Source organism: Martes martes (genome assembly GCF_963455335.1).
Source record: "Martes martes genome assembly, chromosome: 6".
Classification (NCBI taxonomy): Eukaryota; Metazoa; Chordata; class Mammalia; order Carnivora; family Mustelidae; genus Martes; species Martes martes.
Window position 1 is genome coordinate 70745724 of NC_137893.1, and position 288358 is coordinate 71034081.

Genomic DNA, 288358 nt, shown 5'->3' on the forward strand with positions numbered 1-288358 from the left:
CGTTTACCAGCTAGGATTCTGAAGGAGAGTAGCATGTCCCTACTCTGGAAATGGCGTGTTCCAAGGTGTGGCTTTTGTGGGACACCAAGGTGTCTACAGGGAGTGACAGTGGCCTCACTGTGGTGGAAGGCTGGCGTACCTAGGAGAATGTAGAGGTGGGGGTGGAAAGCTAATGGGGATCATCATGATGAACAGATAATGCTAGTGTTTCCAAGGTGTGGCCTTACTCTGACATTCTTAGTTGTTGAGAGTGGGGAAGAGTGGCTTAGGTAGGCAAATAAGTTTGGGAAATGTTTAACAAAAAGAAGGTTTTCGTTTCCCGTGGCAGGACTTCTGAGAGTGTCACTCTACTGTATAAATTTTCCTAGGGTAAGAAGTGACATAGCCTGTTTCCTATTTTTTATTTATTTTTTAAAAATTAATTTTGGGGAGGGGAAGGGAGAGAGAGAATCTTAAGCAGGCTCCACAACCAGCATGGATTCCAAAGCATGGTTTGATCTCAACCCCGAGATCATGACCTGAGCCAAAATCAAGGGTTGGATCCTTAACTGATTGAGCCACCCAGGTGACTCTAGGTTGTTTTCTAAATACACTGACCAGAGAATGCCTAACCTCTTTCCCACTCCTGACTGGGAAATGCTGCTGCCGCAGGCCATGGGGACCTGTGGAAACACTTTATTCTTAAGATTGACTCTGTTTTTGCCCCATTGTCTCTATAAGGTTGGGCATGAGCCCTTTACGTACTGAAAATTTCCAAAACCAGTGACTAAAATCAAGGATCCTCAAAGCCAAAAATGTTTCATTCAACTTAGTGTATTTTTTAATGTGATTGAAATTTATTTTGTAAATGTGCATAGATCCTTATTTCCTTTATTTATTGTGAAAAGCTATACATAATAATCTGTCCCAGTTGAGTTTCTTGTTTTGTTGTTTGTTTCTTTAATGAAAGATGAATTGATCAGAATGGAAAATTTCAGTGTTAAAGGGATTCTGGAATTTATGGTTAGAAACTCCTTGTTAACTTGCACGTAGTCCACCATAGAATAAATAATTTATTTAGCCATTATAGAAAGAGAATAATCTCTGTGGTGGGATTATGGGTAATTAATATTCTTTATGTTTATTTGGAATTTCTGTATTTCCTGAAATGAGCATTTACCACTTGCATATTAAGAAAATGTACTAATAAAGACATTAAGCTGTAATAAAAATAGGAAATCAATGAGGACTCCTTTCAAAAGGTTGTCATTCAAGTTACATTAGCTGTGTATTTTACTCTGGTCAAAGAAGTTTAAAATCACAATGTATTATTCATTTTTTCTCTTCTTTATCACACAGTTTTGTTTATTGCTCTATTCTCAGTGCATGAACTAGTGCCCAGTACATTTTCTTACAAATACTGTAGATAGTTTTTCCTTTAACTTTTGAGGTATAATTTACCAATGGCAAATGGAAGCATATTAAGTATGCAGCCTGATGAATGAGTACAGATGTATGCACCTGTGTAACCATCAGCCCAGATTAAGATAAAGTCAAACCCATCATCCCAAAGGTGCCCTATGCTCTTTTCAGTCAGATCCTGCCACTACACTCCCACTATTCTGATTTCGATCACCATGGATTATTTTGTCTATTAATGAACTTGATTTAAAATGAAATACATACATGCCTTTGTGTCTGGCTATCTTTTTGGGTATCTGGTTTTTTTCTTAATATGATGCCTTTGAAAGTCACTTGTGTTGTTTCATATATCAAAAACTAATTTTAAAAATGTTGATTGTATGAAAATACCATAGTTTGTCCATTTTCTATAAATGGGCATTTAGGTGGTTTCCATTTAAAATTTAGATATCCATCTAAATTGGATAATATGAATAAAATCAGGATCTCATCTAGATTTAGGTAATTCAAGAAAGAAATAGGAAAATAAAAAGGAAATGTCAGAGGCAGTTTTTTTTCCCCATTTACTCAATTAGTGTCTAAAGATAAAAAATTTTAGAAGGTAAGGCTCTTTGGCTACAAAGTATACAAACATTTATTGAACACATATTCATACTGCATTAAATACAAAGCTGAGTAAAGCTTTATATTAACTTATCATTTAATAATGTAGGGAAGACTAGTACACCAATATCCATAAGGCCAAACATAATATGATAAATGCGGTAATAGAAATACATTGCTATATGGATTGAGGAAGGAAAACAGTCGTATTTCTTTAAAAAAAATTACATAATTTACTAAAATAGTGAAGTTGGGGAAAAAGATGCTTGAGGGATGGGGAAGATTATGCATTTGTTTTTATTACAAACTGAAGAATGAGAACTAGCAAGAATGAGGAAAGGGGGGAGAAAATACAAGAATGAAAATTGCCTAAGCAGGAATTAGTGACCTAGAAGTGAGAACACCATTAAAGCACCTTCTGAAAGGTCCACCTTTGATGTGACAATCTGAAGCAGAGGTTCTAATCTTATGGTCCAGAAACATGAACCTCTTAAGAGAATTCAGTGTGCCTGTGAATTGGGGCAGAAAAAAAAATGGCAAATTCGTTTTCACTACTGTCTCATTGATCTTGAACATTTCCTTTTGGTAAGAGTATAGGCAGTAAACCACTATAGCATTAACAGAACCTTACTTTTTCACTAATATCACAGATATTTCATATCACATAACAGTTGCAGAGATCTTGAAGAACTGCTTGTGCTTGTCATTAGCCTGAGATTTTGGAAGTGATAAAAACCACCATTAGGTCTTAATTATTGAAAGCATCAGTAAAGAAACAATTGTGTTACAGTATCACAACTCTTTTAACATTTAAAATTATTGTTGGAGTGTAGTGGGCATACAGTGTATTAGTTTCAGTTGTACAATGTAGTAATTGGACAATTCCATACATTACTTGATGTTCAACACCATAAGCTTTGTTACCATAACACATTATTACAATAGTATTAACTTTTCCCCCACACTGTATTTTCATCCCTGTGACTTACTTTTTAACTGAAAGTTTGTACAGATTAATCTCTTTTGCTTATTTTGTCAATTCCAACCCCACTCGCTGCAGCCACCTGCTTGTTCTCTGTATTTATGAATCCATTTCTGTTTTTTTAGATTTCACATGTAAGTGAAATCATATGGTATTTGTCTTTGTCTTGTTTCACTTAGCACAACACCTTCTAGTTCCATCCATGTTGTTGCAAGGGGCAAGAGCTCTTTCTTTCTTTATGGCTGAATAATATTCGTGTGTGTGTGTGTGTGTGTGTGTGTGTGTGTGTGTGTACACACCATTTATCTCTCAAGGGACACTTAGGTTGCTTCTATAGTGTGGTTATTTTATTTTATTTTTAAGATTTTATTTATTTATTTGACAGAGATCACAAGTAGGCAGAGAGGCAGGCAGAGAGAGAGGAGGAAGCAGGCTCCCTGCCGAGCAGAGAGCCCGATGTGGGACTCGATCCCAGGACCCTGAGATCATGACCTGAGCTGAAGGCAGAGGCTTTAACCCACTGAGCCACCCAGGCGCCCCAAGTCTGGTTATTTTAAATATGCTGCAATAAACATAGGGATGCAAATGTCTTTTTGAATTAGTGTTTTTGCTTTCTTTGGGTAAATATCCAGTAGTGGAATTGCTGGTTGGTAGATACTTCTATTTTCAGGTTTTTGAGGAGGACTCTCCAGACTATTTCCCCAGTGGTTGCACCAGTTTACATTCCCACCAATAGTGCACACGGCTTCCCTTTTCTCTGCATTCTCACCAACACTTGTTATTTCCTGTCTTTTTGACACAGCCATTCTGACCAGTATGAGGTAATATTGTGGTTTTGATTTGCATTCTCTGATGATGAGTGACATTGAGCATCTTTTCATGTGTCTGTTTGCCATCTGTACATCCTCTTTGGAAAAATATTAGAGTCCTCTGCTCATTCTTCAATTAGAGTGTTTGTTTTGGTTTTGCTTTTTTATGTTGAGTTGTATAAGTTCTTTGTATTAAGACCAGATTGGATAGGCCATTTACAAATATCTATTTGCAAATACCTATTTGCCAATATATAACCTCCTATTCGGTAGGTTGTCTTTTCATTTTGTTGACTGTTTCCTTTGCTGTGCAAAAGTCTTTTATTTTGGTAGAGTCCCCATAGTTTATTTTTGCTTTTGTTTCCTTTTTCTGAGGAGACCTATCCATAAAAATTTTGCCAAGACCAGTGTCTAAGAGATTACTGCCTATGTTTTCTTCTTGGCATTTTATGGTTTCAGGTGTCATATTTTTTTTTTAAGATTTTTATTTATTTATTTGACAGACAGAGATCACAAGTAGGCAGAGAGGCAGGCAGAGAGCCCAGGACCCTGAGATCATGAGCTGAGCCGAAGGCAGAGGCTTTAACCCACTGAGCCACCCAGGCGCCCCTCAGGTGTCATATTTAGATCTTTAATCCATTTTGAGGTAATTTTTGAGTATGATATAAGAAAGTGGTTTGGCTTCATTTTTTGGCATGTAGGTGTCCAGGTTTCCCAACACCATTTGTAAAGGAAACCGTCTTTTCCCCATAATATATTCTGCCCCCTTTGTCAGAGATTAATTGTCTGTATAAGCATGGGTTTATTTCTGGGCTATCTACCCTGTTTCATTGATCAGTCTATTTTTTGTACTGGTTATACAGTATTTTGGTTGCTATAGCTTTGTAGGATATCTTAAAAGCTGAGATTGTGGGGTGCATGGGTGGCTCAGTGGGTTAAAGCCTCTGCCTTCCGCTCAGGTCATGATCCCAGGGTCCTGGGATCGAGCCCCGTGTTGGGCTCTCTGCTTAGTGGGGAGCCTGCTTCCTCCTCTCTCTCTCTGCCTACCTGTGATCTCTGTCTGTCAAATGAATAAATAAAATCTTTAAAAAAAAAAAAAAAGCTGAGATTGTGATACCTCCAGCTTTGTTCTTCTTTCTCAAGATTGCTGTGGGTGTTCGGAGTCTTTTGAGGTTCTACCCAAATTCTAGGATTATTTCTTCTAGTTCTGTGAATACTACTATTGGTATTATAGGAATTGTGTTGAATCTCTTGATTGTTTTAGATATTTTAGATATTTGTTTCGGATATTTCCACAATGTTAATTTTTCCAGTTCACGAGCATGGCATGTCTTTCCATTTGTGTTGTCTTCGATTTATTTCATCAGTGTCTTATAGTTTTCAGAGTAGTTTTCAGTATAGTTTTCAGTATAGTTTTCAGAGTAGTTTTCAGTATAGTTTTCAGTATAGTTTTCAGATCTTTCACCTCCTTGGTTAAATTTATTTCTAGGTATTTTATTCTTTTGGGTGTAATTGTAAATGGGATTGTTTCTTAATTCTCTTTCTGGCAGTTCACTATCTGTGTATAGAAATACAACAGATTTCTTTTTAATTTTTTTTTGCTATGCATTCATTTGTTTTTAAATTTCCAGTATCATTAGCATACAGAGTTACATTAGTTTCCGGTGTACGATACAGTGATTCTGCAATTCTATACAATACTCTGTGCTCATCACAATAAATGTACTCTTAATCCCCTTTCCCTATCGCACTCCTTCTCCCATTCACCTACCCTCTGGTCATCACCTGTTTCTTTTCTATATTTATAAGTCTAGGGGGTTTTGGACTTTTTTTTCTTTGTTTTGTTTCTTAAATTCCAAATATGAGTGAAATCATGGTATTTGTCTTTCTCTGACTTATTTCACTTAACATTATACTGTCTAGATCCATCCATGATGTTGCAAATGACAAGGTTTCATTCTTTTTTGTGTGTGGCTGAATAATATTCCATTGTGCACATACCACATCTTCTTTATCCAGTCATCTATCAAAAGGCACTTGGGTTATTTCCATACTTTGGCTATTATAAATAGGGCTGCAATAAACTTAGGGGTACATAGATCTTTTTGAATTAGTGCTTTCATGTTCTTTAGGCAAATGCCCATTAGTAGAATTACTGGGTCATATGATAACTCTATTTTTAATTTACTGAGGTGCCTCCATGCTGTTTTCCACAGTGGTTATACCAATAGCACATGAATGTTCCTTTCTCTCCACATCCTTGCTGACACTGGCTGTTTCTTTTGTTTTTGGTTTTAACCATTCTGACAAGATGTGAGGTGATATCTCACTGTGGTTTTGATTTGCATTTCCCTGATGATTATTGATACTGAGCATATTTTCATGTGTCTGCTGGCCATCTATATATCTTTAGAGAAATGTCTGCTCGTGTCTTCTCATTTTTACTTGGGTTATTTGTTTTGTTTGGCATTGAGTTGTAGAAGTTCTTTATATATCTTGTTGGACATTAACCCTTTATCAAATATATCATTTAAATATGTTCTCCCATTCAGTAGATTATCTTTTTAAAAATTGTCTCCTTTGCTGTTCAGAAGTTTTTTGCATTGTATTTCTATTTATATAAATTTTAATTTTGTATTTGTATAAATTTTTATGTAGTTTCAACAGTTTATTTTTGCTTTGTTTCCCTTGCCTCGGGAGAGCTATAGCTAATGTCAGAGAAATGACTTCCTATGCTCTTTTCTAGGATTCTTATGGCTTCAGATCTCACAGGTTCTTAATCCACTTTGTGCTTATTTTTTTGTATGGTGTAAGAAAGTGGTCCAATTTCATTCTTTTGCTGTAGCTATCTCCTTTCCCCACAGCACTTGTTGAAGAGACTTTTTCCCATTGCACATCTTGTCTCCTTTGTTGAAGATTAATTGATCATATTAGCATGGGTTTATTTCTGGACTTTCTGTTCTGTTCCATTGATCAATGTGTGTGTGTGTGTGTGTGTGTGTGTGTGTATATACGTATATACGTATATACATATATATATACGTATATATGTATATATATATGTTTGCCAGTTCCATACTGTTTTGATTACTACAGCTTTGTAATATATCTTGAAGTCCAGAATTGTGATACCTCCAGTTTTGTGGTTTGCTTTTTTTTTTTTTTTCAAGATTGTTTTGGCTATTTGGAGTCTTCTGGTTTCATACAAATTTTGGGATAATATATTCCAGTTCTGTGAAAAATGCAGTTGACCTTTTGATAGGGATTGCTTTAATCTATAGATTGCTTTGGGTAGTATGGAAATTTTAGCAATATTTGTTCTCCCAGTCTGAGCATGGATTATCTTTCCATTAGTTTGTATCATCATCAGTTTCTTTCTTCAGTGTTTTATGACTTTCAGAGTACAGGTCATTCACTACCTTGGTTAAGTTTATTCCTAGGTATTTACTATTTTTGGTGCATTTGTAGATGAATTTTTTTTTTAATTTCTCTGTTACTTCATTTTTAGTATATAGGAATGCAACTGATTTCTGTATATTCATGTTGGATCCTGGACCTTACTAAATTCCTTTATCAGTTGTAGCAGTTTTTTGGCAGAGTCTTTAGTTTTTCCTATATGTGGTACCATGTCATCTATAAATGGTGAAAGTTTAATTTCTTCCTTACCAATTTGTATGCCTTTTATTTCTTTTTCTTGTCTGATTGCTGTGGCTAGGATGTCTAGTACTGTGTTAAATGAAGGTGAGAGTAGACATCCTCATCTTGTTTCTTGTCTTAGTGGAAAAGCTCTCACTTTTTCACCATTGGGGATGATGTAAGTTGTGGATTTTTCATATACAGCCTTTATTATGTTGAGGTATGTTCCCTCTAAGCAATTTGGTTGAGGGTTATTATTATGAATGGATGTTGTACTTTGTCAAATGCTATTTTTTGCATCTATTGAAATGATCATATGATGTTTATCTTTTCCCTTATTGATGTGATATATCACACTGATTGATTGGCAAATATTGAACCAAACTTGCATCCCAAGAATAAATTCCACTTGATTGTGGTCAACATTTTTTTAAATGTATCATTGGATTTGGTTTGCTAATATTTTGTTGAGGATTTTTTTAAATCTATGTTCATCAGAGATATAGTTTTCTTTTTAGTGGTATCTTTATCTGGTTTTGGTATCCAGGTAATGCTGGCCTCATAGAATGAATTTGGAAGCTCTCCTTCTGTTTTTTGGAATAGTTTGAGAATAATAAGTATTAACCCTTTAAATACTTGGCAGATCGCCTGTGGAGCCATTTGGTCTTGGACTTTAGTTTGTTGGAAGTTTTTTGTTTACTAATTCAATTTCATTGCTGGTAATTGGTCTGTACAAATTTTATTCCTGTTTCAGTTTTGGGAGGTTATATGTTTGTGGGGATTTAACCATTTTGGGGGGGTTGTCCAAGTTTTTGCTGTATAACTTTTCACAATATTCTCTTTCAATTCTTTGTATTTCTGTAGTGAGAGTTATTTTTCCTCTTTCACTTCTGATATTTGAATTTCTCTCTCTTTTTTTTTTCTTTTTGATGAGCCTGGATAAAGGATTATCAATTTTATTAATCTTTTCAAATAACCAGCTCCCGGTTTCACTGATCTGTTTTACTGTTGGTGGTTTTTGTTGTTGTTGTTGTTGTTGTTTTAAGTTTCTATTTCCAGTACTTCTGCTCTAATCTTTATTATTTCCTTCTGTCTACTGGCATTAGGTTTTGCTTATTCTTCTTTTTTAGCCTCCTTTAGGTATAAAGTTAGGGTTTTTATTTGAGATTTTTTTCTGCTTCTTGAGGTAGACTTATACTGCTATAAGCTTCCCTCTTAGTACTGCTTTTGCTGCTTCTCCAGGATTGTGGACCATTGGGTTTTTATTTTCGTCTATTTCCATGTATTTTTTTATTTCCTATCTGATTTCCTAATTAATCCATTCACTGTTTAGTAACATGTTAATTAACCTTTATGTATTTGTGGTCTTTTTATGTTTCTACTTATTGATTTCTAAGTTCATGGTATTGTGGCTGGAAAGATTCATGAAATTATTTCAATCTTGAATTTATTGAGGCCTGTTTTGTGGCCTAACATAATGTATTCTGGACAAAGTTCCATGTGTTCTTGAAAAGAATATATAGTCCATGCATACTTGAAAAAAGAAGGGATGTTTGGAATACATGTGTTAGATCCATCTGGTCCAGTGTTATTCAAAGCTACCGTTTCCTTGTTGATTTTCTGTGTGTATGATCTATCCATTGATATAACTGGGGTGTTAAAGTTCCCTACTATCATCGTATTACTACTGAATACTTCTTTTACGTTTATTATTAACCACTTTATGTATTTGGGTGCTCCCATGTTGGGTGCATAAATATTTATAGTTATATCTTCTTTATATTTTCTTTATGAATATGTGTGTTCTACCTTGTCCCTTGTTACAGTCTTTATTTTAAAGTCTTTTTTTTAGCTGATACAGGTATTGCTACCCAAGCTTTCTTTTCACTGTCATTTGTATGATAAATGCTTTCCCATGTCTTTACTTTTAATCAAAGAAAGCTTGCTACCCAAGCTTTCTTTTCACTGTCATTTGTATGATAAATGCTTTCCCATGTCTTTACTTTTAATCATCTGCATGTGTTACAAGCAAGTCCCTTGTAGGCAGCATATAGGTAGGTCTTGCTTTTTTTAAAAAAAATTTAAGTAATATCTACACCCAGCCTGGGCCTCCAACTCATGACTGTGAGATGAAGAGTCACATGCTCTACCAACTGAGCCAGCTAGGCGCCCTAGTTATCCATTTCATCACTTTATGTTTTTTGATTAGAGTGTTTAGTCCATTTACATTAAAAGTGATTATTGATAGGTATGTACTTACTGCCATTTTGTTGTATGGTTGTTTATGTTGTTTGCTGTTCTTTTCTTGCTCTCTTCTCTCACAGTTTGGTGGTCTTCTTGAGTAACACATGTGGATTCTTTTCTCCTTATTTTTTGCGTATCTATTACTGGCTTTTAAATTGTGGTTACTATTAGGTTTATATGTAACATCTTATGCATATAGCAGTCTATATTAAGTTGATGGTCACCTAAGTTTGAGCCCATTCTAAAAGAATTAAATTTTTACTCCTCTCCCTCTCCCCCACATCTTCAGTAGATAGTGTTAAACTTTACATGTGTGTGTGTGTGTGTGTGTGTGTGTGTGTGTGTGTGTATCCTTTGATTTTTATAGAAAATTTTACTGCTTTTGTGCTTCTTACTTTTCTGCTGCTTTTGGTCTTTCCTTTCCACTCAGAGCCCCTTTAACATTTCCTGTAAGATTCATTTAGTGGTGATGAATTCCTTTAAGTTTTGTTTGTCTGGGAAACACTATCTCTCCTATTCTGAATGATAGCCTTGCTCTATAGAGTATTCGTGGTTGCAGGCTTTTTCTTTCAGCACTTGGGATATATTCTGCCACTTTCCCCGGGCCTGCAAAGTTTCTGGTGAAAAATCTGCTGATAACCTTATGGGATTTCTCTTGTATATAACTGTTTTCTTTACTCATTCTGCTTTTAAAATTCTTTATCAGTACTTTTTGTCATTTTAATTGTTATGTATCTTTTTCTTTTAACTTTTTTTTTTTTTTTAAAGATTTTACTTATTTATTTGATAGAGATCACAAGTAGGCAGAGAGGCAGGTGGGGTTGGGGAAAGCAGGCTCCCCACTGAGCAGAGAGCCTGATGCAGGGCTCCATCCCAGGATCCTGGGATCATGACCTGAGCCGAAGGCAGAGGCTTTAACACACTGAGCCACCCAGGCACCCCGCTATTTGTCTTTTTTTTTTTTTTTTAACATTTCTTTTAATTTAATTTAATTTTTTCAGTGTTCCAAGATTCATTGTTTATGCACCACACCCAGTGCTCTATGCAATACATGCCCTCCTTAATACCCACCACCTATCTTGGTGTGGACCTCTTTGTGTTGTTTGTGTTGGGGGTTCTCTGTGCCTCCTATATCTGGCTTTCTGTTTCCTTCCCCAAATTTGGGATGTTTTCAGCTATTATTTCTTCAAATATATTTTGTGCCCCCTTTTCTCTCTCTTCTCGTGAGATCTCTATAATGTGACTGTTATTACACTTGATGTTGTTTCTGAGTTCTGTTAATCTATTCTCATTTGTATTTTTTTTTCTTTCTCCTGTTTGATTGCTTTTCCTCACTCTGTATTCCAGGTCTTGTCTCCATTCTTCTGCTTCCTCTAGTCTGCGATTTATTCTATCTTGTGTATTTTTCATTTCAGTGATTGAGTTCTTCATCTCTGATTGGTTGTTTTTTGTTTTCTATCTCTTTGTTGAAGATCTCACTGAAGTCCTCCACTCTTTTCTCAACTCAATTGAGTATCTTTATGACCATTACTTCAAATTTTCTATCAGGCATATTACTTATCTTCATTTCATTTAGCTCTCCTGCTGTGATTTTGTTTTATTCCTTCATTTGAGACATACTCCTCTGTCTCCTCATTTTTTCTCTCTGTGTCTCTTTCTATATGTCAGAAAAGTCAGCTACATCACCTACTCTTAAAAGTAATGGCCTTATGAAGAAGAGGTCCTGTAGTGCCTGTGGTGCAATATCCCCTGTTCATCAGAACCTGGAATTTCACAGGTATCTCCTGTGTATGTGTGTGTTGTGTGCCCTACTGTTGCGGTGCTCCCACATGTGCCTTCAATCTACTTGTCTGCGATGGCTCTCATTACCTGTTGTGGGCAGCATTTTGTCCCTGTGTTGTAAGAGGGCCAGTCTGGGACACCTTGGGCTGGAGTTGGGTCAGCCCAGCTGTTTGCCAGAGATGTAGCAGTACTGAACTGCAGGGCACTCTCCCTGTGTTGTTGCCTGAGAAGCTTTTATTGGCGGGCAAGCCCGATAGTCAGAGCAGATATCTGCTCCAGCCCACTTCTGGGACTGTAGTCTAACTGGTGTATGTGGTCATCTTTCTTTGTTCCTGAGGCAGGAGTTATTTTGGGGTGGTGCTGACACCAGTCAGGGCTGCTTGCACCCTGCCACACTTGTGGCACTGCTTCAGATGGACTCTTGCCAATTCCACAGGAGAATGTGGGTGTGCACAGTGTTAGCAAGTTTTGTGCCAGTCTGCTGTGGGAGGAGGCCGATTGGGAGGAAATGGTTCATAGGAGAGCATGGGATGGGGCACATGGCATTAGCAAGTTTTGCACAGGTCTGCTGTCAGAGGGGACTTGGAGCTGATACTGGTTCGGAGGGGACAGATCTGCTGAATTGTGTGGGGATTAGCAAGAGTTAGCATGCTGTTAGCAAGATATATGGGAGTGTTCACACTGTGCTGCTTTCCTCAGGTGTCTGTGTATCTATGCTGGGACACAGGGGAGGGAAATGGTACCCACCAGCTCATTTGCTCTTGAAGGCTTCTGAAGATCCCCATCCCTCCAGCACAGGCACTGAGATTAGCAGACAAATCTCCCTCCTGTACACATCAGGCATCTTTCAAACTGTTGCTTCTGTACTATATCTCAGTGGTGGTGTTTGTTGTGCCATCTCTTCAAGGGTAGGGACTCAGTTTCCCATTTCCCTCTGGGTCTCCCATAGCCAAGCTCAATGATTTTTAAAATTCCAGGTGTTGGGGCACCTGGGTGGTTCAATCAGTTAAGCATCTTTCTTCGGCTCAGGTCATGATCTCTCTGTCCTGGGATCAAGCCCCATGTTGGGCTTCTTGCTCAGTGGGGAGTCTGCTTCATTCTCTCTCCCTCTGTCCCTCCCCACCACTTGTTTGTTCTGCCAGTCTTTGGGTCATTTTCTGGGTTATTTACACTGATGTGGGCATCATCTAGGTGTATCTGTGGTATGACTCTAAGCCAGGATCCTCCTCTTCCACCATCTTCCCTTGAAGTCCAGATTTCTGTATACTAATTGTGTATCCTGCAAATTTATTGAATTTATTTATTCAAAATTTTTTCATGGAGTCTTTAGGGTTTTCCATATATATTCAGTATATCATCTGAAAGCAGTGACAATTTTACTTCTTCCTTAAAAAAATTTTTTTAAAGATTTTACTTAGAGTGTGAGTGGAGGGAGGAACAGAGCAAGCAGGCTCTGCATTGAGCGTGATCCTGATGTGGGACTTGCTCCCACAACCCTGAGATCATGACCTGAGCTGAAATCAAGAGTTGGATGCTTAACCAACTGAGGCACCCAGGCATTCTTCCTCCTTATCATTTTGAATGCCTCTCATGTCTTGTTTGATTGCTATGGGTGGGAAGTCCAGTACTTTGTCGAATAAAAGTGGTGAGAGTGTATATCCTGTCTTGTTCTTAGAGGAAAAGTTCTCAGTTTTTCACCATTGAGTATGATGTTTGATTTGGGTTTTTCATATATGATCTTTTATTATGTTGAAGTGTATTCCCTCTAAACCTACTTTGTTGAGAGTCTTTTTTTTTTATCGCAAATGGATGTAGAATGTTGTCATGTGTTTTCTGTATCTATTGAGATGATCATATGGTTCTTATAATTTATTTTGTTAATGTGATGTATCACGTTGATTGATTTGTGTATATTGGCTTGATGATCCTTGCATCCCTGGAATAAATTCCGCTTGATCATAGTGAGTCATCCTTTTAATATATTTTTGAATTCCATTTGCTAATTTTTTGTTGAGAATTCTCACTTCCTTTTCATCAGGGATATTGGCCTGTAGTTTTTTTTTTATTTTGATTTTTTGTTTTTGTTTGTTTTTTGAAGTGTCTTTATCTGATTTTGGTATCATGGTAATGCTGGCCTTGTAGAATGGATTTAGAAGTTTTCCTCTCTTTTCTATGTTTTGGAGTGATTTGAGAAGAGTTGGTACTACTTCTTCTTTAAAGAAGAATGGTAGAATTTACCCGTGAAGCTACTTGGTCCTGTACTTCTGTTTGTTGGTAATTTTTTGATTACTGATTCAATTTTATTGCTACTTATCAGTCTGTTTAAATTTTCTATCTCTTCCTGCTTTAGTTTTGGTAGGTTATATGTTTCTAAAAACTTATCCATGTCCTCTAGTTTGTCCATTTTGTTGACATATAATTTTTGTTGGCATATAATTTTCTGTGGTGTTGGTTATTCTTCTCTTTTCTGGTTTTATTTATTTGAGTGTTCTTTTTTGTTGATGAGCCTGGCTAAATGTTTATGAATTTTGTCTTCATAGAACCAGTTCTTAGTCTCATTGGTCTTTTTTTATTGTTTTTATTTTCGTTTTTGGTTTTTGTTTTGTTTTGTTTTAGTCTGTTTCTTCTCTGATCTTTATTATTTCCTACCTCTACTAACTTTGGGTTTTGTTCCCTTTTTTTTCCCTAGTTCCTTTAGTTGTAAGGTTATATTTTTGGTGACTTCTTGCTTCTTAAGATAGAGCTATACTGCTGTAAACTTTCCTCTTAGAACTGGTTTTGATATGTCCTCCAAATTTATTTTTTTAACAGTCAACTACATTTTAAAGTAATTTCACTTGTTTTTGTATTTATTTAATGCATTTAAAAACATTGTCCTGAAAAAATGCTCACAGATTTCACTAGAGTCACAATGGGACCCACGGCACAATGTTTGAGAACCTCTGACTCTTGTGGATACTTGGGCCATTTAGGAGCCTGATTCACTCCAAATAACACTCACAGAAGGCTGAAGTAAAGATCAAAATGCCAGTTCATTAATTTGCAATAAGAAGTAACTGCCACATAAAATTTATAGAACTGCAATGAGAAATGCACAAATCCAGAACCATAGGGGGGATTTTAACATATCTTTCTGAATAACTACTAGAATAAGCAGGGAGATTAAAATACACACACACACCATAAATGTGTAGAAAATGTGAACAATATGATCATCAAAACTGATTTAATAAGAATATATGGATCCCAACAAATGCAGCATAGACCTTCTTTTCAGTATATGCAAAACATTAAAATTGACTCTATGCTGAATCAAGGACTGTTCCCTAAAATTTCAGAGGATTCAAATCCTACTCAGTATGTTCTCTGATCACAATATAAAGAAGCTGGAAATGAACAGCAACAACAACAAATACTAGAAAAATCTCTTATGTTTGGAAATAAATATACTAAGTAATATTTGGACCTAATCTAAAATTAGATAATATTTTACAATGATAATAAAAATATAATACTATATATTGTTTATTTGTGAGATACAGGTGAACTTAAGTCCTATTTAGAAGGAAATGGATAGCTTGATATGTATATGCTAGAATAGAAGAAATGCTGAAAATCAGTGAGCCAGGCATCTAAGGTGAGAAACTAGAAAAAGACTAGAAAATTTAGCCAAAACATAGAAGAAAAAATAAAGCTAATAATATAAATTTAATGACACAAAAAATAACATACAGTAAAGAACAATTACATATCCTAAAGTAGATCCTTTGAAGGGACAAATGAGATGTAGTAACTTCTTTGCAATACTAAGATTAAGAAAAGAGCACAAAAAACAGTATCAAGAAAAAAAATGACATAACCATAAATTGTAAGGACATTAGATAAAGGGATATCATGAACAACTTAATATAAATGTATTTGAAAATTATTTAAAATAAATTTCTAAAAATATAACCCAAGAATTTTTTAAGCCAATTCTTAGGTTGAGAGTTCGAACCCTTTGTTAGGTGTATAGGTTACCTAAAAAAACCAAAACAAACAAAACCTTCACACAAAGAACACCCTTGGCCCAGATAGTTTCAGTGATGTGTTTTACAAAACACTTAAGAAAAAATGAGTATTTTTCAAATTCTTTGAGATAGGAGAAAAAGAGGAAATGTTCAATATTTTGTTTGAGATCACAAGAACCTTGATATCAAACACTGAGAAGGTTATTATAAGAAACTAATACAAAAATATGATTATTTGCTTTTCTTTGTGGAATTCCACCTAAGATCATGTAATAGTTTTTTATTGCAGCTGTAACAGATTACAATAAAGTTAGTGGCTTAAAACAAATGAACTTACAGTCTTTAGATTAGAAATCCAATTCTGTTCTCACTGGTCTAAAATTGTGTTAGTAAGGTTGCATTTCTTTTTAGAAGTTCTGGGGAGAATCTTTGCATTTACTAGCTTCTAGAGGTCTGCCAGCATGCCTTGTCTCTTGGTCCCCTCTCCCATCTTTAGAGTCAACAATAACAGTTGAATTCGTATCATATTGCCTCATTCTGACCTCCTATTATGTCTTCTTCTTTCACTTTTAAGGACCTTTATGATTCCAGTGGGCCCACCTAGAATTGAGGATATACTCCCTATTTTAAGGTCAGCTGATTAGCAACCTTAATTCTACCCATAACTTTAATATCCCTTTCCTGTGTAATGTAACATATTCATAGATTCCAAGGACTAGACTTTGGACATCTTTGGGAGGAGGGTATTATTCTGTCTACTACAGCATATATTCCTATTTTACTTGTGAAACTAGATGCAAAAGTCTTTAACGAAGTGCTAGCACACCAAATTTGGTAATATATGAAAAGGATGATACGTAAAAACAAAGGTGGGCCTAAGAAAAGAAAAGAAAGACACTGCCTTGGTACTCCTGGCTGACTCGGTCTGTGGAGTATGAACTATTGATGTTGGGTTGTGAATTCAAGCCCCATGTTGGGTGTAAAGATTACTGAAAAATAAAATCTTAAAAAGAAAAGATACTACCTTGAATAGAGTAAAAATGTAGAATAATAGAAATATACATAGAAATACAGAATAAATAAATAGAATAGTAAATTCTATTTAAATAGATAATAAATTATAAATAAGTAAATAAACAGAAAATACAAAATATAATTTTAGAATTTTATAATAGTTGAATTCCAGGTCTACTTGTGGTCCTACCATTGTTAGGAAAGAAAATACTGTACTGCTATAGTGTGGGTGTATTCAACACTGAATAAGTTTGAGATTTGTATTTTCATTTACATATTCTCTAATGCTGAGATTCTCCATTTTATTCTTGAGGTGTACCAGAAACACCCATATATTCTAGACAGTCACTGAGTCATCCCATTCATTCTAGTTCTGCCATTTAGACCAATACAAAATGCATTCTCTGTTCAATATATTTTCCAATATTTCAGGTTACAGAATTTGAGCTATAGGAGATTTTAGCAAATCACCCAAACTCCCGTAGATGACAACAGTCATGTATTGAGGTGATAATTTACCTAAAGTCGTATTTCCCAGGTGATGGGCACAGTGGTACAAGAACAACATCCTCTAAAAGAGAGCCTGGGACATTATCCGTAAATTGTAGTCACTATAGCAGATTGAACTAGATGCTAGGTTTTAATGTAAGGCAGACCTACAGAGAGATTTTACCTTCTCCATTTGTCAGCTTGTGATCTTGGGTGAATGTTTCTAATTCTCAGTTTCCTTGTAAAATAATATCTAGTAGGGTAGCCGTAGGAAATAAATGAGATAATGCATGTAAACTCTTTAGCACAATGCCTGGTCTATAATACACATTCAGTAAAAAAAAAAAAAAAAAATGTTTGCTATTATTGTTTCTGAATATTTTTTTCCTTTTGAGGACTAGCATCCCTACTTCCTTTTTCTCATACATTTGGGATTTTTATACCATCCCAATCGTCATCTCTAGGTACACATTTTTCTTGAAATGTGGCATTAGTGCTTAAAACAAATACAGTTTATTTAGCTCAGGGACAGAGCATGATATATCTACCTTCAAACTATTGGCAATGATTATAAAGATTTTTAGAACAATGAAAATGATAACTCACTTGTAAAATCTCTATGGAATCACCTACATTTACGAGAGTATATTGTTCTTTTTTCCACTTGCATTTTTCTTCCCCCACCCCCCCATAGCCTTCATAAAGGCAGGGAGTGGAAGAAAACATGGAGCTGTATAAATATTAATTCCTTGAGAAATTGAATAAAATGAATCAAAGAAGAGGGGTGCCTGGCTGACTTAGTAGAGCATGTGACTCTTGATCTCGGGGTCATGGGTTCAAGCCCCATGTTGAGCGTGGAGCCTACTTAAAAAGGAAAAAAAAAAAAGAAACAAATACCTTTAGGTCTACTTGTCAGTGACCATCAGCCATGGCTTTGCCTTTCTAATTCTGTACAGATTATTTTCCGAATTTGTCTGTGTATCTCGTTATACACATACTGCTTTCAGTGTCAGTATTTTGGTTGGTGGTAAATGCTAGTTAGAACTGTATTTTCTAATTATAGCAGTATTAGATGAATGTGAGAAATGGTTATTAAATAATGTTATTCCTTCCAAAACTTGTAAGTAATGTTTCATCCGAGAATAATGATTTTGTGTAGGTGTTACTTCTGGAGTGATGTTTGGAGTAGATTGTAATTCTCGTTTTTTCCCAATTGATTCCAGAATGTAAAGCTGCCTTTTAAATTTGCCCCCAAAGTTGGTGATCAGTTGGTGATCATTCTGTTTGATACACCATGTAAATGGGAATTCATGTGCTTCCTCAAAGCACAGGGTCTATCTGAGATGTCTGGTTAATCATTTCTCCCCACAGAATGTTACTTTGGGTCAGAACCTTTAGAGCTACCAAGATAGAGGAGGAGTTCACAGCCTAGTGGGAAATCACTCATGGCCTCCAAGCAGCCTCACTTGGAATAGGCTCACTCCATAGTCATCACCGTTACCAATTCTGTTCCCAAAACCTGACCTTGAACTACCCTAGTTGATGTGGATGAATCTTCTCCATGCTTGTGGTATCCTTATTCCTGTTTTCAGGAGAACAGGATGGTAGTAGTTGAGAACTAGACCAATGGTTGGAGAGCAAGTTCCATTTCTGACTGCTTACCTGTATGACATCTGATAAGTTGCCTGAATTTTATGTTCCTATTCTTGAAACCAGGACAATCCTACATCTCTTAGAGGCTGTATAGCCTTGTCTTTATAAACTAGGGAGCAAAGTGCCTGGGTTTGAACACTGTTGTGTTACTTAAGAGATCTCTGTGATTTTAGGCCAGTTGTCCCCTTGCATCAGTAAAAGAGAGGTCAAAGATAGCAGTTATCACATGCCATTATATGAAGATTAAGTTGGCTAACATATGTGAAGTTAGAGCACTGCCTAGAACCAGCACTCAAAACACTAGCTATTGTTGTTTTCAAAGATAGTGCCTAGTGCTTCTCAGAGAGGAATGAGATGGTAGATGAAAAAGGGGCTCGAGAAAGCAGCTCAGAGTACAGAAGTTCTCTTTATATTGGTGTTCGGCCAACTGGATCGTGAGTTCCTTGAGGCTGGGAGGTAGGCTGTATGTGTGTCCCACTGGCACCCAGCACAGGTGGTACCAAGGAGATGGATGTGTTGATGAGTGTTTCCTAAATGGATGAATGAAAAATACCCAACCGTCCTTTTTTCAAAAAAATTTTTTTGGCTGAAGAATGGAATATTTGAAATTATAATTTCCAATTCATTATTTTTGGGGGCACCCAGCTGGCTCAGTTGGTAGAGTATGTGACTCTTGATCTCTGGATTATGAGTTCAAGCTCTACACTGGGGATAGAGATTACTTAAAAATAAAATCTTTTTTAAAAAAGTAAAAATAGAAACCACTATTTTTTCTGATCCCCTGAAGTTACTTTTATTGATGGTTCTCACAGTATAGTCATTCTCCCTTACTTGGACTAATCATTGTTGGGTCTCCCTGCCAAGTTTACAAAATGTTTATCTGGGTTGTCTCTTCTCAAACTGTGAAACAGCACAAAGGCTTTGTGACTCTAGGCAGTGAGTTATAGCTCTTTTTCTAAGCATCAACTCATCAGAATTTTCTTTGTATATAGTATAGGATTCCTTGGAGGTAGCCCTGTAGAGGAGAATCACAGCATAATGGAAAGATCGTGGGTTGATGAAGAAAAGCTGATGTCTGAGCGAGACCTGGCTTTGAATTCATTACCACTCTTCAGTCGTGCAGTCCAGAGTCTGCTGTTTTCTCCAAAAGAGTGGCATTGATACTTAGATCAGCCACATGGTTGGGGGCTGATTAAATGTAATAATATATCTCTAGCACCTCATGCACCGTGAACACTAAATATTAGTTTCCCTTTAGAAAACAACCTGATGTCACCCAGACTTGCTTGGCAGTTGATAGAGTTCATTTGTTTATACTTGTCCTCAGTTACCAAGCTGGTTTTGTTGTAGAGGGAGGATTTTTGTCTTTTAGCCAGCAGGTGGCAACCAAATTAAAGCTAAAAGTTCACCTCATTATGATAACTGGTAAAAATATTGCCTTTTCATATTAATGCATGATGGAAATGACAGGTAGATGAGAAACGTTTCTCTCTGAAGCGGAGTCACCCCTGGCTAAGGCATTTTTAACACGGAGCCCCAGATACAGATTAGTTTCCTTAAGGCTGCTTCTGATTCCAATACCAATGCATCCCAGCCGTACATCTTTTTAGAAGTTTGTCAGGGGAATCATCGAGATTTATGCAACATTGTGTTTAAAATAATGAATCCATTTACTTGCTTTGGCAGTTTAAAAGGCAGAGTAAAAAGTGAAGCTATCAGTTGATAAAATAGAGCGTTTATAAAAATACTATTTCATTTTCTTTTCAGTCTGGTTGTATAGGATTTTGTTTGGTTCGCCTTCTATGAATCCGTGTAAAATTTTTAAACAGGTACACGTTTTATCTAAAAAGACTTTCAAAGGCATAAGCAAGACAGAACCCTTTGTAAACTCTGCCTTCGAGTCTTAGTTTTTTTGTTTTGTTTTGTTTTGTTTTTTAATCCATAAAGTAGAGACGATATCATGCACTGTTATAAAAAATAAAGTAGGTGAGGGGCGCCTGGGTGGCTCAGTGGGTTAAAGCCTCTGCCTTCATCTCGGGTCCTGATCTCAGGGTCCTGGGATCGAGCCCTGTGTCGGACTCTCTGCTCGGCGGGGAGCCTGCTTCCCCCTCTCTCTCTCTGCCTGCCTCTCTGCCTACTTGTGATAGCTCTGTCTGTCAAATAAATAAATAAAATCTTTAAAAAAAAATAAAGTAGGTGAGCTTTGAAGAGCACTTAGTGTGGTGCCTAGCACACAGTAAGCAGACATAATAAATGGTGCTATATAGAGGATTTATATTATCACAGAATCACTAGATGTGGGAGGGTTCTGGGGGCCTATGTTCTCTAACCCCTTCATCATACCAGATCCCCTGAAGCCACTGTTCTTTTTAACACGGATACCCCCAGATTAATCCTTCACTCTGGCTGGAGGTGGACGGTAGAGAGCAGGGCTGCTGAGAATTGGCTACCCCTTTTCTAGGAGCTGGGGAATGGCAGGTGCTGTGATAGCTGCATTTATAAGAGACGTCAGGATCAAGTCACAGTCACACGATACATGCTGCTGCTATGTTTTGAGAAAAGTTAACTTTAAATAGTAAGATGAACCCCTGTTACTAGTGTTTGTTTTTTTTTTTTTTTTCCCCAAAGCAAGTCCCCGCTGTGCCACCTTTCTCTCAACAGCAAGGCCATCTAGCCATTGTACTTGATATATGCTTCCTGTTCAGCATCCTGGGATTGTCAGGAATGGCTAATAGCACCATCACCACCGAACCGACGTTCTAGAAAAAAGAGTTAGCAGCACTTGCTCTGCTAAAGCTGCTACCTTGCAGCTCCCTTTAATGATCCGCATTTTCCTCCAAAGGCCTTTGGAGGAGTAGGAAGCCACAGGAGCAGACCTTCCCGGCTGCTTGTCACTCTCGCCATCTAGTAGCTCTAGAGGTCAGGGATTTGGGGGACACCACCTTGAATCAGTTGATAAGGCACCATCGTTTCTGCGTAACCTGCCAGTGTGGGAGTGTGGTCCATCACACAGTCAGGGGAAGTCCTGCACTGACAAACCACAGACCTGAGAGGTTGGGGCTGGAAGGAGAACAGAGGTCCCCGTGTGCCATGTAACCCTTCATTTTCCAAGTCCAAAAACTCAGCAGGACATCACTGGGCTGTCCTATCCTGAATACCTGCCATGATTTCTCCTTCCTCTATTACCCCAGTACTTTTACCTGGCAAAGATACAATTTTAGTTGTCTCAATTCTAACTAGAAGTGTTCAAACGCAGCCAAAATACAAGTGGTAGTGGTTCAAAGCTAGGAACAAGGGGCTTACATGTATGCGGGACTCTGCCATGCACTTAGGTATGGTCTGCAACAGGCTTGTCTCCTCTTTTTCTGACACTTTTCTCATGTCAGAGTCCTCCCTTTGTCAGGACTTTGTTAAATGGATAGGGCTTGGATTTACCACATTTCCTGGGGACTATTCGCCCCAAAATCAGGAGCTCCAGATTATTAAAAGGTAATCCAAAATGGGATGCCTGGGTGGCTCATCCGGTTAAGCATCTGCCTTCGGCTCAGGTCATGATCCTGGGGTCCTAGAATCAAATCTCGTGTAAGGCTCCCTGCTCAGCAAGGAGCCTGCTTCTCCCTCTGTCTGCTATTCTCCCTGCTTGTGAGGTCACGCGCTCTCTCTCTCTCTCTCTGACAAATAAATAAATAAAATCTTAAAAAAAAAAAAAATCTAAAACCCAAAGGGATGTTTCAGGTATAAGAGGAAGAGAGATCTGGGTAGTAGCATACAGTTAGCTTCTCAGAGATCCTCCACTCTTACCAAATGGTCACTGCTGCGGACCCCTGGAAGCCCGAGGTAAAGGATGCCAATTACAGGACTGGTTCTAGACCAGATACGTGAGGCAAGAATGCACGAAATGTTTCTGGCCCTGGAATCGTTTCAAGTAGCTAAGTGAATAACGTCTCTAATGTCTAAGATTTATAAAGCAAAGGTCTTCTAAAATTAGATACTTGTAATTTATAATTAGGCTTAATTATGGTTGTTGATTAGTGACGCTGGTGGTGGTTTAATGCTGTGATGTGGGGAATTAGGGACTTTGTTCTCTCCCTGCGTTTTATCACACATCCCAAAGCTCAGTAAGATAAAGACTGGTTGAGACTATTGACAAATTAGTCAATTCTGGTGTGATAGTGATTCTGCTTTCTTTGGGAAAAGGAAGGTAAAAGGATACAGCCGAATGATGATTTTTTTTTCCCTTCCCATTTCACAATGCATAGTTGGCATGGCTTCATAGGTGATATAGGGTTGTATTAACAATGACTGATTCAATACAAGAGCTTATTTTTACTATAGACTTCCAGCATTTATTTTATCAGCCAAGCAACTGTTGTAGCAGGGATCAAAATCTATAGCATGTGGTTAGAATGCCATTCTCAGCCTTCACACTGATGCCTTCAGCCTGTCTGTGGGGAAGCCGGACTGCTGAAGCTTTAACTTGTGTCCTTCGCCAGGTCAGTGGCTTTAACTGGGGTACTTCAGATCCAGTCAGTAAATACTAATGAGTGTCTCTGTCCAAATTTTGAGAGTGTCATATATATATTTTTTAAGATTTTATTTATTTATTTGACAGAGATCACAAGTAAGCAGAGAGGGAGGCAGAGAGAGAGGAGGAAGCAGGCTCCCTGCTGAGCAGAGTCCGATGTGGGGCTCCATCCCAGGATCCTGGGATCATGACCTGAGCCGAAGGCAGAGGCTTAACCCACTGAGCCACCCAGGCGCCCTGAGAGTATCATATATTGAGAGTACCTCAAGAACCTATAACTGCGTGTGTGTGTGTGTGTATGTGTGTGTGTGTGTGTGTATGTGTGTGTAGGGGAGGGAGTTGTCATGAAAATAAATAACTTCAGTGTTAAGAGGATGAGTGGCAGACTTGAGGGCCAGACATCCTTTTTGGGAGCATGTTCTAGGTGAAATTACCATATACCGCTGTGCTAGTCCTATTTCAGTAATTCAGCCTCTCTACTGACTGTCCAAAGGATATCTACATTAATACCTCCTAGTTCTTCCCTGTGAGAAATGAAGGCTTTTACTTTTTAATATGCTAGGCTATGTATATGTCTCACAGTACACATTTAACTAAAATGTCTGGAAGAACAGCCTCCACTCCGTCTTAGAGTAGGACAGGGGACAGAGAGGAAAGGAAAGTAAGTAAGTAACTAGGGTTTTGCTACAGAGCTGACTCTAATCCAAGGGGGTTTAGTGATTGGAACTATTATCTGTGTCAGCGTAAGTCACCTTTGGAGCAATCCTTTGTTATGAACCAGGATTCATTGTTACGAGGTTCCAAGGACTATAGTATAACTTTACATATAGACAAAGTCTGAGAAATATTAATAAATTCACTTTCCCTGGAAAGGATAAGATTAGCTCACACTTGTGTGATTAAAATATGGATCCGTGGTATTTCTTTTGTCAAATGAAAATAAATATGAGAGCTGAATGACATCATAGTCTTCCGAGTATTATAGCTCTAGTACTGTGCTCAGCTGCTGGTAATTTGTGCTCTCAGTTTCCACTAATGATGCAGCAATGCTCAAACCAACAAAATGCAAATCTGCTTGAGATGAGAACTTCCAACAGCACCCAAATATCCCTTTCGCCAGATGCGGTGAGCAACATGCCTTAGTAAAAAGACTGTATGATTGATTTGAAGTCAGGAGACCTGGGTTCAGATGTGAACCCCACTAGTTCTCTCTCTCATAAACTACTTAATCTTTCTGACTCATCTTTCTGTTTTCTCATTTGTCAAGGAGAAGCAAAGAAGTGAGGCTATCTGAGATCATACAAATGAAATAGCACAGAGTAGCATATAATTGGCATTTAATAATTTTTTTTTTTCCAATCGGTGGATCTAAGAATTGGGGCCCATTAGCTTTTCACAAGTTCATTATCTCATTCTTCAGTTTATTACCATCTACAGTTACGGTAGCTGGCCCTAGTAGGTGCGGTCCATAGTATTTGTTGAATGAATAAACTGATGAGTAGCCAAGGAACACATCCTCATAGAACAATAAACAAATGAACTGACAGTATTTATGTCATGAGTGATATTCTGGGGCCAATCTAGTGACCCTCACATGAATCCAGGAAGTGGAGAATTAAGAGGGAATTTCACAACTCTACTCAACAGGTATTTAGGAAATTTCCTCTTTTACTAATGAATGTAAAGTTTACGGTACCAATCAATGGGACAGGTTAAGTGGCTTTGCTGTTGAAAAATGAATGTTTATTTCTGAAATCTTTCAGGCTACAGTAAGTTCAGTCTTTGGCATAAACCAGAAATCTAAAAGGAAGTGAGCCATGTCCTTGCCAAGTGATCCCAGGGCACATAAGACAGTTTCTAGGACTTCCCTGGGAGGCTCATGTGCACTCCTAGAGAACCCAGAAGCTCTTCCAGTAGGACTGGCTTGCAAAAATGCTGAAGTAGAAGTCAGCCAAAGGACAGTCCCAGAGTCTTTCCAGGAGCCCATCAAACAAGCCAGGGAATATAATAGGTACAGGTGGGGACATGTGAAGTCTGAAAGAATCCAGGCCTGGGCAGGTTCCAATGAAACCTTGCCCCACTGCAGGGACTTCTGTGTCACTCTGGAAGGCCATGAGCCTTTTTAAAGATGAAGAAAGATAAACAGATGACCACATACATCCAGAGAGGGGTTTTCATACTAAAGATGAGAACTTTGCCTCTGAAGCCAGCTATTTCCAGAGAGATGAGAAGGTAACTGCTTGCGAGTAACTTAGCCTTCGTGCTCCCCATGAAGAGACTGAGGACTTGTTTCGTCCCTGAAAGAGCTGGCGACTCTCGTGCTTTGTGTTCCTGCCCACCTTTGCAATCTTCTACTCCCATACCCTGAGCACTTTCTCGATTGCTATTTTAGGTAACATTGCTATTTTCGGATAACATGTTTAGCAACCTGATTGTTATTTTTTGGTAATGTGTCTTTGAGGGTTGAGGCAGTGCTAAGCACATAGTAGCTAAATAAATATATAAATTCGTGACTAAATGACTGTATCAGAATCATTTATTAAAAATTTGAAATACCTGATCGATCTTTAAAGAACTGAATTTGTGAACTTTTGGTGAAATTTAAAAAAAATGGTTCTACTTGATTATTCTATTTCTGTATTTTATTAATTCTAAAATGTGTATTTCATGAACATTTAAACATCTCTGAAATTCGGATGCAACTTAGAGTTAGTGGTGTTTATAATATTTTTAGTAGTATTTGTTTAAGCCAGTGCTTTGCAAACTAATGAATGGTGAGTCAAAAATGGATAGATTTCTTAGATATGATAAACTATAATATATATGTATGTATCTCACCTTCATAATGCATATGTTGCTTTATACGAGGATAGGATAATGGGGAAAGCATGGCTTTTATATCAGAGGAATTGTATTGTGAATCCTGGTTCTGCCTTTTTTTTTTTCTTTTATTTATTTATTTTTAAACCCGAGCAAAGAGTTTGGCCTGACATTAATCTTTAGGTTGCAGTGTTCTCATTTGTATGATGGGAATAAAGTATTCATATTAAGGTTTTGCACTAAAGGCATTCAATGAAGAAATTTAGTTGAATGCCTTTCCTTTTTTCTCTCTACCTTTTCCATCAGCCTATTTGTACCTCGGGACAGCTCTGTCAGGTAAGAATGTGTAATTTCCATTTTACAGGTTTAGAAACAGAGGTTTAGCAGCATGAGTGAGTTAAGAGAAAGACCTCCCTGGAGCCTTTGATTTTCCATTATTCCCCTAGCTCTATTAGGCTTCTCACAGGTAACTATTGACGTAGGCGAGAGCTTAGCTACTTTTTTTGTTAATAAATTTCTGGAGGCAGCACGTGTAACAATTTTACACAATACCTTAATAACAATGTCGCACAACTACGTCCTTTTTGGAAAGGAATTTACCTCTTGCCCTCATCCTGTAAACAAGGATGGGCTTCTATTTAAAGAAGAGGAAAAGGAAGAGGGAAAAGGATATGATATCACCTGGCCCAACACTTTTGGGAGCAGATGTTTTCCTTGTCTCATTGTTCACGGAAAATCGGTTCAAGATGGTATAAACCAAATGTTGAAAAATACTGTGATCCGCAAATCAATTCATATTTTTCTTTTGTTTGGCTAGAATGAAATGATGCATTGAAATTAAAGATCAATCCTAAAACCTCAGGGCTTGGTACAAAACCAAAAGCAAGTTATCATTTCTGTCTTGTGATAGACCAACCAGACAGTGGATATTAGACCTCCAGGCCTAATCCAGGCTGGAATCACAGAGGAGCTGTGGAAATTGCTTTTATGCTTTCTCAGTTTTGCCTGAGAATTTTCAATTACAGGGTTTTCTTTTCTTCGCCTCAGCATTTCTCTTTCCTATTTGGCAATCACATTTTTAATTAGGTTGCAAATGGATCAAATAACGAGGAAATAGTCTTATTTCAGAAATAAAATATCAAACTTAAATGAAGAGGAGATGAGTGGGTGCCTGTTGTTTGAAATTGCAGTTGGGTTTCTGAAGGAGCCTGGTCTGCTTCCAGACTGTTGCAGGGCTGGCTGGCTGGCTGGCCGGTGTGGGCATTGCACTGATGGATCTTAAAAGTTTGGAGTCCCTGTCTGGAAAATGCGGGACTGAGAGAGAGAAGCAAATTTAAAGAGTTGAGCCAGTAGAGTCTGGAACTTGACATGTGCTCAATAAATTCACCTTTCTCAACTTTCTTCTTCCTTTCCTTTTCAGTCCTTTATCCTGATTAAAAATATTTATTGTCTGAAACAGTTCTCAAGCTTAAGTATTCTAAGTGGACGCCCAGGGCCACTGTGAGATGAGTAAAGGCTACACTCCATAAGAAGGCAGACACAGAAAGAAACTCTGGGGGCTACTAGTTCTCTTGGGGAGGGCTGGCTAGGGATCCCAAACTTTAAGTATGGAAACAAAGTTTCCATCATTTTTTTCTTGACCTACCTGCTATCTCCAGGTGCTTCATGGCCAAATGTTGCTTTTGGCTTTCCTATTGTGGGAACACATGAGAGCCTGTCTTTGAGTTTTGTTTTGTTTTGTATTTGTTTTAGGTTCCTTCCTTCCTTCCTTCCTTCCTTCCTTCCTTCCTTCCTTCCTTCCTTCCTTTCTCTCTCTCTCTCTCTTTTTTTCTTTTTTTTTTAAGAGAAAGCAGGCACTCATGAGCACAAGTGTGGGGAGGGAGAGGAACAAGCCAATTCCAGGCTGAGTAGAGACACTTGCGCTGGGCTATCCCATGACCCTGAGATCATGACCTGTGCCAATCAAGAGCCAGAGGCTCAATCCCCAAGCCACCCAGGTGCTCCTAGTTATTTTTAACCATTTGTTAGATCTCTTGATTCACCAGGGTTAGCGATGGCGGGTAACTTTGGACTCCTCCCTTCTCTGCTCCTGCCTCCACACATCTACCAGGTTCTTGAAGATTCTATTGTCCCGTCTGTGTGCATTGCCACTGCTGCGTTCCAGTATGGGCTGCGAGTGTAGATGAAGAACACACAGGGCTGCCGCCACTGTAATTCTATAGGAATATTACAGCACCTCCTCACTGACAGGGTCTGAGCACAGATCTCTGTTCATCTTTTTCCTGCCTTCCATGCTATTTACAGCCACTGGAGTGTTCTTTCTCCTGCTAGAGCTGATTATGTTACCATCTTGCTCAGTAGTCTGATTATCCCTTGCTGTGTGTGGACTAGAGACTACATACTTGCCAGGCGCTAGAAGTCCTTAAACATCTGGCACGGATTTATATTTTTGTAGGTTCCTTCCCCCTCTCCTGTCTCCCCTTCCCTGATTTGCATTCCTCCTAGCGTGGGGGCTGTGAGCACGCCTTGACTTGGGGAAGCAGTCAGCTGGGTTCTGAGCCTTCGCTGCTTTTGTTCTCCCTTCCCTGTGGGAAGTCCTGCTCCACCCTGCCGGATTCCAGACCTAACGGGTGGTTATGACTCAATGGCTACTTACTAGCAAGTTCTCTAGTTGTAAAATAATAAGTGTTTAATAGTGAAAGCTTGGGGGGAAAAATCACACATACATATTGCTTGGGTCGCGCCCTCTTCCTTGAAATCTTCATAGATCTTGGAATTGTATACCTCCTTTTAGTTGTTCTAGCCATTCCCTTGGCATTCGTGTGTGTGTGGTGTGTCTGTGTGTGTATTTACTTTTGCAGTTATTATGTATGCTTTCTATTATGAATACATACGTATTTATCCATCCTAACTAAAAATACCCTCCTGGGGCTGGGTTGTATCTGACTCACCTGAACCTCCCTCAGGTTATCTGTTTGAAGTGAGCCAGGGGCCATGCAGTATGACCCCACATGGGACTTCAGTGGCGAAACCACAGGCTTTTGGAAAATTTTGCTCTTTGAGAGGCAACCTACTAGTGTCTTTCAAAGGGCCCAGCAGGCTGTATATGTGCTCTTGGGACATTTAAGGAATCTCCAGAGGGCTCCTTTTGTGCCTGCAGATCACATCAAGGTGCTAGAATGTTTGCTCTGGACTGAAAATCTTTGCAAGTATTTTTGTTATGTTTGATGGCAACTCTATCAAGCTTCTCTCTATATCCCTCCAATATAGGAGTGCTCAGAGTGCTGGCGATACTGTGAACATAGTCTCTCTTGAAAGAAATCAATTCCTAGAGGGCTCTGCCCTTGTCCCTTTGTTTTCTCTAAGTGACTTAGTCATTGGTTCACCATAGTTTTATTTTGATGATCTTTGCAGGAAAGACAAGCATTTGTTTTCGTAGGGGTAGACACGCAGTAAGGGATATGCTGATATAGGTCTCATTTTCATGACCAAAAATGGGGATCTACTGCTTTGATTCGAATCCTTGATCATTTATAGTGGTATAAATTTCCAGAACATCAGAGTGGGATTTAAACTAAAAAATTCAGCAAGTTATATTCACCGTCGGAAACATTTTTAAGAACTAATTTCGTTTAAGAGGAAGAGGCAATGTGATAGACCGTGTGTGTGCGGAAACGCTGAAAAAATAATCTAACATTGTCACACTGAGGCACTTCTCTTCCTGCTTTTCTTCTGTCTCATGCCAATTTGTGATAAAAGCTGTTCCTTGCAAATATTTCTAGTCTACACTGTTTGTGGTTATTTTGATGTGGAAGAACGATGACTGAAAGAACTTTTATGGTGTTTGTTGTTACTTAACCTTACCTGTAGGAATTTGACATCAGATATTAAACATATAATTTTATTATCGGGAACAGAAAATAGGTATTTTACTTATTTTTAAAGAAATGTTAAAAAATGAAACATAGTGGGAAGATGGGTTGATGGAAAAGAATATATTTTCTACCCTAAGTAGTGAAATTCAAATTTTTTCACTAAAATCGAATGGTAGAGAACATTATGGGGGTTTTGAGGAGGGGGATGGGTAAGGTAGGCATTTTGGAGACATTATTTAGAAGCGATTCAAAAGAGCTAGACATCAGTTCTTACAATAGACACTTTGAGCCAGGGACTGTGTGTTGAGGCAGTCTCTGAACTTGAGCCATTTGGACTGCAAGGAAGTATCCTGGTGCCAGGATTTGTTGTCTTCCTCAAATCTTTGAGTCCTGGCTCTGTTACCATCTGCCTGACCAGCTTTTGTGTAACCTTCCTTTCCTTAGAGCAGCTGCTTCTACAAAAGAAGTCATTTGGATGAGATATAGATAACCTCTAGACAACATCAACCCTATAATTTTAGGTTTTAAAATTTCAGGAGACCACAGTTCTTGTGAGTATAGCTATGTTCTTTGAGGTTTTGTAACAAACTAGCTAGCCAAATTATTAAATAAAATGAAGACAAACAAACTCCAGGAAAACTCTCAGAAAATATTTCAGGAACACAAACAGTTTGGAGCCAGGATCTAATGTAAGGAGAACTTTCTCAGTTAGAATGAGGAATGGGGCATTGGGGTGAAAATGGTTCTCCATTTTTTGCAGAGGCATATTGAGAATGTGTTGAAATTTATGGACTCTAACTCAAAAAAAATCAGTACAAACAATTATACTCAAAAATTTGCATATAATTTATTTCTTTCACTAGAAATTTATTCTTTCACAGAGAAATTTCCAATGAAATAATTGTAACCAATGAAGCACATATATTATACCCAATGAAGTAAGTATATTATACAAAAATTTGCAGAGACTGAATATTTTCATGATATTAGATTGCAATTTATTGTAAAACAAGTCAAGTTAGTAGAGCTTTGGGAAATAAAAGTGTTGCCACCATATGAAATAGCCCGGTTGGTATCAAAACTGTTAAAGTCCATGTCTTAGAATTGAGGGAATATGGCATAATTTTTTTTAAAACCAGGAACCATGACTCACTTATTTGAAAAAAAAAATTAATGATTATTTCCAAGGAATAAAATGGTCAAATGGAAAACAAAGTAAGTTCTTCCCAACATAATTTTAATGAAAGGCTGTTTTTCCACAAAGTAATATGTGCATTTTCTTTTATAATTTATTTATATATATAATTAATATATATTTGTATATTTTATAAATATATATCTATAAATTTATATAAAATTTATTTTATGTAATTTATTTTTATTTCATTTGGAAATTCCTGAAAACGCTGATTCCCAGAGGTACGTAGATATAGTAGTAGCAGAGAAAGTTAGAATTCATATAACTTGCTAGACACCAGCCTATGTTAAGGCAAGCCTATCTAGAATCTTTTAAGGCCCTGAGTTGAAGTCATGTGAGGAAGTCAAAGACTGTTTGTTACTGTCCCATTCATCCAAGTAGAGGCAAACTTGAAAAAGGGTTCTCCTGAGATTTTTGCATGTGGCAAAATTGAGAAGTAGTAGATCCTCTCTACACCAGCATTCATTTATGGCATTCAAAAATCTGTCTAGTATTTCAATTTCTGATCTCTGCTAGCATGATAGCTGTTTGTCTAAAACAACTCTGCTTATCTACATCTTTAAAAATGAAAAGATTTACTCATTGGGGCGCCTGGGTGGCTCAGTGGGTTAAGCCTCTGCCTTCGGCTCAGGTCATGATCCCAGGGTCCTGGGATCGAGCCCCACATCGGGCTCTCTGCTCAGCAGGGAGCCTGCTTCCTCCTCTCTCTGCCTGCCTCTCTGCCTACTTGTAATCTCTGCCTGTCAAATAAATAAATAAATCTTTAAAAAAAAAAAAAAGAAAGAAAAAAAAAAAAAGAAAAGATTTACTCATTCAACTGGCCAGCTATAATTATCGTTAAATGAGCCTAACTCCCTGATTAAATACCTCTTTAAAATTATTTTGAGGGTTATTCTTTTCTCTTAAAAACTAAAACTTCCCTGGGAAAGAGAATTAGACATATGTCAACATCCTCTGGAAAACTAGGGAAGCTCTGTGTAATCAAAAGCATACTGATGTTTTTCTATTGTTTCTTCACACCCCTTTCTGAAAAGACAGTGCTTAAGGTCCAAACTCTTATCACTCTGAGAACCTGCCTGTTTCTAGAGGCCTTGCTTTTGCCTTCAGGGGCTCACTTGCAGACAACATGTAAATCTAATTTCTATCTTGACATTTGAATCCAATTTCTTCACAAGAGAAGCAAAACCCAGGGGTGTTGCTGAACATTTTAGGTGCTCCATCTGTAAGTAAGGTACCAGGGTTTTGGGTTTTTTCCCCCACCCAGGTAAATTATGCTTCATCATTCTTGAAGTCCTTTCTAGCCTTAGCAATTTCCCCAGGGGCTCACAAAATAGAAATTCTTCTTTGATGACATATCTCTGTGCAGTTTTATCAAGTATTTTGGTCAAGAAAAATAGAGTAGTTTCTGGAGTAGTTATACTAACATATTAGAAGATCCGCTTTCGTTATGGAGTGGATAACCGCCATTTCTTTTTCCCAGTAGAACTACAGCTTCTACTTCCTCATTTTTCTCCAAGCCACAAATCACCTGAGTTCCTCAGATATTCCGCTTCATCAGGTCTTCCCCAGTCACACTGGCTTCTTTTACTTCATGAGAAAAATAAGTGTTCTTCATAATCTACTTTAGCAAGGCTTTTGTGTTAAGGCAAGCCTGGGTATTGATACCATTCCAGATGTTTCAAATTGATCCTTTATTCACAATCAAAATACTACCTTTCCAGAACATACCTCTCTCCAGAGAATACACTCCAGTCTTCCTGACTTCTTACTTCCTGTTGGAAGTATATGCAGTGTGGGTCTTTACTGTATTCAGCAACAAAGAGAAAAACCAAAGGAAAAGTTAGGTTCATTACATCTTTTCTTGGCTAATTTCCAGATTAGGCAAGTTTTGATAATAGGTGGATTTATTTATTTTTTATTATTTTTAAAAGATTTTATTTATTTGACAGATGGAGATCACAAGTAGGCAGAGAAGCAGGCAGAGAGAGAGGAGGAAGCAGGCTCCCCACTGAGTAGAGAGCCCCATGTGGGGCTTGATGCTGGACTCCATCCCAGGACTCTGAGATCATGACCTGAGCCGAAGACAGAGGCTTTAATCCACTGAGCCATCCAGGCGCCCCAATAGGTGGATTTATTATGAAGCTAAATGAAGTTAAATTCTTATTGTTTTGTTCTTGCGGGTCCCCTTCCTACAACCTGTTAGATACAACCTTGTATCTAACAAATTCTGTAAGTTTTAGGTCTATAAACCCAAGTCTTTTCCTAATATAACTATAGATATATAGATATATTACAAAAAGACATATATATCTATATATATATGATGTTTATAATCATAAAGTCCAGAGTACTTTTCTTTAATTTCTATCAGTAAGAAATAATTTTAGGTAAGATGGTATAATAATGATGTTGTCCTCCAGTAGTATGTGTGCTAAGCGGTGCTCCCCCAGTAATTTGACATAAAAAAGAAGCTTCAGAATGCCAGAAAGGAAACTATTGTTTGTGCCTATCTGAATGTAAATTTCCGTAGCATTGCTATTCTATTACATATACTATTCTATTTGGTTAAACAGTTTAGATATACTGTAGCTTATTTTACCTCATTAATTATTCATGTGTTTTTTTTCATAAGCCAAAGACAGTCAGTTTCAGGACGGCTGTAACCTTTACAGTGTTTAAGAGTTCAGGCTCGATGATTATGTACACCCTGGTTTACCTGCTGATTGGCTAGGTGACCTCACATTCCTTATCTCTAAAGTGGGCATAATTATAATCCATCTTTGTTTTTTGATACAATTGAATGAGACTATGTATGGCCTGTCTAGTAAAGAATAGGCACTCAAACATTAGCTCTTATTATTTGTTGGTCATAAACTCTTTAACTGTGAGAGTGATCTTCTCTAGATGTTCACCAAGAGGCCTAAATTAGCCTCTGGCAATAGCAGTTACAAATTATCCCAGGCATGGCTAGTATTTTCTCCCAGGAGGAGCAGTTATGAAAATAACTTTGAGAGTAGAGAAAGTTTTAGAGCTGTCCGGAGAGAAGCATAAGGATTTTTTTTACCCCTTATTGTTCCAGAGGCAGAATTAGTAAAAATGAATGCAATTTCCAAGGAGTAGGTTTAGATTCTGTATATGCAATGATTTTCAGTAACAGTTCCCCATTACAGAATTGGCTTTCTTGTAAGCTCACAAGAACTGTTCATACAAAGGCTTAATAAAACATCAGGCAGGGGAGATTGGAACACTCTCTTAATTAGTCTGTGCTAGCATGTAAATCTGATTTTTATCACTTACATAAAACTTTAACTTCACAGTTGATTAATTTATCCAAGTTCTTATTATATTATTGTAAATTGAGTTTTACTTGGCCAATTGAAAGGTCAGTTTTTACATGGCCTTGTGTCTGTTTATAGGCTTTCAATAACATGACAGTGTTTGAGGGTACACATTCTCCGTAGTTAATTCCATTTAAAGCAATAGAAATGACTGAGAAAATTTTGATAAATATGTTGATTCTTTTTTAAAATCTTTAAAAAAAATTAATTATTTTTTTGACAGACAGAGAGAGCACAAGCAGGCAGAGTGGCAGGCAGAGAGAGAGAAAGTAAACTCCCCGCCAAGAAGGGAGACAGATGCAGGACTCGATTCCAGGACTCTGGGATCATGATCCGAGCTGAAGGCAGCCGATTAGCTGACTGAGCCACCCAGGTGTCCCAAATATGTTGATTCTATTTCAGTTTTAATTCCATACTACTAAAAAGGCCCCTAAATCAAAATATGAAAACCAGTTAGTAAATCTTTCATATTATAAGCACTGAATATAATAACTTTTCTTTCCATTATTTCTTAACATAACTGTCAAATTGTCAGAGGCTACGGTACTATCTTCACCCTATTTTTAACAACCTATTTGGTTTGAAAAGTCACAACTTCCTTCTTCCTCCTTATGCCATCTAGTATGTCCCATTTAAAGAGAATGAATGAAATGAATGTTTAAGCTGTCTTGATGTTATTAATTACTTGGTAAGATGTTTCATAACAGGAAAGTGTTTGGCATGCAATCAATAGCCTGGAATATTTACATCTTCAAGGACATTAGGTTCTTGGTGTTTGTTTAAAGTGATTGCAGAAGGGAGGAAAATAGTATATATATATATTTTTTCCATAAAATCTGCTTCTAGCAGGAAGGGTGATGGGGTATACGGGAGGACTCTGGTTAAAACTTGGAAGGGCTTAAGGTATGAAATAAGAAAAGCATTTTCAAGGGGACATATTGGTAGTGAGTTTTGCTTCTGTGACAGTCATAAGAAAATCTGAAAATCATTTTTTATCTACTTGAGCCTGTATTTGAGGCCATGTGCACTAGGGCATGGTGTTTGTGTGTGTGTGTTTGTGTGTGCGCACGTGCGTACAACCCTACCACTGTCTGCCTGTGACGAGCAATATCTTTAGACCAGTAACGACAGGGCTTAGTGGGATGAAAAAAAGAGCCAAGAGGATTTATATGTACCTAGCAGTTAAATTAATAGGATTCAATCATATGCACAAAACTATGTAAATCAACTTGTGCCGCGTTTTTTTCCTCACAAAAATTTAAAAAGCCATGGTTATTTACTAATAAATTATTATTTATAACATTATTCTGAACTTATGAAATAGTTTTATGTTAATGTGCATATTGTGATTTATTTGTAATTAAACCAGTGAAGAGAATGTTATTAGACAAAGACACACCTTAATCATCATTTTGGTTAAAACTGGGCAAAGATTCTGTCATGAATTGTTTTTTGAGAAATGGCAGTGCTCATGGCTATCAGTGGGTATGTGTGACTGACAGCTTGATGATATAGCAAAGGAAGAAAGAAAGATAGAAAAAAAAAAGGAAGAAGATAAAAAGGAGGTCTGGGGAATTAAGGGCAAGGAGTGGGGTGGCAAGAAAAACAGACAAGAAAAGTATTTCCAAAGATAGAATGTACGGCCTAGTACCATTAATTGTAGAAGGTGATGATTTGTCCATTTTGTATTTGAGGGAAGATTAAAAAAAGAAGGGTGACTGTGGGGGTATTAATCATTATTATATGTTATATTTCATGTTATATTTTACATACATAAGGACATTAAAAAAACAAAACTCGTATGTTCTAATTGATTTACCTTTCACCTCTCTTCCTGCAGTTTTCTTTTTGCCTTAACTCTTCAATATTTCATCATAGGTTCACTCTGTTTAGTATTCCCAATCAACTGTTTAATATTACCATTTTTTCAACTAGGTGCCACACTCAGTGTAAAGACCAACATAGGGCTTGAACTCATGACCTGGAGATCAAGACCTGAGCTGAGATCAAGGGTTGGATGCTTAACTGACTGAGGCACCCAGGTGCCTCAATATTACCAATTTTGACTAAAATGTTTAATAATCTTTCTTTTTAAAACAAATTTTGAGAAAGCAAGAGCAAGTGAGCATCGGGGGAAGGGCAGAGGAAGAGGGTGAGAGAGAGAGAGAGAATTCAAAGCAGACTTCCCACTAAGTCGGAGCCCTGTGTGTGGTTCAGTCCCACAACCCTGAGACCATGATCTGAGCTTAAACGAAGAGTCAGATGCTCAACCAACTAGGCCACCAAGGAGTCCCAGTAATCTTCTTAAGGACACAAGAAATTCAGTTTTTTATTCAGTCAACATTCATTAAAGACCTACTATGGGGCACCTGGGTGGCCCAGTGGGTTAAGCCTCTGTCTTCAGCTCAGGTCATGGTCTCAGGGTCCTGGTATTGAGCCCCGCATCGGGCTATCTGCCTAGCAGGGAGTCTGTTTCCCCTTCTCTTTCTAGGCAGAAAGAGAATAAATGTCAAATAAATGAATAAAATCTTAAAAGGCCTACTATGTGGAAGGATTCAGTTAGGTGTGGAAGGAAGAGAAAAAAATGACAGTGGGAACAGAGGGAATGGTGTCAGACAGATGAGATGGGAAGGTGTGTATGTGGGTAAGGTAGCAAGAATGTTCAGTTGTCTGCTCAAAAAGTTTGGAACTGGTTCTGTTAGCCATGGGGAGCCAGTGAAAGCTCTTAAGCAAGGAGAGACACCATCAGAGCTGTGCTTGGATGTGATAATACAGTTGAGCCTTGAACAACTGGGGGTGGGTGGCCGTTAGGGGCACTGATCCCACACCCTCATCCTTGCAATCAGAGACTCCCATATAACTTTGACTCCTCTAAAACGTAACTACTACCAGCTTACTGTTGACTTGAATCCTTACCAATAACATAGTTGATTAACACATACTTTATGTTCTATGCATTATATACTATATTCTTACAATAAAGTAAGCCAGGGAAAATAAGAGAATTATGAGGAAAGGGCACCTGCAGGGGTCAGTCAGTTAAGCATCCAACTCTTGGTTTCAGCTCAGGTTATGATCTCACGGTCATGAAATCAAGCCCCATGCTGGGCTCTGCTCTGAGTGTGGTGCCTGCTCAAGAGTGTTCATTTCCTTCTCCTTCCGCCCCCACCCACACTCTTGCTCACTCTCACTCACTTGCTCTCTCTCTAAAAGAAAAAAAAAATTCATAGGGAAGAGCCAACTCTATTTGAATAAAAAAGACTAAAAAAATCGTAAGAGAAAATACATTTACTATATTTATTGAAAAGATTTCACTTATAGGTAGACCTTTGCAGTTCAAATCCATATCGTTCAAGGGTCAACTGTAATGTGCAAAATAATTTAGAAGAGAAGGCAAAGAAGTTGCTAAAAGGGTTGTTGTAATATTAGAACTAAGACCTAACTATAAGGGCCCAGAAGGGACTCAGGCAATGAAGACAGAAAGAAGACCGCAGGTAGAGCCTTTGTAGGTGGAAATGCAAAGGTTGTGGAGGCGGAGGGATGCAGAAATACTTTGTCTCTCCCCTCCCCCTTCCCCTTTTTAAGGAAGACTTCTGTAAGTAAGAGTTCACTGTAGACAGGGAAGTAAGGATTTAAAATTTTTTAAAAATACTTTAAGACTGTATAAGTACGAATAAAGTACTTATTTCTCACGATGATTTTAAATAATGAAAAAAGTGTAAACAGAACATTTATAGAATGGTGATGTTGAGAACTTGCTTATGAGGAAATCTTAGATACACTGACTAATAGATCATCAAGATCAACAACAATCCAGTTCAGGCTCCTGGGTATAGAGAAGAGAGTAGCCATATTTTTGAGGGGGGAGAAAGAACAGGAACATCCCTTGTATGTTTCATAACTTTTGAGCTTGTTTCCTAATCTACAAGATAAAGAACAGCATGCTGGTTAAAAAGAAGGGAGTTTAGACTAGAGTTCTGTTCAAAGACAGCCTGTGGCACAGAACAAACGTGTTCTCTTAGCCAAGAGAACTTACTTAACCTGACCCCTCAGCTTTACTTTTCTTAGGTGATAGGGTGTGTAGGGTGTGTGTGTGTGTGTGTGTGTGTGAGAGAGAGAGAGAGAGAGAGAGAGAGAAATAATTGAAATGAATTGAAGGGATAGGACTCGTGAATCACATGTCACAGAGGGCCTGGCATATGGTAGGTGCTCAACAAATGGTAAGAACGGCTGCTATTCTCAGCCGAAACATTTAACAGAGTATTGGTAGATGTTTCTTTCTAGCCTTGAAGGGTCTGTTGACAAGAGCAAGAGGTAACTTTGGCATTGGCTTTTTATGTGAAAGAAGATGACATTCCAGGATACACAATCATTCCACGTGGACATTTTAAACCAGACGCAGAGGTAAAGCTTTGCTTGTTACCTGTATTGCACACTTCTGCTCCGGGCTCATTGGTTTTTGCTTTGGTTCATTTTGACACTGAACGTGAAGGGGTTAAGAAATGCCCTTACTCATGTTACATGAAGTGGCAGAAATTATCAGATGGAAACAGAAATTGGGAAGAGGGGGCTGAAGTCTCTGTAGTAACTCATTGTTGTCTGACCAAGACGGCTTGCACTTGCATCGATGAGCGGAGTCCACAACCCGGCAGTTTCATCGGAATGATTCAGGGCTGGGGGCGAATTCAATACCCTCCCCCCGCACCCCCACCCTTCCTCAACTAAAGCCGCCGGGACTGGAATTGCCCCGGGTTGAAACAATACTCTGCGTCACAGCTCCTCTCATTGGAGAGCCAGCCAGCCCGCCCTTCGCCGGCGAGGCCCCGCCCCCCTGCCAGTCACCGGCCTCGGGAGGCGGAGCCGGCCAATGCTAATGAGCGGAGCAGCCCCGAGGAACTTCATTCCCCGTCCCCGTGTCAGGATCGCAGAAATTATGCCCCTTCTGTCACCATGAACTGGCTCTCCAGTTCCCAGGGAGTTGTCCTCACTGCCTACCACCCCAGCGGCAAGGACCAGGCCGTGGGGGGGGACCATGGCAAGGGAGGAGAGGAAGCCACCGCAAGGTAAGCCCTGGCGTTGGAAAGCTCCGGTGCAAAACAAAACCTCCTACCTGCTCCAGGAAAAAAGTGACGGGGAAGTTGGTGCCGGGAGAACGGAAAGGCTTCGCACGTCGAGCCTAACGTCCTGCTGCGGAAGAAGTGTTTGGCCTGGGGGGGTGTTGTGTACTTTGCGTCTCCTCTAGTCCACGCCTCCAGTAGCCCCTATGACTCCTGGTGAAGATGGATGGGAAGGAACTGGGGCTATGGCTATCAGGCTTGCTGCTTAGCAGGTGCATTTGCAAATGTTGAAAGATCAAATGACTGTTTGAAACACTTCTATGACATGGAATTCTTGAATGGGCTCAAGGCACAGCCGTTGGAACTGCTAGTTGGGGAAGTGTGCCAACAAGTAACGAGGCTGTTCATTGTAGAGTCTGTTGTTAGAGTGCGGGTCCCCCCCCCGCCCGCTGAAAGCAAACTTCTTAGGCAAAAAGCCCAAGACACTGGCCTGTGGCAGTGTGTTTCACATTCTTTTGTGTATGTGTGAGCATGGGGCAGAGCTTTCAAAAAGGAGGGGTATTTTTTGTTGTTGTTTGTTTGTTTGTTTTAATCAGGAGGTAGTTCGCTGGGGCCAGAGTGAAATGTGGTTAATGTTGACTCACTTTAGACGCAGAAGGGCAAATGTTCTATAGACCACTGAGGCAAAAAGAGTACCTTTCTCTCTGTGTACTTTGTTCTGATTTTTCAAGGGCTTTTTTTTTTCTTCTTTCCCTTAGTGACCTTCTTCCTAGCTGAACATTTTTACCTCCAGACTTAGATATAAATAGTAAATATTGGCTTAGAAGCTTGCAAAAAGTGAATGCTTAACCTAGTAATGTAGCATAACCTCAATTAGTTGTCGGTAAGCATATTTCCTCCTTGATGTTCAGTGTGATAATAAAACCTTCTTTGTTCTTATATGACTTATGCTTATGCCTACAGCTGAAATAATGCCTTCTTTCATTTGTTTAAAAACCCTCAGATGTGGGGGAGGGGAATAAAAATCAAAGGAATGGCTGTAGTACTCTATTAGATTCTCAGGCTGACCAGAACTTTTCCTCACATAGCTGCCACAGTATGTATTCCATTGACTGAATTCATTTTTGGAGATAAAAGGGAATTGCTCCTTGTGCTTTAGATGTGTTCCCATTTTATTTTCTGTCACTTTTAGTGTTTTGTGTGAGATCATTGAGCACTTTCATTTTTTTCTGTGGTTCACCAGGGTATTAGTGATCTTTTAGCAGTAAGCAGCCTGTAACACCAGCCTTGTGTCTTCTCTAACTGGGAGTCCACATCAGAGTCATAATTGCTGGAATAGTACAAACCTAGTTCATTCTGCATTGACTTTACTCTGGAGTGGTCTGGGTATTTGAGCCAAATTTTGGATCTTGGTTTTGAGAGTAGGAAGAAACTTTGGGACATAGAGTCCAAACCTCTCATTTTCCCCTTGAGTCCTCAAGCCCCAGGAATTATTAGGGTGTTGCAAGGCCCATGGTTCTAGGCCTTTGCCAGGGGACTGCATATTCAGTTCTGGAGGCTTTATTCTATATTTGCAGTTTTACAGTCTGTTGTTGTGGCCTGTAGTTGAGTGGGTTGAGAGGACAAAAACAGGACAGAGTACTCTCAGACTATGCTGAAGCAGAATCTGGAGGTGCTAAGGCAGCGGGGTAGCAGCTGAAGGTGCTGTGAGTGCTCCCCCTGGGGCCGTAGCACCAGGTCCATTCCCACCTGCTTCCCCTGTGGGCTGCCGTATTGCTTGTCCATACTGACCCCAGACCTTCACCACTGAATTAAGAGTTGTGGGAACTTTTTTTTCTTTTTCTTCTTCTTTTTCTTTTTTAGTAGTCTCCATGCCCAGTGTGGAGCTTGAATTCACAACCCCGAAATCAAGAGTCACAAACACTACTGAGCCAGCCAGCCAGCCAGCCAGTTCTTTATATTGGCTGAAGAAGATGGGAGGCCTGGTTTGAGGGCTGGGAGGAAAGGCAGGAAGGAGGGGGAAGGGACAGTCTTTAATGGAATTTATCATTAAGTGTGGAATAATTTAGCTCAGTGTTATTTTGGGCCTGGAAGGGTTGAGATACTACTAGTGGAGGAGGAGGGGGTTGGATGGAGGCAGGGAGCGATTCAAGGATAGGATGGGGTTAGGAGTGACCCCTGAAAGAGGGGAGCCAGGCGCACAGGGGTTTCACTCTGATTAGATTGGTCACCTGGTGCCTTAAGCACTGGGAAGCTGCTCTGAGGGGCAGGGTGGATGGTTGATGCCTATTTTAAAAAGCTCTTCAAATGCAAACCAAACCAAAACAAACAAAACTCAAAAAGAGGCCAAGTTAGACTCTGTTCTCTCCCACCCATTCAACAGTTGGTGAAGGGAGCTTGGGAGTCTAGATTATGTCTTTTCCAAATAATGGGCACTTTGAACTATTTGATCGAATGTTTAGTTCAATAAGATGAACTCATACATGTCACTTGAAAAGTATAAAGGGCTATGTATATGATGTAAGATATTTATAGAATGTGTTTGATTTTTAGCTTTGCCTAACCAAGTCTTTTTTTTACTTTTATTTTGGTCTTTGGAGAAGCTGGGGTAGTAGGGAATTAATATTTTTGTAAGTAATCTCTTAGTGTAAAATTCCTTCCATGCCATTCCGTTCCATTATCCCTCTTTATCAGGATACATTCACTGGATGACTGATTAAGGAATTCCTCCTCCTCCTGGTTAGAGTCTCTCAAATATTTACAGAATCCTGTTTTCAGTTTTTTGTTCTATTTCTTCCTTAAAACATTAGGATTTGAAGAAATATGCTAACATTAGTTGTTCCGACTGACTTATACACAGATATTTCCAAAGGAAGCCACTTTTTATGACTAGCTGTATTTATGAGTATTTACTTTTTAATTTTCAATCAGGTTTCTTACTGTTTGCTTTAGCAAAGCATTTTTAAAACTGCATTTTGTCTACTTTTATTATTCTCCTTTGACTTTTTTTTTTAAAAGATTTTATTTATTTATTTATTTGACAGAGTGAGAGCACAAGCCGGGAGAGAGAAGGAGAGGGAGAAGCAGGCTCCCCACCCAGCAGGGAGCCTGACTTGGGGCTGGATCCCAGGATCATGGGATCATGACCTGAGCTGAAAACAGCTGCTTAACCAACTGAACCACCCAGGCACACCCTCTTTTGACCTTTTTTTTTTTTTTTTTTTTAAGATTTTATTTATTTATTTGACAGAGATCACAAGTAGGTGGGGGGGGGGCGGGGAGAAAGCAGGCTCCCTGCTGAGCAGAGAGCCCGATGTGGGACATATTCCAGGACCCTGAGATCATGACCTGAGCTGAAGGCAGAGGCTTAACCCACTGAGCCACCCAGGCAGCCCTGCCCTGACTTTTTGAGAAAAACTTACTTGCTTTATCTCAGGTTTTCATCAATATTTGATAAATATTAATGTCAAATGATATTTTTTAATTGAAACTCTTAACTCCAGTTGACATTCGAGGTATTTTATGTCTTCTGTGAACAAAGGTATGGCGTTCATCATGTAAGGTCTTGTTTTGTTGACCCCATTTGCAGACCATTGGAATTGGGCTGAACCAAGGGGCAGTGTGTCATGGCGACATAGGCTCTGAAACCCCGGGCTCAGGGGCCAACCTGCCTGGGTTCAATCCCAGCTTTCTAGCTCATTAGCAGTATGGCCCTGGAGGCGTTCTTGAACTCTCTACCTATAAACTGAAATTAATAGTACTCGCCTCATTGGAGGACCAAGTGGGCCGTTCCCTGTAAAGCCCACAGAACAGCGTCTGCTTTATAGCCAGCTGCTACTCTCTTTAACATTAGGTAAAGTAACGTTGGAGCTTTGCGGCGTATGAAAGCATTCTTCCTCATTTCAGGAGCATTTTCATGAGTATCGTTTTGACATGGGTTCTGAAACATGGGCATGATTTATGTGCTTAACTGAAATTGGCATAACTGAAAATTAACCATAGTGTAAAAGTTCAGGCCTCTGATGTTTGAAAAGACCTTGGAAATGTCCTTTTGATCTGTAGCAATATTGAGAATTGGATCTAGTGACAGCGGCTTTGCGTGAACCCGCCTTGGGGCATTGATGGGCCCCACACAGGTCTGTAAACACTGACTTTTATGGCAACATGGAATGTGGGTGGGTCTTCTTTGGGCACCTGGACTCCTTGTTGTCCCAAACTTCCTTCCTCCTCCTCTAAGAACTACTGCCCAGTGTGCCCAGTGGAAGAGGGTGGCCATCTTCACATGCTTTGTTTAATTCTAGACTTTTTCAAATCCTACCCATTTCTTGGTTCTATAAAATTATGTCATAACGTAAGCATTTGGTCACTCAGTCATTCCACATATAATTACTAAGCTCTTACTCTGTGTCAGACAGTTGTCCAGGAGCTGGGGCTGTAATGGGGGAAAAAACCGGACAGACATCTGTTTGTGGTGGTGGAGTGGGGCACAGAGTAGAAAGTGAAGGCCTTAGCAGGTGAGCCTTGCCAGATATCTGGGGACAAGAGTTGGGGGAAGAGCTTTTAAGGTAGAGCCATGGAGGAGGTATAGAAGCGATGAGCCTGGAGTAAGCCCTGGAGCAAGCCCCCAGAGGAGCAAAGAGCTTTGCTTAGCTGGAATGGTTGGGAGTCAGTGGCTCTGAGTAGGAGAAAACTTGGTGGGGCAGGTAGATCTATCTGATGGTTTTGTAGACCACTGGCGGAATTTAATTTTTGCAAAAAGTGAGATGGGAAGCCAGCGATTGGGGAGGATAGTGAACACGGGAGGGAGAGAGCATGTTTTGGTTTTGAAGAGTGTCTCTGGCTGTTGTGTAGATTGTAGACTAGAGAAGTAGGCACATGACTCAGGAGGGTAAGGTGATGGTAGCCTTGGCCAAGGTTTCAGTTTGGGTAGTAAGTCTGGTGGGTGGTGAAATATTCTGAAGGTAGAGCTTTTGGGATTTCCTGATGGTTTTGGTACATGAGCCAAAGGGAATAAATTGTAGCAAGGTTTGGGCTGTGCAACTCCATTTTATTTAGATGGGGAAGGCTTCTATAGTGGAAAGAGGATGGGCTGGGTAAGATATGAAGCTCAGTTTTGGACTTACAACTTGGAAATTTCTTTTTTTTTTTTCCCCAAAGAAATGTTAAGGGAAGAACATGGTTGTCTTTCTTGATGCATTCCGAGTTTTTATGGGAGTACATGGCATTCAAAAAAATTATGTACTGTATCATAAATAAAGTTTTTCTCCTCTATATTTGTGAACTATCTGAAATTATGTGTATTTTTTGGTGAAGAAAAGGATGGTCAAGAATTTTGATAATGCAGTTATGTAGTAAGTGAAATAACATTTCTTGTATTTTTCCCACTTTAGCTTTTAGGGCATTCCAATTGCATTTTTAAAAAATTATTTGACTGAGAGAGAGTGAGAGAGCACAAGTAGGGGGAGCCGCAGAGGCAGAGGGAGAAGGGGGCTCCCTGCTGAGCGGGGAGCCTGATGGGGGACTCAATCCCAGGACCCTAGGACCATGACCTCAGCCAAAGGCTTAACTGACTGAGCCACCTAGGTGTCCCCAAATGCATTTTTTACCTGACCATATGGATAACTGCTTCTAGATCAATCTAGTCTTCCATTTCATGACATTAGAGTACTTTCTGAAAATTTCTTTACTGTGTAGTTTAGAAGCCTTATCTATAATTTTCTCTTGAATTGTTAGAAGACACGCCTCATACTCCAAAGGGCTGGTCTCACCTTTATTTAAAGTTATGTGATAGTTGCCTTTTAAAGTTTTTTTTTTTTTAAGATTTTATTTATTTATTTGACGGGCAGAGATCACAAGTAGGCAGAGTGGCAGGCAGAGAGAGAGAGAGAGAGAGAGAGACAGAGAGAGAGGAGGAAGCAGGCTCCCTGCTAAGCAGAGAGCCGGACTTGGGGCTTGATCCAGGACCCTGTGATCACGACCTGAGCAGAAGGCAGAGGCTTTAACCCACTGAACCACCCAGGTGCCCCTGATAGTTGCCTTTTAATTGCCCTCATTTGTGAAGTTTGTGATTTCTGTGGGCCTGTCCAAAGTGATCTTCGTGGGACTTATATTAGGTTTATGTCTTTCAAATATGAGAATTTATAAATCTCAAGAACCTCTCCCCTGACCACTTGTAAAACAAAAACCAAGACAGACAAAAACAAACAAAAAACCCAAGCCCTGCCAAAAACCTTTTGTTTTCCATGATACACTTATTTCACTGTCCACCTGTACCATCTACTCTTGTCTCTCTTTTCTGAGTAGGACTTGTGCTTATTGAAAGGTTTATGTTCTTGGGGCCCCTGGGTGGCTCAGTTGGTTAAGTGACTAACTCTTGATTTCAGCTCAGGTCATGATATCAGAGGGTCCTGGCATCCAGCCCCTATGTTGCGTCAGGCTCTGCTCTCAGCAAGGAGTCTGCTTGTCCCTCTCCTGCTCCTCCCTTACTCTCTCTTTCTCAAATAAAATACATAAAATCTTTTAAAAAATAAAGACTTATGTTCTTTCTGTGTTTTAAGTTCTTGGTATTTGTCTTGCTTTCAGGAGTATTGCCCCAAAACGACCTCACAAAAATTGATGTGATTAATGATGGACTTAATCGCTACCAGACTGCGAGCCCGTTAGGCTTTAGTTGTTTTAGCAATTGGACCTCCAAAATGAATTATTTTTTTTTTCTTTTTAAATTCCTTGTCATCTGCACACGTGAGTAGCATTCACACATGAGAAAAAAGACCCGCATCTTAGAGGCTGAGCCCGCATTGTCGAAAGTGGGGGGCTCTCTGTGCTCCATGGTCATGATTCGTGATGTCTTACTTGCTTTTGCTGCCTTCTCTCATGTTTCTCTCCTGCCTTTTTTTCATCCAGCTCTGCCCAGGCGTCCTGAGAAGACTTTCTGCTTGTCACCCTAGTGGTGTCCCTGGGAGAGAGCTTGGAACAGCAGAAACTAGAGGCCTCCAGGCTGTGAGGGTGGTGGGGCAGGGGTGGGATGAGGGGAGGTCAACAGCACCTTCTCCATGCTTGATTTGGGGACATGGGGGACTAGATTAGGTGTGATGCAATTCTCTCCTGAACTCTCTCCTCTAGGTGACTTCTGATCTAAATGCTTCCTTTCAAACAAATACTCTGAGAAGAGTTGCTGTAAGGTTTGAGTGGGTATTGGTATTTCTTGATTTCTTTGCTCTTTCGATAAGAGATAAAGCATGAATCTCCTTACTTGCGGAGAGTGGGGACGGATAAAGGTGTTGGGAGTGAATTAGGGTAGACGGAGCAGAAGCGATGATGTCTGGATAATCTGGAAGACACATTCTTTTGACTGCTATGTTTGTTGCTGTGAGCCAGCCAAGTTTGTCCCGCTTTTTGCAAGAAGTAAACAGAAACCATGGAGACCGGTGTGGCCAGTTACTACATCTGGAGTCTCTTCCAAACTCAAGTGTACTAAGTATCTGAATTTCTGTGCTGAGAGAGAATGCGAGACGTCATCTCCTTTGCTCATGCTTTTTGGTGGTTGGCAGAGAACCCTTCAGTGTCTTTAGGGAAATGAGGTTTATTACAGGCAGCTGGGTCCTGGGGAGAGGAGGCTTTGCCTGTCTTTTTCTCTCACTGAGGGGTCATGTGGTATGTCTGCTCTCTCTCTCTCTGGACACTCTCTTGTTCTTTTCTGTCTGCTGGCTTTATAATCTCATCATTTTAAGCTCGAGCTTGGATCTTAATGGATGCCCCAGCCTTGCCCTCTATCAACTTGTATCTCATAGCAAACTGACCATCTCTCTATTTCCTGGTTTCAAAGTTTTGAAAGGGGTCTCGAATTGCGGGGTTAATTTTCTTGAGCTGCCTCAGGAAGCTTATGATTCTTATGGTTTGACCCCTCAGGGTGTTTTTAGTGAAGCAGGTTCAGTGGGGAGGGCAGATCCTCAGAAGGGATGCGGCATCTTTGCTAGGCTGTTGAGGGCATCCTACCTTTCACTGTCTCCTCCTCTGTGAAATGGGTGTAATAATGTTCTGTCTTCTTCACAGGGTTAATTATAAAGATCAACTATGAGGCTTTTGAGAGTTTAAAAAAAATAGATGAGGAATATTATTTTAATCCTTCTTAAAACAATATCTTAGAATTTCCCTAGACATTTCACTTAATTAGAATTGTCATACTGAACTTTTTGGCTTAATTTGCTTTTTACTTCTGCTGTGTACTAAAATGTAAGTTCTTTGAAGTTGGAGACCTTGCCTTTTTTTTTTTTCTTTCTTTCTTTCTTTTTTGGTCTCTTTATGCCTAGGCCTTAGCAAAGTACCTCAGGCAGGTAATAAAAGTTTTAATGAATGAATGAGTGTGAGAGCAAATAAGGTGTATACACACAGACTTTGGAGCTTCATGGTCTGGCTTGAAATCCTGGCTCTGTTATTTAAAAGCTGGGAGACCTTGGACAAGTTGTTAAATGTCACAGGGCCTCAGTTTTTTCTTTCCCTTTGGCAAACAGGAGGAAAAAAAATACCTAACTCAAGAGTTAGGAGGTTTGGATGAGTTAATATATGTAATGTACTTAGAAGAGTGCTTGACTAAATGCACAACAATTTTTCCGTGATGATGTAGGACAGTCAAATTATCTGTTGATGATTTAATTTGGAAATGCTCTTAGAAAGCATTTTTGAGATTGATTTGTAAATGACTTGGGGACAAGTATGTTTGTTTTGGTAGACAGTGTAACTTCTTGATTTTAAAAATAATTACAGAAAAAATTAAGAATAATGGTGGAGTAAGTTATGAAAATATCTCAGATTATAATTATTTTAATGATTACTAAGAATACAAAAAAATATCTTAAGGGTTTAAAGGTATTGAGCCCTTGTTGGGCTCAGGTGACTGTTTTCAGTAGTTTTTTATAGTTTGGGCAGATGTACATTTCTAAAACATTTATTACTCTTAATATGTGAAATCATCTCATATAGAGGAAAGAAGACTTATTTGCTTGTGTTCCTCAAAGAGCAAATTGACTTCACATTATTTGAATACTTACAGGTAAACATATTGATATGTTATTATTAACTAAAGCAAAGTATTTGAGGAAAGAATACTTCTTAATTTTTTTCCCCTTAATGTTATATGTATGTGCTTTATGAACAACTGATGATTTCATAACAGATGGGGGCACCTGGGTGGCACAGTCGGTTAAGCCTCTGACTCTTGGTGTCCGCTCCAGTCATGATCTCAGAGTCATGAGATCCAGCCCCACATTGGCCTCCACGCTCAGCACGGAGTCTGAGTTCCTCTCTCCATCTCCTTCTGTCCCTCTCCACCATGTGCTTGCTCTCTCTCTCTTTCTCAAACAAATACCTATATATTTTTTAAGATTTTACTTATTTATTTGACAGAGAGAGACACAGTGAGCGAGAGAGAGAACACAAGCAGGGGGAGTGGGAGAAGTAGAAACAGGCTTCCCACGGAGCAGGGATCTTGACATGGGGCTTGATCCCAGGATCCTGGGATCATATCTGAGCTGAAGGCAGACACTTAATGACTGAGCCACTAGGCACCAATAAATAAATAAATAAATCTTTAAAAAAAAAAAAAAAAGTGATGTTTCATGGAGCAGGTCTCCTGAGGGTATGATATCCATGTGTTCCCCCCGACTCAGTTCCCCCTGAGTCCGGAGCCCCATCCCCTTTCCCATTTAGCACACAAATTTGAAAACTGTTCTGCTGGTTGTTCTCTTCATCTGTGTCATACATAATAAATTTACTGTAAATGCCTACTGGGCCTTGGGCCCTAGGCCAGAAACTGTCTTCTTCAGCAGTTCTCCAGTCCCTCCCTGCACCTGCATTTCAAATTACTAAAAACTCCACAGCTCCTGCTTACACAAGGCTCACAAGAGCGGATGGTTTTGGTTCTACCTCTAAGAGACTGGGGACTTTTTGGTGGAAGCAGAGATATTAAAGGAAGAAATGGGACGGTGAACTGGTGGGAGGGGAGAGACGGATACCCGTTAGAAAGGCAGAAGCTGGGGCGCCTGGGTGGCTCGGTGGGTTAAAGCTTCTGCCTTCGGCTCAGGTCATGGTCCCAGGGTCCTGGGATCGAGCCCCACATCAGGCTCTCTGCTCAGCGGGGAGACTGCTTCCCCCTCTCTCTCTGCCTCTCTGCCTACTTGTGGTCTCTGTCAAATAAGTAAATGAGAAAAAAAAGAAAGAAAGAAAGAAAGAAAGAAAGGCAGAAGCTGTTTTCCATGGGAAAACGATAGCATAAAGGATGTTTAAATTCCACAGGCTGCAAATTCTCCAATTGTGGCATTTCATAGTCTAGTAGATTTCTTTTCACTAGCCACACAACTCAACGCACTATTTATTTGTAGCATTGTTGCCATGGGGAAAATGTGTTCTGAGCTTCCAACAACAGGTTCCCAAATACATTTTTCAAACTCAAATAAAATCTTCAACTAAGTTGGTGGTTATTGCTCAATATTTTCTTTGGTGCCTCTCAGGACCTTTATGAATTGAGAAGTGAGACTTGCATTTTAAAAATTTATTTATTTATTTATTTTCTGCCTGTAGGTTTGTCTTAGTCCACTACAGTGTGCCTTGCAAGGCCCACAGGAGCTTCACACATCCCTGCAAAAAAAACTTTCCATATCTCCTATGCATGTGCCTGTCTTCCGTTAGGGATTATGCTCTTGTTTCCATTTGTCATTTATTTTGGAAGAGTTAGGAATGTGGAAATTGATATATGTTCTTGTGATCCTAGTTGAATCAGGTGAGAAGAAAATATGATTAAGTGGGAAATGGTTTAATGTCGTGCTGCTACAAAACTGGAATTACGTGGGAGGATATTGGATTCTTATTAACATGTATGTTTTGGTTTGGGTGGTTGGGCTGTAGAGATCTGGTTTATCTCTGCATGCTACTATCTATCAGATATCATCTGAGGAAAGTCATAGGAATGATACTGATAAGCATAAAATTGAAATCTTACCTAGAAAGATTCAGATAACTTAGAAAGGTATTAGGATATGTTAATATGCTATATGTTAGTATGTTAATATGTTAAATTTTGAATTATTTTAAACATATTAATAGATATTTTAGCTAAGCTGTGAAGGTCTTTTTTGGGGTATAAATGATAAGCCTAGAATAAAATAAATGTAAGAATTCCCACTCTGGGGGCACCTGGGGGGCTCAGTGGGTTGGGCCTCTGCCTTCGGCTCAGGTCATGATCTCAGGGTCCTGGGATCGAGTCCCGCATCAGGCTCTCTGCTTGGCAGGGAGCCTGCTTCCCCCTCTCTCTGCCTACTTGTGATCTCTCTCTGTCAAATAAATAAAATCTTAAAAAAAAAAAAAAAAAGAATTCCTGCTCTAAGGGAACTTCTGATATAATTCAAATGGATTCTAAAATAATTTTTTTCAGTATCCTATTTAGGAAGTTCTGGCATGAAGTATAAAACTTTAAAATAATTTGTTGAATAATTGAGATTTGGTTTGAGTAAGAAAAGGTAAATTGGCAACTGAAAGTTGAAAGGAACTTGGGCTATTTATAGGTGGTTTAGAAACATGTAACTCGATCAGCTTAGTCTATAATTAATGTTTCTACTAGAGTTACTAAGTGTGTGTCTGTTATTTCTCTCTGATCCGAATAATATGGTCAAGGATGCAACCCACCATCTGATAGAAGTTATTTGGGTCAAGGTAGAAGTAAATTTATATAGTGTTCTATTTTTTGAAAACAACCACTGTTAACTGTTAAAATTTATTGAAAATGAGTATATATGTATATTTTAATATTTGCAGACTAAAATTCTTTTGAGTTAAAACAGTTTGAGTCATTCTATGTTATAGTTTAATCGCACAGTGTTACCACCGTGGACGTGTTTAGGTGATTATATAGATGTGTTAATGCTTTGCTCTGGATTTTTAAGATGAGATTTATATATTTAAGAATTAATGGGGGGGGCCCTGGGTGATACAGTTGATTAAGCATCTGACTCTTGATTTTGGCTCAGGTCATGATCTCAGGGTTGTAGGATCGAGCCCCCCACATCGGGAAATGCCTTCAGCTCAGAGTCTACTTGCCCCCCCCCCCGCTCTCTCTGCTCTCCCCTGCCCAATAAATAAATACATAAATAAAATCTTAAAAAAAGAAAAAAAAAGAATAGAGGGTTGGCAGGTTATATAATAATCAAATGAAGAGGATGACTAGAAAGTGCAGGCCTCAGAAAAATGTGGATTTGGGTAGAAAATTTAACTAGAAATAAAAAAAAAATACTGAGCCCCCCCAAAATCCTGCCGGTAGGTTGGATCTGACTCCGGTACTGCTGGTTTGTGACCTCTCTCCTAAAAATCAAGGTGGTGGTTTCAGTTGTCTGTTGCTCTATAATATACCACCCTAAAATTTAGTGGCTTAAAATAAATTTAATAGGCATTTGAAGTTTACTAAGCAGGGTGGGCTGAGGGTGGACGTCACCAGAGGTTTCTTCACATACAGGTTTGGTACCTGGTCTAGTGGGTCATTTCTTTGTGAGCCTCTCCTCTGCATGACTAGCGTGGGTTTCCTCTCCTGGCAGGAGTAGTAGGCGAATCTGACTTCCTACACACTCTTGCTGGCTTACCCAGAGTGAGCCTTCCAAGACATGAAGGGGGAACCTGCCGGGCTTCTTAGAGCCTAGTCTTGGAAATACTCAGTGCCACATGGCCATATGCTATTGGCCGGTTAATCCAAGGCCAGCTGTGGTCCAAGAGCATAGAGGAGTAAGCATTACCTCTTAGTGGGGGAATGGCTTGCATGCAGGGAGGCCATTTTTGAGAGTAAACCACTCCGATAACATCCCAGTCTGTGTCTGGCCCTCCCTGCCTTTTGGTCTTATTGCCTACTACTCTTACACAGAAATCTCTGTCCCCTGGAGCTTGACTTTTTATAATTCTTCACTAGTATATACACATTCTTTGTGTATTTATCCTTCTGCCTTGCCTTGTTAGGTAAGTTTATTTTAGAGAATCTTTTTATATGCATAGACTGTGAATGCCTTAAGGGGGAACTTAATTTTTCTTATAGTAAGCACTAGATGGATCCAGTGGTCTGTATATGATAGGCATTCAACTATATTTGTGAATTGACTGATATTTGATATTTTGGGAGGGTTAGATTTTATTGTGTGGGGGGCAATTTATTATATAGGGTTTTCTTCTTTACCCAGAACAAAAACAAAACAAAACTCGATTCTCAAAAACTGATTTTCAAAATAGGATCTAAATTTGAATTTGATTTTAGACACAAGTGAATTTGAATTTGAGAGGAATATAGTGCTGAGAAATGAGCTACTCCTTTTAAAGAATGTGTTCTCTCTCTTCAATATCACCAGAGTTGCCAAAGGCCCTTGTTTGTTTACATCCAATGGTATTTTCTCCAAAGGGCTGTTGGGCTCAGATGTAGTGTTTTGGAGTACATAATATTTTTGAGATCACATCGTACATACGGAAAACCTCCCAGAGGCGCTATTGAAATTAATTGCTAGTGTTGGAGCCACTTGTTTCTTCTAGTCCCAGTATGTTAGTTACATTTGGCTGTCCAATAACTCCGAACATCGAGACTTAACATAACCAAACAGCATCGCGGTAGGATTTCTTTTCCTGTTTAGAGACTTTTGCTTTACTAATGTATTACTAAACTCTCTTGGCCTCTGGCCACACTTTCTTCAAAGCAAGGAGGAAGATAAGTGGCCAGGACACCTTATGAACTCAGGGTGTGGAGTGTGTTTCTCTTAAGGAAAAAGATTTTTTAAACAGTACTTTAAGAGTAGACAGTGCTTCTCTTTCTTTGAAAATACTTCATATCTTCCACTTAGGCCTGCTCCTGTTTTTGTGAGAACCTACTGCATACATTCAAATTACTTGTCTATACAACTGATGGTAATGCTTTATTTGTCAGGTCACTGAATTCCTAAGATTTTAGGATCGTTTTGGAGAAATACATTTTCACCCACTTTCCCATCCCTAGATGATGGATTGAAATTGTATCATTTCCATTTTTTCAGGCGAAAGAAAGAGACTAATCCCTTTTCAGCTTACTTTGCAGCCTGAAACTTGAAAGCAGAGTCCGCGTTAGGTGTCCTTAAAATGAAAAGCCTGTTCTAATAGCTTTTTACACATTTCAGTAGAGACTAATACTTTGTTAATCTGTGTAAAGCAGATTTCTTCAATAAATAAGCCAAAGTGTTAGCTCTCTGTTTCTGAAATTGTGTACGGAATCTAGACACTAGGTGTTCCGTTTAGAAAAGGTTTACGGGCACCTGCATGGCTGAGTCGGTTGGGTATCTGGCTCTTGATTTCAGCTCAGGTCCTGGTCTCAGGGTTGTGGGATTGAGCCCTGAGTTAGGCTCCATGCTCAGTGGGGAGTAAATTTGGAATTCTCTTCCCCGCCCCCCCAACTCATGCATGTGCTCTCCTCTCTAAATAAATGAATAAATAAATAAAAACTTAGAAAAAATAAGCGTTTGTGGTGGTAATATTTTGATGTAAGCCATGTTTGCTATGGGATGTCTTATAGCATATAATATCTTAGCATGCATTACGAATTCCTAAAACATTTGTAGCAAGAAGCATAGTCCAAATTTATTTGACCTAGAAGTTGTTTCTCTTTTGGACAACACTTATTACCAATGTTCTAGAGAACACAATTTGTGAAATTTCAAAATATTGCTATCTCTTTATATGTAGAAAAATGTTAAAAATTGTATATTTTGGAATTAGTAATATGGAGACAATTTGTTTTTTTTTTAATAGGCTCCACACCCAGCAAGGAGCCTAGTGCAGGGCTTGAACTCATGGCCCTTGAGATCAAGAATCTGATTCTTAACCTACTGGGCCACCCAGGCACCCCTGGAACTAGTCATACATTTTGGGCTTTTTTGTAGGAGGGGGAGGAGGGGGAAAAAGGAGGGAGAGGAGGAGGAGAAGGAGACTTCTTTAAATCACGCTTCTGCTGGGCACAATTTATTTTACCAACACAGTCATACCCTGTAGAATCTCTCCTTGGTGAACATGTTTCCATAGTAAGAAGGTTTCTTGTTTCTTTTCTTTTCTTTTTTAAAATTTATTTATTTGACGGAGAGAGAGAGATCACAAGTAGGCAGAGAAGCAGGCTCCCTGCTGAGCAGAGAGCCCGATGTAGGGCTCGATCCCAGGACCCTGGGATCATGACCTAAGCCAAAGGCAGAGGCTTTAACCCACTGAGCCACCCAGGCACCCTGGTTTCTTGTTTCTTAATATACAAGCTTTACGGAGTGCAAGTTTTTTAATACAACATTTTTAGTTTATGTGTTGATGGGGAAAATGTGTATGTATGCCTCCAAACCCAATATGTCATTTTAAACACATATGTTGGGGAAATATCTTGAGTTACATTTGTAGTATGATGTGGCCATCTTGGAAAACATACCCAGTGTCATCGCAGGGGGTATGTGCTATGTCACTGCCTAGAAACAGCACTTAACCCTACTAATCATTTGATTTTCGTTGAACAGCATTTTAAGCATTTTCCATGTAACATGGTTTGTTAATTATGTATTGGAGGTTTACTGCGTGTTACATTTTAGAAAACCAGTTGAGGGTCTTGGATAGACCTTCATATGTTGCTTTTTCCATTCCAAGTAATAGGACCATCTCCGTGTTTTCTTGCAGAACATTGGTTTTCTTCATGTCAGGATAACTACCGGTAAGTTAGCTTAATTCATTGACTCCTCATAACAACCCAAGCAGTAGGCGGGATTAGCCCCAGTTTACAAGTGATAAGGTAACTTACTTCGGGTCCTGTAGCTGGTAAGCGGCAGAGCTGGGATTTGGGTGTAGGCAGGCTGGCGCCGGCGTCTTCACCACTCGTCCATTCGGAGAGATGACTTGTCTCCAACTTTTGTACACGGAATGTGGTTTCTAGAAGCATAGACAGGGGAAGTTAAATTCTAGTAGAACACTTGATTAGTAGTTTGTGTGCATGTTTATAGCAGAAACTCTTTCCTTTTTGGTATTGAGATAAGGTTATGCCAATCTGGAGTCAAAGCAATTCACTGACAATAAAATAGGTACTTCGGGAGATCATTGAAACTACTTTCAGGCCCTCAGATACCCTCTGCTGCAATGAAGGAGTAAATAAATAGTTTTACTAAATTCTTCCATTTAGTAAATAATTTTGTGTGGCCTTGAGGTGTCTCTTGGCATTTTGTGGTCAGCTATTCATGTAACTGGGGCAAATTAAATCACAGAGGAAAAGAAAAGCAAATATTTATTGAGTACTCTATGTGCAGAGCCCTTTAAAACGGAATTTGTTTAATCCTCATAAGGTGAGAATTATTATCCTTTTCTTACAAAAGGCAGCTCATGTATGTAGAATAACTAGTCTCAGATCACACAGTTGGTACGCAGACCAGTTCCGAGGTGAAGCCTGGTCATTGTCTTTCTACTGAGAGGTGTAGAGTAAGTGCAGTTCTCATTTTTCTCTCTTAAGGCGTGTGTGTCTGAATGACTGTGAGGCCTTCATTCTTGGGAAGGATTTCTTCCGTGGCAGACTTGATCGGGGTCTTTTAAAGCAGCAGCCTGGGCATGCCAGGGATGTAGTAGGAGCCACAGGGGCTCGTAGGGAAAGGAGTTTTCCTGTAGATAGAGTGGAGGAGAAAGCCCTGGGTGGGGAAGCCAGAGGGGAGGGGAAAAGGGGGGGGGCTCTTTTTCTCTCTCTCAGCGGGTGTTTTTAAACCTGAAACCGTCTTCAGGTGCTCTGAGAATCTCCCAGAGGCAGGATGATACAGTAACAAGACATGCCTCTAAAACACCACTACCACCACCACCATGGTCTTTGCCATTAGGTGGTTGTACTTTCTTTCTTTTTTTTTTTTTTTTTTAAGATTATTTGTTTGTTTATTTATTTGAGAGAGAGCGAGAGAACATGCACGGAGCTCAAGGGAGATGCAGGCTCAACAAGGAACCAGACGTGGGGCTCGATCCCAGGACCCTGAGATCATGACCCGAGTCAAAGGCTGATGCTTAACTGACTGAGCCTCCGAAGCGCTCCTTGGTGGCTGTAGTTTTCTAGAAAAGCAGAATAATCAGTTTTTCCTTTGCCTCAGAAATAGGACAGTGAGACAGCTGGGAGTCCGTGTTGTCTGTCGGTCTCCCCAGCCATCTAAATGGTCTTAGGATCCTTTCTATTGCATGAGAAATTTCCTCTGAAATCCGAATGAGCATTCTCTCTAGCTGTGAAAGTGTGGAATTTCTCACGGTTGCTAAGAAGTAGTTCAAGGCATTCAAATACTTCAAGGGGCTGCAAGGACATTAAAGCCTTGGCCTACCATAGACTCAAAAGTCTCCAAATAAAATGTCCAATTTGGTGTTTCAAAAGCACTTTTGATTCAATTACTGACGATATTTAAGACGGTGGTGAGTGAGGGTTGGCTGGCTGGGGAACATATCCTTGTAACCATCTCTTAGCCATGGGTATTTTTCATAGCAAACAGGTTTTCTCAGCTTATAACTATTAACCAAATGATCACCTCCCCACAGCCCTCTCTGGAGCTTCTCCTTTGTAGGCAAAGTAATTTGAAACTTGCCAGAAAGCTGCAGGTTTGGGACTGCCTAATCCTTGGTACTAAACCTAGACCTGTTTTATAAATAGCTGATTTCCAGGCCAAGGTGTCCCTGCATGACATGTTCCTGTAAATGTCCCTCTGCCACAAATCACTAATCTTAGCAAAAACAGAATTCTGTGTCCTCGCAAAGTGCTCGCACTTTCCTAGGATGCCATCCTCAGGTCGCTTGACCAGAGAGAGTTCTTTGGGGGATGTCTGCCTGCTTTCCTATTTGTCTATGAACGGTCTGTGCCTTTTTGAGCAACTTGACATTACATTCTCTCTCTGCACTCGGGCAAATGGTTTGCACAGAATGGTCTTACCTAAGCACCCAGTGTGCAGATTGAGTGTGGGAGGGACAGAGAGGGAAAGGAAGATGGGAATTGTGTGCCGCTGAGGAGCCCAAGCATGATGGAGTGCTTTTAGAGAAGGGGGCCTAATGAGGCCGGCTTCACCCCCTCCTAACCTGCCGCCCTGGGGAGAAGGAGGGAAGGAAGCCTGCATTTTGTAAAGAGTAAACCTTTCACAATATACAAACAAAATTGACAAAAAAGCCCGGCGGCCCAGCCCTCCTGTGAGGCTGGTGGGCCTAGTGGTCTCAGTCTAGGAAAGAGAGGTAGGTCTTCAGGGTCAAGAACAAGAAAGTAGGCCTAGAGCCTGGAAGAGGAGAGCAGTTGTGGAAGTGAAGGACAGTGGCTCTTGTCACCTTACAGGGTGTCAGGTAGTGTCAGACCCGAGGCTGTGCCTGGGGCCCCCGAGGCACTGGAAGTGGACTGCAGGACTGGCCAAGGACCCAGGAAGGCGGCTGTAGGCTGACCAGCTGTAGGAGCATCATGCTGGTGCTCATAGAAGTTACTAGATCTCTTGGCTACAGGGAGGCATGTGTGTGGCCACTTGGCAGCCTTCTGGGCCTGAAAGCAGACTATGGCGGGGCGGGGGGGAGATTACATGGATGAGCTGTTTGGCAGAGACCATTTGTTTGCTGCTGTTGTGTGTGGCGGGTAGTTGACACCCCCTCCATTTTTTATGTGGCCAGGGAAGCACCCGCTCTGATGTACCTTCTTTTGTTTTTTAATTGATAGCACTGAGATGAAAAATGTCTCTTACTAGATTTTGTCCTGGGAACCCTTGGCCAGTGAGTTTGAAAGGCTGGAGAAAGCCAGTCTTCCAGTTTCCACCGGATAGCCCAATAATCCAGGCATCTTGAAGGAATTACTGAAAGGGTGAATTTCATAGGAAAAGCCAGCTTACTGAGCAAAATGGAAGTTCACAGAACTCATTGTAGGGTGGAGAGAGATCATCTCAAAGTGATGGCTAAAGCAAAGGGTCTGCTTTGTTCAAGGTCTCCCTGCCCCCACCCCCATCGGCTGGCTCTTTGAGTGGAGTTGCCAGGGTTCCTAGGGCCTCAGCTGATAAGGGCTGGGGCCAAAGTCTGGGCAATCCTTTATCAACCGGCATAGGGAAAGTGTTGGTATCTTTGTGCTGTAGGTGACCATTTCTGGGTCATTCACTGTCTTGCCTCTGCCTCACGTTCTCCCTACTTCTTCCCCCACCTCATTTTTTCTTAGTGAACTAAAGTCATGATTGAACAGCCTGTTAAATTGTGAGGGTTTTGTGTAGTAATAGAACATGTCTTACATAACTCATCAAAGAACAGCTTACATGGCGTCCAATACACAGATGTTGAAAGTGCGAAGTGATTTTTCCACTGTGTTTTTGTGTATCACTGGCATCTTTTTTTTTCAGTAACTCAAAAGTTTATAAATGATAAGTGAATTTACAGTTTTGGAGATTTTAAGAAAACTTCCAAATGTTGTGAAAGCATATAAGATTGATTTGATCCCTAATTAATCTTCTAAATTGTGACATGTATGAAATCATAGGAGGAAATGTTTTCCTTCTTTTGGAGAGGAATAGTAAATGCTACAAATCTACCTAGTGCTTTACTGTAGATATGTTTCCTCTTTCCCATGCATCAGTATTTTCAAGGTGAATTTATGCTTTTTAATATTTTATTTGCGTTACATCTCTGATAAAAAGTGAACAAGGATAGTATTAACTTGTTTGAAAATGAGCCTTATCTACAGATTCTAAACTTGTCCTTGAGAGCAATGTAAACAATCAACTGTTTCTTTACTGTCTGATTTGTCGTCCTGTTTTATTGTATTTGAAACATGAATCATTTTCTATTTGGGGAATTTACATATTGTATGTAGGGATAGATTACTTGACGCTAGGGTAAAAATATCCCATTTTGGCATCAGCCAGGTCAGATATTTAAGACTTTTTTATTTTAAGTATGTATCACCTTTATAGGACTATATCTGGTAAGCATGTATTTAGTTCAGCAGTGGTTTTATTCGTTTTAACAGCATGTGCCACTTTAGAAACTGCATATATGTGAGGATGATATTTGTACTTTATGAATAAGTCATTTGGCTTATTTTCATTTATAATTTCCATGCAAATTATTTTGTATACACATGTACATGTGGATTTACATGCGTAGGAAATTTGTATTGATTTCATGATGAATAAAATGTTACAAATGGACTGTTTGGGTAAAGCAATCATGTTTTCTGGTTACTAGCATTAGATTCATAATTTAAATTTCTGTTGGTTGGTTGGTTTGTTTATAGTAAACTCTAGGCCCAATGTGGGGCTTGAACTCAGGACCCTGAGATCAAGAGTCCCACGCTCTACCAACTGAGCCAGACAGGTGCCCCAATTTATGTAATCATTTTAAAAACAGACATAAACTAGTCCCCTTTTAAACTTAAATGACAAGTTGACTTAAATAGTCAAACCTCTGCTAGTTCCAGAATTCAGAATGGAAATTTGAACGCTGGGACACTGGGAATGAGGGAGGTCTGGCAAGAATTGTTTTTCCAGGGATTCTGTTTTCTGAAGTCTCCGTGAGAAGCAAATGGAAATGTGTGATTTTTCTGAGGAATGACACAGAGGACCAGAAAGATGTCTCTATGTATGTGCTTTGTTTGCCTTCACACTTGCAGTGATTTCTGAAACTGTGCCAAAAGAGGGCATCTCTGGCAAAATAACGTGCACCATCCTGCGGCTTTCCTCCAAGTCTTATGGTGATGTTTTTCAAATGCAAAAACGTGATCTCCCCATTTCTGCTTCCTGGGGGCCACTCTCCTCTTCATCAGAGAGGAGAATCCTTGAGTTTCAGCTGTCAGATTTCTCGTCTTTCGTTCATCCCCGAGCTGCTGAAGAGGCCTCGGAGGCCCGGCTGGGACGTGGGCAGCAGTGGGAAACGTAGCATCAGCCGCGCTGGTTCTGCTTGCTCTTCCGGACATGGGAGAACAGCACATATGTTTTTGGATGTTAAGGAAGTACTGAGAATCTACCTCTTTTTGGTCTTGTGACACTGAGATCCTCAAAGAGGTAGAAAGAAAAAAAGATTGTTATGTTGGACAGTATTTTTTTTTTTAAAGATTTTATTTATTTATTTGACAGACAGATCACAAGTAGGCAGAGAGGCAGGAAGGGAAGCAGGCTCCCTGCTGAGCAGAGAGCCCGATGCGGGGCTCCATCCCAGGACCTTGAGATCATGACCTGAGCTGAAGGCAGAGGTTTTAACCCACTGAGCCACCCAGGCACCCCTATAACGGACAGTATCGAGATGCTGTGCACTTCACCTTAGTCTCCCGAATCTCCGCAAGATGGGATCCTCATCAACGGTAGTGACTGTGTTTTCATTACCTAGTGCAGTGGTTGTTAACGAGGGGACATCTTTAAAATACAAGCAAACAAGCAAGCAAACGGTGCTGTCCTAACTCCTTGAAGTTGATCAAACAGGTGCTTTGTGTTCTGTCTTACGCTACATGCACACCGTGCTATCCAGAGCTAACCTTCTGCAGGGAGTTTGAAAATCTCTACTAAGGATGACATTCCCTATCACATATCTGTGCTACAGGGCAGGAAGTCCGGATCACTGTAGTAGAGGTTACAAAAACCCAGCCTTGTTATGGGTACTTTCAGAAGAAGGACATCTTACATTCAACTAAGAGGATCAGAGCAAGTTTCAAGTTTCACCTTGTTAGAGTGGTTTAGGTAGGATTTGGTTTTGGGGAAAGAGCATTCTGAGGCAAAGGAGGTTCCTGTAGGGATCGAGGGCAGCTAGACTTAAGATAGGACACTTTGGCATAGATTATTTTGAATTAAAAGTAACCCAAACCCTGTAGATGCAGGAAAAGCTTTCTACCTCCCCTTCGGCTGCCTAAATTTACTTTGGAAAGAAGAGACTGTACCAGGAAGAGAGCTATGAACAGACTCCCCTTTACCTAAGGAACTCATCTGCATATTAGGGGAACCTTGTTTTTCCAAACATCTCCTTTCACCTTCTTGCTAATGAGCTTTCTCCCTTTGCATCCTCAGGTCCCCACTCCTCTCCTTAGCTCCTATACACTTCCTGTTGCCTCATTGTCTTCAGACTTTCAGGCCTGTATGGATTCCCTGTATATACACCTATTAAACTTGCTTTTCTCCTGTTAATCTGTCTCCTGTCAATTTGATTCTAAGTCCTGCTAAAAGGACTGTAGGTTAGAGGAAAGTTTCCGCTTTGGTACTCAGATGGGGGTTGATTGTATGAGGCTTGTAATTTGGCTAGAGAACAGGATGCTGGAGAGAGGTGGAAGGGACAGCTGGAAGGGGAGATTGAGGCCAATTTGTGGCAAGCCTTAAGGCTCAGTCTTGACCGAAGAACTGGGATTTCTTTTGACCGGTGTTAGCTTGTCACCTTCCCACTTTTCAGAATACCCAACTGGCCATGGATCTTTGGATCTGCTGAGCTGAGACAGGTATAATGTAATGGCACTGTGGTGAAATGAGGGAGCTCTGGATTGTGTGACAGCATGGTTTCATGTCTTGAATCCATCACTTCCTACGTAGATGACCTTGGGCAAGTTGTGACCTCTGTGCCTCAGTGGTGGTATGAAGAGTAAATTAGGTAAAACACATAAATTCACTGCAACGAAAGAAACACGTTTGGTCCCTGCGGAACTTCTTCGGCTATCTGAGAGAGCCCTCTCCATCTGTCCTAGTGTGAATGTAGCACCGTGAGCTATGTGACCACACATGAGATGGTCAGCACAGGTAAAGATGGAGGTTAGAAGGAAGGGTGGCTTTTCCTATGAATGTCAGTACCTACCTACAAGTTCATTTCCTGTAGTGAAGTCTGCCTTCCCAGCACAAAATGCTTGTCTACCTCCTTCCCGAGCTCAGAAAAGAGAAGGAAAGAAACATCCTTAGGCCTGGCCTACTCTGGTGGGCTTTGAGCCTGTGCCTGGGGTGTCCTGAGGAACACTGCCCCATATTCCAGGAAATAGAGTAGGGCTTGTCAGTGCCAGACAGGCAGGAAGCGCTTTCTTAACTCCCTGGGAGTGAGGTTTCAGCCGCAAACTCTGTCAGTAGACACTCAGACCTTTGCATATCCAGAGTTGGCATTTGGAGTTTCTACCATTCCCAGTAATAGGGAAGGTGGGGAACTGTGGTAGTTTACAGTTTCTCCAAGACCTGTGAACTAGAGTTGCAAGTCCTGAGGGTGTGATATAGAGAAGCCGATGCCAAACAATTGAGCATAATATGCCCTTAGCACTTGCATCTTGAAGTGATGAAACCATGTGCTTAGAAAGAATGTTTTTTGGGGGCACCTGGGTGGCTTGGTCAGTTAAGCACCTGCCTTCAGCTCAGGTCATGATCCCAGGGTTCTGGGATCGAGCCCTGCGTTGGGGAGTCTGTTTCTCCTGCTTCCTCAGCCTCTTCCATGCCCCCCATTCATGCTTCTCTTTCTCAAGTAAATAAATATAATCTTAAAAAAAAATTTTTTTTTAAAGGGAGATAATTCAGTGAAAGTTGACAAGACAACTTCCCTGATTCTGAAAGAAATGGGAATCTGGAGAAAACCAGAAGTTTGTTACAAATACTTCAGGGTTTTTGAAAATCTGAGAATTTGGGAAGTTCTCAGACCATATTTTGCTGGAATATCCAGGTGGTTGGCTTTCTTGGTATCCCAGAGAAAAGGCTGAGCTTGAAAGAAGTTAGTTTTGTATGAAGAGCCAAGAGAATTCTGGATACGCCTCTGGCATGTGCCAGCTTACCCAATGGGGGAAACTTTGGCCTGGCATCTTACTGGTAGTGTGCTAGGGTAGAAGCTAAAGTCATTGCCCAGACTGGGGGTGGGCTTTCTAGGGCTCCCTAATAATAGAAAGGAGAATTCTCAGAGAGCTTGTGTGAATGACTGGGAAAAGACAAGCTCCCTAGGAGATGAGCAGCCCAGTCTGCAGAGGGCAAATATAGGTGACACCATGGTCCAGAGAGACAGCAGTTACCACTGTGTGTGTGTGTGTGTGTGTGTGTGTGTGTGTGTGTGTGTGTGCGCGCGCGTGTGCGTGTGCGTGCACACACGGCTGGGGCTTGTGGGGAGTTGGCTCTCATGGAAGTATGTATTTCAGTTTGTGCTGACACTTTGTCCTTAAGTGGATGGCCCTGCTGAGAAAAGATTTTTTATCCCAAGAGGTGACTTGAGGAAATAATCAGAGTGTGGGCTCCTAGAGACTGGGTTGCACGATGGGAGATCTAGTTATTAGAGCCTTTTGTGAAATATACATTATTTAATTTTCCTTTACTATAGACTTTTTTCTTTTACAGTGAGTCAGCTTGCTTTTGATTTTAAAAGTCGTTGTCAACACATTGGGTTTTTGAGTAAAGAATTTTCCTTGGTGTCCTAGGGGAGGACTTGAGCAGGGAGGAGCATGATATAGCTGGAGGTAAAAAAAAAAAACAAAACCCATCCAGGCCTCTTACTCTTGGAATGCTGTTAATTTTGCGGAACTCCAGTATCAGATGTGTTCATCTCTGTATGTAGGTCGGGAGGGAAAATAAGAGGAAGTGGGAAGGAAAAAAGTAACTTTGTGTTTTTGAATATAGCAAAACTGTCCAGTGATTTCCAACATCATTTGCACGGTCTTTGGTTGCATCTAAATATAAGTTTTGAGAAAGTTGAGGCTTTTTCAGCACCTCACTCTAGGGTGAAAAGATACTGGTTAACTTCTGTACAGTGTCCTGTCATTGCCTAGTACTGTAGTGTGTGCTTCACAATGTCCTGTATATGAATTTTGACTCCTGTATATTTCACAATATAATGAAGGTGGGTATCATCATGGTCTCTGTTTACAGTTGAGGATACTGAGGCATGGAGGTTAAGAGATTTGCTCAAGGCAACACACTAGGAAAGTCATAGAGTTAGACTTAGAATGCTGGCAGTCTGGTTTCCAGAGCCTGTTGTCTTAATCACTGTTGCATGGCCATAGTCCATGGGCGGGGTTTGGGGGAGGAATAAGGACCGTTGCCTGTTTCAGTGACCCTGCATATTGGATTTGCCCAATTTTCTTTGGAAATATCCATTCCACTTCTTTATCACCATGGGGTGCCTTATTTAATACTAGAAAATCTTAAGGGCTGAGATCTTATGTAATTCTAGAAGGATTTTTTTTTTTTAGGATTTTTTTTTTTACAGATCTCAGTGAAAAATTCTTTGTGAGATTGGTCCTTGGGAGTGTCAGGCTTTAGGTTAAATAACTCACATAGTGGGCAGAAATTTCTTGGCTTTAGTGATTCGCGTGGCTGAAGTATGGTGAATCGGCATACTTCTGATACCTGTGGCGTATGTGAGAGTCACCAGATGGCAGACCATTAATGTCTGTGGGTGTATTCGTGCTGTTTTGAAATGCTCCCAGTGTGCTAAAAGCTCTATGATACCTAAAGTAGGTGGACACGTCGTGTGTGTGTGTGTGTGTGTGTGTGTGTCCAAGAAACTTACAAATGACCACACAGCATTCTAACCTATTTAGTTATGAAGTTCCAAAAATTCTACCAGCAAAATAGCGTTCCCATTAGAGCAAATTTGAAGAAATAAAAGCACAAAGAAGAAAATGAAAGGTCCTTTATACCACTGCTCCACGGCTAGGCACTACTGAGCTTAACTTTCCCTTGGTATTTTTTTTCCCCTTATAGGCACATTCCTAGACATCCATGCTAAAGCAACAGTTTGTGGAAAGCAACAGTTTGTGTCATTAATAGGTTGTTATTTTCCTAGTTAAATTTTAACCAAGGTGTAGAATGCAGACTGTTTCACACATGCCTTCTTGCTGGAGAGACCACAGACATGGAGCTATTTATAGTGGTTCTTAGCTATCTTATGCATCATTTCCTCCTCTCTTACTTCCTCTGTGCTACTGGCAGTCCTGTTGCTGGCCTGCCTTTTCTCCACTTGTGACATCTGAGTCATCACTGACATCTCCCTCCTCAAGCCTGCTCAAGGAGCCCCTTACTGAGCTTTGTTATGCCCCCCCCCCAAAATTTCTCAGATCGGCACTTTATTTATTAGCTGCTCCAGCCCTAATCTGTACTTCAACCATCTCACGCTGTCAATGCCTGTTTCTTGGCCTCTAGCTCCTGCACTTTCCAATCCACACTTTAAAAAGTCATTTTCTCACCGGTGTTTTCTCAGCATCGCATTCTGAGCAAAACCCCTCCCATGGTAACACCTCTGTATTACTTCCCAGTTCTCCCAGCATCGTTTTTAAGATTCTTGGTGCTGTCCTCCTTCCCCTCATCCACTCCCGGCTTCCCCTTCGCAGACAGAGATACGCCTTGCTTCTTTGTATCGCGTTGTAAAAGGCTGGCCCTGGTGAGAACCTGAAGCAGGGAGCGTCTTTGTCATCCCCAGCCTGTTCTTCGTTACTTTTTTGATCCCTTAGAGTCTCTCTCTCCAGTTTGTTATGTGATGTCTTCCTTGCTCTGTAATGTACACTTTTTAAAATTTATTTCTTTTAAAGATTGATTTATTTATTTGAGGGGGGAGGGGTTGCGGGGGAAGGGTGAGAGTCTTAAGCAGACTCTGTGCTGAGTGCAGAACCCCGTGCGGGCTCAATCCCATGTCCCTGAGATAACGACCTGAGCTGAAACCAAGAGTTGGACGCTTAACCAGCTGCACCACCCAGATGCCCCATGAGTCACACTTCTTACCAAATATGAAAGGCTCTGATACTGGTGGCTTATACGGAAATGAATGCGATCACCTTCTTTTATGTGATCAAGTGTCTGCTGGCATGCAGCTAGTGAAAGCATTTCTGAAAATGCTGTTCTTTGGCAAATAAAAAGTTTGCAACTCTTGTGTTGGTTCCCTTCACCCCAAAGTGATTTTTTTCTTTTTCCTGGAGTATGCAAGACTGGGAATAACTACTTTAAACCATAGGAAGAAGGAAAAAAAAGGAAAGGAGATGCAGAGGCAGGAGAGAGAGAAATAGAACAGCCAATAGGAGATAGTAATATTATCAAGCTATGTCCTTTGATAAAAATGTGTTATTATGAGTATGTTTTTCTTTGATAAAATGCTTTATGTGAGCGAGGTCTTCAAGAACACCACATTCTCTTTTGTGTTTTATTGTGTAGTCCCTTGTGTTTCTTCTCAGCTACAGGTGTACATTTCTTGTATGTGTCTAGAATGTTAACCATAAAAACATTGGACGTGATGTTTTCTCTATCCCCACATCTCCACATCTCGCTAATGTGAGACATGCCCTGTACACACTGTACAATCAGTCCACGATTGCTGGTTATGTGACAGTGTTTGCGGGCACAATCATCTTTCTTTGTGTCCCTAAGGTGTCAGCTTAATGTGTTACCCAAATATGAAAGAATCTGACTCTCAAACACCGGCGTCAGCGATCCGTATTTTCACTGCTGTCCACACATGATGACATGAAGTTGTCCAGGAGATTTCATTTGCACCCTGTGTTGGTGGCAGATCTAGTCTGACTCCTCTTTTGTGCTGCTCTTTGGTTCCTAGACCTCCTCTGTTGCTTTGGGGACTGGGCCAGAAAGGGAAGTAGCCCAAGGCCAAAGGGAAGTAGCCCAAGGCCACATGGAAATGAGACAAGTGTGCATCACTAGTCCTGTTACCGTATTCTGGCTCAGCAAAGAGAAATTGGACAGGTTGTTTTATATTCCAAAGCTCGGGTTCTCTTGTTGGTGATCTGACATGCCTTCATACTTACACCAACATTGTCCTTGCCTTGCTTCAACCAAAAGTGGGGAGGGGAGAGGAGGGACAGAAGGACTTTAGTCCAGAAAGTATGATAGGGATTGATGCAGTGTCTGCTTTCATATGATCTCCAGGGGCCCTGCCTTTTAAAAATTCTGTGATTCTATAATGTCAGTGTGTTCTACAGGCACAGTTGTTGCATTTTAAATTTAGTAAGCTACGACGAGTTCTGTAAGAGAATGCAGGTTTTTCGCTGCAGTGAAAGATACCGCATGATGAGATAGTGGAGGAGACACAGTACCCAGTAGGTAGCTAGCTGCCTGTCACATCGGCTATCTGAGGCAAGCCGATAAATGATAATCTATTATCATATATAGATTATGTAACCCATGAGATTGCTCACAATACTCTTAGAGCACAAGAGGGTGAAATTTAATTTTTTTTTAATGTCTTTAGACTGTCCCATGGTGTTTGCCCTACCCTACATGAGGTAACCCTTGAGTAAACTGTGGGTTTTAGTTTATTATTCATTTTGCGTTTGCTTTCTTGTGGCTGTATTTTAAGCCAATCCAACAGCGAAATGTTTTGTTTATTCTTTTTATGAAAGCAAAAAATGTTATTAGTTTAAATAAAGTGGAAATACATTTGTAATGGTGTCCTAGGATATGAGGTGTGTCTTTATTCCTGCTTGAGAGGCTACGCATTTATGTATGGGTGCAGGTCTGGAGTGGGAAGAAAGGAGATGGGGCTTGCATACACGCTATTATTGATTCATGTTAAATATTTTACATCAAAATGTTTTCATTTTTTGGTTTCGACCGTATGTATTAACAATCTTAAATACTTCTGTATGAGAATTTTAGCTAAGGATCACTGGCTTAGTGGATTCTAGAATCACAATTTTTCCGTATGTGGGTGACCAGATAACAAGGCAGGGCAGGATTAAATTGGTCTGTGCTATTGTTCTAGTCAAATGTCTTGGTCAGGAAAGCAAAGATTTGGCTAGCCTCCAGAAGTGGAATTGCTAAAGTACAAAAGGCATAATACCTTCTCGGTGATTTGACTGAAATCTTTTTTTTTTTTTTTCCTGGAAATCTGGAGGTTTCTCTCTACCACTCTTCTTGTCCATATGATTTTGGCCTTAGACTTTTTTTTTTTCCTTTTTAAAGTAATCTCTACCCCCCAGCATGGGGCTCAAACTCACAATCCCGAGATCAAGAGTCCTGTGCTCTACCGACTGAGCCAGCCGGGCACCCCTGACCTTAGACTTAAGTATCTGCAGTCAAGACTTCTGTAGTTATAGAAGAGTGGCTATAACTAGAATGTCCCCAGCATGAATGCCCATGTCACTTTTCTTATTGTAGAGACCAGGTAAGTTCTGGCTGCAGAGTTCCACCAGGACTATGGTTCTAAAGATTCCAAAGAACCAGCTCTGTGATGGGCTGCCTTGCTGAACATTTTTGGGCTCTTTCTCCCCATACTGAATATAGTAAAGAAACAAGCCAGAGTCCTGAAATGGATAAGTGAAACTTAAAGGAACTGTTTTGCCAAGGTATTTGAGGTTATGACGAAGGAGGCAGAAGAGAGAAAAATGGTAAATATTACTTTTAGTGTGTATGGTCCTTTTCCATCTCATTTAACTAAGTTATCCCTATAAATACATGGATGTAGCAGAGGAGCAAACAGCCTTGCATTCCGGGGCCTGTATAGAAGCCCGAGAACTCTTTAGATGTGTTTGGAGCAGAGCAACACTGTAAATGCTGTTTTAGTCAAGCTGGCTTTTCTCCCCTTGTCCTTTTTCTCTCTTTGTCTTTCTGTGTGGGTTGTGGCCCTTTGATAAAGACTCCTAAAGATTTAAGGCCCTAATTCTCAGAATCTGTGAATGTTACCTCATTTGGAAAAAGGGTCTTTGGAGATGCAATTCATTTAAGGATTTTGAGATGGAAGGATACTCTGGGTTATCCATATGGGCCCCAAATGCATTCACCATCATCTTTAGAAAAGACAGAAGAGGGCAACTTCACAGACACGCCCAGAAGGCATGTGAAAATGCAGGTCCCAACTGAAGTCATGCATCCTGAACCAAGAGCCAGGGAATGCTGCTACCAGCAGATGCTGGGAGAAGGCAAGGAACGGTTCTGGAGGGAGGACAGCTTCATTGTCGCCTTGGTGCCAGTGATCCCGAGTTTGAATGCCTCGCTTCCAGAATTATGAAAGAATAGATCTAAAGCCACTAGGTTGTAGTCATTTACGGCCCCATGGAACTAGGACAGTAGGGAGAAGAAAAGTGAAATGGAAAGCAGCTGGGCCAGGAGGACTATACCATTAAATTTAGTTTCCAGAAAGAATCTCCTTTTATTGTGTACATTCAACACTTTTGATGCAAGCCTAGTCTAGTTTATTTTAATTCTGATCATCCTATTAACTTTTCAGAAGCAACATTCTTTTTTTTTTTTTTTAAGATTTTATTTATTCATTTGACAGAAATCACAAGTAGGCAGAGAGGCAGGCAGAGAGAGGAAGGGAAGCAGGCTCCCTGCTGAGCAGACAGCCCGATTTGGGGCTCAATCCCAGGACCCTGAGATCATGACCTGAGCTGAAGGCAGAGGCTTTAACACACTGAGCCACCCAGGCGCCCCGAAGCAACATTCTTAACTGTGTCATGCATGCTTGTCTGTATTCCCAGCATGACCACATTGGGGATCCTGTTTGACTTGTTCCTGATGCTCTACATGGCTGGGTGCATAGTAGGTTCTTAGTAAGCACTTTACAGATGAGCACATGCTTAAGTGTGGCTGTCTCTCTAATCAGGGCTCCAGTCTGCTTTTCCAGCTATATTTCTCACTATTCCTTTTTATGTTCTTGCCAGAAAAAAAAATCAAGTTGGTAAGATATAAATAATGAATTATAACTACAGCTTCCCTTATGAATAATAGCTGTCCAGATGACAGATGGCACGAGAATGGACTGATTCTATAATATTAATTGGAACATTTTATTACATCTTTAGGAGAAAGAGGCAAATTAGGGCAGATTAAATGTAAAGATTTGTTTAAAAATGTACTTTGAAGTGTGTTTTTTGGATCAGTATAGATAAAATCCAAATGTATTCTCTGCCTCCAGCCTTCTACAGAAGCAGTTGATACTCAGAATAACATCAGTGAGGTACTGTTCCTTCGAAGATGGGATGGTTTTGAACTAAGACTTTTAAAAACATTATAAAACAAGTGCTGAAACAAAAGGAGTTTATAGTAAAATGATTGTAGGAAGCTCAAATGAACAATTCACTTGGTGAATTCTGAACAGTTCCTGGCCTCTGGAAGTAGTTTTCTGCTTGGGAACTGCCGAATTTTGTACTCAGGAACAATAGCTTCTCTAAGACAATCTAGTGAACACGATGACTGATTCCGTTTCCCCCACTTTTCTGGTGAAATATGTCAGCACTTAGAAATGTTTTAAAGTGGTAAATGAATACACATAAATCCGACATCTGGATTCAGAGGTTTAATTTAAAGAAGTTTAAAATTCTAAAACCCAAGCCATACTCCAGACTAATTAAATTGCAATTCTCGGATAGGTCAGTGGCATCAGGATTGACTGATTGATTAACTGGTTGAATCTCCCAGCACATTTCAATGTGCAGACAAGTTTGGAAACCATTATACTATACTATGGTCACACCAGTGATAATTATGGTCTACTACGCAATCCATATTAAAGTTTCCACCGTGTTTCCCCAGGTTCCTTTTTATAGGTGTTTCGTTTCCTAAACTGCAGTGTATTTGCTACACAAGGATAGGGATTTTTGTCTGTTGTGTTCACTGCTGTATCCCCAGTGCCTAGAAAAGAGACTAAGTGCAGAACAGGTGATCAGAAGACATGTGTGGGTTGCAGGAGTTCCATCAGTGACTCCTGCCTCTTGCTGGGCATCTGTTGAGTGTGTTGGATGTGTGTGAGCAACATCATTACCTGTGCAGTTTCTATTCAGCACACATGTGTCACCCTGGGTTTAAAAGAAAGACTGATGATGAACTGCACCTATTCAGCCAGTGATACATTTAGGTTCAAATACATGCCCAGAGAAGTAAGGTGGGATTTGATTTCATGCTTTGTGTAACCATTGCTGGAGAGATGGGAAAGGGCCCACCGGTATGGATCCCTGGGGTTCAGTGGGGCATAGTTCGATTCTGCCTTCTCCCACCCTTGGGAATGCCTTCCCTCCCCCATGGGGAGCCTAGTGTTCTTGTATACACAGATGACCTTTTCATTGCTTAATTCTACTTTGTGGAAATGTGAAGCACAATTGGCAAACAAAATATGGATAGTACTCCTACACGAGTTTTTGTTTTGTTTTTATTTCAGAGAGAGTGAGAGAGTGCCTATACAAGCGTGAGTGGGTGGGGGAAGGGCAGAGTCCCTACTGAGCAGAGAGCCCCATGGAGGGCTCAATCCCAGGGACCTGGGATCCTGATCTGAGCCAAAGGCAGCCTGATTGAGCCACTCAGGCGTCCCACATACAGAAGTTTTATATTTTATCCTTAAGTTACTGCTCTCTTGTATTCCCTTTTCCCTTCTCACAGTAAAATTACTCCTAGCTTTGATGGAGTTTTGGAGTTTGGGAGCAAAGGTTTTTGGAGGGACAAGGAAAACATGGTCCTAGGAAGAAGTAAATCCTGAATGGCACTGGAAAGAGACAAGAAGATGAGGACTGTGTGTCCAGGGAAAGAACCAGAGAGCCTCTCTCTCTTAGATTCTGAACAGTGTTTTCACCATTGCTGTTTTTTGTCTGTCAATGAATATTCCCCAAGCGTTCAACATTCGATTTCAGGCTGGCTCTAGGAGTTTGAAGAATAGCCACGTACGTCTAAATCTAACGAAGAGGAAGGCTCTAAGTGCGCTAAAACAGTGCCTTATTTCTCTTAGAGCCAGAATTTTTAAGTTGTTATGTTTAGTGAAAGTAAGAGTTCACCAGAATAGCTAAAACTAGCTACTCATAATTAAAAGTGAGTGTGACTTTTATGAATAAAAAAAGGTGATGAATATTTTGGCTAATGAAAGTAACTATTTAAATTCGACCTTTGGCACTAGGACCTTGACAGTCTCTTAATAGAGTTTCAGATCTGGCCTTGTGATTTACTTATTTGGTTCAGAGATATAAAAATTCAATGGTATTATTGCCTCTGAATATTCTATTTTCCTTTTTTAAAAAAATTTTTAAGTAGGCTCCATGCCCAGTGTGGAGCCCAACACAGGGCCCAAACTCATGACCCTGAGTTCAACATTTGAGCTGAGCTCAAGAGTTGGATGCCCAACTGACTGAGCCACAAGGTACTCCCCCCAACCCCCACCACTTTTGAATTTAAAAAATGCACAAGCAGTTCTTCATCTGTTTTCAGATAAATCACTGTTTCTTAAATGATTTTCAAGGATGATACTTTTATGTTTTAATCCTGGGGACTTTACATGTCATTTGTCTTAACTCTTTTCCACATGAGCAGACAGAGGTTGGGAGAGCTAAAATGGTGGTCGGAGGGAACCCACAGCCAGCTGGTAATGGAACCAAGAACAGAACCTACAGTCACTGTTGAATGTTTATTTTATTTTTTAAAGATTTTATTTATTTATTTGACAGAGAGGAAGAGACAGCAAGAGAAGGAACATAAACAGGGGGAGTGGGAGAGGGAGAAGCAGGCCTTCCGCTGAGCAGGGAGCCCGATTTGGGGCTCGATCTCAGGACCCTGGGATCATGACCGGAGCCAAAGGCAGATGCTTAATGACTGAGCCACCCAGGCACCCCAAGTGATGAATGTTTAATGGCGGTCAAGGTTACTCACACACAGCTAGCTGGTGATGGAAGAAACAGAACCTGGAATCTCTGATGAGTGTTTTTAAGTAAAGTGCCTGCTGCATGCCTTTTATTTTTCAGGCATTCTGAAAAGTATTACTGCAACAGGGGCACCTGGGTGGTTCAGTTAAATGTCTGACTTCAACTCAGGTCATGATCTCAGGGTCCTGGTATTGAGTCCCATGTCAGGCTCCCTGCTCTGCAGGGAGTCTGCTTGTCCCTCTGCCCCTGCTCCTGCTCATTCTCTCTTTCTCTGTCTCAAATAAGTAAATAAAATCTTAAAAAAAAATATTACTGCAACAGTCTAATATTGAAATTCTACAAAGTATAGTACTTATTTGGAACCCCACAGATGAGTCCATCTTCATAAAAGATCGTAAAGAACTGTTTTTTTTTTTTTTTAATTTATTTATTTGAGAAAGAGAAAGTGAGAGAGAGCATGAAAAGAGAGAAGGTCAGAGGGAGAGGCAGACTCCCCATGGAGCTGGGAGCCCAATGCGGGACTCGATCCCAGGACTCTGGGATCATGACCCGAGCCAAAGGCAGTTGCTTAACCGACTGAGCCACCCAGGTGCCCCATAAAGGACTGTTTTTAACATGAGCTCTGACTTGGGAGATGGCAAGGGCATGATAAGCAAGTTCATGGCATGCACACAATTTTTTTTTTTTTTTTTGAGTCGCTGGTTGATTTGGGATATTTTGGTGGTTTCACACACTTGTGAAGATTCAAGGAGTACCTTAAGCTGTATTTAATGGATGAATCCGTGCTGTAGTTTCTAGAGGTAGTATTTGACCTGTTGGTCCCTCTGCAGCTCATGGTGCGGGGGTGTGTGTGTGTGTGTGTGTGTGTGTGTGTGTGTGTATGTGATTGAACACTTATAGGTGGTCAGAAAGCAGAACGAACAGTACTTACCACTTTCATGTGTAAGCAGACATTGACTACAATTGCCATAGCTGTATTTCCCGTCTGCCACAGAAACACTGACCGACCGTGTCAGGTGTGAGGAAGCTTGGCCTCATCTGCTCTCTCCATTCTCTCCCATGTTTCTCACCATTCAACAACACCCTCTGGAGTGTAGCCAGGAGAGAATCAGAGCCTCACGCTTGATATACCACGTCAAGTGCCCGACTTCAATGGTACCAAACAGGGTTTTTTGGGTTGATCTGTTTTATACTTGTACCAGAAATGAGAGCTGTCATTAAAAATGGTCTCTGGCAGGACACTGGGGTGGCTCAGTTGGTTAAACATCTATTACTCTTGATTTTGGCTCAGGTCATGATCTCAGGGTTATGAGATTGATTCCCATGTTGGGCTCCATGCTGGGTGTGTAGTCTCTCTCCTTCCTCCCACCCCTTTCCTCCCCCACTTGCTTGTGCATGTGTGCAAGTGTGTTCTCTCTCTCTCTCTCAAAAAAATAAAAATAAAAATAAAAAAGATTTCTGGCCCCTTATTGGTCAGTCCTTAGATGGGATCTGATTGCTCCTTCAGTGGTGGGGCAAGCACAAGCAGAGTGGAGTGGCATAGGGTGGTGTGGGTAGCTGTTGGTTGAACTTGGAGTGGGAGTTGGTCTGGCATTGAGAGCAATTGATTGGCAGTACAGGTAGTCCTCAGGACATAGGGAAGGGAATTGATGACCATATCATAAAAGGAACAAGAGGTATGGAAAAAACAAGTCTCTGTTTCTCATTCCTTCTGAAATACTTTCTCATATCTCTTAGGTCTGGGAATGAAGGCTGCTTCCTTGGTTATAGATCCATTTGTATAAATTAAGGAAAAGAGCAGCAGGTGGCTGTGCTGGGAGAGAAGCTCCTGAGAGAAATGCCAGTCTTTTTGGATGTCCGTGGTAAATACTTACATGGAGTTGTCCTGATTACAATACCAGGTAGTGGAGTGCTAAAGCTGTTCCAACATCCATTCTCATTGTAGATGTGGACGTTGAGTTCCAGGGACCCGTAGCCCGTGTCAGACTGAACTAACCTTCATATTGTCACTCAGCCTCTTTAATTCGAGGCTGGAAGGTGAAGGGGTTCACCGCCTGCGTGAGTGGAAGATGCATGGCCAGATCCAGGTCTTCTGCATAGGGTATAACCTTGTCCAGTTCCTTAACCACTTTGTCCCTTTGTTCCTCAACTGGCAAATCAGAAGAGTAAGGTCCTTGTGGAAGGAAATGCAAAAACACCATGCAAATGCTGAACCGAGTTCAGCTGACAGTGAGAGCTCAGTAAGGGCAAACTACTGGCGTCATTGTGATTGTTATTCCCTCTTGGCTATTTTGCTCTTTTACTAGCAATTTTGTCAACATTTAAAAAATGAAAAGTAGAAGTGACACCTTATGAAAATGAAAGGGATTATTTATAGATTCAATTGACCACATTTAATATGCGATGATGTGCTGATGTTATACATAAAAGAGAGTTACAGTTTAGCTCTCATGAGAGGCCAACTGTGTGTTTATGTATTTAAGAAAAATACATTTTCTTCATTTAGGTATGTAACAGAAAAATACCGATTTGTTTGGTAATTTCCTAGCACCGTAGGGTTTGGAAACTTAAATAAATATGATGTTCACATTCGCTACTCCCTTGACTTATAAGGAAAGAAGTAGGTCAGAGAGGTAAGTGACATATTCAAGATTACACTTAATAGAGCTAGGCAGGCAGCTTGTGGCCTCACTGCTTTGTTTCAGAGACATGTTTTATAGATTTTCATGAGTATCACCTGCTTAGTTAGCATCTGACACTAGTTTGCTTCCATATCAGATGGTTGTAATGAGAATTTCACTGAACACTTCTCATGCAGATAAAAATAGGTAATTGAAAATTTTTAGACAGTTTATAAAATACTTCAATAAGGTGCATTTCCTTAATGATGGAGAGATGAAAAGCTTGAAGCAGGGTTGAGAAGAAGCTAAAAACAGATCAGTGACTAAAAACCTCTTTCAAAGAGAGGAGTGAATGTGAATTACTCTGTGGGTCTGGAGATTAAGAAAATGAAATTTGAGCCAGTATCTTTGAAACCTTTTCCTATTTTGTCATTCAGTTGAGTGGCTTCGGGAGACTATCACTTTCTCTTTCCACATTTTGATTGTGTTTAAAATAGAGCATAAAATAACTTCGAAGGATAGTTCTTCAAAGGATCGAAACATCAGATTTTTAAGGCTGACGAGTGCACTCAGGAGAGTAATATTTACTGGCACGTCTGAAATGGGTTGCTCTTCTGGGTTTTGGCTGTGGTTGTCTTCACATACCATTAAAACGAATCAACGGATGGCATATTAATTTTAAAAAAGCAAATAGTGGAAAGAAGTTTTTGGAAAGAATGGAAATAATCCAGTCATTTAAGGCATTTATCACCCAAATGACTGAGGGCTGAGAAATTGCAAGGAGACAGCTATCCTGAGCTGTGTGAATCACTGCTGACTAATTAATAGCGGTTAAGGCAAGCAAGCCACACCGCGGAACTTTAAGAAGTGATTTCAGATTAAATATTGTGATTTTCTGTACTTCATCCTTCCTATATAGTTATAAAATAGAGGAAAAACAAATGTAAAATAAACCTGGTTGGAAACCAGAATGTTATAAAACTTTAAAAAAAAAAGCTTTATTTGAGATACTCATTTGGTTGTTCCATTTAAGATCACTTGGCATGGGTATATTATCCTTGAAAGCAAACTGGAGGTGGTTTTGACTTAAAAAAAAAAAAACAACAACAAAAAAACAAAATGAAATGAACAAGGAAAAATAGGAACTGGATATTTGCATGCATTTTCCATGTAGTATAAAGTATGTAACAAATAAAAACATTTCCATTTTAAGTACTGAATGAATGACAGTATGAAGCAAAGTAAAATACATCTTAAATTTATCCAAAAGCATGTTTTTAAACAAAAAAAGTTTTTTATTTTTTTGGGGGGAAGTGGAGGGAAGATGAGGAAAGTTGTGTAAATGTTACTCATAGGTGTATGTGAAAGAAAGTAGGCAGGAAGGGACAGAACGGAGCTGCAGCCTGTCTGAAAACCACCAGCGCTAGGACAGGAGACTGTTACCTCCATGGATCCCAGTTCCTTCATCTGAACAATACAATGATTTGACTAGCTCATCTAAAGATGGCGTTCATCTCTGCAAATAATCTGTCATTATCAGTAATTGGAGAATTCCAAGATCAATATGGGCCAGAGCTTGAAGGCTTCCTTGAGGATATTAACAGGAACCAGATTCTGAAGGAAATCTAAAACTCCTTTTTCCTCAAGAGGGCATTTCTCTTGGACATAGAGCATGAACAGAGACATCGGCAGGGGGCATCTTCGTAACTGACTGCCTGATTATTGGACAAGCAGTAGGCATTGACTCTGTAGGGGGATTAGATCAGGGATTACAGCAGATTTGGAGCAGCCATTGAAAGAAATTTCCAAGCCATCAGTAAGAAAACACTGCTTTGGATAGAGGTATATTGAAGTTGATGAATATGAAGGATCACAGATCTGCTTAGGTGTGGACTTTAACATATTTCCCATTTTTATGAAGTAAGGACTAAGGAAAAAGCCCACGGGGTGGGTGGGGCATTAAAATAAGACAGAAGGTACATCTGCCCGGCTGGGCAGAGGGAGCCCCATGGAATGGGTTCTCCGGGGCGCTGAGAGGGAGGTGGGGGAGGAGAGGAGCTGACATAATGAGCTGGCCGGGAGCTGTAAGGTCCCAGAGACTGTCTGAAGGTTGGCTCTGCTTCAAGATGGGGAACGCTGAATTAGAAATCTTTGTGATCTGAGTTAGTAAAGCTTAGGCTGTGACCACGTGAACGAGACGTGATGTGCAATGGGGACAAGTCAGCATACAGAACTCGGGGGGGGGGGCAGAGAATGTGTGAGGTGTGGGGGCAGAGTGACACAGTTGTTTAAATGCTAAGGCTGATCACTGCAGAGTGCAGGGGTGAAAAATCTGAGCCAGCAGCAGGAGAAAGAGGGGGAGGGGAACAAGTGCGGATGCCTTGATTGTGAGACTAGTTTCTGAAACCGGCTGTGTCATTGTGAGTAACCTGCTGTGAGTGTAATCACTTAGCTTCACAGGGCCTCTGTGTTCTCCAGACGAAATGAGGGTGAAGAGAGCTGAACTGTGTCTGTGCTTCTCAGTGGGGGCAGTATTGCCCTCTAAAGGGCATTTGGGAAATTGGTGGGGCTGTTTATACCATCTCATTGTTTGTAGGGCAGGCTGCCCTTGTGGCAGATATCCTGCGGTTTCAGGACAGTCGTGCCAAACACAGAATTGTCTGGTGGCCTTCATGCCTTTAGAATGACCCAGTTGGCATTCCTGAAGAATGTCCTGTAAAAATGTTTCATTTCTGCATATCTTTTTTTTTTTTTTAAGATTTTATTTATCCATTTGAGAGAGAGAGAGGGGAGGAGCAGGGGGAGAGGGTCAAGAAGGCTCTGCACTGAGTGCGGATGCCCACATGGGGCTCAGTCTCACAACCCTGAGATCATGACCTGAGTCAGAATCAAGATTCAGATGCTTAACTGACTGAGCCACCCGGGCCCCCCTTATTTATGCTTATCTTAAGTGTTTAATTCCATGTGCCACTGATCCTTTTGAACTCTTATTTTCTGTTTTGTTTTTTTTTTTAAAGGGAAGTTTTTTCTGATCTTGTTTTTTTCCCCCCCAATCTAAACTCACTCATTATAAGTAGATCTAAGCAGTTGACTAGTTCCTTATGTCTTTTAATATCTGGACATCCACTTACTGAAATACATCATGTTTTAAAAATTTATTTTTCCCTAATATTATGATAAAAGGGCATATGCACATACACAGATATCTTATTAATTTTATGATCAAAATTTCACTCTAGTACGGTAAAAGCAGAGATGATAAAATATGTATACTCTTAAGAGCAAGTCTGTTAAGTTTGAGAACCACTTAACTGGAGAGATTTCAAGGTTTCTAACTTCTGACATCTCTGAAATACTGTGGCTCTGTGAATGTTATGATTTGAAGAGGTAGGTTTTCTGTACTGGGAAATGTTGAAAACTGACAGCATCAGGATTGGAATTGAGTGGAAAGCAGCCACTCCATATGAATCCAGGAAGTCCTGAAGAGGTTGAGATCTCTCTGGAGGGGAAGCACATGATGGGTCCTTGGGGAGAGAGTGTTTCCTGCTGCTGTAGGCAGATGGGGTGAGGAGGGAGGAGTGTGTGTTGGTTTGGCAGCCTACGGCAGAGGAGGGGGGGAGGGGAGGGCATTAAAAAATAGGAGTTACGACTTCACACTCATTTTTTTAGCTTCATCTGGATGATTCTCCTTTTGATATGAAGTACATGGTGTAAGAAGTTTTTCAAATAATTTAGCTACCCTCCAGTGTGTATCCCTTTCTTCTGGAAGTTTACTTTTTTACATTATGACATGGTACCATCACTCATTATCGTGAAGGTCCTCTACTGGAAGGCAGGAAGAAAGTTACCCATGATATGCAATCTTCCTTTCTATTTCAATAGGCCCACTATTGCCACTTCAGTTTGAAAAGGAGAATTTCTCTGTCTTCCACTTGTAAGCTTGAATAATGTATAAAAGAATACATAAAATAGTAAAACTACAAGTGACTATAGATACCTGCCATAAGAAAAAATATGAATGTCAAAATAATGAGACCTCCTTTAAAATACAGTGTGGGATTTCTTGGGTTTATTTCCTTTTCTTTAAAATTTATTTCTTTTTTAAGGATTTTATTTAAGAGAGAGAGAAAGTGAACAGGGGGAGGGGCAGAAGGAGAGGAGGAAAGAAAACCTCAAGCAGACGGCTCTGAGCGTAGAGCCCGATGGTGCGGCTTGATCCCATGACCCCGAGATCATGACCTGAGCCGAAATCAACAGTTGGACACTTAACTGACTGAGCCCCTCAGGCGGCCCTTTAATTTATATTTTTAATTTTAATTCCAGTATTGGTAACATACGTTATATTATTTTCAAGTATACAATATGGTGATTCAGGAATTCCATGTATTACTCAGTGCTTATCAAGATAAGTGTACTCTCCATCCCTGTCACGTCGTTTACCCATCCCCCAACCCACCTCCTCTGTTCTGTGTAGTTCAGAGTCTGGGTTTTTGTTTTTGTTTCTTGGTATGTCCCCCCCGCCCCTTGTTCACTTGTTTTTTAAATTCCACATATGAATGACATCATATGGTATTTGTCTTTCTCCGACTGACGTATTTTGCTTAGCGTTTATCCATGTTGTTGAAATGGCAGGATTTTATTTTTTATGGCTGAATAATACTCCCTTGTATATGTAGACCACAGCTTCTTTATTCATCCGTCTCTCACTGGATGCTTGGACTGCTTCCACAGTTTGGCTACTGTAGATAACACTGCTATAAACATAACAATGCACATATCCTTTGAGATTACTGTTTTCTTATTCTTTGGGAAGATAACCAATAGTGAGATTACTAGATTATAGGGTAGTTCCATTTGTAAATTTTTATTTATTTATTTATTTATTTAAAGATTTTATTTATTTATTTGACAGAGATCACAGGGAGGCAGAGAGGCAGGCAGAGAGAGAGAAAGGAGGAAGCAGGCTCCCCGCTGAGCAGACAGCCTGATGTGGGACTCGATCCCAGGACCCTGAGATCACGGCCTGTGCTGAAGGCAGAGGCTTTAACCCACTGAGCCACCCAGATGCCCCTCCATTTGTAAATTTTTGAGGAACCTCCGTATAGTGTTTCACAGTGGCTGCACCAATTTGCATTCCCACCAACAATGCACAAGCGTTCAGGTTTATAACATAGTGATTCAGCACTTCCCTAGACACCCAGTGCTTATCACAGCAAGTGCCCTTCTTCATCTCCAACATCCATTTCTCCCAGCCTCCCCCTGTCCCTCACCCTCCTCCTCTCTGGTAAAAACCATCCATTTGTTCTCTGTAGTTAGGAGTCTGTTTTTTGGGTTGTCTCTTTTTTCTGTTTTGTTTCTTTAATCTCACATATGAGTGAAATCATGGCATTTGTCTTTCTCTGGCTTATTTCATTTAGCATTATACTCTCTAGATCTATCCATGTTGTGGCAAATGGCAAGATTTCATTATTTTTTTGGCTAAGTAGTATTCTATTCTGTTGCTTATATATAAACCACATCTTTTTTACCCATTCATCTATTGAGGGACCATGGGCTTTTTTTTTTTTTTAAACTTGGTTTTAAACTAGACAAAGTTTAAACTTGATACCCGATGCTCACTGTGATCACAAGTGAAATTCTGAGGAGATATTTTGGAGTCAAAAATTTTTAAAGATTTTATTTATTTGAGAGAGAAAAAGAGCATGAGCAGGGAAGGGGCAGAGGGAGAGGAGGAAGCAGGCTCCCCACTGAGCAGGTAGCCCCATGAGGGGCTGGATGCCAGGACCCCGAGATCATGACCTGAGCTGAAGGCAGACGCTTAACTGACTGAGCCACCCAGGCACTCCTGGAGTCAAATTTAAGGAGATTTTAATAACAACTATTTGAGTCCAGTTGTTTAATGTAGGTGCTTGAGGAGAAAAATTAGACGAAGTTTGAAAGGATAGATAGATTTAAAATCAAGTGAAAATGCAAACAATTGATACAACTTCTGTTTGCGATGTGTGATGGGATTGGGGCTCCAAATTTATGGTGAGATACTGAATACACTGAGCATGGCTTTTGTAATACTGCTCACTCTAGAAAATTGAGTTAATAGGGGAAAGCACAAATTAAAAAAAAATGAATAAATAAATTGCCTCTAACGCCAGTGCCTGAGGATAGTTATGTTAACGTTTTGGTGCATATTATTTTAGTCATATTTTTCTGTTGCTTTTTTAAAAAGATGCCATTAAATGTGAAGTACAGTGGGGGCACCTGGATGGCTCAGGCAGTTAAGCATCTGCCTCCTGGTTTAGGCTCAGGTCATGATCCAAGGTCCTGGGATGGAGCCCTGCATCCAGCTCCCTGCTCAGCGGGGAACCTGCTTCTCCCTCTCCTGCTCCCTCTGCTTATGCTCTCTCTCTCCCTGTCAAATGAATAAATTAAAAAAAATGTGAAGCACAGTGGATGGTACCCTAAGTTCATGGAGGGAGAGAAGGGCACTGGCCCTGCTCCCTAAGGACTGAGAGCTGGTATCACCACCCCTCTTGTGATGGCTGTATTTCTGTGCACTTAAGTCACTCAATGTTGTTTCCTTTTTGAATCATGATCTTGGTTGAATGAGTATCTTTTTTTTCCCCCAAAGATTGATTGATTGATTGATTTTATTTATTTAATAAAGAGAGCAAGCACAACTGAGAGGGGCTGAAGGAGAGAGAGACAGAATCTCAAGCACAGAGCCCAGTGTGGGCTTCATCTCATGACCATGAGATCATGACCTGAGCCAAAACCTAGAGTCGGATGCTTAACTGACGGCACCACCCAGGCGCCCCTTGGGTCTCTATTATGTAATATTTGGCCCTTCGCATATATTTTTTCCAGTCTTCATAAGCCATGCAAGGTAGATATTTGTGTTTAATTTTATAGATAAGGGAAGGGATGCTCCAAGAGGTTAGACAGTTTGCCCAAGCCTCTCTATGCAGCAAGTGATAGGGTTGTCAGATTCAAGGCTGTGCTTGTCCCCATACCGCTGGACTATCTCAGGACAGGACTCCTATCAGGATCTGGGATTGTATCATGTATTCATGGTGGATGTCAGGGAATGTAGGAGTGTGAGATAGGATGGGGTGTGTGCAGACAAGGCACTTGGGAAATGAAAGGTGCCTGAGTCAGATGGGCTTGGCAAGTGCTGTTGAACAGAGTAAGGTCTTTGAAGGAATATGTAGGTTGAGTCCAGAGTGGGGAGAGAAGCTGGGGCAGAGCTCCCAGGGTCTCAGCTCCCAACTCCTGAATGGCAGACCAAAGGGTCTGGAGACTAGGGTCTGGAGACCGAATGAGCCAGATTGCTCCTGTACTGGCTGTTCTCAGGGTTTCCAAAGAGCATTAGAAGAGAATTTGGAGATGATAAAACCTGTTGAAGGTTTTTCTGTAGTTTGGGGTGAATATTTGGATAAACTGACGGTTTGAGGTTGAATGGTTGAGGCTGCTACATTGATAGTGCCCACCTGCTCTATCCTGCAGTGATGACTTTGTTCAATAACAAAAAAGTTGTTCTCAAATAGATGATGGTGAAAAGCAGTGTGTTGCAATCGTGTCTTGGTCTGAAAAGCACAATTCCCTCTACCTCTAGAAAAGGACTACTTGAATGAGGAAAAATGAATATAACAACACCAAATAAACTTGTTGTATGATAATTCCAAAAGGATGGTAGGTAGTGACTAGGGGACTTCAAATGTCTGTGGTGTCTGCATGTTGCATCCGTGCTCGACTTCCCAGGGGTGGATTTGAAAGCCAGCAAGAGAAGAGAGATGGGAACTGCTCTTCACCTCTTTTCTCATTCTCTGTTTGTACTTCTTTTTTGACAGATGTGCATGTCCTTTTTTCCCCTGGAAGAATGGATACCAATGATACTTCCTCCTCTTGCTTTTCCGGTGTTCCATTGTCTCTCCACCCACCCCTCCCTTCTTGTTTTTTGCCTCTTTTGCACACACATATTTCAGGATGCCTGGTGACCTTCTTCCTCTTGGCTAGGAGCCTCGGCAGACATGATCAGTCTCCAGTCCTTGGCCAGCAGCCTGCTGGGAACCACTGGGTTCTTGTCAGTTTCTCTTTGCCCTTCACATATATATGTATTGCCTTCTGCTTGGCAGACCCTGGCCTGACGATAGTAGCCAATACTGTGCAAACCACTCTGGATCTCAAGAGAGGTTTCCTGAATGTGTTTGTGACTCACTGGAAGAAGAGAACCCTTTCACGGGAAGACTTCCTCCTTAGGTGTCTGTGGATCTAAATATGTATTTCTTTTTCTGTAGACCTGGTTGATGCCTGACTCGGTATTGCAGGTTTTTAGTTATTTTAAATTTATAAGTGTTCTGTACAGAAAGCATTTATTAAAGTCTTAGGGAACATCTGGTTTATGGACCAAATAGGGGTTGTAGTTTAATTTTATTTACCCCTGAAAACTATAGGGACGTCACAGCTCTGAAGATGTCACCATGATTTTTGAAAACATTAAACAATAGTGCCCACAAGATGGGGATGTTATTCTGAGGGGGGAAAAACTGCCTTTTTTTTTCCTTGGTAAAATTGGGGCAGTGTGGGATTCCCCACTTTTCAGAGTGGGAGATAGTGTTTTTTTAAAATCTGAAACTAAGGAGTAAAAATGATTTTTTAAAGTGATTATTATAATTTTTGAGTGTTTCATTATTTTCTGAAGTTTATTGACACTGATTAATTTCTCCATTCTGTGTGGGAGTTTGAATCTATTTCTCTTTTTTTTCTTTTTAAAGATTTTATTTATTTGTTGGGGGGCAGGGAGCTCACAAGCACAAGGAAGAAGAGTGGGAGGGAGAGGGAGAAGCAGGCTCCCTGATGAGCAGGGAGCCTTTTGCAGGGCTGGATCCCAGGACCCAGGATCATGACCTGAACTGAAGGCAGAGGCTTAACCCACTGAGCCACCCACGAGTCCCTTGAATCTATGTTTCTTAACAAAAGAATATTTGTGTGTAAATTAGGTTTTTGACCCTCAGAATAAAAACTGCGCTTCCTGGGGCGCCTGGGTGGCTCAGTGGGTTAAGCCGCTGCCTTCGGCTCAGGTCATGATCTCAGGGTCCTGGGATCGAGCCCCGCATCGGGCTCCCTGCTCAGTGGGGAGCCTGCTTCCTCCTCTCTCTCTGCCTGCCTCTCTGCCTGCTTGTGTTTTCTGTCTCTCTCTCTCTCTGTCAAATAAATAAATAAAATCTTTAAAAAAAACAAAACAAAACAAAAAACTGTGCTTCCTCTCAGAGTTAATGGAGGAAATATTCAGCATGGCAAAGAACAGGAAATAAGACTTCCAACAGGTACAAGAGGAAAGGATGGTGTTTCCTGTCAACAAGGAGTTATAACCTCTTTTGTGCATGGAGATACACACACACAAAATGACTAGTGCACCAGCTAGTGTTATTTATAACTGCATATGCATTTGTTTTTGATCTCTACCCTGTGTGCTCCCAAGAGGATTTGTGCCTGTTTGTATATGAGTATTTATAGTCCAGGTGTAAATCAGTTTATAATGAGGTACCTTGCAAGAGAATTAGCTGGGGAAGAGAGGAAGCAGGTACCGAAGTTGGGTTGGAAGGCTTCCCAGAGCAGCGAGCCTCCAGGATGGGGATGTCTGAGGGGTGCTGGGGGCTTTCTTGGTGAGGGAAGCCATGTGAACAGACTAGTGGGTGCTCCAAAGGGGTTCAGTGAGAATGTAATAGTGGTGTACTTGAACACCTGCCATTCTTTTGGCTGCTCAACGTGGGAGCATCCATTCTGATTTAGGGAACTCCTTTCTGAGCTCTGCCAGGTGGGATGCAGGGCTCTCCTTTCACTGAAATGTGGGACAGGGTCTAGTGGGTATTGGCAGTGTGAGCTGCGTCACCTACTCCTCCACAGTGTCCTTGGACCAATCCATGGCCTGATTTGGGGGCATGATTCTTGGCTGCAGAATGTCCTGGGGGCCTCCCAGTAGGTTTTTCATAAAATTGTCTTGGACTTAATCAGAGCTGACGTCGGTAGCTTATAATAAAAAACTCTGTTAGAAATAGATACACATTATTGAGCCCTGATCTTTAAGCCAAGAAAGTTTCATGTGTTTTGTGGACATAAGCTCATTCAAGTCTCACTCTGACTTTGAAAGGAGGTAGTGATGTGTGGCCCCAATTTACAGTGAAAAAATTGAGATTTAGGGAGGCTAAGTAACTTGAACAAGGTCATACAGGTAGCAAACAGGGAGCTGGGATGTGATCCAGACTTTTCTGACAAGGAGACTGTGCACTTAACCTCTGCACTCTGCCACCCGCCCTTTAAGGAGAGCAGATCTTAAATATTTACTACCTGTATATATTTGGGAATATACTTTATTATGAAAGGATTTTCCACAAAACGCAGTTGAATGATTTGGCTCTCTGACTTGGCTGTCAAAAAACGGGTTTCAACAGGCATGGGTTGTCAGTGGTTAAACATGGAATTAGAGGGGAGGCTTTCTCGTCCTTGACCTGCTTTGCTTTCATGTTTGGTGCTGATACAAAGGACGGCAGCAGGTCCTGAAGACTATGCCCCTTTAGAAGGGGAAGAGATGGAGAAGAAAGGAGCTTATCACTGCTCTGTTAAGAGTTCTGCTTGTCACATCATTAAATTTTAGTAACCTCTGTGTGTTTTATCTGGAACAATCTATCCCCGAATATCTGTATGGCTAATCATCCCCTACCCCAACTCCATTCAAGTCTCTGGTCATGTGTCCCATCAGAGAAGTCTTCTCTTCTCATCTCTAACATGCAACCTCCCCTCCCCCACCCTCTTAACCCACTTAATTTATTTGCATAGCATTCCCTCCACCCCCCACCCCTCGCTGATAGGTTATAAATATTTTTGTTTCTTTTCTGTCTCCTTAACACAAGAATGTAAGCTTTGTGAGAGTGGAGACTTGATTTTGTTCACCATGGAATTCCCAGCATTTAGAAGGTACCTAATATGTAGTTGATGCTCAATAAATCACTTTGAGTAGATGAATGAAGGGGAGGAAACTGAGGCTCTCAGAGTTTTAGATAATTTGCCTAAGATCGCACGGAAAATGATGTAACATATCAAACTCTAGTTTATGTGGCTCCTAAAATCTTTCATGGTGCCCCTTTTATTAATATCCCTCCTGGGAAAATTTCATTTTTTTGTACACGATCAGAGTCAGAGACCTCTCACAGGATTTTTTTAGAGGGGTGTGGAAATCTTAACTAGCCATTCCAACTTTCCGATTTTACAAATGAGGAAATAACCATGATCCATCGAGGTTAGGTGCATTGATCAAAGTGATACTGTACTGTACTGATGGAGGAAGGACCAGAATCACGATACCCAATCTCCAGTTCATCCCCCCCTCACCCTGCTGCGGTCCCTTTCTTCTTGATAGAATGAGCCCCATTTTGATACAGAATTTGTATATCCGTCAACCGTGATGGCTTTAAAATAATGGGGTCCCGTTATTTCAGTGCCTTAATATTAATGCAGTAAAATGGAGACCTCGAACCAGATAACCACAGGGACCAGCAGGTAGCATAACATCCTGGTAGCACTAGTGGGAACTCCGTCAAGCTGTAAGCATATCCCTTGATCAAAGGGGCCAGCCTCATAGCACCTTCTGCCTACCCAGAGAAACATGCTGCAAGAGAAAGATGTGGTAAATGAATCTAACAACATTGGAAACACCTTGCTGACCAAACAAAATACCTCTACCAGCCAGGTCTAGCCTGCAGGCTCCCAGTGTGGGACTGCTGAAGTTTTAGTGTGAACAGCTTTTTTTTCCTTTTCAGACGAGTATGTTTCAGTAAGTGGGAAGATGTTGGAGATTATATGTGAAGTACTATCACTGTAGTTAGTTGGTCTTTAGACCAGCCAAAGGATCAGTGGGTTGGGCTCTCAAAGTTCACAGAGGGAAAATAAGTATCAATAAAAGAGTATTTATTGCCCGTCTTTATTGCCCTGGTGATAAAGTTGAAGAGTAATGTGTTTTCTCTGTCATAATACCATCTGTCCTAATGGAAGGTACTTGGTTATGCTATTTACTGACTGAGAATCAAGAAACCTTCTTAGAGATTTGGCACGGCTATTAACCACCTGTATGCCACTGGACACATCACCCAGTTTTTCTGCTCTGCCATATTCATGTTTGAATCCTTAAGGGCTGGACCTACGAGGCCTAGGAAGCAAAGGATGTGAACTCAATTCTTTGTCTTTTATCTCTTAACAGAGCCTGTGTTGGGGCAGTTGGGTGGCTAAGTCAGTTAAGCATCTGCCTTCCGCTCAGGTCAGGATCCCGGGATCCTGGGATGGAGTCCCGCAGCAGGCTCCCTGCTGAGCAAGGAGCCTGCTTTTCCCTCTCCCCTCTGCTTATTCTCTCTCTCAAATAAATAAATAAAATGTTTAAAAATATTAAAAAAAAAACACAAAGAAATCCCATGTTAGGGAATGGATCATTTCTATATTGTATAGGTCTGTAAGGACATTGATAATTACAGGGAATGTGTGCTGTTCCTCTCCTGTGCTGACCCCGAGGCTTGACAGGTTTGAGAATGATTTGACCTAGTGATTGCTAGGGTCATTCCTGCTCCAAATTCCACTACAATTTGAATTGCCCTTTTTGAGGACAGGTTTGAGAGGCTTTTATCATGTAGAGACTTAGAGCCTAAGAGCATGGGTGGGTCCTGGGGCCCCAAGTGGGGTTGTAGCCTGGCTTTCTTGGTCAAGTTGACTGATTTCACTAAGCTCCAGTTTCCCCAACCCTGAGATGGGGATGATAATAATAGTGACCACCTCATAGTCGTACTGTTGAGATCATTTGTTCCTGGCAAATTATCAAACCCTCCTTTTTTATTCTTCTCATGGAGCGACTGTGCAGGGTGGATAGAGAATGTTTAATATTACATTTGAAATACAGCATGAGAATTATCCCCCCTTTCCCGGCAGATTTGGACCCTTTAAGTGTCTCTGTAGGAGCCGAGATGTGTTGGAATTAAAAGTCAGCAGTTAAAAGTGCTTAGTGTGCCCCTTGGGATTGGAAGAACGCGGATGGATGAAGTCTGGAGGTAGAGACACATGAGTCTTTTATCGGCGTGGGTGTCAGGTGTGGGTGTCCTGACATTAACCAAACAGCTGCATTTGGGACCTGTGGCTGGGCGGGTGTGCCCGTGAACCCCAAGGCTTTCCGTGTGGATTTGCTGTTAGCCGAAGGAGACCCGCCGAGGCTACCAGGCTGCGGGGAGAAGAGCTTCCTACAGGATGAGATGCTACGGTGGCTTTTCTGGTTCTAGTGGGAAGGGTATTTGCACTGGAGTAACAAAACACGTCTACAGATCCATACTGGGGCCTAATCGAAGGCAAGAGGATGACAGAAGTCAAATTGCGCCCACTCCAAAAGGAGAGGTCGGGTTTACATTGAGTGAGTGTTCCGAGTTGCCCAGGAGAAGGCGTCATGCCCTCTTGGGCCCTTCAGACGGGGGCTGCTGTTACTACTTGGAAGAGCAGCCTGTCTGCGTCTGCTGCACTTTCATCTTCTGCCGTATTTGTATTCATGGGCACTGGCTCCCACATAAAAGCACAGCTTGCTGTTCTGGCTTTGCTTCTGTGACCTGCAGGAAAACCAAATTAAAAAATATATATATTTCTATATATAATATAGAAATATATAATTATTATATATTATATAATAAAATATAATAAATTATAAATATATAAAATATATTATATATAATAATTATATATGTGTGTACATATATATATATATATAAAAGTTAAGGCTTTATATACATGGGATGGTAATTACACACAGTGGTTTTTAATCATTTGGCCATAGCGAGGCATTGAGGGGAGCAGTGGCTGGCACGGGTCTTGGAGGGGCTCTTGGTTGCAAGGCCTTAGCATTCTGGGTGTGTGTCTGTGGCAACACCGGGCAGCGACGTCAGTGTCACCTGGGAAACAAGACACAGAAGAGCACTGGGTGGACTTGAAGTCAGCTCTGCACAGCTGTTGGAGTCTGGACAAAATTTCAGGAAAGTTGTTCGCTGGGTGAGATGGTGGGATGAGGTAGTTGGGACGGGCTGAGGGTGGGGAATGGAACATTCTTCATGCTCTTGTTAGGGAGTGTTTGGGGACATAAACAAGTCTCACCTTCCTACCAGTTTAAGTAATAGGCAGTCGCAGCCGGAAATCTCTTTAGAGGAGGAGGTCTTGTTCTCAGTCCCCCTCATTATCAGGCTGAGGAGACAGGCATGTTGGGGGTGGGGTGGGGAGGGGGGGCGGGGCAGGGCAGGTGTTTGGGGGTGAGATGTTTGCCTGGTATGGTGCGATCAAGTGAAGCCTGCCCGGAATGCTGGCCTTCTGATTCTGTCACTCTCTCCGGTCACCTCTATCCCAGCAAAAGGTGACCCCAAAGTTTCCGTTGAATTCTGCCTCCACTTACATCAGATTTATTTTTCAACAAATTTGCTCAGTATTTTTGAATATTAAGGAACATTAATATGATTTCTTCGTAATCATAAATAGAAGTTCTTCATAGCTTTAATGGGGATTCACCATTGTGGTTCTTTCATTATTTTTAAAGGTTTTGTTTCCTTTTTCTCTTCTTCCTCTTCCTCGTGAAGGTTCAGTTTTTATGAAATGGACTGAAGAAGAGAGCACCATTGTTTTCCTTTATGTTGATTGTTTTCATTCCAAACATGTGGCCTCCTCCTCAGCACACAGCTTCTGTCCTATTTAAAGTTCTCTGTTTTCTGTACGCTCCCTTCCACCCCCGTGGTTCAACTCAGGTATGTGCTGCTGACTTCTAAAATGATCCTCCCTTCGGTCCGTGGTCAGTCCTCTTTCATGAGCTCCTGATCTCAATTTTTCAGATATTCCAGCAGTTTTTCCTCTAACTTGATATGCATGGAAATCACCTGGGAATTTTGGTAAAATGCAGATTGGGATTCAGCAGGTCTGGAGTGGGGTCTGAGATTCTGCCTTCCTGACAAGCTTGCTGCCAAAGCTGCTGGTTCTGGGAACGTGCTTTGTACCAAAGGACCAGCGAGTAAGGTACAGAGGTGAAGGCAAGTGAAACTCCCAGAACATGGGTGTGTGAGCCATAGGTATCCTGAGGTCGCCGAAGCATCTCTTAACATTTCAAATCTAGCACATCCAAACTGAACACATGTTCTGCCAAGCCTGCCCTTTGCTCTGTCATCCCTCTCCCAGTGAGTGACAGCTGTCTACTGCATGTCAGAGAACAGACTATATGATCGTCTTGATGTCTTCTGTTTCCTTCATCCGCTTTATGTTAACTTTGAGTCTCCTTGGAAGAAACTTCTCAACTTTGTCTTTTCACTTCTCTTTCTACCTGTACCGCTAGAATCAAATCCTTACCATCTCCCAGGGATCCCCGACTCCAGAGCATGGTAACATCAGGCTGTCTCTGTGTATTTTACTTCTTAAACTTTGTTTTCTAAGCATTAATTCGGTAGGGACATTTGCTTATTTAAAAACCTTCTACCATTGCATTCCACGTGTCTCTAGAGGACAAGCAATGTCCAGCACAATTTGGCCGTAGCCTCTTTGCCCCCCCCAGTGCCTAACACACATCCCCAACCCTTCCAACGAGTTGCAACTCCCTGCATGTCAGTGTGTCTGTCCGCATGGGTCTATTCAGTTTCCCAGCCTCACTGGATAGTCTTCTCTTGCTTTGTTGGTGTGGTTACCACTGCCTTGAATGCCTTTCTTGTTGTGCTCTACCTAGCAAAGTCCCATTTAGTATTCAAGATCCAGCTCCTATCACTCTGGCATAGCACTTACCAAGTCACTAACTTAGTGCTTAAGACTTTGGCAATCTGTGTTTCTGTAGCAGTCATCACTTGCAGTTGTTTTTGGAGATCCCATTGCTCAGGTCTTTGTTGCCTACTAAATTCTAGATCTACTGTGTCGAGATACTGTGTCTGAACTCTAATATCTTAGCATAGTGTGGAGTAAAGTAGTTTTTCACTAAATATTCTGAGTCCATGAAAAAATGAATATTCTATAGACAAACAGGCATTGACTTTTGCATGTGGGAAAGGGGGAATTACATCATTTGTATATATTGGGCTATACAAAGAGAACCTGCCTGCTGTCTCATTCGTTCTGCAGCTGCGATGTCAAGAAGCTCGTCACCAGGGGCGCCTGGGTGGCTCAGTGGTTAAAGCCTCTGCCTTTGGCTTGGGTCATGATCCCAGGGTCCTGGGATTGGGCCCCACATCGGGCTCTCTGCTCAGCGGGGAGCCTGCTTCCTCCTCTCTCTCTGCCTGCTTCTCTGCTTACTTGTGATCTCTGTCAAATAAATAAATAAAATCTTTAAAAAAAAAAAAAAAGAAGCTCATCACCAGCCACCTGTTACTGTTGAGCTCTTGAAATATGGCTAGTTCAAATTGAATGCAAATGGAAGTTACAGGATTTTGAAGACTTGGAATGAAAAAAGAATAAAAGACTTCATTAATAATTTTAATATTGATTACATGTTGTAGTGATAATATTTAGGTTATATTTGGTTAAATCAAGTATACTGTTACACTTGCCTGATTCTTTTTACTTTTTGTTTTTAAAAATTTTGTTTATTTTAAGGGAGTGAGGGAGAGAGTGAGTAGGCAGAGGGAGGGGCAGAGGGAGAGGGACAAGCAGAATCCTCTCTGAGCACAGAGCCTGTTGTGGGGCTCTATCCCATGACCCTGATATCATGACCTGAGCTGAAATTGAGTCAGATGCCTAACCAACTGAGCCACCCAGGTGCCCCTCTCTTTTCCTTTTTTAATGTGGCCACTAGAAAATTTTAAAATTAATTTTGTGGCTTGCCTTTATTTTAGCTGGGTAGCAATGCTTATACAAGAATTTGTGACATTTAAAATAATACAAGAAGGTTTCCTACCACCCTCCAACTGTGCTTTCTAAGAATCAGTCAGGTATTTAATGTTTAGGATCAAAATTTCAATCATCATGAGTTATTTAGTTAAAAATAAAATCATGGTTACCTTGCTGGCTCAGCTGGTAGGATATGTGACGCTTGATCTCAGGGGTTGTGAGTTCAAGCCCCATGTTGGGCATAGAACTTACGTTAAAAAAAAAATCATTCACTTAAATATACTACTACTGAATTCAGTTTTTAAGTTGTAATGTCTTTTGAGAGTGTTCTCTTGATTCTTTACTGAACTGCCCAACTAAATCTCAGGGACTTTACCATATTTCATCTGTATATTAGTGTCACCTATCCATGAAAACTCAAATGTTTATTTTTTTACTATTGTGGAGTAATAAATGGAGAGTGATAAATTTTATTATAAAACTTGCAATGCATGTCCTCACCTCTACTGCCTACATAGTTTCTCACTACTTGTGCTGGATCAAAATCACATATGTTGCATACCATCATTAAAAACTTCTGCCTAATTAATTTTTCAGTGTTTAAAGCTTAAGGATTCTATAAAAGTTTTTTTAAGACTTGAGATGCCCAAGGCAGTTGTTTTTCTAATTTTCTGTAGTCATAAAATACTTTTTCTAGTGCATTCTTAAGTGGATCTCAAAGAGACGCCTCTGTGGCTGAGGGGTAATTGGGGGACCCAGAGGGGCCCCTCCGCACTACCTCATTTTGCCCTGGTTTGGAAAATGAAACACTAAGGCAAAGTGGCAGGTTCAAATAAGGCTTTAAATGTGGAAAATCAGTGTGAACAGGTTAGAGTTATCTAATTTTTAAAATTGGAAGAGATGTGAGGTATTATTCTTCACGTTGTAGAGTGAGTTATCTGTCATGCTCACACAAAGAACAGCCGAGCTGGAGATAGGCCAACTTCTGTCTGCTGGTAGAATCTTCTTTCCTAAACTGTCCTGTGATAATAACCTAAGGAATATTCTTTCTTGGGACATTAATATGGCCTAGGAGTGATGACAGCTCTTCAGGAGGGAGTGAGAACCTACTGGGCGTAAGGTGAAGTACACACACACACACACACACACACACACACACACACCCGAATCACAGAGCAGTATCCCGAAGTGAGGACTGGGCAAATGCTTAGGAAGTAGCCAGTGAATGTGTTTGTCTTCTCTCCTCTCTCCATAGCTTATTGCAAGTCCCTGATTAGGGTTTAAAATGGCACAATGAATTATGCAAAAGCTGTTTCTGCCATAGGGGCTGTCTTGCAGCCTAATGCAGTGCAGATGGAAAGATCTTCTTTGAATCATTGTTCTCACGATACTTGGGAGCTTTTTGAGGAATAAGCAGTCAGAAGTGGAAGTGAATGGCCTTCAACAGTAAATGAATTCCTTCTGCAGAGAGGAACTGAAATGTTTTTATGATGCAGATGGTTGCCCTGTGTTTGAAGGCTCATCCTTGTCATCTGATAGTCATGCTTAGAAGCAGAATGTATCCTGAAATACTTGGGTTTTCGATGGTTCCACTGGAGAAATTACTCCTGCTCAGGCTGGCCCTACGTGTATTATTATTTCTCTTCAAAAATGGTTATGAGTATTTAAATGCCAATTCGCTCCAATCATGAAAATATGCAAATTACCTTTCTCTCTCTCTGATCTTTAGTTATTACTAAAGAGACTGAATTAGTTAGCATTCCCTTACTTTTATTAGCATAATATTAATGCAAATGATCAGCAAAGGCTTTTTTAAAAAAAAGCAGAACCATGGAAAGCAATTAATAACAGTGCTCACTTGCCTCGGTGAGGAGAAAACATTTATGATTAGATTTTTAACTTTGGTATCTGTGCCAAGGACCACCCACATGGGCCTAAAAAGGTTCGTGTTCCTAAAATCAACATCAGTTTGGAGGTTTCAGTTGCAGGGTAAAAGCCAAATCTGAAAAAGGCCCAGCGGGAAATTTTTAGGATGATACCGAGTTATCTGTGGGTAGTTCTTCACTGTTCAGATGCTCTCAGATATGCGTGCGATAGGGTATATTTCTAAGACATGGATGTTTAAACTGTAGGCAGAGAAAGTAAAGGAATGCTGTTCGGTGGTCTCATCAATGTATATAGTAAGGACTGAAAACTATTCCCAGCAAAGGGGTTAATACAGAGAGGACACTGATTAATCCTTTATTTGCTCAGAGGAAATGGGCTTAAATTAGAGGGAAGTAAATTCGAATCAAATAACAGGAAGACAGGGTTGGCTCTGGGGAGAGCTTTATAAAATTAGAATGAGGTATAGCAAGAGATTGCAGTCTTCCTGCTTACTTACGCTCACTGTGCTGCAAAGATTTCTTACACTTTCTGGCATCTGGGTCTTTGTTTCACTGGAAGTGAGCACCACAACGCAACCTACTAGCAACACCACTCATAGCACGAGGCCATTGCTGCCTTGTCTTATTTGGCTATGCGATTTATGTCCACTGTCAGAATGCGTGTCTCTCGAGGATCAGAGGGGAAGTCCTGTGTTTCTTTGGACACCCACATGAATAGTGCCTTGCAGTCAATGGGCAGTTGGTATCTGCTGAGCGAATGTGTGGACCACAATGTTGCAATCGGTTTATTATTAATAAGCAGGAACCCAAGCTCTGGAGCATCATTCCACCAAAACACTGAAGTACGGACTTCATTCCTGTTGCACTGTTCTTCTTAGTATCTACTTTACTACTTGAAATGGAAAATACACTTCATCATGTGGATTAATATCATTATTAAGTTATAGTCACAGTGATTTTTTTTAAAAGACTTTATTTATTTATTTGACGGAGAGAGAGATCACAGTAGGCAGAGAGGCAGACAGAGGGAGAGGGGGAAGCAGGCTTCCCACTGAGCAGGGAGTCCGATGCGGGGCTCCATCCCAGGACCCTGGGATCATGACCTGAGCCGAAGGCAGAGGCTTAACCCACTGAGTCACCCAGGCGCCCAGTCACAGGGATTTTTAAAAATAAAACTTAAGTGCAGAATTCTGATATCCGTAATGAAGGAAGATCAATTAATAAATGTAAGCATTGTTGTTCAGGGAAACTTTTTATTCATAAAGCTATTGGATTAAGAAATTAGCATTCTTTTTTTTTTTTTTAAGATTTTATTTATTTCAGAGAGAGAACATGAGCAGTAGGGGAGGGGAGAGCAGCAGAGGGAAAGAGAGAAACAGACTCCCCGCTGAGTAGAAAGTTCAATATGGATCTCCATCCCAGGACCCCAGGATCATGACCTGAACCAAAGACAGATGCTTAACTGACTGAACCACCCAGGCGCTCCTGAAATTAACGTTCTTATATTAGGATGGTTGGCATATGCATAGTGCTTCCCAAGTATTTCTTATAAAAACCTATGCATTTTACTTTATAGAACTTGCTTCAGCAAATAACTGAAGTCGTTTATGAAGTGGGAACCTGTTTTTTTGTTTTTTGTTTAATAAAATTTATTTACTTTAAGAGAGAGCGAGAGCGTGTGTAGGAGTGGAAGGGGGAGAGGAAGAGAGAATCTCGAGCAGACTCCACGCTGAGTGCAGAGCTCAACGTGGGGCCTAGTCTCACAACCCTGAGATCATGACCTGAGCCGAAACCAAGAGTCCGGCGGCTTAACTGACTGTGCTGCCAAAGCACTGGAGGTGGGAACCTTTAATAGTTGTCCCTCAAACACCTGGCTGGGAAAAAAAAGGTAAGAGAAACAACAGAAAACAGTTCTTAGTCTTGGTTCTTTAATATAAATTATCTGACAACTTAAGTCTTTCGGGAGGCTTAACCTGGCCGATACTAAAGGAAGTTCACCTTTGATGCCATCATTCATCCTGAGGTTTTGATGTTCACTGCACAAATACTGCCTTCTGCTCCGGTGGGAACAACACCCTCTTAATCCTTTCATATTCTCCTTCTAGAACTTACTCAGATTCTGTTCTGGTGTCTAGAAGCTCTGTTCTTTGTTCAGTAGCTCATTGGCTAATCTCTTCTACAGTGTTATTTTCCTGAGACAAGAGTTCTATCATCCACCACTCTTTTCTGGCAACGGGCATCCTTGGTACAAGACCGGCTGGGATGGGAGGTCCTGGAAGCCTTGGGTAGTGCAGAATGCAGGGTTCACAGAGGTGATCCAGCAGGTGGCCTTTTGGGAAAAAAAAATAGAAATCAGTCAACCTGGATTGTTTCTTTGTAGGGAATATGCAGAAAGGATAACCCAGGACTAGAGCAATGGGGAAGGTAGAGGAGAGCAAGAGGGATGGCAGTAGAAGACTAGAGGTGGGAATCCTCAAGCTGAACATTGATTTAGTATCAGTTTCTACAGAGTGCCAATAGCCTTGGTTGTGTCCAGGGAGGGAACTCTCAAGGGCATTAACTTCTTGTGGACTTCTTGGCCTGTTTCAAATTCTTGCATGAAACGGCATTTTGGAACCAGATGCCATTTTGCTTTTGGTTAAGTGGGAATTTTGCTGCCCCACATAAGCAATAAGTAAAAAGTAGGCTAGCCTAAGCCTGGTGATGAGCAGGAGACTCAGATTCCTTTCAAGACAGCAATTAAATTAGGCCAGGTTCATATATTTGCAGTTTGGAGGATTTAACCCTCTGAGAATTTGTTGTGCCTCTGGGTGGCATTTACCGGAGCTCAGTGGGCCCATAGCTCTGCTGGATGATGAGGTAATGTTAAGGAATAGCTTTCGTAATGTTTTCATATTAAATTATTTTTTTTCTTTACCTTCTGCACTTCCTCTGCTCACCCCCTGAAGGTTCCCTTAATTTCTTCTCGTAAAACCCTTACCCATCCCTCATGGTCACATTAGGACTCACTGCCCCCTGAGCTCTGTTCCTGACCTGCAAACAGAGCTCAGTTGCTTTTACTGAAAATACTTAATGTTTGTTAGTGGGATTTTTATTTTGTTTTGTTTTTCTTCAAATGTTAGGCTGAAAGTGCCCCTCTGCAAGCAGTATTTTACAATTCGAATTGCCCTTTAGTTCCCTATGTTTTTATTTCTCATGTATCTTTCAGGTTCCCTGCACTCACATGTCTTGGGTTGGGTCAGCGGAGATTCTAAAACCTACTAGGAAAAAAGGGGTCTTAGATAATCTCATTTAAAGAGGAAAAAACTGCCCCTTCATATTCACAGACTCTACTTTGTAACTGATTGCAGAAGACCTGTAGTGAAAACAGTATAGATGGATTGTTTCTAAGCTTGGCTAAATTATTTGATTAGCTGGAAATTATTTCTCCACCCCCTCCATCTCCTCAGCAGAGCTGACTTTCAGCACCTGGTTTGTGAAAATACTTCCTGGCCTTCAGTACTTATCTGCAGAACATTATGGCATTTGAAGGTCATTCGGAACTCTCCATAAAATTACACGTGGTAGCCTACGTGAAGCCGATTTCTTTTCTCGGACCCAAGTATTTGCCATACTCTTGCTGCTGTTTTCAGTTGTTTCATTACTACTCATTCATGTTCTTTTGGAATAATGTATAAATATCCTCTTCCTGTTTATCGTATGGAGCATAAACACAAAGAGATCCTTTCACTTTTAACATTTTCTTCCAGTGTCTGTGGCCTTTCTTCTGCCGGCTGGGGAGGGTTGGTTTTATATTTTTATAGCCTCACTGAAATATGAGATGATTTCTCTATCTTATTTCAGTAAATGATCACAAAGAGGGGAGCCTGGTGGCTCAGTTGATGAAGCGTCCAACTCTTGATTTCTGCTCAGGTCATAATCTCAGGGTCATGAGATTGAGTCCTGTGTAGGGCTGTGTACAGGGTGTGGAGTCTGCTTAAGATTCTCTCCCCCCCCTCACCCCCCATACGCCACCCCGCCACCCCAGCTCATGTGACCTTGTGTTTTTTTTCTCTCTCTCTCCCTCAAAAATAAATAAAATCAGAAAGAAGCAAGATGAGTTTAATAATAATGCCCACATTTCTTCCAGAATATGCCCCTGTATTTGTCTTTAGTTATTATCAAAAAGGTTTTTTTTTTTTTAAACTCCAGCTATGCCTTGTCCAACAGGTTTTTTTCTTTTTCTAAATCCTACTATGCCTTGTGCCCATGTTTTTATTAGCATAGGAAGTTGATGTTAATATGTATATAAAAGTCTTATGAAAGGCAAGAGGTTTGCCCTTAGGCAGTAAGTAAAACCAATATTATATTCCCTCCTATTCCAACATTAAATTAAAACTATTAAAGTTCATAGTTCTGCGTTATAGCAACAAATACTTTGTTAGTACCTGTGTGATGATACGCACTGTATATCAAGAGCAGCCTACTCTATGAAGTGGAGGGAGATATTGGGAAATTGTAGTCTGTCAACTGGCCAACAGTTGAACATCTCTCCCGGATCCCAGATTCCAAAGTACATTGTTAAGTTTCATATATGACCGTTGCGCATTGGTGTAAGTTTTTTCTTTTTTGTTTTTTAAAGATTATTTATTTATTTATTTGACACAGAGAGAGAGAGAGATCACAAGTAGATAGAGGCAGGCGGGGGGGGGGGGCGGGAAGCAGACTCCCCGCTGAGCAGAGAGCCCGATGCGGGGCTCGATCCCAGGACCCTGAGATCATGACCTGAGCCGAAGGCAGAGGCTTAACCCACTGAGCCACCCAGGCGCCCCTCATTGGTGTGAGTTTATCTGCTTGTGTTAATGTATGTTTAAGGCACATTGGTACAGCGTAGTGATGAGATTCTAGTCCAATACAAGGCTTGCTAGGGAGCTTTTGAATGACAAGTTCAAGAGTATCGGGGAGGATGAGAGGACTTTTGACCTTCGTCAGTGACTCCTCTTCTTCATTTCACCTCTGGAAATGTGTTGAAGGATTCTTTAGAAAGAGAAGAGGAGCACAACTTTGAGGCAGAAAAGGCAAAAACTTTGATTTGTTAAGAGCCATAAAAATAAATGGATAAAAGTTTGACAAAAACTTGGGGATGCTGATAACTACCATTGAAATCAATGACTGTTGTATGGTAAGAACCAGGTATTAGACAGTAGCAAGGAGGAAGCTGGGCTCCATCTCAGGAACAGACAGCCTTACAGACAGGCTGTTGAGTGGGTTTCTGGCAAACCCACGAGGTCTGTGAGGGACAGAGCAGGAGAGAGAGGGTGGGATACCCAGGATGGGCTATGGAGGTGATGCAAATTATTGGTTTCTACAGAAATGTTTGTTTGGGGAGTGGTGGGGGACATGAGATGGAGGTGAGCTGATAGCAGTGACAGAGAGGAAGTGAGTTTCTATCTGAGGAAGGAATGGTGAACCACATGACCTGAGGCACGTTAGGTACTGGGCTAAAGCAGAGGTCATGACCCAGAAGCTCATGCTGGAGAGTTGTCTGGGCCACAAGCTTAGTGAGGAACTGGAAAATTCCACCCTTACTTGGTGTTGGTGTCATTTATAATCTATCTCATGACAAATGTTTGAGTAGCTTGCTTGAACAGACATCTCTGATAAAGTACCTGACATATACTAGGCATTCAACAAATATTTTAAAACTTGTTTGAGAGATCAAGTTGACAGGATAGAAGTAGGGGATGCGAGCTTAATAAAATGTAAACCAGTGCTTATTTATGATTTAATATCAGGTACAGTTTAATATAAATCAGCTCCTAGAAGAGAAGCCTCCCTTCTAACAAAACACTCAAGAACTACAGAAGCATAGAATAATTACTTATTAATTGCCTTTTAGGGTTTCCTGATGACTAATTTCTTCACCATCTACCTTTCATGTTCCTGTCTTGCTCCTTTGTAGTTTTGTGCAATTAAATAAAAACCACCTTAGAAATTAAAAGGAGCTGGTGGTTTTAGAGACAGCAGTAACTGAACAATTAATTAATAATTAAACAATTTATAAGCCTCTACTAGGGCAAGCAGTTTGCAGAATTTAGGGAGACTCAGGTGAACAAAACAAAACGAAACACAGATTATCGCCCTAAGGAACCCACAGTGTAATGGTAGACATGCAAGGAATGAGCATCACAGTGCAGGATGTGGTAAGGGCTGTGGGGAGACTGAACAAGCAGGGAAATGCTTTCATTCCAACCCCCAGGGAGAAAGGTACCAAGATAGGACATTGAGGAACAACAAGTGGAAAACACACCAGAGTGAGAGTAGTTTCTGGGGACGAATCTCCAGGTGGCTCTACCGCTAACTAGAACAGGGAAAGGAAAGCGTCCTGGAGTAGAAATGTTGTGGGTAGATGGAAGCCATGCGGGTAGATAACTGAATGAAGTGTAGACATGAAACTCAGTTTGCTGTGCTGTGCGCCATTGTTCCAAGATCTTGACGTTTTATGTCCAAGCCCCACAGCAAATCTCTCTACCCTTGTCTGGGAAAATGATTTTGGCATTGAGATTCTGCGCCTCCCATTTGGTTACTTGTTGAGTTGTCCCTCTGAGTGAGGAAGAAGACGTGCCTCCTGAAAGACACTTGGGGAACTCAGGAACCCAGGGGATCTCACTTCCACACAGAACCAGATCTGAAAGAGGAAAGGCCTGTGTCTGTAACCACGGCCTGTGAGTTCCCCTTTGTGTACCCTGCCTGTGTCTGTACGGAGAAACCAAAGGGGTTTTTCCTACATGCCTTGGCTGACCCCTGACCTTCCCACAAGCCTTTCACTCCTGTGTCTTCACTCCTTTCCACCAGACGGGCTGGTGGCAGCCACCTGTATCCCTGTTCCTTTAGCATGGTTCGCACATGAGTTGGTTTTGCCGTAGTTTTCTGTAAGAGTGATAAAGCCAAGTTCTGAAAACTAGCTCTTCACAGGGTGCCTGAGGGGTTTTCTCTCCTCAGCTCTGCTTAGGCAACGTTGTGTCAATAGAGGGTAATCCGTGCCTTTCACTCCTTGTTTTGCTGTGTGTCGGAATGTGGAGGACGTGGAGGACCCTCTGTGGAGACTGAAATGTGCTGTACAGATACTGACTCCTATGTTTAAAGAAAAAGAATGCTGAAAGAAATAATGATGAATTTTAACTCCCCCCCCTCCAAAGGAAAGGGGTAATATATACAAAGGGGAAAAGTAAATTTACTTGAAATCTGAAATTTGACTTCAATAGATTATTAAAACTATAGCAATTGGGATGGGTAGAAGAGATGTGAGATCCCTTGGGTTCTGAAGGCTGCCTGGGTGTGGGGAGAGGCCATGGGGTAGTGCTTTCTAATCAACTTCTTTTTTTTTTTTTTTAAAGATTTTATTTATTTATTTGACAGAGAGAGAGAGAGAGATCACAAGTAGGCAGGGAGGCAGGCAGAGAGAGGAGGAAGCAGGCTCTCCGAGGAGCAGAGAGCCCGATGTGGGGCTCGATCCCAGGACCCTGGGATCATGACCTGAGCCGAAGGCAGAGGCTTTAACCCACTGAGCCACCCAGGCACCCCTCTAATCAACTTCTTACTGCCTTCGGGCATCCTCAGTGTTCTTTCTCCCTGGATGTCAGCACCACTTCTAATAATTAACTGCTTCAGCTAAACAATAGTAGGCATTCACTTCCTTGGGTAAAAAATGACTTGGGTCATTCATAGGCTGCAGCTCTTCATAGTCATTCAAATTCAGTGTATTCTGATGGACACGGCCATTACAGAGTATTAATAGCTTCACCATCTCCTGATGGCAGTGATTACTTCTTTAATGCCACTGGCCCCTTGAAAGAAAAATCCACACAGTAGAAACAGGGTTTTCGTTTTCTTTTTCTTTTTTTTTTTTTTTTAACCCAGAGGTAATGTAAATGGAGAAGCACAGTGAGTTAAACATTTTTGAAAAATTTCCAACTTCTTCAAAACAAAGTGTTTTAAAAACAGGTGTACTTGAAGTCACATCCCAGAGTGACACAAAGCATATTCTAGCAAGTGTCTCTTGGTTTTAAAGAGAGGTGGTTTGATTGTTAAATGCTTTTTTCTCTAGATAAGTACACTGGTCGTTTAAAAATGTTTATTATAGACTGTGGCAACATGATCACTTTTGGGTTTTGCTGTGTGCTGTACAAAGAGAAAGATTGGCATGTCTGATGCAAAAAAAAAAAAAAAGTAAATTCTCTATTCTATTTGGCTATAATAAAATGACTACCGAAGTAAGGACACTAATCTTGGTTCTACTGTCACTTTACTGGGTGACTTTGGGGAAAATTTAACCCTGGGTCTTCATTACCTCATCTAGAAAATGATGGGATAGGTTTAAATCCCTAGGGTCCATTATCATTCTAAAGTTTATGGTTCAATAAATATGGCTTTATCTAAAATATCCTGGTCATTATGGTTAATGGTAAGTTATGGCATAAGAACTTTCATTGTTGTTTTTGGTGCATTCAAAATAGAACAAGAAATGGAACAAAAATAAACCTTACTCTTCTGTTTTGTGTCTCCCAATGCAGTCACGTCTTTCTGTGCATTGGAAATGAATGTTGGGATAAGGAACATGAAAGAAAGTGTAGTTCTTTTAGAGAGGATCTTGTAAGAAAGTAAAACAAACACAACTGAATCCTAGCATCAAAGGACTTGAAGAAAGCAGACTTTGGGCCATAAAAATGTCTCTAGAAGGGTCAGAACAGGACACAGACGGATGAGTGTAGCAACAGGACTCTTGATGGGGTGGGGGGGTACGGAAGGTAGAGATTGGATCACATAGTTAAATATGAGTTCAAAGAAACATCCTAGTTTCAAATAAATTTGCATTGAGATGGTTGAGGAAGAGGTATGGAAGACAAAGGAGTATTAAGGTAAATGCACATTTTCAAATGCACTGGCACAGAGGGAAGCTTAGAGAGAATTTCTGCCCCTTATACATGATAAATAAAAGCAAATGATGAAAGACTTTGGCAAGGCAGGGGTTTTTAAATGATGTTCTATTTTTTGTCATTGAAATATAAAATTAAATATGGTTATATCATTGGACTAAGTCCCAGTTTTGATGAAAGGCTGTAAAACTAAACTAAAATAAACAAAGAGGTAGGTCAAGAGTCACCAGGAAAGCATGGCTCTTTCTTTCAGTAAGGCTTTCTGGAGCATTGCCCATAGAATTGAAAAGTGCTTTTTGAGATCCATTAGGTGGTGGTTTTGAGAAATCCTAGAACGGTGGTTTTCAAAGTGTGGTCCTGGAACACCTGGGGGTTTCAAGACCCTTTTAGGGGTCTAGGAGATCAGAACTGCTTTCATAATAGCACAAAGACTTTATTGGCCTTTTTCAATCTCATTCTCTCGTGAGAACACAGTGGAGTTTCCCAGAGACTACGTGATGCGCAGTATCACAAAAGATTGAATGCAGGAGCAGATATGAGAATCCAGATGTCTTCTATTAAGCCTGACATTAAAGACAGTTTCAAAAAATATAAAACAATGTCACTCATCTCACTACATTTTTTTTTTTTTTGGTATGGAAAATAGGTTTCTCCCCCCACCTCCCAAAAGTTATTTATGTTAAGATGTTGATTATTCTCATTAAACGAATTAGTATTTTACTTATTCTTTCCAACTTTAATAGCTAATAGTGTACACCTCATTAGACATAACCTATAAAAACAAAAGCTCCTCGGAGGTCCTTGAAAATTTTTAAGTGTATAAAAGAGTCCTGAGACCAGAACTGTTCAAGAATGTCTGTTCTAAAGGTTAAGTAGTTTTTCTGAACCTCAGAAGAGGGCAAAGGTGACCTTACTAAATTATGGGAGGGGTGGTTATTTATAGTTAGCGGTTTTACATGTTAACAGTGGTACTAGGTTGCAAGCCTTCTTCATGGTTACCCAGGAGGCGTTTCGCGGGGGGGGGATTCTCACTCGGTAACTTACGACACACACAGCGGTCAAGGCTATTGGTGTTCTTCCCATTCTATGGGTAGGAAAAGTCTGGGTTAGAGAAGTCACATGATTTTCCAAAATCACAGAGATAGTTAAGTAGAACCTGAGTCATTGGTACTTAAGACTCCCAGCCCCATAGTACTGCATATCATTTCTCTGCATTGGTCCTGGGGTGAATCATCAATTAGCTTGTTTTTTTTCCAGCAGACCACAGTCTAATGGATGGCACTGTCCACCTCCCCGAAAAGAACAAACTGCGTCAGACCAATTTAACATTCTCTATGACAGAATAAAAAAGAGGCAGGAATGGTAGCGCTATGTTTGAAATTCACTGACCGGGGGAAAAAATATCACAGAAAAATATACCTCGGGAAAATAGAACAAAACCCCACTTCTTATAAACCCAGTGTAAGAACATGCGAGCAAGAGGAAAAAGAAGGGACATTCGTTCTGCACAGGCCCATGGGTGTCAGTTAGCTATTAATGTCGGTACCCAGGAAAAAAAGGCATGGAGAAAATACTGTGGCATGTGGGAATGCTCTCAGCACGGGGCATGAGTCTGCAGCCTGCTGGGAAGCCACTTCTTTCGGATGACGGTGTCTAGTTCTGTGGTTAGAGCTGTCAAAGGTGAGAAATGTGAGAGTCTCTGAAGAGTGGCCCTAGGATGATTGGCACGTGGGATTCTGGGGGGCAAGTAAGGAAGACTAACATAGGACAATTGTTTGCCAGTAAATTAGGAGAGGGTAATTGGTAGGTGCCTGTGGTACAAACTGCATGTTTCTTTGATTTCAGCACCACACGTTGGCTTGGGTCTTTTGGAGTGTAAAAATATTTCTGCTCTGCACTTCATTATGTCTAGCAGATGTTACTTTATGATCTTGAATCCAGTTTGGAGAATGAATGTGGTATTAGATAACGTAGTCCTAGAAACAGAAGAAAGGAACAAGTTAACGGGCTTCGAACCAGGACAGTTTTAAGAAGGGCCACACTTTTAGCCATTGCCTGTCTGGAGTTCAAAAGTAGAGTACATTCTAAGAAAAGAAGTGACACAACTGGTTTATTGATGTAAACTGTAATTTTAAAACGTTCAGCTACATTTTTAGAGAAAATGTAACATCTATGGCATGCTAAGGAGGGCAGTCTACCACTGAATGCTTGCCTCCTCTCTCCTCCCCATACTCCAATGTTTAAAAAAGAAAACATTTTCTTCCAACATTTACCAATGATCCAGAAAAGAAAAAAAAATCCTCCATTCCATGACTCTGTATCATCAGGTTATTATAAAAAACTTATTCAGCTTTGAATCTTATTAAAGTAAAAATATTGAGTCTATTCATTAGCACTAGGCAATTAGGTTTTTGCTTTCTGCCTGTTTTGAAAGCAGGGCTTGATATAGAAGGTATATTTACGTAACAATGCTGTTGCTCAATGCCCTTGCGTTTTTCTGCACATGCTATCTTAATGGAAATTTACTGGAAAATTCTTGCCAGAATAAACACATTCCTTCAGAAGTGAGAAGCTTAATGTACTTTTAGTTCAACTGCACCTCTTTTCTGTGAGCAGATAAACCAAATTATTTGGCATTGGTCATTACACTTCACACATTCCACAGTATTTATTGTGGTCTCCCACAGAATTAAGGGTTACAGGAGATGGGAATTAGGTCAACCACAGTCTTATAATGGGAGAGAAGAGAAAAACAAGGAGGGGAGATCTATGTACTTGACACGAAATAAACCAAAAATGAATCTGGTAGACATTTTGTCAATTAGTTTAATGATCCTGGTAAAGCAGGATTAAGGAATAGAATGTGTGGATAGGTTGAGCTGCTGATCACAGGAATAAAAATAAAATTTCTGTTCTTTTTTTTAAAGTTTTCTTTCTTAAAGATTTTATTTATTTATTTGACAGACAGAGATCACAAGTAGGCAGAGAGGCAGCCAGAGAGAGAGAGGAGGAAGCAAGGTCCCCGCTGAGCAGAGAGCGCAATGCGGGGCTCAATCCCAGGACCCTGAGATCATGACCTAAGCTGAAGGCAGAGGCTTTAACCACTGAGCCACCCAGGCACCCCTGAAGTTTCTGTTTTTAAGAGAGAGATAGCTTTCCCGTTCACATTTTAATTTAAGAGTCTAAGTTTAAGAGTCTAATTTATTAAGTCTGATAAATTAAGAGTCTAATTTAAGAGTCACTGAAATGACAACACTAAAGGGGTGGCCAGTGGGGCAAGACCAAGGGACCAGGATGGGATACAGGGATGTCAACAGGACGGTTGGGGTAGGGAGGGAGGAAGTGTCCCTTGAATTAAGGGATGGGGGAGGCAAACAATGGACAATGGAGACTGAAGGAAAGAGAAACACCCTAATGTGTTTAGACTTCCTCCTGCTGGTCCTACTCCTAACGCCAGCCCATCACCACCCAGACTTGCTACTGGGGAGATAGAGTGATTGTTCACTCATGCAACCTGCATTATTAAAGTTCATAAGCAGGGCAGAGAGAACCATCTTCAAAGGAACAAAACTGGCCTGTTAGCATATTACAGTTCAGTAGTCATATTGTATTTATTTGTAGCAACAAGCAAGTAAGTGTTTTGACTTTTTCTAAGAAACCAGTTGGAATTAAACAGGTAGAAATGACCAAAGTTTAGTGACCCTCTCCGTTATGTAGTATTAAATCCTTCTGTTTTAAATAATTATGGGAAAGGTCAGTTTAAATGTGGAAAATGTTCACATAGTATTAAAGAATATGTTTTATGGTATTTTTTATTTTCATATGTGTAGTAAGAAAACCAGTGTAGCAAAGTATTTTTTCCTAACATCCTTCTGGGAGATAAAAGAGCAATTTGAAATTAGAATAACAAAACTCTAGTTCCCTGATTATTGTCCCCACTTAAATTACATTTTCTTTAAAAAAAAAAATTTATATATTTGAGAGAGAGAGAACATGAGCAGGGAGGGCAGAGAGAGAGGGAGGAGACTTCCCTGGTGAGCAGGGAACCCAATATGGGCCTTAGTCTCAGGACCCTGGGATCATGACCTGAGCTGAAGGCAGATGCTTAACCAACTGAACCACCTAGATGCCTTTCAAATTATATTTAAAAAAAGGGGGGGGGGCGCCTGTTCGGCTCAGGATATGACCCCAGGGTCCTGGGATCGAGCCCCACATCAGGCTCTCTGCTCATCAGGGAGCCCTCTTCCTCCTCTCTCTCTGCCTGCTTCTCTGCCTGCTTGTGTTCTCCGTCTCTCAAATAAATAAATAAAATCTTAAAAAAAAAAATTGAATACAAAGAGGAAGTGCCATATTCAAAATTTTCTTTTTTAAAATAGGCTCCCCATCTCAATATAAAAAAAAATTAGAACAAAAATTTAGTATTTCTGTTGTATATGGGATTTTATATATATTTATATATACACATATATATATGTGTATATATATATAAACTTATTTATTATAGCATCTTTCAGTTCACTTTAGTAGTTGGAAGGTGACTTATAAAAAATATAGTTAACTTCAAGTCATAAAAATACTTTCACTTATTCAATTTATCCTTTTCTTCACAGATAGCATTTGAGATCAGTGTTTAACAGGTAATTCCTAGCTATTTATTCAGAATTGCCATAAATGTTTTCTCCCGATAATGTTTTGCCATATTTTAAAATACATATCAGCAATGGGCACATTTTTAAATAAAGGTGAAGAGTTGCTTTCTATAGTAGGATATAACAGCAAATGTAATAGGATATTCTCCTATTTATGTTTTGGTTCCAAAAATAGAAATTCAAATAGTATTTCATTTATTGATTGCAGATATTTGTTATATAAGGGCTCACTGAGTTTTGTTTGTAGGTATAAATGACAAATATGAAATGCTGTATTAAAAAAATCTCAATTAACTAATGGCCTCTAATCAAGATTTAACCTGTTGCTTTCTAAGAACAGTTATAGGTTTAAAGAAATCTTAAAATAATTTACATGAAATGGAAAGGAAAAATGGTTTAGCACACTGCTTTTTTTTTTTTTTTTTTTGGCCAGTGAAAATTTTTGTTCATTCTGCAGGCATATTATAATTACTGGTATCTCTAGGTAAATAGCTTCAAAATACATATCTCTTTGATTTTATTAAGGGGAACTTATGGAGTTTCCAAACTGTTCAGTCAGTACCCTGATGTCTTAGAATTTGTACTACTTCCTCATATATTAAAATGAACCATGTCTCCTTTTGAATTTATAGCCGCAAATATGGTCAGTACATCATGAACCAGGAAATCACCAAAGTTCCCGAAAAACCGCCATTTGACCGATCAAGCTCTCAGGATTCTTTGGATGAACTATCTATGGAGCCCTATTGGATGGAAATAGAAAATATCGAGAAATCAAGTGAGAACAGACAAGATCAAGAAGTGGTCGTTGTCAAAGAACCTGATGGTAATAACTAAATAAAACTTTTGTTTGTGTGCATGTTTCTGGGAGATGATACATGGGGATAAAGAGGACGGCAGCCTCAACAAAAATTAAAGATAGGACAACCAAAATGAGATAATGCTAGTTGTTTCAGCTTGAAAATTACTTGTTTGCAACGGATCTATGGATGCAGCGGCCACGTTTATGTAGCGTGAGTAAATAAATTCACTTGGTCTGAGAGATGGCTAGAATCTTGTTGGCTAGACTTACCGTTTCATAGACCCCCTAGGATTCGACTTGGTCTTTGAAGTGATCTCACCTTCATTCTGTGGTATTCTAGCCGCAAGATCTATTGTTCTCTAGTGAGTATAAATGTGACTGGAAAGCTCACTACTTTGCAGTGATGCTGTTTTTCTGTTGGTCAGTCAGCTTGAGTTGTTTTGATGTACTTTATCTCATTGATTCACAATCTGTCATCCGCTACCTTAGACATTTTGGCTTTTGGAAGATCAAAACAAGCCTGTTCTGTTTTTATGGGATAACCTTCCAAATGTTTGAAGATGCTTATCTTGTTCCTCACCATGTCCTTCCAAAAGGAAAAGAAGATTTGCCTACCAGTCCCTCTGGTGGTTTTTGGACCTTTCTCAGCTCTGGTCATTTTGTACCCCTGACTGGATATAATATAATATAATATAATGCTGCAGGTTTAGCCAACTAGCCTATGGGTATAGATTTGGACAGTGTATGCCATTAGCAGTTTCAGCCTCCATATTTGCTTTTTTCTTCGGTTTGATCCATAATTTGTCTCCAGTTTCTTTCTAGCTATATTTCCCACAATCTCTATTACTATATTTGGTATTATAGAAGAAACATATAAAACATTTTTTCCCCTTAAAATGTATACTTTTTTTCAATCTCGTAAATTCAAGCAGTCACTAAATTTTTGATGACCAATTCTGGCATCTATTATATTAGCTTTCTTTTAAAAAAAAATTTTTTTTTTAAATTTTTATTTTAAGTAGGCTCCATGCTTGGCATGGGGCTTGAACTCACAACCCTGAGATCAAGGGTTGCCTGCTCTACTGACCGAGCCAGCTAGGCATCCCATTTTATCTTTCTTTCTCTGCCTTATGCCACCCATATGTTTGTAAGTATGTTTTTGGGGTGTCAGTTGATCAGCATGTCAAAAAAAAAGAGTCAGTGCCTATTAACCCACTAATAGTGATCTCCTTTTCAGCAGAGGACTTCTTTTTTTTTTTTTTTAAAGATTTATTTATTTATTTATTTGTCAGAGAGAGAGAGAGGAGCAAGAGTGAGCACAAGCAGACAGAGTGGCAGGCAGAGGGAGAAGCAGGCTCCCTGCCGAGCAAGGAGCCCGATGTGGGACTCGATCCCAGGACGCTGGGATCATGACCTGAGCCGAAGGCAGCTGCTTAACCAACTGAGCCACCCAGGCGTCCCAGCAGAGGACTTCTTATGTAAATGACCTAGCACTGAGCTCTTAAAGAGAATCTACATACATAGATTTTTTTCCCTTTGCTGTGACATTTCTTTGAAAAAAATACCAATAATACTTTAAAAAGAAAAATTGGAGATGTTTCTTAATTTAATGTTTCTTTTTTTTCCTCAGTTTTATTTCATTTTTTCAGTATTCCAAGATTTATTGTTTATGCAGCACACCCAGTGCTCTGTGCAATCCGTGCCCTCCTTAATACCCACCACCATGGTCACCCATCTCCCCACCCCCCTCCCTTCCAAAACCCTCAGTTTGTTTCTCAGAGATCACGGTCTCTCATGGTTCATCTCCCCCTCTGATTTCCCCCAATTCACTTTTCCTTTCTTTCTCCTAATGTCCTCCATGTTATTCCTTATGTTCCACAAATAAGTGAAACCTTATGATAATTGACTTTCTCTGCTTGATTTATTTCACTCAGCATAATCTCCTCCAGACCTGTCCATGTTGATACAAAAGTTGGGTATTCAGGGGCGCCTGGGTGGCTCAGTGGGTTAAATCCTCTGCCTTCAGCTCAGGTCATGATCCCAGGGTCCTGGGATCGAGCCCCACATCGGGCTCTCTGCTCAGCAGGGAGCCTGCTTCCTCCTCTCTCTCTCTGCCTGCCTCTCTGCCTACTTGTAATCTCTGTCTGTCAAATAAATAAATAAATAAATCTTTAAAAAAAAAAAGTTGGGTATTCATCTTTTCTGATGGAGGTGTAATATTCCCTTGTATATATGAACCATATCTTCTCTATCCATTGTCTGTTCAAGGGCATCTTGGCTCTTTCCACAGTTTAGCGATTGTGGCCATTGCTGCTATGAACATTGGGGTACATATGGCCTTTCTTTTCACTGCATCTGTATGTTTGAGGTTATTACCCAGTAGTACAATAGCTGGGTCATAGGGTAGCTCTATTTTTAATTTCTTAAGGAATCTCCACACTGTTTTCCAAAGTGGCTGCACCAGCTTGCTTTCCCACCAACAGTGTAAGAGGGTTCCCCTTCTCCACATCCTCTCCAACACTTGTTGTTTCTTGTCTTATTAATTTTGGCCATTCTAACTGGCGTAAGGTGGTATCTCAATGTGGTTTTGATTTGAATCTCCCTGATAGCTAGTGATGATGAACATTTTTTCATGTGTCTGTTAGCCATTTGCATGTCTTCTTTGGAGAAGTGTCTACTCATGTCTTCTGCCCATTTTGTGATGTGATTATCTGGTTTTTGGGTGTGAGTTTGAGGAGTTCTGTATAGATCTTGGATATCAGCCCTTTGTCTGTAGCGTCATTTGCAACTATCTTCTCCCATTCCATGGGTTGTCTCTGACACAAAAGCGAAAATGAACTTTTGGTACTTTATCAGGATAATTTAATGTTTCTTAGATTTGTAAAATTATAGTCCAATCATTCTTTTGTTTGGGTTCTTCTTTATTTTACTCTCAGTCTTTCTAATTTTCCAGTAAAGTTGAGCTGACTTGTGGTAATCAGTGCATGGCCCAAATGCTCTGTCTCAGTGTTTCAGGATGAAAGCAGCAGAGCTGTGGTCTGCTGAATAAGGGGAAAATAGTCCCCAGAAAATAGCATTCAGGTCTGATACATAGCCGTGTGTCATTATCTGTTTCATCATTTTCCAAGAATAAAATGAATTTATAGATTGTTGTTCATAATCTGATTATAAAGAAGTCCCATGCCTTTTGTTTGACTTTAAATGGTTTGAGTCTTACCTCTACTTTTTAATGGGTCAAGTGACTCTGTATTTAGATCTTGTTTTCTTTAGCTAGCATGTGAATATCTGCTTTTTTTCTCCCCCCGCCCCGGCAGATTGTTTGCATACATGTATACGGCATTCTACCTTAATCGTATTCATAATAATGGCTGGCTTTTTATTGTCCGTAAACAGTTTTTATTACCCAGCGTGCAGAATGCCTGGCACTACCTTATGTTTCTTAAAACTGAGGATATACTAGACTTCTGCCCTCAAGGAGTTTATACAATGTGGAAGGATACACAGGCTGTAATAGAGCTCCGCAAAGCTCTTCCCATGGAACCTTCTCTCGTTCAAGGCAGCCAGGAAAGTTTTTCTTTATGTTGCAGATGGGAGAACAGAGTAGGCTTGAGGCTGAGTGACTTGTCCAAAGTCACGTGGCTATCAATGTGGAGAAGTGGTGTGTAGATGAAGGTCTTTGAGGTCTCAGGTCATCGGTGTTTCACTTTCCTCTATAAACTTAGTGCTTGGAGGGAATCTATTCTTGTTATCTTTCTGTTTTTCTGTAATTTTCATAGATCTTATACAGTATTTGCTTTACTGTTTACTTTCTGCTTTCAGTGTTTTGAATTATTATGTAATTAGTTTCCTATAATAAGCTTTACTTTTTTGTTAAAATAGTGTGCTTTTCTTTTTAATTTGTAAAAAATGTGAATCTGATGTGCTTACTATGGGCATTAAAAACTTAATTTGAAATTGATTAGTTCCTCATGTCTAGATGCTCTTTACTTCTTTGCAATAGTCCATGTCAGCTACAGTGAACAGAGAAAACAGGCCTTTCCATCAATTACTGTTGGACTCTAGGGCAGTGCTGAATTTAAGCCAAGAAACAGGGCTTTAATGGATATCTCCAGCATTGACTTCCTTCTGTAACTTGATGGAAGTAAGTTATCTTTTCATTGCTTGCTCATCTCTAGAAATGGAGCAGTACTATCTTGCCCTAGTTAATCTGCAGGGATGTTATAGAGGTTAATCACATGTGAAGTCATTTAGAACTTATTAATTGAGTATACACGAAACGGATCTAAAATTTGATATCTTCGTGGCTGGAGTTGATGGCTGTTGTCCAAGTTTCAGATAATGATTCTTAGCACTGCATTTTGATTTCAGTAGAAGAATGTCAGCAAGCATGTTCGGAAAGCTTAAAAAATGGGAAAGTTTTCGTATCTTGTGATTTTTAAACCCCATTTTTCTCTACTGCCTTTAGAGGGAGAACTGGAAGAAGAGTGGCTTAAGGAGGCTGGTTTGTCCAATCTCTTCGGAGAGTCTGCTGGAGATTCCCAAGAAAGCATGGTGTTTTTGTCAACACTGACCCGGACCCAGGCAGCTGCTGTTCAGAAACGAGTAGAGACAGTCTCCCAGACCTTGAGGAAAAAAAACAAACAGTACCAGATTCCTGACGTCAGAGACATATTTGCTCAACAGAGAGAGTCAAAAGAAAAAGTAGGTTTTTTTTTTTTTTTTTTTTTTTTTGATGTTAAAGCAAAGGAGTAATTGCTTTGAACCGGTTGGACCAATCCAGTTTAATTCAGATAATTAAAAACTTAATGAGCACTCGTATACCAGGCACTAAAGCTCCGTGCTGGCAGGGATCGGGAGAGACCTAGTCCCTGTCTTCTAGAATTTACACTGTTGGGGCAGAAAATTAAACAAGTTAAAATTCAGTGTGATAATCCTTGTGTTAGTTGTCCTGACTACTAATTGTTACTTATAGAAAAGTAGGAGGTAAGGGATTCTTTCTTAGTTATTAACTCCTGTTTGAATATTTGCCTTTCCTGAGTCTCATTTGGGGATGAACTGAAGTATGTGTGCATGTGTACGTGTGTGTGTGGGGGGGAGGGTTGGTGAGGGAGCTAACTGCAGTATAATTAGAAAGCAGGAACCCTGAAATATGAAATAACTTCCCCTTTGTGTCGAGTCCTTAACACAGTGCCTAGCATGTAGGAGATTCGAGTAAATATTTGTCAAGGTGATTAATTTATAATGGAATCTGTTGGAATCGGTGGGGAGACTGTGGGGCTGATGGATGAAGAGGTAACAGGGCAGGCATGGTGAAAGTGAGAGACCTCGGTTGCTTAGAACAACCCCTTGGTGGGCTGTTTTATACTCGTCTATGAGGACACAAGGAGCTTACACAAAATGTAAATTAGTATCATCTCTTCCTTTATCAGGAAAATCTTGCTTCTAAAAAAAGAAAGTTAGCTGAATTAAATGGTATTCTTAGGGTTAAATTGGATTTACATTCTGGATTATTCTCAGGTGTCCTGAATATTCCTGTCCTAGAAGACCCAGGAGGGTTTTGGAATGAGAACAAACAAAAGGAATCTCGAACGGTGACGATAGTAGTACTAATTCCTGCCATCACAACTGAACACTTACTGTGCTAACTACTTTGCTTGCTTATTTCATTTAATCCTTACAGCTGTCCTGCGAGTGAGGTATTACCATTTCCAGTCTATGGCTGAGGCTCATAGACTTTAAGTAACTTGCTCAATGTCCCGTAGATAGTAAACCCAAATCTGTGTGACTTCGAAGTAGGCACCTTTAACCACTGCGTATCCTGTTGTATTTGGGTTTCCCTATATGATTCTGATATTAAGTTATCTGAACAGGAGGTCCTATTTATACTACAAATGAAGGGTACCAAAAATCATATGATTCTTAAAAAAGAAGAATACCTTGTATTCTTTCTGCCACGTAGAGGTTTTCTTTCTGTAGACATTTTATTCTTCCGAGAAATCCTTAATGACTTCAGATTGCTACTCTGTTTGCGTGGGCAATTTTGGATCAACTCCAGTCTATTTGATAGGAGTTTTGGGGTCACTGGATTGCTCGAGGCATGTCTCTTGCTGCTGTGAGGCAGTTAAACACTTGCATACCACCCAGTGGTTATTTGGAACAGCCACTGGGGTTGAAGGACTGGACTAGGTTTCCAGATGTAGGAAAATGAATGGTAAGGAAATACAGTATTATGACATTTCCTTCCCAATTAAAGCACCCTCCCTAAGGGAGTTAAGAGGAAGTAAAAAGGGGGGGGGTGCGGAGAACTGAGTCTAAGTAAAATGTCTGCTGTGGGATTCCTGCCAGTCTCCAAGAGGATGTTGCTACTCACCGCTAGAAGCAGCAGTTTTCAGCAAATTCTCGGTAATAACTAAGCCACATGGTTTGATTCCTAGGTAATGGGCGGATTGTATCATCTGATGGCACCATTAAGAGAGAAACAGCACAAGTAAATTAAAATCACGTTAACTTGCGTACACTGCATGCCTTTAATCGAAACACTGCCACCCATTAGAAATATGGCTCCCGTTCCTCAAGGAAACAGGAACCAAACATCTTCACTTGCGGTTCTTCTGTTCTCAAAGAAGTACAAATTTGCCTCTTCCATTTTAAAATGCTTCCTCACGAAGCCCTTGCTGACATGAGGAAATATTATACAGAAATGAATACCATCGGCACTGATATCTTCACTTGCTAAGGAAAACAGTTCTGACCACATGCTCCAAAATATGTGTTCGTATGGAAGATTAGCTCTGCTCACTGTGTTCGTTGTGCTGTGGAGGGCTGGCCTTCCGCAGGCTTGTGGGGAGAGAATGGAGGACGGTATTTGCTCTGTCTTGAGGGGAGCTGAAGTAGCATCACGATCCTCATGCCACTTTTGTGATTGAGTAGTCACTATACACTGTCCTCTAAGAGCTGCACCAGTGGGCTCATGCTTTTCTAGACTCTTCGTAGGCTGCCGGTGAAGGGGAGAGTCCTTCCTGGTCAACGGCATGAGGTGAAATGAAGGCTTTTGTCATCCTTTCAAACACTTCATTTGACTGCAGATGAAAATCCAATAGAGTGATTATTTAAAAAATAATTCTTTCAAACACACCTCTGTGTCTGATTGAACTAGACTGCCCTTCCTGATTCCTGAATTCCTTCTGAAGACTTACTTGAAAGGAGGGAGTATTGCCTGGCCACACTTCCTGGCGAGGGGAGCCAGCCATGTTCTCCTGTGTCTATAAACCCTTGGAGGTCTACAATTTTATTTTCAGGTGTCACTGCCCCAACCTCTTCAAAAAAGAGTTTCTTTGACTATGTGAGCTCATCTTACCTGCTTGGTAATTTAGTTTTAATTTAGCTCACATTTATTACTGGCTTTTTTTTTTAATTTGAAGAATTTTGGTTTTATTTCCTACATGTCAACTTGTAATTTTGTTTTATAACAGCATTATCAAAATATAATCCACATGCCATCTAATTCACCCATTTAAAATCTACAGTTCAGTGATTTTTGGTATATTCACAGATTTATAACCACCACCTCAGTCAGTTTTAGCACTTTTTCATTATTCCCCAAAGAAACCCATTAGCAGTCATCCCTGTATTCCCCTCCTCACCCCTAAGCAACCACTAGGATACTTTGTATCTCTTTCTCAGTTGCTTATCCTGGACATTCTGTAGATAAGGAATCCTGTCTTGTGATTGGTTCCTTTTACTTAGTCTAGTGTTTTCAAGGTTCATCCACATTACAGTTTGTATCAGTACTTCAGTTCTTTTTATTGCTGAATAATATTTCATTGTATGGATAGACCACAGTTTCTTTATCTACTCTGTTACTGGATATTACCAGTTTTTTTAAGTTTGTCGTTACCCCTCAACTAAATGGTGGTGTGCTTGATGGCAAGGATACTTTTTTTTTTTTTAAAGACTTATTTATTAGAGTGTGGGGAGAGGGGCAGAGGAAGAGTGAGAATCCCCACGCAGACTCCCCGCTGAGGACAGAGCCTGACAGCTTGAGGTTGGGCTCGACCCCAGGACCCTGAGATATGACGTGAGCTGAAATCAAGAGTCAGCCAGTTAACCCACTGAGCCACCCAGACACACCCATGGCAAAGAATCTTAGTGTTTTTCATGTTCCCTACAGGGATTAGTATTGTGTCTTTACAAATTGGGGGCAACCTAATATTTGTTGGATGATTGCTTGTTGATTATAAATACAGTACTTTTTTTTTTTCCTTTGGTGGTTACAATTCTGAGTGTGTTTCTTGTACTCTGAAGGTTGGTAATGGAATTTTGTACAATACCATTTCTCTGGTTGTGAGTTGGAGATGGCTCATTGGCCCACTTTCTATCTTTAGGTTCCAGATGGCATGGACTCACAGTCAGTCAGAGCAAATGAAAATAAATATCAAGGAAAAGATGGTATGTTGGACCTGTTCTTTTGTATTTTCCTGTTTATTAGCATAACAAACAGATACAACCTTTTAAAACATTCACCTTCAGTTCTAGGAAGCAAATTTTATTAAAATGCTAATACAGAGTTCCCAAGTAGATAATTACATAAGGCTGGAAATATAGTGGGCCTTTGATTTTTTTTTTAATGTTTGTGTATCTCTGTATAAACATCTCTATGCATAATCAATTTTCCCAACTGTTTACCATGTACCAGGTACTTTGTGAAGATGTTTATTTTACCTAATTTAATTTACTCAAGGACTCCACATAGTAGATACTGTTCTGAACCCATTTTACAGATGAGAATATGGAGGTTTAGAGATATTAAGTGCCCTTCCCAAGGCCATACAGCTACTGAGTGGAGCCAAAGAATTTGGAGTTTCATTCTGAAATCAATAAGTTATTAATTCATAAGTGGATTCTTTTTTAAAAAGTTTATAAAAACTTAAAAAATAATTTTGGGAGCAATTCCTTATCGTTCTGATCATACTTTTTCTCTTCTATACCGTTATTTCTGAAACGAATTAGAAATTCATGGCATGGGTGAAAACAAGTATTAAGACTTCATTAGCACTTAATCAAGAAAGAGTTTGTAGCTTTCTCCCTTATTTGCAAATGAAAAAAATATTCCAAATGAAGCTTAAAAATTTAATCTGTACTGTGTTATTTAAAAACTGTTAACAGAGGTCATCTGTGATTGCCAGATGCTGGCTCGGGGACTTGTCCTTTTGTTTTGTTTATGATCTTCAGACCTGGCACCTGGGGTGCCCACGCCATTCATAGTGTTGTATTGGGATTAGAGGTAGTAGGGGAGGAGTGTCAGGCAGACTGGGGAGGACTGGGAACTGTTTCCTGCCTTCTCCTCACAATCGGGTTAGTCCAAAATTACATGGGATGTCTTGGAGTCTTGGAACATCAGTATCTCTATTTTTTCTACCATGCTTTTCTAAGAACTTCTCTCCTGTACCCTTGCCTTTAGAAATAAATAAATAAATGTGTGCGTGTATGTGTATGGACACAAACATGGCTATGTGTTTCTGTCTTTAAAAGCTCTTGCTATTATGTGGAGGTTTCTTTAGTTGTATGTATTATATATATACACATACAAATATATATATATAATACATATTATAGATATAATATTATATATACGTATATATTACATTTCTATCAGAATGAAATTGCTGGGTGTTTCCCCAAGTCTGTGAACCAGCAAACACTGAAGTGGCAAGCCAGCTAGAAGGGTCAGTGCTGGCCTGCTGGAAGCTAGGTAATCGAGAGAGACGGACGACCCTTGTGTGCCCACGGCAGTATGCTTTGGGGAAGGGTGCCTGGCAATTGGTAAATGAATACTGGGGAAAGCGTTGTCCTTTCTTGATGCTTGATGTTTCCTTCTTTTGGGCAAGGTGGGGATGTAGGTTCTATGCCCCAAAATTCTGGAAGACAAGTTCATTATAGGAGTACTTTGAAGTGTCACTTGCAGCCACTGAGGAGAACATGATAAACTTGCCTGGTTTACATCTGCTTTAGCCAGACTGCTATGAGGCAGGCATAGAGCCTCCGATCAGAATCATAAGAGATCTGAGTCACTGAGGTTTTACCACTTCACCTGTTATAGGCCATAGTCTTTCTGTGGTCAGCAAAATAGCCAGTGCCATGTACACACTAAAAGGTTCAGAACGAAGGGCATGGAAACACATTGGAGTTCAAAAGTGGAGATCTTTGTGTTTGAAATCGGAAGGTGTGGGTGACCTTGTCCATTTTAAATGTTTTCCTACACTTGGGTTTTTATATATGTTCAATGAAAGAGATTTATTCTAAATGAAAAAGTCACAGAAGTCTTAATGTTGTAAGGGTTGTCCCATTTCAGATTAATTAATTGGCTAAGTACTATTCCTTTCATTAAATTATAAAACTCTATGCAAATGGCCCACCGTTTTTATACGTACACTTAGAAACATTAATAATGCCCAAATAATTTTTCAAATTTTCATCTTAGTATATATATTTACTTATTTTCTCTTGATTTTAGTGGAAGAGGGATAATTCTTTTTAAAAATAAAGACACTAAAATAAATAAAATAAAAATAAAGGCACTTTGGAATATTTTGAACAGTTGAAAAACTCTAAGAGTTTACTCTAAGGAGTAAAATATTTATAACCCAGGGCTATTGTTCACTTCAAAACCAAAGGAGAATAAAGAAGTTATACTATTTACACTTTAGGACTCGAAGAGTCGAAAGGTTTATGTCAGAATTCTCTGTTAACTTTTCTCTATGAGAGTAGATCATTGATTCATAGATATTTTTATTAGTCAATTCACCATCTGTTTCTTGTAGCAGTGCCTACAAACGAAACTGTTTTTCCTGCTGTCTACCTTTACTTGATCTACCATTTGAACTCAGGCTTTTATACTCTAGGCTTTTTGATTTTTGTTTTTAATTTTTGCCACAGTTGGGAGGAAATTCATACATTGTAAATATATTTTACCTTAATTATAATTTCTCTACTCAGCTTTGAAATTAGCACAGGGCTTTTTTTTTTTTTTTTTTTTTTTAACAGGGTTACAGGTCTGTGATTCATCAGTCTTCTGTGATATCCAGTCCTCATTACAGCACATACCCTCCCCAGTGTCCACCACCCAGTGACCCACCCCTCCACCCCTCCCCTCCAGCAACCAACACAGGATATTTTCTATGGAGCAGTGGTGATATGGCAGTATTGAGGGAGAAAAAAGAGTAGTTTTAAAATTCTTGTCCATAAACACACTACTTCTGGAAAGGTAGCTTCTAATTTAAGAAAATGGCTAATCATTTTTTCCCCCCCTCAGACTGGTTTCCTAGGAAACCAACATACATATTCACAGTAAAACATACAGCAGTGGAAGCCGGTGGAGAAGGAAAACTAAAATTGTGCTTTGACATTTAAGTTAATACTTTAAAAATTAATTGTAAAACGGTTTAGTTATTCTAATTAAAAGAAATGTCACAGGCTATTGGAATAGCAACATAAATAATATACAAATGTGCCAAAGATGGCAGCAGTAGGTAATTACCATCAAGGAGCATCACATTTATTCTTATTTTTGGAATTGGCATTGGTTTGTGTTTACTTACTCTTAACTGGGAGATGCTACCGGGCCACTGAGGTAGTCTGCAGGGCCCAGTGTAAACTGAAAATGTGGGACTTCTTGCTCAGATTCCAAGGTGGCCACAGCAGAGTGTTAAACCCAGAGGCTGGAGACTGCACAAGTCACATGCCCAGAAGCCTGCCCTGCTTACCAAACAGAATTAATGAGGCTAGAGTTATGTTTATTCCTAATTTTCTATTGGGTGAAACAGAAACATATTTTTAAAATTTAAATGACTATGAACAGATTTTTCTGAAGGAAGCAGTGTTAATAACACACACACACACACACACACATATGGCATGCCTTTATTGAATTTTTAAATTAACTTTACCTTCTAGCACCTTGCTGTGTTAGTGTAGGAGCGTGTAAATGCGCTATGTAAGTTTATTTTGTAATTCAGAGCTGCTCACCATGAATTAAAAGTCTGCAATGAGAAAAAAAAAAAAAAACAGCAATCCTGTCATTGGTTCCAAGGTTTTTCTAATGTGAGTTATGTTTAAACCAAAAACTTATTAACAAACTGTGTCAATTAGAACTATTTTCTCCAAAGCTCTGAAGCTAGTGTTTTGGGCAACAAGGATTTCCAGTGTTAATTCTTTCCTAGAAGATTAACAACAGACAAAAAAATGTTGAACTTATTATATACCCTTGAATGTTGATGTAAATATCCAGAATTTATTTGACTAGGTTTATAGTTGTGAGAACCTTAATAGTCTTTGATATAATTGGGTACAAAACCTATTGGCTCCTGTACCAGGTACTTCCAGACCCGACTCCCTCTGTGACAAGTGTTTGGCACTAACTCTTATTTTAGAATTCTTCTTCTGATAGGTAAATAACATTCCAGAAAAGAAACACGGGGTGTGGAAGAAGTCTATTCCAGTAATGTATTTCCCTGTGAGAAAATGAAATGGTGTATCACTAGTTCTAAGAGAGAGTAAAACTAACTTCTTTGAACTCCCCTCCCCCCACTTTTTTTTTTTTTTTTTTGCTTTTGCTTTTAATCTCCCGTTGTAAAATAAAACAACAATTAAGTGTACTAAATTTTTGTGAGGCTTCTCATTCAGAGTTGAGATCATCTATCCATGTTGGACTTTGACCCAGTCTAAGCACTGTGACCTCACAGACAGATTCCACAATTGAGCTATGACTTCTAGTCTCCACCTTCCCTCCTATACCCTCCATCCACCATTGGTAGGATTCTTGGAGTAAATGTTTGCCTTGAAAATAACCATTAATTATTGACCATAGTAAGTAATATTTTCCCCAAAGGTTTTTATGTAGTTGATTTAAAGAAGTAAAGAAGTAAAAAAAGAAATAAAATATATTAATTGGACCTTTTTGTTTTTGTTTTTTGTTTTTTGTTTTCCCAGACCAGGCATCTAGCCTAGTTGTGGGTGAAAAAGAGCTGATTCCCCTGGTTCGTGAGGAGGCATCTGCCTCTGAAACCGATATCAACCTGGAGGTATCATTTGCAGAGCAAGCCGTCAATCAGAAAGAGAGCTCCAAGGAGAAGGCCCAGAAGAGCAAAGACCGTGATGCTCCGTTATCTGTACGTAGTACACTATTCATATTTCACTCATCAGCTTTTTATTTTAGAAATTTGAGATCCACAGAGAAGCTGAAAGAAGAGTACAGCAAACACCCCTGCAGGGGTCACGTAGACCCATTTAACAATGAACATTCTACAACCTTTGCTTTTCTCCTTCTGCATCTGTCTGTTTATATGTTGTGTTGTCAGCTACGTACTCACTTTTTTTTTAAAAGACCGATTGATTTATTAGAGTGTGGGAAGGAAGGCAGAGGGAGAGGGAGGAGAGAGAAACTTAAGCAGATTCCCTGCTGAGCTCAGAGCCGAGGGTGGGGCTCCATCTCCCAGTCCTGAAATCGTGACCTGAGCTGAAACCAAAAGGTAGATGCTCAACCAACTGAGTCACCCAGGCACCGCTCACATTTTTTTTTTTTTTTTTTAAAGTAAGCCTTATGCCCAATGTGGGGTTTGAACTCATGACCTGCTAGAGTCCCATGGTCTACCCACTGAGCCAGCCAGGTACCCCCTCCCAACTTTTTCCTTCTATTTTGAGTGGTTGGCAATCTTCTTTCTGTAATCGTTGATTGCCCTTCCTTTTCTCTTTTTGTTTTTGAATATCACTGTGGACGGAGAGCTGCCTTTTTTCAGTGTTTTATAAATCATTATTGTTTTTCTTTAAAACTTGTCTAAATTTAACCCGTGGGAGCCCTTCAGGCTGGTTCCCGTATCTTTTTAACATGCCTTTGTTCTTTTACTTCTTTGCTTTCTTGTATAAGATGTTCCCAGGCTTGCTTTGTACTTTTCTTCTCTCCGACTTGAGGGAATCCATTTCTTCAAGGAGCCTGGTTTCTTTTAGTAGCAGATACTATTTAGAAACAAGCTTCATGTACTGAGTGTTCTTGTTACTACAAAACATGTCTTACATTTTTAAAAAATACATGTATTTAGGGGCGCCTAGGTGGCTCAGTCTTTGGTCTTCTGCCTTCGGCACAGGTCATGATCCAGGGTTCTGGGATGGAGCCCCGCATCGGGCTCCCTGCTCAGCGGGAGTCTACTCTCCCTGCTTGTATTTCTTCTCTTTTTGTATCTCTATCAAATAAATAAATAAAGTCTTCTAAAAAATTCCATGTATTTATTTATTTTGTAGAAATTCACACCCTGCAAAAACAAAACAAAACAAAAAATTGTGTAATGAACTTTCCAGTACTTTCCCACTTGCCCCAACATTCATTAATCCATGGCTAGTCCTCACCTCTCTGAACCCCCAAACAGTGCTCCATTCTGTGTTATTTTGAAACACATCTCTGAATTATATATTGTCATCTATAAATGTTTCAGTATGTAGTTCTGAAAGAGGGGTTTTTAAAAATGTGCCCAGATTCCTCTTACTGTACCTAAAAAATGCTAACAATTTTTTTTAAAGATTTTATTTATTTATTTGACACAGAGAGAGATCACAAGTAGGCAGAGAGGCAGGCAGAGAGAGAGGGGGAAGCAGGCTCCCTGCTGAGCAGAGAGCCCAATGCGGGACTCGATCCCAGGACCCTGAGATCATGACCTGAGCCGAAGGCAGAGGCTTAACCCACTGAGCCACCCAGGCACCCCTGCTAACAATTCTTAACTTTCAGTATCCAGCCAGTGTGTGAATTTCAAATTGTATCAAAAATTTCATTATTTTTTTTTCAGATTTGTTTGAATCCGGATCCAAATAAGGCTTATGCATTGCAGTTGGTCAATATGTCTTTCGAGACTTTCAATCTCTCCCTCCTTTCCTCTCTCTCTCCATCTGTTATTCTCCCTCTTTGTCCCTCAAAATTTATTTGTTGAAGAAACCTGATAATTAAGTTGTAGAGAATCTTCCCCTCTAATTCCTCATGTTCTTCTGTTTCTTTTACATTGTTTGACTATAGATTTATCAGGTTCAGTGTGTTTTCTTTCTTTCTTTTTAATCAGGATTACTTCATATGTGATCATGTATCAAGAGACACAAAATATCTGATCATCTTTCTCTTTTTGTGAAATTAACAGCCGCTGCTAATTAATGCTTGATCCATTCATTTATTAATGTTGACAAAATGATGTTTTCATTTCTTCTTTTATTCATTTATTAACTTGAATACTTGTTTTAAGAAAAAGTTTCTCAAAACTGTGTTTATTTTTCAGTGTTCATTGGTTTGGTTCCTTAGCATCTTTCACTAGTGAACAGTTAGTGTTTTTGTATTGTAATTTTCTTGCAAAAATAGAATTTAGCTCATAGATGTAGTTCTATTTGATGTGACCCTAGAGACAATTTCCCACGTGTATCTGCTACAATTTCTGCTCTAGATCTAGAATCATCTGTCTCTCCAAGAGATCGTGGTTCCATTTAGTAAAAGCATACTTTTGTAACTCTGATCGGGAATCTGGGACTGTTCCTTTTCCATGGGTTGGTCATTGCTGAAAGCCTTTCCCGAGGCCAGAAGTACCTCTGTATATTCTTTCTTCCATGCTGAGAATAGTCATTCTCTGGATACTCCAGGTGATATAATTAGAACATATATAATTACTTGTGTGTTATATCCTCAGTTAATGCCCAGTATTCTCAGAATAACAATACTACCCCTGCTATCAACAGTATCCTTAATAGAAAAACAGCTTAAACTTGTTTTTCTTTTCGTCAGTTGTTTGTGTCCTTGAGATATATCCCAAAAGGACTGTAAGAATAAAATTACTATGCTTGAGCTTGCATAGGATAGTTCTTCTCCATAGGGTTAAGCTACCAACTGAATACTGGGTTGGCTTAATGGTTTCATTTTATTTTCAATTTTTAGGCATTGCTTTTTTGAAATTCAATTTTGTTTGTAAACATGTAAAATATTTATGTGGTTCAGAAGTCAGATTTAAAACCAAGATGTATTAAAAGTCTGGCTTCTGTCTTTGAGCCCTCGCTCTCTGTTCTCTCCCTCCCCTCACAGGTAAATTTACCTTCTAGGTAAACTCCTTTTCATTTGAACCTTATGGTTTATCCTTCCATTCTTAGATAAATGTAGCCCACTATACACACTTTTCTCAACCTGGGATTTTTTTTTTTTTTTTACTTAGTATATTCTGGAGATCGCTCCATAGTAATATATAGAAATATTTCTCATTCTTTTTTATAGATACGTCATACTCCATTGTTAAGATGAATCATAATTTATTAAACCATTTCCCTAATGGTAGACATCTAGGTTGTTTCCAAGTTTTACCATATATTATTAGGAATCTATTTATATACCTAATGGGAAAAGTAAAGGAATACACACATTTGACTTGAAGCGATAACCTACACTCCCAGACTCTCAGAATAATGACAGTCTGTATCTCAACAGATGGAAGGGGGGTTGTTAAGGGAAGGACAGGAGAGTCTAATTTAAAAAAAAAAAAAAAAAGAAGACATTGTTGACTTTTAAGTTGTTAATTCAAAAGTGGAATGAAGTATAAGTTCATATCTATTTCAGAGACTTAAGACTTACTCTCTTATTTCATTCTCTGCTTAACGTTTGTGCTGACCTCCCTTCTAGACTTTATTCATGTTATGCCCCAAGCTTGAAATGACCTTCCCATTTTCACCTCTCTGTTGTTCCCTGTTTACCAAGGAATCTTACCCCATCCTTTGGGTTCTAGTTCAGTATCTGTTTATTATTAGGTTTTCCCTGGCTGTGAATTTACATCAGAGACAATATATAAAATAATACTTTAAGCTGTTAAGATGCCATGCTTTCAATAATTATTGTCAATGTATTCTTGTATTTATTTATGCATATATGCATCTGTTCATCTATACAACCATTTATCCATATGTCTTCTGGAAGGCATGGGCGTGTAAGCTTTTCACAAGTCCTCAGCATGGTTGATGGAATGAATATTTATATTCATCACTCTGAAGCAGGTGTCTAAGCAGATAAACCTTAAATTCCATTTCTACTCTATGCTCCCCTGCTTCTGTAAATAAGCAATAAGCTTTATGAAATACATTGTTCTCTGTTGACTTCATTCTTTAATTCATTTCCCTTTTTCTTACAGCATCGGGTAGTCTTTGTTAATTCTTTACGATCTCTCACAGCAGATTCAAATTTCTCTTAAATGTGGAGCTCGGGTTTCATAACCTTTAATGGGCTTCAGTTTGAAAATGTAGCCACTACTTACTGTGTTTTATGTACCCACTGTATCTCAGAAAATATGCTCTGTATTTATTTATCAAATGATCTCTATGAGGTAGATATTTCAATTCCTATTTCTCATACAGGGAAACAGGTTAGACTCTATATGGGATGCTCAGGCTTGGCTTAGATGACTCAGGTGACTCAGCTTTTGGATCTGGAGTTTTTTTCTGGAAGACCATGTTGACTCCACTTAATGTGCCCTGAAGGTATAAATGCATTTAATTTAGGTGTGAGTTTAGTGACTCTGTATTGGTGCTGCTGACAACTTGCTCAGGATAGCTTGAGATATGATATAAATAAGATTCTGAATTGTTGGGTCCATCATATACAAGAGAAATTTAATAATACTCTTTCATCCTGCTTTGGAGACTGAACATTAAGGGTTTAATGCAGAAATTTTTAAGACCATAGTTTTAAAATTATAACTGGTTAAGTCTATATCCTAGATGCACACCTATATTTAACTCTTAAGTCTTTATTTAGTGTCTTTTGGATTCTTACTGAATTATGTTTAATTCAAGTAAATTCTTGTTCTATAATGACTTTGGTTTTCTGGTAACACCGTTTCATGGATACTAAAGGCCAAAAACTAGGCATGCGGACCCATGTTTGCTAGAGAACAGAACACCTCTGGAGGAAGCTGAAGGACAGTGGAAGAGGTGTTGTGTCAGGATTGAATGAAGACACTGAAAATCGATAGCAAATACACACTTGTACACAATACCAAAATAGATGTTTAGGTTATGGTCCTGAACTGTCAAGAAAAGATTAAACTATGGCTCTTTGCTCTCCATTAAAAAAAAAAAAGTAAGAAATATAAAAAGGCAAATTCAAAAGTTCATTTGTCTAGAAAAGTATTCATCCTCTGGAAATAACAATGAATGAAATACTGTCAAAAAAATCACGTTTTACACCTAGAAAAATCTTAGGTAAGAAATGCATTTTCTAGCAGATCAGGAAAAAAAAAGTCATCTGTGGAAATTGACCAGGTGAGAATAAATTCTCTTGCTTTCCAAGTTGAGGCTAGAAGTGACTTAACATATTAAAGTCAAGTCCATCAGGGTCCATCATGACTGATGAAGTGCCTAAGGGGCCCTTTGTATTGTGAGATCCTCAAAAGAGGGGTGCGGTCTGAGAGAGCTACTGATTAATTTATGGTAACACATGGGAACTGATGACCTTATAATTTCTGAAAAATTTTATTTCACTTCGTTCTTGAAGCACATTTTTCAAAAGGCAAAGAGCCTTTCTTTTGCTGAAATTGCATTGCCTTCTCTTAGCCAATGAACTGAACCATCCAGTCTATTAACTAAACAAAAATGACAGGAAACTTCATAAATATTTAAAGCTGCTGCTATGAATTAAACATTGGGATAAAGAACTAACTCCTTTCATTAAAGCACAATGTTAAATAAATAAATAAATAAAGCTCATGACATAGATTGTGAGGGAAATCAAATGTTTGAACTAATAATATTTCAGGTTTCTCTAAACATTTACCTTAGCTAATGCTTTAAAGAATTACATATGTTTGGCTTATGAGATCAATAGCAACTGATTTTTATGAAACATTTAGAACTTAAAAAAAAAAAAGGTTGGTAAATAAGATTGGTTCAGCCATTTAGAAAACAATGCAACGGGCAGAACTCGGGGGCCAGACCTGAAGAAAACGTGAAAAGTCTTGTGTGATTTTGAACGCGAGGCTCAGTGGGGAACCATCCAGCCAGTGGCTCCATACCTCACTGAGCTTGATTCTGTGCTTTCCTCCCTGTAGGGTGTGTGTCTTCACTCACTGAGTAGCCTGGGACAGAACACCTGCAGTGCGCCAGGCCTGTGGTCCAGTAGGGCTATGGAAATGCTTAAGACATGGCTCTTCTCTCTGGGGGCTCCTGTTCCTCTATCCCTACTGACCAATCCAGATTCCTCCCTGCGTGCTGTGGTGGATAGAGAAAATGGAGCAGAGCTGAATGGTTATTGCTGAATTTAGCATCTAGAATATCTGAATTTGCATCCTTATTTTGTCACTGGCTGTGTAGCCATATTTAGTCTATTAGTAAGTCTCAATTCCCCACTGAGAATGTGCTATAATAATTCTCATCTGTGGGGACTTTTGCAGGATACGACAAAAGACCATTTATCAAATGAGAGTATTACTAGCCTTGCTGTTTTTTTCCTTACCTTACAGTAGTATTCAGGAGAAGAGGAAAGGCATGAGGTCTTGAAATTATTTGAAAAGCTCTGTGAAAGAAAGGTAGTAGTAACACTTAACCCTTTCTGAATGGGTTCTGTTGTTATTCCCATTTTAAAGGTGAAGTGGCTGAGGCGGCACAGAGGTGATGTAATTTGCCAAAGGCCACATAGCTCATAAGTGATGGAGACAGAATGGGCCACCTGCGCTCTGGCTCCATGTTCTCAACCCCATGCGCTGCCCCATTAACACTTACACTGGAAATTCAGTTAGACGGCATGTTTAATGATGTTTATCGCTGTTTTATTTCATGTCCTCATCGGGAAAAAACGTATTGCAAAAAGTTAAGAAAGACCTATATTCTCCTATAGTGAACTCTTTTTGAAGCTATAGCAGATTCTATAGAAGAAGTTTCTGTAAAGAACTATGTAAAGAGGTTCTCTCTTTGAGTGGGGTTTGCTGGAAAGGATTTAGCTGCTCATTTACCAAAAGTTGTAGGCTTTAGGAAATGCTCCAAAACAATGATACTTAAACAATTTGGTCTCAAAACCCTGTTAGGTTCTTAAAAAGCATGGAGGACTTCACAGAGCTTTTGTTTCACCAGTCAGGAAGGATGTTGGTATTGAGGGCAGTAACTACCACGGCTTCCAGCACTTTGACAAAACCGTGGATACGTAGCGTTCCGGCCAAGAATCTGATTTCCTGCTGTTAGGGCCTCTGTTGTCTCCCTGGTCTTCCAGCTCTGTGGAAGTGTTTTGTAGCTGAACCAAGAAAGAAAGCATACTCATAGTTCTATAGAAATTAGGATTTCATGAACGATTTTGAGGAGATGAAGAAGACTGCTTTCTGTGATTTTGGAATGTGAAGAATTTCTTTGGATTAAATTCCATGGAAGTTTGTCACTGGCCTGTGTTCTTGAACTATGGAACATGAATATGTAGACTAAGGAATTATTTCTCGTGGTAAGTTAACAAGAGAGATAGTGGGAATAGAGATTTTGTTTACGTCAGTTGTACCTATGGGTAATTACCATATTGGAAATCAAAATTGAGAAATTAAAAAAATTATTAATCCACTTTAAGTACAGTATTACAGTTAGCATAAATAACATTTTTTAATGAAAAATAGCCCTATTTTCTAAAACAAATTATTAATGTGCCATGGTGTTACATTTCAACATTCCTAGCATCTCACTTTAGTAGAAGTCAGTTGGATTCTCACATCTACGTCTGTATTCAGTCTGTTGGAAAAGCACCTATCTTAAACCTTTGGAAAACTCCAGTGTGCAATCATGAGAGAATGGGAGTGAAAAAGGCAAATAATGTCTTAGGATTAATTATTAATAGTTTTGACCTCATAGGCTCCTTGAAAGGGTATTATGTAACTTCTTGGTTCCCTGGACCTGACTTTGAGAAGGGCTGCTTGAAAACATGTCTTTTGTACTAGATTTTAGACCATATGGTGAAAAAATGAGCAAAGTAAAGGGAGTAAAAGGGAACCAGTTAAACATCCTTGACCATTAAATGAGGAAGTCAAGGGTAAACCCAAAAGATACAGCTTTTATAACCCTTTTTTAATCAAACCATTAGAGAATGATCACAGTTTTAGTAACCAGTAAATACAGTGGGACTATAATTTGTATTTAGTGTATTAGAGAAATTCATGTTTTTACTTTATGGTTTGTTTCTTTATATTTAATGTGTTTAATATTAAAAGTGGCTGAATAGGTAGTAGATAATATTGGCGAAAACAATACATTGGCGCAAATATTGGCAGAAAACAACAAAATACCACTTTACTTGCCTGTGGTAGTAGTATCTCTAAGTCTCTTTATTTAGCGGTGAAAGTAATAATAATAGCAACCGTATAAAGGTACTGGGGAAGCTCCAGGCATTAAACCCCACAACAGCCCTCTGAATTAGGTGGCCTACTTCCCCACCTTCTCCCTGCTCCCCCCAATCTGTTCTCCCCTCATTCTTCTCCCCTCTGCTTATACCCAGCTCCTTCTTCCTCACTCCTCCCCTTCTGCCATTCTGTAGAAAGAGTAGTTAATCAATTATCAGATTGTTAGTAGCTGGTTGGTAGCGAGATGACTGGTACGCATTCTGGCTTTAAAGTCCATGCTGTTACTATTCCTTCCATTCTCCCTGCCACCCTAATGCTATACAGACCTTCTGGGGTTTTATGATAACGTTATAATATATGCTATGTTATAAATATTCAATATTTCATATCATATTATACATATTTGTGACAGTAGCATAGGTCAAGTGTACCTTGCACGTTGTAAGTACTCACTCATGGCTACTATTCCTCTTCCTCTTCCTCCTCATGGTTTCTCTTGACTCCTAATCTTCCTTTGTTGTCAAAGGTCAGTAACTAGAGTTCTTTTTCTCCTTCAGTTTTACTGTCTCTGTTGTGCTCTCAGCCACTGGGATTAGTACGCCTGGTCCATAGTCTGGTCACTTTGTCTGTTGGACTTCATGTACTGACTCCCCTCAGCCTTAAGGATCATCATCATGACAAGATGGCTCCTCATTCGGACTGGAGCGATTTTGCCGTGGCTTTCATAGTCACTACTCTGAATACAGCTTCTTTCTATAGTAACGGTTTTGTTTTCTTTCACTAAAAAGGGGGTTAGACCCTATAAACCCTTACTCTATTAATGGTACTTATTTTAGAATTTCAGATGCCCAAAAGACAAAACAGGCATCACCAGGATTGGTGACCTAGCACCTCAGGACATGAAGAAAGTTTGCCGTTTAGCCCTCATTGAGCTGACTGCCCTCTATGATGTATTGGGTATTGAATTGAAGCAACAAAAAGCTGTGAAAATCAAAACGAAAGGTAATTTTGAAATGAAAAACAGTTGGATTTACTTCAAAAGAAGCAAAGATGAACTTGGGTTCTGAGCAGTATTCTTGGAGGGGGGAACACCTACAAAATAAACCAACACTTGAATACATCTAAAATTCAGAATTTAAAACATTGCCTTCAAAAATTTAGTAACTTGATAAACATGCGCTGTTTTCTCAGATTATAAAAAATAAAGAGATAATAAAATATTTAATTACCTTGGAAGGAAATTCTGAATTGAAGATTCTTCTTCTTCTTTCTTTCTTTCTCTCTCTCTCTCTCTTTTTTTTTTTTTTTATTGAGGAATCTTAACTGAAATGCACTCTCCTTTGAAAACTATGTGTAAAAGATACTTTTGGTACATAAACTTCTTTATTTCCAAAATCAGATCTTGAAAAATGATTTTAAGATAGTTGATCCTAGTTGATTGCTTTTGCTTATTTATTTGAGGGGAAGTACATAGAGTAGTTAGTAGCCTGTCCCTTTGCTCATTTACATTCTACTTATAACTTTTTTGCAAAAACCTTCTTCAGTCTATTAAGAAAATAATGCCATTATGGCACATAATACCACCAAATTGTACTCTGCATGGATATATGCAGTTTTTCTTTTGTAAGCAACTTGTTATACCCATTACATAAACAGACTTTATTTTTTATAATCTTACAGAAAACAGATACCTCCTAGTTTTTAATCCAAGATTTTATTGGTCTAGAAATCTAGATAATTATCTATTAATTTAACAAAGTTTAACTCTTTAGAAATCTCTGGCCTCTTATTTAACTTTTAAGTTCTCTCCTAAAGAGATACCAAGAATGAGGATTACTGAGTTGCTATGGTAACATTAATAAAGACAGATATTCACCTGATTTAAGTTATAGAGGCAAAATCTCTGTAGGACTGACGTATACCTTCCCTCAAGGTCCTCTCTCCCATGCTGGGCCCCAGAAGACCTCATTCTGTGCTCAGCTCCTCTTGAGTACTATGGCTTAAGGCATGGGATGGTGAATTTCTGAGTTAAATGGTGCTTCTGATTTTCCGCAAGGCCATTATGGATAATGAAAGACTTTAGATGTTTTTTCAGAAGCTTGTCACAAAGCCTTTTCCAAATATAAAATAGAAATATAATTTAAATAGCTGTGACTCAGTGCTTAGGACTTTTAAAATGGCTTAGAGAGGCTTTTTATGTTTTAGAATTGCTTCCTAGCAGAGAGAGAAGTATTAAGCCATTCTCATTTAGAGTATAACTATTAACAGAATAGATTTTCTTTCCATTTCTTAAATATTTTTGTAGCTCCTCTAATATATTCATCTCATAAACTAGACTCTTGACATTTTTGAAGATTACATTTTTTTGGACAATTCTTAAGCTACAAATTATTAGGTTACTGGTATTCTCTTGAATGGCATCTCTATTGAGTGTCAGTTTTCAAGGTCCTCATTCCACAATATAAAGCCCCGTTTCCTATTCACAAATGATTTACGTCTCCCCTGATGACGTGTGTTACACTTCTGTGCTAACTGTTCATTCAGTGATGGGGGTGGGGTAGGAGGTACTAAGCAGAAGCTATGTTCACACCAGACTGAAGGCATATGATTTTAATTTAGAAAAATTTTAAGTTATTACCTTTCAGTTCTTCTGGAGTTATTCCCAAATATATGAAACTACAAATCACAATTTAAGAACTACCAAGTGTCTGTAGTTTCTAAAGAAAAACTCTGTAAAACAAGATCATGAGGTTGACTGATTTCTCGAAGAGCAAACATTTCTGTTTTGCTGCATTGTGGAATGTTAAATGTCAGTTACGTATAAAAGAGATGAGTAATATTTGCTTTAGCCAAAACTTTTAATTTGTTACCTTTAGTACGTTATTTGTATATTTCACATACTCCCATGGCATTATTTCTCTTACATGACAGTATAACTTCTCTCATTATTTTGGTGATCCGTTACAGTCATTTACTTAGCTGTCTTTCCTTGCTAGATTGCTATATGACAGGGTCAAGATTTTCCTATGGCGATGTATGGACCTAATGGCTAGACTGTGTCATTCACTTAGTAGGTGCTCAATAAATAGTTATTTGTTTGAATGACAGTAACAGAAATCCAGTGCCTTAATATTTTTGCATTAATATTTTATAGATGGATGGAAGTTAAGAAGTTTTATTTTTTTGTTGCAGATTCTGGCCTTTTTTGTATTCCGTTGACAGTGTTGTTAGAACAAGATCAGAGGAAAGTACCAGGAACTCGAATACCCTTGATATTTCAAAAAGTAAGTAGGCCTAAATCGGTCAGCACAGAGAGAACATACTTGAACTAATAGAAGTTTTTTCTTTTTTGGCATTCATAATATTATAATATAGTTTTCCAATTGATGTGTTCTTTTATTTTGTACTTTGATTTTCTATTCAGGAAACAAATTTGTTTCAAGGGCTCATAATTTTTATTTTATGGTGATGTTTTCTGTGTTATTACTATAACTGTGATTACCTGGCATCATTTTCCTGTCTTATATTAGCTAGCTTTGTATAATTGAGATTTCAGTTCTATAATACACGGGAGCGGGAACTGCTTATAAATTTCTAGGGAATTGAATCCTCATGAATATTTCATGCCTGTGTGTGTTTCCCAAGCTTTCCTATTTACAGTGAGGATGTCCAATTTAATTTACCAATGCCTACTTCTAAAGTAGGCAAAGAAACCATAAAGTAGAATTAGAAAGTGATTGCTAAACTATCAAGTCACTGGTGTCATCAACACTCAGTTATTCATAAGGGGATTATCTATGGCAATATAAAAATTTTAGTCTAATCTCTGAGCCATCCTTGTTCAGAAACACAGATTACACATGACGAAAGCCAGGAATGCGCAGTGAGGAAGGTAGGTCAGATCAGTTATGGACTACCCGAGCTATAGATTTTTTTGCAGCAGCCCCAGCACATCACACTTTCTGGAAGCTCTGGGGATAGTAAGAGTGGCAGTGGGAACTTTCCCATCAACTGGCTCAACAAACTCATTCAATACAAAGCCCAAGCTCCTTGGGACTGATCTTCCACTATTCCAAACCAACGCTCAGCTGTCTTATCTATTAACCCGGGTCCCATTATTTCTCATGATCACCATCGCTTCCAAACATGTATCTCATTGTTTCTCCTGATGAACTTCATTCTGCTGAGTTTGTTCTTTTCACCAGCTTCTGCCGGCCACTGCCTATAGAACTTGTGTCTGTATGGATAGTTGTCAGCTGTGCCTGTGATGAGCTGGGAAGTGCTGACAAATGTGGGTCAGATATTCGTATTAATTTAAGTAAATTAAGTAAAATGTAAACATAATTTACTTAAATTAAGTAAATTTAACATAATTTACTTAAATTAAGTAAATTTAAGTAAATTAAGTAAAACGTACACCACTACAGAGGACTATGCAAGGCAAGGATCTCACCAGCATCTTTTCCAAGTGGGTAAGGATTCTCCAAAGAAACAGAATCAGTAAGGGGTGTGTGTGTGTGTGTGTGTGTGTGTGTGTGGTGTGTGCACCACGCTCACACATGTTCATAGAAAGAGACTCATTCTAAAGAATTGGCTTATGTGATTGTGGGGGCTGGCAAGCCTGAAATAGAGCAGTCCAGAGGCTGGAAACTTGGGCAAGAGTTGATATTGCAGTATTGAGTCCAAAATCTGTAGGTTGGAAACTCCTGTGGGTTTTCCGTGTTGCAGTCTTGAAGCAGAATTGCCACTTTTTTGGGAAACCTCAGTCTTTGCTGCTAAGGCCGCCAACCCACTGGATGAAACCCGCCCACGTCATGTAGAGTAATTTGCTTTACTCAAAATGTACTGATTTAAATGTTAATTACATCTAAAAAAAAAAAATACCTTCAAAGCAACATCTAGACTGGCGTTTGACCAAAAACCATTGATGTGTCATGCCTTGACTTTATCAAATTCACCATCACATCAGTGAAGAGTACGTTTTGGTCTCTACAAAAATTCAGAAATGTCTCCTGGTCAGGCTGAGGGCTGCATGCAGTCTCGTGTCATTTTTTCTTGAAATTGTTTTATTTATGTAGTTATTTTACCTTTCTGGTCTGGTCTCTTCAATATTCAGAAGACTTGGGCTTCCAACTAGTTTGAAGTTGTTTGGTAACAGCCTTAAAGACTCTTTTGTTCACACAAAAAATAAAAGAGGGTATAAAGAGTTTACTATCAGATAACACTCATCTATATGCATCCCCTCTGAATTATAAGCAAAAAAATGACAGTGATCTAACATTGAAAAATACTTTTTCGATGGAGCAACTGTCACCTCAATTAGGTATTTCTCAGTTTTGCACAAAACAAAGAATTGGAAATTGCTCATTTGCAAAAAGGTTTATCACCAGTTTTTAGAGGATTATACTTTCTCATTTATTAAGAATTATACCCAAAAAAGGGCTTTAACAAGGCTTATCTCAGATCTGTAAGTTGTATCTGTTGTTTTCTTGTTTGTTTTGTTTCTGCTCAGAGGCACATTGTTTAAATCATATTCTTAGAAAACGTCAGGAAAAGTACTTTTAATTTTTATCTATAGAAAAATTCTGACAAATTAGCAAATTCTATTCTCACTGTCAGACTAATCAGCCAAATCAAAGATACTTTGTGTCAAAAACTTCTGACTTCATTTTCAGTTCATGAATTCATATAAGCATATAATCCCTCTTAGGAGATGCTGTGAACATTACTGATAAATTATGCAATGTCTCTTGTAAGATAAATTACTAAAAAGGAGCATGATTAAAATATATAGAACAATATAGTCATTTTCCATTTTTAAGTCTTGAAAATAAAAGAGCTATAAAGTATTTCTTATTTATATTTTAGTAATGAAATATAATGTGGTGGCCAAAAATGTTATTTTTAAATAGAGAAATATGAAAAACCACATGACATTCTTTCAGGCATTATATATACATTTCTTTATTGAATGCTAGTATTCCACATTCGAGAGGAATGAAAAGAACTTCAGTATAAAGATTCAGATCTTACTCTCATTCAGTTGTTTAGAAATCTCCATTTTTTCTGTGTATTTGATGAAAATGAAAGGCATGTACTATTGCTAAAAACTAATTTGCTCTAGCAGCCAGCGTAGAATTTTATTTTTTGCTAATAGAACGTTTTAAACATTTTATAAGATGAAATAAAAATGAAAATTGCTCAAACATTGAATAAATTTTGCATGGTATTATTTGTTAAGTTTAGTTTTAAATCCTTTATTGAGTAATGCCCATCTAATCTAAAATAACTCTTGTAAGGTATTTAGCTGTGGGTTCATTATCTAGTGTAACTTGAAAAATGTAGTCTTGGAAAACATTCCAGTTGAATTTTTAAAAATCATGCACTGCTTTGACCGGTCAGAGATGGTTCTTACTTTATCTAATAATAAATCCTCAGGAGAACTTTGAGACTATTCTTCGCTTTATTCTTACCTGACTCCCTGAAGATCTGTGCATTCTTTGGCCTTAATCCGGGGATAGGAGAGATGAGGTCATTAAAGAAAAATTGCCTCTCTTCCAGTGTCTACACGCTACAATATATCTGATTTCAGAACATCTAGACAAAGGTCAAAAGACCTCATTTTATGATACCTTGCTTTGCTCCTAATAGACACTTTTATAAGCAAGGAAGAAACAGCTTTATGTGGTTTATAGAGCCCTGGTAAATCATTAAAGGAGGTTTCCCTGAAAAAAAAATAAAATAAAATTTTACATCCTTTGGCACGCTGGAAGATTTTATGTCTTAGGGTGTGCAGAGAGATTATAGTAAGTTTGGGGATGAGTGAAGAGTAGGTCTGTCTTTTATAAAGTAGAAGGCTATGGTGAATGGGGGTGGGTAGTAGGAAGGAAAACCTATGCGATGCTAGTAATTGCCTTATATTTAGCCTGAGGACAAAGAAATTGATTTCCTTAAAATAGCAGAGTACCCCCTATAAAGCCTGTGTGCATTTCCCAGGGAATACATATTTCAATTGGAAGATCACTCTGCCAAGAAACTAACCACTTTTTTTAATCATCTTCCTAGTTTCCGACAGTATGTCATTATAATTTCTTCATTTGCCTATTTTTGTAGGTTTCTGCATTATTAAAAAAAAATCTTTGTTATTTTAGTGGAGTTCTAGAGCTAGATCTGTGTATATTCAATGGGTATCAGGTATGATTTAGAAGCCCTCAAGAACTGTTTTTTTGTCTTGGTTTACCACTAAAAGCTGCAAAGCTTAAAAATGAGCATTTACAAACAGGTTTTTTTTTTCTCCTTCATACCATAAACAAGTCTTTCAAACAAACTAAAAATGAGATGTAAATGTGCAAATAATGGAATTTCATAAGATTTATTTGATTGCAGCATGTCTGTTTCTGGAAAAGCAGAAGACACGGGTGGTCTTAGTTGCTTTTAAGCAGTGAACAACTTCAGTCTCCGTTTGTTTGGAGTACAGCAGCTGTTGTGTGAGATGATTACACTTCTGTAACAAAGGAGAATAAGACCCCACTTCTTCTAAATTAGAAGTAAAGTTTTGAGACTTTCTGGTTGAAAGGATAGTGCTAGTGCAGTAGCATTCAAAACGTCGTGAAAGCCCGCTTACCCATCATTGTAATCATTTATCTCTATGTGAAGCTGATGTTCCATTTGGAATTGTACCTGTCAGGAGTCCCCAAGTCAGAATGTTCTTCTGTTTATACACAGCTGATTTCTCGAATTGAAGAGGGAGGTTTGGAGACCGAAGGCCTCCTGAGAATACCTGGAGCCGCCAGTAGGATCAAGGTAATCTCTTGGCTCTACTCGTGTAACACTTTATTGTTCAATTACACCTTCGCATTTATTTTTTTTATTTTTTTATTTTTTAAAGATTTTATTTATTTATTTGACAGATAGAGATATCAATTAGGCAGAGAGGCAGACAGACAGAGAGAGAGAGAGAGAGAGAGAGAGAGAGGAGGAGGAAGTAGGCTCCCTGCTGAGCAGAGAGCTGGATGTGGGGCTCGATCCCAGAACCCTGGGATCATGACCTGAGCCAAAGGCAGAGGCTTTAACCCACTGAGCCACCCAGGCACCCCACACTTTCACATTTTAAAAGCTAACTTCTCCCCACTCCCTTCTTCCCCTGCTGTTAGTCAAGTAGATACAATATCAAGATAAAACCTCTGAACCTCCAGTTTGTATTTAGTTTTTCTGGAGTCTTTGCCGATGGTTGTTAAGTTTTCATTTTTCTTCAAAATCACCGTATTAGCTGTAATACTGTTATGATGGAGAAGCAAATGATTTTAATCTCTCTGCTGTGCAGAGGTAAAACAGGAACAAAAGTCAACAAGCAAAAGCCAAGAGTAGTTCCATCCTTCTGGTGAAAAGAGAACACAATGAGTCAAAATATTAATAGGGGACTGGTGATAGATTTAGTCAGTGTGATTAATAGCAATTGAATTAAAAAAAAATGTAGATGAGAAACTCCACCAGGTGAGCAGAATAGGAGGATGTGACTGTCGTCTCCATACACCCGTCTGTGGGAACTGAGGAAATGAGACTTTGCCTCACCTCCCTTCCCGACTTTCACAGTTCCTGTCACACCCACTGCAGGGTAGCCCAAGTCTGGCTTGTGAAAGAGGCAAGGCGATGCCCAGACTTCCCATTCTCCCTCCCGCTGCCGCCTTTTCTGGCAAGCTGGCATTTTGTTCCCACTGTCTTGGGATGCTGGTATCTTCCTCCTTTCTCCCTGGCGCCCAGCTCCTGCTCTGGGGAATGAAGCATCCAGTAAATGCACGGCAAAGGGAGAATTACCCTACAGAGGATGCATAATACATAAGCGTCCCAGGGGATTTGCATTTTACAGGGGCCTCACGCTTGGAACTGTAGCTCTATCTCGAGAATGTATCTAGGAGAAGGCTTTGGTTAGCTGCCATTAACAGCCTCCAGAGCCTCTAAATTCAGCTTCTGAGCCTCTAAACTCAACTGAGGTGGCGCAAATGATTGCCCTCGTCCAACCTATTGTCTTCTTGAATTTGCAAATCCACTCGAAAATAGGACAGGGCAAAGAGATTTTTTCTGTTCATTTCCTTAAGACCTATTCTGTATGACATTTTTAGAGCTAGATCAGAGAGAACAGACTGTTGGTGGGTGCACAAGCTCCAGGCTTGTGACTGTGGCCATGGGGCTGCCAGGATTAGAATTACTATTGAGACCTTGCATGGTTTATAGCGCCTGCTTATTTTGATGAGTTTCCTCGATGAGGAATGCTAGTTCCCGCCTACTAGGCTCTCACTGCATGGAGCGACTGCTCGCAGAGTTCATTCAGTTTGTGTCCCCTGGGTTTGGTGTCCAGTTCACAGAGGTCCCTGAAACACTTTTGGGGCCTGCATGAGTTTGATAAGCTGCCATTGTCTCACTCCACTTGTTAACATTTAGGGCAATTTTACCAACAGTCAAACACAGGTGTTGTGTGGGATTCTGAGGTAAGTCCTGTTGAGAGGCGCATTCGAGAACAAATCCCTCAGAAGCTGGTCACGTGACTTCATAGTACCCACATGGGCAAGAATACCCCTTCTCAGTCCACTGGTCACAGCACTGATTAGCAGCAGACTGTAAGGGCCAACGCCTAAGAGTCATAAGCACATTTACTGGAGTACACAGTGGTGAACAGAAAGCATATTTTAGGGGCGCCTGGGTGGCTCAGTGGGTTAAAGCCTCCGCCTTCAGCTCAGGTCCTGATCCCAGGGTCCTGGGGATCGAGTCCCACATCAGGTTCTCTGCTTGGCCAGGAGCCTGCTTCCTCCTCCCTCTCTGCCTGCCTCTTCTGCCTCCTTGTGATCTCTGTCTGTCAAATAAATAAATAAAATCTTTAAAAAAAAAAAAAAAAGAGAGAGCCTCTTTTACACTTTTGACTGGATAGCTGGCAGAAGCTTGAGTTCAACTAAATGTAATTTCTAAGAAGGTCAATTAAGTGGATTCCGTTGGCTCAACTCTTCAACCTGGCCTGTTGTCACATCCCAAATTATGCAGCAGCTGGTCCATTATACGTAATTTAAAGATAATATGCAAAATTTTTGGTTGTCTTTCTCTTCTGCCCTACCAAATTTTTTGTACTCTTCGCTCTCCTTCCCCCTCTCCCTTTCCCTTTTTTTCCCCTCTCCCCCTTCCCTTCCTTCTCCCCCTTCCCTTCCCTCTCTCCCTTTTTCCTCTCCCTCTCCTGTCTCCTCTTTCTCCCTCTTCCCATTCCTCCTCTTCCTTCCCTCCCTCCCCTCTCTGCTTTCTTCCATTCCTCTCTCCCTTCACCTCTCTTCTCCCTGCCCCCCTTTATGTCTTTCACCAATTACAGAAATAACTGGAGGAGACGGATGGAGTTGTGTAGGAAAGAGAGTGTAATAAATTCATCTCACAAGAAAAACAAAGAACAGTCTTTAGGAGAACAGTTCAACATAAGGAAGTGACAGAACTTAAAAGGATTTCTCACCTAATGGGGTTTATGCCACAGTGAAAAGGCCCCTGGAAAATAGTAATTGTGAAACTAAATTGATTACTAGTAATTTGTCTGGCAGATCTTGTAGAGTCCTTGAGGTAGACAAACTAGGTATTTCTGATTCTGCGTGGACTCACACTGTTCTCTGCAGCTGGTAGCTGGACGGCTGTGCCACTTATGGCTCAGGCACCCAAGACGGGTGTATTGATGTATTTTCAGGCCTCATTTGCTTTAGAATTTGGTTTTCCATTTCCCAGAGGTGACTAATCAAGAGGTAGCCCCCTGCTTTAGGCCCAGAGATTGATGATGTATTTTGTTATGTAATGTACTTCTAAATAATTTAAAACAGACTTTTTAAAAGATTATTTTTAAAATCAAAGGAGAACTTAGAGCATCTGAAGTAAAGCCCCCACACAGAATGACGATTTTAACTAATCTTTCCCTGATTAAACCTTGACCGCTTAAGGGCTGTTGCAGATGCAGGAAGATGTATGCAGTTTTTGAATTCTGCGGCCTTGGCTATCGTTTGTCACAGAAAAAGTGTACTTGGCCGAGTAGTATTTTTCTGAGTGACAGAGAAGTGTTGGCCTTTAGTACTTTCGGATTCTTTTCTAAAGAGTAGAATCTCTTGGAAAGTGGGAAGTGTATCACACTCTCAGCAGGGAAAAAAAAATGCACTTACTGGTAGCTTTTCTTTCTTGCCTTTTTTTTTTCTTCTGCCTTTCAGAATCTTTGCCAAGAACTGGAAGCAAAGTTTTATGAAGGGACTTTTAATTGGGAAAGTGTCAAACAGCATGATGCCGCCAGTCTGCTGAAGCTCTTCATCCGGGAGTTGCCCCAGCCGCTGCTCAGTGTAGAATATCTCAAAGCCTTTCAGGCCGTCCAGAGTAAGTGCCATCTCTCTTTGAGGCAGCCTGTGTGCTGGTGCCATCCGTGTTAATTGTTTTAATGACACTTTGCCTCACAGATAGTATAACTGGATATATTTGGAGAGACGTATTGACTTTCTGTCAACGGCAGCTCAAATGCCATACATTGTTGTCCTTTTCCTTTACAAATACACATCTCTGAGTAAACAGATGACAGGATGTTCTCCTCAGGGACAGATTAATTGCGTGCCCATTGAGCCCTGCAATATATTTTCTTGTTAAAACCTGGAACTTCGCATTTCGTGTATAATAGAATGAGTCACGTAAGATCTGATACATTTTTCTTGCCAAGTGTTAAAAGCAACACTTACTGGAGAAACTGTGGATTAACAGTTATCATAAACGCACAAGGAGATGAGCAGAGTCTGTGATTATTTCCTGAAAAATGAAGTTCTGAAATTGTCATGCAGAAACGTGGAACAAAGTATTTGGCTGCCTCCTTGGAGGAAGGTTACAGGCTTCTTCTACCTTGCCATTGTGTGGTATTGCGCAAGCTCCAAATTAATGTATCAAGTAGTTCTTGATTCTTTTCCAGTGAACACAGAGATCTTATAAGGTTTGCATACTGGTGTAATTATTCCTTTGAGTCCCAGAGACCATCAAAAAAGGAAAAATGCCATCACTACATTCTAATGACCATATCTTTAACTTCCCAACTGGGACACCTTGAGAGGGAAAAGGTGCCACTATTGATGATTACGGTGAGCTACAGTGTCCACCAGAACTCTTCTGGGTCATTCCAGATTTTTTTTATTGAGATATAATTGACCTACAACATTCTGTACAACATAATGGTTCCATATTTTTATGTACTGTGAAGTGATCATCACCGTAAGTCTGGTTAACATCCATCACCACATATATTTACAGAATTTTTTTCTCTTATGATGAGAATTTTTAAGATCTACTCTCTTAGCAACATTCAAATATGCAATATATTGTTGTCAACTGTAGTCTCCGTGCTATACCTTATGTCCCCATGACTTAACTATTTTATAACTGGAAATTTGTACCTTTTGATGCCCTTCACCTATTTTGCCCACACCCCTCCCAACCCTAGCTTCCACTAATTGTCCTGTGTCTATAAGCTGATTTTTGTTGTTGTTGCTTTTCTATGATCCCACATATAAGTGAAATCATATATTTGTCTTTGTCTTGTTTTACTTAGTATAATGCTCTCAAGATCCATTTGTGTTGTTGCAAATGGCAAGATTTCTATTTTTATGACTTAGTAATATTCCATTATTTCCAGCATATTCTGAGTAATACTCCACTGTTTTCCAGGCTATCTTAATGCATGTAATATTAAGATGATTCTCATGTGTCTTCTCATATCATAACATTTCTTTAGAATTTCGAGGGGAGACATGACTAAAATCATCCTGTGTTTAAAATATTTGTAATGGTTAAGTTATGCTCTTTTGCATACATTCTTTGGATATGGATTCAAGGACAAATCCACTCTTTAGGAACAAAGTACCAGAATGATTCTAAATATCCATGAGTATTACTTCCGTGGGTCGAGGGTTACTAAAAATGATAACTATCAATGATCATCGTGTACCTCTTTGACTCAGTCATCACTGGTTGGTTTTCTAATTCATCCCATAGACATTTAATCTACCACTTACTGTGTTCCAGGCTCCATTTTACTTCTTCCTATTGGAATCAGTGGACTCTTAGCATGTGATTTGTCCACTCACCAGTGAAGAAACAACCTTCACTGTTACAGAGGCACCCTCACACCATACCGTGGAAGGGCTAACTTTCTGTGTCTCTTCATTGGGGAATAATTATCACGCAGAAGTTAAAATTATTTCCAAAGCACTGTTGTGTGTCTGCAAACATAAGGCCGCTCGTCATATGATCACAGTTGGAAGTGAGCATTCCGAGAGGAAGCTCTAACGCAGCAGCTGCTTCTCCTGATCTCTCTCAAACACACTCTCAAGAATGCTCGCTGCTCAGTTGTTGTGTCTTAAATTTCACAGGGATGTTTATGCCAAATAACTTTTTTCTTACAAAATGATAAAAAGGAAGTAAAAAAAAAATGTTTGGTAAAGAAAAGAGTTCCGATTTATTTAATCTGTCTGCAGATCTTCCAACCAGGAAGCAACAACTACAGGCTTTGAACCTTCTTGTCATCCTCCTGCCTGATGCAAACAGAGACACACTTAAGGTCAGCGGATTCATTTACGTTAAATATCCCTCAGAACTCAGAGGAGTAATTTCTCATTATTTGTGGTAAAATAGGGTGATGTTTTCATGGAAATGTTCCTAGTTAAGTCTCTAAAGGAAAGACCGATTTTTAAAGATAGATGGTGGAAGTTTTTAACTCTTCTCTAGTGTATGTACTAGGCTAGTCATGTTAATAGTATTATCAGGTGTTTAATTTTTGCTGTAATGCCTCTACTGAAACCAATGAGTGAGGTTCATTTTTTTTTTTTCATGGAAATTTGGGGGCTTTTGGTTTCTCCTTTTTATTTTTCTATGTTTTCCAAATTTAATTTAATGAACATGTAGTAAGTTGGAAATGGATGTTTAAAAAGAAAGTTGTAAGGCTCATCAAATAAAACCTACTGTTGCCTAAAGATGTTACATTTATAGCGCTAAGCATTAAAGTTTGAAATAAGTCATAATGATGATTTTTGAAATGTTTGGTGAGCCAAAAGATAGGCCGACTCAAACAAATTCTGGTACTTTTTCTAAGGGCTTACCCTGAGTTTTTGATTTACATCAGCATTTCAAAGTGATTTGGTCTATATGATTTAATACCATTTATTATAAGCATTGTTGGAGGCTTTTATAATAAATTTTTTTTTAAGATTTTATTTATTTGCCAGAGAGAGAGAGAGAGAGAGAGTACACACAAGCAGGTAGAGAGGCAGGCAGAGGCCTGGAGAGAAGCAGGCTCCCCGCCGAGCAAGGAACCCGACGTGGGACTCGATCCCAGGACCCCGGGATCATGACCCGAGCCGAAGGCAGAGGCCCAACCAACTGAGCCACCCAGGCGTCCCTGGAGGCTTTTATAATAATCAGTGGATTGTTCCATATTGATTTATTTTCTTAACAGCAAAAGTTTACAGAGTAGTTGTAAAGGTTTAGTTATAAACTTACGAAAGAAAAAGGAAACTTCTAAAATATAATTTAGAAAGAGTAGTTACCTTAAGTTTTGTCATTGCCTCAAAAAATTGTTTTTATATAGCCAGTGGCAGAACCCTTGCCCCTCTACCCTCTATATTTCTTTCTATTTAAAATGAAAAGCCATGCCAAGAAATTTCATGTCGAGAAAACAAAGCCAGTTTGTAAATCTTGGAAGTTTTTCCTGTACCTCATTAAGACTCCTTGAACTGAAAGTAGGTGATAGTTCTTTCGTGCCCAAGGAATTGAATGTTAATACTGAACTTTTCTGGATGAAAGAGTTTATGAGGATTACTGGAGTAAAATCCTTGCATTTCTACAGGAGAACTTCCAAAGAGTTATTCCCTTTACTAAGTCGGGGGGAAAAAAAGTCTTTTGCTTCACCGATTGTTACATGCTGAGAAGGCTGTGCATTAGGTGGAGGTGTTTTGAAGAGAGAGGCCAGCGCCAGAAAGGGTTACATTTGAACATTGTGTGACCAGAGTTGCTGTGTAAGGGTAGATAGTGGCTGAAATAGGACAGCGTGGGGACTGATTTCCAGTCTTCTTGTCAACTATGCCCTGACACAGAGCCCTGAAAGAGAAATTTAATCCATCTTTGTCTTACTCACATAGAGGTGCCTGTCTGTGATGGCTCTGTGAATGACCAGTATAAGGCAGGCATTGAAAGACACACACATGATTTACTTAAAACATGTCTGCATTCAAATGAGTTCAAATATTTGTGAGAGGAAACACTTTTTCCAATATGGTTTCTATTGGGGCAAGGCTGGTCTACAACTCAATTTTGGAATTTGCCTTCAGAGTCCCCGGCATGCTCTTTTGAAAATTCTTTTGAAAGAGATACTTTTTATTTTTTTTTAAATTTTTAAATTTTTATTTTTTAAAGATTTTTATTTATTTATTTGACAGACATTCGTAGGCAGAGAGGCAGGCAGAGAGAGAGAGGGGGAAGCAGGCTCCCTGCCGAGCTGAGAGCCCGATGTGGGGCTTGATCCCAGGACCCTGGGATCACGACCCGAGCCGAAGGCAGAGGCTTTAACCCACTGAGCCACCCAGGCGCCCCGAAAGAGATACTTTTTAAAATTTTAGAATAGCTTTAATTTTTTCATATAAGGTTACTGGGAGTACAATTGTATGCATCAAGAGGGAAATGCTCTTAGAATAAAATATTGGAAAATGCAAAAAAAAATGTAAATTTAATAATTAAGCTTTATTTAAGAGCTTAATTAGCTAGCCTTGATGGATGTTTCAAACAAAAACTCTAATAGAAACATTGAAACAGAAATGCCATATGTACAAGAAAATAAACCATTTACATTTAGTTCAAAGTGAAGGAAAAGTCTGTCACAAGATAATTTCAGGAAGCTTAATATAAATGTCTCCAATTTTTTACAAGCCTAGTGCCACTCTTCCATTTGCTATTTGGAGGAACGGGATCAGGTGTATAAACTTTGTAGACTGTAACTACAGCACACTGAAGGGGTAGGAGGCACCATGTCCTACTTTAAGTCTAAAGAGACAGATATCTAGACAAACTGCTTGGGGGGTATCTTTTTGACCTTGGATTATTGTATATTTGGATCATGATTGTAACTACTTTTTACTTGGAGGAACAACAAAGACCAGTATTAAGATATCAGCAGGAGATCTGCGTTAATATAATTATTGGTATTTGTTTGTTTGTTTATTTATTTATTTATTTATTTATTATTTTTAGGAAGATAGCTGTACACATTGTCTTGCTCAGTCCTGGCAGGCTGGAAGATTAGTATTCCTGTTTTATGAGTAGGAAGAATTTAAAGGACAGAGATGTCAGAGGTTTACCCTAAGATCTCCCCTAGCTAATAAATGACTGTGTTGGGAATCAAACTGGTTTTCAGGGAATAGGTCCAGTGAGACTTATGTAATAGCAGCCTAGTGATACTTTTTTTTTTTTTTTTAAGAGGTGGGGGAGGGAGAGAATCCTTTAAGAGGGAGAGAGAGAATCATAAACTAGGTAGGCTTCATGCCCCCTCATTGTAGCCCAACGTGGGGCTCAATCTCATGACGTTGAGCTGAAGTCGAGAGTCAGACGCTTAACGGACTGAGCTACCCACGTGCCCGGATATTTTTTGAAAAAGGTCAGTTCTTCTATTTCAGGTAAAGAGAAAATATATCTGAAGATGAAGTGCTTTCAGTAAGGGCCAGCTTAACATTTTTCAAATTTCATAATCTACATACACAGAAATACACACATTCTAATATTCTGATGGTAATGGTTTAAATAATCTTACTGCATATGTGCACCACAATTAAGGTGGTTTATTACCTAATCTCTATAATTTATACTTTGTAAAGAAAGAGATACACTGCTTCCTGAATAATTATTCTGGTCTCTGGAACAAAATTAAATTTTTTTCCCCAACCCTCACCAATTAATCTTTTGTCCTCATTTGAGAAAGTATTGTTACTATATAACCTTATGCTTGGATTACAGTGTAACTTTCTGAGAGCTGTACCAGATATTAGATACATAAATCTTATGGTTAGATATTGAGGTTGTGCCTTTAGTTTGTTTCAAATTTTTGAAGTCTATATAGCAGCTAAATTTGATTTAAGATCCACCTGTTAACATAGGAATTTTTCCCCCCTAAATCTTGGGAGAGATGAGCAGCTTCTTTTTGTTTCTTTCTTTTTCCACTTCGGTATCGTTTATTTGACCTCTTTCTGATTGGGATTTTAAGCTAAATATGAAAATATGATTCTTTTTGTAGGTTTTTTTTTTTTTAAGATTTTATTTTTTTATTTGACAGAGATCACAAGTAGGCAGAGAGGCAGACAGAGGGAGGGGGAGAAGCAGGCTCCCTCCTCAGCAGAGACCCTGATGTGGGACTCGATCCCAGGACCCTGAGATCATGACCTGAGCTGAAGACAGAGGCTTAACCCACTGAGCCACCCAGGCACCCCGATTCTTTTTGTAGTTAAGAGTTCAGAAGCAAAAGCCAGAGAGACCTTCTCCACCATTTGCCAGCTCTATGATCTCTGGTACATTACTTAAATTCTCTTACACCTTGTTTCCTCATCTGTAAAAGGGAGATAATTACAGCTTCTCTTTCCAGTAAGGATTAAGTGAGATGATGTCCATGATATGCTTAAAACCAGGCCTCACCCATAGAGAACATCGAATACTTGTATTGTTGTTGTTACTGGTCTAGACCAAAATTAATTCGAGGAAGGAGGCAAAAGAAGAACTTAAAGCCCTATGTCCTGTCAGGAGGAGGGTGATCTAAGTTGCCTGTGGCTGTTACGGAGGGCAGGCTCAGAGGCCCCAAGAGTGTTGGCAATAGAGGTGGGAGGTGGGTGGTATCAAAATGAGCATAAAACAGCCTGTTCTGGTGAAAAGTTCCTTTTTATTTACACATTCAGTTTTTAAAAAACTCTTCCTTGGTGTCTGTTCACCCCCTCATCCCTCCACATGACAGTCTCCATTCTTTTTAGATTTCTTGTCAGCTAGCTATTGAGTACCTTAAAGCAAATGAAACTGAGGTTAAATGAGCCTTTCTAAGGGGATTTTTTTAACCCCTAAAGATAAAAGTGAAGCACTTCCTGAAGCAAGTGAATATTTGTAGGATATTTGAAACTGCTTTTCAGTGCTCCATGGCTCCCGTAGGCCCTATGTCTGACGCTTTCCATTCCTCTCCCCACTGCCTAGTTCAGATGGGTGTCCTCTCTGCCTCATTCCCCTGTGCCATAGCTCTTCACAGAACAAAGCACCACCTCAGGGTGCTAACCGAATGTAGAAGCTTTGATGCTGAGGCCCATTGAACGTAGCTAGCTGACTGTGGTTATTATGCACAACTTACTTGTTTTTAACAAATAAAAAATCCCATACACTACAGTGTTTCAATCTCTTATCTTCATGAAAACACAAATCTAGAAGGGTCATTTCTGTTTCAGGCCCTGCTTGAATTTCTCCAAAGAGTAATAGACAACAGAGAGAAAAATAAGATGACAACCATGAATGTAGCCATGGTCATGGCCCCGAATCTCTTCATGTGTCACACACTGGGTTTGAAGTCCAACGAACAGCGAGAATTTGTCATGGCAGCTGGGACAGCTAATATCATGCACTTATTGATTAAGTGTCAACAAGTTCTGTGGACAGTAAGTATATATTTTTAAGTTCTGTTAATGAGTGGTGATATCTAGTTTCTAAAGTCATTTTAGGTTTAGATTTTCTATAAAAAGCAAACCAATAGAGGTAATTTCAAGCGTCATTAAAAAAAAAAAAAAAAAAGAAAGAATGTCCATGCACCAGAAACGAATATAACACTGCAAGTTAACGACATTGGAATTAAAATAAAATAATGTCCACTTATTAAATCTCAGTTTTTAAAATAACAGTATTATTTCATTGTTTCAATTTGGTAACTCCTAAAATATTTTATTTTTGCTAACATAATTTCTGAGGATCAATTTCTCCTAGATTATTGCTAGAACCCCGTTGGCCTTTATTGGTGAGTTTTTCTTTCTCTTTTGAGGTGAGGCTAGCTGGTTTGAAGGGACTGCAAGTTAGCTGAAAGCTGGATTGTTGGCAGGTGGCTGCTAAAGGGACCAGCCGTCAAGGTGGTGGTCCCTAAGGCCCGTCGCCTCGGGCAGTCTCTAATCTTGGCATATAAGGCATAAAAGGTGGCCACTACGTCCTTGAACTTTACCAAGCCTCTTTTTGAACCTCATTTACACAATGGGAGGTAAATTACTTCATGTGCATGCTCTGTACTCATAGTGAATGAATAATACGTCGCATTTTTTTGCATATTTAATGAATAGTGCATGTAAAATAGCCTAGTCTTATGATATGGACAAAACCTTGACTTCTCTCCACATTTAAAACATAAAAATAATTATTTCTGTCGTTCATAATGGTACCACTTCTCTTTTCTCCCCAAACTTAATTTTATTTCTCCTTAGATTCCCAAGTTTATTGTCAACCAAGTGAGGAAGCAAAACAGTGAAAATCATAGAAAAGACAAAAAAGCCATGAAGAAATTGCTGAAGAAAATGGCTTATGACCGAGAGAAATACGAAAAGCAAGATAAGAATACAAGCGATGTAAGAAAAACTTGAAGATATGTATTTATGCAGATTTCAGTATTGTTTTTACGATCACGCGCATGAGAAAGAGTTTCGTATGTTTCTGTAGTAGGAGGACTTTCTGCACACTTACTGGGCCCTTTGCTAATGCTAAGTTAAAGGCCTCAATAAGGGTAACTGTGCTCCCGTGAACAATCAGTAGTAACAGTTGCTCAGGTGTTGGTGACTCAGCATAAGAGCTGTTAATGGGGAACAAAGGAAAATAACAAGACCAGAGTGTCTCAACACCCCCCGCCCCCCCCCACACACAAAGGACTCTGTGGAGACTCCAGCTGCCCACCCAATGTGTAATCTCTACACAGTAAAGAGTCCCTGTGTGAACCACTGATCTTTTTTCTTCCATTTTCTCATCTGTAAAATGGGGAAAAATAACAAATTCAGATCAGCATATAGGTCAGTGGTTGGTTATGCCTAGCATCCTTCGTGGGTTTCAGTAAGTATGGAAACGGTTCCTCATCGGATCATGTGAAGAATTTGGTGAGATTTATGTTGGAATGAAGAAAATTAAGATGTTTTAAAAAGAAATACCTAAATACCACCATTTACAACCTGCTGTTAAGAATATAAGGGATAGGTTTAAAATAATAAAATATGTGTGAAAACACATATGGAAACACATTTACCAAAGCTCTAACTTAAGATCCTGAAATGAAAGGGTTTCTATTGTTCTGTTTATGGTGGAGACAACCCCCTCTAGCTACACCACCATTGAGGTTATTCGGTTACATGCTGACATCTTGTGGAATAATGTGGAAGTGCAATTATCAGATTGAGGTTTTTGTTTTTTGGTTTTTGGTTTTTTTTGGCTTTGGCCTACTTAGAAAACTAGTAATTGTAATAATTTATAACTTAAAAATATATACATTCTATAAATATAGAATATAAATATAAGTATACCTATATACATATATAACTACCTATAAATATATATTCTATAAATATGGATAGATATGTATCTTATATATATACATATTCTATATTATGGCTCTCACCATTACAAAATAATGTATTTTTGGCATGAATATTTTTGGTCCATTTTAAGTATCTTTTTTTTTTTAAGATTTTATTTATTTATTTGACAGACAGATTACAAGTAGGCAGAGAGGCAGTCAGAGAGAGAGAGCGAGGAGGAAGCAGGCTCCCCTCTGAGCAGAGAGCCTGACGCGGGGCTCGATCCCAGGACCCTGGGATCATGACCCGAGCCGAAGGCAGAGGCTTTAACCCACTGAGCCACCCAGGCGCCCCTAAGTATCTTTTTTTCTTTCTTTTTTTTTTTTTTTTAAGATTTTTATTTATTTATTTGACAGAGAGAGATCACAAGTAGGCAGAGAGGCAGGCAGAGAGAGAGGAGGAAGCAGGCTCCCCGCCGAGCAGAGAGCCTGATGCGGGGCTCGATCCCAGGACCCTGAGATCATGACCTGAGCTGAAGGCAGAGGCTTTAACCCACTGAGCCACCCAAGTGCCCCCCTAAGTATCTTTAAGAACATAAAATTTAATAAAGGGAAATTGTTAATTGTGTTATATTTTTTTGAGAAAGGGCTTGGTATTGTCATGGGTTAGAAAGGATTTTTGGCGTACCATTTTTGTTTAACTTAGAACAGTTTATTTCCTCTAGAACCATTATAAATATGTGTCATCTTGCTTTGTAGCTCTGCTTATTCATATTAACTTAGGTCACTTTATAGCCCTGTCTTTTATAACATGATTCTTTGAGGTACATTATTCTATCTGAGGAAACATTTATGCTGCTGTACTTTTAAATAATGAAACCACAGACAAAATAATTTAAAAGTTGTATTTTGGAGATGAGAGGTTGACATGATTTTGTTATTTACAGAGAATTTGTGTTAACTTGGATTTCATTAGTTTGTACTTCGGGTTGATTAGATGAGAGTTGGTCTGAGAATTATTTCTGTACTAGTTAGAAGCCACATTGCCATTTTAAGTCTTGGGATTTAAACCTGGATTTACTCATGTATTAGGTATTACTCAGGGAGTAAATCCTGTAGCCCGGGGTTCCCTGTACTACAAAACAGGAAGTGGGCATTAAAGAGGCTTCCCTGGGAAGCAGAGCTGAGATGTGAAGAACACGTAGGTATTATTTAGGCAGCAAATTGAATAGAGAAGTCTCACTAGCCAAGGAGGCGTCCTGACAGAATGGTAACCCCTAGGTAATCATGACCCGTGATGGCGGATCATTGGACCTGTCATTTTGGTTGAAAAATTTTAGTCATTTGCCAGAATTTTGTTCAAGGTACTGTCATTTTATTAGGGAGAATAACAATGTACAGAAAGTGATTATAGAACAACAACAATGTTATTGGATGGAACATGGGCCATCTACTTTGTCGATTAGCTGCCCGATCCCATTCTGCCTTGTTAGTTTGTGTTTCCTTACTCCCACTGCCCTCCAAATCCTTGGAATGTGTAGCATGAGATTATGGAGCACAAGATTTCCTGGGATGTTTTATTCATTTGCTAAACAACTATTTAGTGTATGGCTATCATGTGCCAGGCACTGTTGTAGGCATCTGAAAGACATTATTAAACTAAATAGATGAATATTGCTGTTCTTATGCAGCTTAAATTCTATAACTAAGAATTAATGAGTAAACCACATAGTATGTTAGTATGTGGTAAGTCTCTAAAATCACAAAGATAGCACAGACAAAGAGAATTGAGAGAAGGAGCCCCTTGCAATATTCAGTTGGGTGGTCTAGGTATCATTTTTTTTTTAAGATATTTTTTATTTATTTGACAGAGAGAGAGAGATCACAAGTAGGCAGAGAGGCAGGCAGGGAGAGAGGGGGAAGCAGGCTCCCCGCTGAGCAGAGAGCCCAATGGTGGGGCTTGATCCCAGGACCCTGGGATCATGACCTGAGCCGAAGGCAGAGGCTTTAACCCACTGAGCCACCCAGGTGCCCCGGTCTTGGTATCATTTGTATGGAGACATGAAGGAGGGACAGAGAGCTGCGCTAGTTGTTTTTCTCAGAAAGCACAGAAGGAGTAGTCTGTCAAAAGCATTTTGGCAGAAACTTGCTCGGGGTATTTGAGGACCAGCAAGGAGTTCTCTGTGACCCGAGTGGAGCTGGCAAGGGGGACGGGAGTATGAGATGAAATCACAGGGCCCATGGACCAATAAATCACATAGGGATGTAGGGTTTGTAGGCCATCTTTTAGGAATTTGAATTTATCCTGAGTGAGGTGCGACCATTGCAAGATTTGAGCAAAGGCTTGAAAATCTGTATTTTAAAGTGTTCCCTTGGACTACTGGGTTGAGAATAGACTCTAGGAGAGCCAGTGTAGATGGGGAGACCATAAAAGAGGAGAGACCGGAATGTTCTTAATGTCTTAAACCAAGTGAGACACTGGGATATTAGCAGTGGAGGCAACGTGTTCAGGCTCTGTGTCTTTTGAAGTTAGAGCCATTGGAATTCCTTCAAGTCGAAATGATACGAGTTGTAAGAGAAAGAAGTAAAAAGTGACTCCAAGGTTTTTGGCTCAAGGAATTGGAAGGGTAGAGTTGCTCCTTCAACGGGGAAGATCCAGGTTTTCAGTTAGGGTGTGTTGAGTGTGAGATTTGTGTTAGAAAAGAAAGTAGGGATGTTTGAGGGTGTTTGGTGGGCAAATGAGGTTGTAGGGGCCATTGAGGTGCATGGAGGAGCAGGGGCAGCAGGAAGACCAGAGTGGGTCTCTAGGAGGAGGCAGGCTTCTACGCTGAGGGAAGTCTGGACCCTAGGAGCTACGGGATTATTTCTGCATTTTTAAGGGTTTTATTTATTTATTTGTCAGAGAGAGAGAGAGCAAGCACACAAGCAGGGGGGAGCAGCAGGCAGAGAGAGAAACAAGGTCCTCCTGAGCAAGGTGCCTGATGCAGGACTTGATCCCCGGACTTTGGGATCGTGACCTGAGCCGAAGGCAGGCGCTTAACCGACTGAGCCATCCAGGCACCCCATATTTGCATTTTAAAATTTAAAAATTCCTGTGCTGTCAGATGAAGGAAAGTTTGGAGCAGTGAAAAATAGGAGGTTACCTGGGAGATGCCAGCTAATTTCATTGCTGATGGAAGTGCATAAATTGGTAGGATCCCTCTGGAGAGCAGTTAGCATGTGGCCAAGGCCTGAAAGCCATGCTCCTCGTTGTATTCAAAAATTCCTTCAAAGGGAATAATAAGATGTACAAAGAGTTCATTGCCATATTCTTTATTCTGGCCAGAATTAGAAATAGTCCCAAAAGGATATGATTGGTCACATGTTTTATAGCATGTCTGTGTAGTGAAATATCACAGAAATATAAATGTATATGTTGACATTGGAAGATATTCCTAGTATGTTAAAAAAAAAAGCTACAAATCCGTGAATATTGCCATATTCGTAAGGGGTAATAATTATCCTGAGGTCAGGCACGGTGCTAAACATTTTGCAAACATCATCTCATTTAATATTTACAGCAGTTTAATTGAAGTATACGGTATTATTGTCTCATTTTTTATAGATGAGGAAAGTGAGGATCAGCAATCTTAAATAACTTACTGAAGGTTATCTGGATAAGAAGTGGGGAGCTGGAATTTGAAACCGAATCTGGAGGACCTTAAATCTGGTCTCTTTACTCTTATCCTCTATTTCCTTATGGGGGACAGAAAAACTCTGAAAAGGGTATGTACCCCCCGTCCTGGGCTAGTGTGGAGTCATAGAGTGAACATGTATTCTGCCATTACTAGCATGTGTTTAATAGATAGCTTGAAACAGTCCAGGGCCCTGCCAACACCCAGCAATGGGACTGGAAGGGAGTGTTAAATGTGAGCCAGGAGGACTCGAATTGGAAACGAATTGGATATGAGGAATGTAGAATGGGGAGAAATCTAGAATGACTCGCTGATTTTATCTTGGGTGATTTTATCCTTGAGAGAAAGCATTAAGGAAAAGGAAGGAACAGGCTTTGATGAGAAAGTCAGTTTTTGACATTTGTAATTGATTTGCCTGCGTGAAAGTACTTTGGCCACATGGGCCTGAAGCTCAGAAGGCAGCCAGAGCTGGAGGTGTGCTTTTGGGACTTAGCATAGAGATTGTCCTTGAAGCCACAGACACCAATATTTTAGTGGTGGGCCGTGGGAGAGGAGCTGGTAAAAGTGGCAAGACATAGTAGGAAGTCAGAGGAAGTGGAAGATTATAGCGTCTTTAGAAGCCCAGAGTGGGAGACCAGGGAGGTAAATGAGTTTGGTTAGTAGTACCCCATGCCAGAGAGAGGTTGAGGAAAGTAAACGTTGGACAGAGGTCCAGTGAATTTTGCATTTGAAAGGTCACTTCTGACTTTCTCCAAAGCATTGTCAGTAACTATTGATGGAAGAAGCCAGATTGCCAGGCATTGAAGACAAGAGACTGTAGATCATGAAAATTCACCAAGGTAATATTTTTTAAAACATTCTGCATGCTATTATTCCTAACTATATGTAATCAGGATTCATGCTTTTGAGACATGCTTGACTAGATAAATTAATAGTTTGAACCAGGTTGAAAGGGACATAATCTACTTCATAAGACAAATGTTTTTAATGACTGCAGTGTATTAATTGCTTGATACAAATGTGACTTTCTTGAGTACTAAAGACACATCAATTGCAGCAGGAGAAAACACTTGGTGAAAACAACAAAAAAATAACCATTTTGTGAGAGCCTTCGACTTGCAGTTGGGATTGCTATTACACACACAAACACACACACAAGCCCATGTACCCATGCATACACACCACATCATCTACTAGAAGTTGTGTGGCTTGAGGATCTGGTTCTAGCTCTGCCATCAGTGAGACATTAATGACAAATCATTTTATCTCTCTGGGCCTTTCTTTCCTCTATAAAATGAGGGGTAAGACCAGACTAATGCTGTCTCATCCAAAGTTTGCTATAGAGTCATCGGTAGAAGTATTTTTTATAAAACATGACTGGGCCACTCCCTGAACTTCACCATTGAGTCAAAATCTCTCAGAGCAGGACCTTGTATAAAAACTGTAAGTATGATCCCCCACCATTTGGTATGTATGTGTGTATAAACATATATTTAATTGTATCGTGGAATTTTTCTTACCTATACATGAGAACAGAGTAGTATATGAAGCCCATAAACCCATCACCAGTGATCAAACCTGTTTTTCTAATCTCATCCCATTCTGTCTCCCATAACTTGTTTCCTTTTAGTATTTTTAAGGAAATCACAGACATTCCATCATTTCCCCCATAATTACCTCAAATTGCATCTCTTCCCAATAAGGGTCTACGGCAGCTTTGATGAGCATCTGGTTATAAATTGCTGAATCATGCAGATTTCAAGTTCATTGTGGACTTTGATCTGTATGATTTTTCTATTGTCATTCCGTCATTCAGGCTCACCTTTCAAAGTAAAGGGAAGTGGTACCTTTTTAAAGGTTCATTTATTTATTTGAGAGAGAGAGAGAGAGAGAGAGAGAGCATGACCAGGAGGGTCAGAGGGAGAGGAGGAGAGAATCTCAAGCAGACTGCACCCAGCACAGAGCAGGACACGGGGCTTGATTTCACTACCATGAGATCAAGATCATGACCTGAGCCCAAACCAAGAGCTGGGCACTCAACTGACTGTACCACCCCGGCACCCTAGGAAGCTGTACATTTATGAGAAAGAGATTTTACAAAATAAACCGAGTTTCTCACATCTTCCTTCATTTGTAGAGGGAATGTTCCCTCTGTGGTCAACTTCAGTTTTAACCCAGGATGATCTCATGTCACACCCTTAATTTACTGTTGAGGAACTCAATTTTTAGAGAGCTTACATGACCTGCTAAAAGGTCCAAGATGATCTTATAACATTTTAACATTTAGGGCTTCAGGCATGGAAAAGAAATCTGTTGCTGCTGCTTTCTGCCATTCTTCTCCAGAAGAATCCCAGAGTTGGCAGCAGTGCAGTGGCGAGTCTGTGTTGTTTATAGCTAGGGGTGCATGGCTTTGGTCACAACTCTGTCTAGAATTCCATCTCTGGTTTCACTTAACAGCTCTGACCCAGAGCATCATTGTAGGTATTGTTTAAAGCAACTGCTTTAGGTCTGGAAACAGTGTCTGGATCTCCTTGGGGACTCATATGGAAAATCAAATTATTATATCAAGCACAAAATCTTGTTTCTTTTTATGACATTCTGTGATTTTTTTTTTATAGTGCAAAAAATACCAGTTAAAAGAGAAAAATATCAACTTAATTTCGTTGTAAATTAAGTGCATCTTACTATAGAAGTTATTCCAGGTTCTTCTTTAAAAGTCTTTGAATCTGAGTTGGATAAAAGTTTAAGTATTTGAATGATAAAGAGCCAATTATAATCAGGACTTAGGCAGTTCAGGATAGTGGAGAATGCCTTCGATATTTCCATCTCCAATCAGACTAAGGTGATGAATATCTCATTTTAGTTTAAGATACCTTGCTAAAATGTCCTTGTTTAATTTCCTAAAATATATGTTATATTCTTTTTCTTAAGAAAGTTGTATTTCCAATTGGCCCTTTTGATGATAAAGGATTTTTCTGTAGCATTAAAAATGTCAACTTTACATTTAACTTAGCTTTTAATGACAAAAAGAAGAAATAATATCACTTTTAAAGGTCTGACCTCGAATTTCTAGAGTGCAAAAATACGAGCAACGCGGTGTTTCATCTACATGTTACAAAGAAATACTAAAATCATTTTCTATTTGACCAAATAATAATAAGAAATAAAATCTCATTTTAAAAATATACTTTAGTTCAATATATAAAACATTGGGGACCCTATGAGATTATTTTCTCCATTATAACAGTTTTTGTATGCATAAGAGATTATTATTTTGCAAGTTATAAAATCCTTTGTGACTAATTTTGATGGTGTGTTAGTGAAATATTTCTCTTCTCCAGTCTTACTGTATATCACTTAACTTCAGCTCACCAGTACACCAAAAATAAATACATTAAAAAAATAAGAGAGTCACAGCTGTTGTTAAAAAGAAAAAAAAAGTGACATAGGAAGGTTACAAAGATTATGCTATTCACAGATTCAGTTATTACTATAGCTCAAGTTAAGAACAGAGTGGTTTAATGATCAAGCATGTTGTTTCTCTTCAAAGCTTGGCATCTCAGTGTAATCAGTATACTAATAGCTAGAGTATTTGATACAGCATGATTCTGGAGCTTAATGGTGGTTGTCATACACCATTTGAATTGGAGCTTTGGCATCATTTCTTGTTTATTGTCTTTAGCAAATATCATTTGGCCACCCTTGTCAAGATTTCTGGAAAATTTTCCAGAAACAACTTCTAAACTCTCCATCTTTAATCATTCTATCTATCAGACACAATTCTCCAACAGTGAAGGGCATGGCAGATTCAAAGTGAGTCACACCCTTCTATGTATGCACTATTGCAAGAATTTGGATGGGATAGCGTTGCAACAGAAATGAACACTCAAGAATCATTCCTGTCTGTCCGCTCACATGGACCCACATACACACACATAATCGCACACACACCTTCCCCACTAGAACAGTCTCCTTAGTCTCCTTAGTCAGGGAATGTGGCCAGTCAGCCTGGAAAGGTGCTCTGTGCCATTGTTGGCCCAGAGGGAAGGTTTCCACAGGCACTGATACTCCAGTTCTATGGGAAAGGAGTCAAAATAGCAGTATAGTTAGTAATTCGGGAAGGGCTAAAACTGATCCAGAACTGGCCAAGCTTCACCTCTTACTCGCTGAGGGGAAGGTGTGAGAAAGTGTAGTTTCACAGCCAGAAGGAACTTGGTCCCCATGCCTGTCCCCATCTGCTGGCAAGAGCCATGATACGGCGATCCCGTGACACATCACACACCCATGAGAACTCCTGAGTGTCCTCAGAAGCTTGTCCCTGAACCTCTTCCTTCCAAACCCTATCAGAGAGACTCTGGATTCCTGGGTCACGTGGACTGTGCGTGGGCATAACCCCCAACGCTACACTGACCTCAGTGTGGTGTTTTATGGAGATGCATATGTTTATGTTCTGCTCTCTCAAGCACGATCTCTGAACTCACGTAGAAGCTGTAGGCCACGGCCACGGTCCTGGAGGCCTTCAGTTCTTCACGGGGGCCTTGTGGGAAAAGTGGCGGCATCCTCAAGCAGGTGACTGGTGACCCCCGCAGGTGGGAGTATGTGACTGAAGTATTTCTTGTAACACCTTTAATTCCTTCCTTCCTCTCTTTTCTCAGTAGGAGAGGAAATACCATGCGATAGATGGAGGCTACTTGTTTCTTTTAGAAAATGTTCCTAAGGTGTCCTTTTTTGCTGTTTAGGAGATACACATTGGTGTGTTATTTTATTCTAGAGAAATAACTACCGTGTTAGCATCGCTGTCTTAGAGGTATTCTTGAGAAATACATCTAATCGATAAATGTTTGCTGGCTGGCTCCGGCTGTGACTCAGCTGTGTGGTGTGTAACTAGCATGCAGGTGTCGTGTAGTAGAATCCCATCACAGACGAGTCTCCAGCTGTGACTCAGCTGTGTGGTGTGTAACTAGCATGCAGATATCGTGTAGTAGAATCCCATCATAAGCGAGTTTCAGGGGAAGGAGGAAATTCTTTTTGACATCGTGAATCGTGGCAGGTTCTATGGAGTTTGATATATTTGAGTTGGGCTAGAAGATATCACAGCAGAGGAGTAGAACATACATAAAGATAGGAAAGCCTGGGTGTTTGTAGCAAATTTCAGTTGGCCTTTTTAACCCAAACCATAGAATGTAGCGCAGGAACAGTGTGGTGGGGAAGACAGGGAGCAGAGATAGGTTATCATGTCCCTGAACTCTCTGGCAGTGTATTATTTTTTCCAGATCAATTGGGTTTTATAACTCATTTCTTGGGGACCTTCTAAATGTAAAAACTTCATTATTCTCTTACTTCACTTTATTTTTTTAAAGATTTTTAAAATTTTTATTTATTTGACAGGGTGAAACACAGTGAGAGAAAGAACACAAGCAGGGGGAGTGGGAGAGGGAGAGGCAGGCTTCCCACTGAGCAGGGAGCCCAATGCCGGGCTCGATCCCAGGATTCTGGGATCATGACCTGAGCCAAAGGCAGATGCTTAATGACTGAGCCACCCAGGCGCTCCAACTCTTACTTCACTTTATATGTCAACCTAGAGTTGCCTGCCTTTTTGATATTTTAGGGCTGGAGAAGATGTAATTATGGAGACAGTTTTTGTCATCTTTTTTTTGGGGGGGGGGGGCCAAAGAAAAAGTGTATGTAAGGATACCTGGTTCTATGACTTGAGCAGTTCTCATTCTTAAATGAGCATGAAGTATTTGCGTGTCTACAAACCCTAGCCTGCCATTCAGGGCCCTCCATAATGTAATAATAGACTAATAGGATCCAAAATACCAATAATTGTATCTTAATTGAGCAGACAAGGTGGATTAGGGTTTTATGGACACAGACTCGGTGCTTCAACTGTTGATATTACAATTCTACTCCAACATTCGTGTTTTCTGCCAGCTTATTGTTTTCCACCTCTTAGGAGGAAACAGACAGGTGAGACCAGGCCAGCAGGTAGAATGAGCACAGTGGGATCTAGGTTAGTGATGGAACCCAAGGCAACAGGGCGTGGAGCATGATCCCCGAGTTAGAAGATACTCCATTGATTTAATATCGGCTTGTGAAAGAAAAAAAAAGGCACACGACCACCTAAAAGTGCCCCATCCATTGTAAGAAGCAGCTCATTTTTCAGTGTTAGAAATGAAAATAAATTGTCACAGAATCAAAGAAAAGGGGAACTTAGATTTGCATCCTAGGGGAGAGGTGGAGGTGAGAGACTAGACTATTATCAGACCAAGATATATGCCCCCAAAATGGAAAGTCAACAAAGCAAACCCAGGGGCCGGGCTGAATGGGAGGGAAGCAGGTGTTGAGGGGAGGGAATGGGCTGGGATTGGGACATCCTTCAGGGATAGGGTTGAGCACTTTACCCCCAGGAAGGGAAGTTAAAGGACATTAGGAACGCAGTCCCTCTTCCACCAGGATTGCGAGTGGGCATCCCTGGAAGCATTGTCGGTCTTTGGCTGGAGGGAATGCTCTTGTGGCCCTTCCCTGAGGGCTCAGGTGAGGACAGCAGAGTGCCACACATGGGTGTGAGGCTCTCTGCCATGTCTCCACAGATTTAAGAGGTGCTTGTACACTTTGGGGAGCAAAGCCGTGGTTTTACACAATCCCACGCTTCCTTGTGTGGTCTTGGATGAGTATCGCTTCTTTGTTATTCTTGCACTACATTCCACAAGTTACTGAGAAGAAAGTGCAACTCTTTCAGAGCTACCTCCATTTTGATGTAGTCTGATTCTAAAGCCATGTTATTTTTATTGAACTTCGAGAGAAATCACCTTAGTTCCATTCATGGTATATCCATGCTTTATGTTGGGGTTGGGGATAAAAGCAATTCAAGATCATGCACATCATAAAAAAAAAAAAAAGATACTGTGAGCACAAAAAAATAGTGTATACTAAAAGACTTCTGTCTTACTTATCTCTCAGGTAAGTAGACTTAGCCCAATGCTTGGTTCTCAGTCAATACTTGGTAAATTTCAGTTTAATGAAACAGAGTTTTATAGTATTATTCACTTTAAGCAGAATTTGTGCATGCTATTTGTCCTAAGGTCTGTTCATAACATAGAGTTGTAAATAATAAATTGCTGTATATTGTAGTGGAATGATTAGGAATTAATTAAACCTGGTTTTTCAAATGTCCTAGATGATATTTTGATATTGCAGTCCTCAGTCTTTCACTGACATCTCACCAAACACCTCAACAGTTCTTAACATCTATAGGTACAAGATTTGGAATTGGTCATCTGAAGTTCAAAGTGTGTGGTCACAGTGTAAGCCTCACAGCCAAGCAAGAAGCAGACATGCTACAGATGGATAGAAAAGCGTATTATGTTTTTTTCAAGGACGCTCAGGAACAAAAATTTCTGTGAGATTTGGTCAGTGCATGGGAAGATTTTTTTTTTTAAAATGCATACATTGCAGTAGCACACAAAGTAACTTCTTTCTGATTCAATTTCATAAATTGCTACATGAAGAAGCACTCTCTAGTAGATAATACTCAGAAATCAGCACTTAATATGGCAGTAATGGTTATTGCTGTCATTCTTTACATCTTTAAAAATAATTAAGCATTACTGCATAGGCATTATAAAGTTCCCCTATCACCATTAAGAGGATATTTGAGGTTTGATGTAATTTAGCAAATTGCATTATACAGTAGTTAAGGTTTTTATGTAGTGAAGTGAAATGCGTAGCAGTTAAGCACACTTCCCATATAATGCCTTGTACGGAGCTACATGTCCCAGCTGCTGCCAGCTTTGTTCCAGTGTCATCATTGCTTTGCAGGCTGACGTTCCTGAGGGAGTGATTCGAGTGCAAGCTCCCCATCTTTCGAAAGTTTCCATGGCAATACAGCTAACAGAAGAACTGAAAGCCAGTGATGTACTTGCCAGGTTTCTCAGCCAAGAAAGGTAGAGGCCTGTTTTGTTTTAATCATTGCATAGTATAACTCACATGCTCACACGCGCGGTCTCCCTTCCCCCTCTAACACACACATGCACACACGCGTGCACACACACACACACAAAAAACTAGGAGTGATGGGAGGTACCTCATCATTTTGTCTTCCCCACAGAAAAGAACAGACTTAATAATCAGACAGTTGGAACGAGCTGGGTTCATGTGAGGTAGTTGGTGGGCAAGTTGAGCCTGTTGGGCGCAGGCTGTCCGAGCTTGCCTTCACTGTGCCTGCAGTGGGCTTGGCACACGAGAGCACTCGATATTCTTTCCAGAATGTGTGGATTGGAGGTTACTTACTCTGTGGGGACTGTTAGGAAAATCACTAAATAAGATACAATGGGATTAAAACAAACAAACAAAATACAACTTTTTCTGAAATATAATGAATAAAAAGATGCTGAAATTGAAAAGAAAGGTCTGAAGAATTGAGAGAGGACGGGTGGTCCCTGCAGCTTTGAGGTCTTCTGGACACAGAGCACACCATCCCTGTTAGGGACAACCAAGCCTTCTCGTCTGTTCTGGTGCTGTTGGGGTAGGAGGAGACTTCTGGTAGCCTTTGGCATCCCTCTGATGATATTAGAGCAGATGCTTTCTTTGACATCTTACAATAGCTTTTCTTAAATTTTAGAGGTTTAATAATTATATTGAGTTTTCAGTTTTTATCCTTCTAATTCTTATTTTTTAATTTTTTTTATCATGTTATGTTAGTCTCCATATAGTGCATATTGCATGGAGCACTGGGTGTTATACTACATCAGAAACTAGTAAATCTTATTTTTTTAAACTGAGATTATTATTTCAATGATTCCTCCCCTCATTTCTGCTCATTGAAAATTAATCTAAACTTTTCAAAAGGGATATCTGGGGCACTGGCCTCTTAGCTTATGAATTCTCTGTCTTAGTCTTCCATAGAATGTCATCTCTGCATTGTAATGTTCAAGGGCATTAGTGAAGTTTTCTGCCAAAACCTCTCCAGTGTGAATACAGTACCACGAGTATTTAATATGCCTCTGCTCTGTTTAAGGCCCTCTGCTAGATGTCAGAAAAGGTATAAAGATGTATTCTAAAGTCTCTTCCCTCAGGGTTTATAAATTGGGAGAAGAGATGAGCCTGAGCAGTAACAGATGGTGGGGAAATAGAAGAGAGGCTTATTGGTCGTATCTGTGCTTTCGGTAAACCAGCACCAACTCCCCTCTCAACAGTACTGCGAAGTAAGCACTAGTACTACTCCCGTTTTACTGAGAAGAAAACCAAGACTTTGCAAGGTCATGCATTTGATATGTGGTGGTGCTAAATTCCAAACGCGTGGTGGTTTCCATTACCAAACGCTGCCCTTTAAACACCCTCCTTACAAGCCAGGGTCTAGCAACCATCACGGATCTGGGGCCATTGGAGCAGAGTCTCCGAGGAGACGGAATTTTAGGAAATTAAGACCTGAAGCAGTTACGTGTCTTTGCTCCCTAAAGGGTGTCTCTGCTTCATGAAACCAATCCAGTTCCTCTCTGCTTCCTGCTGTGACCTAGTAGATACCAACTGTTGCCATCCGGCTCACCAGGGATGACTGCTCATCTTCTCCCAGATCTTCTTACCTGAAGATCGTCTGGCCAGACTTCAGATGCCTAAGCAGATCTTTCAGCCTAGATGTAGTTAATTTACATTATGCTAAGGACCTTATGCTAAGGACCCAAGTGTTCAGTTGAGTCTACGTTTGTTGCTGTCCTTGCAGATGATGAAAGAGGTGACTATGGAGTCAACTGTGACTATAATATTTAGGGTATAGCATGATTGCTGTAGAAAGCACCGGATTTGGGACAATTGTCCTCTGCATATTTAGATTTTCTGCTCAGGGTGCTTTTATTAAGTAAGCATTTGCTGCCCCCTGGAATGGAGTCTGTTTCTCCACCTCCTCCCTTTGCCCTATCCTGCTCTACCCAGGGGGACATCTGGTAAACCTCTCTGTCCATTGCTTACCGCCCCCCCCCCACCCCCAAACATTCCTCAGCTCCTTTCTCTATGCTTGGGGATGCTGAAGGCAGAGGATCTGGATCCAGCTTTTCTGGATGTCAGCTTTTCCTGTTTTTTTCTTTCTTTCTTTCTTTTTTTTTTAAAGATTTTATTTATTTATTTGACAGACAGATCACAAGTAGGCAGAGAGGCAGGCAGAGAGAGAGGAAGGGAAGCAGGCTTGCTTCCGAGCAGAGCGCCCAATGTGGGGCTCAATCTCAGGACTCTGGGATCGTGACCTGAGCTGAAGGCAGAGGCTTTAACCCACTGAGCCACCCAGGCGCCCCAGCTTTTCCTGGTTCTTTTAAAGCTAGATTTATAATCTCTTTAAGTCTCAAGTTTTTTATTTGTAAGAGTGGACCATAACAGGACTTGCATTATAATCTTGTGATGACGAGCCAGGAAAATGACCATGAAGCGCATTAGCACTATCTCTTTGGGCCATATAAGTGAAATTCTCCGTAAGTGTTTATGTATATGTCCTCTTCCCCCCACTTGCATTCCATCAGCCCAGGGGCAACCCTCCCTCCCCCATCCTTTCCCTCCCCTACTTTCTCCACCAAAGACAAGAACACACGAATGACATAAAGTGCATATACAATAAATTTCACATTTACTCACCACTTTTGATAAAGGCTATTGCCATTTCTTTAATTATGGATTTGTCCATTAGCATTATGCAAAGCTTATATTTCCCAGGAAATCCAGTTATGTGTGTGTGTGTTTAAAGTAGAACAAGAGCACAGATACTGGAGAAACAATCTGAGAGCAATATCTAATTCATTCCCGCCCCCCCCCCACAAGTCTCCCAAAACATTCAGCTTACTTTTCATAGAAATAATGACTCTTTTTATACTCAAAGTTTATTGCATTATGTGCTATATTACAAATAAAATAATTATTATTTAATTTTAAAAACAAGCATACACCGGTTTGGAATAAAGTGAGCTGTCTCTTGGTTAGCATACAACTCGGCAGGTGGCTTTTAACTATGGGGGCGTATGCAGCCCCAAGTGTCTATCATGCTCCAGACAGCAGAGTAGTTGAGTTGGATAACCCAGATGAGTCATGGGATCGGTGAGTTGGGAGAGCTTCTACTGTGCCATATGTAATGGTTTGAATAAAAGTCAGATCTGCTTTGCCCTTCACAGTTCCAGGGAGCATGTCTTTGGGGCCTTACAGAAGTGGTTCACAAACCCTTCTGTGCATCACAGTCTGCGAGGGAGCATTTGAAAAACTGATTCTTTAGCTTGATCTAGACATACAAAATCAGTTTCTAGAGCTCTGGGTCTGAATTTTTAGCAGGTTTCTCAGGTAATTTGTATACAGCATTTTGAAAACCACTGAATTTCACTGATTTTTATTATTTGCACCCAAAGTTCTAGAAGAGTTTATTCTTTGAAGATCATAACTCTGTAAATGCATCTCTTCCTTGTGAAACCTTCAAAATGACTATTTGCTTCCTACTTTGAGTGTGTGTAACCCCTGTATTTGAATGGCCAGCACAGGAAGGGTTATGAACCATGTCCTATTCCTTACATTCATCTTGCATACTGGGGCAGTTGTCAGCAAACACATGATAAATACTTATTGAATAAATGCAGTGTGAAAACCGAGGTAGAAATATTTCTTTTTGTAGTTTTAGGAGGCTCTTTCTGGCCCCTATGCAAAGTAGTTGATCAAATTGATAATTTTATTGGCAGCTGCAACATTATGTTACTTTTCTTTTTGATTTTACGAATTTAGATGCTGATGTATTATTTTGCCCTCAGATGTATGAGTCCATTTGTTTATTTTAATTTACAGGTGTGACATTTTTATTACCTATTTGGCACACTTAACAGATGGGAAAATACAAACGTTAGATAATTACAGTGTGTCTAAGTTATGAATTTCCCATACAAGCCAGAATTCCCCAAGCACATTAAAGTGATTTACTTGCAAGCTGTTTGATGATACAACTAATCAGTTTGTTTTGTCCCTAATAGTGGGATTGCCCAGACTCTTAAGAAAGGAGAAGTTTTTTTGTATGAAATTGGAGGAAATATTGGTAAGCACATTTTGTTTCTCTCTGTGTTACATATGCTGATTTGACATTGCCAATGGTTATTATTTATATCTTTGAAGAGAAAAAAATCAGAAGTTAAATATAGCATGCTTTAGATAGTTGATGAATTTTGTGGATTTGTTCAGTGGTCCGACTTTTCAGACTCTATTTGAGCTCCTCCATACAAATGCCCATCTGTGTTAAACCTCAGCAAGGGCAAATTGCCTTAAAATAGTAGCAGCTTCTAGAATGGTAATGAACTTTTTCAAAACTTCTTTCTTTTTTATATGCTTACATCACATCTTAATAAAGGAAGTAGCTGAGCTTATTTAAGGCTAGGATTACATTTTTATTATGGCTCAGTACTAGATATTTTTAGTGAAAGCAGAAGTTATTTTTGCCACTGTTGATTGCCTTCTAAATAATGCACACTCGCACACACAAAGACCAACACAGATATACACACATACGAATACAAGCACATTGGTAACTTAGGGAATAGAAATAGAATGAATGGATTGATTCTGACCATGCCTTGTATTTTAGATGCCCATTTCCAGTTACCAGTCTGTTGTACTCACCTCTATTAAAATTTAATATTTTCTCTTATTTTGGGCCTTGAAAATGGTACAGGTGAAACTTAAATAAATGAAATAGCTTAAATAAATGAAATAAACTTAAATAAATGAAATATTCAAAATAATAATTGAAAATATTTTATGATTTTAAGTTTTGTGGAGTTGTTTCCTGGGACACAAAAGTGTTAGTAAATACTGAAACTTGAACATGGGCACATGAAGGCTTACTCTTAAAATAAAAACTCTTAAAATAAACTGGTGAATGCTGTGAAGTGTGTAAACCTGGCGATTCACAGACCTGTACCCCTGGGGCTAATAATACATTATATGTTAATAAAAAAAATAAATAAAAAATAAACTGCAACTCTGTTAGAAGCCTGGAAATGTCAACTCTGTTAGCAAAGTTTATTTAAAAAAAAATATATATATATATGTATATATATATTTGATCTTGCATTTTTACTCTTAGATATTGGGAATGAAGTATTGTTTCTTACTTAGACCCCAGACTGTTGCCGCTCTTAATAAAGGTGCGTAAGCTTTTAATGAGCCATTGCAGAGCCCTTCACACAAAGTATTTTCAACTTCCTAAATTAATTCAAAACCCATTCCTTTAGAGAAAGCCTACGAAACTGACTTTTGCAGTATTTTGGCCAAGTCTTATAATGTTCTGGGAGATGGGAAAGGATGAGACATATTTTGAAGTCTAGGATTTCAGAGTTAAACCACGAGGAGTAAGTTTAATATTGCATCCCAGCCTCTGCACAGTTTCTGCCTCATCCAGTGTCTCTTTGATAGGAGAACGCTGCCTTGACGACGACACTTACATGAAGGACTTGTATCAGCTCAACCCCAATGCCGAGTGGGTCATCAAGTCTAAGCCGTCGTAGGAGACTGAAGCTGCAGAGAACCAGGAGGACCTCCCGAGGCTCCTTGCTGGGGCAAGAGAGCAAATAAGAGAAACGGCAGGACTCTTCTATTGTTCACATGTACCCAACTTATGAATAGTGACACTCTGAAGCCTTAAAAAGTTACAGATTTGTGCTGCTGCCAGAATTATGTTCATTAATAATAATACGATGAGCAAACAAAAGATCTCTAGAGTCAGAGGAAAAGGGGTTAATTAGCTTGGCGGCTCTTAGACTCTGTGAAAGGTGCCCGGATGTGACAGTTTGTTTTATGTGAAAACATACTCTCTTCCCTCTCACTTTTTAATTTTTTCCTAAAATCATATACATGGTAATATGTGCTTCCTCTCCTTTTTCTCCTCCTCATGTCCGCCTTTCACCAACTAGGTTTGCTTTTTAACCGAAAAGATCACAAATACCAGGTATTTGGCAAGTCGTGAAGACAATGCATCTTAAAATAGACTGAATTCAACAGTATTCCTGTCACCATCGAATATTAATATTCCTCCCTTTGAATCATTTGTTCAAACAATAACATCCCACTTCTCCCCACTGTATCACATGAAGTGATTTGCATTGTTTTCAGTTCATCTGACCTATGTGTGCAGAACCATATCTGCGATCAGGCAAATAAAACTGTCAGAAACCGCCCATTATTACTGAACTCTTAAATAATTCTATATTAAGAGTAAATAAAATATATCCATGTGGAATAACTGGATTATGGGTAACAAAAGAGTAAAAGCCGAATCACTTCATGTATGCTGTATTCTCCTAAGTGAAATTTATGAAGCCTTAGCTGGCTTTACCTATGGTCATATTAGTATAAATATGCATGATAGTATAATCCAGTAATGATTAAGAATGCATTCTACTGAAAGAGGGATTATTTTTTTCTTTTTAATTCCTAAAGAAGGCTGCAGGAAGCATTATTTTTTTTCTGGGTATGACACAGTCATATGAACAAGTTTTTGTTTGTGTACTTTAGATAATCAGAGTAAATTTATTAAAATGCTGTGGAAAGTACTATTCCCAGGGAGTTTAATGCACAAACCATATTGTGACAAGAGATGAGCCTCTGAACCGTAAATAAGAGAAAAGAAGTGAGAAATGTTCAATATTTTATGAGTTTAGCGTGTAGTAAATAAAAGGTGATGTAAATGAGTGTTGCACACACTGTGTTTATGATACTTTTAGTAGTGTTTTAGGGAAAATTACACATTCTTGGAAGCTCTTGATGTCATTCCAGTTAGGAAGGAAAATGCTGTTAATGAGAACAGTCGTAAATTTTTAGCCTGTAATTATAGGAGCAGCCTGTGGATATGATCACTTAAATAACATTGTGGTGATTTGTGCCATTGCTTTTTTATTTAAAAAATTTTTATAATTAAATGCATTTTTCTAAAGTATCTTCTCTTGGAATTATTACTTTTAATCCTCTGTTTATGAATGTACTACGTTTTTGTTTGTATTTGTGTTTTTGTTAAAAGCCACTTTTATTGTTCCTGTTGCTCCTGTGTAATGTTTAAATTGGGAAGACATGTGCAAGATAAAAAACTGTTTCCCTCCTTAGTTTTTTCCTTAGGCAAACTTTTGTTCTTTAGGATTTTTCAAAAACACATGGTCTTCTGTTTTTGATTTTGACAATATTTATTGATTTCCTAAAATGTTTTAGTAATTATTTAAGTTAATGAAAGCAATTAATGATATAAACTTGAAATTAACTGCTTAATACGTTGTAGGGTTGCTCAACTTCAAAAAAAGACGAGTGAATATAATGATTTAGATAAATGACTTTCTAAAGCATATGTCAACTAACTTTTTACCATTTACTATTCCCCCAGTATTGTGTTGGTGGTGGCAGTGGTGGGGTGGGGGCAGACACAAGAGGCTTTTGATGATGAAAAGAATGCCAAATCTTGGTAAATAAATACAAAGATGCCATTGCATTTTAAGTCCCTAGAACTCATGACCCATAATCCTTGATCTTGAAAAATATTGCTTTTACACAATCAAGAAAGAGGTCTCTCTACATTTCTAAAGAGGAGAAACTTATTAGTGTAGAGCCTCAAATATAAATGGCCTGGAATTAACCCAAATGTTTTTTCTGTATTTTTTTTTTTCTTAATGAACTTTAAATCTTGTGGTGGATTAATTTTTGTTTGTATGTGAGGGACCATAAAAGCAACAAATATATTTGCTAAGAGTTTCAGACATCGTAATTCTTAAGAGAGTTACTGTTGAAAAGTTGAAGAGCTCGTTTATGATAGAAGACGTGTTGCCCTGTTAATATCTCAAAGATGTTTCCTCTTTTCTGAAATGGGTTATAGTTATTTACAATCTTTATCCACTGCTGCTGTAGAGTTCAACATAGACTCCCTGCTAGCACTCTTTGGGAAAAGCGATTTTACTGACTTCATGAACTTTTTCATGATTTTCTTTTCCTAATCTTTGTTAAACTGATTTCATTTTCTCTCGTACTGACTGCTCATCCTCTTGATCGGTAGGTGGCAGTATTGGTCAGGGATTCCTTTGCGTCTAAACTATGGGAAGTTTAAAAGTGAACCTGAGTTCAGAGGTAAGTGGTTGAGACTCAGTGCCAGGCATTTAAAGGCAGTTTGGTAAGAACACCACGGATCTCTCACTTTAATCACTGTTTTTGGAAAATTGTAAGTAATAATTAATTTCAGAGTTTCTGTGTTTCATTTATTAGTCTCTTCTATTCTTAACCTGTGAATGGGGAGGGAGAGAGGTGAGGGGGTTTTTTTGAACCAAAGATGAGACATTTTGATAATGTCTATCTCAAGCAGAAGGATCAAGACAAGGGGAAAGACCGTGAACCAGGAAAGAAAAAAAGACTCTTTAAGAAGGCATAATGACATCTGTCGTTAGTGTATATGTGGTTGTTTCTTCATTCAACAAGCATTTGCTGGGCATTTACAGATATGTGCCAGGTATGTTCTACCCTTGAGATACATCAGTGAACAAAATAATAAGTAAAAATGAATTAATAGGTAGAATTATCTAATATGTTGGAAGGATATAAGTGGAGTAGATACAGACAAGAGATGAACAGATGAAAACAAACTGGTTTGAGATGCAGAGAAATTCCAAGTGGAGGGAAAGGTTCCCTGTTGGAGTAAACAGTCTCTCATTGAACCTCTACTAAAGACTTGAAGGAAGTGAGAACATTGTCATGTGGCGATCTGGGAGAAGAGCATTCCAGACAGAGGGAATAACTAGAACCAAGGCCCCAAAGCAGTCGTCTGCTTGGCTTACCGAAGGTTAGCAAGGGTACCAGTAGGGCTGGAGAGGAGTGAAGCAGGGAAGATTAATAGATGAGATCAGAGAGGTAACACTGGGATAGGGATGGGTGATGAGATCAAGGCCTTGTACTAGGACAACTATAATTCATTGTTTAAGACATTGTCGAGAATGGAACAGGGCACCATTGGTAAGGGTAGTAGCTATGGAGTGATAAGAAGTGGTCAGATTCTGGATATAGTTTTAAAGGTCGAGTCTGTAGGGTTTCTGGTATGAGAGAAAGAAAATGCATTGTTAATCAAGACAAATCACATTTTTTACTTGAGCAATTAGAAGTATGGAGCTTCCAACAACAGAAATAGGGAAGATGAAGGCAAATTGGGTATTCTGAGGGAGTCAGGATTCAGGAGTTCCATTGTGGGTGTGTTGAATTTGAGGTGCCTGTTGGGCATCCAAGTGGCAGTGTTGAATAAGCAGTTATTTGTGCAGATGGTAGGAGAGTGGTCTGGGCTGGGGTCAGTGGCATCTACATGGACTTTTAACTTTAACCATGAGCTTGCCTGAGATCACCAAGGGAGAGAATGTGGATATAGTAGAGAAAATCACCAAGAGGTGAGCCTTGGAGATGTCTGATGTTAGGGGTTAGGAAGAGGAGAAGGAACCAGCAAAGGCACTGAAAAGAAATGACCTTTGAGATAATGAAGAGATTGTGAAGTACCAGAGACCAAGAGAAGAAAGGCAACCAAACAGAGGAGAGTAATTGTCACATCAGATCCTACTTACAACTGACCTGAGCAGATGGTCGGGAATTGGCCCCCTGGATTTACTATGTGGAGGTCATTGCCAACTTGATGAGCAGTTTCAGTAAAGTGATAGGGTGGAAGACAGATTATAGCCAGGTTGAGAGAGAATGAGAGAGAAATCCAAGTGTGAGTATTGGACACATCTTTAAATTCTGCGATGCAAGGGAGCAAACAAATGAGACATTAGCTGCAGAAGTAGTAGGAGGTGTACTGAGGGCCTTGAATGCTGGGCTAAATAGCTTTTGGAATTTATGCAATTATGTAATACATGAAGAGGTGACATGGGTACTGGAGCCAGACCACCTGGGTTAGCTAATATGACCTAAGATAAGTCACTTAGGTCTCATTTTCTACTTTGTATAATGAAAATAATAGGAATATTTACTTCTTGGCAGCTTACAGAATCAGTTCATAAAAAGGGCCCTGTGGGCTCAGCAGCATATCTGCCTGATGGTATTCAATAGACTTGACTAGTTTTATTAGGAGTATAGCAATCAGTATTATCAGATACAATATTATTTGCTATCTCATTCGGGGATGTTGGTTTCAATGCCATATTACTTTTCCACCTAGAAATCACTGGCTGTAATACTTCATCAGGGTATCTGTGATACTGTAAAGGGCAAAGAAGTAATTCCATAATAAGTTTTCTCTAGTTCAAGGTGAATGCAATTTTAAGTAGGACTTGTTTGATTTAAAGTAATCTGGTCTGGGAGACAGAATTCTCTCTGCATCTCAGACCAGGAAGTCCAAGAGGAAAACAAACTGGTTTGAGATGCAGAGAGAATCCTGTCCCCTTAGGCCAGGTCCCAGAAGAAAACAAATTCTTACCCAGTTTCTTTTCTTACCTGATACCTCGCTTGCCTGAAGGATAATCCTGGGCCTCTGCAGTTGGTGTTAGCTGCTTCTGCTGACAGAAGTCCCACTCCACTGTCTTGCTTTTTCTGGGTTTGTGATTTCTCAAATTTTATTTTTAACAAATCTAGCAATAGTAATTTTCCTTCCATTTCACTTGGCCTGACATCTTAGAATCTGGACTTGGCATCCAGCTTCTTTTTCAGTTCTAACCTGAAGCATTACATGGGGTAACTTGTCTCTGATACAAAGGGTATTATATAAAACATTAGAATTCCCCTCCCTCCATGTATCTATTTCTTAAACTCCTTAAGATTTCCGAGAAGGGTTTCATGAGCTATTTTCACACATAGCTGCATACGGTAATAAGAGAAAGAGATTGGTTGCCAGAAAAGCCACTTCTCTGGTATTTCCAGCGAAAACCAGTACTCACTGACTTTGTCAAAAGCGAGCTTTTTATCTTGAGATTTCAAGTCTTGATTTCTCAATCAAAGGAACTCCGATAAGCTTCAGAGAAAGCTGTCTACTCTCCACTGTCTTTCCTCTTCTTTTGATGTTCACCCCTTGTTGCATGTGAACATCTCAGTTCTTGTGGCATCTCCTATAGCTTTTACAAAATGGCGGCTTTCGTGTAATCTCTGCCTTAAGTCCCATTCCCCTTCAACCAGGGCCAAAGTGAACAAAGAACTTAACCCTGGACTGAAGGGCATAAGGACAGTCACAGAGAGTGGCCCAGTTCTGAACAGATCAGTTAACGTTTTCTATCTTTCACCTTACAGTAGTCTTTCACAAAAAGGAAGTGATTTAATCATTACATGTGTCTTTAAAACTCTCATTTCAATATGTGAACTCTTAGGGCGTCTTAGCTTTGGTTGCTTATATCACTCAGTTTATATTAGGCAAGAGAAAATTCTGAGAATAGGAAGAATTAACTATTGAGAGGTTATGCATCACCTTTGTCCAAGAACCTGGAAACACATTCTAGGACATGCCTCTTTCATCTTCAAGCTTGTCTTCAGGTTAAAAATGGGGAAGGGATTAACATTCTTTATTCTTAAATTATTAGGCATTATTAAATAATGCCTTAAAATACAATGTGAGTTCCTTGGAAAATGTTATTATAAGGAATATTTCAAAGGTTCAGAAAAAAAAAATGGTTCTCCATTGGTTCCCCATTTCCTCCTCTTCTTTCCAAACATATCAGTGCTTGCTATCTGCTACACTGTGGTTTATATTTCAGTGATGTAAAAATCAATCATCTGATGCATGACCACAGAACACCAGATTTAGATTTGTGGATACCATTAATATGGGCTGGTGTTAGGGAACATATTCTCAGCAAATGGACTCCCTGTTCCATGGGGAGTCTGCTTCTCCCTCTTCCTCAGCCTCTCTCCTTGCTTGTGCTCTCATGTTCTTTCTCTCTCTCAAATGAATAAAATCTTGAAAAAAAAAAAAAGACTCTTAGGAGAAGATGATAGTGTTTTGCACTGTACCCCAGAATGGGAAGTACTGGTTTGGAATGAAGGGATTGGGGCGAGAGAGAGGGGGGAATTATGAGTGTGGTAGGGAGAGACAATGAGGATATGTTGAACTTGAGATGTATGAAGAGCTGAAAGAGAAATGAGATCTCTCTTAAGAAATATTTCTCTGAGAGATATATATTTAAAATATATTTGCTTGGGGGTGATGGTTAAAGCCATTGGAGCAAAAGGAATCATCCACTGAACATGTAGGGCCATGAGAGGGCTAAGAACAACTTTGAAGTATCCCACCGCTTCAGGGATGCAAAATAGAAGAGATGACTTAGAAGGGACAGTTCAATCCGGAAGAGTAAAAATTCGAGGTCAGGGAAGACAACAGATTTAGCAAGTAAGAAATGGTCAGTTATGTCAAATAATTGAGAGAAGTGAACCAGACGAAGACTAAGTAGAAACCATTAAAGCTGAAGTTTACACGTGCAGGGCTGGCTGACCTTCTAGAAAGCAAGTTATTTTGGAATGATGGGAAGACAGAAGATCATTGCAATAGGCCAAGAGGTGCATAGGAACTAGAAGCTATGAATTTAGTTGGGATTGTTGGGGAAGGGCCAAAACAATAAGGTTTATTGCAGTTTTCTTTTTTTTTTTTTTTTTTTCTTTCATATTTCGTCTGGGCAGAGTGGAGGGGAGGGCCTTAATCATAAAATAGTTTTCACACGTAATTCCTGATACTTGATGTTACCCATATTTCTTTCTATACTTAATTGAAGAACATCCTGCCTCCTATTATCTAAAATAATACTCAAAATAACTGGTTAACTTTTGAAGAAAACTGACCATGATAAATGTGAAAAGATCCCTAAAAATGTTGTTTGTCCTTAAGAGATGCCATTAATTTTGTTTTTGTGATTTTTAAATTTAAGGCTCTTCCCTAAATTGAAAGGCAATGATTGTTTTAACATTATTTCATTTTTTTCATGTAGTTAATACATAGTGTTACATTTGTTGCATGTGTACAACATAGGGATTCCTGTGTAGGGATCTCTATACCTTATGCTATGCTTACCATAGCTGTCACTAACATGTCACCACTGAATGCTGTTATTATATCACTGACTGTATTCCCTTTTTATTCCCATGAGTTATTCATTTCAACAGTGGAAGCCTGGGTCTCCCACTCCCCTTCCCCCTTTGTGTCCCTCTCCCACCTCCACCTGCCCCCGCCAGGCAGCCAGCAGTTTGTTCTCTGTATCTATAGGTCTGATTCTTTAAAGCAGATGCTTTTAAAATAAGCTTATTTGGAAGCTGGTGTCCAAGAGGCTGATGATTTGATATACTGAGTTTGTCCCATGTTAGCAACTCCTTGAAAACACCCTTGTTTGGAAGAGATCATTTTCTCTCTCACTGCTTTTCTGCATTGCTGCATGTAATAAGAGTCATTGCTCTGCCCACTATAATCTGTATAGCAAAACATGGGAAATATATGTTAGGTAAATTGGAAAACATGATGCTATCTGAAACAAGATGAAGACAAGTGTTATAAGCTTCATTTCCAAATCTTAATTTTTGAGAAACAGAATGTGTTGAAGTGATATATAATTCTGTTCAGGTTTTTACTCACCCTCTAAAATGATTTTTACAAAGTACTGCATATTTTTATATAGGAAACTAAAATTTTTATCATAAGCTTAAATAACTGTGAAGGAATTCTAATACTTTAACATGTTTCAGGTAAAATTTAGTGCCACAGTGATTTGATACAGTTATCTGTTTTTAAAAAAAATACATAAAAGCTCTTCGTTAATAGCAAGAAATTCTGCATCATTGTTTTTTTCCTATTTCCATTGTACTTCCTCCTTAGAAATTTATCCTAATGTAATATATTCAGTGGCATAGATTAATTACATTTCTCTGCAGCACAGTAAGTATATATTGAAGTAATAGTTGATCAAATAACAAAAATTATTACAAATCTTGATAGAGTTAATAAATACAAAATTTCAATTTTATTGAAAATGGGGTTCTTAGTGAGAAAAGGTTCTTAGTTTTTTCTTAACTGTCAATAGGTAGATATAACTTACTCCTAATAAATTTAGCTCAATTCTTTTTTCAATTTTATTTATGTATATATATATATATATGGCATATATAAATATGTAGGCATTGAGAAAGTTAACATACACATGTAAATCAGAATTTTAAAACTTAGTTATAGCAGTGATACAGTTTTTTAAACTCCTTTAAAGTTCATTACATGCTAAAAAATCACTGTAATCTTTACCAAAATTATTTGTGATCTACCAGCTAATTGGTCCCTCTTCATAATTGTTGAAAGCAAACGATTTGGAACAATTTGAATCATATACAGATTTGTTAAGTCAGTTGTTACAGTAATTCATTTTGTCAATTTCTGAGAAGTATGCCGGAAAATGATTTCTGAGAAAAGAGTATAAAAATATTTGAGGTTCTTGTTGTATATATTGTCAAATAGTTTTTTAGGAAAGTTGTACTTATTTATATACTTCTATCAATGGCAGTCAAATGATAATCTCAATGTCTTCTCCCTACCACTATTTTCTTTAACTTTTATTAATTTCATGGTTGAAGAAGTTGTATTTCACTGCTTTAATTTACATTTTGTGGGTAATTACATCTAATTATGTGTCATATATTGTGAATTTGCAAAATCAGGAAAGGTAGCTCTATATAGTCTTTGTTCCTCTAGTATAGAAATAGGTATGTGTATCTATGATATTTAACCTATTTACATAGGATACTTAGATTTATCATATTTTTGTATTAAATGAAAGTAAATGTGTAGCAAATATTTAATATAAATATTATAGAAGGGTACCTGACCCATAGTAAGTAATAAAAATGTCATTGGCATCGGCGTCATCATTATCACCAGTGGGAAATGTTTTCCTTAGTTTGGGTTTGAATAATTTGATTTTTTTAAAACAAGAGATCTTCCAAAAAAAAAAAAAAACCCACAAGAGATCTTCCTGTTTTTTTCATATTGTTTATCCAGGTGTACTTGAGTTCTTTTGAACTGAGAGGCCATTATTTAATAAAGACGGCTTCCTTAGAAATGTAGATTATCCATCCTTGGGAAGATAGTGTTTAGAATAATGATGATCCTCTCCATCTCCTTTAACTTGTTGATTTGAGCATAGGAATTGCTAAAGAGGGTTTCCTTTTTTAGGAATTCCTTTTCAGCTATTTTGCATTCAACTTGAGGTTTCCTGACTATCTGTCATTTTCTATAAAGCTACACAATATTTAAAACTGGGACATCCTATATCAAAAATACATACAAATAAACTCATGGGCATAGGAGTGATTCTCAAATTTTAATCACCAGTGTGGCAGGGGCACTGACACAGCAGAATGGATATGGTATTTCACTGCAGACCAGATTTTGCACTGGACTGGTGTATATCACCTGAAAATTAGGCCAAATGTGGGTTAAGAAGCACTTGAGTATTTGGAGAGTAGTATATATATTTGAGATGTAAATGTGGTTTCTCAAACTTATAAAAAACAACATGTATTTAAATGCGGGGTATACCTGAATGCAATTTTTATGGAACTGTCCTTCATTTGGTTAGGGAATTATGGTGGTAATAATAAAGAATAAGGAAAATGAACTTTTCTGGGTAGAGAAATACAATGACTAAGATTCCAGAGATATGTGGTTAGTAAATAAAAAAATAGTAAAACAAACAAAAAGCACCAAAAAACCTCTCAGCCTCAGGACAACATACGATCATTCCAGATTGAGGCTCCTTTGGCATCTGACCTCAAACCCTAAGAAGAACTTGCATATCTCTGAATGGGTGCAAAGGTAGCAGATGACCTCCAAGGATGGTAAGTACAAAGACAAAGATTTAAGAGAAACAATAATTAACATTTAAAAAGCAAAATATATTGTTCCCGGTCCGAACCTACAGTAGAAACTTGGCAGACACTCTGAAGATTGTTCCATGAAGACAAAGACCCAGAGATCTTTTTGTGGCCAAAAAGCAAATTGAGCAGAAGGTAGGCTTATCAAATACAGAAAAAACCCCAAAACCCAGCAGAGACTATACTCCATGGAGCTATGGTAAACCCGCTCTTATGCAAAGTCCAGGTACAGTAAGTGTGACCATTTCTGTGAATGTACTGTGTAAATCGTACACATTATCTAGTGAATATCAGCTATGTTGATGGCAGTGGGGAAGATGCTGTTTTAATGTAAGCAGAGCAAGTGTGCACTTGGGTTTGTAGTGGCAGCATCCCCCGTGGAAGACATCATGATTCTCCAGCTCGAGAATGTGAAGACCAAGAAGTGAAAACCTTACAAATCATTATGTTGTATGAGTAGTGGATTGGTGAACGTGCAGCAAACATTAAGCTAAGTGTTAAAGTAGGTAATGCATCCCGGAATGAGATTGTCAGCATGTTAGAACACAGGCTTCTTTTGCTCATCTGGTATCTGCAGTGTTTAATGCAGTAATTGGCAAATGGCAGGTGATCAGTGAATGTTGGGGGCTCATAAACACCTCGAGTTTATGCACATGTAACGTAGGTAGGATACTGAAAAGGCTTCAAAGAAGACAGGCAGGTTTAGCCACAACCAAGGCATAATTAGCTTAAAGAAGCTGGTATCTTTGTCGTGTTTAAAGTTGTCATCAGGGAAGAGGTCCGTGTCACCCCATTAGGCATTTGGCAGGATTCCGGGTCAGGTGATGGGAGGCATTGTCCTCACGTAGCCATTTTTCTATTTAATTCATTTATTGTTTTTGTACATAGATACAGACAACTTACTCAAATGTCAATAAGATACAGACTGCTTCTGCAAGAAATAACAATGTGATTAGCATTTGTTGGGTACTTCCTTCATACCAGGCCATGTGTCAGGTGTTTTATATACATTGCTGTTTAATTTTCACAGCACCTCTAAGAGGGTGATATTTTTGTCCCCAGTTTTGTCAGGAGTTTTCTCCAGCAAGTTCAGTGAAGCAGCTGCATTGGGATTGAAACTGATGACAGAGCACATACCACTCAACGTAGGCCATAATGTTTACAAACCAATCTGGGAGGTAAAACCAGAGTGTTTAAGTCCTATGTCACTTCAGAGCAGAGAGAAGAGACGTCCTCATGAGATGGTGCCTGGCAGACCAAGACAGTCATGCTTAGTACCTTCAAGGGCTTGTAGCTCTGGAGATAAGAGATCGTTCACAGCCAGCGAGCGTCCTCTATTTATGAGATATTATGTCCTCTATTTATGAGATATTATGTCAGCTGGGACTAATTCAACAATATAGCACTGGTGATCTTTTTAAGGCAGTCATGCTATGATTTCCAGACACCTCGCTGGGATTTGAAAGACTCAAACTACCCTAATGCCAGGCTTCCATGACACATATGTCAATATCCACATGTGTTTTCTGGTAAGGAACCAGCACATACCAGAGAAGCCCCACTCCGAACATCCCCAAGTGGACATCATCTCGTAACCTTTACTAAGATCCATGTCCTTTCAGCTTCCCATACTAAAATCTAATTTAAGATCTGGGAGTCTGAGCATGTATTCTGACCAGTTCCCAAATCAAGTTCTTGAGGCCTGTGTCTGATTTCTTTTTCCAACAGGTAGATCTTCGAAAAAGGGCATTCCATTCTGAGGAAATCACGAGGAAGCCCAAAGCAAGGAAGCGGAAGGAATAGCTAGGGGTGTGTTGTGGCTGCGGGTAGGGAACAAGAGAGAGAGAGAAGGAAAAGGTAAGTTGGACACACTTTAGGATCCCTGTTGAATCTCCAGTTTCCCTTTCCTGAGGCATGTTTGTGGCGTGAGACTTACCATGTCTAATTGGACCAAGAGTGGACACTTGATTTGAGATGGACAGTTTTTTTTTTTTTTTTTTCCTGGGAATTTAGAATTTAGAGCAAGCATCCTCTTGTTAGTCTCCACACCTAACTGGGATTGTATTTGGGACACTTAGGGTTTCCTTATCCCACCGTGGGGACTGAGCAGAGAAAGGGGAGGTTTTTCAAAATCAGGGTGGGTAATGGGGAGGTAAAATCTTTTTCGTATGAGGGTGGCACGTAATGAATCATTTCTAGTCTGCCAAAGACATCTAATCCTTCTTAGTTCTGAAAATTGCTAAATTCATCTTATGTCAGCCATTCTAAGTGCCTCCTTTAATGTACTTTGCTGAGATGAAACCAAAGTACTTCTTTTCCATAGGATTAAATGCACTCAGCTCAGCCTGAGTTTATGGGGCATCAAAAAGAAAGAATGTCAGGTAAGTGATTCTTCAGTTCCCCTCCATTCTGACAAGGCTTGGTCATGTAGACATCTTTCTTTTTCCTATCCTTGACTTACACTTAACCTTTGCTTTTGGAGAATTAGATAATCTTTTATTTTATTTATTTGGGGGGGGGTCTAATCATGTGCGACTTAAAAGCTGTGGCAGTCCAAATCTGTTGGAAAGCTCCGAAACCCGGGCTCTCTGGGTCTTGATAAAATCTAATGAGATTATCTGCAGAATTTCATTTGTTGACAATGGTGGTCTTGTTATTTTTAAGTGGTTCTTTTTCATACTCCAACAATGCCCTCTGGAGAAGGCTGCAGGCAGCTTCTTCCCACGTTTCATTTAAGGAGGGTGAATGTGCCTATGTTTTCACAGAGAGGGCAGCTGCAGCCCCGAGAGTGTGGCCAGTGTTCCCTTTTATCCTCCTCCTCGTGTGCTGTCAGATTCCTGGTGACAGGGAGCCAGACACTCTAGGAGATGAGCTGCTCTCAGCACATCAATACTGTCATTCTCCCCTTGGCTCCCGCCTTCATCTGCCCTTGCCTGCTCTAAGTCTGCTCTTTGCTAACGCACGTTGACTGCAACACAATTCCTCCATCCTTGCTTGAGTCACAGGCGAGTATGTTCTGTCTTTGATAAAGATGACTTGGTATTGACCCTAACATTCCCTGTGCTGCTTCCTTGATGGTTTCTTTTCTGCCTCCCTTACCTTGCAGGGTGCTCTTTGCAATTCCTCGAAAGGTATCACACTGATAAACATATAAGAAAAAAAAATTAAAAAAGAACACGGGGCACCTGGGTGGCTCAGTGGGTTAAAGCCTCTGCCTTCGGGCTCAGGTCATGACCTCAGGGTCCTGGGATGGAGCCCCACATCGGGCTCTCTGCTCAGCAGGGAGCCTGCTTCCCCCCCCTCTCTCTCTGCCTGCCTCTCTGCCTACTTGTGATCTCTGTCAAAAAAAAAAAAAAACAATAAATAACATTAGTAATAACAGTAGCCCTTTGGGTATTTATTCTAGCTCATCTACCATGTTAGTCCTTGATAAGCATTTTCTGAAATGCTTCATAATTCTTCATAATTCTGAAACCATGGTGAGGTATTTCTATAATTATCTCAATTTTCAGAAAGAGTCACTGAGACTCAAGAGTTCACGTGACTTCCCCACTGGCAAACCTAGTAAGTGACAGAGACAGGACCTGAAGCCATGTGTCCTGCCCACATCGATGCTTCCACACACAGTACTGTGATAGCTCACTGCTTGGGGACATGAAGAAAAACACTTTGGAGAACGATTTACGTTGTTCATTTTCATAGTATTTGGTCTTCAGCAGCCAAGAGTCCCAGTGGTGATTTTGTTTCTCGTTTCACTGTCACCGAAATCCAGGAGCCAACATTCTCTCTGAGCTCGTAATCATGTCTTATCTCCTTTAGCAAGAGGTATTGGACAGACGTGTCTTCCGGACCTCATAAGACGGTGCAGAGGCTAGCTACTATCTCACTGTGCTTGTGTCAATATTTTATTGTTTTTTAAATATGTTGTGTTAGATATAATCAGTACCTTTCCCTCCTTTGAAGCAGTCTCTTTGTAATTTTGTGATGGGAACGGGCAGTTGAAGTCTGACTCAGTGTTACAACACCAGGAGCCAGCACGGTCTGCACGGCCAGCTCACTGCTTTAGATGTGTGCTCAGTGGATCATTGCAAGATGCAGGAGAGGCTGGTCATAATATGATCTTCATTTTCAGAGAAGAGACTACAGCTCAGTATAATAGCAAACCTCTGTCACCTGTTGTTGTACATTCTCCCAACTGGTCTTTTCGCATGTCCTCACACTCTCACTTTCTTTTTCCACATTATTACAAGAGTGATAGGCTTTAAAATGTAAATCTGGGGGCGCCTGGGTGGCTCAGTGGGTTATACCTCTGCCTTCGGCTCAGGTCATGATCCCAGAGTCCTGGGATCGAGCCCCACATCGGGCTCTCTGCTCAGCGGGGAGCCTGCTTCCCTCTCTCTCTGCCTGCCTCTCTGCCTAAAAATTAAAAAAAAAAATGTAAATCTAATCAGGCCACTTCCTTGTGTAAGTCCCCTGAGGGGTCTCCAGTTTCCCTTGGAACCAGGTCCAGAAACCTGAATGTGGTTTAGGAGAGTTGTTATGTCTCACCCCTGATTAAGTTCTCAGCCTCGTGTGTTACCTCTTAACTCAAAACTTCTCTAGCCCTCTTCTGCTGGGTTGCCTTCCCATCTCTAGTGTATGCCTACTCTCTTTTTTTTTTTTTTTAAAGATTTTATTTATTTGACAGACAGACAGTGAGAGAGGGAACACAAGCAGGGGGAGTGGCAGAGGGAGAGGAAGAAGCAGGCTTCCCGTTGAGCAGGGAGCCAGTGGGGCTCGATCCCAGGATCCTGGATCTTGACCTGAGCCGAAGGCAGATGCTTAATGACTGAGCCACCCAGATGCCCCTAGTATATGCCTATTCAAGTAGAAATCATATTGTCTGGCTTTCAAGTTATCTGAAAACGAGCCTGAGCTTCTGCTTGGCTATCCCTTATTGTGCCTGATACACTGGCACATACAGCAGTTTTATCATGTCTCTTCAGCTGTTGCCTGGTAATGCTCTGCTTCACATACCAACCCAGAAAAGCATCTTCCACGTGTGCTAGGTTGAAGTATGACCTCTCCAAGATGTCTTAGGAAATAGTCTTAGGAAACAGATAATGTTATTCTCATTTATAGATAAGGAAACTTAGGCTTAAAGAGGCAAAGTAATTTATTCACGGTCACTAGTAAATTTTGGACTTAACAAAAACTTAGAACCACCAGCTCTTTTCCTACTTCATTAAGATACATGAGAATCTTTAAATTATTAAGTTTTTTAAAAAAAAATATCAGTTCATGTTAAGAAAGAAGGCAAAAGACATTTTCTGGGCTTATTAGATATGGTCTACTATCTGTTAAAAAGCAGTCTAAGGTTATATAAAATCTAAATAAAATTAAGGTATTATAAATTTCTTCTAAGAAATTACACTTTCTTAGTTCTTATGTGCTTCTCTCTTGCAAAGATGACTTAACCTATAGGGCATAACTGTTCCTTGATTATTCCAAAGCTGCCTTTAGATTGGTCATCACCAGAAAACATCATATAATGGCCATTGAAGACCAGTTCTGTGCCCTGGCTCCCTAAAGTGGGGCTTGCTAATCAGCCTCATTATCCCATTTTGTCTGAAATTTCCCGTCACTCTTCTCTTATGCTTCCTAAAGTCTGTACCATGTGACTGTGAATTAAAAAGCAATATTTTAGGTATTCTTGAATAGATTTTCTGAGTACTGTGAGAAGGAGAAGTAATAATATTAGAAGTGGGTGATACCACTGTTGTTATAAACACGTTGGCATGGGGGTAGGTTTCTAACTTAATTATTTGCTGCCATTGAGAGGTTTGGCTTTATGAAGATGAAGAGTGAGACTGCCTTAGAGTACTGAGAGAAAGGGGAGGCTTTGGGGAGCAAAATGGACAGGACAAATAAAGCTAGGCCTGGTGGCTGGGAACCCAATACATAGAAGACATCAGAGGGAGGCGGGGATCTGGAAATGATGCTTATCAACAAGATACGTATGTAATTGGAGAGGAAATACCATACCCCACATGACAGCATCTAGATATATTTAATTAGATGCTTCCATGTGAATGAAACAAGATGTCAGAGTTTGGTGACAGGGTGACTCAGGAGTAACCATTAAAGAGAATAATTTGGTAGAAGTGAGCTAGTTGGTGGGGGGAGCATTTGGAAACTCAGAGTTAACATTGTTATATGATTCCTATTCTAACTCCCACTCCCCAAATAGATAGTTATATACAGAGTATATATGTTTTCAGAGAATACTATCGCTTTAGCATAATCAATATGCCCAACCTAAATAAAGTAGGATATTCCTGAGAGCAGTAAATGGACACTTTATGACACTTTGAGTCACCAAGGAGACTATACCTGTATTATTGTTTTCTTAGGTTTATCTGTGAGTGAAAATAATAGAAAACTGATATTTACTTAGATTAAGCTGGAAAGTAGTGAAAGAACATAATACTAGGCAATTAAAAATCCTATTAAAAGTTTATTCTGAAAGAAAAAGTTTATTCTGTTATAAAGAACAGGAAAACAAAATTCTAAGAAACTTTAAATCTAATATTTGGGAGAACACTGATTTAGGAATTAGAAGACTGCTCATTAGTTCCATGATATTGAGCAAGTCATCGGATCTTATTTTTTTCATCTGTGACATGAGGATAATTGGCCCATGTCAATGAGTCCACCCACTCAACAGACATTTCCTGGGCAACCACCGTGTGCCAGGCCCTGTGCTAGCCTTCATGGGTACAAAGTGGTCTCTCTGCCCACAAGGACTCAGGGCTGACTGAATGATAGGGTTGTTATAAAAAGTAAACAGGTTTATGAGATGCATATAACAGCACTGCACATGGTAAGGCACTATATGAATATAAGAGAGTATTATTTGTGTCAGTGAACATTCATTAAGCACTGAATGTGATAGACTCCGTACAGAACACAGTATTCAACCGTTGTATAAGATCTGTTGTCTTACTCTGCTTCTAATTTTTCTTTCTATTACATGTTTGTGTTTCTAAGCATAACTTCCTTGAAAACAAAGACATTCTAAGAAGCAATTAGAATTTCACACCCACACCATGCCCTTATATTTATTAGCTTTCTTTCTTTTTCTATTATTTGAAAATACTGAAGCTGAAGGAGAGAAACTGCCAAGAGGAAGTGCCAGGCCAGTGTGACAGCTGTCACATACAGAATGGCAGAAATTCACAAGCCAAATGCAACTGTGGGTATATTATGAAGGTAGAAAAAACAAGATTTTCTGATGGGTTGAATATGAAGCATGAGAGAAATGAAAGATTTAAGAATGCTTCCAAAGATTATGGCTTGGGAATCTGGGGATGATACGTTGGCCATCATTTAACACCGGGAAGCCTTCAGGGAGACAAAGTAGGGGAATAAAGTGGTAGAAATCATGTTTGAGTTTGGAATATGTTATATTCGAGACTTCTGTTATCTTCCAAGTGGAGATGTTAGGCAGTTAAGACATGTGAATCTGAAATTCAGGAGCGAGGTCTGGCCTGAAGGTGTAAATTTGAGTCATCAGCATCTTTATAGCCAGGAGACTGAGTGTGATCACCAAAAGAATTGAGTATGGTTGAAAAGAGATGAGATCCAAAAATAGACCCAGAACACTTCAGCTTTTAAGAAGTCAAGGAAAAATGAAACAGATGGAAGAAATTCAGGGGGAGGCACCCTAAAGCCATATGAAAAAGTGTAACAACTATGTTACCCTATCAGATGTAACCTATCAAATGTTAACAGGAGAACTGACAGTTAATCATTGAACTTAACAACATGGAGATCGTTGGTGATCTTGACAAGAAGAGATTTAATAGCATGGCAGGGAGAAAAGCTGGGTTGAAGAGGGTTTAAGAGAGATGAAGAGGAGAAGAATTAGAGGAGATATGTGAAAATACTTTCAGAAAGTTTTGCTTGTAAAGAAGATAAGAGACATGGGGTGATAGCTGGAAAGAGAAGTGGGCCAAGGGAAAGTATTTTTTTTTTCTTTTGTTTTTTAAACATGGGAGAAATAACAGAAAGGAAATGACCCAGTAAAGAAGAAATTGATGTTGCAGGTAGGGGGAGAATTGTTGGAGACATATTTTCCAGCAACGAACTGAGAAGTTTTAAAGCAAGCAAATGAAGAGGTCATAAGACCAAGGCAACTTTACTACCTTGGTAGCCTATGTAAGCAAGCCAAAACCTAAACCAGAGTCACTTCCTATAAATGCCTCAGGGTGAATAACAACCACTTACAAGCAGCTAACCAGGCTTTCCCAAATAATGTTATAGTTTAAACTATAGCCAATCAAATAATTTCCTTGCTTTGACTGTGTTCTCTATAAAATCTTTGCCCCTGGCTCTCCTCAAGAGTGCTTTTCCACTGCCAGTGTGATGCTGCTCAGCTAGAATCAATGTTTGCTCAAAAATTCCTAAAATTTTTAATGTGTTTTGGTTTATCTTCTAACAGAAAGAATGGGATATAGTTCACAAAATGGCTAGATGGGAAGGGATGGGATGTAGTTGGAGAGGGACTGGCTGTGGAGAAGTTCATGGATGGAGGAACAAGTACTAGGAAGGAAGTTAATGGATGTGAGTGCAGATGACAGCCAGTGGTAAGTGGTGGTGGTAGGAATCTGGGAAGTTCTTTCCTGTATGGTAGGTTCTTTCCTAGAACCTAGGAAAGGTTCTAGTGAAGCAGTGGGAATCCAGGTCATCAGTTGAAAGTAAGCAGAGAGAAGAAGTGTTGGAGTTTAGGCCGTGTGAGTGTGTCGTTGTGAAATAGTCAACAGCAGAGCAGGAGAGTTAAATGGACAAAAGAGGTACTGTGCGATTGCAAGGTCCCTAATGAGCCCCTTTCTGGTTGGATGGCCCACTGTCCCGGTTTGCCCAGGTCTCAGGGGATTCCTGGGATCTAGACTGTCAGTGCCAAAACTGGGATAGTCCTGAGCAAACCATGATGGTTATTCATGCTAATGTTTCGTCATGAATTGAGAGATGTTGACGGGGTTATTTTTCGGCAGTCAGGAACAGCTGCATGAGTTCAGGATTAAATTATGAAGTGAAAGAAGAACGAGATTTCATCATAATTCTTGTTTTGCCAAAGAATACAACAAACACTATGAAGCACCAGTGCCACTTGGAGACATATACCCCAAAGAATCAAAAACAGAGTCGTGAAGAGAGATCTGTGCTCCCGTGTTCGCAGTGGCATTGTTGACAAGAGCTAAAAGGTAGAAGCAACCAATGTGTCCATGAACAGATGAATGGATGAACAAAATACAGTACACATATGAAAGGGAATATTATTCAGCCTTAAAAACAAAGGAGATTCTGACACATAACACAACATGGATGAGCCTGAAGACACTGTGGTAAGACAGCCACAAAAATACCAGCACTCACTGACTCCCTCCCCCGTATGAGATGGAATCTGAAAGAGTTAAGAGCCCTAGAATAGTCAACTGTATCGGGACAAAGGAGAATGGTGGTTGCCAGGGATTGGGGAGAGGGGGAAATGGGAAGGTACTCTTTAAGGGGTACAGATACTAGGTTGTTTGTACCAGAGGGCCAGCAAGCTGTGGTATGAAGGGCGGCAGATTTTTGAGAAAGCAGGGAGAAGGAACAACGACAGGAACGGGTACCCCTTTGCTCAGGGGCTGTTGTTTTTGTGAGTTGCTGCCCCTGTTCACAGTTTTTTTCTTCTCCCTTCTGGTAGAAATGATTTCTGCTGGGAGGACAACAGAATGGCTGCTTCTCAATACTGCTGTCTGGAAGGAGAGGGGATTAGATTTGCCAACTGAACAGCCCTATTCAAAGGGATTTGTGGAAATGAAGTCCTAGATATAGGGAAGTAGATGGTTAATAGGAGGAGGAACCTGTCCCCTTCCATGGAAATATGTGTCTGAATGGGTAATTTCCAGATTGTCCTTCTTTGCCTTCCATTACCATTATCCCCTCTGTGAGACTGCTATAGTCCCTCTGCCATTCCAGGGGCACTCAAGTGTATCTTCTATAAATGGTACCCTTTGCAATTATGTCAGGTGGGATGCTTCCCTGTGGGCCCTTGGGCAGGGAGAGAAATGTGAAGAGCCTGACGTGCCTGAGGTGAATTGAATTGGGGATCAATAAGAATATAACAGACATAAAAATGAAACTTGTATTTATAAACACTGCCAAGGCCAAGCCTCAGTACAATATCTGTGTAGACTTCAGGAACCAGATCTTGTGCCATACTCTTAAATGAATGAATTTCAAATATAAAAACCCAGCTCTGTTCTGCACCTTTTGTGGCATGCTTGGGGAATAGAATCTGGTCATGTATTTCTGCTTTTGGACAAAAATCCATTGTTTACTTCATATTTTATGCTTAGATTTTAATTTTTCAGATGAATTACTTTTTTAGCTAAGATTAAAGTGACCTAAAATATGAAGTGTACATGCATCCCCACATTTATTTTATTGCAGCATTACTTACAATAGCCTAGATATGGGAGTAACATAAGTGTATATCGGTGGATGAATGGTTAAAGAGATGGTACAGCATATACCACGGAATATTACTCAGCCATAAAAAAGAATGAAATCTTGTTATTTGTGACAACATAAATGGACCTGGAGGGTACTTTGCTAAGTGAAATAAGTGAGACAGAGAAAGACAAATACTTTATTATTTCACTTAAATGTGAAAATTAAAAAGAAAAAAGAAAACAGAGACAGACTCGTAGATAAAAGCAACTAACTACCAGTTGCCCAAGTAGAGAGGGGTTGGGAGGCAGACAAAATGGGTAAAGGAGATGAAGAGTTACAAACTTCATAAAATAAATAAGTCATAGGGATGTAATGTACAGCATGGGGAATATAGTCAATAACAATGCAATAACTACGTATGGTGACAGATGGTAACTAGACTTATTGTGGGAATCATTTTGTAATGTATAAAAATATCAAATCACTGTGATGTACACCTGAAGCTAAAAAAAAAAAGTTACCTACAACTATAGGAATAATCAGAGCATATTTTTATTTGGGCCAAGAAGATGAAGGCCACTAGGGGTATCAGACCAAAGACATAATCGTAGTATTTTTTTCCCCAGAACCTCTCACTGTAATGTCTTACTTATCTCTAGACTATTAGACTAGAGTTTTACTGTGCATTTCTTTTATTTATAGTCATCATGGGAAGTCAATTTGTCACTGCTCTGGTCATGCAGTGGAAAATGACATAATGAGCACTGACTTTCTGTGTGCTAAGGTGGAGATGGATTACAGTGTCAAGATCAGGCTACTGTGATTGTGATACTGTCCAATGCAATTCAGAAATTCTTGACTGACCTTCACATTATGAACAGATTTCTGCTGTTTCTCAGCATGATTTCCCAGGACTTTCACTAACTTGGCAGTTTGCAATATTGATCAAGTCAGAGTTCTATTCAAGTATCTGCTACAAAATATCAAGTTGTGAATTTTTTAAAGGTCAGTGTACAGGTTTTACCTTAGTACATTTCATGTAGAAATTAAAGTGATTCTTCTTACCCACCTTAGATGTGTCTAAGATGGTAGAGATGTGGGGAAACTTGGAGTGAGGAGGTAGGAGTCTCTAGGAGGCTAGCATTCAATGGGTATAGGCCAGTTATCACCATTTGCTGAGGGCAGCCAATGGAAGCAAGGGTGTTGTTAGGAAGATGGGTACATGGGACAGAAATGCCAGGGGTGAAGCTACTCTTCTTTCTATGATACACAGAGAGCCCCTCTGAAGGACTATATCAGCCAGTGTCCAACAGGAAACAGAAAACAAATTGAATAGAGAAAATTCAACATAAAGAATTAACAGGGGATTTCAGTAATGGGGGATTGGCAAACCCCAGCCAAGAGAATGCTAACAAATACAAGAATAGCAGATGGTAGCAGTAGCATCACTCCTAGCATTGAGGTGGAGCACCCCAGGCGAATGCCATGTTTCCCAGGGCAGAGATGCAGATATTCCTGGAGAGGGCGCTGTCGTGGCTCACTGGGTATGTGAAGCTCATTAGACGTATTCTTTCTGGAGTGCTGGGAGAAGCCGTCCTCATGGCGGTGGTGCTGTGCCTCAGAACTCTGTAGACTGTAGCGGTCCAGGAAAGCTGTTTAAGGGGCGAAGCCATGTCTGCCAACCCTCTTCTGTGAAGTCTGTCCAGGGGTATGTGCGGGGAGACTGTTCTTGGAGAGGTGCTAAGCAGCGGCTCTCCCCTAGGAAACTGCCTGGGGCAGGGGGAGGTGCTGAAAATCCAGCCTCAGTGAGACCGACTATCATGGGCATGTCTGAGGAGGGTGTGCCAGTAAAGGGGTCACTTGCTGTTGGCCTACAGGCGTTGCTGAGAAAATCACACACACTGCAGGAGCCCTACAAGCTCAGTACTGTAGACCAGGCAGAGAAGCGTCTGCCTCGTCCAGCATCACTCTCTGGACAAACGCTGGGCCAGCGGGCAATGGAGAGAGATTTGCAGAAATAGTCTCTGTTATTGCAAAGCGTGGAAGGACGTGTGGATTTGGAGCTGAGAGGTAACATATTGATAACTCACACTGTGCTCTAGATGTCTCCCTACCACCTCTCAGTCTCTGAATGAGGGTGACCCTGTGTTCCCTGCTTTCTGGAGAAAATTCTATTTAAACGAAAATGTTGCTGCAAGGTGCCCTCTTTTGTGCTTGGAGCCAACTATGAGATTCAAAGTCTCTTAATGAAGAAAAAGACTTAGTGCACAGCCTAACATGCCCTGCACATAAAACAATTACAGCTCTGTGCCAGGTGTCATTACTTTGGACAAGCCCTCACAACAATACCCAGAGATTGATCTGAGGCTCTGGTAGAGAACAGCAAGAAAGCAATTTAGAAAAGCAATAATAAAATGGATGGTGGCGGCCAAAGTCTATTCACAGGGAATTACCTTAAATATATTTGCCATTTTAGCTTTCTGGAGTGTTTCCTTTGTAATTACACGGAGGCCTCTAAGGGACTCTAGTTTCTTTATCAGCTCCTTCAAATTACATCTGTAGAAGACGAGGCAAATAGTTATTTAGGTCAGCACAGTTTTCGTATTTATTTGTCTTCTGCGTATATTTCTTAACAACACAAAAGAAAAAGGCACTTAGTCTTAACACAGGAAAACTGAAATCTAGTCTTTTTAATAGGACTCTAGTCAATTGAAACAAAATCAGAACCTATACTTCATCATCTACTGAGGAAAGACACCTCTTCTTTGGCAGATGCAGTAGATTGGCTGGTCTGTCATTTTCTGAGCTAAAGATCCCCCTCCATGAGCCCTGCTCTGATACATTCCCGTGCCCACAAAACAGTGCAGCTACAGTCGTTACTACCCTGATAAGAAACCTGCAGGTGCAGATGTTTGCTACAGCAGGAGGTCCCATGGCTCAGGCACCATGTTCTCACTGTGTATTACAGCACCCTGGGAGGGATAGCAGAAGGCCATCAGAACTGGAGCTTCAAGTTCTATTTGATTTGGGCTCCTCTGATCTGCACACAAGGATTGACTTTTTCAGCCTCTTTGCTTTCACTACTCCTAAAGAGGATGAAAAACATAATCCAGAATGAAGGCAGAAGAAGTGATTTCCTTTTTGCTTAGAAGAGAATTCGACTAGCGTCTTTCAGACATGAACTAGGAACCATGAGGGAGTTGGTCAGTGTGTGGCAATAGACAAATAGACAATAGACAAATGGTGCATTAGCACCTAAAAGCACGGTCAATTTTAGGTTATGTATAGATTTTATGAAAGAAAAAGGCAATCAAAATGAAGAAAACTAAAAAAGAAATGATAACCTTGTTGCCAGTTAATAATAATGTTGTATTCTTTACAACATTTGGTTTTGTGAGCGTTTTTTTAAATCTGTAGTGATTTCTTTTCTCATTCTGAATGTTCACTTTATTAAGAGAAAGTATGGAATAAATATCACCAGAAAGCTAACAAACAGATTTTCCTTATATGAAAAAGTAAATATGAAATGAAAAGAAAATGAAAGGAAAATTTGGAGTAGGAAGGTTTTGGAGATATGGACGGGACATCCATAGGAGTAAAGATAACAAAAAGAGAACTCTAGTAGGTTTTATAGCTAATTTTTATCTAGGGCAATTATATAAAGGGGAATATAACTAATTTTAGAGTTTCAATACAAACACAAGAGACCTTAAAGTTTTGAGAAAACATCATTGTATAAAAAAATGAAGTCTTTAGCACCTGTTAAGCCCATCTCTAGGGAGATAATTCATTTAATAGAAACTAGTCTCAGATACCCAACAGAATAACACTAATCCCTCAAGAGCTTTTGAGTGATGAGTAATCTGATACTGTATCCCTTGTCACATTTTATTTTTCTAGGAATTAGAGTGTACCAATTTTTTTAAAAGCTTACTGCATGCAAGACTTGAAATTATTATTATTATTACTATTATTATTTAGCCTAGAATGATAGGATGGGTTCAGGGACTAATAATCAACTGAATTACTTTTAAGATTGCCTGGTATACATATTCCCAGGCTGGTAGTGACCAAAGTCCATTACTGTTGGACAGCTGTACAATAGACCATTGTATTTATGTTTCCCTAGACTCAAGCCTGAAACAGGAAGAATTTTCTGCCTTAGGAACTCTCTCTGATCCTTAACTTTCCATAATTGTTTGCTTTCCCTAGCTACCTCTAATATTTGTTGTTTGCTCAGGTCCTGCTGTGATATCATTACATGTTCCATGAAACTTGATCCCTTAGCAGAGTTGGTTATAGCACACCCTGTATCAGGAGAGGATGCAGAATCAGAAATGCATTGAATCAGCTTCTCCTACTGCATATGCTGCTGCCCCAAAGGGAGGTAGGCTCCCTGGGAGTCTGTAATAATCCAGGCCACTAGGGCACCACTTCATAAATTACTATTTCTTCATGGTAAGCTTTTCTCTTCATTGCAATTTTCTTGGCTACTTGTGGTGACTACTTTTAATATCCAAAAAGAGAGAAAGTGGGGCAATGACAGGGAAATAATAGAAGCAGGATCCAGAGCTTGAAATAATTTTAGGACAGCATTGCTGACTGTAAAACACGGTCTACTGAGTGGAGTAATGTTAGATGTTTTATCCATCCATCCATCTGTTCACCCAGATGGCAGAATGAATATTCTAAAAAAAAAAAAAAAAGCCAAAACTCCATGGATATTATGTAGGGAGAGTTGTAAGATTAAATGTAAAAAGAATGCATGAAACCTGGAATTTAGGTATAAAAGATGAATCATAGAAGTACAGTTTGGAGGAACCCTACCTTGAGCACTGTGCACATGTGTAAGAACACAATGGGTGATTAAAATGTTAACATTAGCCAAATAGCTGCTGAAAATCTTTGCAATCATGTAAACAGAATTAGAATGTCTATCTCTGTGCTTTAAGTGTCATGTTTTCCATGATTATGTTTGCCTTACACCAGGTTACTTGGTACTTTACACCACATTTAAGAGGAGTGTTGAACATTGGAATTCTCAGGCTGAAAGTGGCCAGGATGCTCTTGGAATGGGATCCTAGGAGCTGCTGATGACCATTTCCAGGTACTTTTCTGCAATATAAAGACTGAAGTCAACAAATACAGAGATGGGTATGGCTTGCCAGTATTTGAAGTACCTTCATCAAGAATCCATACTGTTACCTGTGGGTGCTTAGCATTTCAAATATTATCAAATTATTTACCAGAAGGGTTATTAGTTTAAGCGGTGTTAGAAATAATTTCTTTCTTTCTTTTTTTTTTTTTTTAAAGATTTTTATTTATTTATTTGACAGACAGAGATCACAAGTAGGCAGAGAGACAGGCAGAGAGAGGAGGAAGCAGGCTCCCTGCTGAGAAGAGAGCCCGATGCGGGGCACAATCCCAGGAACCTGGGATCATGACCTGAGCCGAAGGCAGAGGCTTTAACCCACTGAGCCACCCAGGCGCCCCAGAAGTAATTTCTTAATTGGCAAAATGAGCCATGTTCAAGATCAACGTGTTTGATTAGGAACATTGTGAAGGTTCAAAGTATAAAACTTCAGATAGCTCAGGAGACTTCTACAATTATTGTAGTCCTTGTGGTCTACAGCCCATCAGTTTAAGTTCCAACAGTTCATGGGATCGAGTCGTCTCACCTGACTATAAGTCTAGGTGGTTTTGCCATGAAAATATTGTTTCTCTATTAAAGCAAGCTTTTCATACAAGGTCCTACAAAGCAAAGACCACAAGCATATAACTATTTTTGTACTTCCTAGCTAATAAATGTTTTCCTTCTTTTTTTTGTGGGTGGGCTGGTGAGCAGAATTTTGTTCAGGACCTGCTTTCTTGGTGGTATACCATCGGTTATTGAGGTTACATACATGTGGTGTATGTTTGCGGTCATGTGTGGTATCCGCTGCTACCTACCTCCATCTACAGGAAGATAACAGCATTTCCCCCCCAAATCTGCTATTTGCTGAAATGATCAAATTGTGCTGTATCTATTTGCAACAAGGGGAGTGGGTTTCAATATCAGTGCAGAGATGGCCTAAGGCTTCAGGCCGCATATGTGGAAGAGTGAGCTCTGAGCTCTGTTCACAAAGGTAAACAGAACTGCCTCATGGGGATGCCTTCATAAGCCAAGGCACATAAGACTCTCATGATGTGCGCACAGTCCAAAACTACAAAACACTTAAGGGACTCTACCGTCCTGAGGTTGCCAAGTGGCACAGAAATTGGGAGCATTCCCACTCAAGGAATTATAGATAATAGGGCAACTTGGAATAAATTAAAATATAAATATCTTTTAATGCTTAGAAATACAGAAGAAGAAATTGAATGTATAAGATGACCATAGGATAGTGTTTTTTAAAAATTAAGGGAATGGGGTGACTGGGTGACTTAGTTAAGCATATGACTCATGGTTTTGACTCAGTTCATGATCTTGGGGTCCTGAGAGCAACCCCATGTTGAGCTCCTGAGCTGAGCGTGGAGTCAGCTTGGGATTTTCTTTCTCTCTCTCCCTGTTCCCCTTTCCCTGCTCTCATGTTCTCTCTTCTCTCTCTCTCTCAAAAAAATTAAAAAAATTAAAAAATAAATAAATAAATAAATAAAATCCTTAGAAGGTAAATAAAAATTAGGAGAAAGTATGAGAACAACAAAATGGAAATTTTAGAAATGAAAAAATTGAAAAAACAAGTGAAAAATTGAAATGAAAAAGCGATGGGATAAATGGTACCTTAACTCCAATGAAAAGGAAACTGATGAAATGCAAATGAGAAGTGAAGAAATTAGAATATAATAGAAGGAGATAAAGAAATGGGAAATACATAGACTCTAATTTACCAAATTTATCATGAAATAACGGTACTGTAGGCTCTCTCCTTGCATGGGAGAAATATGTCTCTTCTTAGCTATGTGTTTGCATTGTTACGGGTTTACATAAAATTAGCAAAAGTGGGATTTTAAACTACAATTGGTTAAGACTGCTGTGTCTTTCCATTCCTCTGCATCCCTGTCCCGTATTCTGCACATTGGGTAGCACTGGGACGGCTATGTGTATCTGTGGGAAGGTTGACTTGGGGATATTTGGTTTGTGTTTGGTGGGATGTATTTATGTGGTGTACAGTAACTTCTCTGTGTAGCTACGTTACTGTGAGGATCCGAAGGAAGGAACAGCTTCTAGGAATACTTTACTACCACTAGGACAAAATACCAGGCATCGTGTCACAGAAAGGCAAGGCCAGTGGTTGTTTTATAATAGGAAAATGTCCTATAGCCCCTGTCGCTGAGGCACTAAAACAAGGTTTCCGTTGCTTGTATTCTTATTCAAGCATAATTAACATACCGTGTTCTATTAGTTTCAGATGTATATAGTATAATGATGTACTAATTCTATACATTACTCAGGGCTCATCAACCCTGTTCACCTACTTCATCTATTCCCCACCCCTCACCTTCCCCTGAAGACCATTTTTCTGTATTTAAGTTCTGGGTCCTTTTTGTTTTTTTTCTGTTTTTGCTTTATTAGTTTCTTAAATTCTACATGAGTGAAATCATATGGTATTCATCTTTCTCTGACTTTTCGTTCCTGAAGCTTTGTAATAAAGTCTGGAATTGTGATGCCTCCAGTTTTATGTTTCTTTTTCAAGATTGCTTTGGCTATTCAGTGTATTTTGTGGTTTCATACAAATTTTAGAATTGTTTGTTCAGAGTTCTCTGGAAAATGCTGTTGGTATTTTGATAGGGATTGCCTTAACTCTGTAGATTGCTCTGGATAATATAGACATTTAAACAGTATTTTTTTCCCCAACCCATGAGCATGGAACATCTTTCCATTTCTTTGTGTCATCTTCAATTTCTTTCATCAGTGTTTTATAATTTTTGAAATACAGGTCTTTCACCTTCTTGGGTTAAGTTTATTCCTAGATATTTTATTATTTTTGGTGCAGTTGTAAATGAGGTTGTTTTCTTACTTTTTCTTTTGGCTGCTTCATTATTAGTGTGGAAATGCAATGTACATTGATTTTGTATCCTGCAACTTTACTGGATTCCTTTATCAGTTCCAGCAGCTTTTTGTTGGTCTTTAGGATTTTCTTTCTTTCTTTTTTTTTTTTTTTTTTAGGATTATCTATATGAAGTATCATGTCATCTACATATAGTGAAAGTTTAACATTTTCCTTATAAACTTGGATATCTTTTATTCCTCTTTCTTGTCTGATTATTGTGGCTAGGACTTCCAGTAGTATGTTGAATAGAAGTGGTGAGAATGGACATCCTTCTTCCGGACCTTAGTGGGAAACTTCTCAGTTTCTCACCACTGAGTATGTTTTTAGGTGTGGGTTTTTCATATATGGACTTTATTACGTTGAGGTATGTTTGCTCTAAACCTACTTTGTTGAGAATTTTTATCATAAATGGAGTTGTACTTTGTCAAATGCTTTTTCTGCATCTGTTGAAATGATCATATGGTTTTTATCTTTTCTCTTGGATGAGATGTACCATGTTGATTGATTTGGGAATATTGAACCACCCTGCATTCTGGTAACAAATCCCTCTTAATTGTGGTGAATGATTTTTTTTTAATGTTTTTTGGGTTTTGGCTTGCTAATATTTTGTTGAGGATTTTTGTATCTACATTCATCAGAGATATTGGCCTATAGTTCTCTTTTCTTGTGGTGTCTTTATCTGGTTTTGGTATCAGTGTAATGCTGGCCTCATAGAATGAATAGAGAAGTTTTCCTTCCTTTTTTATTTTTAGAATAGTTTGAGAACAAGAGTATTAACTCTTCTTTAAATGTTTGGCACAATTCACCTGTGAAGCCATCTGATCCTGAACCTTTGTTTTGTTGGGAGTTTTTTGATTACTGATTCAATTTCGTTGCTTATAATCAGTCTTTAAATTTCTATTTCTTCCAGCTTCAGTTTTGGTAGGCTATATGTTTCTAGGAATTTATCCATTTTTTTCTAGGTTGTCCAATTTTTTGTCATATAATTTTTCATACCTGATTGTTATAAACTTCTCTCTTAGAACTGCCTTTGCTGCATCCAAATATTTTGGACAATTGTATTTTAATTTTTATTTGTCTCCATGTATTTTTTGATTTCCTGTTTGATTTCTTGGTTGATCCATTCATTGTTTGGTAGCATGTTATTTAACCTCCATGTATTGGTGCTATTTCCAGATTTTTTCCTTGTGATTGATTTCTAGTTTCATTATCAGTGTGGTTGGAAAAGGTGTATGCCATAATTTCAGTCTGTTTGAATTTGTTGAGACTTATTTTGTGGCCTAACATGTGATCTATTTTGGAGACTGTTCTATGTGCACTTGAAAAGAATGTGTATTCTAATGTATTGGGATGAATTGTTCTGAATATATTTCTTAGATCCATCTGGTCCAATGTGTCATTCAAAGTCACTGTTTCCTTGTTGATTTTCTAACTAGATGACCTATCCATTGATGTAAGTGGGTTGTTAATGTCCTCTAGTATTATTGTATTACTGCTGATTTCATCCTTTATGTCTATTAATAGTTGCACTATGTATTTGGGTGTTTATATGTCAGGTGCATAAGTATTTATAATTGCTATATTTTCTTGTTGAGTTGTTCCCTTTATGATTGTGTAGTTTACTTCTTTTTCTCTTGTTAACAATCTTTGTTTTAGTATCTATTTTTTTCTAATGTAAGTATTGCTATCCCAGCTTTCTTTACATTTCCATTTGCATGATAAATGTTTCTCCATCCCTTCACTTTCAATCTGCAGGCATCTTTAGGTCTGAAATGAATCTCTTCTAGGCGGCATATGAATGAGTTTTGGGGCTTCTGGATGGCTCAGTCAGTTAAGTGTCTGCCTTTGACTTAGGTCATGATCCAAGGTCCTAGGATTGAGCACTGTGTCGGGCTCCTTGCTCAGCAGGGAGTCTGCTTCTCCTTCTCTCTTTACCCCTCTCCCAGCTCATGCTCTCTCTCTCTCTCTCAAATAAATAAACAAAATCTTAAAAAAAAAATACATGGATCTTGCTTTTTAGCCAGTCAGTCACCCTATGTCTTTTGATTAAAGAATTTAGCTCATTTACATTCAGATTTATTATTGGTAGGTATATAGTTATTGCCATTTTGTTACTTAGTTGTTTGTTTCCTTATCTGTTTCTTTCTTTTCTTGCTCTCTTCCCTTGTGGTTTGATGGCTTTCTTTAATGATGTGCTTAGATTCCTTTCTATTTATTGCTTGCATCCCTATTAGAGGTTTTTGTTTTGTGGTTAACATTAGGCTTATATGTAACAACCCATGCATATAGCAGTCTATATTAGGATGATGGGTGCTTAAGTTTGAACCAATTCCAAAAGCAGTAAATATTTACTCCTTCCTCCATACTGCATGCAATGATGTCATATTTTATATCCATTTATTTTGTAAATTCCTTGAATATTATAATTGATTTTCCTGCTTTTGTGCTTTAACCACCTTACCGTTTTTTTTTGTTGTTGTTGTTTTGTTTTGTTTTTTTTAGAGCATGAGCATTGGTGGGGAGCAGAGGGAGAGGAAGAGAGAGAATCTTAAACAGGCTCCACACCCAGCAGGGAACCCAACACAGGGCTCAATCTATGACCTTGAGATCACTACCTGAGCCAAAGTCAAGAGTCAGATGGTTAACTGACTGAACCATCCAGGTGCCCCTCCATACCACTTTTATAAGTGATTGATCTACTACTTTTATGATGTTTGTATGTAGCTGTGAATTTTTTTCCTTTCTTAATTTTTTTTGCTTTTCTTAATTTTTTTTGCTCCTGATTATGACCTTTTATTTTCATCCAAAGAGTCCGCTTTAATGTTTCTTATAAGCCTGGTTTGGTAGTGATAAATCCAACTTTTGTTTGTCTAGAAAATTACTTAGGTTGATAGTCTTGCTGGATATAGCATTGTTGGTTGGAGGTTTTTTCCTTTCAGCTCATTGACTATATCATGCCACTCCCTCCTAGCCTGTAATGTTGCTGCTAGACATCAGCTGAAAGCCTAGGGGGTTTCTGTTGTAACTGTTTTCTCCTACTGCTTTTAAAATTCTCTCCTTGTCACTACTTTTTGCCATTTAAATTACTGTATGTCTTGGTGTGGATCTCCTTGGGTTAATTTTGTTGAACGCTCTCTGTGCTTCTTGGATTTGGGTGTTTGCTTTTTTCCACTCAGATTAAGGAAGTTTTCAGCTATTACTTGCTCAAATAAATTTTCTGTCCCCTTTCTCTTTTCTTTCTGGAATCCCTGTGATGTAAATGTTATTACGTCTGGTGATGTCTCTGAGTTCCCATAACCTATTCTATTATTATTTTTTCTTTTTGCAGCTCATCTTGGTGGCTTTCTTTCTTTCTTTCTTTTTTTTTTTTTTAAGACTTTATTTATTTATTTGACAGACAGAGATCACAAGTAGGCAGAGAGGCAGATAGAGCCAGGGTGGGGGGAGCAGGCTCCCTGCTGAGCAGGGAGTCTGATGCAGGGGTCGATCCCAGGACCCTGAGATCATGACCTGAGCCAAAGGTAGAGGCTTAACCCACTGAGCCACCCAGGCACCCCTCTTAGTTGCTTTCTATTACTCTGTCTTCCCAGTTAGCTTGTCCATTTTTCTGCTTCCTCTAGTCTACTATTTATTCCCTTTACTGTATTTTTAATTTCAGTTATTGAATTCTTCATCTCTAATTGGTTCTTTTTAATATTTTCTATCTCTTTGTTGAAGGTTTTATTGAGATCCTCCAATATTTTCTCAAGCCCAGTATCTTTATGACCATTACTTTGAATTCTGTATCAGGCATATGGTTTATTTCCACTTCATTTAGCTCTAGTATGATTTTGTCTTTTTTTTTTCTTCAATTGGAAATAATTCCTCTGTTTCCTTATTTTGTCCGGCTCACTGTGTTTGTTTCTGTGTATTGGGTAAGTCAGCTATGTTTCTTGGTCTTGATAGTAGTGGCCTTATGAAGAAGAGCTCCTGTAGTGCAATGTTCCCTGTTCACCAGACCCTGGAGCTAGAGGGGTATCTCCTGCATGTGTTGCATATGCACTATTGTTGTGGTTGACCTGCACTTGCCTTTAGCCCAGTCAACTGCAATGGCCCTCTTTGCTTCTTATGGGCAAGGTTTGCTTTCTGTGCTGTTAAGGGGTCAGTCTGGGGCCACCTTGGCTTGTAATTGGGTCAGACCAGATGCCTGCCCTCAGTCTCTTTGTTGGAAATGCAGTTATACTCAACTGCAAGGCACTCTTGCTGTATTGTTCCTTGAGAGGCTTTCATTGGTGGGTAGGGCCCACAGTTAAACCCAATGTCTGTCCTCAGTCTGTCTGTGACTCCAAACTACAGGGGTCTTTATTCTGCTTCCTGTGAGGTTTTTGTTGGTGGGTGGGACTGGCAGTCAAATCATACATGTGCCCCCAGCCCACTGTTAGGGCTAGAGTTGGGCCAGTGTGTGTGGTTATCTTCCTCTTTCCCCAAGGTGAGAGTCACTTTTGGAGTGGTGCTGGCCACTACTGGAGCTGCTTACAAAATGAGACACATCAGACACCACTTTGGAGGTACTGCTGAACAGTGGGTCAGGTTGGATGAGGCAAATCCATAGGAGAGTGTTTGAGCAAGGGATGTGGTATTAGTAAGCTAGGTGGCAAGTGTTCACTGGTTTCTGTAGGTGTCCTAGTATCTAGGCTAGGGATGGGGAGTAGGGGGTTGCAGGAAGAGAAATGGTGACCATCAACTCTGTTGTTCTTGGAAAGATCTCCTAAAAATCATTGCCCCTCCAGTGCACATTCTGAGATTAAAAATTAAGTCTTTTGGTTTGCACCAGGCACTTCTCAAACTGGGTTTCTGTGCTATATCTCAATGAGGTTGTTTGTTATGCTACCTCTTTAATGGCAATGACTCAGTTTCCTATCACTCTCCAGTCTCCCAGAGCCCATCCTGATGATTTTCAAAGTACCCAGATTTAAGCCCCACTGATTGTAAAAACTCACGACCTGAAGGCCCACTTGTTTGCAAAGCCAAAGTTATGGGAACTTGTCTTCCCAGTGCAGGTTCTTAGTGTCTTGGGTGCCTGGTATGTTGTCTGTTTCTCTCCCTTCTCCATGTTGTGGTATTCCTCCTATTTGTGGTTAATCTTACAGGGAGTTTGATTCCTGAGTTTCTGCCTTTCCTATCATTTTCCATGTGGCCTCCTCTCTAGGTTTAGAGAGAGTGGAGAGTCTCTCCTGCCAGTTTTTGGGTATTTCCTGGGTTAGTTGCATTGTTGTGGCAGTTATCTAGGGGTATTCATGACACAAGATGTACTTAGGGTCCTCCTATTCCGTCATCTTCTCAGGCCCCAAACCAAGAAATAAGTTTTTATACATCTAGAGTCAGAAGGTGTTCTTATAGTTTATATATTAAAGTAACTTCCTAGAGGTTTCCCCCAAATTTGATAGTAATCCTAAACACAGATATTACCAATGATGTGTTGTGGCCCTTAAAGGATACCTTTTTAAAGACAAATTATTAATAATAAGACTCAAACTAGAGAACAAACTGTAGGAACAAAATCTTCTCTTCTAGGTTCTTTGGCCAGTCTAATAATTAAATTGATATAAAAGTAGAGTAACAGGGGGAAAAAACCCAAATTTAATTGCATATATACAGGAGCCCATAAAAATACGAGACTCCCCAAAGTGACCAAAGCACGCAGCTTTCATACTTTTTGGACAAGGAAACAATAAATATACGAAAAATTTACAAAACAATGGGGATTGGGCTTAGGGTAGCAAACTAGTGAAGCAGCGGTTCTGTTTATACACTTTTTTCAGCCATGGATTCCCTCTCTCTGGTGATAAGAATGCCCTTTACCCTGGTGGTATGGTACCCTCACATGGGAGATTTATTTCCTGCTTTTAAGGAAACAAAGGAGAGTCAGAATGTCAGTTCTTACACTGGCTGTTTCTTAAATAACTTTAATTCAGAATAATGAATGTATCAAAGTGGCCCATTTTGGGGTGGAATATATTGCTGTCTTTCAAGCCCCAAATATCTATTTCCTCAACTGAAAAAAATATGATATAATAATTGTCATAGAAGAATATGCACCCCAAAATGAAGGAGAAAACAGGTATTATGGAAGTACTCCATCAGTTAATATACAAACTGTATATTTTTAGAGTATGTTTTATTTATAGCATTTATTTCAATATACTTGTTTCAATTTGTAATTTGTGTTTTATCTTTCTCATTCAAAAAATTCATTTCATGTCTAATTTTCTATTCATATTTTGTATTCTTCCTTTATTACTTTTTAAAAGATTTATTTATTTATTTGAGAGAGAGAGTGCAAGCAGGGGAGGGGACAGAGGGAGAGAATCTTAGAGCAGGCTCCCTGCTGAGCACAGAGCCAATGTGGGCCTCTAGCCCATGACCCTGAGATCATGGCCTGAGCCAAAACCAAGAGTCAGATGCTTAACTCACTGAGCCACCCAGACATCCCTTATAGCCATCCTTTAAAAAACTCCCAGATTTTGTAAGTTGTAGGTTCTCAAAAGCCTGGATATGTCCATAGAAGTAGGAAAGACAGGTTGAGCTATGGAAAATAAAATGAGAGATTATAGTTTAATAAGTAAAATTCAAATGGAAAGAATAGAAGAATTTGGAAGAGGCAATAAAGATACATGTTAGAGAATTTCCCCAAATTGCAAGAAACTTTTCCGATACCTTAACAGTACTTTGAGTTAGGAACAGCACAAGGAAAACCAAAACCTTCATTAAATACACTGTAGTGAAACTACAGATTATCATAAAAAAAAAAAGAAACAATTTTAAAAACTACCAGAGAAAAAAGACAGAAAATTTATAAGGATTCCAATCAGAATAAAAGTAGACTTGGAATCAGCGACAATTGATAAAGGAGGATGGTGAATATATCTATATCTATATCTATACACACACACACACACATATATATATTTCTACATCTTCAATGTTAAGAGGGAAGCAAACTTAAAAACAAAGAGATTGACTCTCACTGAATGAGCTACTTAAATAATATTGCTCAATAAGAAAAACCAAAGAAATCGGAAGGAAGAGGTAGAATCCAGGAAGAAATGGTAAGCAAAGAAAAGTCTTTAAACTGAAGTATTTACAAAACAAAACAAAACAAGACAAAACAAACAAACGACCCAGGTGCCTGGGTGTTTCAGTTGGTTGAGAGTGGGACTCTTGGTTTCAACTCAGGTCCTGATCTGCTGGGGCAGGGGATCCAGCCCCAAGTTGTACTCCATACTCAGTGTGGATTCTGCTTGCGATGCCTTCTGCCCCTCCCCCAACTCATATGCATGCATGTTTGCTCTCTCCTCTCTAAAATAAATTTTTATAAAAATAAATAAAAGATTAAAAAAAAAACCCAAAACAACAAATTCTAAAAAAACACCCCAAACCCAATTTTGGTGAGTTTGGAAGCAAAGTAGAACTGACACACTATTTTGTTTTGTTTTGTTTTGTTTTTTGAACTGACACACTATAAAAAAAACAAACATGTACGATGGAAAAGATGTGGGTGCTTAGGTGGCTCAGTTGGTTAAGCGTCTCTCAGGTCGTGATCCCAGGGTCCTGGTATCCAGTTCGGCATCTCATCGGGCTCCCTGCTCAGTGGGGAGCCTGTTTCTTCTGCTCCCATTCCTCCTGCTTGTGCATGCTCACTCTCTGTCAAGTAAATAAATACAATCTTTAAAAAAAGAAAAAAAGATGGAAAGGATAAAGATGAGGCATTCTAAGTTCACTTAGACTTTTTTTTTTTTTTAAATAAATCAAATTTAGACTTGAGGCTGAATATCTTTAAGGTTAAATAATTAACTTTAATCAGGATTGTGAGATCAAGCCCTGCATTGGGCTCTGCATTAGGTGTGGAACCTGCTTAAGATTCTCTCTTCTTCTCCCTCTGGTCCTCCCCAACCCTGTTCACATGGGCATTTTCTCTCTCTCTTAAAGAAAAAAAAAAAGTTTTTTTAAAAAGAATCTTAAAAAAAATAAAAGAATAAAAATAAGTATAATTGCAGAACCACTAGGGAAAAGTATTTGTTCAATATAAGAAAAGAAAAGAAGAGGGAAAGGGTGAAAAAAATCAAAACCTCTGGGTCAAGCACAGAAGAGGGGTATTATTATTTGTGAATGAGGTAAATGAGGCTCAAAGAGTTTAAATGATTTACCTAAAATCAACCATCTAAGTGATGAAAAGCAAACTTTGGTCTTCAGCATTTTAGGTAAGTTCCTTTTCTATCTCACCAAGCTGTAATGTTTCCTTCACTTCTAAAAGAAACTCTGAAATATCTCTGACATATGGTTATATTTGAATAATTCCAATTGACCTCAGTTACTGGAGCTGTACCTCTCTGAGAACCAGTGCCTTTTATGGAGTGGTATGAGCTTGTTCAGTGTGCCAGCATCTTTTATCAGAATTGTGTCAACATGCATATGTTCTCATAATTTAATGTTCTTATTTCATTTTACTCCTCTGGTGAGTGGGACAAATTTATATGCAAGACACAGGGCTGACACATAATAATCTCTTTACAGAAAAATAGGAAAAAATTAATTGACTAGAATTCTCTCTTTATTTTCAATTCACTGTTCACACCTGTTCCTCCACCAGTCTACAGAAGCAACACTTGTCAAGGTCACTTGTTGTCTACTCAGTTTATCTTTGAAAAACACATCAACACTACCTGTATCTTGAAACACTCTCCTATCTTGTCTCTTTTGACATCACATTTTCCCGAAAATCTTGTTTTCTGTTTCTTCTCATTCTCCTTTGTTGATATCAGCTCCTATATGTCCAACCTCTAAATGTGGTGGATTCTTTAAACCTGGTCATAGGAACCCTCTCTCTCTCCTTAGACCTTACTAATCTCCATGGATTCTTGAGTCCTTGCCTCCCAGGTTCATCATATCTCACCCAGATCTCTCCTTTCATTGTCACATTCATACATCCAACTGTCTACTTAACATATTCATGTGATGCTTCCCATCTCAAATTCAATATGTATGAAAAGGAACAGGAGTTCTTTCCCTCCTCCATTATAGACACTATTAGCCACCTGTGCAACTCTGCTCATCTTATATTTGTTGCTGACAAAACTCCGATTTTATTTTACTTCACCAGATGATTTTTCAAGTAATTTAAGGTTTTGTGAAAGACTAAACAGGTACAGAGAGTTCCCATACAGTCCCCCTTTACCCACAGTATTTCCCTACAATTAAGATCTTGCATTAGTGTGGTACATTTATAATAACTGGACCAAAAGTGATAAGTTATTATTAATGGAAGTCCATAGTTTGCATTGTTTGTATTTGTGCAGTACATGGTTGGCTTTAGCCAACAGATAATGTCATGTATCCACCATTATGGTATCAAATGATAGATTTATTGCACTAAAAATCCCTAGCATGCCACCTATTCATCTCTCCCTCCCTGACCCCCTGGCAACCACTGAGGTTTTTTTTTAAGTTTTTATTTAAATTCCAGTTAGTTAATATACAGTGTAATATTAGTTTCAGGTGAATGATATAGTGATTTGACACTTCCATACAACACCCAGTGCTCATCACAGTGTGTTTTGTCCCTTAATCCCCAGCACCTATTTAACCCATCCCTTCCCACCTCCCCTCTGGTAACCACTAGTTTGTTCTCTATAGTTAAGAGTGTGTTTCTTGGTTTGCCTCTCTCTCTCTCTCTCTCTCTCTCTTTTTTCCCTTTGCTCATTTGCTTTGTTTCTTAAATTCCACATATGAGTGAAATCATATGGTATCTGTCTTTCTCTAACTTATTTCATTTAGCTCCATCCATGTCATTGCAAATGACAAGATTTCATTCTATTTTATTCCTGTGTGTGTGTGTGTGTATGTGTGTGTGTGTGTGTGTGTATTGCTTTGACAAAGCACTATATCCAGTGGGGAAAAGACAGTCTCTTTGATAAATGGTATTGGGAAAACTGGACAGCAACATGCACAAATAAAATAAAATAAAATAAAAAACAAAACCCAAAAAACTCCACAAAACTGGACCACTTTATTACACCATACACAAAAATAAATTCAAAATGGATTAAAGGCTTAAATGGGAGACCTGAAACCATAAAAATACTAAAATAGAACCCAGGCAGTAATCTTGTTGAAATTGGCCATAGCAATCTCTAGATAGGTCTCCTTTGGCAAGGGAAACAAAAGCAAAAATAAACTATTGAGACTTCATCAAAATAAAAAGTTTCTGTGTAGTGAAGGAAACAATAAAACTAAAAGACAACCTACAGAATGGGAAAAGATATTTGCAAATGACATTTCCAATAAAGAGTTAGTATCCAAAATAAATAAAAAGTTTACAAAACTCGGGCACCTGGGTGGCTCAGTGGGTTAAAGCCTCTACCTTCGGCTCAGGTCATGATCCCCGGGTCCTGGGATTGAGTCCCGCATCAGGCTCTCTGCTCAGCAGGGAGCCTGCTTCTCCATCTCTCTCTGTCTGCCTCTCTGCCTACTTATGATCTCTGTCTGTCAAATAAATAAATAAAATCTTAAAAAAAAAAGTTTACAAAACTCAACACCTGAACAAAAAATAACCCAATTAAAAAAAGGGCAGAAGACACAAATAGACATTTTTCCAAAGAAGGCATACTGATAGTCAATAGACATGTGAGAAGATGCTCAACATCTCTGATCATCAGGTAAATACGAATCAAAACTACTATGACATATCACCACATACCTGACAGAATGGCAAAAATCAACAACACAAGAAGCAACAGGTGTTAACAAGGGTGTGGGGAATGGGGAAGGCTCTTGCACTGTTGGTGGGAATGCAAACTGGTGCAGCCACTGTGGAAGACAATATGGAGGTTCCTCAAAAAGCTAAAAATGGAACCACTGATCTATTTAATGTCTATATAGTTTTACCTTTCCCAGAACATCACATAGTTAGGATCCCATACTCAGACCGGCTTCTTTCACTAAGAAATGTTAACCATTTACATTCCTTCCTGTCTTTCCAAAGCTTGAGATCCCATTTCCTTCCTTGACAAATAGTATTTCATTATATGGCTATGCCACAGTTTTTTGGTTCATCAAAAAATATCTTGATTGCTTCTAATTTTTAACAATTATGAATAAAGCTGGTATAAACATTCTTATGTAGGTTTTGGGGTGAACATACATTTGCAACACATTTAGGTAAATTACTAGGTTCTGATTTTATTTTATTATTTGCACCTTCCTCACTTAATTTGGAGACAGGATTCTGTCCTCAGTCTCAGGGAAATATCCTGATCAATACAAAACAATACAGAGATCACTTTCTCCTTGCATGCAGCTGGGTTCAGGTGGTCATATTCTGCTGATAACACCTGAGTAGGAACTTCTGTAAGACTCCTAGAAAAATCTTTCTTCACCGCTTGGAAGGAGACAATGATTGAGATGGCCACTCCCATCTCTATAAATGCTGATGTCTAAAATTGCTACAGATTTTGTGGCTGAGGATAGATCCTGTGTAAGGAACAGGAGAGAGCTAAGAGGACCGCAGAGAAGTAAACTTGGAGCTTTAAAGGACAGCACCTGGATCCTGTCCTGCTCACTTCTTGGTTATATCAGATAACACATTTTCATAAGCTTTAAAGCAAATTACTGGGTTTTCTTTAACCAACAGCAGTCTAATTGTTACCCTTCCTAGTCTTCCTTATTCTAGGAAATGACATCATTGTTGTCTACATGGTCATTCAAATCAGAAACCTAAAAGTTGTCTTTAGATCCTCCCTCCCTCCCTACTCCCTCAGACACTTTCCATGTACCCAGTCTATCTGTAAGATCAACTGCTGCTTCAGAACTTTCTGGAGTTTATCCTCTTCTCTGTTTCTATAAACAAACTTTACTTCAAACCACCGTTGTCTTTTTGCCAGAATTACTGCAAGATCCTCTTTCGTCTACTCCAGGGCCCCTCTAATCGTATCTCCAGAGAGCAGCAGCAGAAATAGAATCAGACCCTATGTTTAACGTCCTCAGTGACTTTGCATCATTCCTAAACCAGTATCCAAATTCATAACCATGGCCTAAAACACCCTGCTTGATGTGGCTCTGTCACTGTCCGAACTCAGTTCATGCTACCATTCTATTGGCTTGCTATCTTCTCGCCATACTGATTTGCTTCCCAGCCCTAGATGATATCTGACCTACCTCAGGGTCTTTGCACTTTCTAGTCCTTCTGCTGGGACTGCCTTCCAACATGATGCTCTGCCTCCTCACACATTTGCATACGCAGTTTCCATAATTCTTTCTTCACATTTTTAGGTATCAGCATAAGGATCACCTGCTCAAAAGAGCCTTCCCTTAATACCTATTCTAAAGTTGCTTCCCATTGTTTCTCTCTGGTTTAGTCTCTTGTTTCATTTTCAGCACTTATTGCAAGGTTTGTTTGTTTATTTATTGATTTTACTGCCCTACTTACCTCTCTCTCCCACAAGAATGGAAGAGATAAAGGATTCCCCTTGTCTTGTTCCGCATGTCTCCAGCACCCAGCCAATGTATTACATATAAGATGCAGGATTCGGTGCTAGATGAAAGAGGAATAATAATAAACTTTTCTCTTACTTAGTTCCAGTCTAATTAACATACAATGTTATATTAGTTTCAGGGGTATAACATAGTGATTCGACAGTTTTTTACGTTACTCAGTGCTCATCACTAAAAGTGTACTCTTCACCTATTTTATCCATTCCCCCCATTTCCCAACTGGTAACCATTAGTTTGTTCTTTAGCAGTCTGCTTTTTGTCCATTTTGTTGTTGTTGTTCATTTGTCTCTTTTTCTTATTTTTAATAGCCATGTCTATTGATCTTAATCTGAAATTCATTAAGCTTTGATTCTTCTTCTTCTTTTTTTTTGAGAAGAGTGAGCGTAGAAAGGCAGAGAAAATGGAAAGAGACAGTTAAAAATAACTTAATATGCTATGAATATTAGTATCTCCCTTTAGAATTTGAAAATTCTCACTTCTGAGATATTGGATTTAGAGAGAATAAATAAAAGTCATTATATAAGTTTTACAACTTCTATTTCATTTGAGAGGGAAAACAATCTAGTTTAGTTCAATAGAGATGACTGTGAATCCGGTGTCTTGTGTGAGTTTATAAAGGGCTTGCAGATAATGAGAAAGAGGTCACTGGGATTACTATTCGCTCTTGAGAAACATTTTTATTTAATGTCTGTGGTTATTGCCATGAGGAAAAGTACCTTTATTAATCTTTCAGAAATACATTAGGTGAGTCAATTATAGCCCTTCCATTAAGAAAATTAGATTTTTTTTCATATTTGCACTATGGACTACAATAAACACAGAAACCAAACATTTTGAGTAGACACTAGGCCTTTAAATTATGGAGCAATTTAGATTGATTTATCAAGCATATGAGGTTGTTTAGAAGCAGGGGAAGAAAGAAGAAGGATTTAAAAAACTCATTATCATTTAATCAATGACTAAATATTTTTTAGTTGCAGTGATAAAACTTTCATTTCAAAACCGGTACCTAGTTTAGAAATTCATTTATCAGCTGTCCTTCTGGAAAGATTCTAAGAAATATCACATAATTCTTAAAAATCTCTTTGGGAATATCAGAGAAACTCTAGTTTCAACATGACAATTCATTTCTTTTCAATGTAGTTTCTGTTGATAAATATTTTATTAAAATGTGATATAGGTTTCAGATTTCCCTATTAGTATTAACTTTCCTTCTCCATCCCAAATCCCTCATGGCCAAGTTCAAATCTGTGATATTGTGATTTATAAGAAGAAATATACATTTGGTGTTCCTCTGATTTCTGGCACTGAACTCCTAAAACCACTGGAATTTCCTAAGTGATAAGTACAGGAAAGGTGTCGTTTATTACGTTAATGAGGTGACTTTTCAAAGCACTTAGGTAACCTAATGAGGGGTTGTTTGCCAAGAGACCAAACCAAACCATGTGCTTAGAAGATTGGAAGTTTCGGTCCCCCGTCCCCACCCATCCCCACCCCTGGACTTCCAGAAAGGAGTGAGGGGCCGGATGATGAATCAGTCACGGATGGCTGATGATGAATCATCTGTGCCTATGTAATGTCATGTTCAGAGAGCTTCCAGATTGGCAATCACTTGGAGATTGGGGGAGAGTGGCCCACTTAGAGAAGACGTAAAACCTCCACAACCTTTCCCCATACCTTGTCCTATGTATCTCTTCCATCTGGATATTCTTGAGTTACATCTTTTTTTTTTTTTTTTTTTAAAGATTGTATTTATTTATTTGCCAGAGAGAGAGAGAGAGAGAGAGAGAGTGAGCACAGGCAGACAGAGTGGCAGAGGGAGAAGCAGGCTCCCTGTGGAGCAAGGAGCCCAATGTGGGACTCGATCCCAGGACGCCGGGATCATGACCTGAGCCGAAGGCAGCCGCTTAACCAACTGAGCCACCCAGGCGTCCCGAGTTACATCTTCTTATAATAAAAAAGTAATCTAGTAAGCAAAATGTTCCTAAGTTCTCTGAGTGACTCTAGCATGTTAACCAAACCTAAGGAGAGGGTCATTGGAACCTCTGATCTATAGCCAGTTGGTTAGAAGCACAGGTGACATCCTGTACTTATGATTGGCACCTAAAGATGGGGGGACAGGTTGTTGTCTAAGGACTGAGCCCTTAGCCTGTGGGATCTGATGCTATCTCCAGGTAGACAAAGTCAAAATTGCATAAAATCATAGGAGAGCCAGCTGGTCTCTGAGAATTGTTAGCTGGTGTGGAAAAAATCCTCACACACTGAAACTGGGTGTGGAATCATAGTTGATGATTGGAAATGGGATGAGAGTTAGAATCTTAAAGTCCTGCCAGGGACTCAAAGTCTCTCCTGATAGCCCCACAGAGCCCCTTCTCTCCTGAACTTCTGTGTACCCTAAATTTAGCACTGACTTTTTCTGGTTTTGTCTTGCTTCTGTGCTATAGTGGAACAGATTTGCGGGTTTCTGGTGTAATCCTACGCTCCATAATTCTCCTACCCCCGGGCCACTAAGGAGTGTTGTTACTACACCGGTATTTTTGTACTAACCAATTCTTTCCATGATCATATTGATTTGATCACAAGAGGTCAACACTTTATTCCTGACCAGCCCATCATGCTTTCTTTTTAGGAATTTAACATTTGGATGGAGAACAGCTAGTTCTTCTCTGTGGATTCCTTGAAAATAACTTTGTCATTGGAAATTGTCTATTTACATGCCATTCTAACAGGGGATTCCATCTGGAGAGAGAAGACTGGAGCAGCAACATGATGGGAAACAGATGCAGGTGAAATAGCTGGGGTAGAACCTGATGGTTGTCTGTCCTTGATCACATGTCCTTATGAGGTCAGGCTTTTGTTCTTTCCTTACGTTCCATGAAAAACCCTGATATTGCAGTAATAAATACCCTTGTGCTGATTTGGCTGGCTTGACAGTCTTAATATACTAGAGAAAGTTGGAAAAGATATATGTTTCTCATCTCACTAGTGACTGTATATTCTAGGATTTAAAAATATTTGTGGGAAGAAATTTGGGAATGATAGCTTTACCTCTCCTCTCAAAGAGAACAGCACTGGGCTCACAATAACTACTTCTTAAACTTAATCTTCAAATTCCACTTATTAAAAATAATGTAAGTGTAAGAAAAATAATAATCTAGGACTTTCCTTTCGGAAAGTATTGGGCCTAATGTGAATGTTTTCAGTTTAAAATTCATGGTTCCAGACTTCCTGCCTGGGTGACTTGGGCAAGTCCCTTAATTGTTTAAAGCCTCTGTTTTTTCATATCTAAAATGGGGATGATAACAGTGATGCCAGAAAAGCTGTTGAGAGGATTAAGTTGGAGAATGTGTATATAGGGTAGCATATAGTTAGCATGTCTGTCAGTAAGACCTGAATGTTCCAAGTGAGAGAAATATTGGCTTTAACAATAATAAAAAAAAATTATCCTAGTGCACGTAACTGAATAGGCCAGAGCTGTGACAGCCTTCAGGTGAAGTTAACTCACCGAAGACATGATTTCTCTACTCTGTCTTTTGCAATACCAGCTTCATCCTTGGGTTCCATCCTGAGGTCCCTTGGCAGATGTGGGCGCTCTCCACTTAGTAGCAAATTGGACGCAACCATCCCAGCTGTCACATCCTTATGCACACTATGCATTAACTTGGAAGAGGGGTATATCTTTTCACACAAGCCTCACAGAAAACTCACTGGTTTTAATTGGATCCCTTAGTATGCCAGTCACTGTAGGTCAGAGGATGTAATAGGATTTCCTGATTGAATTGTTGGCACCCGTTTCTGATGCAGAGGTAGTGGAAGGGATAGGTCCCCAAAGGAAATGTAGGGACTTCTTTTCAGAATCAAGGGGAATAAATCTGGAATACATGTCTTTTACAGCTCCATAAGTTCAATAAATGTACTTTCCTTTTACCTTTGAAAGGACTTTAAAAACCTACACAAAATAGAATATTATTTTCCACAATATTTTGTTATGTATGAGTTTTACAGTTGTTGCATAAACTTTCATTAGTTTGTCTCAGTGTGTGAAATGGATTTTAAGAAATAACTTACTGTTTTTAAAAATTTTTCTTATTTATTTTAAAAAGTTTTTTTTTTTCAGATTTTTTTTATTTGATGGAGAGAGAGAGAGAGTACATGCAGGGGGAGCAGCAGAGGGAGAGGGAGAAGCAGACTCCCCGCTGAGCAGGGAGCCTGATGCAGGGCTTGATATCAGGACCCCAGGATCGTGATCTGAGCTGAAGACAGATTCTTAATTGACTGAGCCACCCAGGTGCCCCTAACATTTCTTTTTTATAAAAATATAGTTAAGACATAACATTACATTAGTTTCAGGTGCACAACATAGTGAATGGACAACTCTGTGTTGTGCTCACCACAACTGTAGCTAGCATCTGTCACCGTACAATGCTCTTACAATACCATTGACTATATTCTCTCTGCTGTGCCTTTTATCCCTATGACTTAGTCATTCCATAACTGGAAACTTGTATCTCCCACTCTCTCCCCACTCCTCCATCCCCTGACAACCAGCAATTTGTTCTCTGTATTTGGATCTGTTTCTGCTTTTTGTTTATTTGTTTATTTATTTTGTATTTTAGGTTCCACATATAAGTGAAATCATATAGTATTTGTCTTTCTCTGACTTAGTTAACATAATACCCTTTAGGTCCATCCATATTGTCACAGATGGCAAGATCTCATTCTTTTGAATGGCTGAGTAATATCCCATTGTATATATATACTCCATAACTTCTTTATCCATTCTTCTACCAATGGCTGGTTGGGCTGTTTCCATATCTTGGTTATTATAAAAAAATGTTGCAGTGAACATAGAAGTACATATATCTTTTCTAATTAGTTCTTTCTTTTTCTTTGGGTAAATACCCAGTAGTGGAATTACTGGATCATATGCTGGTTCTATTTTTTAATTTCTTAAGGAACCTCCATACTAATTTCCAGAGTGGCTGCACAAATTTACATTCCCACCAACAGCGCACAAGGGTTCCTTTTTCTCTACATTCTCACCAATACTTGTTATTTCTTGTCTTTTTGACTATAGCCTTTCTGATGGGTATAATGTGATATCTCACTGTGATTTTAATTTGTATTTCCCTGGTGATTAGTGGTGCTGAGAATCTTTCCATTTGTCTGTTGGCCATCTGTATGGCTTTTTTGGAAGAGTGTCTATTCAGGTCCTCTGACCATTTTTTAATTGGGTTATTTGGGTTTTTATTTGGTGTCAAGTTGCAGAAGTTCTTGATATATCTAGGATAGTAACCCTTTGCTGATATGTCATTTACAAATATTTTCTCTGATTCAGTAGGTTGCCTTTTTTTTTTTTTCCTTGATGGTTTCCTTCACTGTGCAAAAGCTTTTATTTTGGTGTAGTCCCAGTAGTTTTTTTCTTTTATTTCCCTTGCCTGAGGAAACATAACTAGAAAAATGTTGCTCGTGTCAAAGAAATTACTGCCCATGTTTTCTTCTAGGAGTTTTGTGATCTCAGGACTCACCTTTATTTTTGTGTATTGTGTAAGCTGTCCAGTTTCATTCTTTTGCCGTCCAATTGTAGCCGTCCAATTTTCCCAGGACCATATATTAAGAAATTGTCTTTTCCCCATTGTATATTCTTACCTTCTTTGTCATAGATTAACTGACCATGTAAGAGTGGGTTTATTTCTGGGTTTTCTGTTCTATTCCATTGATCTATTTTTGTGTTGGTACCACGCTGTTTTGATTACTACAGCTTTATAGTGTATCTTGAAATCTGAGAGCTTCCAGCTTTGTTCTTTCTCAAGATAACTTTGGCTATTTGGGCTTTTTTTGTGGTTCCATACAGTAAATTTTATGACTGTTTGTTCTATCTCTGTGAAAAATGCTGTTGATAACTTCATAGGGATTGCTTTAAATCTGTAGGTTGCTTTGGATAGAACAGACATTTTAACAATATTACTTCTTCCAATCCATGAGCATGGGAATAATTTATTCTTAGTTGAAAGGTTGATTTAAACAAATAGTTCTTTGTCTTTTTATTTTATAGGGGTCTACTCTCCATAGTCTTCTAAGGAAAAGGGATTTTGGCAATGTTTAATTTAAAGAGACTCCTTTGATTTTGATATCTGGGTCCTGATATCTCTGGTTCCTGTTGTATTTTTGTTCAGTTATTTCTTCAAGAACATTGTTCTCCTATGACTCTTCTTTATTATTACTGTACCTTTTCAGAGATGAGTTTCTGGACACACTTGAACCCATTGGTACCTAGTAGAGTCAGAACAATCACATTTGTGAAGCTATTTATTATCCTATACTTTTAAATATAATATTCTGGCATGGTTTAGGAATTCAGTGTGATTATATAAATTACATGGGTTTAAACCAATATTATTTAGATTATTACATAATTTTTAATAAATTTGTTATTTTAATCTCCCTGAAAAAAATTCCGTATTAATCCCCTTTCTTTTATCCTCACATTATTGTTTCTGATAATACCTACTTCAAGTTTTCAATTACTCAGTAGGTTTACTACCCAATAAAGAGATGCTGGGCACCTTGATGTTGTGACTGTAATGAAATTAATTTGTGCAAATTTTCCTCATCAGATTCTTAATTTATGTCATCTGATAAAAAATTATATATGGTACATCATAATTATCTCTAATATATTAGAAACCAATTTATAAGAAAAAATAAATTGTTAAATTGTGTCTAGTTAACTATTTACTTACCGGCACTAAATTATTTGCAGTAATAATATTTTTAAACTTTTAAGAAGTGACTGCATGTAGTAGTAGAAAACTTTTTTTAACTGTAATTGAGAAATAAAAAATGAAAAATGTTAAAATGAACCAATTGATGTTTTATACTACAAAAATATAAAAATTGCAAACATTAGAGCATATGGTTTTGATCCATTTTTGATGCCACAACACTGCTGAAATTTTAATCAAAATATTAATATGAATTCTGTATATTAAGATCCAACAAAAGGAATTTACCGATAAATTTACTTTTACTATATATTTAAAGTGGGCATTGCCTTCAAAATGAGAAAAGTCTCAGTCCTCTTTTTCTCTCCTTCTCTTCTTCTATCTCCATCTGTTTATATAGAAAGGCTGGCTGGGTTTATTTGATACCTCTTAGAAGACTCATGACCATCATTTATTTAATTAAATAAATCCTGACAGTTTTAACCCTGAAAATACTCTATAGAGTTTCCAATGCAAAATACATCTCAATGAAATACTGTCACCTGAAATTTGTAGCATCGTTTGGTCAGTTTTGATTTGGGGCTCATACTTGATATTATGTGTTTTTCTTATTCATATTCATGCTGTTTTGTATATGTGGCATGTCTTACTCCATCTACAGTCAGCAGTCTTTAATGTTGATATTTCAGTTTTTTTAAAAAGGTTTGTTTATTTGAGGGGCACCTGGGTGATTCAGTCGGTCAAGCATCTGCTTACAGCTCAGGTCATGATCCTGTGGTCCTGGGGTTGAGTTCCACAATGGGCTCTCTGCTCAGCACAGAGCCTGCTTCTCCCTCTCCTGTTCCCCCTGCTTGTTACCATGTGAGTGGTGAAGGGGCAGAGGCAGAGGGGGAGGGAGAGAATCTCAAGCAGATGCCCCACTGAGCAAAGAACCCAACACAGGTCTCGATCCCAGGACCCTGAGATCATGACATGAGCTGAAATCTAGAGTTGGGCACTCAACCAACTGAGGCACCCAGGCCTCCCTGATATTTTAGTTTTAGGGTTGATTTGCCCATTTCTCTAAAGTGCCTATTAGAGTACCCATGATGAATTCTGGGGTTGGTGCATAGCTTAAGTCAGCTAATTCAAAACATACTCTTCAAATTCAGTCAGTCTATTCAGATACTTCTTTTGTGATTTTTACCGGTCATTTTGATTTCTATTATAGGTAAGATAATGGGCTTTATTAGAAAATATTGTGTAATTGTATAAAAGGATTTTAATGTACTGATGTAATTTAAGTGTTTGATTTATCTTACGTAGTTCAAAAGTAACAAAATGATTAAAAGATTATATGCATGTTTTTAATGATTAGGTGTTATATACAAGAGTTTGAGTGTCAAAAGTTTAGGCCACACTTCTAGAAAGGAATTTTATTTTACTTTTTTTTTTTAAGATTTTATTTATTTATTTGACAGAGAGAGATCACAAGCAGGTAGAGAGGCAGGCAGAGTGAGAGGAGGAAAGCAGGCTCGCTGCTGAGCAGAGAGCCTCTATAAAGGAATTTTAAAGTCAATAGTGTATCTGGCCACAAAGAATCTGATCCTGGCTCCAACATTATTAAATAGGTAAGACTGGATGTGTGTGTGTGTGTGTGTGTGTGTGTGTGTGTAAAAATCAGAGGCTGAACTAGCAGGAGAGAGAAATTATCAATAAAAAGTGAAATAAGAAGATGTTAACTGTTTTTTTTTTTAAGATTTTATTTATTTATTTGACAGAGAGAGAGAGAGAGAGAGAGAGAGCAAGCCAGACAGCCAAAGAGCTAGAGAGCCAGAGGAAATGCAGGGGGAGAAGCAGAAGCAGGGAGCCCGAGGTGGGGCTCGATCCCTGGACCCTGGGATCAGGCCGAAGGCAGATGCTTAACCAACTGAGCCATGTAGGTACCCCCTGTAATTCTTTTCTTAAGCTTTTTTTCTCTTTAATATTATTTAAGTTTCTAAAGTAATTACTTCCCAAGAGATGTAGCAATGAAAACATAGGGTTAGAGAATTGAGAAAATTCACTTATAAGTGAACAAATTGTGTGACTTGATTTTTGGTTTTGATTTAAGCAGGACAGATTCAGCTGGTTCCTCCTCCTCCTCCCCTTCTGCCCTGCTAAAGTAAAGTTTTCAAAAGGTTAAATATTTATGGCTCTCAGGCAAATATAATGTGAACACATGTCAAAGATTTTATTTAACTCAGTGAGGGAAGAAATAAGATGATGAACATGTCTAAAGCACATTTGAGAATTTATACACACACACACACACACGCATAAAGGGATATTAGGATAAGATTACTCAGTTAGAAAAAAATTGTTACCTTCAACCAGATAATTTATTTACATTTCTATGAGACAAAAACCTATAGGATACCTTTGACCAGACAGAGTTGTAAAATAGTCCAGTCAATAGAAAGTCAAGCCCAGTACTGCACTGAAAGAACAATACTTTCTTTTTCCTATTTATAAGTTCTGAGTAATTTTTTATGATACCCATACTCTTAATACTCATAATTTTGGTGTGTCCATAGTCCTCTATCTACACTCACTCCCTTGGTGATCTCATTCAGTCATGTGGCTACAAATAACATCAATATTCTGATGACTCCCATGTTTCTATCTACAGCTCAGACCTGTTTTCTGAACTCCAGACTCATTATCCAACTGCCGATGGTACAATGTCCTTAAGATACCTAGTGGATAGTTTAAAATTAATATATCTAAAACTGATCACCTGGTCTTCCTTTCTGTAAAAAGTCCACTTCAACTACAACTCCCACCTCTGAATAATGGCTACTTTATTCTTTCAGATGATCAGAACTTATCAGTACCTTATTTTCTCATACTCCATAGACAATCCTGCAGGAAACACTAATCCATCTTCAAAATACATCAGAATCTAATTATTTCTCACCACCTCCACTGCTACCACCTTTTATATTATTAGCTATGTCCCTGCAGGGGGCTGAACTCCAGAGAGACAACTTTCCCAAATAAAGCAGGGCTTTGATTTGTCCAAGGGTAAATTAGTAGTTTCTCTATAAACTTGAATATACAAACCAGAAAAGCTCTCCAGAGAATCCATTCTGCTGAAAAGTTCAATAAGTGGTGTTATTGAGAAGAACATTATTTCTTTGATTTATAATTACTATGTAGCTATTCCTAATATCCCCAGGCACATATAACAACTTCTTCTGTTTAAGTATGTTGTGACTTTTATTTTTTTTGTCTCAATTTTTTTTCTTTTCATTTACATAAGTTATAATGGTCACTGTTCAAAATAATAGGTTTCTCTGATGTATAGGTCATTCTGAAGGAAACAGAATATTCTGATGCTGTATGTATGTATGTATGTATTTATGCAGAAAAGCTCTGTGTTAGTTTGCTGGGACTGCCATAGGGAAGTACCACAAAATGGGTAGCTTCAACAACAGACACTTATTTTCTCATAATTCTGGAGGCTAGATATCTGAGTTCAAGATGTTGGCAGAGTTGGTTTCTTCTAGAGGCCTCTGTTCTGGGCTTAGAGGGCCATCTTCTCTCTGTGTTTTCACATGGTCTTTTCCCTGTGTCTCTTCTTCTTATAAGGACATCGGTCATGTTGGAGTAGGGCCCACCCAAGTGACTTCATTTTACCTTAATGACTCCTTTAAAGCCCCACCTGCAAATACAGTACTGTGGGCTAGAACTTCAACAAATGAGTTTGGAGAAGGGGGAGCACAGTTCACTGTGTCATAACACTCTCATTTTGACAATGGGCACAAGTTTCCTGCTCCCTTGGGTATCTGGCACAAATGCACTAACTAACGTGCATTATCAAGATTCCAAAATAAGAGAATTCCAGGCCCAGCCTGAGGCATTCTTTCCCTGCAGGTACTCGTTGGATCTGAAGTATGTACTAATTTCAGTCAAGCAAATGAGTATAGTACATAAGTTTGTACCTTTCTTGATTCAACAGAGGTTAAAAGACATTGAAAAACAGATAAAGTTGCATCAAGAAGAAGTCATATCTTTTGCAAGTGGTAGTGAAAGACTATCTTCAGCAATTGTGAAAACTATTGCTTTGTTTCCATAATAATTGTAGATACCAGTTCATTCCCAAATATTTCAGCAAATAATTAACATAAAATTGAGATTTTCCATTCTTAAGTAGTCAGCTCCTCTGTTGTTAAGCAGAAAATCTAGGAGAGTTCTGTAGTTAGAGATAATAGGCTAAATCAAAGAAGGAGAAAATAGTTATGATTTTTTAAAACCACTAATTGAAGCTTTAAGTGTCTGGCAGTGTTCTAGTGCTTTGGGGCTGAAATCTGCTCAGTTCCTTATTTTCCTTTGTCAGCCGTGTTCACCATGGTAACTTCAATAAAACTCCCCTCCTAAATGTTTTTCTTCCGAAGTGCAAAGCACCTTCTTAAAGAAGAAGGCTGGCAACCTGGTAGGAGTGGGTGTTTGAAAAATAAATGAAAAGTATTCTGCTCTCTTCATGATTGCTGTGGGTGGAAGGAGGTGAGGAAATTATTGAGGGGATAAGATTGGGTGAAAGAAACATTTTGTTTTGGGCTAAGAATCTGATTATTGAGGTAGAAAATTTATTTAAAATATGCTAGAGAAATTTTTCCTGTTCCTAAAATTTCCTTATTTCTCATCTTAAGAGTTTGGATAAACTTTGTCCATACAAATTCATGATCCATTTTGGAATATGGATTTTGTATGGGACACATTTAGCCAAAACCTGATTCCATAAATTCTGCTTGGGTCCAGATTGGCTTTCTTAGGACTGCTTTGGCATACTTAACTAATGTGGGACTTTGAGCACACCATCAGCTCTCCGTAGGTTTCCTCCAGTTCCTCCCCATAAAATATGGAGGCAGTAGAAACCCGAGTTCTCAGCCTTATTCACACATTAGAATCAGCTAGATGTTTAGAAAATGCCAGTACCAGGGCCTTATCCAGAGATTTAAGGTCTGGGGTGATATCCGTATATGATTCTTTTCTTATGTACCCAAGGCAATTTCAATGTCTAGCAAAGTTAAGAATCACTGTATTTATTGATTTCAAAGGGCGCTTCCAACTCCACCATTTTTTTTTTTAAAGAAAGTACAAGTGCATAGGAGTGTGCAGGGGGTAGGGGAAGGGGAAGAGGGAGAGAGAACCCCAGCAGAATCAATGCTGAATGCAAAGCTTGACAAAGAGCCCAATTCCAAGATCCTGAGACCACTACCTGAGCTGAAACCAAGAGTTGGTCACCCAACCAACTGTGCCACCCAGGCGCCCCCCTCCCCCCACCCCACTCTACCATTCTAAGGTATTCTTATACAAATTGACTTTAGCAGGGCTTGACTCTCACAGGAGTATTAATTAGGTACCTTTATTTCGAATTTGTTATATTTCTTTCTGTTCAGGCTCCAGGAAAGAAAGGCACTAACTTTTAATTTAGGAACTTAGCATCTTTATTTCTTTTTATCCACTTATTTTCCAGATAAGCCCAAATCTTGTCAGTGTTCAGTGCAGAAGTAACACCTTCACTTTCAAAACACCTTGGTTTTCAAAGAGTTTTATTGTTTAAAGATGGCTCAAAAGGCATTAACTTGATTCAATATTATTTTTGTGTGTGAAAAAGTGGCCAAAACAAAGTCAACAATGGTTTCTCAGATGACTTTATAACTTGAGGCATAGTGGATAATTTTCCTCTTTAGAACAGTGGTTCTCATTCCTGATGGCACTTTAGGATTGCCTGGGAAGACTTAAAAATCCTCATGCCCAGGCTACATCCTAGACCAAATCAAGCTTCCCAGGTAAATCCAAAATGGAGCCATGGTTGAGAATCACTTGCTCTAGAACGAGGCTGTGTAGGCAAATGGTAATAAGCAACTGGTCAATGATGAAATGCTAAGAGTGTGTCAGATATCTCCTCCGTTGGAAACAACACCTTCTTTTGCCTCGTAGATAGCACTGTCAGAAACGATTATTCTTCTTTTGCTGAAGCTACCATGTGAAATGTTCCTTTAAAGGATCAGCATTGTTAGACCCCAACTATTTCTACTGAAGAGGGCAAACAAAACACTTCCTTCTTAAGCTGATGAATAAAATCTAGAGTGGTCTTCTCACAGACCCTTTTGAAGAGGATTTAAATAGTGGATCAAAGAAGAACAAAACAAAGACTTTTTTAAGGAAATGAATTTGTCAGGTTAAATTACAACTCAAAAAGACTCAGGGATATACTGCAATTACATTTTTGGCTTATTGTTTCCTGGTAAGTAAAAATGCATTTCAGCATTATTCCTCTGTGATTATGTATATTGTTATATTCACTGCAAACTGAAGGAGCCCAGAGTGTCAACACCGTAGTATCAAATGTGTGCTTAATTGTCATTCTGGAACTTGGTTCTGGGGTCTCCCCAAAGCCTATAAATCATTATCAAACAAGAAAATCAAGTAATTAAGCTCTCTGGCCTGAATCTGATCTATACTCTCTAAATATATGCTTAGCATAAAAAAGTATTCACTCATATAGCTAGTTAAACTCCTGTTAATGAACTTGCCTCAGGGAAATGATTTGCTAATGCCTTCTCAAACATAGGGAGTAAAGGAGCTGATTTCCTCCACTTTTTCAGTGGCCTGAAAAGAAAGCCAAGACTGACGTACATGAAAAAGGATGGTAGACATATTAATAGGAGTTAGTAAAAACAAACAAAAAAGTTGCCTTCACAACATCTGAGCTCTTCTTGAGATGATTCCAAGTCATGCTGCAAATTCATTAATTTGTTTTTCATTTTTAAAATCACACAAAACAAGCAATTATTTAGAATAAAACAACTGGTTTAATATTTATGGGCTTGAGGAAACTTGAATTTAAATTCAGTCTAGGATCTGAATTAGCACCAAGTGAGTACAGAAAGAATTCAATACACATGCACAAATTAGTTTTAATAACAGATATAGGTAAGATACATTTGTTTTACTTGATATACTTGAAGGACCTTTCTTGGGGTTAAACTTATTTGTATTAGTTGACGGGGCATGATACAGGTTGAACACCCCACAGCTCCAGGGCCTTGGCAAAATTGACCTCCAGTGGCTTGCCCGTGCCTTTGGTGAGCCTCAGAGATCGGATGCAACCTCGAAACCTAACGTTGGTTGTCAGACCGAACTGGTTGAGGCCATCTGAAAAAAATGAGAAATGGGTTCAATTTTAAAATGTAGCTTCTATGTATGTTAAAGGTATTTTTTTTTTTAAAGATTTTTTTTATTTATCAGATAGAGATCACAAGTAGGCAGAGAGGCAGGCAGAGAGAGAGAGAGGAAGGGAAGCAGGCTCCCTGCTGAGCAGAGAACCCGACATGGGGCTCGATCCCAGGACCCTGAGATCATGACCTGACCCAAAGGCAGAGGCTTCAACCCACTGAGCCACCCAGGCGCCCCTGTTAAAGGTATTTTTAAAAAGATTTTATTTTTTTATTGACAGAGAGAGACACAGTGAGAGAGGGAACACAAGCAGGGGGAGGGGTAGAGGGAGAAACAGGCTTCCCTCCAAGCACAGAGCCCTACGTGGGCCTCCATCCCAGGACCCTGGGATCATGACCTGAGCAGAACAAGACACTTAAAGACTGAGCCACTCAGGTGCCTCTTTGTTAACGGAATTTTTAAAAAATTTAAAAATTAAAAAAAATTTTAATCTCTAGTGTAAACATATAGTGTTGCACTGTTTTCAGGTGTACAACCTAGTGATTCAAGAATCCCATATATAACTCAGTGCTCATCGAGATAAGTGTACCCTTAATCCTGTTCATCTATTTTGCCCATCCCCCCACCCACCTCCTCTTTGATAACCATCTGTTTGTTCTCTATATTTAAGAATCTGCATTTTTGCTTTTTGTCTTGTCTTTTTTCCCTTCTTTTGTGCATTTGTTTTGTTTCTGAAATTCTACATATGAGTGGAATTATATGGTCATCTTTCTCTGGCTGGCTTATTTTGTTTAGCATTATACTATCTAGATCTATCCATGTTGCTGCAAATGGCAGCATTTCATTCTTTTTTAATGGCTGAGTAGTATTTCAGTGTATGTGATATATATGTAATATATATATGTAATATGTATATACACACATACATATTACATGTTCTGGCCTCCTTTGTTAAATTTTTTTTTTTTTAAAGATTTTATTTATTTGACAGAAAGATCACAAGTAGGCAGAGAGGCAGGCAGAGAGATAGGGGGAAGCAGGCTCCCTGCTGAGCAGAGAGCCCGATGTGGGGCTCAATCCTAGGACCCTGAGATCATGACCTGAGCTGAAGGCAGAGGCTTAACCCACTGAGCCACCCAGGTGCCCTTCCTTTGTTAAATATTAATTGACCATAAAAAGGTGGGTTTATTTCTAGGCTTTCTATCCTGTTCCATAGATCAGTGGGTCTATTTTTGTGCCAGTATCATGTTGTTTTGATTACTGTAACTTTGTAATATGACTTGAAATCTGAAATTGTGATACCTCCAGCTTTGTGTTTCTTTTTCAAGATTGCTTTCACTATTTGGAATCTTTTGTGGTTTTATATAAATTTGAGGATTGTATGAGTTCTATGAAAAATGCAGTTCGCATTTTGATGGGGATTGCATTAAATCAGAAGATTGCTTTGGGTATTACGGAAATTTTAACAATATTTGTGTTTCTAATCTATGAGCATGGGATGTCTTTACATCTGTTTATGCCATTTTCAATTTCTTAATGTTTTGTAATTTTCAGAATATAGGTCTCTCACCTTGTTGGTTAAATTTATTCCTAGGTATTTGACTTTTTTGTGCAATTATAAATGGGGTTGTTTTCTCATTTTCTCTTTTGGCCACTTCATTATTAGTGTACAGAAATGCAATGGATTTCTGTACATTGATTTTGTATTGTGACCTTACTGAATTCCTTATCCATTCTAGTAGTTTTTTGGTGGAGTTTATGGTTTTCCATATATAGGTATCATGTCATCTGCAGATAGTGAAAATTTTACTTCTTCCTTATCAATTTGGATTGCTTTCATTCCTTTTATCTTACCCGATTGCTGTGGCTAGGACTTTTAGTACCATGCTGAATAAAAGCGATGAGAGTAGACATTCTTGTCTTGTTTTTTACCTTAGTGGAAAGTTCTCAGTTTTTCACTATTGAGCATGATGTTAGCTCTGGGTTTTTTACATATGGCCTTTATTATGTTGCAGTATATTCCCTCTAAACCTATTTGTTGAGGATTTTTATCATACATGGATGTTGTACTTTGTCAAATGCTTTTTCTGCACCTATTGAAATGATTCTACAGTTTTTATCCTTTCTTTTGTTGATATAATGTATTATACCGGTTGACTTGTGGTTATTACATCAAAATTGCATCCCGGGAATAAACCCTACTTGATAGAGGTGATTTTTTAAAAATGTATTGTTGGATTCAGATGCCTAGTATTTTGCTGAGGATTTTTTCATCTATTTTCATCAGCAATACTGGCCTGCAGTTCTCTTTTTTGGTAGAGTCTTATTTTGGTTTTGGTAATCCTGGCATCACAGCATGAATCTGTAAGTTTTTCTTCCTCTTCTATTTTTTGGAATAGTTTTTTTGTTGTTTTTTGTTTTGTTTTGTTTTGTTTTGTTTGGAATAGTTTGAGGAGAGTAGGCATTAACTCTTTAAATGTTTAAATGTTTGGTAGAATTCACTTGTGAAGCTATCTGGTCCTGGACTTCTGTTTGTTGGGAGTTTTTTGGTTACTCATTCAATTTTATTCCTAGTAATTGGTCTGTTCAAATTTTCTATTTCTTCCTGACTCAGTTTTGGGAGGTTACATGTTTCTAGGAATTTATCCATTTCCTCTAGGTTGTCCAATTGTTGGGATATAGTTTTTCATAATATTCTCTTAGAATCCTTGGTATCTCTGTGGTATATATAAACATCATTTCTGATTTTGAGACTTCTTTAAAAATCTGACTGATGGTTTATTAATTTTCAAAGAACCAGCTCTTGGTTTCATTTCATTTATTTCTATGATAATCTTTATCACTTCTTCTGTGGGTTTGGGGTTTGTTGTTCTTTTTCAAGTTCCTTTAGGTTTAAGGTTATGTTGTTTATTTGAGATTTTTCTTGATTCTTGAGATAGGACCATATTGCTATATACTTCCTTCTTAGGACCACTGTATCCCAAAGATTGTATCTGTATCCCAAAGATTCTGGACCATTGCGTTTTCATTTGTCTCCATGTATTTTTTTATTTCTTATTTAATTTCTTGGTCGATCTATTCATTGTTTAATAGCACGCTATTTAACCTCCATGTATTTGTGGTCTTTTCGGACTTTTTCTCGCGGTTGATTTCTAGTTTCAGTGCATTTTGGTCAGAAAAGATGCATGATATGACTGGGATCTTTCTAAATTTGTTGAGACTTGTTTTGTGGCCTAATATGTGATCTATTCTAGAGAATGTTCTACGTGCACTTGAAAAGAATGCGTATCCTACTGTTCTGGGATGGGATGTTCTGATTATATCTGTTAAATCCACCAGGTCCCCTATGTCATTCAAAGCCACTTTTTCCTTGTTGATTTTCTACTTAGACAACCTGTTCATTGATGTAAGTGGAATGTTAAAGTCCCCCCACTGTTACTGCATTATGATTATTTCCTTTATATTTGTTATTAATTTTTAATGTATTTGGTGTATAAATATTTACCATTGTTATATCTTATTGTTGGATTGTCCCTTTAGTATCATATAGTGCCCTTCTTTGTCTCTTGTTACAGTCTTTGTTTTAAAGTCTATTTTGTCTGATATAAGTATTGTTACCCTAGCTTTCTTTTCACATCCATTTGCATGATAAATGTTTCTCCATCCCTTTTGATCTGCAGGTGTCTCTAGGTCTCAGATGAATTTCTTATAGACAGCATACAAATATTGCTTTTTTTAATCTTGCTTTTTTTTTTTAATCCATCCTGTCACCCAATGTCTTTTGATTGGAGCATTTAGTCTATTTACATTCAAAGTAATTATTATCTGATAGGTATGTATTTATTGCTATTTTGTTATTTGTTTTGTGGTTGTTTTTGCAGATCTCTGTTCATTTCTTTCCATTCTCTTTTCTCACCATAAGGTGGCTTTCTTTAGTGATATACTTGGATTCCTTTCTTTTTTTGTTTTGCATATCTATTACTGGTATTTTATTTGGTTACCATAGGTTTGTACATAACATCTGCATATGGCAATCTATATTAAATTGAAAGTCTCTTAAGTTTAAACCCATTTTTTATTCCTCTCTTCCCTACATTTTAGGCATATGGTGTCATACTTCACATCTTTTTATTTTGTGAGTCCCTTGACTGATTTTTACAGATATACATATTTTTACTGCTTTGTACTTCCTACTTTTCTGACTCTTACTTATGGTCTTTCCCTTCCACTCAGAGTCCCATTTAACATTTCTTGGAGGGCTGATTTAGTGGTCAGGAACTCCTTTAACCTGTGTTTGTCTGGGAAACTCTCTCCTATTCTGAATAATAGCCTTACTGGATAGAAAATTCTTAGATGCAGATTTCTTTCCTTTTAGCACTTTGAATATATTATTCACTGCCTTCTGGCTTGCAAAGTTCCTGCTGAAAAATCTGATAGCCTTATGGGATTTCCTTTTGTATACAACTATTTTCTTTTCTCATGCTTCTTTTAAATTTCCTTTTTATTACTATGTGTTTTGATGTGGACCCCTTGGGTTGATTTTGTTGAGGATCTTTGTGCTTCCTTGTCTGAATTTCTGTTTCTTTCCCCAGGTTTGGAAAGTTTTCAGCTATTATTTCATCAAATAAATGTTCTGCCCCCTTTTATCTCTGTTCTTCTTCTGAGATCCCTATAATGGAGTCACTGAGTTCTCTAAGTCTATTCTCATTTTGCATAATTTTTTTTTCTCTCGCCTGCTTAGGTTGATTTCTTTCCATTACTCGTTCCTCCAGGTTGCTGATGTGTTCTTCTGCTTCTGCTAATCTGCTATTTATTCCATCTAGGGTACTTTTAATTTCAATTATTGTGTTCTTCATGTCTGGTTGGTTCTTTTTTTTATCTTTGTTAAGGGTCTCATTGATGTTCTCCACTCTTCTCTCAAGTCCAGTGAGTACCTTTATGATCATTACTGTAAATTCTCTATCAGGTATATTACTTGTCTATATTTCACTTAGGTCTCTTGCTATAATTTTGTCCTGTTCTTTCATTTGGGACATTTTCCTCTGTCTCCTTATTTTGTCTAACTCTCTGTATCTCTGTGTTAGGAAAGTCAGCTAAGTCTCTTGCTCTCAAAAGTAGTGGGTGAGTATGCCCTTTTAACAAGGCAGAGCTGGTCACCTGCCAGAGGGAATGTGTCTCTGTGGCTGTGACCAGGCCAATCTGCCAAATGCAGGTAAGCAGGGTGCACAGTTTTAACATACCACATATGCCCTCTGTGGGAGGTGACTGGCCACTGCTGCTGGCATGGAGGCTCTGCAAAGCACGAGGTTGGGAGATGCAATGTTGGCAATGTTTGTGCTGGTCTTTGGAGGTAGGGAGGTCACAGAGCCAAGACTGAAGCAGGCCAGGCTGGAGTGTATGGGGCTTGGTGTAAGCAAGTTAGGTAATGAATGTTGGATCTGCACTGGTTCCTGCCAGTGGCGGTGTGTTTGTGGTGGGAGGCAGGGGAGGGAAACAGCATCTGCTGGCTTCTTTGTTCCTGGAGTAGTCTCCTAGCAATCTCTGTCTCTCTGGGACAGTAAATAACTCCCTCCTCTATGTCCCAGGTGTTTTTAAATTGCTGCTTCTTTGCTGTTTTTTTTTTTTTTTCCACAGGCTGTTTGTTGTGCTCTCTCTTTATGGGTGGGGACTTCTTACCATCCTTCTGGCTCTCCCAGAGTCAGGTCTGCTGATTTTTAACATTCCAGGCTTTATGTCCTACTGGTGGTTGTTAAGAACTGACAAAATTTGGCCTCTCTGATTTTCAAAGCCAGGTATTATAAGGATTTGTCTTCCCTATTCAGACTCCCCAGTGTGATAGTCTACTCTCTCCTCTCTCCACACCTGTAGCTCCCCCTCTCCCTTCTGCCAATGGCAAACCCAGCTCCTCACTAGGTTTGTGCCCTTCCTACCCTCTTCAATGTGGCCTCTTCTCCACATTTAGTTGTGGAGTTTTTTCTTTCTGTCTTCAGTTCATTTTCTGGGTTATTTACACTGATGTGTATGTTATCTACTGTGTCTGTGGGACAAGGTGAGCTTAGAGTCCTTTCTGCCATCTTCCCTGAAAGTTTTTTAAGGGAATGTTTTAAAGTCAGCTCTTAGCTTCAGATTAAATTGGAAGGACATTTTAGGTAAAGTTAGTGATTTTGTTCTTAGCTTTGCTCACAGTTAAACTTATAGCATTTCTAGAGTTATGTATTCTGAAATCTGGAGACCTGTAGAATTATGTATTTTAAGATAGCAACTTGGTTTGGAATGAACAAATTTATAACTGTGATATATTATGGGATTTAATGAAAGAATTCAATTGACCAAATACTTTACTGAATTAGGATATGGGCTTTTAATGGTGACTTTATTAGTTTTTTACATTGTAAAAATACATCCCCAAAGGTTAAGTTGGTTGAAAACTCACACAGATTTTGTTTTTTGTTGCTAAGAAGACACTCCATTCTTTCAGCAGGCTTTGCGGGTGCTAACTAGGATCCCATTTCATAGACTATGAATCGAGAAATACACTGTCTCCTTCATAGTATTTGGGGGTTATCCTGATTGAAGCACAAGTAGGTTCTTTTCAAACTTAGAAGCAATTTTGGAAAAAGGAGTTGTGAACTGGTCCCCATTGCTCCTGTATCTTTTCCTCCATTAACCACTGCTGAATATACATTTTGCTTGTTTTGTTAAGCAGAGGAGCTTTACATAAATGGGAATTTATGTAAAGAGAAACCATTTTTCTCTTGCCAAAATGCTGAAAGACCATTCCAAGAATGTGTTATTACTGTATTTGTAAAGAGGCAGTTGGGTTATTTCTCATCAATTTGGGCACTCTTGTTTATGGGCACTTTTGGTAACTCTCTGTGGTTTTGATGTTATACTTCATGTGCTGGTTAGGGATTTTGAATGCAGATTTATTGCTTGGGTTTCTTTGTAATAGAAACTCTATAATAACCTAAGGGGGAAATTAGCTGGTTTAACCCAATGATTTCCAGAACTTGAGGAAATAAGTTCCATTACATTTTATGATTCCTTTGGTATATTTTCAAAAAATCAGAAAGAACACCAACTCTGGCCTTCATTGCTGTTAAATGCCTAATATCTTTTATAAGCCAAATTCATTTCCTCTAGCCCCCATCTCCCCATGAATGAAACTTTGGGGACTATCATGTAAAGTTCAGTCCCATGTGGTTTATATAAGTAATATGCTCATTTTACACACTGGAAATTTCAGGTAAGGTGTTATTTATGGGAGTAGATTCTAAAGCTAGGAAGTATACTTAAGCACACATTCTTGGACATATTTACAGAAAAATAAATATTTTAAATCTGGTAACAGCAAAGAAATTCTTGCTGGAGTAGATAAGACTCACCTGGGAAACCACCAACAAACACAGGGTCATTTGTATCAGCTGATGTAGAGGCTTGGTTTGGGCTCTGGGCTTCCACTTGATTCCCATCTACTGTAAGCTCAATGCGGTGTTTGATCTTGTTGGCTGTGACTTTATGCCACTTTCCATCACACAAATGCCCTGGGATCCCAGCATCATAGACAGCAGTGAATCGGCCGGCGCCATTGTCCACATGAAACATAAGCTAGAAAGTAGGAAATCAAACAGTCACAGATGGTATCATTAGAAAGGTATCATGATGGTTCACATAGCAAAAATTGTTATGTTTCTAGGAGAGTCATCAGCCGGAAGAGTTAGAAATGAATATATCTGGGGCATTTTGAAACTTAAAAAAAAAAAAGGTTGACTGAAGTTAAAATACGAATTTAATAACCAGGAGTCACAAAGTATGTTTTTTTGTTTCTGGACATTGTTGGGAGCAATAGGCAAGATGTGTGAGACTCATAATAATTCTGCTTTCAGAAAATGTGACATATAATTTGAGGCTAGCCGACTAAAAAAAAAGGACCTCATATGCACAGGGACACATCCTACCATAGATCTTTACAGAGTGTGAGAGTTCTTAATGAACCTTACAAAATTTCTTAAAAGATGTTTAGAGTGATTCATTCATTCGATTTACAAATTCATTTTAGAGGATTATTTTTTTTAAATGTAAGCTTTTGATGTTTTAATTGCATATATTATTTTTTCCTTCATGGATTCCATTTTATATGCAGGATTGAGAATAACATCAATTACTTTCCTGGGCAGGCTTCATGTCACGGTGCCAAAGACTTTGAGCCAGGAGGCCAGTTAAATTCTTAACAATGAAAAATTTAGATTGGAAGTTCATGTCTAAATGAGAAAAATCTGTTTTTAGTAACATGGCACAGTCCCTGAAATTTGAGATGACAGAATTCTTTTGAAGCTGATGAAGGAAAGAAACATATTGAAACATTAAAAACAGTCAGTCTGGCAACACATTTGACAAGGTAAAAGAAAGACACAAGGGTTTTAAAAAGAAGATGACAAACTGCAATAGGTGAAAAGTTTGTAAATTAAATGGTAATGTAAAGATTAAGATTTTACTACATTGGGTAGAGTTTGTAATAGCAGGACTTGGTGAGAAATACACAAGCATTGTATTGGAACTTGTTACCCCAACAAATTGATAATAACAGTGGTTGTAAGCAGGTGATGAAATGAAGCTTACTCTAAGAGGCAGTGAACATGTTTGAAAATCTGCAAAGCTATTAGCCTCCTCCCCCCCCACCTTTTTTTGCCTCTGATGATGGTGTAAAGACAGGAGGGAGAGAGGAGGCAACGGAAAGCATATTTGAGGTTACCATGTGGTCTTTCTTCTTGGGAGGCTACAACACTGTATGAGTGGAAATATGACCAGAGATGTAGTATGATTCCTATTTAAGAGCCAGATAGAAAACTTGGGTAAGTTCTTGCTTTGTCTGCCTCTTTAACTGCTGCCTATACAAAGTATATATACACAGGTCATTTCGTTGCAGGATGCTGTTCATAGGCAGCCAGGGACTGGAGAGGTGTTTAGAATTAGCTTTACCCATTATAAGCAAATTGACAAAATTCATTATACTAATATAAATTTAGTATAAATCTGCACTTTTTTGGAAATGGTATCAAGATGCTTTTAAATAACCACTGAGAAAGTGGTATGTCAGTTGGCCACCTTGACTTCTCAGAAGTGCCTACTGGGTTAGAAGCAGCAAAGACTAATTTTAGACAATCCAGGCCCCCTCCTCTTTTTTCCATTGGAATATATAATTTTACATATAGGGTATTCATGTACCTTTAACAACACAGTAAGAGCCAGAGATCTAAAGCCATCTGGCCCATTATTCGTTAACACAGTTGACTTACTGTAGAATTAGCACATCAAGAGTTTACACCGGTCTATAGAGTAAGTACGCTGAAAACACACATTAGAGATAATCTAGAAGGATGGAAAGATATAATCTAGTTTCTCCCAACAAAGAACACAGTAGGGCCTCACAAAGAGGTTCTTATATATGAACACTGTTGTAAGGAAATCAGAAACAGTTCAAAAATGGACACTCACCTTTTCATCAATCATTTCAATACCCATTCCATCCATTTTCTGACTGCTGATTCCCAGAAGAACTCCAGTGGTTCTAGTTGTGCGGAATTCAAATTCTACAAGAAGGTCCAAGCCCACTTTGAACCCACCAACTGTAAAATGAAGATTTTTTAAAAAAATTATGAATTATAGTTTAGAGATTGTTAATTCAAATTTGTACAAAGCCATGGTTTAGATTTCAGTTCAGATGTTACTCAATTATAATAAGTTCCAGACTCTTATGGCCCATACTTCCAACCACTGTATCATATGACACACTTTATTGCTTATTTTCTTGGTTGCCTTCCCTCCTAGCATGTAAGTTCTGGGAGGGCAATTTTATTTTTGTGCCTACCAAAGTATCTGGCACACAGGGAAGTTTAATACATAGTTGTTGAATAAATAAATGGATGAACCCACACTGAGATTAACTCAAAGAATCTCACAGCACTGTATGGTTATGTTGGAAGTCCTACTGTTAGATTAAGTTAAGCATTTCAGTGATTATTCAGTAAGATTTTACCAGGTCACTCTAACATTACTGTGCCACAGTGATCTGAAAGGGTTCAAACTTTCCCATTTTATTAATAAAGAAAGGAATTACAAGCACAATTTTGAAGGAATAGAATCTGGGACACAAATAAATGTTTCCAGTTCATCCAGGAAAGATTTTTCTATAATTTCTTATATTTGATACATTATTTAATCTTTTAAAGAATATTTAAGACCTGCCTCTTAGAAACAAAATCATTCATTAAGAGCAGGCTAGACCACATGAACTGCATGGAGTGTTAGGGAAGAACTCATGGAAATTTTCTGCATGTCTTCTATTTATTAGGCAAGAAATAAGTGCTGTGTGTAACCACAATTGTCTCTCGTGAAGGGTAGTGTCGCGTATGTGAAAAACTTGTTGTTCTACTCAGAATCTTGATGGCTTTGCAATGTGCATAGGTGGATTTGGAGCAGATTTCAAGAGAAAAAGAAGCAATTGTTCTGCAAAATAAAACAGAAAGTGCTTGTTTTTATCCCTGAAAGGGAGAAGTAAGGAACAATATGAAGCAGTTCAGCTGAAGACAGAGTGAAGTGGCCAGCAAAAGCCACAGTGATCGGGTAGCTGAAAAGTTTTTAAAGGTTTAATTGAAGTTGTATCTTTCCAGTGACAAGCTTTTCTAACTGTCCAAGTCTTATATAAATTGTATTACACTGTCTGTTGAGGGGATGGCAGGAGTTGTTGGAAATTGGGGAAGCGCCTCATTTTCTGGTCCAGTTTGATCCAGAACCAAAAGAGCCCAGGCAGAACGGCAAGTCAGTATATCAACCGCTGAAACTTGCCATCGAATTTGACTAAGAGAATGCCAGCCATCTGTGAGTTTGCAGAAATCTTGGGGAAGACTGGATTTTCACTGCACGTGCAATATTGGACTCATCATTACCCCCAGTGTTTTAATGTTTAACGTATCCTTTGTTTATCTCTTTTCTGCTTCTGCTATGGGTGAAATGTCCCACTTTTACTCTTTGTTCGAGGGCCCTGCTCCTCCATCTCTGAAAACCTTTGCATGTGAGTATTCATCTCACTTTTCAAGCCCAACTCAAATGTCAATTCCTGATTTCCCCAACCAAAATTAATTTTTCTTCTAAATATCTACAGAAAATTGCTTGTATGTCTTTTATAGTTTTAAATATTTTTTATTTGACTTCTTATGATTTCTGAACAGACCGATACTTACCTATTGATAGGATATTTTTGAAGGAAGGAACAATACCTTATTTACTTCTGTTTCCCATGATAACTTCTAGATATTATGTGTGCATTAATTCTTTTCTAAAAATAAATGCATGTTTCTATGGTAACCCTAGGACTAAATAGTCTATGTTAATAGTCTATGTTAATGTCTTTTTTTGTTATTATATAGAATTTATTTTCTTTCCTTTTTTCCAAATTGCGCATTTAATATCAGAGATCCAGACTTGGTCTGGAAATGCTCATTAGGAGGGGCAGATCCTTAAAGTCAGGGGAAAAGTACGAGCCATCATGACCATCAATGAGACATAGGCACTAGTATGTGTGTATTGGGTGTATGAGTGGGTGATTATGACATGAAGCCTCACAAAGAATTGAAGAGAGGAAGAAAGAAAAATGCTATCTCATTTTCAGAAAGGTAGACAGGGAAAACTGGAAAGTAGATAAATTACATGTATAAACATATAGACCTTCCTGTAGAATTAAATTTATTTTGATATTGATCTCTAGGGAAGAAGATGAAATAAACTTTCCAAATAGCCTTTTACTTTCTTTTTTCTATTAGTTTGCCTAAGAATAAGATAGCTTAATGTTTGACATTTTTATTACCTCTATACGTTTTTATTTCTGGTTTAGGTATACTAATTTAAGAAATCCAGGGCTTTTATTTTCCCCTATAAGCAAGAAGTTAATATTGGTACACACTTAATATTCAACAGGAAGAAAATGGGAGTGCCTCACCTGCTTTGGCAAAACCTGTTCCATCAAAATATGTTCCTTTCTGAGCATTAGCAAAACATGTTCCAACATGGAAGCTGGAGGTTGGCTGTTCGAGGTCAGCAGGGGCCTCCACCATCTGAAAATTCCTGATGCAGCCATCTATGCTGTAGGTCACCTAAATAGTCAGGTCAGAAAAAAACAAATATCAGGTTTTACCAGAACTTTGCCTTTATATGCAACTCAGCAATTTGTGGGGATGCTGTGTGCTTGCAATCATTGGCCAGTTGTCTTAAGGTAGCCCCTAGACTACCTGGAGCTGTACTATCACCCCAAGCTCCCCACAAAGGGTGCAGAGAATCCTGTGTTGTGCTTTTCCACTGGGATGTATCTTGCCTGTGTCTAGATGGTTCTGATATTCTAAATAGTGTACACTGTGTCTCTAATGGGACCTCTGGTTTGCAGAACTATGTGCTCCATGTGAGTATCATAACTTTTAATTAGTCTCTTATGCTGGATCTGGTCCAAGATGGTGTGATGTAGGAAGATCCTGAACTCACTTCCATGGACCCACTAAATCTATAACTGCTTATGAAGCAATTCTTCCCATAGAATAATCGAAGGCTGACCGCATAGCACAACGAAAGGTAAAGAGAATGGCAAGAGACATAGCAATGAGGGGAACATCCACCCCCAACACTATGAATAGCAGTGATGAGGGATAGTGCTGAGGGACTGAGAACAGATTCCTCTACAGAAAAAGAGCAACAGGTACCTAAAAGGTTCAGCTCCAGAACCCTGCATGGCTGGGGAGCTGCTGGAACTCTCTGGGTCAGTGGTCTGGTCTAGTGAGAGCCATGATTTATGTTCCCCTCTACCCTTTTTTTTTTTTTTTTTTAAAGTCTTTATCTACTTATTTGACAGAGTGAGATGCAGAGGGAAAGGGAGAAGCAGGCTTCCCACTGAGCAGGGAGTTTGATGTGGGGCTCGATCCCAGCACCCTGAAGGCGGACACTTAACAACTGAGCCATCCCTGTGCTCCTGTTCCCCTTCCACATTGATAGCATGGAGCACAGCAGGAGACCTTGCTGGCCTATTGTCTCCATGAAGCCCAGGCCCATAGATTGCACCAGCTCCAGCTGTCCCACCAAGGTGACCCCAGTGTGGTACACACTGGGACACCACTGGTCAGTGCTCCCTCTAGCTCCAGCTGTCACACCAAGATTACACAGGAACAAAGCATACTGGAACACTCCAGGCCTGCACTACCTCAGCTCCAGATGGCATGCTAAGGCAACCCCGGCACAAGATCTTCTGACTGATGCCTTACTGAGCACCACCAGGGTGCTCCCTGCACTGAGTGCCCCAGGAACCTCCAGGCCATGCTTGACTCAGTTCCAGCTGTCCCACCAGGGGACGCCCCCCCATTGGGGAGCAACCCAGGACTCTCCAACCTGCATCCAACTTCAGCTCTAGCCACCCCAGGAGGGCCCCCTCTGCAGAAAGGCCCCCAGCTTATACCTACTTCAGCAGTCTTGCCAGGGTGTCCTCTGCATGGAGAGCCCTGGGAACCCCCAGATCATACATACTTCAGCTTCAGTTGTCCTATCAGAATACCCTCTGTGCATAGAACCTCAGGACCACCCCAGCACGTACCCAGTTCAGCTCCAGCACAGAGTGCTTTGTGACACCCCAGCCCTTGCCAGCCAGCAAGAGTCACCAGGAACACACAGTCTGCACAGGGGATGACAATACATAAGACCATTCCTTACAATTTAGGAAAAGTAGCTGTTCTGAAACACAAAGTCAAGCAAAATGGGGAAACAGAGAAATATGTTCCAAACAAAAGAACAAGACAAAACTTCAGAAAAAGAACTACATGAAACAGAGATAAGCAATATGCCTAATGAAGAGTTTTACCTAATGATTGTAAAGATACTCACTAGACTGGAGAGAAGAGTGGAAGAACTCAGTGAAAACGTCAACAGAGATAGAAAATGTAAAAAAGGACCAAATCAGTTTTGAAGAATATAATAACTGAAATGAAAAATACAGTAGAGGGAATAACAGATATAAACAGAGATAAACAGAGGCAGAAGAACAGATCAGTAATTTGGAAGATGGTAATGGAAAACACCTAAGCTAACAGCAAAAAGGAAAAAGAATTTTTAAAAAATAGGATAGATTAAGGGATCTCTTGGACAACATTAAGCAAATAAACATTCGCATTATAGGGGTGGCAGAAAGCTTCCTTAACCAAGGAAAGGAAATAGACTTCCAGGTTCTAGAAACACAGATAGTTCTAAACAATAATTAAAATGCCAGAGATTAAAGATAAAGAGAGAATTTTTAAGAGGAGCAAGAGAGAAGTAAAATTATGTACTAGAAAAATCCCATGAGTCCATCTGCTGATTTTTTAGTAGAAATTTTGCAAGCTAGAAGGAAGTGCCATGATATATTCAAAGTGTGGAAAGAAAAATAAAACTTATAACTAATAATAATACTCTATCCAGCAAGATTATCATTCAGAATTGAAGGAGAGAAAAAGGAGTTCATCATCACTGAAGTGGCCTTGTAAGAAACATTAAATGGACTTCTTTAAATGGTAAGGGCATAATTAGATGTAAGAAAACTATGAATAAAAACAGGTAAAATATGACAGCATAGACATAAAATGTGGAGGAGGGAGTAAATATGTTCCTTTAGAATGTGTTTTACTTTAAATGGTGATCAATAGAGACTGCTATGTACTTGAATATTATATGTGAACCTCACGGTAACCACAAACCCCAAACATATAATAGACACACAAAAATATAAAGAGAAAGCCAGCCATGACACTACAAAGAGTCGTCAATCACAAAGAGTGCAATAGAAGAAAGAAATAGAGAACTATGGAAACAATGAGAAAGCAATTAACAAAATGGCATTAAGTACATACTTAATAATAATTATGTTAAATATAAATGACCTAAATGCTCCAATCAAAAAACAGAGAGTGGTAAAATGAGTAAAAAAGCAAGACCCATTTATCTGTTACATACAAGACACTCACTTCAGACCTAGAGACACTTACAGACCGAAAGTGAAGAGATGGAAAGAGCTATACGGTGCCAATAGAGGAGGAAAAAAAAAGCCAGGGCAGGGGTATCTATAATTAGACAAAATCGACTTTAAAACAAAGACTAACAGGAGACAAAGAAGGAAATCACACAATGACAAGGGATCAACCCAGCGAAAGGATATAACAATTGTAAATATCTATTCACCCAATATCATAGCATCTAAGTACATAAAGCAGATATTAACAGACATAAAAGGAGAATTGACAGCAATACAATAATAGCAGGAGATTTTCATACCCCACTTATATCAACAAATACATCATCCAGGATGAAAATAGGGAAAGAGTGTCTTTGAAGGACACACTAGATCAGAGGAACATAACAAATATATACAGAACATTCCGTCTCAAAACAACAGAATACACACTCTCTTTAAGAGCAAATGAAATATTCTCTAGGATAGATCACATGTTAGGCAACAAAACATGACTGAAGAGACTGACATCATTTGCATCTTTTCTGGTCACATGGTATAAAGCTAGAAAGAAGTCACAAGAGAAAATTGAAAAAAAAATACGTGAACACTAAACAGCTTGCAACTAAACAACCATCAGGTCACTGAAGGTATTAAAAATGAAAATGAAGATGAAAATACAATGGACACAGCAAAATCAGTTCTAAGAGGGAAATCTATAGAAATTGATAGGCCTACCTCATGAAAAAAAAATCTCAAGTAAAAAATCTAACCTTATGTATAAAATATCTAGATAAAGAACAAATAAGAACAAAAGTGAAGAGAAGAAAGGAAATGATAAAGATCTGAGCAGGAATAAATGAAAGAGACAAAACAGTAGAAAAGATCATGGGGTGCCTGGGTGTCTCAGTTGGTTAAGTGTCTGCCTTCGGCTCAGGTCATGATCCCAGGGTCCTGGGATAAAGCCCTCCATCAGGCTCCTTACTCAGTAGGGAGTCTACTTCTCCCCCTCCCTCTGCCTGCTGCTCCCCCTGCTTGTGCTCTCTCTCTCTGTCAAATAAAAAAATAAAATCTTAAGAAAAAATCATTGAAACCAAGAGCTGGTTCTCTGAAAAGGTAAACAAAACTGATAAACCTTTAGCTGGACTCACCAAGAAAAAAAGAGTACCCAAATAAAATCAGAAATGAAAAAGAACAATTGATACCACAGAAATACAAAGGATTATAAGAGACTACTATGAAAAGTTATATGCAAACACATTGGACAATTTAGAGAAATGGGCAAATTCTGAGAAATATACAATCTTCCAAAACTGAATTAAGAAGAAACAGACAATCTGGAGAGACCAACTGCTAGTAACAAAATTGAATGTGTAATCAAAAACTACCAACAAAGTCTTAGACCAGGTGGCTTCGCAGGTGAATTCTACCAAACATTTAAAGAAGAGTTAATATACAGAAGATATATAATTAATATATAATTCCCCTCAAACTATTCTAAAAAGTAGAAGGGGAAGGAAAGTTTTCCAATACATTCTATGAGGCCAGCATTACCATGATACCTAAACCAGACAAAGATGCCACAGAAAAAAGGAGAACTATAGGCCAATTATCTCTGATGAACATAAAAGCAAAAAATCCTCAACAAAATATTAACAAACCACATTTAATGGCATATTAAAAATACAATCAAGTAGGACTTATTCTGGGGATGCAAGAATGGTTCAACATTCAAAAACCAACATATACTACCTTTAACACAATGGAGAATAAAAATCATTTAATCCTCTCAATAGATGCAGAAAAAACATTTGATAATATTCAACAACTGTTAATAAAAACTCTTAACAAGGTGGCTTAGGAGGGAACATACCTCAACATAATAAAGGTCATATATGAAAAACCCAGAACTAATACTATACACAAGGGTGAAAAACTGAGAGCTTTTCTCTAAGACCAGGATCAAGACCAGGATGTCCATTCTTGACACTTTTATTCGACATAGTACTGAGTATCCTAGCCACTGCAATCAGACAAGAAATAAAAGGTGTCCAAATTGGTAAGGAAGAAGTTAAACTGTTAAACTGTCATTACTTGCAAATCACATACCATACAAAAAACAAAACAAAACACAATACCTTAAAGACTCAGCCAAAAAAGTTATTAGAAGAAATGAATACAGCAAAATTACAGGATACAAAATTAATACCCAGAGATTGATTGCATTTCTATATGTTAATAAAAAAAGTAGCAGAGAATTTAGAAAATAATTCCATTTACAATTGCAATAAAAAGAATAAAATATCTAGGAATAAACTTAACTGAGGAGGTAAAAGACCTGTACTCTAAAAACTGTAATGCACTGATAAAAGAAACTAAAAATGGCACAAACAAATGGAAAGATAATTCATGTTCATGGATTGAATAATTAACACCATTAAATAAATACTGTTAAAGCATATACAGATTCAAGGCAATCCCTGTCACTTTTCACAAAAGTAGGACAAATAGTACTAAAAACTTACTGTTTGGGACCACAAAAGACTCCAAATAGCCAAAGCATTCTTAAGAAGGAAGAACAAAGCTGTAGGTACCACTTCTAGATTTCAAGGATACTACAAAATTTTAGTAATCAAAACAGTATGACACTGGCACAAAAGTAGACATGTAGATCAATGGAAAAGAACAGAGATTCCAGAAATAATCCCACACTTATATGGTCATTTAATCTAAAACAAACAAGAATATACAATGGGGAAAAGACTGCCTCTTAAAAAAGGTTGCTGGGAAAGCTGGACAGCAACACGTAAAAGAATGAAACTGGACCACTTAACACCATACACATGAATATATTTCAAATAGATTAAAGACCTCAATGTGAGACCTGAAACCATATAACTCCTAGATGAAAGCACAGGCAGTAATTTCTCTGACATCAGCCACTGCAGTATCTTTCTAGATATGTTTCCTTAAGCAAGGGAAACAAAAACAAAAATAAACTATTAGGACTACACCAAAATAAAAAGCTTTTTGCACAGCAAAGGAAACCATCAAGAAAATGACAAGGCAATCTATTGAATGGGTGAAGATACTTGTAAATGATATAGCCAATAAGGGGTTTATATCCAAAATGTATCAAGAATTTATGCAACTCAACACCAAGAATAATCCAATTAAAAATGGGCAGAGGATATGGGTAGATAGTCTTCCAAAGAAGACATACAGATGGCAAGCACACACATGAAAAGATGCTGAACATCATTAATCATTAGAGAAATATAAATCAAAACCACAATGAGATATCCTCTCACACTCTCAGAGAGGCTAGAATCAAAAAGACAAGAAATAACAAGTTTCTGCAATGATGTAGAGAAAAGGGAACCCTTTTACACTACTAACAGAAATGTAAGTTGATAGAGCCACTGTGGAGAACAGTATGGAGGTTCCTCAAAAAAATTAAAAAAAGAACTACCATATGATCCAGTAATTCCACTACTGGGTATTTACCCAAAGAAAACAAAAACACTAATTTAAAAAGATACATGTTCCCCTATGTTTATTGCAGAATTATTTACAATTGCCAAGACAGGAAAGCAAACTAAGTATCTATTATAGATGAATGAAGAAGATGGTATTTAAATATAATGGAATATTACTGAGCCATAAAAAAGAATGAGATCTTGCCATTTGTGACAACATGGGTATTATGTAAAAGAAATAAAGTAGAGAAAACAAATATCATATGATTTCACTTATATGTAAGATCTAAAAAAAAAAAAAAGAACCCAAAACAAATAAATGAATGCACAAACAAAAAGCAGAAACAGACTCATAATAACAGAGAACAAATTGATGGTTGCCAGGGGGGTGGAGGTTGGAGGATGGGCAAAATGGGTGAAGAAGAGTGGAAAGTATAGACTTCTAGGAATGGAATGAAGAAGTCATGGGAATAAAAAGTATGGCATAGGGAATATAGTCAATGATATCACAATAGCCTTGTATAGTGCCAGATGGTTCTATACTTGTTGTGAGCATAGCATAATGCATAAACTTGTCGGAATACATGTGTACCTGAAACTAATATAACATTGTGCGTCAACTATACGATTAAATAAAATTTTAATTAGCCCCTTATGTTTCTATTAATAGTTTAGTAACCTTACTAAATATACATTTTGTCATAATCTAATTTCCAATTCCATTTGGGAAGGAGCAGTAAGTTCGGCTTAGTGCTTCTTCCTTAGGAAAATCTAATGAAAGCAGTGAACTCTTTTCTAAGAAAAAGCACATGCACTTAGAACTTGTAAGTTTGCATGAAGCATTTAGAGTTTAGGGGCCATAAAAATAATGCAATCATACTATGCTCCACTCTATTTCATCTGGTTTTAGGGACACATGATAATCACTCTTGCCACTCTCCAGAGACTCTTACTTTGATAGGCCTGGGTAGCATATCCAAAAAGTAAGAAAGGAACATACTCCTGATCACCCACAAGGGGAGCCAAAGGCTGAGAATTACAACTATGATGAGCAGAGGTCTTTGATGAAGAATACTGCTGCATTATCACATGATCTGAGTATAGAAATATAATACATTTCTTTTTAATATATTCTCCCAAAACACTGATTCCCCTATATTTCTTAAAATCATGCTCTCCAAAGGAAACCAGGACACATAGTCCGATAAAACATAACATTTTGTGAACACTGGTTTATAAAGTGAGAACTTTAAATTTTGAATCCTGTACTGTACTTTAAACACTGCAGTGCAATACTGGACAAATGTAGTTTAAGTACCGCATCTCTCAATATTTGTGAAATCTCTAGTTCTGAAACAATACCATCAACATTATCTTCCTTGTTTTCCAGTATTTCTATATGCTCAGTCCTCTCCCAAACACTTTCAGTATATTACCTCATTTAATCTTTAGAGTAACCTTGTTTGTTTGGTACTATTATCCTAGTTTACAAAAGAGGGAACTGTGTCAAAGGAAGATTAAATAACTTGCTGCAGGCCACACAGCTAGTTAATAATTAAGTAGGTGTTCAAACCTAGGGAGTCTGGCTGCAGGGTCCACACTCTTTGGTGATATTACCTCTCCTCGTCAAGTCCGTCTAGAAAACCTGTCACTTCTCAGAAAAAATGATTTCCTATTCACCTCTAAGTGGTCAGGGGCCAATATGATCTAATAATTGAACATACATACATGACTCAGGTAGTTATTTAATCCACACACACACAATAAATAAATTAGACCCTTACTGGACCAATTCTTCGGGTAGTGTAATTGATGGGTAGCCCACCAACATACAGCATTCCCACAACATCCAGGATATCCGCTTTCTTGGGGCTGATGGTTCTGTTGGAGGCATCATCCACATAAATAATTCCTTCTTGCTTAATTCTCACGATCTTAATCTACAAAAAGAAGAGGAGTCCTTAAAGCCAATCATGGATAAATTTCCATTACGCAGAGTGTAAATGTAGGAACTTTTTGGATCTTTGTCAGGGAAAAAAAATGAAAGAATTTACTAAGTGCCTAATATGTGTGAAACCCATAAGTGAAATTAAACCAATTTTTACAGAGTATTCCACACTCTGTCTTTTCCATGACTACCATCTCCAAAAGGGTACAAAATCATGCTGGGTGAGTTTTAGATGAAAGACTTTTTGAGAGGTTGCCAAGGGAGCCCATGTATCAGGAGGCATGCGTGTCGCCAGGAGCCTTGCCGATTGGGAGCCCTGTCTTGAATTAAGTGGGTTGCAAAAATCATGTCTGGTTTTAAACATGCATTCGTTTGAGTGAAGCCTGGTCTCTCCCCCCACCCCCCGCCCCGTACCATTTCAGACCTGCTACATCCCTCTGCCTAATAGGCACTTCTCCCTCAGAATGGAAGGAACACATCAAGGCTGCACAGCCATTTCCACAGCAGCCTCCATCAGTACAAAGGGAGGGAGGAAGACGGCCAGCTCCCTGATGCTGACATTTCAGTAGTGAGGTAAATTCTCTTTGGGGGCAGGGCAAAATCGGGGGTGTCAAGACTGACTTGGGTGTAAAAAAAAAACTTGAATCTGAGTTTAGGGAAAGGAACGCGTGACCCAGTCTAATGCTGGAGTACAACAATGGTTTAAAATGAATCTACATCAGGATTAGAATAATTAAGACCTCATTTTACACTTACCTATTCTGGTTTGGGAAGCAATTGTTAAAAAAACAAATCTTCAAAAATAAATCCCTCCTTTCTTAATCCCACACGCATTGTGGACCAACAATATGTCAGTTTTTCAAGTGTCATGTTTATTCTATTAGCCAGAGAGCAGAATGAGCCTTAATGAGAGCTCCTTCATGAAGATCTGTATTTGCCACTTCTAAGTTCCCAGGCAAATAGGAAGATTCTGTTTCTTATTTCCAAGATAACAGGTTGATTGGCTTTGCATTTTTATTGTATTTTTTCAGGTTCTCTGCCTTTCTATAGGATATGCCAAGGCACAGTATGTTAAGATATAAAATCCACCACCTAATAATATCAAACTCTCAAAATTAAACATTTTATTGGTCTGCCGAGGGAAGTTTTACTGAATAGGCGATCACAGGTGCAGAAAGAAATTCTGAGTTTTCATTTTAATCAGGCAGTATATTATCTATTTGCAGTCATGCCAAAGAGGACAGTAAGCTGGCAGATGAGCCTTCTGTGCCCATAATAGTACCAGTTTCTGGGTGTAAGGCCAATGTTTCAAAAGTTGTTCCAAATGGCTATCGGTGGAAATGCAGCCCTAGAGCCCTTTAAACCTGATCCAGCAGATTTTCAGACTCTTGGTTTTCACAGACCAGTATGGGGTATGATGGGGGAGGGGAACACAAGTGTTAGGGCCCATTTTTGTTTACCAGCTTTTAAGTTTGTCAAGTATTATTTCATAAAAGAGAGGCCATTTTAGCACCTCAAAAGGAAGAAAATGTAATCTCAGAATAAATATTACTCCTTTACATGGAAGACATAGAGCTTTAAGATTAACATGCTCCATCGTCCCCCATTTCCCACTGAGAGTAGCAAAAATGTCTTCAACGACCTGGCCCTGGGGGAGGAGTGGGGGGGGGTATGGACAGATGTTTGGGAACCACAGCTGTATGGCAATAATGGCATCTTGTGGTACCACGATGAAGCCCGTCAGTGATCGAACATAAACCTACCTAGGTCCGATTATACTTCCCAAGGTTGGGCAGTTGTCTGTGGCACCGGCTTTATTTTTAGCCTCAGCCACATAAGAGTAACATCAGAGTCAGGATCGGCACTGGCAAAACTGTATCTGCACCAGGGCAATGCCAAAGGCTGCCACCCAGCTTCCCCCTCAGGGGACACTGCCGACCTCCCAGGGGCTATTATTACCTTGTGCCACTGACCGTCGTTGATTCTGGTGGGGATCATGGTGTTGGTGTCCCCACTTCCCAAGTCATAACTGAAATAGGGCAATCCATTTCTCAGCTGAACGGTAGCAAAATCCGCGTGATTGATCCGAGCCATGTAAAAAAGCAAGCCGGATTCAGCTTCAGTTCGCACTTCAAACTCGATTGTGAGGCTGGGAAATGAAAGCGTGCAAAATGAAACAGAGAAACAAAAGCATTCTTATTCTGAGATTAAGTTGCCTCCGTGGGTAAATTTTCATAAAGGCCAGTAAAACGTTCTCTGAGAGGAGGACTTTCCAGGTGATTGCCAAATCCACTTTTCCTGCTGATTTCCAAAACTGAGCTCCTCAGGCTCAGGCCAATAGAATTGGACTCTCTACTGTACTCTGTGAATTAAAAGGCTTACCGTGTTAATGAATAAAACTTGAATCCGTGCATATACTCAGTACTTGTGTTTATCAGTTCTTTTCCAATATCTCAGAAGAATACATACCGATTTTTAACTTTGGTGTCATCAAAGGCAATTGCAATGTGGCTGTTTCTCGAAAGCCCAAACTGCTTGCTCCCTATCAAAAGAGCTGGTTCTGATTCTGTTGCACAAGGACCCTGCAAAATTACCCAGGAGAGAAAGAGGAGATTATGGACTCCGCTCTTTAAAAATTTAATCCTTTTATCTAATTGTTTCTTCTATTTTCGCTTAATGTTCTTGTGTAATCTTACTGAAGCTCCTTAAGAGGAAAACTGGTCTCTTACATATCTCGGTACTTTACTACACAGTAGGCACTTCCTGTGAAATGTTCAGTGAGTGGGAATCCGTCTTCTTATACTGCACCCTTGACTTGCCAAATCAATGTGCCCCCAAATATTTATGGATCAATTCATGTTTTCATTACCCTCTAAGGAAAAAAAAAACTGTTGATGTTTCTGAAAAAAACTGGAATTTCTTTTTCAGGTTTACTTTACTTACGAAGAGTTATACTCTTCGAAGATGGGACGGGGAAAATGACAAACTAGCCACCAAATTAGAAGAGTAGAAAAATGTGTTCCTTCTGGACCTCCCCATTTCTGTCTCCCACTGTATTACTTTTTCTCGAAAATTATCAGTCTACTAGAAGGCTTCCATGAATTTAGACTTTCAAGATGGTGTATCTAAACTTGCAAGTCAGGCCGTTCGGGCCCTGAGCCAGTTGCTAGGCAACCCAGTACATTTTTAATGTAACCCACCATATACCATTTCAACTGTCACTGTTCAAAGATCCACTTCCTGGGGTTCTTGGGAAGGAGAGCTCAGCACAGGACTGGCTTACTTGGTTTAATGTTCTGCTGTCACCATCTTGAGTTTCTTAATACTTTTTTGAAAAAGGGGCCCTGTATTTTCATTTTGCTCCCGGCCCTGCAAATGACATAGCCAGTCCTGGTTGGCTGGACCGTCTTTGGCCAGCATAACCCTTAGCTCAATAGATAATCAAGGCTCCTCAAATGACTGAAGTTGTAATTCCTTCCTCTGTTCTCTGTTTTCACAAAAGCACTTGAAGTACAGGCTGCTTCTGCAGGCTTTGAGAACACGCCGTACACGAGAAAATAAATAACCTGCATACTCTCAAACAACACATCTGTTTTTAAGATCTGCACTTAATAGCTCAGAATGGGCCGGTGCCCCAGTGAGCGCTGACTCAGCAGAGGTTCCCAAACTGCCCAAGGCAGGCTTTTGATGCAGAATGTTCTTCTCAAATAGAAGATGAGATGAATCATCAGTGTACAGGACATTCTTACTTGATGAGGAAAGGCCTTGCTCTCTTTTCTCTGGAGCTTCGTCAAACAGAGCACTCTGCCACAGCAGGTAAAAGGCTTTAAGTGTTTGAAATGCTATAAAATTGGTCTTCATGGAAGTATTTCCCTTCTTGCTTCCCCAGGAGATGGTCAGTTATAAAGAGCAGACTGTGGCAGAAATTCACACGGATATGCAAAAACCCAGTGGGTAGAGCAGGAAAATGCTATTTATTCACACAGCTGAATGGCCTCTCTTGGAATCAACATGTGGCCCCTTTCTTATTACACTGCCTGTAAAGAGCCCAAATGGAAAGGCTTTGGTAGCTTAATGTCTCAGCTGGCAATGATGTCATTAATAGAATTGGGACCATTTATCAGCCTCTCCCCCTATTTCCTGGCACCCACATTAGTGGCCTGCAGTCCTCCTCTGAAATCTCTAAGAGAATCCTCCCTGCTGTGAGTCCCTCAGGGGCAAAATTTGGCTAAAACATCTCTAACCTGTCAGCTCTGAAATCTGGGAAATCGGAAAGGTCAGCGGATGCTGATGAATTAGGGAACCATGACGTGTGGTCGAAAAGAAAGCCACCAGCAGGTTGTTATTGTTAATCGTTGTGGTCACCTGTCTCGTTACTACATACAAATATTAATATAACTTTTCTAATAGAATTTTTAATGATCCAAGTGGAATTATGGAGATTAGGTATTTTATTGGCAGTAGCTGTAGGTCATGGAGAACTTTGGTCTTTATGTATTTTGGACACTGAGGCCCCAATGCCACGAGAAGCTTGCTTGCTGGTGGACTGGACAGAGATTTCCAACATGGATCCTGAGCCGATTAGCAGTTTTCTGTCACATCCTGTCAGATCTTCTAGATGCTGAAGACCCTACTTAAGTAATTTTAGGAAAATCTTTGATGAGGAAAAGACAGGGACTTTGTGAAGGTTCTTTAAGAAGCACTACATGACATGGCCACTGGAAATCGAGGAAGAAGACTACCTCCCCTAGGGGCCCCAGCCTCATTTTTGTAACAATTAGACCTTGAGCAGCAGGTAGAAGTGGTGGCTAATAAAACAGTGTCTTCAGACCGTCCAATGTTGTAGAAGAGAGTGGTAACAAACAGGTCACTCTACTCAGTAACCTCAAAGTTTAAATCCCATATGTTAAGTCCATTGTATGTTATGGACACCCAAATTGAGGTTGTCTATAAATTTGCAATAGGATGAATATTATGGATGTGTCTTGAATAAATCATCTATCATCTTCCTTCATAAAATAGGCAGTTGGAAGAGGACTGAGAAATGCTAGGAGAGAATTTTGTCTGTATGCATTTTTAGATTTAAATGGGAAGACAATTTCCCAGCCTCTTTTCTGGTCATGCTTTTGATGCAGGTGTAGCCCTCTCCTCTCACTTGGTTAAAGGCAAAAAGGACAGGATCTTGCCTGCTCTGCCTCACTTTCCTCAGGGTGAGTCTGAAACCAGGCCTGACTTGGGACACAGACCCCTGTGGTTTGCCTGGGACTACGTTCCCCCCTACTCCCTAGTGCCCCTCACAAGGTCCAGCTGCTCCTCCCGCTGCTCAAACATCTTTTTCTCCCCTCTAATATCTTAAAGGGCATTTGTAAGATGGAACAGAAAGTGCCCCATGCTTTGCACACGAATAAGGTGATCTTATTTTTTCAATCTGCTTCCTAGCAAAATCCAAGCTAAGGAAGAGGGATATGAGAAGAGGGTCTTCTTCTTCTCTCTCTCTTTTTTTTAAAAGATTTTATTTTTTTATTTGACAGACAGAGATCACAAGTAGGCAGAGAGGCAGGCAGAGAGAGAGGAGGAAGCAGGCTCCCTGCTGAGCAGAGCGCCCGACGCAGGGGTCCATCCCAGGACCCTGAGATCATGACCTGAGCCGAAGGCAGAGGCTTTAACCCACTGAGCCACCCAGGCGCCCCAAGAAGAGGGGTGGGTCTTCTAATGAGGTAATTCCAAGGAAAATTTTTAATTTTTAAATTTTTAAAAAGATTTTATATATTTATTTAAGAGAGTGCAAGCATGGGGTGGGAGAGGGACAAGCAGACTCTCTGGTAAGCAAGAGTCTGTGGGTGGGTGGGGGGGCGTGCCTCAATCTCACCACCCCAAGATCACCACCTGAGCCAAAAATCAAGAATCTGATGCTTAACCAACTGAGCCAAGCAGGTGCCCTTCCAAGGAAGATTTTAAAAAGAATGACGGTTGCAAGACAAATTCCTCCTCCAAGCTAATGTGAGCTTGAGGGAAGGCATCATCTTTATGGAGGTGATACTTTACCTGTATTATTTTGGAAACACTTATCTTTGAAATGTATTAAAACAACAATAATAATAATAATAAAAAAATCACAGGCTCATCAATCTCAAGACGTTACAATCTTGCCACCTTGTGGCGACTCTTTGAAGTACTGCTAGTGGATAAGGGGAAAAATGGGATCTGGAGGACAGGGTGTGCTTGCTTGTCCCGGGACAAGTTGTGAGCAGATGGGACTGGCGGCGGGAGGGGGGGGGGGGGGATGGAGGCGGAGTCTGATGGTGGCAGTGCGCAGGCTGATCAGAGCAGCGGCAGAGTGGGAGAGGGAATCCACGCGTCGGTCGGCAAATGGATAACGCCACAGATGACTAACAGTGAAAACTTTTTCACCTCACAGTTACTCCATCTCAGGTCAGAATACAGCAGTGGTCATTTCCAACTGCTGTTCGTTGGCTGACACTTGGACATGAGTTACTGGCTTCAGGGTAGCCTGTGACTGGTAGGCAAGCGTTCCTTGAGTTCAGATTGGTGAGGACAGGGATTTAAATTGCATTTATCAAAACTGGCATCTTTGTTCTTGAAAGCAACGAGTGATGAATGATCATAAAAACTGCATCATTTTCTTCTTTCACGAGTCAGTAATCTCTCTAACAAATGTGGGCTAAAATCACATCTGAGATGTTGGAGGTTTCTTTGTGATGCTCCTTTTTATGGATGAATACTAAGTGGAAGACACTTTTTACAGCACTGACTTTAATGTTCTGAAATATAAAATCCCTGCTCAAGCTGTTTATTGAGAAAGTGAATTATGTTACCACCCGGCACGGGAGCTCTTTTGGTAAATATTGGGCATTTGCAGTAATATTTACACACGAACACCCAAAGAGAGATTTCTTGTGGTATGGAAAATAGGGGTTTTCCCTTTAAATACGTATCAGTATCCAACTGAATCATCCTTTGGCAGGGACTGTGCTTAGCTTTTAAAGGTGTAGTATTAAAGCCGTTAGAGAAATAGTTTTCCTTTGGTCTATTCTTTCCTTCTCGGCTGCTTCTTTCCCCCAACTCTCCAAAGCCCTTCACAGCACAGCGACTCTTCATGGCTATATTTAGTGTTCACATTTCAGATTTCCAGGTTCAAAATTCAACTTTCCAATGAGCTTCAAGTAAGAAAATAGAGCCAGTTCACCATATACAAATCCACATGGGCCATGCTGGCTCTAAAGACTTGGTCTAAACACCATATACACCTGCAGATGGTGATCGTAGACGTCTACAGTCCTCTCTAACCCCACCCACCATCCTCCCTGAGAAATCTCCACAAATACAATATGTAGGCATATTTAATGCAGCTCTAAATGGGCCAAGGAAGAAGAGAAAAGCATAAAGGGAAGACGGGCTACCACACTATCAAATGAGATAATGTACATACAACGCCATCTGATGAATGATGTTCTGGCATGTATTATGATGAGACTGACATGGTCCATTTCACAGGGCGGGGCTTTCTCAGGGAACTCTGAAAGGGCGCTGGGGTCTAGCGAATGCCGTGCTCATGGTGTAAGACGTTGGCAGGGAGGGATGTGATGGTGTAAAGGAGAAAAAGAAAGGAACTGAGAATAGGGGATGGTTCCTGTCTGCTCTGCTAGAACAAAGAGAGGATAGTTCCTATGTCAGGGATTAACTTGGAAGCTTGAGTTCTTAACTACATTCTTACAGTCTAAATTCTGATTTTAAAAAGGGAAGAATGGGCATCTGGGTGGCTCAGGGGGTTAAAGCCTCTGCCTTCGCTCAGGTCATGATCCCAGGGTCCTGGGATTGAGCCCCATATCAGGCCCTCTGCTCCACGGGGAGCCTGCTTCCTCCTCTCTCTCTCTCTCTCTCTGCCTGCCTCTCTGCCTACTTGTGATCTCTGCCTATCAAATAAATAAATATAATCTTAAAAAAAAAGGAAGAAGATGGTGAGAATAGAAAATGATGTGACACTTGAGCTATAATAGCCATATCCTACTGGAGTCTGAAATGGCTGAAACATGGAATCCTCACTCTCTTTTTTTCCTGGCATTTGCTCTCCCACTAAAAGTGTGACAGGCTAACTATTCCCCCAGAAGAATGATGGGGTGTTACTGTGAGCCATGCAATGTGCTGAGTGCTTTGTATCATTTATTCCCTCACGATAATCCTTGCAGGTAGACAGCATCCTCCTTATTTTTCAATGGGTCATCTTACATTTAGAGAGGACAGGTAACCTGCCAGAGTCCACTGAGTAAAAGTAGGTGGGTTATGGCAGGGCAGACCGGCAGGCCCAGTTCTCAGATCACTGGAGTAAAGGCTCAGTATGTGTCCTTAGTGGTCCCCAACTTGGAGGGGTTGAGGGGGGCCATCTGCCACATTGCACTTGCTCAGAGGGGAAATCAGCTATCCATCCAATGGGATGCTGCAGAGGAATAAAGGTTGAAAGCCTTTCCATTTATCTTTTTAAAAAAGTTATGAAAACAAAATACATGTAAGAATTTTTTTTAGATGATGAGAATCATCTCTAGTCCATACTCCATCTGCTGTTAGCATCTGATATATTTCTTGCAAGGGTTTTTTAATGCGTTTTTCGAGCTATTGATGTAGATGTGATTATGCATTGTGTATGGTTTTATATCCTGTTTTCTCCATGTCACGTAATGTCGTATGTCATCACCATTTTGTACTGTTTCAATGGAAGGATTTTATGTACAAGAGTGTGATGACATATTAAAATTTGCATCTTATAGACCTGTTTTTACACTTCTAGGTACCACTAATCATTTTGTTTGAATGGAGTTTAATGGGACACCCTGCCATGTTTCCAATTTTCAATCTTGAAAGCTAGTGGGGTGAGTTTGTAGCCCACACTCCACACTTTTCCTGACTGACCTCCACACATACTTGCTTACTCTGTCATTTACATTAATGTCTGATTTCTCAGATCTGCTTCTCCATCTCTCCCTTGCTAGCAATGATGACATCATATTCATTTTTTCATTTAGGAGGCTCTTAAAAGATTATTTGTTATAAATTGTCAAACTTCTAACTTTTAGTCACCTTTAAAAAGCAGACACTTCTCTCCACACAAAGAACTAAAATAAGAGAAAGAAATCAAATTAAAAGATATGTATAGTTCCAGGATCTGAAACTGTAAAAACGTAACTCAATAGGGATGGAAATTCTAAGAAATGTAATTATGACCACGTAGCGTAAATAACTATAATGTGCAAGAGAAGGGGAGGTAGCTGTTGGAATTTAGATACCTGGGTTTTAGTGCCAACTATCAAAAATGTGTGTGATCACAGCCCATGAGGTATGTTCCAGGGCTTTGTTTTCCCATGTGTAAATTAAGAGTCAGAATCTTCAATTCTCTCCTAGCCCTGATGTTCTCTGAGTCTTTGTACATGAGCCCTCAGGACTGTCACTCCATTTCTCTTTTGCTTTTGTCTTGTCTAAGTGCATGCTCTGTTTTGGAGAAGTTAAAACATACACTGCTGAGAGAAAATGGAAATTGGAATTAGAACAGAAGGTTACAGGAAAACTTAAATGAGTTAAAATCTCCAGTCCCAGATGGGAAAGTATCTTTATTTTCAGAAAAAGGGAGAAGATGTGATCTCGAGAAACCATGGAGAGATAGATATGCTTGAGACTCCCTATAAAACAAAGTTTGTGTGGGCCCTTAGAAAAGAAAGGTGATCACCGGGGATCCGCAGGCTTCTCCACCAATTAACTGGACCAAGTCAAGATGGGCTGGCTTAGACACCTGACTCGAGAGAAGTTCGAGTGGTTCAAAGGCCCCCAAGATTGTGGTTGACTGAATAGGGGACCTGATGATGAGCTAATAGCGGGATCCATCAGTTTAAAACATTGAAGTAGGGGTGCCTGGGTGACTCAGTGGGTTAAGCCTCTGCCTTCAGCTTAGGTCATGATCTCAGGGTCCTGGAATCGAGCCCCACATCGGGCTCTCTGCTCAGCGGGGAGCCTGCTTCCCCCACTCTCTCTCTGCTTCCCTCTCTGCCTACTTGAGATCTCTGTCAAATAAATAAACAAAATCTTTAAAAAAAATAAAACATTGAAGTATTTTCAGGTGTAAATTATGAGGACAGACCAATGGAACGAGAGGTACTGCTGTCCCCTGAACTGGGCACTGTGAAGAATACAGTCTATTCTAGGTGCTGCATTTTGAAAGGTATATTTCAGACTTAAGAATATTGATCAGTGCACATATGGGAATTAGAAATCAGGTCACATGAGGGGGTGCCTGGGTGGCTCAGTCAGTTAAGCATCTGCCTTCAGCTCAGGTTATGATCTCAGCATCCTAAGATTGAGCCCCATGTTGGGCTCCCTGCTCAAGGGGGAGTCTACTTCTCCCTCTCCCTCTGCCCTTACCCTCCCACCCATGCTCTCTCTGTCTCTCTCTCTTTCTCAAATAAATAAAATGTTTTAAAAAGTAAAATAAAATATTGGGTTCCTGGATGGCTCAGTTGGTTAAGTATCTGCCTTCAGCTCAGGTCATGATCACAGGGTCCTCTGATTGAGTCCCGCACTGGGCTCCCTGCTCAGCAAGGAGTCTGCTTCTCCTTCTCCCTCTGCCACTCCCCCTGCTTGTGCTCTCTCTCTTGCACTCTCTCTCTCTCTCAAATAAATAAATAAAATCTTTAAAAAAATGTAAAAAAAAAAAAAGTAATTAGGTCACATGAAGAATGCTGAGATTATTGACTATTTACCCTGGGGGAAAATATTTTGCTATTTTTTTTCTTTCTTAATTGAACTATCATTGACATACAATGTCATGTTAGTTTCAGGTGGACAACATAGGGATTTGACAGGTCTTTATGTTATGCCGTGCTCACCGAAAGTGTAAGGACTTCGCTATTTTCAAATCCTGGAAGAAATGCTAGAGAAGCCATAAGCTCAGAATATTTCTAGTGATGAGGCACAGACTGCTCTACAGAACAACCAGTTCCATCATGGAAACTAAGGAAGAAAATGAGATGTTCAAGGGTTTTCAAAATCTGTGCTCAAGACGGAATGTTCTGCTTACCCATTGGCATGATACATAGGATGCATGTGCCGTTCAGTATATAGAGAGATTCACCCCCTTGGATATAGTGGTGATGGGAATGTAAATTGATGGAAATGTTGGAAAAAGCAATTCAGATATATGTTTTAAGAACCTTAGGTATGTTCATCATTTAGTCTTATAATTATCCATCCAAGAATCTATTTTAAGAACATAAACAAGAAAGTTTGGTATAGGGAGGCAGTTATCAGAATATGGTTTCCAGAAGCACTCTAAATGCTCTAGAAAAAAATAGAATAAATTGTAAAGACAGAGTGGTGCAGTGATAAGAAGCCAGTCTGTATAGTTGGACCTAATGGATGAAAATCCATGAGGATTCCCATCCTCCTGCCATTTACTGGCCGTGTCGGTAGGTGGGTGACTGAGGCCAGATAATTCTTATCAACTCAACTAAAGATGGGATGTTGTATCATTCCCAGAGCCATTATGACAATTACATATAATGTTGAATGCCAATTGTTTAGGTGGTGGCTGGCACATAGTAAGCGCTTAGAAGCAGTCATTATGATCATAATTATGCCATTTATTAAATGTTTTCTATATACTAGGCATTTAACCAACATTATTTTTAAGTCCTCATGTTAACTCTTAGACTCACATGTTATTAATACTGCACAGATGAGGAAACTGAGGAACAGACTGGCGAAGTAGCTTCCCCCAACTCATACACATGGTAGACTGGAGTGCAGGCATTGCCACCAGCCTGTCTACTCAGGGACCCAAGCTCTCATCAATGAAATGATGACCTCCCATCCAACGGAATAACCTGTGTATCTCTTTGTGTGTGTCACATATACACACACTCAGACAGACACAGACGTCCTTGAGTTAGGGAAACTGAAGGACTCTATAAAAATCTGCTTTTTGCTCCTTTTTGCTCCTTTGCTCCTCTCTTCTTGCTAAGAACTGTGACCCCAACCACTTTGCATGTGCCTCAGGATGCAAAGAGTCTGTGCCTTCCTTGTAAGGGACAAAGAGCGAATCATTTCTTTAGAACAGACAACATTTAAGGAAGGACCAGGTGGGAATGACCAGACACAGCTATCATTTTTGTATTGCAGATCACCAGCCTAGACACCTTGACGCCAGGGCCCGCTGGCTCCAAGGAGAAACACCTGGGCCTTTGTCTTTGTTCTAACCAGTTTCTGGATGCCTGAGAGGATAGAACATGTACAATGAACCACAATTCTCAGTAAAAAACCCCCAGGCCCGAACAAATGAGACTCATACTCCTTTCCTTTTTGAGTCTCCCAGATGCTCTGAATATATCTGCTCTCTCTGTATCTCCAAAAACCTCTGCTCTCACTGCCTGCTGGCTCATGTTTGATTTCTGTCCTGCGAGAAGCCAAGGACCCTCTTGGCTGGTCCTGTGAGACCCTCTTGGGGTCTGTGGACATGGCCCGTCAGCATCATAATCGGACACACACATTTGTATGATGTCTAATTATGTATTACCAGTTTTAAAAAACAGAATACCAAATGATATACATGCTATGAGATCTACTATTTAAAATGTGAATAAAACGGACTGAAAATCAATATGGCTGCCTCTGTGTGTTGATATTACATGTGGATCTTGTTTTTGATTCCGTAGACATTTCTGTGCTATGCTAACTTTTCAGCTGAAAACACATGCCATTTTATAAGGAAGAAAATTTAAGCAGAACAAATATGCAAATAAAAGTAATCCAAGAAAGATGTAAGGAGGACAGGTTTTCGTAGATCAGTTACCCTCCCTCTGATTCTAGAAGTAGAGCTTACCAGCTATCCTGAATTATCTTCTCTCTGAAAACAACTAAAAATACAGGTTAAAATTAGAAAGCAATAGAATATAAACACTTACATGTGCCACAATGGGGGTGGGTATAGGGAAGGCAGGGGTGGGAACTGGCTCTGGCTGCGTCACTATTTCAGCGGGAACGGCCCCCTCCTCCTCCTCACGGGGCTTCTGGTGGGCACAACGACCAATGTCCGCATTTTTGAAGGATACAGGCTGTGCAAAGTCCATGGGGCTAGTGGAATGGAATTAAAATTAAGTACTTTTTATTATTTTTCATTGTCTCGCGTCCCTCAGGGCAACTTTTAAAATCTAATGAGAAGTTCTTTATTGTTTTCCCACCTTGCCTTGGTTTTAGATAGAGTGTAGACTGATCCTCATGCTAAAAAAAAAAAAAAAATAGTAGCCAACGGATGTACTTACACAGAGTTTATAACAAGGTTCCATACACAGCCTTCAAAAGAAGGAATATTCCTGAGTGGGGGAGGCTGAAACTCAGGTGGAGCACCCCCAACGAAAAGCTTTTTAACTTCGATTGCCTGTTCTACTGTCAGGTTTTGCATATGTCTTCTGTCTTCATCGACTTGAACCGTAAAGATGCTGATAAACAATGAAAATAAGCAGAATTAAGCACATAACTCCAGTATCCTTGGAAAATCAAATCTTTCCTGCTACCCCTCCCCCCTTCCTCCAGGAGCTTTTAAGGGAGCCAACCTTTGAGAATTAGGAATTCTACCCTAAGCTAAAGATACTGTTTCTCAGGATCTTGTCCCTCTGCCTCCTTCGTCAGACCTTCCTGAGAGGTGACTGTAAGAAGGTGATGGTGGGCCTGCAACGCCCACCTTTGGTGCTGTTGGTGACAGCGGCCCCACACAGAAGCCTGTAGAGCTGAGATTTCCGTACAGTGTGGTTATGTGGAATCTGATAAGGCTCAGTGGGTTTAGCATAGCAGGGGGGCATATGCTCTTCGGTTCTTTATTTCTTGGTTTGTGCTAGCTATTATCTCCTTGCTGGGGGACAAACTCTGCTCCCGAGAGTTTGGATTGCAGGACACGACAGCGAACACTTACAGGGCATTTTATAAAAAACATAGCTGCTAGCATTTTTTTTTTTTTTTTTTTTAAGAGAGAGGGAGAGTATGGCAGGAGCACACAAGCAGGGGTGGGGGAGGGGCAGAGGGAAAGGGAGAAGCACACTCCCCACTGAGAGGGGACACTGAGATGGGGCAGATCCCAGGACCCTGCAATCAAGACTTCAGCTAAAGGCAAACACTTAATCAACTGAGCCATCCAGGCATCCAGCCCCAGTTGCTAGCTTTTGGAACAGAAGAGGCAGGCAAGAGCATCATGCTAATTGTTCCTGCAATGATGTTCCTTAGTGAGTGTTTCATTCATTTCCCCAATTTGCTTATGAGAGATAAGTCACACACTAGTCATTGAGAATCTCATGCTACTTATTCACAACAATCCTTGGATCCTGGGGCAAAGAATCAAGGCAGACAAAGAGTTCTGATGATGAAAATGACCAAAGGCATTTTTTCTTTTGTTCTAGAAGAAGGTTTTGAATTTCAGTCCCACGCAAGGAGCATGAGGCTATTAGTAAGTATTAGTCACTAGCCTGAGGATCACGAATGGATTACTGAAAACTTACTACATATCTGGGCAGAAAACCAAAGTGCTTAGATGGAAAACTCAGTCCTAAAATGTCATCTCACTTGATTTCAGAAAAACCAAAAACCACATGTGGAACTAGAAATAGTAAACCAGGGCAAAGATGTTCTGAAATGGCCCTGAGCAACTGGTCCACTTTGAGATGGCTCAGATGTAAAAGAATGAAAAAGAAGAAGAAGAAGAAGAAGAAGAAGAAGAAGAAGAAGAAGAAGAAGAAGGAGGAGGAGGAGGAGGAGGAGGAGGAGGAGGAGGGGGAGGGGGAGGGGGAGGGGGAGGGGGAGGGGGAGGGGGAGGAGGGGGAGGGTGAGGGGGAGGGTGAGGGGGAGGAGGAGGAAGGATGTCATCGGTGCTCAAAATGTCATTGTTCAAGAGTTGTAGAGCGAGCGGGTTGGATTTATTTTCAAAGGAAACATGGGAGGAAATGACATATTGGTTTTTACCAGACTCTGGAAGAGTGTGTTGGCAAAAATCAGAAGGTTCAAACATTATTGCTAAGGATGTGAGTGGTTTTATGAGACTTTCAGAAAAATACTCACTTCTGGGCATGTGTGACTCACTGAGAAGTAGCCCTGCAACCCCCACACCTTTTTTTTTTTTTTCTTTTCCTAAAAGCAATTTCTTACTAACATGACATAGCAACGTTCCTAAGAGTTTTAATAAGGGATTTGAGCCACTATTAAAGAATGTTCAGGAAGAGCATATCTCTGCTCTTGGATTAGGTTTTAGAGAGCCAGAGGCCCTCATGGTTCTGATGTAGACTCTCCGATCAGGTTCTGCCCCAAGGACCATCACAGTGGTCCTTCCTTACTAGATCACAGGTTGGAGATAGAGAATGAGAATGAGCTTTCAGAAGGAAGAGACTGGAATTAAGTATTAGTGTAGAAGCTTACTAGCCATGTGACCTGGGCCAGTAATTTAATCTTGTTCAATCTCACTTTATTCATTCATAAAATGAGGATAAAAATGGAAAACATTAAAGAATTGCACTGAAGCTATATTACTTAATAAAGGCATTGCTGGAAGACTATAGCTAAATCCTGCTTATATTTTACATTCTAGGAGCATCAAACTAGATCATGCATTTAGTTCTTTTGTAAAGAGGAACATTAGTAATATGTCCATTATGATTCTGGTGTATTTCCTCTTTTTTAAGTATTCATTCTGTAACTCTTTACTGAGGACCTATTATATGCAAAAAGCACTATAAGAAACATTACTATTAGTATTACGACAAGTTAGCTATATTTTCTTACAACTTCAACAGTTGATTCTCGGAGTTTCATAATTAAACATCTCATTACTAATATTCTGTTTCTTGTTTGTTTGAAATATTGGTCTAATCTTTTGTTTTCAAATGACCACCAACTGGGTTATATATGTGCAAGAAGATATTAAGAGAAGTAGGTGCCCAGACATTTGTAATTGACATGAAGAACAAAGTCTGCAATTTTTTTTTAAAAAAAGATTTATTTGAGAGAGAGAGCATGCACATGAGTTTGTGTGAGTGTGCGTAAGGGGGAGGAGCAGAGCGAGAGAGAAAGGGAAAGAGAGAGACTTCCCACTGAGCATGGAGTCCAACACGGGGCTCCATTTCATGACCTTGAGATATGACTTGAGCTGAAATCAAGACTCAGATGCTTAACCGACTGAGCCACCCAGGGACCCTTGTAATTTTATCTTGACTGAACATATTTTGGATGGTAAGAAATACTTGGGTTGCAGTGTCCAAATCATGATCTCCATTCTGGAAATCCCAGATTATTCCTGAAATATTTGATCTAACATTGTGGCTTTCAGCCTAATTCTGTACCTGTATGAAGAATGCTCTCACAGAGTGGAATACTTGCCTCTGCATCTACTCCAGACTCGTAGGGGTTAATGCTTTTGTCCTGTACTGGCCACTTAGGTGGAGTCAGGGTCAGAAGGGTCAGAAGGGTTAGAGGGCAAAACAGTTATAGAAAGCAGGGATCACTGGATTACCACAGAATTAGACATCAAAGTGACTTAAGTGAGATTTTTGCAGAGGAAGGGGTAGAAAAGGAGAGATGGTGAGGGAGGGAGGGATGGTAAAGAGAGGCAGAGGGAGAGAGAATAGGGCAAGAACAATCTTGAAAACTTTGCCTCTACGTTTGATAAAAATCCAATCATTTTATAAGGTGGTATTCAAATTACAGTCTTATCCAGGGCTTTAGGAAAAGAAGCGATAATTGACATTTATGATCTGAATAGTGTTGGGAGAAAGCAAGTATTTCCAAATTAACAAGAGTATCATAATCAACGTGAAATAATACAATCTTTGAGGTCATACAAAAGGGTAAGAGTAGATAGCTGGCAAGCACAGATGGACGTGTTAAAAGAAAGTGTCTAGTGTTTGACACAGGGAGTGCCATAGAATAGGCATGGAGCATTAAAAAATGTTTCTAGGTGAAGTTCTTAGGGTCGTTAGCGATCTCTGGTTAATCAGTTAATTGAAGCACTTGCTTAAAGGATGGGTGATAATTGTGTTTTGACCTCAGAGTTTTGAATGAGACATTATGGTAGCAAATGTGCTCTTGCTTTGCCACAGAGTTCAGTGACTACCCACTAATATGTCCAATGCATTATCCTTTAATTAGCATCGAATGGCAAAACTGTTTGTTTATATGGTCAATTAACCGAATGACCAGTTTTCAGGGATGTACTATGCACTGAACTTAATCAAATAAAGGTTGGATTAATGGCCAACAGCTGTGAAGTTGGCATAATAAAATGCCCTTCCTGAAGAGACACCTGTTAAAAGGACACCTTAGCACAACATCGTAATGCAGCGAGGAATGGCAGAATCCTTTCTCTACAAAATAACTTTATTCTGGATGACTATTTTTGTCAACCATATTTCTCAAATCTGCACTTGTTTATCGAGATTCTCTAAATTTTAAAGATGTTAAAAGTCCTCCTGACAAGGAGAAGGATTAACGTTTTGCAAAGAACCTGAAATCTAGCCTGGGAGACACGTAAAACAATAGTTTAGAGAGGTCTCTAAGATTCAAATGAGAAAATTCAGTCTGCTTTCCTCCTCAGAGACCATGACCACAATATCTGGCTATTAGGTTAGAAAAAGTTCTTAGTTTGTCCAAACATCCACCCCTCATTTTTCTTAATCATGGTTTCTAAACATCTTACTTAGTAGACATTCTGCAAGAAAGCTTAGTATCAATTCAGCCCACCACCTAATGCTCTCTATAATAAAAAAAAAATGAGCAAGGAAAGCTTTATCATTTACTTAGAAGATAAAACCTTCTTATTACTTATCTAAACTGTTCTACACACAAGAGGATAATTAGAAAATATCGGTCTATATAGAATAGCATCTGTTCACTGAACTATTGCTACTGTTGTTTTTTTTAAAAATATCCTCTGTGTCTTGAGGTTTCTCACATTTGATTTCCAGGTCTTTTCTATGTCTTCAGTCTAATTAAATGGCTTGCTCAAGGCTTCGAGGGCTGAAGTCTCTGGGCTTCTGTTTTCCTTTTCTCTAACTGTCCTTCTAAATTAATTACCTGAGTTGCCATACAACATTTCGATGAAAATACAGACGACTTTCCCAATAAAGGAAATATTAAGTGCCCCAGAATTCTGGAGAAATGAGAGATCAGTTTATAATGCAGTTACTGCCAATTTTTTGACTCAGGGCTGGCTGGGAAGCAAGTGCTTTCTTGGCCCCTCAGAGAGGCAGCCTCCGTGCACTGGGGAGGTGGGACAGCAGCCTGTTCCCGTCTTTCTCTGGGGCTCTGTTCCACTCTGCAGGGACCCCAGCACCCCTTGGTCTTGGGGGGGGGAGGGTGCAGGGATGAGGCATGCACTTAGCGGCTCTCAGGAGGTCCTGCAGCTGCCTGCCACACTCTGGCTCTATGACAGGTGTCTAAGCAGCTGCCATAACTGCTTTGGAACCTGAACGAAATAGCAGCTGCCAAAGGCGGCCAGTTCCAGCTGAGCTCTTCTGTGGGCTTCACTCTGCGCATACCTTATTTGAGAGGAGAATATTTGAGAGGTGCGGAGGGAGGGATTTTTCTTATCTATAGCTTCAGAAGATGCAGTCGGTTTCTCCAAAGCGAGAGTGGAGAACTGCACAGAATAAAAACGTGAAGAGAATTCCTAGGGGCCAAGTTAAATGAGGTTCCCGGAAGTATGAAATGTCAAGAAGATGACATTACGTTGCTCAACAGCTCTGCAATGCACTGTATGACCACACATGCAAAGGTCCAAAGAGTCGCGTGAGCAGGGGAGTGGATGTGAGTCAGGACACGTTGTCTAGAGCTGTTGTTACCCTTTCGTTCTCTCCACGTGAACGGAATGTTCTCTCCCGTCGTGAAACAGACTCGGCTCGGGTTTGATGACAATTTTCCTCATTGTTCGTGTCCCTGTGGAGAGATGCACTTCCAGACGGCCCTTGTTCAGGAATATCGCGTAATAGGCCTGCAAGAGCAAGGGGTCAGGGAAGATTAAGGATGGGTCTCAACCCGGACAGCCTTAGAGGTTCCCGGAAAGAACTGCAGGTTCCTTGGCTTGGAGATCTTACCTGGGACCTTAAGACCCAATATTTTCTTAGAGCTGGAAATAGCTTTTGAGTCATCGACCATTTTTACTTGTTAGAGGATGTGGAAAGCAGATGTGTGATACAGAGGTCTCTGCAAAGCAGATCTGCCATGCTGCAGGTAACGGCTGTGCTTGCACGGGGGTCTCTAACTCACCAAACCCACTGGAAACAAAGGGTGTCAATACCTCCTCTCTGCCTTATATTTGCAAGCGGACAGCTCGCGTCCGAACCTCAGATCTCACTCCCCATCTCGTGGCATTCTGAGTGTTTAGACTTCAATTTGTTCTCGGAGCTGGTTGAATAGATTGCTATCACCCACGTGTAACCTGTCTCCCACACTTAGAGAGGAGGAAGACAATTTTTCATCCACAAACATGACTGCTTTCCTCTTGCTACCGTTACTATAGCAACCAGGATGGTTTTGAGATCAGATTATGAACCCCAGGGAGCCTGAATGCAGTCCTCATCCCCAAAGCTGAAGCCATGCGTGCTCCCTTTCTTGTGGAGCGGGAGGGCACGTGCTGCACAATGATCTCTCCGTCCTCCCTGAGTCACCTGAGCTGGTGGAGACCGTTTCAGTCAAACATCAGAATGTCTCCGATGACTTACTGAATCATCTAGGCAGCTGTGTGTCCAACACAGAAGGTCCAGAGGATCTGGACTAGTGCTCACCATCCACCAAAGGGGCAACTAACTGCAGACTACTCACTCCATTAAAATTTTCTGAGCTGGACTGATTGTTCGAGATAATGAACTTCTTTGGCAGAACAGTCACAAATAACCCTATGGCATCAAAACGTTAGCTTTGGAAAAGCAAATAAGTCAATGTAACCAGCATTGTTTCTACAACAGACAGGAACTATTTAACACTGTTTCCTCTTTTAAATAGCACTGACTCTGAGATTTAAAAAAAAAAAAAGAATATTTATTATCATTAAAATGTCGAAACATTAATGTATTATTTCCAATTTACTTTGCATTACAGTACTTAATATTTTCTTTTTAATTGTTTTAATGGGTCTATTTTAAGACCAATCCTAAAAGCTGGTGATTTAAGTTCATTTTCTTAGTGTCCAGGAGGAGAAATTTGGAGATAGTAGGTGGTGCTTAACCATCTGACAATGACCTAGGAAACACATATCCTTTAGTGAAAATCTACTTCAGAATGTTTGATCTGGTCCTTTTATTTATAACTAGCTTATCATTTATAATAGAGAGAAAGTAATTTTATTTTTCAGGATTTAAAGAGAAGGCATTTAAGAGGAAGTTTAAATATTATGTGTATTCAGTGCTTATTATGTGTATTAAGAAATGAGAGAAAATAACACTTTTTCCTCCCTCTCTACTTTAAAGGATATTTTTATTATGACTATTTGATACATTCCTCAAAATATAAGAGACATACATATAAATCATGAAGCCATGTTCACAACTGTACAATTAAATGAATACCAATAAAACTACATCCAATTTAAGAAACAACCCACTGCATCTCCTGTGAGTTTCCTCCCAAAACCATCCCCCCAGCTTCACCATCTCAGTGGTAACCACTAACATGGATTTTATGTTTATCATTCCCTTGCTTTTTAAAAATTGTTTTTGAAAACTCACATATATATCTGTAAACAATATGTTGTTTAGTGTTACTTTTTTAGAAGATTGTAAGTAATCTCTACACTCAAAGTGGGGCTCAAAGTTACAATCCTGAGATTAAGAGTCACATGCTCTACCGACTGAGCCGGCCAATAGTGCCTGTTTGGTGTTACTTGTATTAGAACTCTGTAAAAATGGCATCATATAGTGTGTAGTACATTTTTTTTTTCATTTCTCTTCAATTTCTAATATCCATCCATGTTGTTATATTGGGTTGTTTACTTGTTTGTTTTAAATCAGGAATGAGTATTAATTTTTGCCAAATAGTTTTTTTTAGCATCTATTGAGAGGTTTATATAGTTTTTAGATTTTCTGATAATGAAATACTCTTTATTCCTGAGATAACCCAAGTTCCTTGTGGTTATACGTCTTTGAAATTTATTTTGTTTAGTCTTTATTTTGGGGGGGGAGAAGAGTAAGATTTATTATATAATACTTTGGATAACATGGCTTTGAACTGTGTGGACCCACTTATATGTGGATTTTTTTAAGATAAATATAGTATGGTATTGTAAGTGTATTTCTCTTTTTTATGATGTTAATAACATTTTCTTTTCTTGAGCTTACTTTTAGAGTACAGTGTACAATATATAATAAATATAACATAAAAAATATATGTTACTCTAGTGAGTATATTATGGGCAAGGCTTCCAGCCAATAGGAGGCTCTTTGTGGTTGAGTTGCTGGGGAGTCAAGAGTGATACGTGGATTTTTGACCAAGTGAGGGGGTTGGTGTCCCTAATTCCCACATTGTTGAAGGGTCAACCAAATTACTGACTACTCAGTTTTAAAGGATAAATGTGATTTTAAAAACACATAAAGTCACAAACAACACAGCCTGGTTTATAAGGATGCATGCATATGTAAGGACATATTTGTAAAGCATTCCATTCTTTGGTACAGCAGCCTAGATAATTCTTATGAACTCTTTCATTGAGAAAAACAAGATTAAATGGAATAACGCATTAAACTTAAAAACATAAGATCGAAAGTGCTGGAGGGATATCAAGGCAGTAAAGAGTTATGATGCCTAAGAGATCGCTTTTAACAGAACCCACTGGCTATGGGGTATGAAAATTGAAGTTCACACCTTACTCTGTGGGCTTTCTCTTCAGGTCATGAGTGAACCTGAGCCTAGGCTACCATCTCTGCTTGTGTGGGTTGGGCTCTATTTGCCTTCTCCTACCCCAAGTCCATTTTCTCTGTGTCCAGAGAGGCTGGAGTGGGTCAGACTTCAATAGACTGCATCATGTTGGCTAGCAAAACTGGGAAATTGATCCTAGAAGGAATTCAAATTTGAGTTTAAGGGACCTTAGCAGAATATCTACAGATGCAGTAAGTAATTGGACTCTGAGACAAGAGTATTGTAATCTGAATATATTTTAAGCTTTCTCTCCTTAAACATACAGATGCTAAGCCCATACGAAATATAGGTGCAAATGCAAGTATCCGCACGCCCAGAGCTGACCAACAAGGAAAATTCTCATGGAGAGAATTGCCGTAAAAAAGACGAGAGTGGAAATAAATGATGCAAATCTAAACATACAAAGGCAATTTATACAACCTAAATGTCTCACCAGACTCCTTATAAAATAACTGTTTTATATAAGTACTAGGGAAAAATGCAACATCAACGAGGTCTGAGGGTACCTGTCCAGTTTGCCTTCGTTTCCTCCGAAGTTGTACTGGCGTCCCTCCGCTTCCCAAGAGAATGATCCCAGACTCATTCTTGGTGCTGAAGGACAGGTTGATTTCTGTCCCTACGTCAATGGGCACAGGGGGCAGCTCTATGAAACCTGGCTTGGGGAAGCTGACTGTGTAAACATTCTGTGGGTAAAAGGGAAAAACAGAAGAAAAGATCAGAAATGAAAATTTAAGTTAATTTCTCTGTCTCACTTACCCTCCTCCAGGCATTCAGTGTCACCATGAAATACACTGTTTGGGAAAGCATGAAACTCACAGTTACATGGAGAGCCTGGGAGCAACTGAAGACACACTTCCAGGTATAACTGAACTTTCTGAGCAGATTGGGTTGAAATAAAAAATCTGGCCTCTGTTTTTTTTTTTTTTTTTTTTTTTTAGATTTATTTATTTGAGAGAGCGCAAGCAAGCAGGGGAAGGGCAGAGGGAGAGGGAGAGAATCCTCAAGCAGGCTTCCCACTGAGCAGAGAGCCCAATGCAGGGCTCGATCCCAGGACCCTGAGATTCTGATCTGGACGCTCAACCCACTGAGCCACCCAGGTGCCCCTGATCTCTGTTTTTATTTGAGCACTGATACAAACGACTGTCACTGACAGACAACATTTTCTTTTGGTCTAAATCTATCTTTCTAAATCTCTGTTGAAAACACTCTCATAATTCCTGGGATACCACCTATCAACTAATTGTTTATGGAGAGAAAGCAAAAATCACCCCATCTTGAAGCTGTGTAGAAGCATATAGCTTTTATCATTCATTCATTCATTCATCTGTTCATTACGCACGCCTTCATTCATTCATTTTTCATAACCTTGCCCTCTTACTCTCTCCTCCCCTCCATATTTAAACTGAATCCTGACAGGCACATTCTTTGGTAAATTCTTTCTTTCACTGCATATGTAGTAGATATCTCTCTCAGAAAACAGATCTTCTCATCACATTTAATGGCAGGAGGACATTCCACTGTAGGAATGCGCTAGGATTTAGTTAAGCAAGCCCATGTTGCTGGGCATTTTGAGGGCTTCGAGTGCTCATTTTAAAAGTCCTGGATTTTGCTGGAGTGAAAGCAAGGCATCCTCTAACAGAGGACATTTTCCCCTCACAGTCTTTCAGGCCCAGTTAAGCGACATAAGTGCTGTAAAATGTATCATCTATTTTCTTTTCCAATTTTCAAATCATAGACTTTTGGATAGTCAGATAAAAACTACTGTGCAGACTTTTCAATATTTATCCACATCATTTCTGCCTCATATTTCAGTTGTAAAATAATTCCTGGTGACTGAAAAGTGCCTTTACAGAATTATCATTTTCACACATACAGGCTATTCATTTTCTGGACAGTTTTCCATCCTCATGCATATATCTTTTGGACATGGATAAAAGTTAGGCTTCAGAAGATTAAAAGTCTCGGTAAAACTTTCTTAAAGAAGCCAGTGTGGATCCTTAGTTTCAGTTCTGTATTTCCCTATTTCTTATCCCCAAGCTTCTCACGGTGGATCTCTATGGCTGATTTAAATTGAAGATTCTAACTATGAAGACCCTGAATGTTCAGTTTCAGTCTTTACCCCTCATGTCTCAGGGATGGATTCACTTTTTCTTTCTCCTCATTCTCCCTTCATTTCCCTGCATTCTATAGCCATGCCTTAAAATAATTCCAGTTGGAGAAAACACTAAAATGAATAGTTCTGTCATATCAGGGTAATCTAAAATGTATAAACATGATATATTTAACATTTAAAAAAAATGCCCAAACTTCTTACTTTTAGGACGCCCATAACCTTTTTCCTAGTATTTCCTGACGATTGTTGGCTCTTGCTCATGGACATTTTAAGAGAGTGGAGCCGGATGTGTGTTTCTCTCTCTTGTGTGTCAGCCCCCAGTGAAGAGTCAGGGCAGAGGAATTAAATGGAACTCGGAAGCTGCTTCAGCAACAAAGAAAAGTTACTGAAGATACCTGACAGCAGGGAACTTTGCAGTCCTGTCAAAGATGTTCTTTGTAGATGGTTCCTAATCTGTACCATTTTCAAAGAAAAGGAGGTTTGACTTTCAAACTATAGACAAGATGTTATGCACTAATGCTTATGGTGTAAATGGCTACTTGTTATTTGTGTAACACGGATGAGGAATGTGGAAAAATTGTGGAAAAAAATTTGAGGCCGCTAATAAAGCTATATATAAGCCACAAAGATAAAATCAATCTAAAAGAGATGACAGAAATGAGGAAAAAGGAAAAGTAATATTGGAAATGAAGAGAGAACCAGAAGAGAGATTAAATTAAAAATGCATGCTATGAAGTATTACACATGAGGGAAATTGGTTCACAATATTGGGTCTTTATCACACCATTTCCTACGTTTATGCGATTTTGGTAATTTATAGAAGTGCTTCAATCTTGCTTTGTTATTTAAGCATAGCTAAGACTAGGGTCGGTAGGAATTTAAAATATATTAACAAGGGACTGCTCCCTGTAAGAGCACCCAAACTAAGTAGACGAAATCAGAGACAAAAGTGTTAGGAAGCCATTAAAAACAAACTAACCTCTAGTGAACATCCTTTGGTAACACCAACGTAATCAGGGCTACTGAGTATATTATATGGAGTTCTTGAAATTTCAATATCCTTGAGGCAGCCAGAATATTTCTTCAAATTTACTTCTGGTCTGTTGAAAAGTTACATGAAAAACAAAAGCAACATCATGAGGGAAATGGCAGTACAGTGTTTGTGACTATGGAACAAAAGCCATATAGAGCAAACGGCCACACGGCAGACACACATATCTCGAACCATGCACACGGGCACACATGTACCCAGCAAACTGGGCTTCTGTTATGTACTGGTTAGATTAAGTGCATGTTATCCCCATCCTGTAGAAAGAATCTTTATGTAGTTCTTCCTGCTCTCTTTTAAATAATCTCAGCACAGCATTTAAATTCAAGGCACAGGAATTAATGGATTTCTTAAATGTTTCATATATGTAATGAAATGTTTTTTGTTTTTTTTTTTTTTTTGGTACCAAGGAGTAGACAATTGTATAGGCAGCATAATAAAACTACATACCAAAAAAGTTAAAAAAACAAAACAAAACAAAAAACCTTGCTCAAAATTTAGGGGAAAAAATCTGGACTCATTTATTTTGAGAAGAAAATATTTTTGTCATTCAGACTTTTTTATGGGGACAAGAGGCAGCTGCAGATTAAGATAATATTGTATTTCTCTTTAAAGCTTTTAACTAAAAGCCTAGGAAACATCCTTTTGGATTACACCATCCAGAAAAATACTTCAATGCTGGATTTACAGACTGACCCCAAAGTCCTTATTTTATAGAGGTGCAATAACAAAATGAAGCGACCGAAGGTACAGAACATATATTTTTCCCAATAAGATTGAAAATGGCTTCAATACCCAAATCACATTTGAGTGTTTACTTTTTATTCTTTACTTCTTAGGAAAAGACAAACACACTAGCACCCAGTAAGTGCTCAATAAACAGTAGCTAGGATAACGTCGGTGATGATAGTTCTTTGGCTAGTTGAGAGTAGTCCTGTCCAAGAGAACTTTCTGTGGAGATAGAAATATTCTCTTCTGCATTCTCCAAATTAGTAGTTACTAGTCACATGTGGTTATTGGCACTTGAAATGAAGCTTATGCCAGTGAGAAGCTGAACACTGTTATTTAATTGTATTTAATTGAAACTGAACACTGGCTGGTGGCTACCCTATTGAATAATAGTACAGGTCTATTGGGTTAAAAAATAATACTTTTTTTTTTTTCTGTTAATAAGCATCTGTAAAACCTGTCCAACCAACATCAAGATAATTATTTGGATAATGATTAATTCTCTCCTCATGGTCCCATGATGCCAGGATTCCCTTTTTTGCCTCGATATAGAACACAGGGCAAGAGGAAAAACAGGTGGGAAAGGAACTCAAACCCTGCAAGTGTAGCAGGTGATTTATGTCAAGCCAGGTATCTGTTCTGCCTCTTTTTTTCTCTGTCTCTGGAACTGCTTCATTTTCTTTGATCATTTCCCTTTATTCCCAAGGTCTTCTCCTTCTGCTCAGTTGGTTGTTATGAAGAACATGCCCAGCTGGAGGGTAAGTGAGGATCTTGCTTAGAATCTTATTCATAAAGTGAAAGGAATGGGTAAATTTCATTCCAAGTGTTCATTCTCCTCTAGAGGATGAGCGATTTATCACCATTTTTTCAGACATCTTATCAATAAAGTAAGTCACTTCTCAAAGTTCTGTACTCTGCTGTTTCATGGACATACAAGAAACTGTTTCAAAACGTGATGATTTAGCAGCTCGATGCTAGGAAAAGCACGGGAGATAAGCAATCACATATGGAGATCAGCCTCCTAATGGTAACCACAGGCCTCTGTTTCCTTTGTTTGCCTCAAAGGCAGCATTACAAAGCGACACAGTGTCACTCCAGAGTTTTATATTCTTCCACTGAAAGCCAGCCTTTGCCTTGGAGCCATCTCAGCAAACAGCATGACTGGGTTCATTGCTACGTGGTGGTAGAACAACCTGGATTATTTTTTTGTATATACTTTCATTTCTGAATATTCTATATTCTGTTATTAGAAGCCTGGCCTTTGCTTGCAAATTTTCTTGGATAAGTTCAGCTGTATTAGCTCCTTTCCAGAAGGATGACATACCAAAGCACCAGGCTCTACCCAGAGTGTGCCAGCCCTGCACATCTCTGGGGTTTGATCAGCCACTTACAGAGGCCTGCTGCTCATAGCTTTCATGCTAATGCTTAGCTGCAAACAGGAATTACAATGCTCCTGGGAAGCTGGGGATCCTGTCCACAAATCTCTTCACCATTAAGGCAAACACTTGTTTTAGGCACAATAGTTCCAGAGATTCCTTTTTATCTGACTTCATAGCTAATTCTAGATAAACACAACGATAGATAAGCAGCTTTGCAAAGTGATGCAAGGGCCCTGTAAATGTGTGCATATTTGCAGGCTGGCAAAAAGCAGCAAGGCAGTGGTGAGCATTTGGGAGCACAGGCTGGTAGTTCAGCAGAAAGCATGGGGCTACAGAGATCGGGGTCCAGGATTCAACCCATCAGGCCACTTTGTTCTGTTCCACGGAACTACGCTGTGCCCCTAAACCTGACCAGCTGCCCTTTGCGTGTGTGCTGCTGCATATCAGCGCCAGGGGGCACTGTGCACGGGCCCCTGAGAAAAGCAGAGCGAATCTGTCCTCTGTGGCTGGTGAAACAAGTGAAATTGCAGCCCAGTTGGTGGTGGGTGAGCAGCAGCATCTTTGTTAAGTAAAGGACAGCATGAGAACTCTCAGAATGCATTACTTGCTCATGAAATGTACTAGGAATGAAGCTGCACAGGTGCTGCTCTTTTCCACTGTTTTTATCTAAGAAGCCACATTTACCCAACCCATGCACTTGAAGAAGGCATGCATAATTTAAATTTTACCTTGCTTTCATACTAGGTCAAAGGGGAGAGAAAAACAAAACAAAACAAAACACAATTTAATCATAATTGCATTTTTGTTTAGTAAAACAATAAACTTTAATCATAAGTCTTTTCAAAAAGTATCTTACAGGGATCTTAAAAGGGAATGTAACAAAACCAATAGAACAGAAGATAGACATACGCCCTTGATCACAGTGAAATGAGAATCCAATGACGATTATCCATACTACTCTCTTGGGAAAATTTCCATTTTGAAAAATACTAATTTTAATTTTCATTTTGAAAAACACTAATTTTAATCTAGTTTATGAGTGAGAAAATGCACACGTTGCTATGCCGTAGTATTCATGAGTGGCTGATAGGCAATGATAAGCATTGCCTCTCAAGGTGCTTGAACGTAATAGATGTAAAAATAATTTGTTTACTTCATCTTTTGAACTTCACCATATTAAGATCCTGTCTGTGGGCAAAATAACAGCAAACTATGAATGCGTGGCTCTTTGCTTAATCACAGATATATGTGTAAAGATTCTATTGGAATAATGTGCCATGCCATAGAAATATTATAAATTGCTGAACTGTGCAAGTAAAAACATCTTAGTGACAGACTCATTAGATATGTAGTCTGAAAACTAATACATAAACCCACCTCCACGTAGTCAAGATATACACCTTTATAGATAATTCCTAAATATCACCTTACAGTAATTAAAACCAAGTCATCACTAGAATACATAAAGCAATACCTTGATAGCCTTATTTTGGCTATATTTAATTCACTTATAGGGAATTTACTTAATGATCTTGCCAAATAGATCTTAGACTTAAGGAACTGTTGGATCCCTCCGATGGACACAGAATAGACGTTCAACAAACACTTGTTGACTGAATACATAGATTTCTGAGCAATCACTACATCACTATTCAAGTATATTTGCTCTGCAATGATTTTTCCGACCAGACACTTTAAGTTTACATTCCTAGTATGTTATAGTGTGGATGAATGTGGAATCAGTTTATCTACCTCATGAAGCTTATTAATGTAAACCCTGGAAAGACTGGTAATTAGTTGCCTGGTCTATGAGTTTAGGGACAGGGAGAAGAGTAAAACCGTTTGTATGCTAGCTGTCATAAAATGAGGTTAAAATTCCTCTGCTCATTTGGAAAATAGGAGAACCACCGAGTATGCTAGCTGTCATAAAATGAGGTTAAAATTCCTCCGCTCATTTGGAAAATAGGAGAACTGACTACCATACTTTTCAATTATTATGACATTCCCTCCAATTGTGGTGTGTCTTTTTAGAGTAGAAACACCAAGATAGGACTTTTATAACCACTAAAAACAAACTAACTAAACTAAACAAAAACTTAAAACATGGTAGTCTGTATTTGCAGCAAACTCTTACAGTTTAGTCAAATCAATTCATTCCACTCTAGTTAAATTCAATTAACATTTATTGAGCATCAAGTGCTTTATAACTTTTATTTCTTATGAGATGTTTTACAACAAGCTGTAAATTAATTAAATACCATATGAAATATTTTCTGAGATTTTTTAGTTACTTACATTTATTTTTTGAATTAAACTATGAGTTAATTTTATCTCCCCATCCTGCTATCTATAAAACATATGTGAAATTAAAAAAAAAATGTTGGCATGGGTGCGAGAATACCTAATATAGCTTTAGCATTAGGCATATGGGAAAGCTCCAACATACCATTAGCATGCTAATGCTTAGCAATAAAATAGGTTATACTCACAGTATCCTGGAACACTGACTGATTTTTAGAACACTAAGTAGCGTCAGTGTGCCATTACCTCCGGCGACTGTGCAAGGAGAACGACAATTACAAGATGCACATTCAACTCTAGTTTCCACCTTTAACTACTTTTATAATTCTTTTCATCAGGTGACTATGAGGGAAACAGTGATTTCCATCCATCTCTTCAACAAAGATATCAAATTAATCCTTGGGTTTCTAAATCCTGGTGTTGTTCTAACATGTAACATGAATTTTTTTTTTTAATTAAGCCTTTCTGCAACTAAAGGTTATGTGACATTCCTGTTATAATTAAACTTCAGAACTCTAGTGAGCAGAGTGGCCATTTAATTAAAACTTAATCCTGAGCTCTAAATATACACTAAATTACCTCAAGTTTCTCAGTGTTGGCAGACCACCAAAATATATTTTGTCATCTGCTTTCAAGTCAAGACCAAAGTTGTTTCCAGAAGATGAAGTTGCTATGTTCTCCTCCTGGTTAGAATCTATATCTACAATTGATATGTTGGCTGTAAAGGAAAGAAAATGCTTACTTGAGAAAGACCAACCACATCTGTATAATCACTGTTACTTCAAGATAAATTTACTTTCATTCTCAAATTGACATGGATGTTTTCAAGCATCTGTACTACATACATCTGTTTAATAGCTGCAGAAACAATGACATTGATAAAATAAATTATTAAACTAGCCACAAAAAGGGCATAAAAATAACAGCCAGGCAAAGGAAAGAAGAGAGGCATTTCCTTGTTTAAACTGTTTTGTTCAGAAAGCAGAAAGGAACCCCTTATCTCATTGATTTTCTCCCCTTCATTTTTAAGAGTCAGGCTAGGCTCTTTCTGAACTATGTGCTTTCTCAGCATAATATTTGCTTAGGCCCAGCCTTTAACTGCTTTATATATTTTGGACCCTCGATGAACATTGAAGCACCAGTTCATTAACATGACAGATTTGGTCTCTAAATCTTTGCCTGGTATTGGATCTGAATTAGCAAGGGTCTGAAAATGGCTATTTGAACCAATGGATTATGAGGGTATTTCTAAATGTTTATTCTTTGGAACACTAGATTCCTGGATGTTCCTGGTTCAAATAAATATGACAAACATTGGGTTGGGCAAAATTAAATATGTATTTTAATTTTAAGACTACCCAGATCTTTTAACATACCAATATTCAATGTAATGCTCCAACAGGGGGATATAGAGCAAGAAGTATTTCCCAAACTTAATTGACCATGGAGCATTATTTTTCCCCTTAATTACCACATCATCTTTTAGAATAGTATTCTTTGAAAGACAAAGAAAAATATCAAACTCTAAAATCCCACTGTAATCTGTAGAAAGTATCTTCAATAAAATCAAACATAATTATCTTATTAATAAATGACCAAAATAAAATACCAAACCAATGAATACCTCAAATCCTCAAAGTAGAGCTTTGTAAAAACAAACAAAAAAAGTTGTTAAATAATTGTCCAATTAAAAAATACTTAGCAAGTCAAGATTTAAAAATTTAATTACTTTAATACATATATTAATTTTATATGCACATATGTTTTTGACCAGACCAGTGGCTAAAATTAAAAAAAAAAATTATAAAACCATTTTTGAGACTTTTTCAACATATTCCTTTTTATCCAGATCAGCAAAGAAGTTTTCATATGGAGCTGTTGAGTGGAACATGAAAATAGCCTCTTTCTACAGATCTGGTGCATATTTTAATGGTGTCTGTGAAAATGAGATTCTGCTCTCTATCACAGGCAAGCCAGTGACTGGAGGTAGTTCTCCCCCTTATACCTGAGTGAATATATGCATTTATAGAAACCATTCTAAGAAAAACTGATTAAAGAGCAGAAATACCTTGAATTGAAACTCACTGGCCCAAGTGTTAGCTCCAGCAGAGAGACACGGGATGGCATATTTTTACTGAGTTAAAGGAAGGACTTTACTCTCTCCTTCGAGAGCGATAGCAACGAAGTGGGTTCTGCTGTGAAATGCTAACAGTTGCTCTTATTTCCTGCCCTATTTCTTCCCCTTACAGAATAGCTGTTCACATAAAATTTCAGAGTTGATGAGTTCAGACATCAGTTATGGGTAAGCAGGGAAATAAGGGTTTTATTAAATACTAGACAAAGAGTAGGGTCTTAGCAAGTATTTTATAATCAATGCTGAGTTGTTGTAAGTGAATTGTTACTTTGGTAATTCCTTTCTTTCTTTCAGCTCAGTGAAAATCGAATGATCGTTCTCCATCTTGTGTCCATATTGGTGCACTTGAGGGATATGGTGCACTCCACGTGGTGGCCGTGGATCTACTAACTGACTCTCCGGGAAGGTGCCCAATGCACCCTGATGGAATGTTTCTGAATTTCCAGGGCAGCACTTCTATAATACAGCTGAGAACAACTCATATAAAACAACCAACCTGGGCACTAAAAAGGAGGAAGGGTCCCATGGCTGGAGGCTTATTTGAATTCCTATCCTACTGCTCTGAGCAATCTAATCTTGCTCAAATCTGCAGGGACTTCCCCACATCCAAACCCAGTGGGGTCTTTTGGTCTTTATCTTCATCCCTGTCTATGCAGTATTTGATGTTGTTCACATTTCCTTCCTTCTAGGAAATGTCCTCTTTTGGCTTCCATAATGCCAGGCTCTCTGGCTTCTTGTACCTTTCCAGCCTCATTCTCAATTTCCTTCTCTGTGACTTATGTCCTTGAACACTTCTGAAGTGTTCTATTCCCTAATGTGTCTTCATTTGGCCACTTGTCGGGTTTTAGCCATCCAGGTAACCTCCAGTTTATATCTACTTACTATATGTTGTCAATTCAGAAATATATATGCCTGGACCTGACTTTTGCCTAGAAACCCACATTCAACAGATGAGACAGCATCATCTGTATACCTTCTCAGTACTTCAAACTAAACATATTCTAAGTCAAAATGATTATCTTTCCACTCCTGAATCCATCTGATTTATTTGGTGACAATATGACGCCCACCCAGACTCCTACATTAGAGACTCATCCTGCCTGTCCCCTCACCATTCCACATTTAATCAGTCAACAGCCCTAATTTCATCTCCTAACACTGATATCTACCCTATTTTTAAAAGGTTTTACCAAACTGTGATTGACATAGTATAAGTTGCTTATGTTTAAAGTATATAATTTAATGAATTTTTAGATATGTATACATCCATGAGACCATCACCATAGTCAAAATACTAAACCTATGCATCATCCCAAAGCTCTTCTAATGCCCCTTTGTCATCCCTCCTTCCTGTGCCTCCCTACATAACCTCATCCTCTGTAGCCTCTATCTGCTTTCTGTGACTCTTGGTTCATTTATGTTTTCTATATACTTGACATAAATGTATTCCTTTACATCTGCCTTCTTGGCTAAGATTTTTTTTTTTTTTTGCTAGTCATCCATTTTGTGTGCATATTAAGAGCTCATTAATTTTTAATGCTAAATAGTATTTCATTGTGACAACATACAATCTATCTACTAACCTGTTAATTGATGTTTTAGTTACTTCTTTGTTTTTTTGAATGTCACAAATAAAGACGCTGTGGACATCCTGGTACAAATCTTTGTATGGATATATGCTTCATGTGTCTTGGATGAATGCTTATGAGTGGAATGGCTGGTTCATACATATATTTAACCTATTAAGAAACTGCTAACCTATTTTCCAGTGTGGCTATACATTTTCCATCCTCATCAGCAGAGTGTAAGAATTCCATTTGCTCCATATCCTTGCCAGCCCTGGGTATGTTCAGTCTTTTTAACTGTTGGCATTCTAGTAACTGTATGGTGGTATCACCCTGTGGATTTATTTTGCATTTCCCTAGTGTCAAAGCCCATTATAACTCTTATTTCAAGCCATCATTCAACTCCTGCTTGGACTATTCTTGAACCTAACTGGTCAATCTGCCTTCGGTTTGATCTTCCGAAAATTTAGCTTCCTCATTTCTCCTTTCTCTGATTATTTCTTTACAGCCTCCTTTGTTGGGTCTACCTTTACTATACTCCTTCAATACCGCTGTTGCTGCAGGGCTTTGGATCACCTCACTCTAGAAGTGACTGCTTGGTTTTTCTCATCCCTATTCAGCTCGAACTACTAATGGCATGATAATGATTCTAAAATGTCCATCTCTCCTACAGCTCTGCTAAACCTCAGGTACACACAACTGATCACCTGCCAATTCCACAGCTTGCCCACGCTGCTAAAGATATTAAGGGTGCTTTACTACAATATGTCCAAAATAGAACTCAGCATCTTTTCCAGAATACATATTCTATTCTTTTTTATTTTCAATACTATGTGATTACACTAAAATATTTTTGTTATTTAAGGAAAGGAAAGGAATTATTCTTGACATCCCCATTTAAAACATTTGTCCTCCACACTGAATATATCACAAAGCTCCTTGATTGTAAAATGCTTAATATCTTTCAATTCTACTCTTTACTGTCCATTCTCATGGTTTCCTTCTCCTCACTCTTCACTTGGTTTACTACAGACTGCAGTAGCCCCTGAAATTGTCATAAATCTACCCTCCAAGGTTTTCTAAGGAAACTTTACTAAAGCACAAATCTGATGTTGTCACATGCTTGATTAAAACTCTTAGTAGTTCCCTATAGCTTTCAGGATAAAGTTGAAACTTATTAGCTTAGTTCACAAGTCCCCTTATGAACTGGCCTCTATTATCTCTAGCCTCATCCAATAATTCTTTTGCCAACATTCATCCTGTAGGCTATGGATTTACTTGTAGTAACTATAGAGGCCAAGGGCAGGCTACCCCAAGATGGACCACTCTGACATGAAGATTAGTTTGAGTTAAAAAGCAATCAAAACCATTTGTGATGACATGGATGGAGCTAGAGAGGATTATGCTTAAGCTAAATGAGTCTGTCAGAGAAAGACAAATACCATATGATTTCACTCATACGTGGAATTCAAGAAACAAATGAACATGGCAGGGAGGGGGAAAGATACAAACCAAGAAACAGACTCTTAACTACAGAGAACAATCTGATGGTTACTAGAGGGGAAGTGGTGGGGGGATGGGTTAAATAAGTGATGGGTATTAAGGAGGGCACTTGCTGTGATGAGTCCCGGGGTATTGATGTAAGTGATGAATCACTAAGTTCTATACCTGAAACTAATAAATATAAATAACTGTAAGTTAACTAGCTAGAATGTAAACAAAAACTTGGAAGGAAAAAAAACCCATCAAAACCCAGTATTGGGTATGGAAAAAACCTATATGTCCATCAACAGACGAATGAATAAAGAAGGTGTGGTATATATACATATATATATACAATGGAATACTATGCAGCCATCAAAAGAAATGAAATCTTGCCATTTGTGACGACGTGGATGAACTAGAGGGTATTATGTTTAGTGAAATAAGTCAATCAGAGAAAGACAGTTATCATATGATCTCCCTGATATGAGGAAGTTGAGAGACAATGTGGTGGGGTTTGGGGGGTAGGAAAGGAATAAATGAAACAAGATGGGATCAGGAGGGAGACAAACCATAAGAGACTCTTAATCTCACAAAACAAACAGGGTTGCCGGGGGTAGGGAGAGGGTGGTTGGGTTACGGACATTGTGGAGGGTATGTGCTATGGTGAGTGATGTGAAGTGTGTAAACCTGGCGATTCACAGATCTGTACCCCTGGGGCTAATAATATGTTATATGTTAATAAAAAAATAAAAAAGTTATAAAATAAACTATCAAACAAACAAAAAAACCCCAGTATTGGGAAAGAGTCCTTTACCTCCCCAACCAATGCCTAAAAAGAATTTAGATAGAGGACCTGCCCTAGGAAGAGCACCTTCACCACAGATAACTACAGTATACTGTGAACAATGGTAGACTGGGAAAAACTTAGCAAGGCCTATTTGACCAAAGCCCCTTTGTCCATTGAATGGCTCAACCAATATTTATTTACCAAACATTTATCCTCTTTGTTGTTTTTATCTTCCTACAAACTGCATTCTTCCCTTTGAAGTCCCAGACCCCTACCCTCTTCTTGTTCAGAATGACCTACATACCTCATTTTGTCTGACTGTCTTTTGAATTTCCGTGTGTGTGTGTGTGTGTGTGTGTGTGTGTATTCCCTGCCTGCACAAAATTAAATTTTATTTTGTTCTGTTCATCTATCTCATGTCAATTTGATTCTGAATCAGGCTCGAAGGACCCAGAAAGGGATGGGAAATTCTCACTCCTCAGCATGAATTAAAGCATTTCCCAAAGTGTGTTCAGCAGAATGCTGGTCTTGCAGGAATGGAGAGATTTTGGAGATTGTAAAGTTTGGGAAATGTTGGGTCAAATTCTTCTTAACTATTCTGCAGAGCATCTCCCAAGCAAATGTGCCTATGTCTCCCTTATGTGGCAACAATATATAAGGCAGTACTCAGCTTTTATGAGTGCTAACTGGTTTTTGTTAAAATGGGAAGAGTTTCTCCAAGCATCCATGTTCCAAGGAAGAATGATTGGAAAATGATGGATGATGCTCTCTGAGGCCTCCTGGCTTTCACACAACTTTCAGCCCCTTGAAATGTCCAAAGGTGCTGTCCATCCAGTGAAGCCCTCAACTCCTGCTTGTGCCTCAGGGCCCTTCCTCAGGGAGCTGACCTCTGGGTGTGACTTCAACATCTCTCTCCTGAGATTCCTAGCCTACTGTACCCATTCGGACATAGCCATTTGCTTTCTATCCTCTCACCATTGAGTTATTTACTTATCTATCTCCCCAGTAGATGGCACGTTCCTTGAAGGCAATGATTTGTCATAGACCTCACTCAGGTTTGGTGCAATAGTAGGTGGGTGCTTACTGGCTATTTGTTAAATGCAGGAAGTGACAGGTGGTACAATGTTAAACTGAAATTCTCATGAGATGTCACACTGGCCTGGTCAAAACTAATTAGGTTCAATTCTATAAACAGAAGCATCAAATTTCATTTGCAGATATTGGTAATGGTATAGTGTACAGAATTAGGGGAATTATACTGAAATAACAGTAGCAGCACACTAAGACCTAACAGATTTGGATTTCTGCCTTGGTTGTGAGAGCTTATGTATGTTTTTGACCACATGTAAGTTAGAGCCTATGTTTCCTTTTCTCTAACACCAGAACAAAATACCTGCTTATATCAGAACATGAAGTAATGTTTGTGAGTATATTCTAATGAGTTCCTGGACTCATTAAACTCAAATGTTACATTATTATTATTCAATTCCTTACTTGCACACATAAAAATGTTTGGCATTTTTAAAAAGCAAAGACCTAGTTGCTGTGTTACCACCCCTACAAATTTGATGAGTGGGCCACTCTAAAGGCAACATCTTGGTAAAACAAGATGGAAAGCAAAGCACACAACCTTTTCAAACCTAGTACAGGATATAATTTTACAAGTTGTAGGATTGTTTTATGCTTTCAAATTAAGCTCTCAGTTTCTAAAGAAAATGACAGAGAACCATTTGGCTCTTCAATCAGTCATGTGTAACCCGAGTCACCTATAATCTAAGCTAAAGAAATGACTGGATCCATTTTTCACAGAATTCGTGAGTACCTAAAATTACAGACAAGGCCCTCCTCATGATTAGGTACACAGAGTGTTGGATAGCATGATTAGGTTCACAGTGCATTATTACTATAGAAACTCACCTTGTTTCTGAATTCTTGACAGGGTGAAGGATTTCCACTTCCCATCATTATGGTTTTGCTTGCTGACAACGGAAGCCATTCCTGAGCCCAGATCATAGCTGACTTTTACATGCCCATCAGTGAGCTCTACACTCATGAAATCTTTCTATTAATAGAGTAAAAATATACCAGTGATTCAATACACAGAGAAATATGGGTATTCACTTTTTTTGTGTGTGGTTTATAGCAGGGCCTTATGGCTAAGTTACTGAATATGTTGATCTGTAAATCACATCCATTTTGGAAATAGAATTGTTGTTACTACTTTGTGAATGTTTGTGGGTGTGACATTATAGTGCAAATGGTCACAACCACATTACTAGGATATATCCTTATATGACAGGAGAATAAAGGAGGTTCCTTTAAAAACATATTAAGTCAACTAAAAGGTACATTCTCTGGAAGAATTTACTAAGAAATATTAACCTGGAAAAAACAATGAGGACATTTAGAACCATCTTTCAACTTAAGTCTTTAGAAGAAAACTAAGGGAGTAGTTTTGCTGCTGCATGATTCCATACTGAAGGAAACTCTACTGGGTGCTTCTCTTAAAGGATTATATGGGGAGCTGCACTGAAAATAAATAATAATTAAATTGCATCTGTAATTGAATTTATCAATGAAAATATGTAAGTACTATCTGCATCACCTACTCTTGGCTTTCACACAGCATCCTAGAATCCTCTTAATAATAATTGATAATTTAACAATAACCGATAATTGTACTGGAATCCTATGGAAAAGAGGCAAACATTTTTAATCATGGAAGATTAGCCATGCATGTCTTTACCAGGTCTCGTGTGGCAAGGTACATAAGGAGAGCACTTGAAGAAAATGTCCTGAACTTGAACATGACAGTTGAGATGTTGGGGTACCAACGAATGGGGCGGCTGACCAATGCGTACCCTTCTCCATCAAACTGAATAGTCCCTTCACTATCTTCTACCTGAGGACTGAAGAGAGACATTTCACATAAACCAATGTCTGCTTTATCCATCAATATTAAACACATCAAATTATCTTCTGAGATTTGATTGTGAGCTGTTAGAGGACAGGAACCATCCCAAATAGATCTTCCATCCTTTCATTTCTCTCCATCTCCACTGCCATCATTCTAGACCAAGTGGCAATCATCTCTTACCTGGATTTATTTGATGTTCGATAACTAAGTCACTGATGTTTTAAATGCTTTATATTCTACTGAAATACTTGATGGATAGTTATACTGGTATTTAAGTATGCCTTAGTGGTGTGAAGTGGTGGGGTTTTGGATGGACTGAGACTGTCTTATTACATTTTGCATATACATAACATAATGAGGGGGGCTTGGGTGCAATGAGTGAAGGTGGTCAAAAGATACAAACTTCGAGTTATAAGGAAAGAAAAAAAACCTAAATGGAATAAAGATCCCTACCCCCTGATTACTTGCTGTTCAATAGATTTTTCTGGGACAAATTAGATTAAGACAATAAAGGATGCCTTTATCTGTTTCAGTGGTTATTTGTTGTTCTTTAATAGATTGCAAGCTCTATAAGACCCACTAGAGATTATGGGCCAGGCTCTATGTCAGGCACAAACTCAGCACAAGGGTGGCACATGGCTCATAGTAGATTATGGTTTATGTAGAATGAAGGAGATTTTAGTATAGTAGATTGCCCCACAGAGGCTATATGTTCAATCAGTGTTGGTTGAATAATTAAGAACTATCTAAGAAAAATCTTGTAAAAATAACATTTAAGAACATTTCTTTTTCAAATGCAGTTACCTATCATCTATCAATCAATCTACCCAATGATGTTATTACAGAGTAAGTCTCAAATTGTGGAGAGTTTTTAAAACTTTAAAAATCTGCATGTTAGCATATATTTGATTCTCTGAAATTGGAGTGTTATGTTAACTTAAGGGTAGAGAGGAGATATGGAGAAATATTATAACAATGTCTCTGTAAGATAACAAGAGCCTAGAATATCATTTGCACAATATCTTGGCTAAATGAGAAAAATGACAGTGTATGAACATTAACAGGTTCACGAAGGAAAAACTGTTCCACATTTTAGACAAGTTGGCTTTCTCTCTGTTGCTGGATCAGAGAGAAATAAAACTGAAGACAAAAAAAGAAGGGAAGAGTCTTATTTTGCGTCATGCATGGTCAGATCTTTCAATTTTAAGTTATATCTAATTTGGAATAAGATCAGATGATGTCAGAATTTTTTTCTAATATAAAACTTAAAAAAATGCTTTTCAATATTCCTGCAAAGTGCTAACTGAAAGTTTGAGGAACTAAATCAGGCTATTAACTGTATAACTGGTAGTGAGTAAAGTGACTATGATTTGGCCTTTCTTCATTATTATGATAAATCCATTAATTTCTGGGTCACTTCATTAGAGAGAAGAGAATGTTGTATGGAGTCTACTATGGAGAAGTTCTCAAATACTAAAGTTTTGCATTATATGCTGTCACACTATCATTGACAACCCTGAAGATGGTCGTGGAAGTCACTGTTGAGAGTTTTCTGGATGCTTTGACCCAATGCACTATTACTTATAATTTATTTTAATTTTAATTTTTTTAAAGATTTTAATTATTTGAGAGAGAGAGAGAGCATGAGAGGGAAGAGGGTCAGAGGGAGAAGTAGATTCCCTGCTGAGCAGGGAACCTGATAAGAACTTGATCCTGGGACTCCAAGATCATGACCTGAGCCAAATGAATTGCTTAACCAACTGAGCCACCCAGGCACCCTTGTTACTTATAATTTAAACAAATCAACAAACACAAAATCTCACTACGCAATTGTTTTGGTATAAGAATTCTGGGATGTTTATAACCTGATGTCTTTATGTCCTTAATCTGTTAATTCCTTCAACATGAATGAAAGAATAGCCAAGTACATGGCAGGTACCCTGAGATGTGATGTGGATTCTCACTGAGACCCTGCTGCAAGCCACCTAACCTTTTGGGTGTCACCTTGAGATAAAAGAGTTAGATCCATGAATGATTTCTATGGCCTATTCCTACTTCAGCCTTTTATAAGATTCTCCTATTCAAGCAAAAGGCAAATTTTCAGGGAAGGGTTTTGTGCTGGGACCAGCTAAACACACAAGTGTTAGATCAGTCTACTTCCCTTAACTCACTGGCCAAACCTAAGTACGTCTGGATTTAACTTGGTGACTTCGAGATATGGAAAAAAAAAATTAGTCCTTCCAGGTGTAGTTTATAATATCTCAACTTCTAACATTATATTAGAGTGTTCTTATTCATGTTTGAATACATTTACCGATATACATTTATAATTTTTATAATTAACATTTGCCAAACTTGCCTTCTGTTTCTCTTTTGAAACTTGATGTCTGGTCAAGTTATTAAGGATTCATTATGTTATGTGGAACAGCCCACACTCTTCCACATGTAACTTGTTAACTACAGACCTAGATGTATATTGGGGTTTATGTAGTACATTTCATCATTGTTTCAGTGTTGGGCTAAATAAATTAAACATGCAACAATTTTTTTTCTATTTTAATTTTAATGTGATTTTTAGAAGTTTAAGAAAAATAAGATATACTTCTTTTTTATTGTCCTGGCAGATAACTCTTTTTAAAGCATAACAACAATTCTGTCCTTTATTCTGATTGCTGAATAAATGCAAATTTCTAAAATGGACAGTCTAAGATCTACATGTTCTTGGTCTATGTCTTACAGCCTTCTCTTTTACATCCCCCACATATAATCATTTCTGCTCTAAAACTGGAACGATGGGTCTTCATGTTACAATGTGCTATGTGTTCTCTTGAACACAACCTAACAAACACCAGGAGTTCTATAAAAATTATTCCTACACGTATATACCAAGGCTTACGGGAAAACAGTGTTGGTGCTGGTCACTCAAAACTTATGCAACTTTATAATCAGAGCACTCACAGAAACAATCATAGTCCTGATCAAAATAGCAGCCTAATTCAAAAAGGTATGCTATAAAATTTAAATTGAAGAATTTTTTCAGTAAATATAGAACTTCAAAGGAATAGGTAAAGGTAACTTGATGGCAAAGAGCTTAAGGAAGGGTTGACACTGCTGAGTGACAGAGGTGATAAAAATGCACAATGACTGGGGGAGAACTGAGCAATGAACTCCCAAGACAGGGTACTTGGCCAAACCAAGGGCAAGTTCATGGGTGAAGAGGCAGTGTGTGCAGGCTTGAGCTTGGTATCCTCAGCTATGCCGGTAGACCTGACATTCAGGTGCCTTTGTTTAGTGGTGCAAAACCTTTACACACTGCAAAGAACTACACAGAAACCGACCCGACTTCCATACCTACGGACATCATTCTCCCCTTCTCCAATCCTGCCCGAATGAACGCACCTTTGTGAAGCAGAGCAGATTTTACTCGTCCCTTCCTAAAATACTCTGGCTTTCCAGCCTTCTGACCTGCGCTCTCACTGGTCCCTGGGACTAGAATGCCCTTCCCCTTCCGTCTGCCAGCCCCTCCTTGGGAGTCTTACCCCATGGCAACATCCACCTCAAAAGCTACCTCCTTCATGAAGCGGATCTAACCCTATGTGAATAACCATAGTATACTCTGAGAATGCCTTTTTTTTTTTTTAAGACTTTATTTATTTATTTGACAGAGAGAAAGATAGTGAGAGAGGAAGCACAAGCAAGGGGAGTGTGAGAGGGAGAAGCAGGCTTCCCACTGAGCAAGGAGCCCTATGCGGGGCTCGATCCCAGGACCCTGGGATCATGGCCTGAGCAGAAGGCAGACACTTAACCACTAAGCCACCCAGGTGCCCCTGAGAGTGTCTTTTTCTTAAAGGGATTTTTAATTATCCCTTGTATTTTGACTATTTTAGGTTTTGTTTTTTCCTCCCTGTAAATTACTTGATAGCTAGCCCTGGACTGTATTTATCTCTGTATCAGGAAGTTCTAGGTGTGAATCTCTGACATCTGAAAAACATCCTACAAAAATATATGTGTGCATACACACACATATATGCTATTATAATTATATTAATTCATATAATACTCTAGATACTAAGGTATAAGATCTTTGCAGAATTTATAATTAGCCTGTGATAATCCTAACACATTATATGCATTGCTGAGTGGACACTTAAATCCTTAGATGTTTTGTTCATGATAGGTTTTTGAAAATCCTTTTTATGAATTTACCAAATAAATATTCAGGGAAAAGTTGGCGTTAATTTCTGAGTAGGGGAATATTAATTCCCTTGATGGGGAATTTGGGGCCCTGGCAATGTGCATATGCTCTTTAAATTGGAAATAAAAAATATGACCCATGTAGCATCTAATGATTTGGAGTTGCTATGTGTGTCTCTTCAGCATCCAGATATTTAATTTAAATTTTAGAGTTTTAATAGGCTTGGTTGATTAGCTGGGCTCAAGTTTTTTATGCTGAGAAATCCTTCCCTTCTAGCTAATTGTTTTATATCCTCTCTTCAGGTTGGTCTGCTTGTTAAGTATTTTAGATTCCTAAACTCTAACCTGTATGTAGTAATTGATGGTGTGTGTTAGGGCCCTTTCTCCTGGCCTATCTTGGTCCCTTCTTATCCTTCTCCACTTAAGCAGGATCTTCGAGTCCAGTGGGTTTCCACCTGAAACCCTGCCAAGACCCTATGTGGCATTTGGAAAATTCCATCAGAGATAAAACTTGCTCTAGGCTTCTATATGTTTTAATAAACATAAATGGAGTGAATCCAGGCTCTGTGACACCTGAAGGTTAATCAGTTCAAGGAAAACTCTCTTTAAGAAAAAAAGGAATTACGATGACAGCAGAGCTACAGCCATGAAAAACCTCCTAGTTCTGGACATGGAGGGAAACTGGGATGGAAAGAGAGAGTAGTGTCAACTGATTGCGTAGAAAATACCTTTCCTTGCAGATCTTACAGAAACATCGAAACTACTGCCAGGGCACCTCCCAGTGCCTTGGAAAGTTCCTGTACAAATGGGGGAAAGGATCTGTCTTTTTCTCAGCCTCATGGTAAGTCACCCCCCAGACAGTCCTATCCTCTCTGCTCCATACCATCCACACGATAATAGAATATTGCACAACAAAATTAAAGATTTTCTGAGGCACAGGCCAGACCTTAGGGGAGTTCTCATTTCAGCTCACCTGACAGTACATCCTTTGCAGTCACCTTCTTTTTCTCGGAAATTCCACAAGCCTATAGGTTTGCTATCGAAGTATGTTTCTCCCATACAGCCTGTGAACGTAATCACGCGTACGGCATCTGCCTTCTGCAGAGAGAAACGTAGTATTTGTTAGAATTTACAATTTCACAAGGAGTCTTAGAGCATCCAGGAGAGTTACTAGCAGTGAACTCTGGGGTAGTTATTGTCTACTCTTTGTGATATTCTTGGTTTGCATCTATTCATCTTTTAAGCATATTCTATCCTCACAGACCCTGGTTATTTAGGCGCTACCCCCGGTAACACCATTTGTAAATAAACACTTCCTCGCTTCTGACTTGAGGTGAGCTGCTTATCCACTCTGAGATTCTATCTTCTTGTCTTGAGGTTGGGATTATTAGTATTAAATTGGGTAATTTATTTATGGAACCACAGCCGGTGCCTAGGCATTTAATTAATGTTAGTCTTCACGTACCATTAAGGAGACATCTCTTCAAAGATCTTGAGAAGGCACACATATTGACTACACAGAGGGAAAAAAGCTTATATGTAGGTAACTTAAGGATAGTGCTGTTCCCAATTTTTCATTTCCTCCTCTACCCAAGCAGGTTTCTAATGCAGGAGAATGAAGGGAAACAGTGAATTTGTAAGAGAAGGAACCATATTGTGATTGTCTGCTGATATACACAACACAGAGCCCATTAGGGCTCAATAAATATTTGTTGAATGACAGCTCCAGTGTCATTTTCACAGGGAAAGGTCTTAAGCTTGATATATAACACAGTCATGAAGGAGGGGAATGACCTTGTCCACTCTAGAGAAACTTGCTGTAATTTAAACAACGATTTCTTTTGGCACTGACACATTACTGATAAATTCTATATTCTGGTACCTATAACTTTAGAAATGCTTTCCCAAAGGCTACAATTATCTGAGTAATTGAGGGTTAAGAAAATGAATTGACGAGTTGGGTTCTGGAAGAAATGTGGGAAGATGATCCCTGAACAGCTTAACGTTTGTAGCGACAATATCAAGTTAAACTCAACATCTGCATCATTCTATTGCTGTGTTCGAGGAATCTTCCTGCTTTGTAGGAAGCCACTGATATTTACAAGTCAGAATGGTCCTTGGAATTCTCCGTTATCAGCTGGAGTCTCTTAGTTTTCCAGAGGTTGATTACCCTACTTGTGGATTCTCTTGGCTTTTTGCTTTTCCTTCTTGCATCCTAAAA

The 288358-nt window shown here is 39.3% G+C and overlaps 2 protein-coding genes across 3 annotated transcripts in view; one reads left to right on the top strand and one right to left on the bottom strand.

The window, feature by feature from the left end:
* Positions 1–39241: 39241 nt before the first annotated feature.
* Positions 39242–169466, top strand: ARHGAP18 (Rho GTPase activating protein 18). Its single transcript, XM_080805163.1, has 15 exons — positions 39242–39442; positions 108511–108704; positions 113146–113381; positions 117065–117128; positions 121668–121846; positions 130879–131044; positions 133235–133326; positions 137768–137845; positions 141259–141418; positions 143554–143636; positions 148537–148743; positions 149551–149691; positions 162119–162243; positions 166285–166346; positions 167720–169466. Exons 1-15 carry the CDS (start codon positions 39330–39332, stop codon positions 167809–167811), a joined length of 1992 nt encoding a protein of 663 aa, XP_080661289.1. The 5' UTR covers positions 39242–39329; the 3' UTR covers positions 167812–169466.
* A 51888-nt stretch (positions 169467–221354) lies between these two features.
* LAMA2 (laminin subunit alpha 2) overlaps positions 221355–288358 on the bottom strand; it is a gene marked incomplete at its 5' end in the record, with an annotated part of 635124 nt that continues 568120 nt past the window's right edge. The window contains 17 exons of one of the 2 annotated variants that reach the window (XM_080805462.1): positions 221355–223088; positions 230495–230717; positions 232605–232735; positions 235105–235258; positions 243383–243538; positions 245506–245695; positions 246016–246128; positions 256509–256677; positions 256866–257042; positions 262419–262567; positions 265992–266168; positions 268578–268698; positions 271483–271494; positions 273635–273773; positions 280944–281088; positions 281773–281935; positions 287111–287235. In XM_080805462.1, the coding sequence (XP_080661588.1) occupies positions 222931–223088; positions 230495–230717; positions 232605–232735; positions 235105–235258; positions 243383–243538; positions 245506–245695; positions 246016–246128; positions 256509–256677; positions 256866–257042; positions 262419–262567; positions 265992–266168; positions 268578–268698; positions 271483–271494; positions 273635–273773; positions 280944–281088; positions 281773–281935; positions 287111–287235 (2502 nt within the window). In that variant the 3' untranslated portion in view covers positions 221355–222930. Of the gene's footprint in view, positions 223089–230494; positions 230718–232604; positions 232736–235104; positions 235259–243382; positions 243539–245505; positions 245696–246015; positions 246129–256508; positions 256678–256865; positions 257043–262418; positions 262568–265991; positions 266169–268577; positions 268699–271482; positions 271495–273624; positions 273774–280943; positions 281089–281772; positions 281936–287110; positions 287236–288358 lie in introns of those variants that run through there. The other variant, XM_080805461.1, reaches the window with a different exon arrangement.

What these genes read in the sequence shown, in the direction of transcription:
- ARHGAP18 (XM_080805163.1), top strand. Translation starts at nt 39,330, where the DNA reads ATGAACTGGCTCTCCAGTTCCCAGGGAGTTGTCCTCACTGCCTACCAC. An exon ending in AGAGAGAGTCAAAAGAAAAA is followed by an intron (nt 113,382 to 117,064) that starts GTAGGTTTTTTT and finishes TTCTATCTTTAG; the next exon opens with GTTCCAGATGGCATGGACTC. An exon ending in AAGATAAGAATACAAGCGAT is followed by an intron (nt 149,692 to 162,118) that starts GTAAGAAAAACT and finishes ATTGCTTTGCAG; the next exon opens with GCTGACGTTCCTGAGGGAGT.